We start from the raw sequence: 282,424 nt of genomic DNA, 5'->3' as shown, positions 1-282,424 counted from the left end.
TCGTTGACTCGACCTAGCTTCCCCCCATGACCTGATGGCTCCCCTTCCCCTACTATTCAATAAAGTTATTTCCTCCTCATCCTCTCTCATCGTTGCTACGTAGCTAGCACGGTGTAAGATATGTGACTACAGCAACGGTTCCGTGGCCTCGAAAATGGCACGGGCAAAGCTGCGCCGTTGGAATCTCGGAGGCCACGCCTGCTCCCGCTCGTTGATGTGCGTCGTGAGGAGAAAGCTGAACATGAAGAGTCACGAGAGCTCAGCGGGGGAAGGTTAACGTCCGAGGATGCGATAAGGTAGAGCGGCTCCTCACCGTGCTGCCAACATAAATTAAAACGTGAACAGAGGAAATTAAGGATCCCCAATCTCCTCCGTTTAGAGCAGCAAGCCTTAAGGCAGCACCACTTTCATCTTTAATTTTTCGTTAAAGATATCTCATCTGAATTAAACGAGCCACCTGAGCAGAATAATCACCATTCACAATAACAATATCTCGAATTTCGCGCATGAAGGCAGCGAAGATTGTGTTTGTGCCTGTGTATATATATGGGTGAAAAAAAAAAAGAACGTGTTGGCGTGTTTGGCCACTGCGCTAAAATGGCTCAGCGGGGAAATAAGCTATATACTTTAGGGCTGCCCGCGGTGTTTGCTTCTGCGTATACTAGAATCGGCAGCAAACGCCTGTGGCCTGATCGCTCTTCATTGATTATTCGCGCATTGTACCCGGAGAATTCTGACAGGGCAACGCTTTTGCGAGTTGCCACGAAGGAGGGGGGGGCCCAACCGATCGTTTTCCGATAGCACGGGCGCTCCTTTACTGATAGCGCGCCAAACTTTCCTGCTGATATGTCTCGGTGCAGCGCTGCGCTTCGCTTATACTCCGCCAGTAACTCGCATATCGTGCGCTTCTTCGAATTCGAAACGATGTCTTCTGTACTTCTTTCCCGACAGACTGGCTGGTATCAAATTCCGTTCCGTATTCTTTTCAGCGCCTGAGTGTGCGCCCATCAAGCGTCGCCGCTCCACCTTTTGCAGAGTTGTTTTCTTCCCTGCCTCCGGATCTCGGTTCTCGACCTGTAGTACGGCTCACAATGGACTCGCCCTTAAACCGACGGGTCGAGAATTTCGGGCGCAAGCGCTCTGTGCAGCGCCGAAGCGCGAGAAAGGCGTCTCGCGGGGCAGCCTAACCGGAAGGAACAGGTGCGGACGGCCAGTGGGGCTCCAAATCGAATCGTTTCCCGCATCCGTTTCACGCGCGCTTTTTCTCGGCGTTTCGTCGATACACGCCGCGCTGTTCGTCAGCCCACTGCACGGATTTCCACTCGGCTTGTGTATGGAGACTAGCGCATCCAGTCAAGAGCGGGGAAGGAAATGAGGAGACGGCCAAAGAAAAAAAAGGCGTCTATATATGCAAGAAGCGGCCTGGGGGAAAGTGGGAGGTCGGGTGGAAGCAAAGCTGGCAGGCAGGAGATTCGACTCCCAGAGCAGCCTGAGAGCGCCGCTGCGCCCGCTGTGTGTGTGTGTGTGCCGCGACTGCTTGGCCGCGTGCAATCCGATGACGTCTGCTGCAAATCGATTCCGAGTGCGCGACAAGGGCGCTTCCCTCCTCCCCCGCTCTTCCCTATACCGCTCTCCCTTCGACGGGGGAAGCGCGTGGGGAACCGAAAAGGGGGGATGACCGTTTGCCGGACCGGTGCGCCGGCCCCCGACCGACTTGCTCGCTGGCGCAGGCGGTGGCGCTTACTTGCGTCGTCGTCGTCGATGCCTTTGCTCTCCCCTGCACAGCCTTCCACGCGAGCGCGTCCTTTCCCCATTTTCCCTTTCCCACTTCACCCGCGTCGAATCTCTTGCTCCTCTCATTCCTTCGGCAAGGTGCTGCCGCCTTTCTTCCCTTCGCGCGGTTCTCATCTGCACGGCGGTGACTTCGACGCGTATTTGCCTAGCGGTTTACTCCCGACAACCGCCCGCGCTTCCCCTTTCCGCGACCCCCTCCTTTCCTCGCCTCTTGTTCTCCGTTCTCGCTTCTACCCTTTTCTCCGAGGCCCCCCCTAAAGTTAATAGAAAGTCCCGCGTTCCTCGCCTCTCTCTTTATTTTACTTTCCTCCGATCCGAGCTCCTTCTGCTCGGGACGACGACGACGGTTCCACAGTGCGGCGCGGCTGCCAAGATGGCGACCGGCTCGCCACACATCAGACGACGAGCACTGGCACGACGCAGGTTTTGTTGTACAGGAGGACGCGTTACCCAAAATTCTTGATGTCGCTTTTTTGCCAAAATTCATGCCGCAGAACTTTACGTGAACCAGGGAAAAAAGAAGTCGCAGTTTCGCCCGAATGGTGGAGTATCGATTGCGATAGCACATTAGTAGACTTGTATGCGAAAATAGAATAGTACTTTAATGGGCCGCATAAACGCGCTAACATTCTCTTACTAACTAAATTAAGAACCATGATGTCATGTGCGCACAGGCGAACATAAACGCATCTCACTCGGTGAGTGCGGACGCTCGCTGTCAAAACGCTAGCGGGAGGAAGAGCGGCAGCAGCAGTGAGCGAATTGACCTTCGTGCTGCCTCCCACTTCAGCTCAAACTGAGCACACACGAAGCTATCAGCCCTCGGTGCACCTATGCTCTATACAAGTCGCAGATGGCTTTCACGATAGCGCCCGCGCGGCCGCGTTGAGCCGCGCCATATGCAGCCGCCGCCGGAGTAGAACCCCCCGCGCGGAAGCGCGCAGTGGAAGGCGACGCGCTTCCTGCCCGCCATCTTCGCTTGCGCACGCGAGAACCAGCCACCATTGTCGGCTTAGCATCGCCCGCTTTCACTCGCACCTACGGCATACGGCGCGCGGCAATGGTGTTATGGACTTTATACAGAACATCACGGCTACGCCGACTGCGTAAATGCGCCTGGAGTGTCCACGTATAATTGCTGTCGCAATAAATAGCACTGCCAAGCAGAAGCCAGATGCGCCGTGCCAAGGTTTGCGGGATGGGGATTGCTTGCTCGTACCGGGGGGCTTCGGCTGGTTGTCTGGGTTTCACAGCGTGAGCTCAGTGAGATGTCAGTGGCCCCGTGCTGTTTCACTTGGCCACGTGTTGTGCCGTCCAAGAGTCTAGTAATACACTTTATGTGCTAGGAAGCTGAGCTAGTTGGCAGAGGGATTCGCGATATTCGGGCATTCGTGGCGTAGCCGTGTCTTCTTGCCTGAAGGCCTTCTTCAACAAGTTTAGTGTATGTAAAATGAATGTAAGCTTTAGTAAGCAGGTAGCGGGTTTAATAGAAGCAGGTTTTGTTCATGCTGCCGCATCCACTGTTTCGAAATGCCCGAAATGGTACACGGTCTTTTTCTCGCTGATACATGGATGCAGAAAGTATCGACGTTAAGAAGAGAGTCAGGGATGTACGTGACATTTTCTCTATATGTCGCATGGAGTTAAAAAACATAGTGGGTAGTCTATACTGGATCAAGGCGTTTACGGCTGATGGTAAATTAGGAAAGGCATGCGCCGCCGTGCTGAGAAAGAAAGAGCAGCCGCACGAAAAAACAAAAAGAAAGCCGACAGGTGTTCAGGTAAACTGCACTAAATAGTTTGTAGAATGCCGCGCAGGCGCAGTTGGTGAGGATCCTCTTATTCATTGCATAACGAGCGCGCGAATGGCTAGGCACAAAGATCGAAGTATTTCGCCGTTCTTACAGCGCTTAGGTTTCTAATAATGGAACGCGCCAACTAGCCCAACCATATCCACCCTATGGCGTATCGGCCCTTTTAGCTGCGATCTCTTTTATGCATTATAGAGAGGCCTTTCTATCAATCAGAAATTAGTATATACGATCCACGACCGGTGGACCAATTGAAGCTTTCGATGCGCTGTTGCAAGTGCACCTGTACTTCGAAATTCTAAGATAGTGAAGTTATGTTCAGACATAGGCGCGAAGAAGTGCAGGCCGTTCGACCCACTTTTTTTTGGCCACAGGCGAGCTCCCCGCCCGGGATGATCGTGTCTGATTTCCTTATATTCACGTCTTGTTAGGCTGGCTTTTTCTTCTATTATGCATTCTTTTACTTGATTCGCGTATTGTTAGGCTCGTTCTTTTGTCCGTTATGCATTTTTGCTCTTTTACTATGTACGTCCCTCTCCTGCCTAAGGCATTCTGTCAAGGCTGGCAGTAATTCTGAAATAGGAGTAAATAAGTGGATCCTATATAGGGTCGGAGCGTAGCATCTGAGTAAAAAAAAAAAAGAACAGCTGATAAACGGTAGCCTGCTGGTCAGGGAGCGCTATTATCTTGGATAAAGAGCAGTTTCGGTGCTTAAATTTTATTTCCGCGCACAGTATTTTCGGCTGAGTGTACATCGATTGAACGCAAGATGAGAAGAATGGTCGCGAGTAGCTGGCGATGAACAAGTTCGAGGAAGATACATTGCCGCCGTATAACGCACTCTGCTTGGCTTAACCCAAGAAGACAAATGTTCACAGGAAGCTGGAGACTTGGAGTGATCGAGAGAGTGAGAAGGAAGTGCGAAAGAAAATAGAAAGGCAGGCAGGTTAACCAGGAGAGATAATCCGGTTTGCTACCCAACACCGGAGAACGGGTGAGGTAGAAGGATACGGAACTGAGAGCGAGAGAGAGAGGGAGAGTGAAGAGCCGGTCACGGTCACCACAAACTATCACAGCACAGGATCGCGTGCAGCACAACGTATACTATACTATACTATACTATATATATATATTGTAAGCACTATTAACGTACTTCGTCGTTTTCATTTGTACATAGCCATCATCATCTTCCCTCTTCTTCGACTTCTTCGCGCGTGAGCTGCGGGCGTTGCCTTTTTTGGAATAAACAGCGCTGGACAACTTGATCGGTCTCGGTATTATAAAGTGGTGGAGGTACGTCAAGATCCCGACGTCCTCTCGCGTTCCCGTCCTCCCTGGAGCTCCGTTCCGGTCGCCGCCTGCACCCAGCTACCCCTACAACAATGGACACTTCCAACCCCGGCCCTTCCGGCGCCTCTAACCCTACCACACCGACGACCCCGCCTGCGGCGCCCTCTTGGACTGTGACGAGCCCTCAGCGCGATCCCCCTGTCTTCGCGGGACTCCGCGGTGATGACGTAGACGATTGGATCGACCACTACGACCGCGTGAGTTCTTGCAACAAGTGGAACGACACCCAGAAATTGAGGCACGTCGCCTTCTACTTGACCGGTGTTGCAAAGACGTGGTATTTCAACCACGAATCCGACATCGCGGATTGGTCCACGTTTACCTCGAAGCTGCGGCAAATCTTCGCTTCCTCGTCTGGCCGTGCAGAAGTCGCCAAACAGAAGCTGGGAACGCGGCGCCAACTTCCCCAAGAGTCTTACACCTCATACATAGAGGATGTCTTGGCTCTGTGCCGCCGTGCGAATCCTACCATGACGGAAGCCGAACGCGTTCGCCACATCTTAAAAGGCATTGGGCCTGTCGCATTCAACGCCTTAATCGTGCAAAATCCGGCTTCTGTCCAAGACATCACTTCAACGTGTCAACGCCTCGACGAGCTGCAGTCTATTCGTCTTCCACATGACTGCAGCGATCCTCAGGTTCCCCATTCTCCAGATCTACGTGCTCTTATCCGCACCATCATCCGCGAAGAGCTTCAACTACAAGACCTCAGGCGTCCACCTGCTGCCTGCGCCCCAACCCCCGCCTTCGACTTGCGCGAGGTCGTAAAGCAGGAGTTGACAGCGATGACTACACCCATGACGCATCTTGCTCCGGTAGCGCGCTCCACACCTACCTACGCGGATGTTGTTTCGCTACCCACCCCTACCGTGCCTTCCGTGCCTACTGGCGCTTCCTATGACCATTTGGCTTCGATGGGAACCAGAGCACTTGCTGCGCCATCGTACCCTCAGTGGCGTCCACCTCGTCCAGTTTGTTTTTACTGCGGTATACGCGGCCATATATCTCGCTTCTGTCGCCGGCGCCAGCAGGATGAAAGGCGAGGCTATGCTGAGCACGAAAGAGACCGCACTCGCCGATCAGACGACTACTATCCCGGACCGTACTCGTCCCCGCAACAGCGTTCTCCGTCTCCACCAGCTGCTCCCAATCTGCCTCATAGTTCCCGTTCGGCCAGACGTCGTTCCCCATCCCCTTACCGGCGCTCTACATCACCGCTTCGCCCCACTTCCCATTTTGTCGACCAGCACTCGGAAAACTAACTGTTGCAGTTTTTGGAGGGGAAACTGCTTCTTATCGGTCTTCAAAAATTCCTCCTGTTCGCCCGGCCAACATGCTTTCTGTGACTGTCGAAGGTGTTCCCGCGTCAGCTCTCATCGATACCGGTGCCGCCGTTTCTGTTCTTCGGAGTGATCTGTGTTCGCGGCTCCGTAAAGTAAAAACGCCTTATCTTGGACCTATTTTGCGTGGTGCTAATAATGCATTCATTCACCCTGACGGACAGTGTACTGCTCGTGTTCTCATCGACGGCATACGCCACCACATCGAGTTTATCATCCTTCCAACGTGCATCCATGAACTTATACTGGGTTGGGACTTCCTACATTCTGCTTCAGCCGTCATTTCATGTAGAGAGGAAGTTGTCCACATCACGGATACAGAGCTTGAACCTGTTGCGGACTCTTCACTTTCATGCGTGAACTTGACCATCGCTGCCGACTACGTCCTGCGTCCTGGTCACGAAGACGTTGTAGCCGTAACATCCAGTCAGATCGCCGACGGAGACGCCCTAGTCGCCCCTTCTTCCCGCTGTACTTCTCGCGGAATTCTCATTGCCACCTGTCTCGTCCGGTTTTCACGCGGCCGCGCCCTTCTGTCTGCTTGCAACACGACCCCAGATCCTGTGATGCTGCCCAAAGGGATGACTGTGGCAACCCTCGCCGACACTCAACCTATCTCTCTAGTCGCGCTTTGCCCTTCTTCATCGCCAGCCCCAACCTCAGGTTTGGATGATTCTTTCCCTCCTCCAGCCGTTCTTGGTTCTGACCTAACAGCCGCGCAGTCCGAAGCCCTAATGGTGGTCTTGGCAAAACACAAAGCCTGTTTCGATAGCTGTTCCCCTGTGTTGAGCCAAACTCCTGCGGCTACACACCGCATCGAAACCGATGGTTCCGCTATTATACGACGACGCCCCTATCGTGTATCGCCGTCCGAACGAAAGGTAATTGAACAACAGGTTGCTGACATGCTTGCGCGGAAGATAATACGACCTTCATCTAGCCCATGGGCGTCTCCCGTGGTCCTGGTAAAGAAAAAAGATGGCTCAGTTCGCTTTTGCGTGGATTATCGAGCGCTCAATAAGATCACACGCAAGGACGTATATCCAATACCTCGAATTGACGACGCTTTGGACACACTACAAGGGGCGGAGTATTTCTCCAGCCTTGATCTTCGGTCAGGATATTGGCAAATTCCGATGAACGAGACTGACAAAGAAAAGACCGCATTCGCTACACCGGATGGCCTTTATGAATTTAACGTGATGCCTTTTGGCCTTTGTAATGCCCCTGCCACATTTGAGCGCATGATAGACAACGTCCTTCGTGGTCTAAAATGGAAGACATGCCTCTGTTATCTGGACGATATTGTCATCTTTTCGTCTGACTTCAGCCAACATCTTCATCGATTAGACGAAGTTCTCAAGTGCCTTGCGAATGCTGGTCTCCAAATCAATACAAAAAAATGCAAATTTGCCAGCAAAACAATAAAAGTATTGGGTCACGTCGTCTCAAAAGCTGGCATCCAGCCTGACCCCGAAAAGATTAGTGCCGTTCTTCACTTTCCTCGCCCCCAGCAACAGAAAGATCTACGTAGTTTCCTCGGCTTGGCGTCATATTTTCGTAGATTTATACGCAACTTCGCAGCAATAGCAGCTCCTCTACACAAGCTACTGGTTACCGGTGCCTCTTTCACGTGGACTAGCGACTGCGAGTCGGCTTTTCAAGCTCTTAAGCGGCATCTTACTTCTGGACCAGTGCTTCGCCACTTCGATAATCGTGCCCCCACCATACTCCATACTGACGCAAGCGCACAAGGTATTGGCGCAGTACTTCTGCAACGTAATACAGAATCTAAAGAGCAAGTCATAGCATATGCCAGCCGAACACTTTCTCCAGCTGAGCGGAACTACACCATTACAGAGCAAGAGTGCCTGGCTATCGTTTGGTCGATTCAGAAATTTCGCCCATACCTTTACGGCCGCCACTTCACCATCGTCACCGACCATCATGCTCTGTGTTGGCTGTCATCAATGAAAAACATGTCAGGACGCTTAGGACGCTGGATACTGCGATTGCAGGAATATGACTTCACTATAACATACAAGTCTGGAAAACGCCATCATGATGCAGACGCATTGTCTCGCTGCCCACTCTCACTCTCTCCCGGTAACGCGCCGTCGTCTTCCCAACCACGTCGTTCCGATGCTACGCTTGCCTCCCACCAGCTCTCGATAACGCCCCTGGACCAAGTTACGCTTTCATCACGCTCTGATTTCGTCTCGCTTCAGCGGGCCGACTCCTACTGTCGAGCTCTCATGGATCGCCTTAGTGGGTTCACCGAACCACCCAACAGCCGCTTGCGACGCCAACTTCGACAATTCCGCCTTCAAGGTGGCGTGCTACACCGCTACGTTTACCACCCAACAGGTCACCGGTGGGTCCCAGTTCTACCTCGCTGCCTTCGCTTGCGGGTATTAGAGGCACTTCACGACGATGTATCGGCTGGCCACTTAGGCTTCCACAAGACTTACGACCGCATAAAGACCCGCTGCTTCTGGCCTGGCCTATCCACAACGGTGGCCAAATACATTGCCTCTTGTGCGTCATGTCAGCACCGCAAACGCTCGACATCCCCTCCTGCCGGTTTACTACAACCTCTCCCTTGCCCGGACGCACCTTTTGAATTTGTTGGCATTGATTTATATGGTCCCTTGCCGTTGACACCCTCCGGTCACCGTTGGATTGTCACTTCGGTCGACCATTTAACAAGATATGCCGAGACTGCCCCTCTGCGATCCGGCACCGCTTCTGAGGTCGCCGACTTTTTCTTGCGCGCCATCGTCTTGCGCCACGGGGCTCCTCGCGTTCTTCTCAGTGACCGTGGCAAGGCGTTCATTTCACAAGTTCTCGAGGAAGTTCTTCGAGCCACTAATACCGTCGACAAATCTACTTCTACTTATCATCCGCAAACCAATGGCCTTACTGAGCGCTTCCACCGTACGCTGTCTGACATGATTGCCATGTACATCCGTCCTGACCACACTGACTGGGATAAAATTCTTCCTTTTGTGACATTCGCATATAATACTGCTGTTCAACGGACTACCGGCTACAGCCCTTTCTTCCTTGTGTATGGACGATCTCCTTCCACCATATTCGACAGAGAACTATTTTTCGCACCTTCTTCCCCTGACGCGTCGCTTCCAGAAGATTTTGCTGCCCGAGTTGCACATTGCCGTCAAATCGCCCGGCAAAGCACAGAAGCTACCCAAGCTGAGCGCAAGCGTTACTGCGACAACAAACGCCGTGACCTACGTTTTCACCCAGGAGACCAAGTCCTGCTTTGGACTCCAGTCCGCACCCCAGGCCTCTGTGAGAAGTTCCTTCCACGCTACATTGGTCCATACACCGTTGTGCAGCAAACATCTGCAGTGAACTATCTCGTCCGCCCAGTACACTCCGTCACTGACCGGCGCCGCCGGAATGCCGAAATTGTTCACGTGTCGCGGATGAAGCCCTTCACTCCCCGTTTAGATAATCTCTAATCTGCGGCCAGGCTGGCCGCTTCCATGACGGGGGGAAGTTAGTGTAAGCACTATTAACGTACTTCGTCGTTTTCATTTGTACATAGCCATCATCATCTTCCCTCTTCTTCGACTTCTTCGCGCGTGAGCTGCGGGCGTTGCCTTTTTTGGAATAAACAGCGCTGGACAACTTGATCGGTCTCGGTATTATAATATATATATATATATGCACATAACAAATGTCGCTAGTATATAACGGGTGTCCCACGTAACTTGCGCCAGAGTTTAAATGGTAAATGACATGTGTGGACAGAACTAAAGTAATGTTGTTTGCTGGCACTTGGACATACTCAGATTATTTTTGACAATACGCTATCTGCATAATTTATCTTAAAACATTAATGAACTTGATCATCATCATCATAATCATGATTTTTTTATTTTCACCACTCGATGCAAGGTGAAAAAGGGAGAGCCGGAAAAACTTCTCGAGTATCCTAATTAGATGAAAAGTGCCAGTCAGAAAATTGTAGAGGAACATGAAAAAAAACTACCGATGTAGTTTTCTGTTGCTCAATATGGGCTACATAAAAGTATTTTCGAGCATGAGAGATTCCCGCGATTACATGCAAAGTTCCTCGAGCTGCCAGTCGCGTGGCAATTTTTCGTGTATTCGTTGCCTTCTGTCATGCTTGGAAAAGCACTTTTATGTAGCACCTATTGAGCAAGAAAAAGCTGTATTGGGAGTCTTCTCATAGACACTCTTAATCTACCCACAATATTTGAGCAGTTCATTAATGAATACTAATTATGCAATTAAGCGGTATCCAGGAAAATCTGAGTATCTCAAGTGACGGCACCCCCATAGAGCCCCTTGTACATCGATGGAAGGTCCATCGTGTCAAGAGTTACAAACGGACGGACTGACGGACGGACTTCCTTGGGAATTTGCCCTAGAATGCTCATACGCATTGAAACTGTCGCCGAACTTTTCCGCTCTGCAGTTGTGTGATCACTTACGAGGTCGGCATTCGAAAATGGTTCGATCGCTTTGATCGGCGATCGACCGCGGTGGGTCAAGCGGTGCCCTTATAGAAGGCATATTGACAAAAGGCACGCGTTCTCGTTAGGGGAACTTCTCTTCGCCCTCACGAGAACAGTTGCCCTTGTAGAAATTTCCCTTCCAAAACCGCCTCTCGTTATACCACTGTTGATAATTTATTCTGGTAAAGAGTGTGTTCTTCGATTTCGAGTTTTCTTATCTTAGAAGCACGCTCGGCCGTTGTCTTGGATATATTGCCACGTGCGAGTTTGTGCCGCTATCGACAAAAGGACGTTGCGAGGGGAAGAGGAGTAGGTGTTGAGGATCGTTAGATGGTGTCACCCTGGCCCCTGAGTTACAACGTTGTGACTGCATGTATTGTAAATACATATATTTTCTATAGTGCCCCTGTGTATAGTATCCCTCCCACACCCACTCATTGCTTACTCTCCCCCTTTTTGCCTCTTTCTATTCCCTTTCCCCCACCCCCAGTGTAGGGTAGCAAACCGGATGTTCTTCTGGCTGACCTCCCTGCCTTTCCTATCCTTGCTTTCCCTCTCTCTTCTCTTCGTAACATTTTGGGGGAGGTGCAGGTTAAATTTGAATTAAGTTTGAATTAAATTTGAAGCCAGGTATGAGCGTAGTTTCTGATTCTACTATAGCTTAGTAGTTGCATTCGACGACACTTCCGGTCGCCCCGAATTAGAAGCCGCGTTCAAGTGTCCGCTGCTGCCCGGCTAAAACGAGAAACAGGTGTTGCAAAGGAATACGAACAGCTTCCCAGAATCGGCGAATCAGGCGGGGGAACGGGAGCGCATTTAACGCGCGCGCATTAGTCTCTGCGCCCGTTAGTATCGGACGAGGCCAAAGAGGAACTGGTAAATGAGACTGGGGCGGCGCGGGCAATAAACCAGCGTTTTCGCTGACGGCAGTCGACGGGCTGCCTTCAGAGCCCTGCGTTGCTCGCCGTGTACTTCGTTTTATTCGCTGCGGCGAAATGACGAGAAAAGCCTGGTCTGCTCCCCGAAACACTATTTTCCTCTTTCTTTCTTTCTTTCTTTCTTTCTTTCTTCGCAAATGTCAAAGGAGATACGTACGCAGGCAACGGGAAAGGGGTACGCAAAAATCACAGTGACCCTTAAAGACTTCCAGATGTAAACAAAAAACAAAACAAAGCAAAATAAAAAAGAATCGCTGGGGGACAGGAAAGAACGTGCCTGGGGATACAGTTCCCCATTTATGCTACAGGGGCCAGTAAAAGAAAGAAAGAAACAAAGGAAGAAAAAAGAGGAGAAAGAATAAATGCTTTGTTACACATCCGAGAAGACGGAACGAACTGGTGCGAAAGGCGGAGCGCGACTTGACGTCATTTTTTTTTCTTTCTTCAAACATTTATTTCTTCGCTCTCTCTCGACTTCATCGCTCTGTATACTCGCGTGCGGCCGAGTCTGCAGCGCCGGTAATAATACGCACTCGCGCGCACGTAATAATAATAATACGAGGAAGGGGCCTGGCGAAAGAGATCTCAGTCTTTGCCCCCGAAAGGAGCCCCCCCCCCCCCCCCCCCCCCCGCGCTCTGTGCAGATTCCTCGCCGTCGACGACGAAAACCTTGGCGGCGGCGGTGGCCGGAGAGAAAAAAAGGGGTTCCTCTCCAATTCATCCCTCCAATTCATCTCGGTCCACTGCGTCGACCGACCCGGCTCTTGTCTGGGCTGCGTTGAGACTGGGAAGTAGGAACGGAAGCAGAGAAACGAGGCGGGGGTACGAAGGGGGTTTCAAGGGGGTAGAGGGGGGGGGGGGGGGGCGAGTTGCATGGCGGACCGTTAACTTTATTTCCGGGGTTTCCTGAGAAGGTTCGCCGCCGACTGCTTCCCCATTTCTTTTTCTCCCGGCTATTATACTGCCGGGTTGCCGTGCCGTGCGCCTCGGTCGAGTTTCTCTTTTTCCTCCGTTCGGCCCATTCTCTATGCTCGCCCAGTCATGACAGGTCATTACGTCATTTTTACTTCCTCTTTTTTTTCGTTCTAGTTATTTATGGCGCCATAGAGTTAGTCGCATAACTGTAGTGTCTCGGTACAGCTACGCTCCGATTCGTTTTTTTTCCCCGCCGTGATTGACTTGGCAATGTCCGAGTCGATGTAGCGAGGGGCTTCCCTGCACGACAGCTGCATTTACACGCGCGTACGTAATTGAGACTGAGAATTTCGAGTGTGCTTTAGACCCCAAAACATGGCTCCCTGCGTCTTCCTAAGCGAACCCCAATGTACTCTGTGCGACAATTTTTCTTTCTGAGCGAGCGCTATGTTTGTTTGGTGCTGAATTTTTGCAATGATTCGTTGGCGCGAAATTTCGGGACATGATCATATAGTAGTAGGGGCGCGCGGCAGTTAAGAGTCGTCCCGTTAATTGTTTTTCGATTCAGTATTTCTTTTTTTTTTTTGTGACTCGGAACTCATTCCCGAAAATCTACAAAAATTCTAAAGAGGGAACGAAAGGGGTGCGAAAGCGGGTAAGTAGTGCGGAACGACATGTCGTCCCGACTTGCCTCTCTGCAATGTGCGGCTCTCTCTCGTGACCGATCGGTTAACGCTTGTCCTAGACTTTGCTGCAATACACGGAGTTGTTGCGGCGGAGCATCGAGATGTCATCGGTGTGCGTAGCAGGAGGGGACTTTCGAAGGGCGGGCGACTTCTCGGTGTACGCTGTGAGATCGATGTCGCGCAGCGAAGAAAGGCTACGCTCTCGATGCCTCGTCATATTACATGTGTAGGGCGCCTACTTAAAAGCCGCTTACCGTTGTCGTGGTGACATTCTCGGTTGCACACACACCCGTATCCACTATGTTGGTTGTGTCGTGCAGCAGGAAGGAATTCACTTGAAGTGGGCTCCTCCACACAAAGCGTCTTACTGCACGGAAGCTACATTCGACGAACGTATTGTGCTAGATAAGAGGTGCCGTAGCTGGCTCTGTCGGTTTCGGTCGAAGTGTCTACCGCTGAAAGTCGACAGACACTGAAACTGACCAAAGTATAGGAAAATATAATGGTGTTTTAATGCTGCTGTTTGATTTTCTTCAGAGAGAATAACTCGTTTCCTTCAACTCATGAAAATAATGAAGGTGAACAAGGCCGAAAGAAAGGGAATTGCTCAACTACTCATTACATAACACAACACAGGCTGTGCTGCAGTGCTACGTACTATCAGCGTCAAATGAAACGTGGTACAGCGGAGCGCATGACCCAAGCATAAGTGAAGGTACAGTGAGCGCCGTCCAGTCATCACAATTGACAGGCGTGCACACCTGGTTTGGCCGCACTGCGCGATCCCCCTATAGTGAGATATCTAAACTGACTTATCAGCTAATCCCGCTTACGCGACACTAAGCAGGTTTAGCTGATATTTTAATTGAGATTAGGATGAATTGGGTACGTCATACAAGTAGCAAAGAGCAGATCACCGGCGATATATCGCAATATGAGAACGCGTGCTCTAGGAGGGCGATAGAGCGTTAGGGGGTCGGTTGAGATGAGGAAATTTTCAAGCATGAGATAAGAATCAAGACGAATGTCATTGGAGATCGATGGAAGAGGCATTCGTTCGTCTCTGAATATAAAAGATAATGACGATGATTATGATGATGGTGATGGTGGTGGTAGTGGAGCGCTTCCCATTGCTGGAGATGCGTACGTTTTGACTGAAGCAACCAGCGTGGAGAGGTATGGCGTTGTTGGTCCCTGCATCTTGTTCTGGTTTGACGATGCAAGTGCAACAAATGATCGCAGTGTCTGTAAAATGACGGGGCTATTCTCTAAATGGTGCACATGCCGGTAAAACGACTTCGGCGCCAGCCCGGTCGGGATAAGGCGTAGGTCCAGTCACTGATTCCGCGTCCCGAAGTGAACATCCGACAGCGGCCTGTGCACACTGCACGGAGATAAAGTACAGGAAGATGCGTTTTATCACCGCGCGCAATTGCAAGTCTGTTTAGCAAAGTGCTCAGTAAGTTTGTTCGGTGTACGTGAACGGCCCTAGTCACGTTGCGTCGTGTTTTTGCCTCTATTCTGTTTTCATTTCCAGACTGATGCTTTCTGTGGGACTTTTCGCCTTACCTTTAGTCTTTCGCGCTTGCGTGAATATAACGTCTTCTCTTCCTCAAATTGAAGTGAAGGAAATCCATTTCTCTGCTGTCCCGGTAATGTACCCCACTGCACTATTCAACAGTACGCACTCTTCCGTATCCGAACTTTCTTTCCTTCTCTGTTATTCTCTCTCTCTCTGTAGCACGCGTGTTCTCTGGTGGGGGCCGTGCTCTCGGGCGCGTGTAATCCGCTACAGCCGATATATAATCCGGGCCTCGGTCCGTTTTCTTCCCCCGACCTTTCCGGCTGTTTCACACAGTCGCCTCCCGTTTGGGTTTCCGTTTCTTTAAATTTATCGCCGGCCTCGTAAAGTTTGTTCTCTCTTCTTTCTCTTTCTCTCAGTCTCGCCCGCTTAATATCCCGCCATATATATATACCCACGCTTCCTGGCACTCGTCTTGATTCGAGGCTTTGTAACGGCTTGGCCGTATTTCTTTTTGTTTTGTTTTAGTTCGCTTCAGTCTAGTCTGCCTTCCCCCCCGCCCCCTTTTTCGTGATCGTACTTGTGCCCCATAAAAGGGCAAACGGCAAGAAACGGTTTTTTTTCTGGCGCAGTAAACAAGAGCTCGACGGCCACGCGCCGCGCCGTTTAGCCGCTTCTTCGCTCCCCCCCCCCCCCCCCCCCCCCCGCCGACCTCCTCGTCAGATACAAAGGAACTTTATCGTACTGTACGTCGGTACTGTTTCTCTTCGCTAATATATTGCTCGGGGGGCTGCTTCGACCCGCGTTTTATTTTCCCGCGCTATTGCATCCAGTCGCGATTCAAGCCTTGGAAGTTAGAACGCCCCAGCAGCTTCGCGGTTTGTTCCTGACGTCTGGTCCCTGTGCTTCATCTTCTCCTTTTGCCACATTCGGGCTTCGGCGTGGTCGTGCTGGACCATTTCTGGCCTCGTCGCGGTGTACTGGTGACCACGACGTTTCGCGGCTGCGCGCGAGGTCTCGTGTTCGATTCCTGGCCGCCGCGACCGTGACCTACGGGGGCAGAATGCAAATGGGCTCGTGTGTCGTGCTTTGGGTGCGCGTGAAAGGACCGCGTGGTCGCCAGAATGAATTCGGAGCGCTCCACTACGGTGTGCTACTTAACCCCGTGAGCAGTTTCGGGACCTTAAACCTGTCAATCAATCAATCAATCAATCAATCAATCAATCAATCAATCAATCAATCAATCAATCAATCAATCAATCAATCAATCAATCACTGATTTACTTAACGTGCCTAGGGGCAACCCTAATGTATGAGTTCTGGCGCACGCATACATTTAAAAAAGGGAACAAAAATGGTAAAGGACAATATAAGTAAAGCAATAGTAACAATTATAATAACACCCCGCGCCTTTGTCACATCCAAGAGTTGGGGTCGGGCATGTCAAAAGGGTAGCTGGCCCATGCCTTCGTCTGACTCAAAAGGGTAGCTGGCCCATGCCTTCGTCTGACTCACCCACGCTAAGCACGTTGTTGAAGGGAGCAACATGTTCTCATTGAAAGTGAGGAGTACCGGGTTTATTTACAATATCTACATGAGGAGTAGAGTACGTTACGTCTCATCCGTTCAGCATGACTGAATTAACACACGCCGAGGAGCCGAAAAAGTTCGCTTAAACCACCGCTGTCCTCCCTAGATCCCTAGGCCAGGGAAAACTGCCCCCCCCCCCCCCCACCCACTCCTCTCGTCCTATCGGAGCGTTGAAGGCGAGGATTCACACAGTCACTCCCGCAACTTTGTTTCAGTGAACACACAGAAAGGAGGAAGTGCTTCGCAGACAGGGGTTGTCACGCTTGACTGAAGCTGGCGCGTCTTGGTTCCTAGGATTACCCACCAGTTAGCTGGAGCGTCGGCCAAACGACCGTGGCCGTTACCGGAGTCCGTGAGGAAACGCCGTAGAACACCCTTTTCCAGCGGTTTCTTTGCTCCCATCTTTGGTTCGTGACGGCGACAGTGAACCAACAAGCAACACTCGATCCGCCAAACGTGTCTCGGCGGCGCCGCAGGTCTGTCCGAGGGGGACGCATTGTTAGCTTCACGAAGCGATTCGTCGCAGAGGTGCAGGTGAGGCTAGAAGATCACTACCCCCGCTGGCCGATCGTGACACACATCATCTGATAATTTGTCCCCTACATTTCATAAACGCCACGTGTCAATTCTTCGTGATTCATGGTCACTACAGGGAAATGGTTATCAGCGCCCATACATGTTGCACTCAACTTTCACTCATGGATAACATGTGTACCTTTGTGTACCTTTACGTTATCGTAATTTATTTTGTTTTGATTTCACGTCATATGCTAAGACATATTTTATTTGTATGTACAATACAGGCTTACCAAAAGGCGCTATTAATGGATGTGGGGCTTTTTGTTTGCACGCCCAAGAGGGCTATGCGTTCCCATTCTTGACGCCACTCCATGTGACGGCGTAACCGCCAGTTCTTCTAAGCGTTTTCTGTAATGCCAATTACGACTTGCCCTACCGCCCTCTAAGCATAACCATCAAGAACACTGCAAGCAACACGGGATAATGCCGTGAAAGAAAGTGCGAAAGGTGCCTGAAACGGCAAGCAAATTTTATTTATCAGCCAACTGTGGCTCTATAATAATCGAGAAATCTGCCAATCACGCTTCCCGTTCACAGCACGCGTGCATGCATGTCTTCTTTTTTTTAAAATATATATTCAGCTCGCGTTTCTAAGTAAAATTTAGCTGTTGTTCAGCTGCCGTTTTCCACATTCCTTCCATGTTCCTAGCGGTTTGCGTTGCTTAATTTTCAGTAAGTTGGTAGCTATTTGCCGAGCTGGCAGTACTTGCCCGCGGAGGCCTGGCTACGAGGCCTGAATCACGGAGCAAGAAACCTCCGTGGCCTGAACTTTGTAACAGTACGGCACCGTGCTGCCTTGCAAGATAGTCGATTGCCTTAACCATGAAATGTGAAGACGCGTTACCCTAACCCGATCATTTCCTGCACGGCAGGAGGGCGCTAACCTCTCCCCAGGCCAGACCGATACTTCCCCACTTGTTGGCCGAAACAATGGCTCGCTCTGGCAGCTTCGAAATAACGCGGATTACCGCAGTGCAGCCACATTTCTTTCGGCCCGTCTGGGGCCCTTCGCACTTTCCTCGAAGAAGGCGTCCTTGGGGCGTCCTGGGCCATACGTTCCAGATGGGCAACACCGTAACCACGCGAGCACGTAGGGTCTCGGGGTTTCCAGCGTTTCTCAAAAGCGTGCCTGGCGTTCGTGAAGGAAAGCGCGAGCTATAAGTGCCGCGCGGATACGCACGTACAGACGCATGCACGTTGAAACGCACGCATGCAGTCGCAAGCAGATCTAGGACATCATCATCGACGTGCCACACACACACAGACATACACACAGACACACACACACGTGCGCGTGCACTCGCACCGCAAAGAGGTCCGTCCGGCGGGCCACATTATAGCCCGGCGCTGCAAGCTGCGCCAGGCGCGTTCTCGTCTTGCTCATTTCATTCCCGGGGCTTTTCGCGGCAACGGCAGCGACAGCATTTTGCTGCCACCGATGCCGGAAAAAGAAACCGACTCGGGCGCGCCTTCTTCTCGCGTCGCTGGCCGCGCAACCTCCCCCCCCCCCCCCCCCCCCTCCCGGGCTTGATGCTCTGCCGCCGGCGGGAGGCCTCGGTGTGTGTTGTGTTGTGTGAGCGCCGGCCGGCGTCTTATTAAGGTAATGCGCGCCCGCCGCGCACTCGTTGCCGCACCGAGAGAGAGACGCTCGCTCGCATTCTCCAGATTTCGCGCGCGCGGTAATCTCGCCGCCGCCTGCTTTCGGTGTGCTTGGTTTCTTGTGCCGCCGTCTCCTAATGCGCCGGAAGAAGAAGAAGAAAGAGGGGGAAAAGAAAATGCGTTTTTCCTCGGCTCCCACGCCAGAGGAAGTGGGCGCCTTCCTTCCAGCAGTTCTTGTTCCCTTCCCCTCACCTTTCCCCGGTCGGCAGCTCGCTTCCTGCGTGTGCCGCTTCCTTGCACCGCGAAGATTCGACGCGGGCTCTCGCCGGTACGAGGGAAAATGTGGCAACGAATGGGCAAGGTGCGAGGAGGAGAGGAAGGGGAAAGTGTGGTTACCGCGAGATTGCGCGCAGCAAATGCCGAAGAGACAACACTGAGAATATACCTCGCGAGCACTGTGGACGTGAGCAGACAAAACTAAAGAAAGAAAAGAGATGAAAACATACGCGCAGGGTAGTCATGTGCTTGCTTACTCTGCGCAGAACGCGCACACCGCGTCTCCTCTCGGGCGAACGTGCGCTGTCTGTGCGCTAAGGTGCTCCTGCAGACTGTGTCTGGAAGTGCTGCGAGGAGAAAGAAAAGGTAGCGACGGAAGGAGCGAACGAAGGAGGAGCGTAACGGAAGAAAGAAACAGCGCTGTTGCAACCACGAAAAGAGTTGCGGTGATAGGGGGGCGGGGACGTCCAGAGACAGACATGCGTCGCGTCTTCACGCATAACATCGTGGGCCGGCACTGACAAGATGCAACGGGGATACGAAAGAAAATGTGATATTTAAGACTGGCCTGTAATGAGCACAGCGTGCTATGCGCCTTGCGTGTAACAGGCAGCCGTGCACGGAAAACGCTGGCGCCACTTTGGGACAGGCGCACGAAGAGGGGGGGTTTCTCCGGTAACCATGGGCTCCGAGATGGGACGGCGTTCAAGAAACCGCAGGCTTCTCGGGGGCCATGCTGTAACGAAAGCAGCGAACGAGCGTTGGTGCGCAGTGCGGAAACACGGCCATAAAAATCAATAAATAGGCAAGAGCGGAAGCAAGAAAGGAATGACGCCTTTCCCCTCAGCCGGGTGTACTCCGTTGCAGGTAGCTCCCTCTTGCACCGCTCCTGCGCTCGGTTGTTTACTGCCGGTTACTGCCTGTTTACTGCCGTCTTAACGTCCTAGTGCTGTTGGGGAAGCGCACATGTGCACTAAGATGCTGCTGGGACGCTCCCGTCGCATGCACCCCCTCCCCCGGCACACACATGCACGCGCACACCTTCTACAACACTCCATTGAAGGTGCCTGACACGTATGCGTGCAAGCTTGCGTGGCAGACTACAAACAAACAAACCGTGAAGAACAGGAATGACGCGCGTAATACAAATAAACAAAGCGTCCATCAGGACGGGCTTCTCCTTCATATCAGGCTTAATGCGGCGAAGCGCGCTTCTGGCAATCGCTTAATTTTACAGGCGGCCGTTGGCCATGTCATGATCAAAGCGCTGGATTTCATTAGATCACCACTACGGCTTCCCTTCAAGCCTATGGAAACCAGCGCACCGAATCATTGAAGTTTCACAATTTAGGGTGCCGGTAGAGGTGTGCCACCAACTGCGGCGCCTGGCGGTAAATCATTCGTTGCTAGCCGTTGACAAATTAGCGTGCGCGCCGGAATTCGATCATATTTGGATCTTCAACAATGGCCTTTCCTATAATTGATAACCAGTGCCTAGATTTATAGATCGTTTTAAGATATCTCGGCGCGTTTGGTGAGGCTCATTAGGCGGGTTATAAAGTTCATTAGCACTTCGTGAACCAGCGCAAAACTGAGGATATCCATACTGTACTGCCTAGCGGTGCTGCTTAACCGATCCTACAAACTGCAGAGCGTGACATCACGAAAATGTGATGGCGCTGGCATCACATGTGTCACATGGTCGAATGCTACTAAAGGTCAAGATTTTGTACGCGTAGGCGAAAGAAACTACAAAAGAAACTTTGTGTTGTCTCTGCGGGGAAGCTTAATAGATGTTCCTGAAATATTATTTTGCTGTCCTTTCTAGTACGTTCCGGTCGTTCCGGTACTGCTCAGGAAGTGCGTTCCAGAAGTACTCGGCAGTCGACGGGTCCGAAATGTGAGAAGTCACTCTGGAACGTTTGCCCTGAGAAGCGGTGAATACGCAAAAAGGAGAGAAGCGTCAGCGCAGTCTTCTCCTGTTTAAGCCTGTTTGACTACAAACGACCTTGGAGAATTGTATCCATCTCGGCTTTCGATAGCACCGTCCCGCTTCGCGTGGACGTTGGAACTGGGCGTATCCATCCGGCGAACTCATTCGGAACTATGGAACTCTCCGCGAGCTCGGGATTCGTTGGTTTGTACCCCTTCGTTCCGGTTCGTCGGTTTGCCGAGGGCGGGCACGCGATGTCGTCTGCTCCGCTGCAGATGGCATGACGTGGATTTCTCGCGTGCTCTGTGTGCCCGGATGTTCGCGGGCGCCCCGTGCATGGCGAGCAGCGGCAACCCTCTTTCGGATCGCTTCCGTGATTGCTCTTCTGATTTCCTCGCGGAAGTGCGCGCAGCCGACGGGCCCGGCTCGAGCTGTGAACGAACTGACGCGCTCATCGTAGTTTCGCGTCTTTGTGCGCCTACTTTCGGAGTGCTAAGTCTCTTTAGCTGCTTGGCACCAAGCTTTCAACCCGTGCATAAATCTCGCCATCGTCAACATATCTTGCGTCAACTGCGGCAAGGATGCCTCTCTCGGTTATCTACAATTGCCCTTATCCACTTCCCTAATTTCATCAGAGCGCCTATATGGCTCGCTTGACTGCATGCGCTTCCCTTTGACGCCAGTTCTGTAACTGTAGCAGACTACCGATTATCTGCCCCCGCGTGTTTACATTTCCTGCCAGAATCAGCTTCTTCCTCTTAATGATCAACTAGAATATAGCCTACCCCCTTCTCTCTCTAATCCACAGCGCTGTCTTCCCGTCTCCTAGCGTTACGCATATAATATTCCGGTCGATCGCTTGTTTCGAGGTTTTTGGCTTTTGCTCAAGTTTCTTTGCCATCAACGTTTTAGCGCCATAGGTTAGTACTTGTGAAATGGTACCAGTTAACGCTACTTTTTTTTTCTTCAAGGATATTGGTAAGCTGCCAGTGATGACTTGCAGTTCATGTCTTTCATAAGTGCCTCAACTAATGCTCTCTGAAAATTTTTCTTACAATGATGGTGTGCTCTCGCTTCTTCTTCGCTAAATTCACTCATGGGTCAAGAGTTTCGCGCAACTGCCAGTAAATTTGTCACTTGCAAGCTGTCGAGCGATTACAGGAAGAAATGAAAACACGGCCATCGTTTCCTTCCTTTTCTTTCCTTCTTTCTTTTTTTTTTTCTTTTTTGCCTTTGGAAGACACTTCATTCGGCCAGTTACTGCCCTTTCAGCGGACCTTTTAGACCGTGGCTAAATATTGCCGCGAGTCAGTGGCTTCCTGCAACCGGCGCCCGGAATCTTTACACACAGTGCGCTCGCTGCGGCTTCCGCGAAAAGCTTTTTTATTTATGCGCTATCAAGCAGTGCCTCTGCGCGGAGCATTGCAAATTCTGGATCTGTGCCTACTCCTTCCGAATCGCGTATAGTCTTTCACGTCGGCTCGATGGGCTATTCCCTCGAAGTTCGTCGAAGATAAGTGCATAGCAGCATAATCGTGTTCATTGACCTTTGATTGACAGACTACCGCTCAGAAAACTTTCGCGTACTTCCGAATGAACAAACTTTGCTCTACTATGACGCCTGTTGGTTATTATAACACTCGCGATAAAGGTACTTCCCTCTTTACGTATGTAGGCGGATGCGATTTCGTTGCGTCTCCTCACTTGACTACGTTATCTCTGACGCTTTTGCTTGTCCTTGTGACCCGCACATGTTTTTTTCGTGCGCTAAGTCTAAAAAATTCGGAAGACACATTTAAAGCCCACTTACGTGTTAGAATGTGAAAACATTATACCGTTTGTAGACATCGGAGCGTCATGAACGCGCTCATTTTATACACTCATTACGTGGCGCCACCTCCTCTCCACTGGCTGCCTGTCACGTGCCCGATGAAGCACGCACTATAGGCACGCGTTTAGTCACCGAGAGTCGTGTAGCTGCCGTGGCGTTGGGGAAGCGTGCTTGTCTTCACAGACCGGAGGCCCGGGTTCGGTTCCCACGCAGACCGAAGTGCACCACTTTTCTTTCCAAAGCCATTAATTTACTTTGTTCACGTGAACTTCGTTTAGAAGTTTGACGTGAATCCGAGCATTTTCGACGTGTTCTTACTCTTCGCGCCGTCGGCGATTTCTGGTACCGTCTTTCGGTGGCGCCGACGCCGACAAATTTTCACGCACTTAATGGCGCACATAATACTTTTGCATTTAAACAGAACAAAAAAAATGAAAGACCTGACATTGGGAGCTCCGCAGACGATTTCGATGTTCTAATGGTTGTTGATATGAAATAAGAACAGTCATTTGTATTGCAAGAGCTTCAAGCAGCGAACGCAGTTCTTGCGTGTAACTTGAATCTACTTCTGTTTTTCGTGGCAGCGTACACCTTGAAACGTGATAGCCACATCACAGGTCACGTTTATTAGGAGCGTGCCATGCAGCCTCACAGAAGCCTGTAAAACGTGAATGGAAATAAGAAAGAAGACAAGAGCACGCGTGTTTGCCGAATTTAATAGCAGGCAGATCTCGTGTTACATGCTCAGCGACAAACCCTACCCAGGAGCATCGCCGGCGCTTCTTGGCATCACGTATTACGCACTATATATATATATATATATATATATATATATATATATATATATATGTATGTATGATCTGGTTGCGATATATGATACAGTTTGTCCCGCGCGCAAGTCGTATATATTTTTCCTGGCTGCACGTGAATCAAGCACTCAAGTTTCACCCGTCCGAAACATAGGGAATCACTGAAAGAGCAGCACACCGCACTTTTCGTTGGCGCCGCCAAAAAAAAAAAAAAAAAATGAACCAGAAAAAAAAAAGCAGCGCGGGAAGTCTGAAACAAAAGAGCGACAACCCCCAATGTTTGGGCGGTCTAGGCGTGCGGGCCCGTTATACGGCGTGCAGCCTGCGCCGTGCTTCCTCGGCTCGCTTATGCTCGGAAGATTGAACGCGTTTTTCGATGATGGCCTCGGCGCCCGCCGACACAGCTGCGCGGTCTTCCATAATAAAACACTTGGGGCCCGTATAGAGAGGCGCGCGCCCTTATGCTGTATATATACGCGGGCTGGCTACACACACGGTCGCCCGTAACGGGATGTCTATACGCGACATACACGCGATGCGCGGTGGTCGTTCGATGCCTCGACGTTGTGCATTGCATCGCACTCCCGTGCTGTGTATGCGCGCGAAAAGTGCGGATGCTTATAGTATATGTGTTGAGGCCGGCTGGTACCACGCGCGCTGACGGCCTCTGCGTTATTGTCTCGTGTTTTTTTTTCTTCTTGTTTCCAAGTTTCCTGCAAGTATATTTTTCTCTCTGACACATCGATATGCCTTGCGCGTAATACGGGCGCGCTTCAGCTCTCGTCGTGTCACCATTTATTTTCGTAGCCAACGCGGTGGCTTACGCTCTGGGGCGTTGCGCTGCTAAGCACGAGGTGGCGTGTTCGAATCCACATTGCGGCGGCCGCAATTCTAGGGGGGTGAAAGGCAAAAAATCGGTCGTGTAGTTATATTTAGAAGAGCGTTAAATAACCCAAGTGGTCGTAGGTAATCCGACTCGAGCCGGATTACCTACGGTGTGCCTCGCAAACTCAACGTGGAGTTTCTCGACCTTAGGCCCCGTCATGTAATTTTACTTTACTTGTTCGCGGTAAATCACGTGATGCGTTGTCCAAAGCCGCTGACTGCACAGCGGGCGTGCCTGAGTAATATAAGTGCTCGCGTGGTTTTTCTTGCTTCCGTGTAAAATATTGTTGGAACAAGGTACCTCAAGGTTATCTCGTTTGCTGCTACCATTCGGTATTCTGCGAATTGAAATTGCCAACCCGATTCGATTTAGCAGTCGATTCGTGGTTCTTTTTTTCTCTCATGTGAGATACCGAACAAAAAAATATTGTAGTTCTACGTTATATACTCGATCTAAACCGTCACCGAGAAATTCTCGCAATACCGTTTTAGCGGTTCCTCGGAAGGCTAATAACTATTCGCTAGCAAAAAGAATTGCATTGGGGTGAGGATCACACTCATCATGGCTACTTGTGCGTGCTTTCCCTGTCGAGAAAGGTCCCGGGACGATATGGCCCGTCCTGTGACGCCGCCACGAAAGCCTCTGTAGCGACGTTCAAGCGCGAAGTAAACGTAAAAGGTCACCGCCGGTTAGTGTGGCCCTTACAAAGCAGGTAAACGTACGTAAGCCTGAAGATTGGATGTTGATCGAGGCCAAGGCCCCATACATACCTCTGTGTTCCGGATGGCTGCGGATTCCCGCTTGAACGGGACGACACTTGCAATGAGATTCAATGTAAAACAAGTTAGTGTGGTGTGGTGTGGTTGGGTGGGCCGTTGCGGATGTGCACTCTACCGATTATAATAAAACTGTGGCTAGCATCGTCTCTGCTTTGTCGGTAGCCATTTCGTGCTTACATCGACTCTCGATTACGGGAGAACCATAATCTTTTTTTTCGCGCGAATGCCGTGTCTCGTAAACGCTTCTGGTAAACCGCACATCGTTTCAAATAAACTTGAAGAAAAGCGCTTCGGTTGCAAACACAGCGCTATACAAGACGCCGTCACCCGCGCAAATACCGATTCGGCCGACATCTCCGCTGTTCCGGTATTCCGGGCCAAATCTTTGTTAATCGCCCGAACCTCGGCCTCTACTTGAGCGTGCCGCATCAGGGAGGTGAAGGTCGGTCGACGGGCAAACAGGTGTAGTCGGGTGGTACGCGAAGTGAGGAAAAAAAAAATTGGCAGTCACTGAATCATCTTACGATATTTGAATGCGAAAGTATTATGACTTCTCTAAATAATTCGTTACGTCCATCATACGTGACGTCATACATCGTCACGTGCCCTTCACAACCCTACCCTAATCCACCTCAATCCACTTTATTTCACCTTCATTCACTTTACCTTAATTCCTTTCACTCCAATTTAAGTTACCTTACTCTAACTTGTTCCGGCTTTATAATTCTGTATTACTACTGATGTCATGCGAGACGCTGATGACGTCACTGATGATGTCGATGATCTTTGTTACCATTCGTTGCGGACAACGCCGGCTTTTCTGCCTCGTGGGAGTCGTAATGCTTTCGCATTAAAACAAACAAACAGAATAGACTCGCTTCGTCTCTTTTTCTCGACGCTGGCGTTGCCGCCATTTCGCCCCGCTCGCTCGCGCGGTGAGGAGCGGCCGACGCGCGTGGCGTCTCTATCTGCACGGCCCAGGCGTCGTTTCCGCTTGGAAAAGTGAGCGCAATTGCAGGGGGGCTTGGCGGCGCGCACACACGTTGAGTGATCCGCGCTATGTAGCTGCTGCTTCGCCCCTTGTGTTACAACTGCCTCGCGGCAACTGCCAGTCAGCGAAGAAGCGCGACTGTGCCGTCGTCGTTGGACGTTCAGAGCTCCGTTCTCTCCTCCTCCTATTCTTAATAGGAGATGTCTAAAATATGTCGGATGTGAAGTTCTTCCGGCGCTGCAATCGCTTCCGCCGCATGCAATCGGCAAAAGCGCGGCCTTCGAGATTGGCTTCTATTAGCGGCAGAGAGCCGTCGCCGGGGCACCGCCCGTGTGTGAGCGACGGCATGTGTGTGCGTTTACAGAACGCATTCGCCCGTCCTGGTGTTGCGTGTGAGAGTATCTGCGCCCCACAATCCGCCGTTTCTACTATAGGCCTCCGGACGGGCCGAAACTGTGGATGCCCCCATGTCTTTCGCGCACGTGCGCACGGGCTATCCGAGTCTACTGAAATGCCCAACGACCCAAGAAATTTCACGTTAATGCACTTAATTCTTCGAGCCCATAATTACGTCTTACTATGCCTCTGGATCACTTCTCAAACCTTCATTCATTTTCATTTCCCCCGGGCAATTGTTCGGCACGCCTGGGTGACTGACACGTGGTACAATTCACGATCAATGTTATTCGCGCACTACTTCAAATGAGAACTGGGGTACGACAGACACAAGCAGAAGTTTTCGAATGGTAGAAGCAACGGCAATCTTCAGCCTCAAGGCTCCAAACATTACCGATGCTGGAATTGGTATGACCTCGCTTGCGTACCGGCGCGTTCCCTCTGCGCCATCCGGAGTGTTCGCACAGTTGACTTTCGCGGCGGCCTCTTGTGTTGCGCCATTTCGCAGTTTCTGTGGCGCAAAGAGAGAGAAGGTCCATCGAAAGCGAGCGATAGCGAGCGATGTCTGTCGACGCAGCGTCAAGTTGTCGGAGATGCGGGAAAGTGAAGGTGTTCGGAACCTTTGTATATGAAGCAAGTCGAAATGCGCGGAAAACGAGTCGAAATACGTCGCAACCGTGTACAAAAGTATGCATCAAAGTCAGCTATTGCCGGTACAGTTGGATCGCATATGGCGGGAGAAACGGAAAGAGCTTCGTGTATGCGTCCGATCTCTCCGCCTTGAGCATTGCTATTAAAGGGAAACTATATGTGACGATAAAGAATACATTAGATTAGACTGACAAAGTATTCCTTGAAAACATTATTTTCGTTAATTTCGTGACAATAGATGGATTATAAGCAGCGGATATCATGGCCAAAGTTTCGTTTATCGCGCCGAAAATATCGCGCCGAAATTTCAGCGCCGATGCATCTGTGTGACGTCACGAATTTCAAAGTATGTTTTCATATTGGAGCCGTTGCGACTCGGTAAAGGTCCTTGAAGTTCGCTGCGTTCAGTCTTTGGCTTTGTCACGAATAGTACGTGGTGCTTCTTTATAATAAAGAAATTAACAAAGTTCGAGCAGGCGCCCGCAATATCAATGACGCCACGGCGAGCTAGTGCGAGAACGTCTAGGCAAAGTCGGCAGTCGTCTTTCGTTCGACCTCGCTTTAACTTTTGGCTTGCCAAGCCTTTGCTCCCGGTAAGAGTGACTTCATTTTCTAAATTAGAAGGGCAGTCTAGTAATAGAGATCCACTAATTATTCTGTTTAGTGTCATACTAACGATGGTAGCATAAGATTGATCTACCCGGCTATTGATTGCTTTATCGATCGATCACGTAGCGGCGCTACAAAGCGAGCTGAGACGAACGCCGCAGTGTACAGGCAGCCGGGTTGATTTCTGCCGCGTGTTTGTCCCCCAGCGTGGACCGAAATGCCAGCGTTCGGGAGCCCCTGCAATGTGGCCCCGTCGATGTATGGCCACCACTTTCGGTGGTCAAACCCGCGACCTCCATTTTTTTTTTTTTTTTTTGAGCTGCGAAACGCCGTCCCCACTGAGGCACAGCGGCGGGCACTGATGGCCGGTTTACTCTGTGTGCAAATTCTTAAGAAAAAAGAAAGCGAAGGAAAAGAAACACAAAGAAAATCACGTGAATTACTGCGCGCACTCCTCCTGAACCGCTCGCGCATGCCATTCCTCCCAACTGGAGCCACTGTCGTCATGTGTGGGCTGCTGACCCAGAATAACAATGCTAACCCGACTCAGGCTGGGATGGGCGTCTGTCATGGCACCGTTTCTTTGTTTCTGGGATCCATTGTGCACGGCTACTTCTTTCGGCGACGCATTAGGTGGGCAGCTACGCGTGACTCTCCAAGTGTATGCACGCCTCCTGCCGCTGCAGACGCGTCGGTCATTGCCGCCGACGTCGCTGCCCGTCTGGACTGTCCGTGCGGCCAAGCTGTGGGTCGACCGTTCGCAGACGACAGCCACGCCTCGCTGGGCAGTCGATGACGCGTCCGTACCGTATACGCCTGTTCGTTACAACTGGGTTGGGTGGCAGTGTTTGCAGAAAGGTGCAACCATTGGCACGCGTCTGTCGCGACACCAAAGTTGGCTCGAAGGAACGCACGCTCTGCGTGAATCCCGTGAGCCTCCTGGAGCCTTTACCGTCTCATTCGCGCGCGTTGCCCACGTTGATAGAAGCATAGAGGCTTTTCTGAAAGGTAGTCCTGTTAGGTGAACTAGCCCCACTCTTTCGTGTCGGGTATGTTTCTAGCCTTTCTCGGGGGCCGATCCCGGAGATAGTGCGGTCTAAAAAATGTGGGCCGATATGAGCTACTATATATTACATCAATAAAATTGTCCGACGGTGATGTCAGAAAGAAAAAAGAGAGTTGGTGCGCTTAAAATGAATAACACAACTGTAGTACAGAATGATTGCACACTGGGGTTACACTTATACACTTCGTTCTTCAGCCTGCTCGCTGGATGAGATACCCTTGTCCTTCGGAGCTGACTGCCTCTCCTGCTAATCCCGCTCGGAGGCAGTGGTGACATTTCCTCCGCAGTCAGTGGCGTCGACTGAGTGTGCGAGACCCGCTGGTCGTCTTTCGAGGTTGCTTCTTGGATGCGCACACCGTAAACATGGCGTGCGGTGTGGGTAGACAGCGACCCCGTCATCGATTACGCGGAGCGTCTGGGCTGCATACCGATAGCGGTATTCGAGCGGAAGACCTTAATCACGGAAGTCCGATGCTGTAACCATTGCGCCACCGACGCTTTTCCCCCACTCCTGCACCTGCCGTAAACAAGCAGCCAGATTTTGCTCTAGTAATTTTTTTACAAAATTCTGTGAATGTCAGAGGTGACAGTCATGCGCTGCTTTTAGTGAGCCCTTCGCTCCTGCACACGCACACATAAGGTAGAAATGGGTACTCCTCTGAGCTCGGCCAGCGCTTTGACCATTTAGCAATGCTTGGTACACGCTGCTATACTGGCTTCGACTGAAACCCCCAAGGTTACCTGACATTACAGAGGAAGGTGCCTACACAGCGTAGTCTATAAGGTAGTCTAAATCTAACAAATATGTGCCACTTTATGTACATGTGGCATGGTTACTTCGTTTACGTGCTTTTTGGTATAGTCTTACATAGTTCTGGTATCTCTCAGGGGAACGTATAATACGTTTTTTTTTCCTTCCTTTCTCAGGTCATAAATTTTCACATCGCAGATTTACTTCACAGAATTCTGAGCCTTTTCTTTCTTCTTGGTGGAGTAGCAGGGCTGTAAACGTAACGCCGCAATTACGACTTTTCGCTGCTTTTCTGTGTCGTTTCCCACAACGTTTATAGAGAAATATAAAACTATAATTACGAAATTTGCCTCTGCACATTCAATAAATTTGGCCTGTGTGAGTGCAACGAATTGAACTGATATCGGTTAACCGGTTACTAAAAACGAGTCCTTTATGCGTTTCGGGTGTTCTGTATTCGGGTAGGACAAGAGCCACAACGCGTAAGAGCAGTGGTTACCAAACTTTCTGGAAGGGCAAAGGGTAACTTGGAAGTAGCGCAACTTTATTGTTCCAGACTTTCCAGGTGTGCAACGCGTCGTTCAACCAAGTGAAACGCGGTGTCTCTGTGCAGGCTTGCATTTGCAGGAGCGATAATGCGGCATGCGAGGCAAGTTTGACTTCTTTTAGGTGCACCGATGCCACTTCCGAAACAGTTTCAAAACGTCGGGCTAGTGGGTGCACATCCCACAGTTGAGACGCATATTTAACTACAAGCGTTAAGGAGACTTGGAACGAGAAGCACGCATTACACGATGCTAGACCGACTCTATGCTCCCTGACTCAATTCTGAGACGGGAAAGCGAAACGCAGTCGTGATATTCATACTTACTAATTTGCGCTGGCATAGGAACTGCATTGTTGCTGAAAAATGCACCACGGTCTACCGCAGTTGCGCGCGTAGTTAACAGGAAGAACCTTAACCGCGTTTGCTCCGCGCACCCTGGTCGCGGCAGATGTAGTACGAGTGTAAAGCGCTGCTATGCTTTTTCTTGGGGTCTGAGCGCTACCGCTCCGGCAGAGCCGTAACCGCTGCTCAGCGTACGTAACAGCGCTGTTTTAGCGTGCGCCCGCTGGAGCTCCGTGCGCCCGGAGAGAGAGAGAGTGTGTGTGTGTGTCGCGAGCAGATCTCCTTCCCCCTCCCGCGCATCGTCGAGCGAAGGCGTGCCTGGCGCTTTCTCGCGCGCGCGCGCGAATAACCTCGTTAGTGCACGCGCCGTCGTGCCTACTATGTACGTTGTTGGCCTCGCTCGAGGACGTCATGCACGCTGCACGCACGCACCAATTGTTCCTGGTGCATGTGTGCGTTGTTTACGCGGACGGCATCTGTCTTCGTCAGTCGAGCTGAAGAAGTTTTTCGTGCGTGCCTGTGATGTCTCGGATTCCCGAGAATAAGGTGCGTTGCCTGTGTTGCGACATCGCCGCGGTGGAGCGGGCGCACAATTTGACGCGGGCCTTCTTCATTTTCGAAAGCTATATAGTTCACCGCCCGGACGGTCTCCACGGCACGCATCCCCGGTCCGACGAAGTGCGGAATGCTTCTGCTTTGCGCTATGTCAAGCAGGCTTGAGCTCAGCTGCGGGGGTCGAATTCAGTTGGTAGTGCGACGTGAGGAGAGAAAAAGAACGCGGTTGTGCTGATATTGTCACGGTGTGGTGACAGTGAAGCACCGAACACCGCCTCGAGTCTGGACTGAAAACCTAACGTGTTATTTGGCAAACTTGTGCCCAGAAAAACAAACGCTGAAATCGCAACAATGGCGGCGACCGCAGTCGTCGATCGTCGAATGTGATCGGAATTAAAAAGAAGTAAAACGTACGCGTGTACGCGTGACGTAGTAGTCTGACGTATGCCGGTTTACAACATACTGGAACACAGGATAGACGGATGGCAGCAGCAGCGTATACAGCTACATCTTAGGCGGCTTGTTCAGCTAGAAAGTGCTAAAACTTCTTTCTTTTCCATGTTGCATGTTCTTGTCGAAGAAAAGTGTTATAAAAACTATCCATGGTTGATTAGGACGCAGCTAATGCCTTTACACGAGAAATTCAGTACAATAACATATAACACCGTCGTTTGCGATAATACGCCTTGTGTGAACGTCACCAGGTTGCGTCACTACCGCCGGTGCTCACGTCTGCGTCTCCGGTGCTCCAGTGCTACGTAAATATTAAAACGTTTTCGGATAAGCGAGAACCCTCTATTTCGGTGCTTATTAAAGAAGAGCAAATCAAAGTATTGCGGAGCTCTTCGAACGCAGAGCCAGAGTGTTCGCTAATAAGCGGATTCTCGTACCGCTACCCATCTTTGTGACATCGAAGATCAAGTATGCACTTTCTTTGCTCTTTCTTAATTTCGCCGTTGCGTGGACAGCGCAGCAGCCGCGGCTATCGGCGTACGGCCGCTCCGTGATGCATGCCACTGCGCTGCTCAGCTGTGCTTGTCACGCGCTATATCGGCGCTGCCATCGTTGACGCCTTGACCTCATTTCACGCCAGCGATGATCGTTTCTGTATTGGGCTGCGCGCTCTCTGTTTTCCGGGTGTTCACCGCCAGAGCCCCTATACCGACATTTCGCGACATAATGCGTTTTTTTTTTTTCGCTACGTTCACTGTATCAGCTGGTGTTGGTAACCTAGCCAAAGAAAGTCGCTAAATTTAGCAAGTTCTTGTTTCCTTGACAACAACTCCTTTTTGTAGGCTTAAGGGCTTGTTTTTTTCTTGCTGGCCACCCAGCAGTGGCAGGGTAGTTACTTCTTCGTTTATCGGAGAAGTCAATCAGACACGCAGCCGAATCGCGAGATTTTCGGTAAGCACACCCTGCGTGGGTGGAGGCGGCCACTTCTGCGGTTTTGACTCCGGCGCTATTCTATTAACGACGTTATCTATTCACACCCCTAACTTTGACGATAGCCACCGCAGTGAGTGATTGAAGGCTATAGTTTAAATAAAAAGAAAGTTGGACGTCGACTGTGAACAACTAAAACAAATCGTCATCGTCGCCACCAACATCACAGACGCCGTCGCACTGACTCTTTCAGAGGCTGTCCGCTTTTAGCGATATACAGCTTTTAACGAAATAAATTTTCTGTCCCGATAAATTCGTTATAGCGAGAGTTGTGCTGTTTCTCCACACTTCTCGCTCGTTGCTTTTTTCTCTCGCAGTCATATTCATTGGTTGATTCCATTTACTTAAAGCACGCCGTGTCAGGAAAATTGCAAAGTGTCATGAATCACGGCGTCATAAATCAAACATTTAGGACACTTCTCTGATAGGATGAGAGCTGATGAATGAAAAAGCTATAGGTTGCTAAGCGCAATAAGCGACAACGTGAGTTGGCCAAGCTTCAACTCGACCAAGTTATGTGAAATATTTCGTTCTGCGTCAAAGATCAAATCCCTTCACAAGATAGATAGATAGAGAGAGAGAGAGAGGCAAGAATAAAGAAGTATTAGAGGAAACTGTCAGCAATAATCCTTCCCCTTGCGCCACTCACTCTTCGTTCGCGATGCGACAACAGGTTGAGCGTGTTTGCGAGCTTCCGCGAAACGCTTCCAAACTTCCGACCAAAAAAGAATGAAAAGAAAAAATGGAACGCACAAGATTGCACGACAGGCAAAACCACTCAATCTCCTTCGCATTTTTTGTTATTTCGTGCGTCTTCGAAGGCCCTTTTCAGAGCGTCAAATGCTGTTCAGAGTGCGGAGCAAGGAGAATATTCTTTTATAAGACAAATTTGATTCGCTGCTTTCTTTTCTTCTTCTTTCCTTTTTTTTTCGCCTGTTTATCTTATTCGAGGATTTCGATCGCCTTGCTGTCAGCTCGGCGTCCCTTCCATAAGTGCGGCGCTGGAGTTCGCAAACCGGAGGCCGATTACTTGCGTCGAGTGGTCTACAAATTGCCGATTCGTCGGCGTCAAACGCTAGGGAAGTGGTAAAAGCAAACAACGCGAAAGCTTAACTTCGCGCCCCGATAATCCGAGAATGAAAAAAAGGACGCTAAAGCAAAGGACTCGCTAAAACAGCAGTAAAAGGAGAGAACGGGTACGGTTAAGACAACTATAGGAGAGATAAAGGAGCCAAAAAGATAAGTAAGGGAAACAGGACGACGAGAGCCCCCACTCCAGCAAGAGCGGCGCTCAAATGCTGGTGCTTCTAGGCGCTTCGAAAGCTCGAAGCATCCGGGTAGACGACGTTGCGTTTCTGCGCCTCTCTGTTTCTTTCTTCTATTTTAGTTTTATTCTGGCTTTGCTCGATCATTGCGGGTTGTCTCTTCTGCGTCAGCACCGCGTCGTCTGTTTCGAATCTTGTCGTCTGCTCTAGGGCGTCCTCCTGCGGCGGGGAGCAGACGGTGAGATTCGAAGCAGACGACGACGACGCCGCCCTTCTTCCTTCCCCGGTTGCGACTGAACCGAGGAAAAGGACCGTTACGGCCGTGGCCGCGTCATCGCTATCGTCCTATGTACTCGGCAGCCGCCACACAAGGGGGGGCCCAGGGCCGATTTTATCGGCCTCGCTGCTTCTTCTTGGCTTCCCCAATAACGGCATGGTCGGGCACCAAGCCAGCCCGAACGAATCCAGCTCGCTCCCGGGAAGACAGAGAGGAGCTGGGAATGGTTTAGGCGAGGCCGGGCCGCTGAGGAAAAGAAGGGAAAGGCTTTCGGAAGCGCGCTCGGCGATGTCCATCGTCCATTAGTGAATGATACCCTCCTACTAGCCCCGAAGATCCCCGGAACCGTTGCAGATAGAGGCCGGAGGGAGCTCCTTTTCTTTTTCTCCTTATCTTCCCTGCCTTCTGCTCGTTTGCTTTCTTCTTCGCCTGCTGAATCTCCGCTTCAGTTTCTTTTTACTGTCGTGCAGTCTTTTTGTCTGTCGGGCCGTTTACGCGGTGCCGACCGCTGGCACGATATAGCTACCGCCGTCGTCGGTTCGACCGTCATCCGACGACGACCGGCGTTATTTGAACGCTGACGGACGGCGCTGGCGCAGCGCGGTCATTACCGCCATTTTTCATTCGCTCTCTCGTCGTCGTCATAGTCGTCGTCTGCTGCTGTTGCTGCTGCTGCGCTAAGCCACCGCAGCACAGTCTTTGGGAGCCCGACGTCGCCGCCACATTTCTCTCGGCCAACTGCCACGCTGCTGCTGCTGGGCTGTTGGAACAAAAAGAAAAAAAGAGAAAAAGCGAATGTCTCCTGGATTACTCGTCCCACCCTTTTTTTGGCCCAATTTGTCTCTCCTTGACATTTCCTTGACGTCACGTCCTCTTTTGGCCCCGGCGTCCGTTGACGGAGCACGGAAGCAGACGATGCGTCGCTCGCGGTGCGTGTCACAAGCCCTGGGCTGGGCCGGACCTTCATTTGTCGTCTGCTCATTTCCGGTGATCCGTCTGCGAGATATGATCTGGCGTTGTTTCGCCCGAAGAGGGAACCTTTTGTGTGCCATGGGTGTTTCCGGTGTATTATGGGAATGGCTGGCACAGGCTTGTGGGGCAGGCGCGTCTGTTTTACTCGCGCTAACTACAGAACGTATTGAAAGCTGTGACTACAGGGATGACCTATTTCTGGCGCCCGAGAGTCCACATAAATGACATGATCTGCCGTACAAAATATTTACAACGCGGATTGCGTGATAGACTGAGACCGTACAGGTGTCATCATCATCCTTTGAGCAAAGTCTTGTGTCGAAACTTTAATCCCCCTATCGCTGTTGGTGCTCTATTTCAACTATACCGGGTGTCCCAGTTAGCTTCGACCAAGATAAAAAAAATAACAAAAAGAAAAAAATACCAGGAGCTCTAGAGAAATTGTAGCGACTGCGTAGTAGCCGTAGTCGTGTGTTCTTAAAGCCAGTATATTTCTCATCACGAAGTATTAATTAATTGCTTTTAATTAGTTTACTCCTTAATTATTACTTGTATCGCAAAGATATCGATTACAAAGTTCTAGGGCATTTCAAATAACCTCTGAATCAAGAATTTGTTTCGTGTTCAGCTTTGTCTCGTTGGTTTTTCCGAGAAAAAGCAAAAGCTTGCGAAACATGCAAAATACGAAATAGATACGCGCTCGCGCGCCGCTACTCAAGCGCTCCCAAGCTCTCGCAACCGAATAGCCACGGATACACGGCTTTACTAGCGGCGGCAGCTCGATACAGGCTTCATGTTATGTGATGGTCGCGGCATCATGAGAACACGCCGCTGACGCATTGATAAGCTTAGCGGAGCCATAGGGGCTGAAACGGCGAAGGGGGGGGGGGGGGGGCGACGGGGGGATTTCGAAGCTGGGAAAACGTCACGGCTCACTTGGGACAAATTTTGCGCACTAGATAGGCGCGTCCGGAAAGTATGTTCGTTTTGTTCCCTTTATCAATAGAAACAAACCTTATGCAGGCTATGTCCATCTAATGCGTTTTGGCGGATCTGTACGGCCTGAATATGCTGCTGTCGATGACGTAAATCATTTTTGCTTGGCATATGGGTGCGTAGATACTAACGGGAGATCTCAGTGGTACCACGCCAGTGACCTGCTCTTCAAGAAGACAGTTATGCCCTTCACGAATGATGAGAAGGCTAAAATGATCCTGGCTCTGGGGGTGGCGCACGGCGAGAAGAGGAAGGCAGCCAAGCTGTTCCGGATGCGGCATTGGGGAGGACGCCCTAGTCCGTCAACAATACTGAGCACGTGCGAAGTCCTTTTAGAGATGGGTAGCTAGCTTCACGAGAAAGCAACACAGGACTGAGACGGTATTTCAAGAAGCGGAAACGGATGGTTTGGCATTCCTTACTGCTAACCGTCACGATAGTGTTCGTGACGCCAATGCGGAGGCCGGAACCTCAAGGTCATCGGTGTGGAGGTTTTAAAGTAAAAGGTCATATGCACCTTTTCTGTACATCTTCATCAAAAACTTGAATACTGAGATTTTGAAAACAGACTTGACTTTGCCAATCGGGTTTTCACGTAATGCGAAGAAGAACCGGACTTTCTCACTCGCGTACTTTGGATGGATGAAGCTAATTTCTCCAGAAACGCACAAGTTAATCTGCACAACGTGCACCACTAAAGTGATAAGAATCCCCACTGGCTGGCGCAAACACGACACGAGTACCAGTGGTCGTTTAATGTGTGGTGTGGTATTTTTTATGACAACATCATCGGGCCCATCTTTTTTGACAACACACCAACGACGCAACGCTGCACGCAAGGGACGAAACCTTGTACGATGCGGCGATAAACGAATGCAGCCGTATATCTTTCAGAGGTTGCCTGGTGGCGCTTGAGTAGCGGCTCGCGAGCACGCATCTATTTTATATTTCGCGGGCTTCTGTTTTTTTTTTTCTTAAAAGAAACAACCAGGGACACTCCGGCACGAAATAACTGCTTGATTAGGAGGTTATTTAACGTGCCCTACAACTTTTTGATGTACAGGCTTGCGATTCATGAAATAATTAAAACGTTCACTAATTAAAAGGACTGAATTAAAAAATACTTCGTGATGACAAAAATACTGGCTGTACGCACAACTGCCGCTACTATGAAGTCGGTACGATTTCTCTAGAGCTCCTCGGTTTCTTTCTTAAATCTTGGTCCGAGTTAACTGGGACACCCTGTATATCCTTCCTCTAATCTTCAAGAGACTTCTTCGAATGAATATGTTGTCTCTCTAGGCTTTCTGACTGCTTGCGCTTAAAGAACACCCTGCAGCTTAACCGATTTGTATGCTATGAACCTCGACAAGATTGCTCATTCGTAAGTAAGCGTATTCTCTAATTACTGGTTGATCGTGAGCGAGTGATCTCTACAAATTCCAAATGTGCGTGATTTCCTGTATTATTATTATTATTATTATTATTATTATTATTATTATTATTATTATTATTATTATTATTATTATTAGTGGCAGCAATTTCAGCATTATGCTCCATCGTGACGATCCCAGTGTTCCGCTCAACTATCGACTACAGCTGAGACGTGACAGCTGCAGGGTTCACTTCTCTGGCACACATAAAAAGTTAAAATATGACACATAGTACACCCTATTTTATTCGAAATCGCTCCTAAGACCGTGTTGTTCTGTTAGTTTCGCATTAAGGTATCGCTTTGCTACCTGGAAGTGTGCAGTTGAAACTGGGACGGAATTTTTTTCACCCAAGAAAAAAAAATGCCTCGAATGGCTATCTTGAAACCATGCCCGGGTTGATAAGAAAATGCACCTGAGTTGATTATGAAACAGATAATGTTTAAATGATTAGTTGAAACAAGGTCCTAAGGCGTCCTCAGCGCACACTCCTACCTCTCGCTGATATGGCTGATAACGCGGCTATCAGTGGACTGAGAAGGTAGAACTGTCGGAGTAGAACTGCTGCTGTAGCTGCAGGCGGGCCTAGCCTTTCAGGTACAGCCACTTACCTAGCGAGGGAGAGCGTATAGAGACTGTCAGAACTGCCACGAGCCCGAGTGTCGATATATTGGCGGATGAAATCACTAAACTTGTGAACGCGCACCGATCAAGCCTGTCGGATCCCATGGTCGCGGGTGGCTGTGGCCCGCAGGCACTAAATGTATGACCTGTTGTGGTTGCGCAAGTACCGCGAACCGGGGAAAGGAAAAAGGAGAGAGAGAATTTGTTTTGATAAAAAACAAAATTTATTAGAAGCCATACTATCGAAAGGCGCAGTGAATATTTCTACGCACGACTGACGGATTGTTCGCCTTATTTTCACGGTGCAGTGTGTGACGGAAGTCGTAAAGAAACTTGGTTTTTTTTTGTGTGTGTGTGAATTGCATGCTTTGAACGAAAACTTCATGTGCCGAGCCTCTTGATCCAATTTAAGGCACTGCAAGGGGCGTTTCTGCTTTCTTTTTTGCCTTCCGAAAAAAAAAGGAGGAAAGAAATAGTACTCTGGTGGAGCGAGCCAGTTCGGCGAGAAACTCCGTATGCCTACGTGTTATCAATGTGCACGCAAAACCTATTGAGGACGCTGACAGGCCTCTATTTGCCTTGTAATAAAGCAGTATCACGGCGATACATACGCGTTTCGAAACGCCAATCATCGCCCTCAGTGCGGCGTTTTCTTCGTTTGTTTTCCGTGCGCGGTCCTCCGAATTCTTACAGCACCACACCGCGTCTTTGACAAGAAAAAATGAAAAGAAGAAAGCGGAAGGAAAAGAAAAAGCATACGAAAGTTGTTGCCTTCTTTTCCTCGCGCACCCGGCGAGCACTCACGACCTGGTAGGTAAGCTGCTCACTCACTCTACTCTTAATCCACTTAAGGTTCTGAGCGGAGGCTGCCAGTTGAAAAAAAAAATGATTCATTCGAAAACTGTCAACTCTTAAATACACTATACCTTCTTCTTGTTTTTGCTCTATTCCTGCCGCGGGCAGATGTCTCCCTTCGCCGTTTGGACCTTGGCACGAGCTGTCACACTTAATTAGTTAAACGAGCTCCGATTGGCCTTGTCTATCTCCCGCGAAGGCTCCTTAATCTTGTCTTTGTATCTTCGTACGTTCCAAGGGGGTGTCGTGGATTTCTCGCGAGTTGCCGCTTTCCGAGGGTCTATACGTCGTTGTTTTAGTGGGTATCGCTCTTTGTTTCATGCCAGGCACCTTCGCGGTCGCTCTATTCCTGTCTATCGTCGTTTTTGCTCTTCCTAAAACGTTACGCGACCGATGGCGGATTTCAACCGGGCTCCGCCAGAGCGCCAATGCCCGATTGTCTGCCTATTAGAATAACGCGTGCGCGTGCTTCTCTCGCAGCGCTTTAAGACGATTGGTCCGTATAATCAAGTTACACAGCAACAAGTTCCTTATAGAAAGCGACGACGCATCAGCTGTCTGCATCGTTCCCTCGGGGGCAGCTCTACCGCATTGAGGCGCTGTGACACCGCACCGCCTTGGGGATCGGCCCAGCTCGTAACGGAACAGGTTGTAGCGTGTTGGAATCGTACCGCTGGCACGAGTTGTTGGGGTCTCGGTGCTGACGCCCGTTATTGCCAATGGGTCGCAAGCCCCAAGGGTAGCGTTGGCCTGGCGGCCTGGGGCACTGGAAGCATCCGAAGGTCCCGGCAAAGCATGAGAAGACTGGTAACAGAACAACTTGTTTATTCTAACATAGCAAAAGAGCGGCCGGTCAGGTCGACCGAAGTGGAGAGACGGGAGAGCACGTAACTCAACAGTACAAATCGGAGCCTCTCCTCTGGCGTCCGGGGCAGCTGCTCTTATACCCTCGGCGTCGCGGTCCAAAAGGGAAGGAGGGAAGGTCACGGGATGAAGGTCACGGGACGGCGCAGCAGGAGCCCACGACGGCGCGAGCGGTTGAGCCGAGAGACCTGCTGAACCGAGTGTAGTGACGCATCGCCAACCGCCCACACGACGGCGCGAACTGTTGAGCCGAGAGACCTCCAGGCTCCTCATTCGGGGAACTCCGCTCCCCGGCTGCCGCGCTTTGACAAGCGAGGGCACACACACACACACGCACACACGAAGACACGTGGCACTGAAACACGCCTGGACACGCTTGGCGGGTAGGCGTCGCGGCGGCGTCGGACGGGCCAAAATGTCCGCCGCTTTGAACAAAGCCCCGGCGTCCGTTGCATCCGCGCCGGCATTACCGCGCGTTGTAGGCGAAACGTAACAGACCGCCCCGCCGGGGGAAGGAGATCCCGATGGTCAGGGGACTGCATCCGCTGTCCGGAGGGATGTCGCTCGATGATGCTCATAACCGAAGTTCGGCGTCCTTGGGCGTTTCTTGAGCGCAGCGCACAGAGAAGGCCTCGTTCTCACGTTCAGGTGCACACAGGACACTGCAAAGTGACTTCGGGAGAGTTGACATTTTTGTTCTCGTTTCCGGCAAGCGTTAGAACCACGCCAAAAGGCAACCGCTCAGTCAGCAAGCACGGCACAACCCTCACTAAGCCCTGCCAGGCTCTTTCCCCTTTTATACTGCTGCCTAGTTCCTTACAGTAGTTTAGCAGCACTCAGAACGCGTCCACAAATCGGAAAAATTGCACTAAAAAGCACATCATCACTTTGAAACACTACACAAAAGCAATAAGTTAAAAAAAATCCTGCCTCAGGAAGAAAAACATCAGTAACAAGCAATTTTGAGGCTGATTCCCACGTTAGGGGCTTCGACTTAAGCCATCGGCGTTACCGTTGAGACTCCCCTTTTTGTAACGCACCTCAAAGGAATATTGTTGCAAAGCGAGGCTCCAGCGCAGGAGGCGGCCATTTTTGGGAGAGATGGTCTGCAGCCATTGGAGAGGGCAGTGATCTGTTTCAATGATAAACCTCGAGCCAGCTAGGTAACATGACAATTTCTGAACGGCCCACACGATACACGCACACTCTTTCTCGGTGGCGCTATACGCCTGCTCACGACTGGTCAGCTTACGACTAGCATACAGGACGGGGTGTTCTACTTCTCCATTTTCCCGTTGGCACAGTACAACGCCCATGCCTCGCTCACTAGCATCACACTGAACAACGAACCCTTTTGTGTAGTCGGGCGATCGTAGCACAGGTTGGCTTGTTAGGGCGCTCTTTAGGGCGCTAAAAGCTCTTTCCTTCGTCTCATCCCAGACGACTGTTTGCGGCTCTGTCTTTCTTAGAGCATCCGTCAAGGGAGCCGCGATATCAGAGTACCTGGGGATGTACCTCTGATAGTAGCCGGCGACACCTAAGAACGACCGAATATCGGTCTTCGTGCGCGGTTGCGGGAAGTCTCGCACAGCGGCCACCTTTATTTCAGAGGGGCGGCGTCGACCCCGACCAATCACGTGTCCGAGGTAGACAACCTCTGCCTGTGCTAACTGGCACTTGGGAGCCTTGACTGTCAAGCCCGCATCGCGCAGGTGGGTTAGCACTGCCCGCAAGTGCGCCATATGCTCAGGCCAGGATGCGGAGAATATCGCTACGTCGTCTAGATACGGTAAAGCGAATTCTTGCTGTCCCCGCAACACTTTATCCATGAGGCTTGAAAAGCAGTATGGCGCGTTCTTCAAACCAAAACTCAAAACTTTAGGACGGAATGTCCCCATTGGTGAAATGAACGCCGCATACCTACTAGCCTCTTCTGTAAGTGGAACCTGCCAATAACCCCTGACAAGATCTAGGGTGGAAATAAACTGAGCGCTACTCACTCTCTCAAGGCGCTCCTCGATGTTAGGGATCGGATAAATTTGATCCTTAGTGATGGAATTAAGCCTGCGGTAGTCGACGCAAGGACGAGGTTCCTTGCCCGGTACCTCAACTAAAATCAAAGAGGAGGTATAATCACTCTCACCCGCTTCAATAACACCGAGCTGTAGCATTTTCTTTACCTCAGCCTCCATAATATCGCTCTGGCGGGGTGACACCCGGTACGCCTTGGATCGTACTGGCTCTGGGGAGGTAAGTTCTATGTCATGAGTAAGGACAGAAGTCCTACCAGGCCTCTCAGAGAACAGACCTTGAAACTCTTGTAAGAGCTGGTGTAGTTCTGTTTTCTGCTCAGGCGACAGCGATGCTTTACTTATTAAGTCACTAATGACTTGATCGGTGTCTTTCCTGTTCGTCACTGAGCCTAGTCCCGGAAGCTCGACCGGAAGCTCCTCTAACTATCCCGCATCGGGAATTTCCTCTCCAGTATCTGGTGCCTTTAACGCTACAGGCTCAATTTTATCCCGTTCGGGCGTGCTCTGAATACTAGCTTGCTGCGCCTCTGACCCTTTCTCATCGTTCAACAACGTCGGCCCCGCAACTACCGCCTTTGCAGCGAGCTCCCGAACCTTCGATCTGGTTAAGGCCTGAACGCTAGCCTCACCAAACAAAAGCCCCTTCTCGCGCAGGAGGTGATCGGACCTGTTCGAAAATAGGTACGGGTACTGGGGGGGCAGCATAGATGACACTGCGGCCTCCGTCTCAAGTGCTCCGAAAGGTCCTTCAATAAGCACTTTTGCTACCGGCAGACACACGCTATGAGCTTCCACTGCTTGCTTGATCCATGCGCACTCGCCCGTGAACATATCGGGTTCTACGTAAGAGGGGTGAACGACATCCATCGTAGCTGCGGTATCGCGAAGCACTCGGCACTCTTTCCCGTTCACGAGGAGGTCTCGCATGTAAGGCTCGAGAAGCTTCATGTTCTCGTCAGTGCTGCCTAATGAAAAAAACACGACTTTTGGTTTTGTTTCTGGGCACTGCGCCGAAAAGTGACCCGGCTTCTGGCACGTATAACACAGGCGCGCTTGCCTCGCCTCGAACCGCTTTCTGCGTTCGGCTTCGGCTGCCGCCGTCTCCTTACGTTCGGTCGGACTGCTTTCACTCGCATCCGCACTACGTGTATCCCCCTTTGCTCTCATGGGTGTGAACTTCGGCCTCTCAAACTTGGAGCCAAATTCACCCTTTTGACCGTCCTTAGCTCCGCGAGCCCGACGCGTCACAAACTCCTCGGCTAGCTCAGCGGCTCTAGCCACCGTACTGACGTCTGGCCTATCCAAGACCCAGTACCGCACGTTCTCAGGTAACCGACTATAAAACTGTTCTAGCCCGAAACACTGCAGAACTTTCTCGTGGTCACCAAACGCTTTCTCTTCTTTGAGCCACTCCTGCATGTTTGACATAAGCCTGTACGCAAACTCTGTATATGACTCACTTCTGCCTTTCTCATTTTCCCGAAACTTCCGACGGAACGCCTCCGCTGACAGCCGGTACTTTTTTTAGCAGACTCGATTTCACTTTGTCGAAATCCTCTGCCTCCTCTCTATTCAAGCGAGCGACTACGTCGGCCGCCTCGCCGGGTAGCAAAGTGAGCAAGCGCTGTGGCCACGTTTCCCGAGAGAACCCCTGCTTCTCGCACGTTCGCTCAAAGTTAACCAGGAACAAACCAATGTCCTCTCCAAGCTTAAACGGCCGCATCAGGTCAGTCATTTTGAACAATACTCGTTCTCCTGCACCGTGTGCCTGACTTCCATTACGAGCGCGTTCCATCTCTAACTCGAGACGCTTCATTTCCAACGCGTGTTGACGGTCGCGCTCTTCTTTTTCTTTCTCTTTTTGTTCTTTAAGTTCGCGCTCCTGTTTCTCTTTCTGTTCTTTTCGTTCACGCTCATCTTTCTCTTTCTGTTCTTTAAGTTCACGCTCCTGTCTTTTTGCCGTCTCCCTCTCCTCAATGGTCTCAAGGCATTCCGACAGCTCGTCATCCTCAGCTTCTAACTCAAGAATAGCCCTTAGCAGTTCTGGTTTTCTGAGTTTGTCTGAGACATCCAGACCCAACTCTCTCGCAAGCTCCAACAATTTCGGTTTGCGCAACGACTTCAAATCCATGGCTGCTCTGAATGCTGCTTTCTCTACTGCCTACTATTGTCTTGCCGCAAACTAACCCGGTAGCAACGACAACCACAATTACCAGCTCTGTTTCTAACACTAACAAAAGCCTGGCAAAACTCAGAAGAAAGTCCCGCACTCACCAAACCTCGCAGCCAAGACTTCAGCGCAGTCGTTCCGCTGCAGGCAACCAGTCATCACACAGGGCTCGTTGCACTGCTCCCGGATGGTCGTTGTGCTGCTCAGCATACAGTCAACCGCATCTCTTCGCTGCTGGCCTCCGTTGTCGCGATCCCACCGCTGCCACCAGATGTTGGAATCGTACCGCTGGCACGAGTTGTTGGGGTCTCGGTGCTGACGCCCGTTATTGCCAATGGGTCGCAAGCCCCAAGGGTAGCGTTGGCCTGGCGGCCTGGGGCACTGGAAGCATCCGAAGCCCGGCAAAGCATGAGAAGACTGGTAACAGAACAACTTGTTTATTCTAACATAGCAAAAGAGCGGCCGGTCAGGTCGACCGAAGTGGAGAGACGGGAGAGCACGTAACTCAACAGTACAAATCGGAGCCTCTCCTCTGGCGTCCGGGGCAGCTGCTCTTATACCCTCGGCGTCGCGGTCCAAAAGGGAAGGAGGGAAGGTCACGGGATGAAGGTCACGGGACGGCGCAGCAGGAGCCCACGACGGCGCGAGCGGTTGAGCCGAGAGACCTGCTGAACCGAGTGTAGTGACGCATCGCCAACCGCCCACACGACGGCGCGAACTGTTGAGCCGATAGACCTCCAGGCTCCTCATTCGGGGAACTCCGCTCCCCGGCTGCCGCGCTTTGACAAGCGAGGGCACACACACACACACGCACACACGAAGACACGTGGCACTGAAACACGCCTGGACACGCTTGGCGGGTAGGCGTCGCGGCGGCGTCGGACGGGCCAAAATGTCCGCCGCTTTGAACAAAGCCCCGGCGTCCGTTGCATCCGCGCCGGCATTACCGCGCGTTGTAGGCGAAACGTAACAAGCGTTTCTTTCCTCCTCCACATTGAATCGCTCGTCGTGCTACCGTCATTGTCGTGCCGTCGTCTTGGCGTTGTCGTCACACACACGCTCGCTTCACACACGCGCGCCCTTGATCGCCTTAGGAGGACAATTTTGCCCCATCCGGTTGCGGAACCCCAAACGATGCTAGATATCCTGGTATAAACCCGCAAAAAGCCTTCGCGTGACAAGGGTTCTTCCCACAGTTTGCGGGGCCCGCGTAATATCGTTTCCTCTTTCAGTGTAAAGGCGCGCCCAGCTGCAGCGATCGACACTCTCTCGGTGTGCCCGGTGCAGCTTCGCGTTTCACGTTACGATGCCGCTCCGTAGTGAACTTTTTTTTTTTGCACTCATATTCCCTCCATTGTGTTGTCTGTTGCTGTTCATAAAGGCGCAAGCCGCCCTGTTTGGCCCGTCGAGAGACGTGCTCTCGCGTAAGCATTAATTAACAGCCCACTTTTGTTGTTCTTTTAGGAGGGTTAATCCATCGGCGATTGCTCAATTTGTATTGCCCAATACGTGGTACATAAAAGTGTTTTTCCAAGCATGAGAGGAGTATATATACAAACACGCGCGAAGTGCCGCGAGCGGCTACTCGCGCCTCAAGTTACGTGCACGTGGGACAGGCGGCATATAGTGGCCTTGTAAAGACTACCAACAAGCCTTTCTGGCTAGTAAAAACATCACCTTCTGGCTTTACTATAGCCCCTGGCTAGTACAGAACTTGCAAGAAGGCAGTAAAGTACATAGCAATCTAGAAATCGCATGCATTTACTAGGTATTACTAAGTTCATTTTTAAGAGTGCTGTAGTTTCGCTTTCGCCAATCATAACACGCTTATCAGTCCTGACGTAGCCTTCCCTGCAAATTTTCAGCGTGACCTCCGGCACCATCGCCGCCCGCTGTAGGAATTTCGGAGGCCATGCGCTAAGAGAGGCGGCTGTCCTTTGCACTGCCAGCACAATGCTGCCATTGCATCTTTACACTTCGGCGTGCATCGTTGAGTGCTACCGGAACGAACGTTCAGCCAACGCCATAGCCCGCACTGTTTGCCTTCATTGAATGTAAAGCTCGAACGGAGTATACTCGGATGTTCTTCCTCGATACTTTCGGCCCGGCGTGTAATTCGCCTCTAAATCTTCGCACCCCGACACGACCAGGTCGCGAGAGAGCGCCCGCTATCTGCGCCGAACGCTCCAGTAGGTTAATTTCCGGTGGAAGCCGTTTATCTGATGGCTGGCGCTGTTTCGTGATGACGTCACCGCTAGCGCAGCCTGCGCGCCGGCGTATAGAGCAGTCGATCTTGGCCGTAGTGTCTGGCGCGTTCATTAGTCGCCACTTGCCTAGCGAGAGCTTCTGTGACCACTGCGAGGAACTGCTACAATAAATGCCCGCCGGAAGCGGTGCGTAAAAAAGCACCGGCTGTCGTATTCGGCTATTATTCGCGCCGTCGTCTGCTAGTTAGCGTTCACGCACGGCACATTTCCGGTAGCAGACGGCCACTTTATTGGTTTCGAATACGTGGTGCATGATAACAAATACACGGAAAGAGGTCCCTGAGTGAATCACTATATAATGGCGCCTCATGTTAGAAAGTCTCTTAGAAGATTATTAGAGTCCCGTTAGGCGCGCGAAGAAGAATTGAAGAAAGTTTCAGAAACAGTAAAGTGTTGAAATTTATAAGACCAATTATGAGACGTGTGTTTAGCAACGGTTTTATACTTGCCAGACGCATGTGGCAGGTTCGATGTGAAGTGGTAATTTATTCTAAAATGTCATGGCTGAGTATAGGATTGCTTTCTTCCAATGTTTAGCACCAAAACTTGGAAGATAATTATTTTGACTGGCAAATGTAAATGCATGTACTAGCACTGCTGCTCTACTAGAGTGTTATATAGCCTGTCTCGGCTGACGTTAGCATTGCCGTTCAAAGAAGAATAAAATGATTTAAGAAAACATGGGGCATTTAAGATATGATTTGAAGACCTACGGTGTCTCACGATGACTGAACACCGTAGGTCTTGTATTCGTATCTTGCACGGCGTATTTATTATTATTATTATTATTATTGGCTAACGTTAGCTGAGAAAGGCGGTACAGTATGTAGTATCCATTTCTTTCGGTCCCGTTGTAGCGCTCTTAAGATTCGGAGATAAAGCGCGTCGTAGTCGCCTTTCAACAACAAAGATAAAACAGCTGATAGTCGTTCACCTTGACAACAGCATCGTAAGGGTGCCTATCGCGCTTCATTTGTCAGGCGGCTTGACGAGGTGCGCAAACCGTCTTCCCAAGCGCTGAACTTTCTATAGCCCCTATTTGTCCCCTCCGCGTTTTCACCATATTTTTCGTGCCGAAAGATGGCGTCATTGCTGTTTTTTTTGGTCGTTTATTGCACGGCGCTGTTCTGTAAATGGTGCGCTAATGAACACCGAACGTCAACAGCACTTCGTCATAGCGATTCGTCTCCGCAGGTGTCTTGTCATATAGGCCCGATTGGGCGGCTAAAATGAATACCGAAGAGCCTAGAACCGAGGCGGGGGAGGGGGGGAGGGGGGGAGGGGGGCGTTGTTGTAGTTATTCGCTGACACAATGGTCTGTAGTTGATACCACAAAAGGAAAGTGGCAAGTCCGAATGGCGAAACGAGAGAGAGAAACCGCAGTTTGTCAGCGTCGCGCGCCTTTCGGCCAGAGGGCGCTGCCGGCGGCGGCGTTGCGCGTAATCTCGTAAAGCCCGGACGCTTTGTCCGCAGAATCCTCCGAATCTCCTCGGTGACACAATCCGCTCGACGTGACCGGAGTGTGTTCGGACGTGGTGGCGAACGGGAGTGTTAGAGAGTCGCGGGCCGTAATTGGACGCCGGACGTAAGCTAGTGCGCATCCGGTGTTTCCACCGACGTGTGCCGCACGTTTTCGAGACGCTCCCGCGACGTGTATCCTACGCCTATGAGGTCTTTCGACCTACGTCTCCGTGTACCCACTGGAAGCTAAACATTTTAAAAGAATCACCTGTGCCTCTCCTGTCGACAATGCCGAAGGAGAAGCCGTTTTGACGTGGTCGTTGAATGGCCTAACACCGCCTTCTGACACCGCGTGAAGCTACACGCGTCAGCTTACTCCGTCCAAGGTGCGGGTGTATCCGCGGAATATGTCAAGCATAAGCCCGCAGTGTGTTCCCGCGGATTTTCTCTAGAATTAACTGCTGCCGAGTGCGTTCGCCGAAATCCGTCCTGCTGGATCGCCTTCCGGTAAATGACGGGGAACGACGCGGACTGAAACGTGGTTGAAGTTCAGTTGCTTCTCCTGCTATCAAAGTTAATCGGGATGGAGAGATTTTGTGGCTGTGCATTCACGGCATCGATTTTCATTCGACTGTTGTCACTTGAAAGAAAAAAGAAAATAAAAGAAAGAAGATGTTAAAGTCGACTGATTTTAGTGAGGATATATTCAACTTAGACGGTGCCCCTTTAAAAAAAATGTCAGAAGTTTAAATAAAGGTAATGAAGCGTTATGTCTGGAATTCTGTAACTCAGCAAAAAAAAAAAAGCAGGGGTAGAACAATTATTAGAAGTGCAGTTATTGGTACATCTGAAAGCGGACAATATCGACGTATAATACAACTGTCCAGGTTATAGCAGTAATTTATAAATCTCAGCCTTGCTTAACAACACGTTGTGACTTGAATTGCTTCTCGTAATCTGGGAACGTATTCACCCTAATTTTCCGCTACCGGTGCTTTAGCATATGCAGTTTACAGCGTTGCGATGTTCATTTCTGGTGCAGACTGACGGAGCGGTAAATTTAGTGCTTCAACTTTCGTTACTTTTTAAAAATTTACCTATTTTAGGGAAGCTTTGTAGAAACTAAGTCCCTAAAAGAACGTTGTGCTTCCAGCAGGCGGTAGAGTTTAGTGTTCTCTCCAAATTACGCCAAAATTATTCATATATGTACCGCGAGTGCGTTCCTGCGTTTTAGATGTACTTAAATCTGGAAATCAAGCGTGGCCTACAACTTTCCTAGTCGTCGGTGTAAAACTAAATATTTCTGCTTTTGCGTTATACGTCCCAATAACAACGAAGAACTGAATTTGGAAACCACCGTCTCCTCCTCGCCGGCGCCACCGCCTCTTTCTTTTTTTCTCTCTCTTTTTTGTTTTAATTGGAGTTGTGTCAGGCCTCACTGGGGGCATCAATTTTTCTGGAACGCCGTGTGCCGCAACCGTGTTAGCGAAATCACGTTTCGAAAGAGCCTGATGCAACCGCTTTCTTTCTTTCTTTCTTTCTTTCTTTCTTTCTTTCTTTCTTTCTTTTTCAAACCAAAGAAGGAACTACTCGCCCGCTTAGAGCAGCGTAACGGCAGCCTTGTTTGCACAGTTTCAGAGTAAGAAAAGTCGCAGCTTAAGTGAGCGAGAAAGATTGAAGAAACTTCCCCGGTGCCAACGACGAGACGATAAATATTTAAACGCAGCATGGGGTGTTCGCCGCTCGAAACTGCGACTGCCACCCGCGTCTCGTCAAACGGTGTGTCACATGGATGCGTGAGATTGGTGGGCCTTTTCTTTTCTGTACTTCGTTTTTCTATCGGACGATGAAGAAACCCAATGTCCACGTGAGTGAGAGAGCAAGCGCCTTGTTATGTCTTAAAGAAGGAGAATTTTGCAGGGTAATATTAGATTAATCTGTGTCAGTCAACTACTCTCGTCTAATAGCAAAACGACCGCTCTTACGATAGAAGGAGGATTGACAAAACTAGAAAATGAACAAGAAATAAAGGGGGCAAAAAACAAAAAGGCAGACGAAGGAGATATATCATGGTGACACTGAAGTTCCGGCTCAAGGTTGCGGTGACGTCATGGATTTTGCCAATATATGCGTGGATCTAGTTAGCAGTTTATCGGTGAAGGGAGTAATGCTGATTGCGTTATAAAATAACATCAAACTCGACGGAGCGAGTTTCCAGAACTTTTCCAGCCCCCAAACTACTCAAATAGGAGAAAAGACTATGAAAATTTGTGACGTCATACTGGAGTATCGCCGCAGAGGTTCCAACACGAAACCGCAATCTTTATTACGCCATAAGAAATGAGAATGCAGTTATTACAGGATCATTTTCCAGTTTAAAGGCATTTTAGTGGCCTGTCTCTTTAAGGTGGGCGACATAAGCTTCATTTACGTGAATTGGTCGTCAGCGGGTCGAGTCAGAAGTCGAGCGGGCCAGCTCGACTTCTGACTCGACCGTGTTTTACGTGCGTCTTGGCAAGGGAGTTGGACTAGTTAAACTGCCCACTGCAGTCGAGTCGTCTGAACTGGGCCTAACCCGCTAACGTTTGCATCGGTTAACGACTGGTTTTCGTCCTTACATGCCGACTCGACCCGATTTTGTCGGGATAACATAAGCGTAGCTATCGATGCTATCGTCAGCCTTAATTTCTGCCGTCGTTCTGTCATGCGCGCTCTTCTTGGAATGTTGGCATGGAATCAACAAGCTTATCCTGGCCGCGGCGGCCCCATTTCGATGCGGGCGAAATGAAAAAAAAAAGGAAATAAAGGAAGAAAAAAACAACACTCGTGCGCTTATATTTAGGTGCATGTGAAAGACACCCAGGTGGTCAAATTTAATCAGGAGCCGCAAACTACGGCTTGTATCATAATCAAATCGTCGTTTTAGTGCAATCCCCCCAAATTATCTTTTTTTTTTTTTTCACTGACAAGCTCGAAATCACGCATTTGTGTCGGTTAGACGCGTACGGAGATGCGGCGGAGGAAAAAAGCCGGAGCTTCCGCTACACCACCTTTTTCCGTCCCCCGACGAGTGTACAAGACGACGACAGGAAAGTGAATCAGCTAGTCTATGCGCGTAGGAAGAAGACCGCTACGCCTCTCGCACCAGCCGCCGAGAAAAGCACAAACCTCATTGAGAACGGCAAAAAACATGTCGGCATTGGCGTCGGCGGAGGCGGGAATTGCCGCCGCTACCGCGCGTGCTTGGCAATGACAATGCGAAGCAGTGGGACGTTGAGGGAGAGAGGGAGGGAAGGTGAAGGCGCCAGGCAGAATTGCAGTGACAGGAAGAGAGAGAGAGAGGAGGTTACGACAAGCGTGCACGACAAGCGTGTCCGAGTGCTCTTTTTGTTGCGCCCGGGGACCCACGCGTCATTAGGGTCGCATTGAAGAAATGTTTGCCCTCCTTGCGGGACTGGACGCCAAACCGGTGCCGGCGGACCGGTGCTCGGGCGCGTCTCGGAGTCCGACGGCGACGCGGAGCTTGAGGCGCCGCTGCTGCTTGAACGCTTGCGGCAACGAGAAGAAAGAAAGAAAGGCGTAGGCCAAACAATAGGGCGTAACAAACTACGTGTTGTTTTCGCTCGAAGCGGAACGAAGAAACAGCGTAAAAATGAACAACTAGAGAGAGAAGAGAGAAAAGAAAAAGCGGGTTAGGAAAACCGACAGACTCGTACCAGCTGTTCACTGTTGCGTGGCAGAGGTCTGCGGCTACGAGGGACACGCCGGTGCCGGGGGCGTTGTGAGTTTCGTCTCCGAGGAGGGAGTTGTCCAAACTGGTTTTCGAGCCAAAACAACGGCGGCGAGAAGTTGTGGACGACTCGGGAGAGGAAGAGCCAACTCGAAGTGGGGGCGAACGAACCGAGGTGACAAACGACGCTGATGATGACGCATTTGTTTTGTCATGCGAGCCCATCCCGGCTTTGACGAATGGCCTCCCGAGAGAGGAAGGCCGACGTGTACGTGAAGTTCGTGGCTTAGGCGGTACGTGAGCGGGCGGCTAACCGCGTGGCGGCTGGTTTCCGATGCTTTATTTTTTTTTTCTTTCCTCTATATACTTGCTTGTTTTCTGCTCTTCACGCCATCACTCCTTGCGTTTGCAACTAGTACGGGAGCCCTGAGTCTGAAATCGCGTTGAACAGCGGGATTCATTTTAGGAAACTAGCTCTCGGCTAGTTTTTGGCTCTGAACTGCGATTTGACCATTGTATCCTGGTGAATTCCACCAGACACTTCGTAGCGGTCTTCGGCAGCAGGTGACTTCACTCGGCCGAAAGTTGACCTGTGGCAACTCCCATCTGCCATAAAATGAGCCTCTCACGTGCGTTTACTAAGCAACTATAATACAATAGCCCCGACGTACTTTAGTTACATTGTGCATATAAGTTCGCGCGCACTCGCTGTTATACGTACCTACAGGTTGGGAGCGAGGAATCGTAATTCCATGTTGTCCTGACTCGATCTGTATCAGTGTCGTCGAAAGCTCGTTCATTCCACTTGGGACGGACGATGAAATACGAACAAGTACGTCTTGTGACGATGCGCACCGCCGCCTGCAACTTCAGCCACCATGCCAGAAAAAAAAAAAGTCATGCTTCGCAGTGGCTAGACTTGGCGAAACGCGCGATGGCGAACTTTAATCGCTGTTGTTTCATTATCGTAAATAAAGCATCGCTCGTGCTGTTTTCCCGGTGCTTGCGGCAGAGAGTTCCTTCTGTGAACGTTCTTCGGTATTCACGGGCGCAAAGTTCGACACCGGTCCAACTCGCGCTATGCCAGCACCAAACGACGTGGTATATAGGCCAGGCTTTGTGCGTGCTGAAATGAGTGCAGTGGACGCTGCCTAGAAGTCGTCCATGCTTATCACCGTAGCGCCGTGCTTCAGAAGAACTGACTGTTGGCCTGCAGTCGGTCTGTCGCGTTGACCGTGTAAACCTTGGCGCAAAAAGCTTTGGCTCCGACATAGGGAACAGGCGAGGGTGAACTCCACGCTTCAAAAAATTCAGAACTTCAACATCAGCTGTAATTCGCCACAAGGCCCGCCAGGAGTCAGGTGTCTCAGCTCCTCCGGGAGTTTCCGTGCAAATTCCCATTTCTTAAATTTCTTTTTCTCTCAATAACTCACGACCACTGTCGTGCTGATTATGTTTCTGCTCTTTGACGCGCATCGTCGTTATATTTTACATTGGACGAGGTATTGCGCCATTTGCGGCCTACTCGGATGCGATAGCCTCCAAAAGGGAGAGGAGGCGATACGCGTAAATTTAGGTTGACTTCCCACTTGCGTTCAGAAGTACCCGCCGCGGTTGCTCAGTGGCTATGGTATTGGGCTGTTGAGCACAAGGTTGCGGGATCGAATCCCGTCCACGGCGGCCGCATTTCGATGGGGGCGAAAGCAGCCGTGTGCTTAGGTTTAGGTGCGCGTTAAAGAACCCCAAGTGGTCCATATTGTTCCGGAGTCCTCCGCTACGGCGTGTCTCATAATCAGATCGTGGTTTGGTACGTAAAACCCTGTATTTTCTTTTTGGCCCTCAGAATTCGGCACTCGGGTTAAGGACTTGTCCTTGCAAGTTCCGGCTGCAGACAGCAATGTTCTGTCCCTGATTGCGGCGTACACTTGATTGCGGCGTACGCATGATGTGATACTGCAAATATCGCTTGTGAAGTACGTGTCGTCGCGTATAGCAGATGACTGGCGCTAGTTTCGCAGAGCACACAGCACAGAGAAAGCAAAAAAGATAGAAGAAATAAATACAGAAACGAAACGCTATTAACGAAGGGCAGCCAAGAATAAGTCGTTGTTTGGCGTTGCAACGATATAAGCGCCTGCTAGAAGGCGCGAGATTTCCTCACGTATTTGCCGCTGTTGTAAGGAACACCTGTTCATGCGCCTGAATGAACAGCCGAATTCACAAAGATTTTAGTTCGTGTAAGTTCCATTGGCTGGCCGCCTTCGGTAATGCCATGTCCGGCGGAAAAAAAGCGCAATCCTATAACGCATTTTATGCACAGAAGCGAAGACAAGGAAGAGTCTTCTTTTGCTTGTGTGCGTTAAGGTTGCGCTTTTTCCACCATGAATCTGAACCAGCTCACCCAACTTTCTGCCTCGCCATGTCCGGCATCAGCATTGACTGGAATTCGTTCTTAAAAAGAAATCTAGCTTGATAGCTTTCTGTGAATGCAAACCCAGAGGAGCTCAACGGCGGATGTCGTGTTTGACGCTGCCTGTCTGTCGGCTACATGCGCTAAACCCGAGATGCTCGGGAAGGGAGTTGTCCGAAACTCCTGCGCGTCGCTGTCCAAGAACCAGCTCGTCTCGCGTGTATGGCAGCGGAAACGCGCGCCTTGCTTAGCGCAGTCGGGGCTTGCGCCATCTTTCCCACGTGAATGGTGCGTGGTGACGGTCGCGCAGATGTCCGGTAAAGGCCGCGGCTGTTGCGAATGCCGCTGCATAGAGGCACCGTCCCGTGTCCGCGTTGTTCCAGGAGGACACGGACACTTTTCGGACGGACGCGCGCGGCGCGGGGGAGGCGCGCAGGCGCCATTAGAGCCGGCGTCAACGTCCGGAACAGGTCGTTCTCCCGAAATGGTCCTCCGAGCGTGCGCCGAATGCGCGTTTACAGCGTCGTATTCTTTTCTCATCCCCACTTTCCTTTCTTGCTTGTTTTGTTTTGATTTTTGTTTACTCCTTCGCTTTGCGGACGCATCACGAGCACGGAACGCGGCCCTCCTGTTTCGGCGCCGGCTTTCTTCGCGGCGAGCGCCTCGTGGCATCGCCGCTGCTGCCCCCCTGGTGTGCCCCGTTTTCGGCGCTCGAAACTCGCTCGCTTTCGCGCCGCGCGTCAGGCACAGCCGAAGCGGCGGTCACGAAGAAGTCATCGTTTCAAGGTCGTCAAACCCTGCGGCCACCACCGTGCGATACCGCTCCCCGAGCCGCTTACTTGGGTTCAGCGCGGGCAGGCTGTGAATACGAGGGAGAACGTTGTTGAAAGAGCGCGAGGAACGACGCGAGACCGGGTCGCCCAGGTTCCGGAAGGATGCGAGGGGTGGAGAGAGGAGGAGAGGACATCGCGCGCGAGCGAGCGTAGACGGAGAGGCTGAGCGACACTGGCATGATAGAGGGATGGATACCACACAAGTTCCCGAGTTCGTCGACGTGTCCCTATAACTAATACCGTTAACAAACGGACGCTTCGGCGTACGTAGAATTGAGGTAGTTGGTGTGGATGCATTTCCGCCACACAGCGCTACCGAACGATGATGGAGAGCAAACATGCAAGAAATTGCGCTTGTACTGTCATTTCACAGCGAAGCTTTCAAGTGGAGTTACGCCGCTTTTTGCGAGTCACGGTGAAGGCCGTCTGTGTGGTGTCGTGGTCAGTTTGAAATTTAAATTAAAGGATGGCCAGCAACGGAACGTAATAAGCATGCAGTAAATGTTGCCTTGTGTATTCGCCATCAACCCCCCTTCCCGCCCCCCACGATCCCCCCTTTCTGTTCCGGTATGTTATCCTGGACATTCTAAAATTCCACTGTATTGCCCAGTTCGCCGTCTTACCAGTGGTGATTTGGTTTTTCTGGAGACTTTTCGTCACTTGTTTCTTATTCTAAACCGGTTGTCATCTCAGGGTCATTAGAATGCCGGTGCTGTTTTCTCTTTCAATACGGGCGTGCACAAATGATCCCATATGTACAACGAACGGAATAACTTAAGTTGGCTTCTCCTCAGCAATAATCCTATCGTGGGAAAGCCAGCTTCTGGGGCCGGTCTCCAGCCAGATGAGTACACGGGACTGCTTTTAAACCTTTCGCGAGTGCCATGTCCTATACTATCGCAACTACGAGCCGAGGACCGATGTAATCGCGACAAGTGAATACACTGGGGCGGGGGAAGAGGGAGAGGAAACATTCTACGCCATGCAGTACCTCGTGTTGTTCAATCCACCTCTTCACACCTATGAAAGCCTGTAGGGGTTTCCTTTGTAGGTCTTCGCTACAGTCCCGGTGGATGTCAATGTCCATTTTGATGAACCCTTCCTCGGCCTTGCGGGCTTCCGCAGAACTGATTTTCCATCACACCTACATGCGACGACACGAGCGAAAAGGGCTCCAATTTCGTGCCCTAAACAATTGGCCTGCTCGCTACGGGGGACACGTTCCGCACATAAGAAAAAAAAGAATATTCTCCGAGTCGAAATATTCCGACCAGACCACTCGCGGGGTAAGTTCGTTTTCTTCCCCTCCGGTTTCTCTCTCTCTCTCTCCCCCCCCCCCCCCCCCCCCCTCGGCAGCAACTACGGCGAGAGCCTCGGCGGGCAAACTTATCGCACTTGCGCGCCCGCTCTCGAGTCGGCGTCGAGTCCACTATTCCCCTAACGACGTCGCACAACTCCGTGACAGTCGCGCCCGCTCACGCAAATTGCCCCCCCCCCCCCTCTCTTCCCGGTCCTCGGCGTTGTTGCGACAGCGACGGCACTTTGAGCTGCAAGAGCGCGGCACCTACCCTCTCCCTCTCTCGTTTCCGTCCCGCCGTCCGCTGCTTTTCTCCGCGTCATTACCCAACGGGGCGCTTGCCTTCTTTTCGCGTCGCACCAAGAAAATGCGCTCCATTCTGGAAGCGAGGGAAAAAGAGACCGCGGCGGGATATTCTCACTGTGCATATTTAGTGCCGAGTGTTGCGGGATCGGTTTTTGCCGTTGGTGCCCACTTTTGCGTCGGCGCGGCTACTTCAGGCTAGATGCTCGAGTTCGGCGAGAGACAGAGAGAGAGAGAGCGAAAGGGAGAGAATAAACTTTATTCAGGAACCCCCCTAGTTCGGCGAGGCAATTTCGGTTAGAATGCGTTTAACCACAGTGCATGTATGTGCACGCTGTTGCGAACACTGCTTACTAACCATGCATGTTTAGTCCGAGTGCCGCGAGAGTGGTTTTGCCGCTCATCTACAAGAAATAAAGAAGGAAAGAGAGAAAAGTAAAATAACTTTTGAAAACTCGCGCATACGTATATAAATTTTGCTCCTCGACGTAACTTTCCATCCGACATAACGTCAGCGAACGTTGCCGTGGTTACGCTAGTTAAGCCGCACTAGCCGATTCGCACATTTCGCGTATCGGGTATCTTCACCATCTGTGGCTGCGTGCAAATTCTTCCTTGCGAGCGAAGCTGCTCGCGCAACTTGCCGTAAGTGGTCTTTCTGCATACTTGAGCTTCCACACGCTGCGACACTGTTCGCAACCATGCGTCTTGTTTCTCTTTCCTTCTTTTTCTTGTATTCTTTTTTCTTTTGCGCATAGGTAACCAGAAACATTATTGTGAACCATATTATTTTTATTTTTCTAACTCTTAAGAATCCAGGAAAGAACGGCGCAAGCTTTGTCTATCGCGTTTTGTGTAAAGCGTCTGGTCGCATAAAACCTACCATCGCAGACGGCTGATCACAAGCTACTGCGGTTTCACTAGCTTAATTTTAGCGCACATTCAAACGCGAACAATTCCGAAACAACTCAAATGCATTGTTCCGCTTCCAGGTTCATCTGAATTTTGTCAGAGAACTCAATCGTACTCTCAAAACGTAAACTTCGGACTACTGCACGCTTGGAAACCGGCTCAAATCGCACTTCCGCGTAGTTACGCGTAACGGGCGTTATGATCAGTCATTTCTTGTTCGCGTTTTAATTTATTCTGACCGTGCATCAGTCCCCGAAACCTCTGCCCTGTGGTCAGTGACTTTTTGTTTCAGCAGATGGGTATTTTGCTCCAAAACACAAATTATATTCGGGGGTTCTTACGTGCGAGAAGCACGATCTCATTCATGCCGTAGCGCGCTACTCTAAATTAATTTTGACCGCCCGAGGTTTTTTAAGGCGTCACTAAAGGGAGATACTAAGTCGACGTGGACTGTTGAAATAGTACTCCAGAAACCTCGCAGCGCTTCTTCCGTGCCAGGAAAGTACTTAGCTTACGAGAAAATTGCATCTGAAGGGTCTGCGGGTTTCCCTACCTCTAGTTGATGCCGCTGATGATAATTTATTAGCATGCCCTTTGAAACGGGACGGTGACAAACAGTCACTTAGCCTTCTTGAATTACGCAGGTAAGCTATTACATGCTTTTCATTCCAGCATTTATATAATCTTTTTTCTCTTCCGCAAAGCTTTTCTACCTACCTTGTACCGCTACCTATGCCTGTAACGAATCCAATCGTATCGGTCTCTTCCCTGCTTCTTTTTTTCCCCCACCAATTGTCTAAATATATCTTGCTTATCTCGACTGCAGACCAGTGGACTCCTATAATTCCGTGCACTTTAAATCCAAGCGCTGATGTGTATTACTATGACGGAATTAACAGAATTTAAATGAAACTCTTACTGGGAATCGTTGCGCATAGGCGGTAAAAAACACGCTTCGGGCACCACAAGTCCTTTTTCTGCTTTTCAGCGTGGTAGAACTGGTGGTCGCTTAGAGAGAGCTGGAGCAGAAAGCGAAAGAAAAAGAAGCAAAATAAACGAGTGCACATTTAGCATTGAGCACTGTAACCGAGTGCACGTTAACAGAGCTCATCGCCTAGTAATCATCGACCAGTATGACAGCAGTCTCCTAGGGATTGGTAGTGTCCCTGCATCTGCAGGGATGGATGGATGGGTTGATGGGTGAATGGACGGACGGTATGAGCGTCCTCTTTAAAACGGGGCGGCGGGTTGCAACCCCAACCTCTTGTTCTTATTTTGCCTAATGTCCTACCTATCTTCTTTCTTTTTTTTTTAACACACAGAGAATTCCCAGCATCAAACTTTTTGAAACACCACATTCGGAACTTTCATATTGTACGCCTCCGTTGTTTGTCGTTTCCCAACTTTTCTTCCACAAATCTTCCAATCGCCTCTTAATAATCTCTATTGCGGACATGTTTACTTTGCCCCTGCTTTCTCCGAACCCAAAAGCTTCAAGGAAGCCTACAGAGTCTAAACCGACGGCGGGGCAGACGTCTTCACATTCTAATAAAACATGTTCCATCGTTTCCTTAGCTCTGCTGCAGCAAGCAAAAGCGTCTTCTTCCTTGGTGTACCTCGCTTTATAACAACGCGTTCTAAGAAATCCTGATCTCATTTGAAAAAGTAAGGAGCTTCACTTTGAGCTATCATAAATTGTTTCTTTCCTCATTTTTTTTTCTCCTCTTAGGTAGTTACTCATACCAGGTCTCTCTTTGAAAAGGCGGCAGCGAAAAAGCGACACGGATGGAGACAAGCGCTTTCTGCGCTCGTCCTTGTCGCCTTGTCTCCGTGCGTGTCTCTTTTGCGCTGCCGCCTTTTCAAATATGTAACAACATTCCCAGTCCGCCACATTAATCAGGTTTCTTTTCCATTGCCGCCACCCATGTGATTGTCTCAGCCTATCTTGTATCTGCGTTTGATGTTCTCTGTTGTCGTGTTGGTTACCATACCGGTCGCGTACTCGCTGTGGTTAAGCTTCCTAGTTCCTCTCCTCCACTGCGAGTCAGTACTTTCACTGTGCAAATATTTGAACGCTATCGCAACCGATTTACTTTCCTTCATTTTGCCAGGTCGTTCTTCGAAATGAATTTTACTCCAAGCTTCCCTCGCTTCAGAACTTGTCCAGCCCATCGCGATGCACCACCGCCATCTCCCGGACGGCCTCCGAAGCGAGTAGCGAAAATGCGCGGGCCGATGGCGCGACTTTTGACCGGGCACTCTACTGCAGCTGAGGGGAAGGTTGGGTTTTTCGTTCGGTCCTTTTTCCGTACGCAATGACACTGCGGAAAACACATTGGCGGTGCCTTGTTCCAGGGTAAATTTCTATTTGCAAAGGAATGAAATCATCGTCAGGCGTCGAGGAAGTAAGAGGTAGAGAGAGAGAGAGAGAGAGAAAAGCTTTAGTTTGTTAGTTTATTGAGGGTTATGCGTTCGTTCGTTCACTCCGTACAGATGCAGCCATTTACCATTGTCACTTTGCAGTTGATGGACGCGTTGGTTAGCTTTATAGTAGTTTTCTTCTCTTACATCGGTTGTTGGGGAGAGATAAGGCGGAGAATACCGCAGCTACTTCATTTCCCTCGGTTACTTAAAAACTAAACAATAAATATATGAATCATTATAATAATAATTATTAAGTGGCAACCACGATAATTAAGGCGGATATATCGAAGCGCTGCTCACGCACGCAGTCATCATCATCCGAAGCGCGATACTTTTGCGGTAGTCTATCTATAGTCTTGTTGATATCGTGCCAGGCAGGAGGAGCCCTGCAGCGAAACATAGCTTCAAGGGAACTCTATTCACACCCGGCGCAAAGTTTCGATTTATTGTCGTTTCTCCTTTCCCCACCATTTTTGACTGAACGCCGCCACACCGCTGTTATCACCACCGACTTGGTTAGCACGGGGATTGGCGACGTGGCCGCGAGCACAGCCGCGAACGCCTTGGCGAAACATCACGAACTAACCGGACACATCATTGACGGGGACTCGGCAGCCATCATCACAAAAAAGAAAAACTTATCTGCCCGTTTGCTTTTAGAATCATGTTACATCCAATCAACTCGACACACGATAAACAGGACACGGGGTAATCTTCCCGAGATATACGCCCGAACGCTGCGCCACGTCACCCGTAAATAGCCGCGCGCCCATGCTTGCATCTTCATTGTGATCAAGGGACCCGTAGGGGGCCCGAAACGTCTTCGATTTCTTATTCTTTATTTTTGTTTTATTCTTGGCGAGTGTACGTTTTTTCGCACCAGAATGTGTTGTAGCGAATTTTTTATTGGAAAACCGGACTGGCGTCTTGCTAATAGCTCCGAGGTGAGAGCAGAAGGCGCCCATTACCAGAGGTAACATCAAACTGATATTCAAATTACACAAGTTGAACACACTCGCTCATTTGAGCTATAAGCATAGACGTCGTGTTCAAGAAAGGGTCACATGATAATCTTACCTGTCGCTGCGAAATTCGCGGGTACATTTAACAGCCTCGGGCACTTCTATGTCGCCACACATTGTGTGTTGTCTTGTGTGCAGAACGAAAGGTTAAATGTCTTGTCGTGCCCTCTATAGTCCCTTGGACTGGGACGACGTGCCGCACGACATGTCTACTAAATTTACCCGTACAAATGTGCGGCGTTCGGTAGTGTGCGCAGTCTGCCGTCGCGAGCCCCGAAAGAGGCTCGCGCACTTGACGCCAGGGGACGCTCGCCGTCGACGCTGCAGCTTTTTCTTAATGTCCCGAAATGAAGAGATTCCCTAATGCGCAGGCACGTTTGGGCGCTTAACTCTCTAGCCTGGACGAAGTGTGAGAGAGGTTGCTTGTCATGAGAGGAAGTGGGGGGTTGCGGGATAAAGGTAGCGGGAGACGGGGCGTCCCTTTAAGCAGCGATGCCTTTGTCGCCTTCATTGCGGCACTGGCTGCTGCGAGAGAGAGACGGTGCCGGAAGGGAGGCAGGTGGGGAGGAGGAAGGCGAGAGCTGTCGCGCACTCAATCACGCCCCAAACTGCTAGCACGCTAAATGGAACGAGCAGGGGCGCGCGCTGGCTCGCTGTGGCAGTGGTTCCGTGAACATTTTGCTTAAGGGAGGGGTATCTGCAGCTCTGAGCACAAATAACGCAGCGTGTTCTTCCTGTTGATTTAAGTTTCCTGTACGTGCTTGTGCGAGTCGCTTGAAAGTTAGGCTTCACGGCACACACTGTCATTGGTTCTCTTTACACACTCTTTACCGCCGTCTTCGTCGTTCACCGTTGGAGTGAGAAGGTATATTATCATCATAAGCATCAGTGTCGTATTGTCATCAGCGCGGAATTTCGCGACACCCAGGGAGGGAGTAGGCCTGCCGGTGCGAAATGGTTCTGTCCGAGTGCGGCATCAAGCGGCTCTCAGGGAAGCTTAGCTTTGGTGATGGAATATTTATTTATTTATTTATTTATTTATTTATTTATTTATTTACAGATAAAGTTGTCGACCACTTTTGCATAATTGCATCGGTCAACAGCAGGCGAGCTCAGAAGTATCAGCACGTTAGCAACGTTAAACAAAGGGACTTGTCTCTGTCAATGGCGGGAAGGCAGGGGGGGACTCTTAGATTTGGGGAAGCGCAAAGGGAGATAACGTGCAGTGAAGGAACCGTCTCCCAGCGAAAACACCTCAACCGCACTGCATTGTGGAAGCGGAGTTACAGAGGGAACCATCCGTCAGGGCCTTCATCGAAGGATAAGTCTGAGGAAGAAAGAATAGAAAGTTTGTCTTGTCATTCTATGCTAAGAGAACGGGAAAGCAAGGCAGTAAGGTAAGGAGGATGTACAGAGCTGAGGAAGAGCAACCACATACACTTCACGCGCACAGGTTTACACCTGACTACTTAATTTAAAGAGCGCAGTAGTAGAGTGTATTAGCTTCTGCGCAAACGCATCAGCGTTTGCAGATCACCGGCTTACCGGAGAGCTGCACAGCGGGAACAACGCTGGTAACGGCATCTTATGACAGCGCACTAGTATGGTACTATAGTGCCTACAGTATATTGGCTAGTGTGCTGATCGCGGGCTTCGAAGTGGTGACGCCCGATGCGACGAAAGCCGATGGTTGCCGCGTCGCGGTACTCGTGCGCGAAAGCGGGCAGTTTTGCAGCGCGACTGCGTCGTACTGCGTTGTACCCTCCTGCAGTCCTCTGCACCGCCTCTCCCCTTCCTCCTCTCCTCCCCTTAGGCGAGAGAAAGAGATAGAATAAACGTTTACTGTTGGTCCCAAATGTTCAGGCCTTGAGAAGCTTACCGTTGTTGTTCTTTAAGAATTTCCAGGATGAACTCAGCCTATAGGGTTTCTGTAGCTGTGTATATAGGGACAACACTTCCTCGCGACACATCCATTTGTGCATCACTAATGGTAGAACTCGCGAGAATGCGGTAGTGTGAGAATATGTGGGAAGTTTGTTCCGTGCTTTAGTAGTTGTCAGTGCGTTTATTGGTAGCCGCAGAAGTTAGAGATATTGAATTAAGACGCGGGTGTTTTTGCCGCTCAGCGGTCTGGCTACTGTTCGATTTATTTATTTATTTATTAGTGCGTTAGCTATTCGTGACCCCGACTAGTCGTTCGCAACCTAGCAGCCGCGCCGAAAACGAGCCGATCCAGGTTCAGGTTTGAAGCGAAAGAGGGTCTTCTATCACTGTGTATGAGCTGAACGCCGTGTAGTTATCAAACCGTCATGATTCCGCGGTGCACATGCCCAAAAAAATAATAATAAACGCATGTCGAAAGGCTTTTCCTGTTAAAATTATGGGTGTCATCGTGATACAAAGACATCGACCTATCATTTCATTATTTCCCGCGAGAAGCAGACGACGCTCATTGGAGAAGGACTTGGATAAGGAACTTGCGCACTGGGTTAAGCTGACTGATACTATTCTAGTTTATTCGAAACACTTTGCTCGGGGATTACTTCTTTATTCTCCACGACTAGACCATTGCTTTCGTTTTACATATTTTAAGTATGTCGCAGGCTTTTCAACTCGCTCAGTTCTTTCGTTGAATGAGGCGCTTCAATAATATATACCGATGTACGCTTAATTAGTTGAGTTTTCTGCCCCTGCATTTGTGTTACTATTGCTTTACTTTACGCAGCAAGGATATTCTCGCTAATCTACTTTCGTCCGCAGGCGTAGTAACAGCAACTATAACTAGCTATATATATATATATATATATATATATATATATATATATATATATATATATATATATATATATATATATATATATATATATATATATATATATATATACACATGCTCGCTCGTTAGAGTAGCATAGCCCCTTACGAATTACAGGGCGCCAAGGTAACAGTCCGATTAAGCGCGCGTCGATGGTAGAATGCAGCTTGCTTTATCTGGTTATAGAACGTAAAGCAATAAAATTCCCAGTGGTAACTCGGAAGCAAGCATATTATTTGCAACATCCTGCTTACGCAAACAACTCATTTATTGAAGAGTGGCTTAGAATCCGTTTAAAACAGACCATTCTCAGTCGTCGATGATATTTTGCTATGCGACAAACCTGAGCTGGAGCTCTTTTTTTTTTGCACGAGAACAACAATAACAAAGAAAGACCCACGGGCCGGCCTGCTTTATTATAACCTCAGGTGCTCTCCTGAGGCCTCCGTTCGCCGGTTACATGTGCCCTCCTGGAGCAGTGCTTGTAAAAATTCCAACCTATCGTCGCGACCGAAAAAGCGACCCGCGACTTATACAACACCAGTCAGAACCTTGCCCCTTCAGACAGAGCGATCACCAAATGGGGCGTCCGTGCCCACTGTCTCACAGCGCGGGCAGCCAGCGGCGGAGCGTAAACGAACTCGAACGCCCCCCGTAGTGCCGGCATGTCTAGGGTATAGACGCATACTACACGCGCTAAGAAACCTCCTCCGTAGTGCCTAGGCAGAGTCATATATTCAAGGAGCAAAAGCCGCCAGATTTTCTCCTCGCACCCGCTCTTAGTCGCGCCTGCTCAGAAACGTCGAGCGCCGCGAAAAACGCCACGCCCGCTGTACCTACTAGCAATTGTAAAAATGCCATCCGGACAGCGTTCCTCGATCGCGCACGCGAAATTGAACCGCGTTCGCCGGCTCACCCTCACACGCTTTCACTCATACGGAACCTCACGGCGACGGCAACTGCAGAAATGCGCCTGGAGTCTCCACATAATTTCCATCGCAATAAAAGAACGAAATTCGCATTTTCTGCGGAAGTTCGATGAGAAAAGCAGATGCAGATTCCGTGTTCACGCATGGCGGCCATACAAAGGACGCGGTTAGATATTTCCACCGCGCTCTGCGAACGTGGTCCCTGCACCGAAACAAAAAAGAGGCTACGCCGCGCTCGTTAGCAGCCAGAATGGACGACCGCCGCGATACGGGATGTCGCGAAGAAGGACGGAGCCAGAGCAAAAACCCGTGAACGAGGGAGGGTTAAGCCCAGCTCTCGTGTTTAGGGAGATCACTTGCCTGCGCGCCGCATTATGTCATCAGGCCGGAGGTGGCGGTGCCATTAATGTTCCAAGCACCAGGGATTTCGCGCCCTCCAGCCGGCCTCGTCCACCATCCTGCTGCAGTCTGGCCACGACACCGTTCCTTCTCGGCATCGCCGGGCGTGCCAGGGATGTGTAGTATGTACGCATACACACGCTCGTAACGGTGGCGCTCCCAAGAGGCGACTGTTTCTAACGTAAACCGGGGCCCGAGTTCCGCGCTCGCGCCTTCGATCGATGTTTAGAACGCGAAAGGCAGCGGCTGACGCGTAAAAGAAGGAACACTTGGGGGGGGGGCATGATCCTTGCCCCCCCCCCCTTTCTTTTTTCTCTCGAAGCAATGACTTTTTGCGACTGTAACAGCAAGCCGGAAGCAGTAAATTAAAGGGCAAGAAAGGTATAGCTGGGCGGCGAAAACTCGCGAAATCTTATCCTGTCCCCCCCTTTTCGGCTCGTATACGCGTTATCCCTAAAAGGGAAAGCGGGCAAGCGTTGCGGCTTGCACACGGGACGTTCAACGCCCGCTGCGCTCTGCGTTAGCCGAGTGCAGTTGCATGCGCCTCTCGAGGGATGCGTCCTCCTTTGTATCGTTTTCCCGTTCTTTTTAGAATTCAGAGCATGCGCGGGCTTCCTCCACGGCGCTGCCTGTTCGTCCAATCGCCGGCGCTTCTTTCGCGCTCTCTCCATTACGCGCCGCATGCGGCGAATTTCAGCACAGCTGCTTCGGCGCATGCAAATCGACACGTCGACTCCATCTCACAAATAGCTCCGTATATACAGACAGCGCGGTAAGCTTTCCGCCTCATTGCGTGGCAGTTTGCTTGTTTGTTTCTCGCTGAATTTGTTATTTTCGGTACCCGCCGTCTTCCTTTTCCTTTCGGCTTAGATTTCTGTACCAGCATTGGCAGCACGCTTGTTAAACATAGGGGGCGCTGCGACGCGTAGGGTACTGTCTGAAGCGGGATCGAGGTGTACGGGGAGGTGAAGTTGCAAGACGTTTGCCGCAGACGACTGTATGCTTGCCGCATGGATAAAGCGCGGGACAGCGTTCAGCACGTTCTGTTAGCACGTCGCAGTGCCTATCCAGAGGTCAGTGATGATATCGTTATCAGGCCATTATCAGCATTTAGCGTTAAATATGCGAGGAAAAGGTAGAGCGAATTTGCACCCGCAGTGGAGAACAGTAATAGAAGTCAACCGAGGGGAATAGTTGGCGCCGAATGAGAACTCACACAGAATGGAAACATTATATTGGGCAAGTAATTAAAAAAAACGTAAATTTGTTAGCACGAACCGTGAATCTTTTTGGCCTGAAATAAATAAAAGAAGCACGAAAGTAAAATAGCAACAAGCTTCGTGGTTCCATTCACCACTCTGTCTTAGAGGAGGTGCGGCTCATAAACTCCATACATCTATCCGGCCATTTCTCCATCTCGCTCGCCCGCCCACTAACACTCACCGAACGACTCATCCATCCCATTATTCTTCCGTCCAACCGTCCGCAGAGACAGAATTTACAGGTCACGCTTTGAGTCGGTTGACTTGGTGCTGTTTTGTTAGAAAAAAAGAAATTCACCGATCATTACGATAATCTCTAATGCGAAATGTGAGCGCAGCTCTGTACGTTTTTCATTTCGGGTGCCAATATATTGTATTATGAGTATATAGGTACAAGGTTTATATTAGGAAGAGAACGCTATGAGTAGCGTAGCTGGCGCAGACAATCTGTCTCGTGCGGCACGTTCAAAACGGAGTGAAGTGTGACGCGACTGCGTCGCTAATCGGGAGATCGCGAGAGGCAGCGCGTGGGTGACGCGTGGGCGCGATTCACAGCAGCCGCTGCAGACAGACCTCCGCCCATGCAGCGCTTTGTTTCCATACAGACGACACGCGCTACTCTGGCGCCATATCGTAGCCATCGCCGCCGCATGCACAGTCCCGTCTTGAGCGGCACTACGCTTTTCTACGCCCGCTTTCGTTCCACCAACGATGAGAGCACTTCCGGTGTTTGCACCGCCGCCGCCGTGCTGTTCCGTGTGCGACGACGCATGCGCGGCACAGTCCGCTGGCCCCGCTCTGCCTGCATGGCCGAGCGCATACGTGTGCCGCGCGCACCATGTGTTGGAGGCCACATGATCTGCGGCGGGTGCAAGGACGAAGGGCGAACGTGCGAGGGCGACCTGAAAGTGATGCTTTCAGCTCGCCCTCGCTGCTGTCTTCCCGCGCGCCCACTGTTGGAAGCCACGCGTTCTATGGAGTTCTGCATGAAGGTGCGGCATACTTGAAATAGCGAACCGAGCGGCAACGCGGAACGATCGCTTTGGCGTCAACACGGGTGCTCCCCGCTGCCGGCCTTCCTCATCACGCCACCGGTGGGACCGCGAGTGTCCGCGATCATCCAGGGAACTAACTCCCTTCATGTATACATTCGGGCGCGAGGCACCAAGCTTCTTTACTTAGCAAGCAAATGTTTACTGCCACGTACATTGCCTTTAAAACTACCAGTCTTACTTGGCGTATTATTCTAATAATTCGCTATCGCGGTCACTGGTTCGCCTTTCGGGTGAAGCTGCGACTTTAATATCATAACGGCAAGTCATGACTACGACAACGTTAAGGCAAGGACAGATCCATCAGTGTCGCGCCTTCGTCCTCTCGTCCTTGCCGTAACCTACTGCGACATTCAGTACGGCGCACTGTCCTAAAGTCCATGGGTGTTCGTTACAGTTCGCTCGAGTGGGAAGTGCAGCGGCCTTGGTTTTTATCATGCGTAGCGCAATATGTATACCTTCTAGCCTGTACATCTCGCGTCGTTAGGTTTAGCTGCAGTCTCGAAAGCTGGCCACGCCGTTTCCGCCTCGCCCTTGTTTCCTCTAATGTGGTGGCGCTGTGTTCCGATCGAGTCCGGTCAAGTCGATTGCACGCCGGCTACAGTACACACCTTGCACCTTGGTTTTCGATCTGTGCCGTACACATCCGCAGTCTCGATTTCCCGCTACTCCTTCGTTGTCGCCTTCCCAGCAGGAAACAGTGCAGGGGAAAAAAAATGGGGATGGAAGTAAGGGAGCGCTATAATTCACCCCACTGCCAGGCACAACAGCTTCGTGCCTCGTGCGAATGACCGCGCGCGGCTTTGCCTCGTTCGCCGATCTGCCCTTTCCTGCCTTTTCTTTTTTTTTCTCGCCTTACGAGCGACGCGGTGCATTCTTATCTCTGTGCTCCTTCCTCTTCCCTAATTCTCCCCTTTGTTATCCGTCCTTCACTTGCCCCTTCTCCCTCAAAAGAACGAAAAGAAGATAGAGGGAGTGAGATATTGCGTGATGCGAAAAAAGAAAAAAAAAGGAACGGGAACGTGAGAAAGAAAGACTTCGTAGAACGGCGAACGGCGGCAGCCATAACTCACTCGCCGAGGCCCGCGTGGATGCGCGCGTTGCCCGAATGCTCGGCGTTCCTCTGGGGAGGACGCTTCTTTCCGGCCCCGTTGCTCCTCCTGCTCGGGCGCTCTTTTTGTCTTTACACCCTCGCGCGTTGCCCCCGACACCCGCTGTTTTGTTCTGCGCCGCATTACTGCCCACTTCAGTTCGTCGGCGTGCGGGAGGCGCCGGCTGTTCCTCTCTCATTACGGCGCGTGCGTGCCTGCGAAGCCTTGAACGTACAGCAAGATCGCGATTTCCTCTCTCTCTTTCTCTTATCTCGCGTTCTGAGAGCGTTGCGCAGTAATTGCGTCCGGCGCTGTTGAATATGTCGCTCGAAACCAGCCTCGCGAGTGCTGGCAAATAGCCAGTCCGGCGAGAAACGCATTCGCTGAGGGTGTCTGTGCGGAGTATAGCGTATCTCGGAAGTAGCATACTGGACGCAGAATGGGGACATGCGAAAGGACTGCGCGACATCTGTTGATTCATTAACGAAGTGGTTTGATTGCGGCTGCTGAACGCATAGCGCGGAATTACATATTGGGGTTGGCTTGCCGTAAAGCGCTAGCTACACGGAGCGTATTTGCGATTTTGTACAGATTATATCAACTTCAAAACGAGGTTTGATCCTCACTGCCGCTTCGTTCTCGCTTACATTAACGCGCTAGCGTTAAGGGCCCCGTGTCGCAGAAAACGGCATCGGCGTCCGGCGATCATTTCGAACCACGCATGGCCTCCATGTATCGCAAAGAAGTTACTGAACTAATTGAACTTCTCAAGGTAAAGTATGACTTACACACAACCTACAGACACGATAGCGTCGGATTGTAATTTGAATATACGAGAAAACGTGATTCTGTTACGCACAAACCCCTGTTCCAGCGTTTCTACCATTCATAGAGCGGCCATGGCCTCCGAGATTTGCGCGCGCAAATCTCAAAGGCCATAAAGCGGCCCGCCCGGTTCCTTGCAACACCTCCAGATGGCGCTCGCCTCCGCCGCATCGGTGGCACAACCGATCGCGCCGTTCCAAATGGGACGCTCATAACATCCATTCAGCAGGGGAAAAGTAAACATGTCCGCAATAGGGATTAGCAAGAGGCGATTAGAAAATTGGTGGAAGAAAAGTTGGGAAACGACAAAAAATGTAGACGTACAAAGTTCCCAATAGGGGATCAGGCAATTTGGTTGTGGGAGTTCATCGTGCTTTCTTTTTTTCTTTTTCTTTCCTTTAACCTAGGTAGGTCATTAGGCAGTATAATAGCAAGAGCTTGGTGGCGCAACTCACCGCCCCGTTCCAAAGGGGACGCTCATAACATCCATCCATCCATGCATCGGGGCCCACGCAAAAGGCTGCGTTTCTACCAGCAAGCTTAGCTTAGTGCATAGCGTTCGCCGCCAGCGTTTCCCGGTAAACATTACGTTTACATATGCTGCAATTGCCGGGAAGCGTGAGAAGCAGTCGGGTATCCTTGAATGCTATCGCGTTCCACTCTTAAAGGTAAAGCTGAAGCGCTCTCCATTTTTTGCGAGGCGAACAAGATTGCATTTATCGGTCCGCATTGCTCAGTAAAACATTTCAGATCGTTGTTTACCCGCAGAAGAGCTTGTCTTTTGGCACACTGTTGTCTAGATTTGTTGTCAGTTCAGTTCAGTTTATTTCCTTAAAGGCCCCCAATTCACAATTATGTTTGGTGCAATCGTAAGTAACATGACACCATAGAGAGACTATACGGACAGACGTGCGTAAGCTACTAACGGCTCAATTATGGTTCCAGGCACATCACGAAGATTTCCATACATGTACAGTGTACAAGATACAACGCGACCGTGATTTTATCGTTACAGCTGTCTTTGAAGAAAGCGCCCGCTTTTGAAGAACACAGTGCGATAGGAGTATCCCTAATATAATCAGACCCTTCCTTTCACACTTAAAGCGCTTCGATTATAGTAGAACATCGTCATAGCGAAAAGGGATATAACAAAATAACGGATAAAACGAAGTAATTTAAATTCCCCTTGTACTCCTCATTGAAATGTACATGCAGTTATGAATATAACGAAGTTATATACATAACAAAGTTATTCTGGTTCCCTCTTCAACTTCGTTACACCGAAGTTTTTGTTTGGTCTCTGTTCTGCTGAGAATCTTGACTTGCACAAAGAAAGGCTTGCGTAAAGAAAGTTTTATAGTGCACCCACCATGAAAGGTGCGCACTATCACTTTTTCCGCAGCTTCGTTTGCCTGATTTGCCATATATTTAAGTTGCTAACAGGCGTCGAAACTATTGGACGCGCACATTTGCGGCAGCTCGCTTCTCCAATGGTTATATATTTACAGGCAGCATGAACGTAACGTGGACACAGGAGCAATCAACCGGGAGCGCTTGTTCCTGCGTCCCTGTGAAGTTGGCGCTGTCTGTCACCGTGAATTCGCATACCAACAAGCCAGATCGCGTTGTTTGGCCGATGAGAATAGGTACACAGGCACCGGTTGACGCGCACTATACTAGTTGCACGAGCCAGCTGAACGTTGCCTATCGTTGAGAAAATGCATGACGTGCTGTTGTCCGGTATGCACATGTCCACAAGACGGGAATCGTCCGAACGTACTCTAGAACTTGTGACAGATGTACTTTTGCTTTCATTAGATACGCTTCCGCAGGTCTGAAGTTGATCGACGCGCACTCTCAATGACATATTCTAAATAGACTGCTCGATAATGCGGCGCCCGGTTGGATTTCTTCAACCAAACCCATTACATATAAAGCTACTACTAGAGCGCAAGCTTATGTTGCTTTTTGGCGCAGCAGTTTTGTGCGATTGTATTTCGGCAACTGCAATATATTCTAAATAACTGTACAGTTGTCAGCGATTCAAGCGCTTGCACGCTCACAACGCCTCCAGCGGCGTCTCATCGAAGCTCCGGGTCGTGCCTTTGTGCTTTCCCAACCTCGACGTAAACGAACGCACCGACAGTCAACAAACTGCGCTATAGTGGCGCTTGTTGCAGGCGCTGTCGGTCGTTGATAACGAGGCCTGCCTCGCGTGCACACTCCAATGCGGCGACAGAGAGAGAGAGAAGCCAGGACTAATGGCCAAGCAACAAACGAGCCATACTCGGGGTGAAGAGATAGAACGACACCTCTCGGCGAGAGTGGCCGAGTCTAGGTGGGCTCGCAGGGGAGAAAAAAAGGGTAGAGGAAAAAAAAAAGACAACGCTCGTGTCGTTCTCACCACCCGTATTACAGCACAGCCGCCATCGCGGAGTGGACGGCGCGCAGTGAATGGCCGAGGTTAGTATGTATGTATACGCCTAACACGCGTGCTCGCTGCGCGATTTGCGAGCTGCAGTGTGTGTACATTGCCGGGACCCCGCGCCTTGTGTGGCGAACGAACTGCGTATACGAGGAGGTGGCGCGTTGTGGACTTTAGCTTTTTTGCGAGTGCGCTGTGTAGCCATACGCAACCGGGAACTTTTTTTCCCCGCGCATTGTCGTTACTATTTTCTTCTTCGCCCTCTTCTGCCTCGCGCTCCTCATTTGTGTGCGCCCCCTCCAACGGTGCAAATTAGTCATCCGATATGGCGGCGCGTACTACTTTTTAGGGCCGCGCTTTTTCGCCGCCTGTGCCCCCTTGCACGTTGATGTACCATTTAAATCCCCGCGCCGGCTGTTGTGTCGGCGAGTGCTTTGTGAGCTCTCTTGCACCGCTGCCTCTCCTAATTCATGCCATATGAAGCGTTAGAGCTTTATTAGCGTGCCGCACACTTTCATCTCTTCTTATACGTTGCACGTCCTGGCTTGCGTAACTTTGCTCTTGCGCTCGGTGATACCAATGGAAATGAGGGAATGCGAAAAGTACGGATGGTGTGGCCGTGGCTGGCTCTACAGAACAATAACAGAAGTTTAATACATTACTACGGATGAGCAGTGCGCTTCAAGACAAAGAGTACAGAAACGCTCGGCGTGCGTGCTCCTGCACGCAAGGACTGTAAGATTTGTGGTCGTAGGGAGGGACTGGGGCTCTCCGTCGGGAACTAGGAGCACAGGATTTATTTACAGTATTTAGATTACGACAAGAGGTACATTTCAACAGTCTAGCGTGACTCCCAAATGGAGCACGAAAGACGAAGCACACGAGCACAAATCTCCAAGCACCTCGTACACGAGCACACAGCTGCTTAAAAACACTCTGTCCTCACTAGAACCCTAGGTGAGGGAAAACTGTTGTCCAACCTTCGTCCAATCGGACCGTCCACAGTCGTTGGGGGCGTAGTCGGCCCGCCTTTGATGGGGAGGGCTCACACACACACGTACGCACTTTGGATTCCCAGAACCCACTGAGTTGCGCGGGTCCTCGTAGCCAGATTGTCATGCTTGACCCAAGCTGGTGTTTCTTAATTCCAGAGCTGACTTCTCCGGTAGCCGCCACGAGTGTCAGCAGACTGTGACGAATCCTGGGGCCCGAAAAAACGCACTGCAATATACCCTTTCTTAGAGAAGCTCTCTTGCTGCAAATAGATTATGAAGGCCACGGCAAATCAACTAACAATACACGGTCCGCCAAACGTGGCTAGCCCTGCTGCCGTCGCCGACTCTCCAAAGGAGGCGCATGGTTGATTAACATTACTGTGGTCTCCAGTTCTCCGAAAGAAGTGCGTGGTCGGTTAGCGTTGTCGGCGTCGCCGGTTCTCTGAAGGACGCCACCGTCGCAGAACGATCGAAACTACTACAGCGGGCCGCGAAAGGTTCGCAGGTCAGTACCCTGTAGGCCGATCGTAACAGGACAGAGAAGATGATGCGTTCGTGGCGTCTCTCTGGCCTTATACCCTACACCATCCGGGCAACCTCATTCCCTATTGGTCCCTGGTAGAGGGCCATGTTAGCACACTGGTCAACCCGCACTGAGGAATACGGAGAGAAACCACTCCTTTGCATAGAGGTGGTGAGCGTAGCTCAAGCCGAGTCAGCCCACACAGATGAATACGCATGGAAACCACTCCCTGGCGTAAAGGTGGTGAGCGTAGTTCACGTCGGGTCAGCTCACAGAGGAATACGGATAGAAACCATTCCCTGGCGTAGAGGTGGATAGCGCAGGTCACATTGGGTCAGCCCACACAGAGGAATACGGATATAAACCACTCCGTAGCGTAAAGGTGGTGAGCGTAGTTCACGTCGGGTCAGCTCACAGAGGAATACGGATAGAAACCATTCCCTGGCGTAGAGGTGGTGAGCGTAGGTCACGTCGGGTCAGCCCACACAGAGAAATACGGAGAGAAACCACTCCCTGGCTTAGAGGTGGATAGCGTAGGTCACATTGGGTCAGCCCACACAGAGGAATACGGATATAAACCACTCCGTGGCGCAGAGGTGGTGAGCGTAGGTCACGTCGGGTCAGCCTACACAGAGAAATACGAAGAGAAACCACTCCCTGGCTTAGAGGTGGATAGCGTAGGTCACATTGGGTCAGCCCACACAGAGGAATACGGATATAAACCACTCCGTGGCGCAGAGGTGGTGAGCGTAGGTCACGTCGGGTCAGCCTACACAGAGAAATACGAAGAGAAACAACTTCCTGGCTTAGAGGGGGATAGCGTAGGTCACATTTAGTCAGTCCACACAGAGGAATACGGATAGAAACCACTCCGTGGCGTAGAGGTGGTGAGCGTAGGTCACGTCGGGTCAGACCACACAGAGGAATACGGAGAGAAACCACTCCCTGGCTTAGAGGAGGATAGCGTAGGTCACATTGGGACTGCCCACACAGAGGAATACGGATAAAAAGCACTCCGTGGCGTAGAGGTGGGGAGCGTACTTCGCGTTGGGTCAGCTCACAAATGAACTCGGAGAGAAACCGTTCCCTGGCTCCCTGGTGGGAAACGGAGGATAGAGGAGAGTAATAGGATTTGTACTGGTGCGCAATCCCGTCGCACACACCCGAAAGACAAGTTTTTCATGTTCACAAGTGTGACGACTAGGCACGTCGTTTATCAGGCGTTTTGTATCCGTTTCATTCATTGCCGCACAAAGTAAGCCGTAATGCTAATCATAGCGGCATTGAGGACCGTGTGTCCGGCTTGCTATAATGCTTTTGCGTCTCAAAGTAGTTGGGCAGCTGCGTTTTTTGAAGTTAGTGCCGGCCGTGAATGGTCGTTGTTCTTGTGTTGCACTCCCGCTCCCACCGAAGGTCCCAGCGTCTGACGTAACCAAGTGTCAGAGCCGAGTTCCATAGCCACCAGACTGGCGCTTCTGGTACTGCACTTGTACTACGTGGTCGGTAAACTGTTATATCCAGCTATACACTGCGTGTTGGTCGGAGTTGCCGTGAAAGCACCGATGCCTCTGACATTGGCCGCTGCGCCTTTCGTGTTTGGTGTTTCTTGTGGTGGATGACAATGGCGCATTGACTCTTCGTTGGTACGGAGGCTTAATGCGTGTGAAGCTTTTAACAGCGTATGCGGAGTTGTACGAATATTTGTTCGACCATTTTTTGTTGTGCCTGGGCCCGAAGGTTCTTCATGGTTCAAACGCGACTCATTTCTGGGCGACAGGGGAGCTTGAGAATAAAAAATGAATGAAGGCGACCATATACGGTTGCCTTCATCGTGAAACTGGGCTGTTCTGTAGAGGCGTAGTAGGGAACCCCGTGAAAACACTATAGTGTGGCTGCCGCCGGCCGAATGTCGCGGTGTTGTGCCTTGCACGAAAGCCCCTACCTTGCGCGCGTTGGTGTTTGAACTTGTCCCCGCTGATTTGCATCTACGTGCTTGCCAGTCTCCTCGACAACGCGGTTGCTTCCTTGTCGCGGATGGAGGTTTCCGTATCATTCTCCAAACCCGTTGTCCACATCGAGAGTCGAGGAGAAGGCCATGTTGTCTTGCTCTGAAACCGCCGAAGCTGGGAACTCAATTGCACAGGAACCACAGTTGCGGCTTGATTCCCTATACAGGGCGGCCGCATTCATATATGTGCCATGGATTGGAAGTGTTCGCTTAGTGAGATATCAGCGCCTACTGAGAACCCCAGCAGGTTGAGATGAATTTGTACCCTTGTCCATATTCGTGTTTGTTTATATGGCAGCTGGTCGTAGGGAAACGTTGCTAACGTAAGCGCTTCCACACAGAACGCTTTTGTAAGCGTAGTCCGAGACTGCGCGGAATGCGACTTTCCAGTGCCTCGGGGACGAAGGTCTTCTCCGGAGGCACCGCGGCTTCGATGTTTCGCGGGACGCGGGCGTCGGCTCGGGCCGTCGCAGCGCCCGAAAAACGACGCCGGTGGTTGCAGCGATCACAAACAGGAAGCTGTCTGGCGCCACACCGGAAGCGCGGTGCATAATGCTGGTGTCGTTGCACAGTCCTTTTGTTTTCTCGGTCCTCTCGCTGACGGGCCTCCGTGGGAACGGCGGCCTTCCGCGCATCTCGCTTGCCCACCGCCGCGTGCGTTCCAACCCCTCCCCCCCCCCCCCCCCCCCCCGCGCACGCGCGCGTTGTTTGCGGAGCCAGGATAGGGTGGCTAGAAGGGGAGGTGTGAATACCGGCGGCGGGAAAGTGACCCCACAGCGCACCGATGCCGCGGGGCGGCGCTGTTGACCAAGGCGGGGTAAGCACGCAGCCGAAATGAGCGCCTCGCCAGCCTCACGTCAGCTGCATCTCTACCACCGAAGTGAAAGTGAGCCCGTTTCGGGTATCGCGCGCTTTCTGCGAGCGTCAAAGAATGAATCTTTATCATGACAACAATGTTATGTCAGCCCACATCATTACTCCTGTGAAATTTTACGGGCCCAGTTCGCACTGTATCGAGATTAAAACGCGTTTCGTCTGTGCGCATTTCGTGAGCTGGCTTCGGGTGTTAGGGGCTAGTGGGGGGCTTCGAAATAATTTCGACCACTTCGGGTTCTTTAACGCGCACTGACATCATACGGCACACGGGCGCCTTGCATATCGGCTCCCTGAAAATGCGACCGTCGTCCTCGAGATCAGCAGTCAATCACCCTATGCGTGCCGTAAGACCTGTAAACTGCAGACATTACCTGATAAAGTCTGGACGTATTTACAAACCACTTTTTGTCTGCGCTTGCAGACCTGTAGCATGTCATTTTGACGCTCATATAAGGAATTTACTATGATTGCAGACAGTGAAGCAACAGATCTGGTCATGAAATCGTTTATTTACAAGTGAGCAAAAAAATTTACAACACACAAGGTTTCAGTGTTTTCCGTTTCTTCTCACTGCTCTGCTGATTGACACCTTAAAGCAAAAAGTGAATCCTTGTGAGGCAATAAAAACGTATAACTGAGGCTTTCAGGGTAGCAGAATGGTCTAGGCAACCAATCTTTGAAATTTAACCAATTGACTGCAAAATCTCGGCCGCAGCTTTGGCATGCTAGCGTGTTACACTGAATTAAAAATTATAGGGTTCTACGTGCCAAAACCACTTTCTGATTATGAGGCACGCCGTAGTGGAGGGCTCCGGAAATTTTGACCACCTGGGGTTCTTTAACGTGCACCTAGATCTAAGTTCACGGGTGTTTTCACATTTCGCCCCCATCGAAATGCGGCCGCCGTGGCCGGGATTCGATCCCACGACCTCGTGCTCAGCAGCCCAACACCATAGCCACTGACCAACCACGGCGGGTGTTACACTGAATAAATGAGTGAGCTTGTTTTCAAGGGCATTGTCCAGCTTATAGAACGATTCTGAGGGATATAAAAGGCCCTCAAGGTCCCACTCTTTGGATGCCTCTGGTGGAAGCTCTCTGGGGATATTGCCTTTATGCAGTCTTCACAATGTGTGGGCAAAACACGCCTTCTCGCCACATAACCTGCAATGTAATAAACTAGCCGTGCGTCGCTGCGGTGCTCAACATAACTTTGGTAGTCCACAGCATCTCGCCCTCGAATGACGGAATGTCGGGAGGAACACTCCAAAACAGGCGACGAGACCAACTGGCAGCGGAGGGCGCAGGCCAGCGCGGGAGTACCACGCCGTAATACCACGCCGCGAGCAGCAGCGCCTCGTTCCCCCTGGTGGCATCGGTGCGCAAGGGGGTCACGCGCTCCCGAAGGAAAGCGCCGCCGGTATTCACACCTCCCCTTCTAGCCACCCTAGCCAGGAGCCGTCGGCCAGAAATACTATATGGCGGCCCGCTGTATGATGTATGCGGGGTCCTGTATCATTCGATATGTCTGCACGCGGCCGATTCATTCGAGAATGCCGGCCACCCTCCTCCTCCTCGTGCCCCGTGGCCGTTCGTGCGAGTCGGCGGCCCGCCGTCCAACGACTGATCGATGGCTGGGAAAGCGAGCCCGCCGCGCAGACATAAATCCCGGCCCGTGGCCTGTGGCGTCGGGGATGCGAGGCCCGTTGACGCTTGGCGGCGGCCCTTCTTCGAAACGCAAGCCGATGGCGCCTGCGAGTATAACGCTACTTCTGTCTCCCTCGACGACCGCGGCGCCGAGATTGTGCCAGACTGTATACGCCGTGCATGGCTGCCCGAAGAAAGGCCCATATTGCGAGCGGCGGCTTGGAGAAATATAGCAGAAGGTGAATGCAGCATCGGTGCGTAATATATTGTCGCTGTGTTGTAACGCCTGCATGCGATCCACGTCGTCTCGTCTGCGCATGCGCGCTTGCCTCACCTACCGCGCCTCTTACCCTTACTGAATCTGGATAGCATTCCTAGCCTAAAAGAGGTGCCTACTGTAGGGGCCTACCGGAACGCATTATAAGTTGACCGTGCCTGCTAGGTATATAGCAAGCCCGCTATTGCCCACTGGCGGAAGAACCGCTGCACGCAAACGTTACCTGTGGTCTGAACTATACATATATATACCCACGGGAAGAAGCGCGCAGAGAGAGAGAGACAGAGGTGGAAATGAGAGAAAGGCAGGAAGGTTAACCTCTGGTTTGCTATCCTGCACTAAGGGAAGGGAAAGGGGAAGGAAAGATGGAAAGAGCGGGGACAAAACGAAAGGTGTGAAAAAAACGGGGGGATGGGATCATTATAGTCTTTCTAACAGGACACTGCTACATAAAAGAGGTCAACAGTGCCACATAAGACGAGCGGGTCCCGCAAGAAATGCGCACTGGTATTTGGTTCAGCGAACATGCGTTGTGGAAATTTCTTGTTTATGGACAATACGAAAAGAGAAAGAAAGAATAAGTAACACACACTTTAAGCAGCAACATCACTATGCGTCTTCCGAGGGCTGCTCGAAAACACATAGCAGATTACGGAGAATCTTTAAAAAAGTAAAGTTTGTGCCTCTGTATGGGTGCATTGCCTGGTTGCGTGCATGTATAGACTTTTGTGGATCGGTCCCTGCAGCGTATGAGTTTCTGCGTGCGGATTCCTGTATATATGGCTGTGGTGCGTTTTATGGATGTCTTACGCAGTCTAGCAAACAAAACAGATCTGCGCGCCACTGAGTAACTGCACATCAACTTTTTTTCTCTCTTCCCTTTCAGGTGCAATAACGAGCTCGGTATAGTCACGCCAACTTCTCTTGAATGAACTTTCACCGGAGCGATAACTTTCTCAGTCCGCCCTTGGAGGTCGCTCCAACAAAGTGTTTCTGCGCTCTCTCTACTTTTTTTTTTTTTCGTGCTTCTAGTGTGCGACGAGTCCGCACGCGAGTACAGTGCGGCAACGCTGCGTTGCGTGGCCGGTGCCGCTGCAAGGTGCAGGCCTCGTCAGCGGGGTCGGCGGTGGCGTCGCGCCTAAATTTGCATCCGATTTGCCCGGCGCCGCCACGAATTGAGGGGGCCCTGCTGTGGCGCAGGCTCGCGCGCACGCGTTCACCGGCCAGCGTGCTCTCTATTATCTCCGCCGTGCTTAGCAGGGGCGCGCATAGGGTGCCGGCCAGGGCGGCATGGAGGGAAACCGATGGGTGCAGCAGGGGGGGGGGGGGGGGGCGAACCCGCGTAATCAGAGTGTCTCGCGATGAAGGCGCGAGAAGCGCAGTTCCCGCGACCGTCGGACGAGCGCCCCGCGGTTCACCAAATCAAGAGGGTGCGCCGGAGGTGCGGGACGCGCGGCAACGCTGTGCGGCTCTCGTTTGGGCGAGCCGTGCTTCGCGAAGCTCATGCATACGCGGAACTGGGTTCCAAATGGGTCCCCCCCCCCCCCCCTCCCCGCGGGTTTGTCCGGTCGTCGCAGTGTGGTGCGCGCTGTGTCAAATGCGATCTGCATGTGGTTATTGTCGCGTTCTCATCGCTATCTCTAGGGTGCGACGAAGGTTGTGAGGCATACCAGTTTAAAAGACACGATGCCTACTGAAGTTGAGAAGTTTCTGCAATTACACAGTTTCTGTTAGAACACGAAGAAGAAGAAAAAAATATGCTGTTGCTGGTTGCTGTTGGTCTCACGAAGGGACGAGAATTACTATCGGAAATGAAGTTTTGGTCGTCATACTGAAAACTTGCAGCTGCGTTACTTAGTTGTGCTTCCTGGTGATTTTCGTGTTTCTTAAATTCTTATTCCGGCTTTCGTAACTGCTGATCTGTTGATTCAAATCTATTACTTGCTGGCTATATTAGTTTTTGCTGTGTTAATGCGTCCCGCTTTCGGGTTGCAATCTGGGGGCATCATGTTGCTTATCCTCGTACGTATCGATAGTATTGTAAACGTGATAAAGATTAATCGCTCGATGTTGCCTGCTGTAAGGCCCAAACTCGCGAAGCTCTTCGCCTCTGCCATCAAGAAATGTTTAGTACACGAATTTCAAAGTATTACAAGATGACATTGGGGATAACCCAGGGCACCTTCTTACGCTAACCTGCTTCGGTGTAGCCAACTAGTGGGGGCCTGTTTACCCAACTCTGCGTTCCCCTCCCCAATTAGTGGCCTCTGGTCCTCATTTTGTGAATGAGGGAAGTATTATACGACGCTTGGCACATCAATTAACTGTGCAGCGGCCGCGTAAAGTTTACTTTGTTGATTATACATGGTGCAACACCTTGCAGCCACAATCACCACCGTGTGATCTAAGCGCCGTTCTTGTTCTTTCTGCGTGCAGTGTCCAAACCTGATTAAGAAAAAAAAAATCAGCAGGGGTTTTATAACATTCAGTGTGAACGGGCTCCTAAAACTCCCTGTTCTGCGTGCGGATGGTCGTCCACTATGCCGAGTGCGATGTAGAGCACAGTCTTTTTACCGTAAGTGCATGTGCTCCACCATATTGGCTCATTCATACCGGCATGAGCTGTCCTGGAAATTTTCATTGTTGAACCTTCTGCGTTAACCTGCATTAGTTTGGACACCAAATAGTCCTGCACATTTTTTTTTTAAACACTCTGCTTCTCAAATGCCGGCGACGTTTCCTCATCGGGACGCCTCTCTCCTTGTGCACGCAGTGCCGGGCAGCAGCCAGTTCGCGGACTGCAGCGCCACCAGGGCACAGCAGTGCGAGACAGTGTTGCTGGCACAGCAAGTCAACGACGCCTCCAGGGCCACCGTCCCCGAGCTGCTCTCCCGATGCCGGTAAGTGAGCGCGTTACGGAACCTTCGAGTTGGCTGGGACGTCGCAAATTTAGGCTCAGAAACGAATCGATGTATGTACTTGAAATGCAATGAACTGATTTACGAGCTCAGTACGTTTCCTACATATACCTATCGGGCTCCACTCCCAAATATTTCGCGAAGCGAATAATAAGTGTCAAATGGCGATCGAACAGCGCACGCGACGGGTCAAGTGATACGCACAGGACGGATGCGTTGCCTGCATCACTTATCCCGTCGTCTGCGCTGTTGTGCGCCATTCTGAGCGTGCACCGAGTAGCGCAGCTTAACACCCTGGTGTTATATGAACCTAACGTTTTCGCGTGGGGCAGCATCAAAATGTGTTAAATAAAACCCACTACGGGCATACCTGATATGCGCCGAGCTTGCCGAAGGCTGCCGCGCCACTGCAGTTGACGTCGCTGCCTGCGTGGAAATTAAGTTAAGCAGCGCAGACATTTCCCATACCACGTTCTCCACGTGTCCTAATCTTCAGTCACCGAGCTAATGGCCTTGTACGACCCTTTCACCACCTCACGATCCATACTGCAACAAGAAACATAGAACCTATAGTTGTATGCACAGATTCCTTCCATTGAACGGATTGTTTTTTCGCCGACAGAGTGCACAGCGCGCTTTTCCACGTTCCCGCGCTGTCCGCTGTGATACTCTGCTCGCCTCCTTCGCCAGGATACACTCGGACAGACCGCAGTGAGTCACAAACTGCACTTCCGTTACCGCCCTTCCCGAAACACCTGCAGCGCTTCCGGAACTATCAGAATGGGAAATCTTTCGCCGCTGCACACGCGCCCATTGATTACTTCCGTGTGGACCAGAGACTTCCCGCACTGTCTCTCCCGCCGCGAGGAGGTCGGAAGATTCGCGCGGGTGCCCAGCTGCAACCTTTCTGCGGGTTGCGCAATGTGTTGGCCAGCCTTCTTGCACCGCTTGTCCGCTCTGTCCTCGCCCAGCTGCTATCGCAGTCCTGCTGCACATCTTGCATTGGTGTCCCTGACTCGCTCGCCTATGGGTTCCTGTCTAAAGCAGGGCTGCATCCAAGCCGACCTCAGGAGTACAGTTGGTGGATTTACGGTTCGCGTCACAGATCCCTTCTAGGCTTATATTTATTGAAAACGGCCGTCTATACGTGTATGTAAGGTATGTAAGCTGCCTTATGCCACAGGGCAAGCTGTCTAATAACAAAACAAAAAAGGCGTTTTAATGCCGGCTTCTTTTGCACGTCTTTGTTTGATCTAATTGCTTCTCGCCAGAGTTTCTGTGAAAATTCTGCAGCTATCGAGATGAACCGTAGCCAGATTTTGTTCAGAAAGGGAAATAGAATCAGAGCACGTGTGCTCTGGATAGAAAAAAGAGAGAGAGGTAAAGACAAATTCAGGGGGATTCAGTTAGAGTGACACTTAAGGTTACATCTAATGTACGTAAGATTTAATAAGTTTTGTTTCATTCTTGTTATTAGTTTCCTAGTTTTACGGGACCTGCGCTTTCACTTGCAGGCAGATGTATTTGTAGAATTACATACTGCGCGAATTCTTATAACATCACTCGTGTGTTTAATTTACTCTTCTTTGTTATTGTTGTTTTCTATTCGCATGCGCGTGGCGAAATTCCAATTCCGACTCCTGGTCTTCCAGTGGGATAGAAATAGCAAACTAAATAAATAAGAAGTTGCCAAACGAAATTGTTGCGTAAATTTTATTACCTTTCCCGAAAAAAAAAAAGAAAGACGTAGCCAATACTGCGTACGCAACATATGTTGTTAGATATGGGGCTGTTTCCTGAGCCTACTTCGAGTTCCCCAGACCACATCGAATCGCGCCACTGCTAATTAAGGAATGCAGAAACACGGAAAGCACATTCCAGAGGAGCGCACGTGCAAACAAGTTGAAGGCCCCCACTTCGTACGCCGCCGGTAGCTATTCACTGCTTGATTCTTCCAGAAAGCGAGGGGATAGCCCGGCACTGTTCCAGGTAACGTGAGTCCCGAAGCCAGACGGCTGTGATGTACCGGGAAGGCCTGGCAGCGTCGCACCGGCCGCCTTTGAAGAGGGCATTTGCAAGCCAGCGAGGCCATACCGCCGGGAGTAGGGGGCCCTCGGACAATTGGGGCCCAAGCGTCGCCTCACCGGCCGCCTTTGAAGAGAGCATTGCACCACAGCAAGGCAAGACCGCGGGGAGCCGCCGGGTGTGACACCACCGCACGGGTGCCTACCAATGGCCGAAGGTGGCGTCATCGGAGCGGGCTCTCGCATTGGCCGAACATGACGCGCCTTCCAGAGATCGAAGGGCTTAAAAGACGCAGACCGAGGATTCCAGAGCATCCCCTGATTCACCTCTCTCGAACTTCTTGCCGCGGGCCGCAGCGTCCGAGTTGCTGCCGGCCCGTAATGACTGTACGACTGTTCATTGACGTCTCACTGTAAATAATGTAAAATAAACCCTCCCAAGTTTTTTCATCCCGAAGTCCGTCCTCGACCCCTACAACTGGCGCCAGCGGTGGGATCGCCTCCAACTCCTACAATGTGCATGGAACGGGGACTGTTGTCCTTTGCATAATTTCACTTGTTACCATTGATGAAACTTCTTGTTCCAAGTTAGTCGCCTATACACAGGATGTTTCACGTAACATGAAGCAAGGATTTTTTTTTTTTTTTTTACGTGGTTGACCGCAACTGAATGAAACCAACGACGTGCGGTTTGCCGTCATGTGGAGCTCCTTAGGATATTTCTATATTGCGCTTAATTAGTTAATTAACTAAGGTCAATTATGCAAAATTTGTAATATTCACTTTAGGGCCAAGTGCGTTTCCTTATGTCGTAGAGGCCATTCTAAAACGATCCGATTCCGAAACGAGCATTCCGATCCGATTATTGTGCGGCAACGTGCATGCTGTGCGGTGATTTTTTTTTTTTTTTCCGACGTTTCAAGAAAGCCCGCGAAATATGAAAAAAAAAAAAAAAAACACGTGACTGCGCTTATGCGCTACCGTATTGCAGCGCTCTCAACCGCGCTTCGTGCGAAGGGATCGTTCGTGCTGACCGTGGCGAAGTGAGAAGCCGCGGCTCTAGGCATCGGCTTCACAGTGCGCCAGCATCCGTGGCGGTGGCACGCGGAATGGAAGCGCCGTCGTCCCTGATAAGCGATAGGCTCGACGCACGGCTAATAGCCGTGCGTCGAGCCTATCGATAGCGCACGAGCGATAGCGCGATACGATAGCGCACGAGCGCAGTCACGGGGTTTTATTTCACATTTCACGGGCTTTCTTCAAACGCCGGTCGCACCATGTATGTGCGTTGCCACAAGAAATTGGATCGGCCGTTTTGGAATACGCTCTACAACGTAAAGAAACGCACTTGGCCTTAAAGCGAATATTAGAAATTTTTGCATATTTGATCTTTGTTAACGAATTAAGCACAATGTAAAATAATACCCCAAGGAGCGCACGGCAAACCATATTTCGTTGGTTTAATTCAGTTGCGGTTAACCACTTTTTTTTAAATCCTTGCTTCATGTTACGTGAAACACCCTGCATGCCCTGTGGCTCTGTCCGATATATTGTGTGAAAGGTTGGTTGTTCGTGTGACACCATCTCAGTACGCACGTCCTGTCTCGGAGACAAAGAGAACATTATTCTTCAGATGTGTCATTTGAACCATACTTTTTTCAGCATATGAGAAAAATAAGGTCTCTTTTTTCCACTCTGATACTTGGAGTGCTTTAGTTTTACCTGCTTAGAGAAGCATTTCCTGATCAATTTATACTGTTGCACAACACTCTCATCTCTTCGTTTGTATGTGCGCAATACTTGGCATAGTTTACGTGTACCACAACCACGTACGCTTTAAACTCTGCTCTCATTCGGATACGTTGCTTGGCATCTGTCGCACGACGTTTTTCGGTGACATGTAGTATCCTTGAAGGTAAGCACGCGTAAGTGTCAACCTTTCCCAGCGTTGTATCCCCCGGATTGTGTACCCAGCGTGTCTGTCACGCGCACGAGAGCCCGCCAAATCAGGAAAGAGCCGCCGAACGATAGTGCGAGGACACGGCCATGGGACATCGTTGGCTCGTCGCTGAGATATCGTTGTGTATTATCGTGGTGGATGTCGAAAGGATACCGATCTGACAGCGTCTTTTGATTGCTGGGTACAAGGCAATGCACTTACCCGAGTAGTGTCATCTCACGAGTGAGTTATCTCATTTCGATTTATGCGGAGGAACTCTAGATATCGCTGGAAACATTTTTGAAAAGCTCGAAAAGTGCTTTGGGCGTGAGTACTTCCAATCAGATGTCGCTTTAAATTTCTCCTGACGCACAATATTTTTACTAGGTGTGTCATTTTCTATTTGCTCCGTACGTTTGCTGCAGCTGGCAAAACGGCATCTTTCGTTCGTTAGTTTTCCGTGCGTTCGTGGGGGCATGTGGCCGTGTAGGTTACGCGTGGGCTTAACTTTAATGCACTGGGTCACGCTGTGTCGCGCACTGTGTTAGCTGCTCGTAATTACGTAAGAAGTTTCCTGTTTGAGCGTGAATTAATGGAATGAAAAATATATATATATATTATGTCACTGCCGGAAACTTCGTTCTTATTTTTTTTTTTCAGCGTTCGTAAGCCGTCGCCTAATCTTGCGCGTCAAATGCGTTTCCGCTAGCACTACCTGATGTTCAAATCCATTTCAAGGAGTCGTTGCAACCCACTCGCGTATTTCATCCACTGAGCATATTTACTTTACCGTCACTGCAAATTGCTTGATGCAGAAATTTCTGTAATGTACTTAAGGTTTAATGCCGTAAACACAGCCAGAGTTCAAGATGGGGTGACGAAACAAGATTAGTTGTTTATCTTCTTGGGTGGGAACGGCGCGGTTGCTTGTAAATGATTAAACTCTGAAGCTGGCGTCTCTGGACTGTTCTTGCCGCGAGGAGTTTTTGTATAAAGTACATGTTGTCACATCCCTTTTTCTTCTTTTTGGCTGAACATAGCTAAGCCGAAAATAGTGAACACGCCTTTCTTTTCTTTTTTTTATTGTTAGCAACAGTGGTGTGCTTCAACATAGCGTATATGAAACAATAAAAAAACTGTGCAGCAGCAAAACAGGAGAATCGCTTCTGAGCAGGTAACGGCGTAGTAACAGTTATTATAATATGCGTTTTCAAAAATTAATTTATGGGGTTTTACGTGCCAAAACCACTTTCTGATTATGAGGCACGCCGTAGTTGGAGACTCCGGAAATTTCGACCACCTGGGGTTCTTTAACGTCGTGCACTTAAACCTAAGCCTACGTGTGTTTTCGCCCCCATCGAAATGCGGCCGCCGTGGCCGGGATTCGATCCCGCGACCTCGTGCTCAGCAGCCCGACACCATAGCCACTGAGCAACCACGGCAGGTCATGTGCGTTTTCATCCATATAAAACCGATAATGGCACAGGGTGCGGTGGAGCCAGGCATTGAGCTTACTGTTAGCATGACGCCGCAGAAGACATCTCGCTCGATTTGGTTGCGTTCTTATCGTCCTCCCGTTGTTACCGACTAGTTGTTACCGACTGTTACCTGTCTGGTATATCTATAGGCAGCATCGCGCTTGGTGCTAACAAGTAGAATTCTGTAGCGTTTTTATCTTTGTCATTTACTTCCGAGTATAGCCATGGATGGACACTTTTGTTGATTTGATTCGGAGGACTGGGCTGTCGTTTCCCGACTCTTGTTTCGTGTTCGCTGCCTCAAGACATCCTTCAATATTGTAGGGCAACCTTTACTTGGCAAAGTTCATCAATATAACTTAAGCATTACCTAGTTGTTTGCGACATAGCCTCTGTATTATACGTCAAAACAGCGTTTCGTATGCAACGTGCTCGCGCACGTGTTAATAAGACTACAATGTAATGACTGGCAATATATTGTTTACAGGTTCATTAAAGCTGGCTACCGTGCTTTAACCTCATTTTTGTTTGAGTGCCTTTTTGTAAAGGTGCCCCGTATATGTGTCTGAATATGCATCTGCAAGGGCACCTACTGAAAATATATTTGCACAGCCGATTATCTATGTCCCACTTCGAGGACAAAACATCTGCCGGAGGGTACGAAACATCTATCTACCTCTATTATATGCCAGGTATATCTGATCGATATTGCTCCTGCACTTTACACGCACGCGGAGAATGTCCTGTCCACATCGAGCCCGGACATTCTGGATCACCGTGTGTCTGTCTTTGTGCGTGCAGGTACATCCGGCAGAACCTCAACTGCCTGCTCAACTACACGTCCCAGTGCCTGCCCCTGGAGCAGAAGGAGGAGAAGTCCCAGGTCATCAGCTCGGCGCGAAAGTACGCGTACGCCACGTGCGAGGACCGGGACGCCGTCAAAGGCAAGTGCGCCGAGGCTGGAACCAGTGGGGTCACGTAGTGCATGGTCAGTGGGGGGCTACGAGGCGACAGCTAAGAAGGTGGAGCTTGTGCACGTGTACTAGTACGCAAAGTAGTCCGGGCGAAGTGGTTTCCGTTTCGCCGACTTCGCATAGCTTCTTTATAAATAGTGAAGGCAGACACAGCTATCTTGGCAGCTTATCGACCTCTGTAGACATCCCATGTGCGCCGAGTTCTGAACAACAAGTAATGGAGCCTGCGTCGGAGCCTTGAAACGACGGTATGACTTCGGCGAGAACGCGCAGTAGAAGCCAGCATCGGTGGTGCCAGCTCGTTCACTTGTCTGTACACGCCGACGGTTGTTAATAATGCGTTAGCATTAGTTGTGCCAAGGTGTGTGTGTGTGTGTGTGTGTGTGTGCGTGTGTGTGTGTGTGTGTGCGTGTGACCAGGGAAGTGTCGAAGATGGCGACTGACGCCTCTGGAAGACATGGGTTAACTCGTATCCCACCCACGACCAGTTGTTTCATGCGCTTTCATTTTCATTTATTTATCATTTCTTCACTTTTATGAAAGCTACAATAATTTGGCGTCACGTGCTACGAGACGCCTTCGGGCAAAAGAAGGTTGTTCCACATCCGCTCACTGCGGCTCTGAGTTGCGCTGGCTAACACTCCTAGGGCTATATCTGGTAATTATAAATAGCCAAGTTAGTGGACAAATTGATAGCTGTCACTGTAGAACAATTGGTAGTGCAACGCACGCCTAATGCGGAGGTTGTGGGTTGGGCTCTCACCGGCTACAAGTTATCTTTTCGTCCACTTTCATTTCCATTTTCTTCATTGTTTTCTACATTCCAATTTCAACCACAACCCCGATGCTTTCCTTGGCTTCATTGTCTGTAGGCTTTATGTGGTCACGATATATATAGTTACATATGTCAAGTGAGCTCCTGAGCAGCACTTTTCAATTCGGTGAGTACTGTTTAAAGAAGCTGAAGGACGCTTAAGCTTCGCCTTTGAGAGTGGAACGCGATAGCATTCAAATATCCATGACTCCTTCTCACGTTTCCCGGCAACTGGGGCGTATGTAACCGTAATGTTTACCGGGAAACGCTGGCCGTGAACGCTATGCACGAATGGTGGCTTTCCGGTAGAAACGCGGCCTCTTGCGTGGACCGCGATGCGGTTTAGGCGAGTGCCATCTAGAGGCATTGCAAGGAACCGGGCGCGCCGCTCCGTGGCCTTCCAGATACTCACGCGTCGGCGAGCGCAATGGCGGACGCCGTGGCCGGTCTATGAATGGTGGAAACGCTGGAAGAGGGATTTCTTTTGAGTTTTCACATAACAAAATTATATTTTCTCGTATAGTCAAATTACAATCCTAGACGTATCATGTCTGTAGGTGGCGTGTATCTCGTAGTTTACGATTTTTTTCACGTATTTTAGTTTGAGAAATCCAACTAGTTCAGCTAGCAGAGCATCCATAGAGGACAAAAAAATTTGAGTCTATTGAGGGATGTGACTTTATACACGTGTACGTTTGGTGAAACTTTAGGAAATGTCATACAGAAATTTGCAACAGATGACTGCAAGAATACCACTTTATAAGTGCATTATTTCTCTCTGCATGTCTTTTAAATAGAAAATGCGCAGTTTCACACATGTTATACAAACTATATTGTAAGGATGAACCTTACATGTTGTGAACCTGGATGGAAAGAGGTACACAGGCATTTTGGTGTGTTTCATTTCATTGAAAAAGCCATTTCTGGAGTTTTGTTGCTAGGGTTTCACCAGATGCACTTCACATGTGAGTGTGTGTAAATCGGAACCATTGAATGAATACTGTCATTACATCATTGTTTTTGGCATTATTTGAAATGACCCTAGCCAACAACAAATTTTGGAGAGATGTTGATAATACACACAGGAACCTTGTTGAACCCACCAATTTACAGTTTTCTGATATCAAATTCATGTTCACTACATTACGATTGCACCACTCTGGCATATTTCTTGGTGCATCAGCATCAGCTATTTTTGAACTGCTGAAGCTTCGACACCAGTGTCTAACATACCGTCATTGTCCTTCTCTCTGCAGAGCACTGGAAGGATGGTGCATGCTTTCAGAAGCCTGAAGTTCAACGCTGCAACAATGAGTATGATGTGCAGATGAAGAAATACCAACTGAACAGCAAGTACCCATCTGAAGAGCAGTGCAGGTGAGCTGTGTGGGAAATGCACATTTCTGCATACTTCATGAACACTGCATCGTGGCACTGTAGAGAAGGGCAAAAGTGATGTCTGTATCACTTTTTAAGCAGTAGCAGATTCAAAAGGTATTAAAGGGTGTTTGTAGTAAGTTAAAAAACTTTTAGGAACAAAAAGAAACGTGGCAGTAGATTGAAGCTGGATGAGACTAATGGTACATTATTTGCAGTCGTCTAGAGCAATTGTAGATGTTTCTTGCTCTACAAATGTTTTCTAGTTCTACCTGTCCTTTTTCTATTGAGTAAGCTGTCTTCTGTCCCTAGCTATTTAGAATTGGCCAATGTTTGAATGTTTAAAAGAGAAAAGGCTATGTTTGAAAATTGTTATACGATGGGTTCATTATTACATGATGCAGTTGTGTCTTCAATTTTGCAACCTACGTGGCTAATCTTTTGCCCTAAAAAAAAAAAGAAAGAAAATGTGATGTCTTGATTGGCTTTTGTGCCTTCGATCGCACTGCTCTCCATGCATTTCCAAAGTGCATGATGGCTGAGAAAGTATGGGAGTAAGGGTTATCAGATTTCTTTGCCAGCTTTCGACTTAAAGGCTTATCAGCTGTAGCTGCAGTGGTTTTCAACCTTCACTATGACGTAAATGATGTTGCTGGCTAGACTGTCTTATTTATGCTGCCGCGTGCAATGTCCGCTAGCTTCGTTGGGCAAATGCTGGCTTATTTCTCAAAAAACACATTTTATAGCTCTGCAATATACACATGGAAGTCAGTGGTAATGCCAGTACTATCTCATATTTTGGTTTTTTTTTGAGCTTGAAAAGAAAAACCATGCAAAAGATAGCCCCAAGGGAAGTGGAGAAACTAAAAAAAAATAAAAATGTGAGAAATACTTACAGAAATATTTCATATGGCATTTTATATATGGCATTATTGGTTCCTGAAGTAAATCTTACAGCCTAAAGTAAATGTTTTTAAACGTGTCATAGCTGAGCATAATTTGCTAAGTGCTGTGCAAAAAAAAAAAAGAAATTCTTGTTCAGCATGGCTAATGACAATTATGCCTTTTTTCTAACTGATCTGCCAAATAACATATTTTTCTTTATGTTAGTTTGTTTGGAAGTTATGTGAAACACAGTGTTAGGCATTTGGGATTTTTCAATGGATGTTCCAGTAGTTTAGGAAGCAATTATGGTAGCACACAACTAACTTTTATATTTTATGGTGCAGATTGGCTCCTTAGAAAGATATGAACCCATACTCTGAATAACAGTACCAGGTGTAGTGTTGTGTAATAGTTATCTTTCAATTCTTGTAATGTCTTATCTGTCATGCTGAGTGGCCTGTCTGGGTGATGTCAGTCCAATGTGACAGAGCCAATTACAAAGAATGAAATAAAATGAGAATAAGAAAGATCACTACGGACTGGCCCTGGTATGTAAGGAACCTTATTCCTTTTACCAGAGAAATATTAATGGTATAAATTTTGCCAACAAGTCACTGTCAAGTAAAACAGGTGTACTGGGGATAACATAATTTATCTTTAACAACACCTACAGATAGGCTAGATGGTGCATTGCAGATCGACAGAAATCTTTCTCGGCTGTTCGTGTGTGTCTTCCTGTGCACTTATTTTCCGTCGATAATTTATCTTTTAAGCATATTTACTAGATGGTTACTGTAATCCTCCATCATTTCAAAAATTTGAACATTTTCTGAAATAGTTTTTCACATGACCATCTAGAACATAATAAAACCATTTACAGTAATCAAATGCTAGCATACACAGCAGTTGCCACTTAGCAAGCAATGTTATTACAAAGATGTTGAAAAGAATAAAAATGCCATAAGGCTGGGATTTAATGAAATTTTTCATGTAAAATATATTTCATTCACTCATTGATGTAATGAACCACTGAATGAATGGGTGGTTGGCATTTACGTATTAACATGTGTAAACTATTAGGATAAGCTGGTCAGTCCTAAAGGCTGAAATACATTAATACCTAAATGGCAGAACAGTACAGTAATTTTACATCAGTTGGTTTTAGTTAAAGGTATTGACATTGTAGTGTTGACTTTGGGACAGCACTGTGAAAAGTGGCATTTATGCAAGATCCACATTATTTTCCTTTGTGTGCTAGCAGTTTAACTTTGCCGATCATATAAGAACTTCTGAGTCTACTTTCAGTGAAAATTCAGCACTCAGCTGTGATAGAAGGTACAAATTGCCTAAATCTTCATATGAACTAGGACTTTTTTTAGCCTAGTGTCAGTGAAACTATTTACAGAGAAATTACAACTACAATTCTCATCACACAAGAAAGCTGTGCACATTGCTGTTCCTTTCCAGCATAGATTGATTTACTTTGACATCTTTTGGTATTTCATAATTGCATGCAGTGCTCACTTTGCATAGTCACAACTCTAGTGCTTGTAATCACTGTTAATGGCTATTATATTTTCTGAAGTTCATGATTTATGTTCAGCTGCATGGCAAGCTTTGCGAAGTGCAAGAACGCAACTTACCACACCATGTGCGTTTCATATTTGGGATATGTGTCCACTAATGTGTAGTAGCCGTAAAAATGGAAAACGCTGAGTTTCTGAGGTTGTTTGGTACTTTTACATATATCCTGGTGACAACAATGACGTCCTATGTATATCCTACAGATATCTACTGTAAGGGCATGGATATCCTAGAAATGTGTCAAATATGTCCTGCGGTCATCCCTCATATGACTGGTTGGCTGCACTTTCTGTGTCCTGCAAACATCCCTTGCATGTCCACAAGGAGAATTATGGGGACATGCTGCATGCATTTTATGGACATTTGTCATCACCTTTTAACAGTATTTGCCATAATGTCAATTACGGTTGCAGCACACACTGTGTGACAGATGCAATGGGCGGAGTGCCCACGCATCAAGAACAGATACATTGTGTGCACACATTAAGCCCACAGGCATGTGTGCAGAAGTGCGCCATATGCTCCTTATTCTTCTAGGCCTTCTGCCAAGTTCAAGTGCCTTATTCAGCTAATTGAAGTAAATCTTGCCAGAAAATTCGTAAAGTGCAAAGCATACACAAGCTGCAGACATGATAACTTCAGATTTTAATTCGAACATGCAAGGAAACATACTGTCACGATCCACCTGGGATCGTGAACAAGGGAGGGATAAAGGCACCCTCTGATAGACAGATGCTCCGCAGCGTGGTGGTGCTGAACGATGACTGACCGCTGAGCAGCCGTGCTCGTCGGTGTTTATTACGGTGCGGTGACCAAAGTTGCCTGCCGAGCTTGGCAGGCCACTGAGTCTAGCGGTGAACCAAGGTTATGCCTGAGGGGGCATCACATGCTTGCTACACCCCCTTACCCCCAGTATGCTTGTTAAATAAAAAACAAACGTCCATGTTCAAAATATGAGAATCTGCCTCCACCCTAGCTGGGCCTACGGTGCCTGCTATCCAGGCGAGTAACGGTCCGGTGGCCTCCACCGTTGAGCACTCTGCCCGGGCACCGGTGTTGATGGGTCAGGTGTGGCAACACCGGGTGCTGCCTGAGCCAGCCTCGCTCTATCCAGAAGGTCCGTAGTGGTCGGCCTCCTGAGTGGTGCTGGGCTTGACACCGGTTCAACGGGTGCCACACCACTGGCTACGGTTGCTGCCTCCGAGGTGGGTGGTGCTTTGCTGGAAGCGACTGGTGCTGCCGCTAGTCCTCCTGCGGGCTGGAACTCAGAAGTGGCAGTTGAGGGTGCTGGCCTGACATGGCCGGCGTGCGGATGAGCAACGATGAGGCGCTGGCAGGAGACACCACCTGTCCGGCAGACCAGGGTGGGCTAGGACGGAAGTTCCTGGCGAAAACTGGAGCTCTCGACCCTGGCAAAGGCCCGGGACGGCATCCTTGGTCAGCAGCCAGCTTCTGCTTCAGCTGCTTCAAGAGCACTGTGGATTGGAGGTCCGGATGCAAGACGTGTGTGTCTTGACCATCCGACCCAGCAGGAGCTCACAGGGGGCACAGCCAGTGAGTCGTGGAGCGTGGTCCGGTGCTGAAACAGCATCCGCGCAATCTGCGTACGGAAGTCCCCAGTCTGGCTCTTCTTGAGCTTGCCTGATGGTTTGCACGACCCGCTCGGCTGCACCATTTGAAGCAGGGTGGTACGGCGGAACCATCATCCGGCGGATTCCGTTCTTTGTCAGCCAGGCCAGGTACTCTGCGCTGGCGAAAGCAGGACCATTGTCGGACACGATGACATCCGGCAACCTCTGGGCGGCGAAGACCTGTCGTAGCGCTGCAATGGTCGCGCTTGCTGATGGAGTGGTGATAGGTAGAACCTCCACCCACTTCGAGAAGGCATCCACCACCACCAGGAAGTAATGGCCCTTGAAAGGTCCCCTAAAATCTGCATGTAGGCGGCACCAGGGTCTCTGTGGGAAGGGCCAGGGGGTGATTTCCACATGACGCGAGGCTCGCTGACGCTCCTGGCAGATTTGGCAGCTCTGCACCAAGTGAGCGATGTCTTGGTCTAGGCCAGGTCACCAAACATGGGACCGAGCCACCATCTTGGTCTTTTCTATCTCTGGATGACCTGCGTGCAGCAACTGCGGAACCCTGGACTGGAGACTTTGTGGAATCACCACCTTCGAACCCCACAGTAGGCAGCCCTGCTGCAAGCTCAGCTCAGCAGCCTTGTGGCTGTAGGCCTGCTGCACCAATTCCTCTCCATGGGACACTGCCTTGACCACCTGTGACAGGACTGGGTCCTGGCTGGTCGCTTGAGATACCACAGATCTAGAAAGCACCTCCGGGTACGCGTGTTCCAGCATGAACACTTCAGCAGGTTCTGGCACAGCATCGGGCACCTCTGGCAGAGGCAGACGGCTCAGGGCATCAGCAGGTCCCAGGTCCTTTCCTGGACGGTAAACCAGCTGGTAACTGTAAGCTGCCAGCCTCAAGGACCACCGTACCAGTCGAGGTGATGCCTGCACAGGAACTGCCTTGTCAGGCCCCAGCAGCCCCAACAGCGGCTTGTGGTCCGTGACCGCCTCGAACTTCCGGCCCCACAGGTACTGGTGGAAGCGTTCGACACCGAACATGAGGGCCAAACCTTCCTTGTCCAGCTGGCTGTAACGTTGCTCTGCAGCATGAAGCCGTCGAGAAGCAAACGACACAGGGCGTTTCTGTCCATTTTTGTCCCGGTGTGCCAGGACGGCTCCCACAATGTACGGCGACGCATCTACAGTAAGAACAGGCTTGGCAGGATCGAAGTGCACCAGCACTGGAGCCTTGGTGATTAGCTTCTTGCTGCGCTGGAAGGCCCGGTCCTGCTCCTTCCATTCCATAATTCTGCTACCAGTAAACTCAAAGGCAGAACCTTAATTGGGGAACAAATATTCACGTGTATGTCAGAAAAGGTCCATGTGGGATAATCTTGGGGCATTCGTGGTAGGGTATCCGAAAGAGGCACATGTGCAAGATCCTTGGCAGATCTAATAGGATATCTGAAACTGGGCGTCCACCAGATGTCCTCTTTGTATTTGAAATGATGCATGGGTATTGGGACATAATTCGGATGTCCCGTGGAAGAATTGTTTCCACTGGGGTCCAGAATGCAGTGTAATATATTGCTTACAACTTGATGAATATATATAGTTGTGTCACATCCACATTTAATTGTCAGCATTTCGCAAGAGATGTAGTGGTAAAACGTATTTTCCATGTAAGTTCAGCCGAGTGTTTTCTTCGTGCATAGGGCCCTTTTATCTGTCTAAATGACGCATCATTACACATGACAAGCTTTTGGTCATGGCGCACTGCAGTATCTGGAAAAACGACGAAATGTCTTTGCGGCTTTGCAGGCGGTACATGAACTACCAAAGGTGCATGCGGCGGGCCACCAGTTTGATGTGCAACAAGGAGGGAGTTGAGTTCCTGGGCCTGTTCCTGTATGACCGGGAGCCGACACTGTCCTGGATGTGCAGCGATGATTACCGACAGCCGCTCCGCATCGAGAGCGTGCCCACTCCAGGTGAGCACTGTTCAGGAGACGTTGCACTCTTAACACACTCAGACTCGCAGGGAAAAGAGAGGAAGAGAGTATAGATTTAGCCAAAGGAACGTCTAGTTAGCTACTTTATGTTGGGGGAGGGAAATGGATATAAGTGAAAAAGGAAGGGGTTGAATGTGTGCACGTACACAGACAGCACCATGCAATGAGCCAGTTGTTGTCGAAAAGCTCAAAAGCGTCATCACTGCCCTCTAAGCTGATCATTGAGGGCACCATGCTTCACTGGCACCTGTACAGTCAGTGCATATTGGCTAATTGCTGCAATACATTGGACATTGATTGCCTTTGTCAAATCGACGACAATGGAAAAATGAGAGGTCTAAGTTTTCTTCACAACCGTAGACATTAAATATATCAATGGCAGCTGTTATAGTTGGTGCTGAATAAGCTGTTGTGAATGCAACTACGAACCAAACCCAATGAAGAAGTGTTTTGCATAGGTGCACTCAGGGTGGATGGCTAAGCTGCAAGAAGTGGTGCAGTTTATGCAGCCTGGTGCACCTTATTATGTGCAGACACAGACTGAACCTTAAAACAGGATATGCACCTAAAGATGTTTGCTATCCTTTCTGTAAAGGTTCTACCAACTATTTCCTTTGTAGAAATAGTTCTCTTGCTGTCAGTTTGAGTGCAACTCTATGACTTGACTGATTTCACTAATGTCTTGGTACTGCTCAGGTTGTTGCCTGCTGGAAAGCGCTGGCTCTTGAACCATTGTGCACAAACTTTACAACCTTTGTTTTACAGATTTTGCCACAACTCTATACAAGAGTGACCAAAAAAGCAATACCCCATATTTTCTTCAATGCTCTTTGTTCAAAATGCATGAAATTTGTGATGAGAGGATCTGCACACCTCTTCCCCACTTACTCTTTCTTGATAGAGCCCATCTGAGACTATGTTGTGTTGTAGCTGTGTAAAGTTATTACATGATTGCACCCGGAGCATGAAGTCATGTTTTTATTTGGTAAGCCGCACGTTCATCTACAAATGTTGTTTATGCTGCACGTTCTCGTGCGGTACAAGATCTGAAGGCACCAAGCCAGTGCTATACAGTGGGAAAGTGGAACCTTGTAAGCTAAATTTCGCTGTTGTATTTAGATTTTCGTACTGCTGTACTGATGAGAATTCTTGTGCCCAAACAAAAGTCAACTGCATGCACTGCTGTAGTAGTGCCCTCCGCAAAGTCACATTGAAAACACAACTACATGCAAAGGAAATAATAAAACTGCAGCCTACAAATATTGTTGTCCCTAGATTTTTTGTGCAGCGAAAAAGAAATCGGCAGAACCCGTCTCGCAGTGTCTGTCAGTGGTAATGCATTTAGTATTGAATCAATACAGTTACACAACTTATTGCAACTGTCGAAACGAGTTATGTATGGAGACATGTACTGCAGCGGGACTGCAGCGCAGCTGCCGTGAATGAAATAAATCTTAAGAAATATTATAAAGAAGAACTACAAATGCATGACAAAAAATACAGTAACAAATTGACATTCGCCCAGGCAAATGTCATTTAGCACTTATGATATTTACCCTTAAACAGTCCATTTCAGGCTACATTTACTCGCCTAATAACATTCACATCTGTCATGCCAAATACTATAAGTACCTCGGGGTATATCTCACAACAAGGCTAATGTGAGACACTCACATAGATAAAATTACTGTGAAGGCACCGGGTACACTTGGATATCTTAAACGTACTGTGCGCAGCACACCATGTTTCGCAAGAAAAAAGATCGCAATCACACAGTCACAAGTTTTGCATGAATCAGATCATTGTTGTTCTTCCGTGCCTTAGAATCACGCAGAGTCATAGTCCTCCTTTGGGTGTTTCCTAAACCATCTTCTAGTGAACATGTAACCATCCTCCCTCTTTCTCGGCCTTCTCATACCTCATGTCGTTTATACATTCAATGAACCTAAACATACTTTTCTGGCCTCTCTCTTGCCTTCAATTCATGTGCCTTGATGCACCTCATTTAAATGTGGAACTGTCTTCTTGACGATATTGTCTGCATTCATGTCCCCACAATATTTAGACCAAAAGTAAATATAAAATGTTTCTCTCCCATATTGCTGGGCAACAAATATATTGTCACATCATAGGGACGGGGAAGGACCAGACAGTTGAAAAAAAGCTGTGAGTCATGAAACTAACTCTTTATTGTGTGAACATGTGCCCAGTTAAATGAGTAACAATCAAGCGCATCAAAAGCAGTGAGCACAGTCGTCCACTATCAAAATATGATCAGCGGGTCAAGCGCGTCGGCTATTTATACATGACTCGTCAGAGCTTCCAGCATTATCACTAGTGCTTGTGTGCATAGAATTTACAATACTATTTCCATGGCATAAGCAATCTGACTACACATTGTTTGGCAACAACATAGAAAACAAATAGAATTGACAATCACGTTAGAGAAAGTTCTTATACAGGAATGTGGGTTTTGTGCTGAGTGACAACTTTGTATCATTTCTTAGCAAGAGGTGAATGGTCGCCAGAAAAAGACAAATTAGTACATTTGTCAGTATGCATATAATGAATTTTGGATAAAATGAAGGTATTTTTATGTCATATGTTAGTTCAGTGTAACAAGGTTCTGCTGTTAGTGTTAAATGGCACTCTCTTGTTATTAATTATAGAAAGTGTTTTTGTTCATACTTCTGTGTTTGTGTTTTTCTTGTCCATGTTTCTTTTAGCTTGCCTTCTACATGCATTACTGGAAATGTTGTCTAGATGCCACTTTAATCTTCGCCCTTCTCCCATCAACATTTGCACATACTATTCATCCATATATTTTTAATTAAATGTCGAAGTGTCAGGTGCCTTTACAAGAACTGTTTCAGCTTCGTAAAGATATGCAGATTCAGTAGCATAGCCATCATGAACACTTTGGCTTTGATATTTATACCCTAGTTACACAGGGCACTTTCGATCGCAACTGCGCCCCATCTGCATTCAATTTCTCTATTGCAATTGGCTCCCTTCCATACCAATGCAATGGATCCAGTGGAAATCGACAAACTTGATCCTGATTGGGTTCCGTCGGGATTGAAAATGCCCCTTGTGACATCGGTCCACCTTTTTATCCCCTGGAACATCTAGAACATTCTTACACTTCGTACTTGAACTCCAGTGGTGACTTTACTTTTATTCGGCACGTCTATAATTTTATTCTTTAGCGTCTGCTAAGTAAACGTCTTGAGAATCAAACATAAATTATTAAAAGAAGTGCCATGGCATTGGCTAATACACCCTGTTGACCTTTTCCTTAGCAGCAATCAACCAGGCAACCTGTATGAGCCTCGTGAAGAGCGACATGCAACGGTGCTCTGACAGACACAACAAGGCCACAGCCGGCCTTAGCAACCGAAAGCAGTCGTCCAGCCGCAAGTCCACAGGGCTGCAGCTGTCCGAGGAAGAGTACAAGACTAGGCACTGCTGGTCAGTGTTTTGTCATCATTTATTTCATCTTAAAGGCCCACTGCAACGAAATTTTTGATCGCGTAAAAAGCCTAGTTCCAGATAATTTGATGTACTTGATGTACTTGATAATTTTATAATTTGATGCCTAAGGCCTGGTAACAAGGCTGGCAGTACTTGTAAAATAAATAAATAAATAAATGTACAATAGCCTCTGTGGAAAATTTTACACTTGAAATGCAAGTGGGTGCGTCGCATCTTTCATACAAAAACTGAAAAAATAAAAGCATGCTGACATTGTCACTCGTCGGAAGTGACATGTGATTTAGACTGTTGAGAACCAGTGCCCATGTCGTCTGCTTCTCTTGCTAGTACCATTCCCGTGTATCAACGAACAGGTACCACACGTCCTCTAGCCACAGAGTTCGTACACCACGCTCACTGCTTCGGCTGCTGTGTCTGTGTCGTTACACCCCCATGATGTTCTCTTATTGCAAAGAATTCTTCTCCAAGTCAAGCCGTTTTGGCGTGTCTGGCTGTCTGCGTTGAGCGAGCAGAGCCTCGATGTGTTCCGTCTCCTCTTGGAGATGAATTGTGCATTCCTGTGACCAAGCTAAAGGCACAGATATAGTCCAACGTAACGCAAACGCGATCCACGCACAGGGGAGTTATGCTACGTCTGCAAAAATTGGAAGTGCTGCTGTATAGATCGTGTCCTATCTCGCACCGGAGCCGCTGGAACAGAGACAGAGTGCATCGCATGCTGACTTGGCTGGCCAGCAGTATGCTAGCCTACAGTTCAGTTTCACTGAGGCAAGCATGCCAGATTTGTGCCGTGAACAAACAACAAAGCTCTCACTCACTGCGCACTTGTGCGCTTGTGCAGCGGGAACTGATCGCTGCACTGCTGCGAGCCAATACAGAGGACAAAACTTTATCAGTCTTAGTGTTGCCAGCATGGCGCATTTGACTTCGCCGGCCACTGCCTGGCATGCTGGTAACGCCGGACTATATTCGGGCCTTTAACCTTAGCTAACTTTAACCGAGTCGACCAAGCTAGTGTCCCTGTATATGCTCCCAAGGGGAGCAAAGTTGTGCATACCTTTTCCTTTCTTCGTTCGCACCACTACTCACCGAACCCATTCACACGGTCTAAAATGACATCAAATTTTTCATTGCATTGCGGAGAAGGCCAAGTTCGCCGACACAACGCCATCTTTTTGTAGCCGTCAATGCCTCAACATCTCAAGCCGCCACTTCCATAAGACATGTGACATGACATGTAATATCTCAAATAACATAATGTGACACGAATGACATGACATCATGAATGACATGCGTGAGAACCAGTGCAGTTCCTCAGCGTGACCCCCAAGATTAGGCGGCCCATGGGTGTGCTGAAAACCTCAAAGGCTAGTTTCTGGGATTTGCATCACATCTGCCAACCGCAAGGTCCATGTGTTGTCTGCTGTGGTAATTACTTAAAAGTAGTTAATAAGAAAATTATCATCCTTGTAGATTATACGAAATTTAGGCAATTAACATCCCTGCAACTTAGTAAATACGTACTGCTCAATTATAGCCGATTTAGCCAATGTTAAGTTTTATGCAGCTAGCCTTATGTAACCGGGATTAGGCATCTCCATGACATCAGCTCGCTTGTGTTGAGCTTCAAGAACAAGAACTTGTGAGGTTACAGCACAAACAATGCAAGCTTCTATGGGTGCTACCCTTACATACTGGTGTATTGTGTTTGCTCATTTGTAGTTATTTACGTGTGTCAGGATTTATGCAACATATTTCAGTGAGGTACGAGTTAAGACTAACAAAAGACTGTGATACTGTATTGTCACATGTATAAAATGCCACTGCAAATAGGCTACGTACCTATTTGTAACCATCCGAAAGATTGGTAAAAAGTGCAAAAATATGCGCAGGTGAAACTGCTACAGCCATCATGTTGACAGTGTCTCACATTTATTGGCACAATATAGGTCTTCAAGAGCAATATTATTTTGCATGTTTTGTAATTAATGTTCTTTGTATTGAAGTCCATGGTTGTTTCACAGAACTGCGTCCGGAATTGCCGTGAGGACACGTAACAAGACACAATTTGCGCATAACAAGAAACACCTCCTTTGCACGTGCACTACAGAAGGGGGGGGGGGAATCGGAATGTGCTAGTTGACACTCCAGCTAATTACAATTACAGCTTGAAAACTGGACATGGATATCCTCTCTGTTCGCTTTCATTGCTTTTGTCCAGTTTCCAAACTTTGTACTCTTGAAAAGAATGTACTGTCATGAGCGAAATTGAACAGACATCCAAGCATTTTTTAAACTGTGAGTGTGCATCATTTGACGAAGCTACAGCCACTGCTCATTCTAGTCTAAGGCATAGTCAAATGCCTCACAAGCAGCCTCAACTGAAAAGAATAACATCTTTGCTAGCAGATGCATACAAAACTAGAGGTCAAAGCTAGGGGTGTGGTGCATTAATTTTGGATGCAAGGGTACCTGAGGTTTCTGAATATATTTGGTCCAAGTAATACATATGACACTACAGAAAACAGGGGTGGGAGGGTGCATAAAGTTCAGAGTAGCAAAAAAGAGGACAAATCGCTTCATTTTCAACATCAGCAACATTGTTACATCATCAGTGAAAATAAGTACATAGATATTAAACGCTGTATAGAAGCACTTTGCTTTTCTACCGACGCATCTATATTTTTTTATTCCTGTTACTTATGCAGCGCCTTCGGAGAGTATGCCCACTGTGTCCGCACAGCCGTCCAGGTCAAGTGCAGCACAGATCGCAACGCCCTCGTCGAGAGCATCATACAGCAGACGCTAGAATTCATCGGGCACCACTGCGACAACTACTACTATGGCTCAAGTCTCTGCTCGGCCGCGACGCCAGTCGTGTCAACGAGTGCAGTGATGCTTGTCCTTGCGATGGTCTCGGCCTGCCTCGCTGTGCAGCACTGATTTATTGCCTTGCACTGTGAGAGGATGGCGCTCGCGAGACAGCACCTGCCGCGCTGGTGATAGGTGGGGCGTCTCGAACGATGCCCGACGGAAACAGTGAGAGGAAGCAGAATGTGTATTGTTCGCAGCAGTGCAAACATCTTCGAACAAGGCATTTTAGTAGAAAGCCAGGTACAGTCAGTTTCCTGTTGATAATACTTTAGATGCTGTTATTTCTGACATTGCTGGCTGGACCAACATGTGGACCACAGATCAGAGACGTTTGAGCTGGAACAAGGGCAGCTAAAGAAGCCGCTGCATGTAGCTCTTGCAGAAAAGTTGCCAGAAAGAGCACTAAAAAAATTTATCTTATCAAATGTGCTTAGAAATCTCGTCCTGCTGCTACCATCATGAGAACATTTTTCATTGTTGTGTGAACAACGAGTGACCACGCATTGAGTCATGTGTTGTTAAGGCATATACATACACTCACACCAGCTTCAGGTTATTCAGAAGCATTGCCATTCGTCTTGCAAAGACGAAATTGAAAAGGGCCTGCTGCCAACCTAATGCTTTTCAAGCTTTGCATCAGAGCATGTGACACTTGACAGAAGGCTACAAAAAACGGGTTAAAGACTAAGAAAGCGCTGAAATAGCTTGATGACGGTATGTCCTGGCTCGTGTCGCTCATTTCAAAAGCCCAGTGCTCTGCAACGAAAGAGGGTGAGGAGGAAATGCATGCGCTAGGAGACGGTGGGGCAAGAAAGAAGAAACGACATCAAAAAGAATTTCGCACAAACCTTACCAGTATGCTAAAAAGAAAAAAAAAGATACCCTATATGCTGTTTGGTTGGTTCCTGAGCCACTGCGAATGTTGTCATTGTCACCTCTGGCTAATCATGCTACTTTGACGTTTGATCCAAGCGTGCAGTAATCTCTTGGAAGAAAATGTAGGCGGAATACTGTAAAATATTACACATAATGAGAACTAGAATACAACACAACTTACATATTTAGGGAAACAAAAATGAATACAGATAATATGACTAAGAAACATCTGAAGAGTCAAATTCTGGTAATGTAGTTATATATATAGTACATGATGCAAATTAAGCATGCCAACATCCTAATATCGTACAGCTTATAACACTTACTTTTCTTGAACATATAAAAGCAAACAGACACTTTGAAAACTTCTAGCACATAGACATACTATGAAATACAGTTTCAAGTACTAAAACTCAGGAAAAAGTTCTTATTGTGAGATTTTATGGCAGTTTTTGCTATCTTTATTATGTACATGTGGATATGCAGCCCAAAAATAGTTTGTTTTAAATGCATAGCTGAGGCATGTTCTTAACATGGCATGATTTTCTTTTAGCCCTGAAGCATGCAGTTGACTATTGTGAATGATGACTCCTTTGCAATGCTGTGGTGACATGTATGACACATAGGCATTTAATAAGACAAATGAAGCATGCAAGTCACAATTAAATCACTCATGTCCCACTTTACACGACAGTGTGGACATCGAGAGTCAAGGCCACTACTTTGGTAGTGGTATTTGCATCGCGTTCTGCGTAAGCATTTAACTTCCAGATGGATTGGTCCAGAAGATGGGGCAGTTGTCACTGGTCGCCAGGTTAACTGCACAAATGCACTAAGCATTACGGGCTACCTGCTCATGGTGGACAGTACGATCCACGGTTGAATAAAATACCTGACCGCTATTAAGGCCTATGTAAACAGAACATTTCTTCGCCTTCATCAGAAATAGGTGACTAATATTATCATTTGTATATACGTTTATACTTAAAAATTTACTGTCTGGGCCTTTATGTCATGTCTAAGCAATAATTGATGGTAAAATACTAACCTATGGCTTCCTTTAGCGGTGAACCATCCGCACATGTCTGTTCCTTCCCTCTATGGCCAAAGGATAAGTGACAGATTTTTTGACAAAGAAGCAAACATTTGTGCAAGGCCAGCTACTCACAACTTCTATGCTCTGTATCCAGTCACAACTTTCGAGATGGCATGCCTCAGTCTTAACAGCAAGCTTGTCATGCAGACAAGGCTGAAATATGTTACCCAAGGCAGTACCTGGAAAGTTACTGTCAAACATTAGCTTTAAGGGCTATGTTTTTGTTTTCAGATGCCATTACAGCGAATGAATTATGGTCTGATGCTGCATCAGCCACAACTCACAGTTGGTGCAAAAGCGAATCCATCACTGCCCTGAGCACCCCACAGTCGTCACTTAACTCAAGAAACGAAATTCAAAATAGATGCACGGCGAGTATAAGCTAGTTTTCATGATTAGCTACATTTTTTTTTTAGTCTGCTCATCTAGCCACTGCAATAATCCCTTAAATTGACACATGATTGACAAATTCCTTGGAAAATAGATGGTTGATAGCAATTAACCAACAGCGAGCTGTTTCACAGCTGGAGATGCTCACCTGCAGTTGCTTTCTTGCAACAGTCCTCGTTGAATAGGCATTAGGAGGTTTAGTAATTTTATGTTAATGCCAGCTGTCATGTTTTGTAAGGAGTGCCCTGCCATGGAAAACAAGTAACCTGCCGAGACTAAATGTCCTCATAGTGAACCTGCGTCTGGAACAAAAACGTCTTCATGAGATTTCATTGCTATTTAGAAGTTCGTACAGAAATTGTTGCAAGTTAATCTGCTAGAAGCTTTCTGACTATGCAGCTTCATCGTTGCCAAACTTTAGCTTTAGCAATTTTAGCTTTTCTTATTTGATTTTTTTGTACAGTGAACTGTCGAAGCCCTCTAAAATCATTGATGCTACTGCAAAAACGAACTTCACTGATTCAGGCTATTAGCAATGCCCTCCAGGTCACCAACGTCGCCTAAGACACCATCCATTAAACTGAAGCCTTTGGCACCCTGTTCATTGGATGCACAAATGTGGGCATCCACATTTTAATGTTGGGAGATTGTGATGTTTACAAATTATCAAAACCAGCCTGTAAACATTAAACTAATTCACTCCAACACATTAATCAATACAGTTCTTTTGGACCCGAATGAGACATCAAGTGAGCTGTAGTAAGCACATCCTGTAAAGTGTTTAGTTTTGTTTTATCAATGAAGCATGGATAAATATACATGGCCAAACAAACTCTGTACTGTCACTGCCATTGCAGTTTGTTGCAGTGACATTCAACTGCGTCACAACATACTGCCATTTGAAGAGAAGTCGTGAATGTTTGAGGATAGATTGGGAGATCAAGCAATGTACTTCAGCATACTGCTCATATTAGTGTGCACGCACACATATGCCCGTCATGTTGCATTGCTGAGCTCGAGGTCGCGGGTTCGATCCAGGCCGTGGCAGCTGCAATTCGATGGGGTCTGAATGCAAAATCACTCGTTTACTTGGTTTAGGTGTACCTAAAGTACTTTGGGGGTCAACCTTAATCTGGAGCCCCCCACTACGGCTTGCCTTATAATGAAATCATGGTTTTGGCACGTAAAACCCCGTACATAAATTATTTGACCTGCCCACCTGTGACCTGTGACCATTTGACCTGTGTTATAGCAATGCAAGTGTAAATGGAGGAGGATTCTGAAAAAACACGAAATTTTAGCAGCCATGCTTCACACGGTTCTTCATGCCGCACAGTACAGCGCTGCACTAAATGTAGATACGGTTCTTTAGCTCATTAGCGCAGAGAAGAAATTTCCTTCGCCTTTTTTATCTAGTATGCGTGAAGCTAACGTATTGAGAGCAAAGAGCATCACAGCGTTATTCAGAAAATGTTTGAGCTCTTACTGTAAAAGAGGAATGAAGGCAGTAGGATAGAAAGCAACAGGACAGAAGGAACACTGGAATTTGTAGGGGCACATAAGGCGCTGTGCACACCTAACAGTCGAGTGGGAGCATTGGTTCCTCATATACCGGACTGGACATCTTTGACGAGGCTCTCAAGAAGAGATGCAATGATTTCTTGCCAGAAGCCAACATTTGTATAGGTGCCCTACTGTTGCTTTCTCTCCTTTTGTCTTCCTCCGTCTTTTACTCTTATTTTACTTCTTCTTTAAGGTTAAATAATATTGTATTTCCAACTAGTCTAGCTTTCAGTGACAACTACAGCATTACAGCAGCCTGTACTCAGGCAACTTCAGCTGCTCACGCAAGTTCTAAAACGTTCAAGAGTGCTCTGTTGACTTTCAAGAGCACTACATTACAGTTACTCGCCTCTTTGATCTTGTGCACTGTTATTGACGTCTTGCGTCAGCATTTGCTGCCACAGGGAATAGGAAGGCAGTCAATACTAAGTGTCCACCCAGTCTCCTGCCACCTATGATATACAACTTACTTATAATAGACCATGGCTTGCTTGCTGAGATACATTTATTGTGTTAAAGTTGCAAAATACCTTTAGCGCACAGCATGAATGCATGCTTACCATGCTTGATCTTTAGATGTAATCATGTAAGTACTTGAGATGGAAATTAGCTAACATTTAAGCTGTTTTATGAACTGCCAAAGTAAAAATGGTCTAAAAATGGGAGCATATCAGAGTTGATGGACCACCTTATAGCATGTTACAATGAGTTGCACATATTCTAAAGTTGGTGGCAACCGATCTTCTTTTTAACCTTCAGTGGCACTTTCTTCATCACATGGCAGTTGGCTCACTCTCGTGCTTCTACTTGACTGTAGCTGACACCACTTAAGCTCTATGGTTAGGCTAGCTGCTTACTGGGCTAGCATTCCTTATCCAGTTTCCTTCTCTTTTTTTTTTTGGTCTCTTTCTGATTCCTCTGTGTCTTCCGTCCTGTGGTACGTTCATGATGGGTTGCCTACCCATCACCCATACATGTTTAGAACACTTTGCTCACAGGTTAGGAAAGATAACAGGCACTGCTGCAACAGAGACAGTAATTCAATGCTCCGTGTAGCTTTTTAAGTAACCTTAACTTTGTACATAATGTTCACACATTGCAGACACTGCCTTATCTTGCCGTACCAGAATGTAAACTGGAGAGTTAAATAAGATGTTATCGAAGAGGTCATTTCAGCATTTCGTCTGTGTATACTTCTAAAAAACTGATCAAGTTGATACGAATAAGCATTACAACCATCAGGTTGAGCCGAGTTAAAGCATAAGTGAGAACACACGATGGGACATCGCTGGAATATGTTGATTGGTCTCGCAGGTTCTCCTCCATGTTTCATTTTCATTTCAGGCTTGTCTTTGTCAGCTGTTGGTCTGCAGTAATTTTACGATGAAACGAGCTTGGAAATTTCATCTCCCAATGACAGAGGCAAGATCTTTCCGGGAATTCAGGGCTGAAATGCAATGTTACTAGTTGATGAATAAAGGGAAAATCAGACATCCACCTGTTCGTAGCAGTTGCTACAAAGGAAACCCATACGGGTTCCTTGAAAGAAAAGCCTCATAGTTTAGGAAAAATTCGTCTTGGTCCTGGTCCCGGACCAGGACGAATTTTTCTTCAACTATGAGACTTTTCTTTCGAGGAACCCGTATGGGTTTCCTTTGTAGCAACTGCTACGAACAGGTGGATGTCTGATTTTCCCTTAATTCATTACTTGTCTCCACCTTGCGGGTTTTCCGCAGAACTACTACGTCAAATTACTAGTTGATACATAATCGATACTCAGAACCAAAGCTGTGCTGTACTGTATATCACAGGGTGCTTTGAATTTTGAATGTGCACTGATAGTGGCCTCAAAATTCTACCTTTCTGGACGATCGTGTCACAATTTTTTTCTGTCACGTTTTTTTCCACTGTGCTTTCCACTACCAGGATCGGGACAGCTCATAGTTGAACAGAATTGTACGAAGAAAATCCTTAAATGATATGGTCCCTGGTGCAGCTTGCTGTAGTATGCTTTGCCCAAGGCAGTAGTATGATTAAATGCTCACATGTCAGTGCTCCAGGGTGATAAATGGATGCGAAAGTTTCCATGTCAGGTTTTTTTTTACATTGCAGTTGTTTAGGGTGACACACAGGGAAGCAGATCGCTCAGAAACACTTCAGTTGACTAAGGTGCAACATAAGGTTGGCACTATTCATCCAGAGAGCAATAAGCAATTTTAGCAGCCATCCTGTTCCATTATGCAGCAAGAATATGCATGGCTGTTTGCCAGAAACACTAGCACATTCACAGTGCAACTTGCACATAGTTTTTATCTCTGCTCATTGCTTTAAGTTCTTCTTGCATCTGGCATAACACAGAAATTATCAGTGATGCTATGGATGCGTCGTAAGATCACAAACTTACTGCTAAACTGGCTCGTGTAGGTCTTGATCAGTGTGTTAGGAGGTAGGAGGTGTAGGACATTTCAGCTTTGTTCTTTCATCATGATAAACACCCGCTGAACTGCTGTTCAGTATAGCCAGCGTTTCGGTGAATGTAATTTGCTATGTACATTCCAAAAATGGAGGTGCGTGTAGTACGGAGGCTTCTGCTTCGTGTGGCTATGTGAAAAGCTTGTGATGTGAAAAATTGCAAGCACGAAGTACGCATGTACTATATAAAACAAACTAAAGTTGAACCTTAGTATAACGAAATTGAATCACACGAAAATACCTTTGCTGCATTCGATATTCGTTATAAGCATATAGTCACTATACAGTGATACCAGTGAAAAACCTTTTCTATTTTACTTCCATCATACCCAATCATTCACTATATTCGTTTCATTATGTGAAGGTTTGATTGCATTTGAACGAGCACGCCTGTGGACAGGATTTAGGGACGTTCTGCTGCATGGAACATTGTCATTGTCACTAATGAATTGCTTTTGAAAGCACACTGTGAATGTGCTCTTCCTTGCTCACTCTCGGTGATTCAGAACACTCACAGATATGGTGCAGTAGCGGCATTCTCATTGTGCATTCACAGTGACTTGAGCCACAGTCCACTGAGTGACTGCAGAGTGAACTTTCTTTTCAACTAGTGCAGGGGGAGATGACCATTGCAGGGGCTTCGTTTGTGAAAGGTGAGTTAACTCATGGCAAGAGATATTCATGCCCACAGCAATAAGCGAATCTTCCTTGTGATGGAACATTGTGCAAAGTACTAGATGCATGAACTGGCACTACTCATGAGACCTCGAAATGAAACCTTTGCAAAAACTTACCATTCCAGTAAAGTTTTATAAATGCTTGTAACTTCTTTTATTATTTCATTTGTTATCGTTCAGTTTTTTTCGTTATTATCAACAAACAGTTTGAAGTGAATAGGAGCTTTTAAGACACAGTGAAATACATAAATATTTTTGTTGCTGCCCTCTAAAGCGTTCGGTAATTAGTGTACATCTGTCAAAGAAATGGACTCGTACACATGCCTAGCAAGGTAATAATTTTGGCTTGATGAGAAGGGCTTATGTCTATCATTGTTAAGCCTTGTACTGCTCGATACCAACAGACTTCAATTCTGCCATGTTGCATGATAAATAGGCTTTGACATGGCGCTGCATAAAACTCTGTCAAGAACCGAGGACATACGTAATGTAGGGAAGATATCTGCGGCCTGATGCTATAGCCACTCATAGCTGGACTTAAATCGGGCTCATATTGTCCAATGCGAAGAAAACTGTTCTAAATGCTCAAACACACTGTCTGTTCTACAACAGTAGTGCACGCAGAGAAGTTTTCGTGTTTTCTCTGCACTTGTACATAGACTGCTTTTGAAAGTACATTTCAGAAACCATTAATACATGTCAGAGACTATTTTAAGCGTGAACTCTATCGGTATGTTTCTTCAGGATGAATTGTGAAAATGCAAGGTTACACGGTAGGCGTCCACAATACAGTCGTTTCTCATTTATGCTTCTGAATTTGAGTGGTTTTCTGATCCATGTCATCACAACAAGTATAGCTAGTGCAACTTAATTTACTTTAAAGGTTCAACACATCATTGAGAAGTATGCTCATGTGTGGCACCATGGGGATTGTGTTCGTGATGGTTTTGCACCAGGCACCGTTTTCGAAGGTGAAAAAATGTCCTCTTTTTTGTTGTTGTCGTTATGCGGTGCGTTATGACTTAATTCACATGACAGCCTTTTGAGCACATGAATTACGTTCTCCAATAGCTGCGCGTTTGTGATATCCTTGTTCTCGGTGCTTGCTTGTAAATATTGTGGGGAAGGAGGCACAGTTACATGACCTACTATCGTCCCGCACTTTTTTCAAGAAGGGTGAAGACATTACTTCAGGGTTCTGGCAACGGGAGATATGACAAAGGGCAATGCTCCTTCACCACTACTTAGTAGCACTCTATATTTCCTTGTTTTTATTGTCTTCAATTTGCCCACTGCTGTCCAGTGGGTGTCCAGACGTACTTCGTGCAAAATTATTCTCTGTAGTGATAGATTGTGAGTGTGTGGCATTATCTGTCCGCTACTCATGGCTGTTTGTACATAGCGCATAATGTCATATCGTGGAGCTCGCACACATAAGCAATGGAATGTCGCAACACCATGGCAAAATGCACCTGAGGCTCGTGGCATTGCTGTATCGGCATTAGCACACCTAGGCGCTGCCATTCCCCGTAGAGGTCTCGTGGATACTTGGCTCTAGAACATTTAAGACTTTACTCTCATGGGGGCCATCACTTAAAAAATTTTGGCTGTACTGGATTAGAAAACATAAAAATGCAATTCTATGAAAATTTTTAAATTAAGAATGCTTTTGCAGTTTTGTAAGGAAGGTGCTGCTGTGCCCAGGCTACCTTGTAAAGGTACTGTTGCTCTTGATCACTGGCAGGTGCATGTGGTGGCTATTAGTACAGGTGCAGTGACTGCTTCAGAGCACTGCTTCAGACTTTTTCTCAATGTTTTTTCTTTCTGGCTATATTACATTCTGAAGGGATACCTGTTATTCTTGCTTTTGTGTTCCAGAATTGTGTGATCTTCTAGATTTGACTCTTCTCACTTGAGTTTGCAGTTTCCTAATATATTTATAGAGTTGGGGCTACCACCAGAACGCTTTATGTAATGCTAGGGTTGATAAGTGCTTGTCGTGGTCATCATATTGGCTTACTGTGCTGTGGTGTCATCTTTCTGTAGAGCTGTGCTGTCACATTGTATGCAAACATCCATCTTGCAAGTAGTGCAATTGCTCTTCGCAGCATGGTCTGATGCAGCTGTATGGCACATGACAAAACATTTGCCGAGGATGAGCGCTGAACAACGAGACCTACCAGTTGTTGAGAGCTTTCTATTTATTTGCAAGTGTTTTGTCCCTTGGCCCACGTTTGTTTGGGTATGTGCACTGTATTAGCCTGCTGAGCTTTTAAATTCAGTTGGGGCACATGTAATGTTCAATTTATGGGCAAGCCCACATCATAGCCTCGCTGTGCTGCAGAGTTGACGCATTGCCTCTGGTCTCGTTCGACAGCGATAGCGATGCGCTGCAGTACAGCAATGCACTGACGTTGCCACTACATGCATTGCTTGTGCAGGGCACCTTTGTTAAACTTCGAGGGACCCGAAGCGTTATTTTCTGACCGGTGGTAGCTGTGCGTTGGAAAGCAAGAAGCAAAGAAACATCCTTTAGCTTGCCAGAAGGACGACTTCATGACTAGTGGACATTCAACAGATTAATGAGCGGGGAAATGCTTCATTATAACACATGGGTACATGACAGATATTACATGAAAAGAGCTCAGTGAGTACCAGTAGCTCTTCCATAATTAAAACTGCACGAATCTAAATTATTTTATGGCAAACACGGCTAGCATTGGCTGTTCACTGTTAAAGGAGAGGCAAGGGACGGCTAAGTGGAGTCACGCAAAATGCATTTTTAACTTCTCAAAACAGTGCAGGCTCCGGCAATAAGGTGTACGCTTCTTGGTGTTCAAATACCCAGCAGAATAGTTTGCAAGTTTAAGGGTGTCCAAATTGCCGAAGGCTGTAAGAGTTTGAATTGATGATATTCCTCTGCAAATTGTCGCATAATGCTGGTGTAGTTGTACAGAAAAGGTGCAGGTCTCATTCATATATGTGCTGTCCATTGTACATGTGCTGTGGCTGCTATGGTGTACTTTGTTACGTTTTCTTACAATACTTGACTTGGTACAGTTGGTGCAAGCGGCTGAGTACTGCTCTTAATGCATTGCGTTTAAGTCTAGGTTAATATGCAGATTTCTTTTTCGTGAATTCTTGCAGATGACAAGGTACAAATTGCTCGGGAACGGTGTGTGCATTATTGTGAGAATGGCGTTCAGCCTGTGAAAGAGCTTCTACAGACATGAAAGCTTCAAGGTGCATATATCCTAAAAATTGCTACGTCCAAATGGTTTGATCTTTGTCACTACCTTCTTGATGCATTTCTGCATCACATTTCTACTTGCGGAACTACAGAAGTATTCTTCAACATTTCGATTGAATAAGCCCTTTGTGTTGGCTACACTCATAAAAAAGTTTGCACCCTTTGGGGCTTATCTTGTCGCACAATGATAGTCGTCATCTGTCTGGTACTTCCAAGTCACCAACGGTATGCGCGTTATCAGCAAGACGTAGCATTCTCGACAGGAAACTAGCGAGCGCAGTTTTCAAGAAAGGAAATGCAAGCAAGGCAGATGACGATTATCATTGTGGGACAAGGTAAGCCCCAAAGGGTGCACAAACTTTTTTAAGAGTGTATGGTGCCGCAGTTGATCAAACTCGAAACATTTCTTCTGTTCAGGAAAAGTGAATCACTGCAAGGAATGGCATCTGTCAGGTCACTGTCCTCCAGCATTACTTTCTCTGATTGCCTGCTTTTGCAGTTATACTGAGTAAAAAACTGATATGACTTTGAAAAGCCAAATGAGGTAAAGCTTTTAAAGTTCTAGGTTATTATGGTTCAGAAAGCAGATTTTCATTTTAGGTGCACAGCCCTACACTAGATTGGTCTACCCTGTTAAATGCTGCCCCATCACTTCTATGCAGCAGGACCATATAAGGACAGGGAGCGTCACTAAACGACCTCGAATTTGATGAGCTTGTCCGTTCCCTCATGCTAAAAAAAAAACAAAAGCGCTTAAGAACAGCTCCACCCACTTGCAGCCAACTGTGCCATGTCCACCGTGTTATGTGCGATCGCGTGTGTCTCAAATACTGATTATGCAAAGACAACGCAGGTGCCTTAGAAGGTGCGGGAGACGGAGTATTTTTCTATTTTTGTATAACCACGATGTGTCTGGGCTCTGCGTGTCAACAAGCTCCTGTGCTCCTGGCACAACACTTGGATGGCCAGGGTCGGATGGTACGTGTGCATGTGCACTGAAAAAAAAAAAAACGTGCACATTGTGTTGTCTGTGTGAATGCTGAATGACCTAGGGAAGATATAGACTTTTTTTGTCCTCTTCATTTCGTTGTGCCCTTTTTTTTAGGTTGTAAAAGACTTGAACACATTCCTCATGCGCGGTTACCAGTGTATTTGTAGATTGAGTTTAACCGCGTTGAAACTCTGTAAGTACATACACTGTTGCAGTTGAATAAAGGTTTTGAGATTTTTAGACTTGTCTTTTGTGCAGTTTCTGCTCACGGTTCGTGTTTCACGCTGTGCTTTGTTTGGAAAAGAAGTGATCCACACATCAAGGATACAGAAGCAACTTACCTAGACAGCACAGGCGCATTCTCAAGATGTCTTGAGTGTCTTACCTTGATGTTACGTCATACTAGGTATGTCCACTTATGGTACTATGTACACTTATGTATAGTATCTGCTAGAACAAGCGCATGAACCACATCATGCACTGCTAATGCGTCTGGACCCACCTGCACATACTCAGAGATCGATTGACATATTTAGGCAGAGCTCACACCTACACCATCAATCTCACTAGATTGTACGTCCACACAGAACATTCAGTAAAACATTTAATAGTAGTTTTCTTGTCGAAGCGGAACTACCTGCCATAAAACAAGATGCCTTTGCACAGCAACACTGGGGCAGAACACGTCTGCTCAGGTGCAACCACAAATGTGGCAACATGCGCTGAGGTACCGCAGCACCGCATTGCGGCTGAGCTTCAGTGCACACACGCTATTCTCTAATGGTTGCCTCCTCGCGGGGACGGGTCATCTTGAACGCCATTCCAGTACTGCAAGCAGCATTTCCTGGGACTAGAGTCAATGACTTCAAATCATGCTAGCTTCCAGTTGCACTTTTGGGCAGCGTCACGCAGAGGACAGTCAAAAGCTCCACGCACGACACTTGAGGGTGGGACAGCCAACCTGTTTGACAGGTCCGATAGTATGGTCAATGCGCACCATAACTGCCGTGCAGCGGCGAGTGGTTGTGTCCGAAGAACTTGACCGATGCTGTTTAAGGGTCCATATCTAACAGCTCCTCCTCGCCCCTGAAGTTATGAATGGCCAGGGAACTCAATTCAGTGACCATGAAGAACGCCGATGAAGTCAGTAGTACACTGGCAATGAGCTCCAGGTGGTAAATTCCTGGGTCCTGTGCCCTGGAGAACCTTTGCCAAACAAACGAAACATAGCACTGCCCCATGTGCAAGCGCACGCTCTTGACCCTTGACTCACCAGGCTCCTACTATATCAAACTCAACCCTGTGGATTTCTTTCTTCCAATTTTCATATAAAGCAGATCGAAGCAGCCTTCTCAACAGCTTTCCATATCTCCTCGAATGCCGACAAGGCCAGAGTGATATTGCTGTTGCAGAAGAACCGTGAGAAAACAACAATTAATGAGACCAACCATTAAAATCATACATAAGCAAAGCTTTGAAACTATGAGTATGACTTCCAGCCCATAATAAAACTACACACCTCGTTATTCAAAGGATGGTAGGTAACCTCGGCTTACTGAAGCAACCAGCTCAAAATAACCAATGCTTCAAAACAAGAGAACAGACTGGTGGGCTAGTTGGTACTGCATATGTTGAGGCAAAGCACAAAAAAAAAAACACGAGGACAAGAGAAGGAAATGAAGATACAGTGCTTGAAAACACCTTGGGCAGCCTCACTTTATGACCAGTCTGTTCATACTCCATCACAGTGGACTACTTATCCCACGTACTGGTGCCACTGAACAGCCTTGTCAAACCTATTGATACCTAATCAAAATCGCGGCAATTGTGCGGTCACTATTCACAATGCCAACTTGTGTCTCACGCAGATGTTTCCTAACATTTACTCATGTTTCTTCTCTTTATCCATACAGGACACATCTTGAATGAACAACAAAATTATACTTGCATAACTTTTGCACTCATGAGAGCCTTAAAAGACCATATCTGCTATTAACTACTCCTATGCACGCTTCATCGAAAACTCGGAACACTGCCTTCACAAATATATACGAATATATACCCAGTCACATTGAGTTTCCTTCTGACCGCACAAAATGCACTTCTCTGTGCAATGATGCACTTAGTCAAAACCAACACACTTAACCTGAGAAGAAAAGTTTGAAAACACTTCTAAAAAAAGCTTAACTAATACAAGTGCACGTTACTGTAGGCTTTTAACAAAATAAGCTTGACGCTTCAAGTCACTCCCCAAAGAAGGAAGCCTAACTACTCATCAACCACTTGTCCGCGAAACTAAAGCCTTACGTAAAACACATCTTTCAAACTTCAGAGCTTCTCACACGAAAACGTTAACAAAATTTCTAACTAAAGAAACTCTAGTCTAATATTCCGAAACTTCTCAAACACTAAAAAATAAACAAACAAAATGTTTGTTTCTATAGAAACCTTCTTTTTGCTTATCGTTATGATTGTCTTATGACGGACTCATACTTTTGAGTCGTGCTTTGAAAGCTATTTCTAGGAACATTATTATCTAGGAACAAAAAAATTTAGAGGATGCTTAAGCTTCACCTTTAATAGTGGAACACAATAGCATTCAAAGATCCCAGAGTGCTTCTCATGCTTACCGGCAACTGCAGCTTATGAAACCGTAATGTTTACCGGGAAATGCTGGCATCGAATGCTATGCATGATGGCAAGCTTTGTAGTTCTTTTTTTGATGGTGTGCAAAGAACCGAGGGGGCCGCACCGCTCCTACTAAGGCACACCTCAAACGGCAGCTGGAAAGCACTATTGCATTAGAAGTATCTGTGTTTGAGTTTCCGCGAAACAGAATTGTGTTTTCTCATATATTACAATTACGGTCCGACGCTATCATGTCTATAGGTTGTGTGTAAGTCATACTTAACGATTTTTATGACATATTTTGCTTTGAGGAATTCGATAAGTTTAGTAACTTCTTTGCGCTATATGGAGGGCTCCGTAGCTGGGTATGCATGGTTGGGTTTGCATGGTTTGGAATTACTTTTGCCGTAACGATGGCCAATGCTATACGCCGATGTCAGATTTTCGATGACACGGGGCTCTTAACGCTATGGCATTGAAAGGTCTGAAATTCGATCAGCTCTTTCCAGATGTTACAGTCCCCTGCCAATTGGCTTCCTGGCGACATGCTTTCATACTGGCCTCGGCTGACCACGACCTTGTCCTGCCGCCTTGCGTTCCTTCACACTGCATGGTGCATCCTGAAAAGGATGACGGAATGACTGGGACCATAATTGTCCCGTGCCCTTTGTCAGCGTTCGCGCAGAGCATGCTTGTCTGACTCTTTTTAGCCGATAGCTCAGACACGCTTGAATCAAAAACGTTGTCAACAACAAGCACGCCTTTCTTTATGCCCCACTCAAGCTGTTTGACGCTTCTCACTTTCTTAGGCTGCGTCACACTCTCTGCCGCATTCTAATATTGACAACGCATCCTACTATGACGCTTTCTCCTCGTACTCACTTTTGGAGCACTCACTTTTGACGTTGTACCGGGTACAGAGACGTAAGATGGGTTCAATCGTTTATGTAGTTGCACAAAAGTCGCACATGAACATATCCCTCATTCTGATGCGGAACACGTAGGCCTTTCTAAATGCCACCCCGAGCCAGAAGCACCACAACACTGACGCCTCAGAGCGGGAAACTTTTGATGGCTCTTGTAGCTTTAGGGATGGATAAAGTATATGAAGATGACACATCGGGAGGTTGGGAGAAGACCAATATTTGTGAGTTATAGCTTTAGCCATGAAATAAAGCTTTTTTGCAGCATCGCTTCTGGATAAGGGGATCGGAACTCATCGGGCTTCTACACTGGCGGACCGGATGGCTTCGTCGGTGGGTTCATTACCAGCAGTGCTGGTATGTACAGGCAGCCACTGAAATATAATTTCGTGCTCTTTGGGATAACTTTATGCTTGTCTTTTCTTATATCATGTGTGTACCACATGAGTCGTGTGAGGGCAACATGCAGGTTCTGAAGGGCTGTCAGTTCGGGTAAAATTGTATAACTGCTTGGTTTTCTTTTTGTCCAAGCGATTCCTGGTCAAATTAAGCCAAGCTAAAGCTCGCGCCTCCTGCTGATTGTTCGACATCTCGTCGGTCCAGAGTAGTCTCACCCGCACAGTCTGAGGGATTTGTACCTAAATCATCTCTCTCTTTGCCTTGACTGGCGGACAGTTTAACCAACTCTGGAACAATGCAGCAGTCTTTACTCAAGCTCCACAACTCGTATTCCTGCGAACTGCCCTCTACTGCATTCCCAAGCTCGCGCTGTGACAGCTTGTCTGTCTCGATTGCTGTCTCACCTGCACAGTCTGCATGATTCGTACCTGAATCACCGCCCTCTTAGCTACCTAAACTTGCGGACAGCTTCACCGATCCCTGAACAATGCAGTTGTCTGCCCTTGAGCTACGCAGCTCGCACTCTTGCGAACTGCTCTCAACTGCATCGTCCAACATGCACTGCGCTTCGGCACGCAGCCCTGACATGACATGTGTGCTCGTGTCTGTCGGGCCAGCGGTACTCTGAACTTCATTAAAAAACATTGTTAACAATACCTGCCATGCTCACATCGCGGTGACTCTGCCAATTCATTCACAGCTGGCGTAGCTAAATCTACAGTGCTCTCTTGGCACAGCACCTCGTCGCTCGGCCTTTGTTTCCACTAAGGCATCGTTAGCATTTACAATGTTCTGCTAACCTCCCAGGTACTGCACTCAGACAGACCTCAAACGGCAGCTGGAAAAAGGTCTTCGTCTTTGAGTTTCCGCATAACGCAATGATGTTTTCTCGTGTATTCGAATTTCAATCCGAAGCTATCATGTCTGCAGCTGGTGTGTAAGTCGCACTTTAGGAAGTCTGTGACGCAGTTTACTTTGAAAATTCAATTATTTCAGTAAGGCACTTGCGCTTAACGGAAGGCCTCGAAGGAGAGGATGTATGCTGAACTTTCGCAGACGTGCGTAGGCTTGTGACATACGTCGCTTGTGGTGGTGGTGCTTTTCTAGCACCTTCTAATGTAACTTGGGGTGGTGGTTCTTGTCTAACGGCGGTTGTGCTTGTCTAACGTCGGCAACAGCTTCGCTGTACATCCACTTTCACAGGGTGGAATGGAGGCGGATTTCTTATTGCGATAGCAATTATATGGACACTCCAGGGGAATTTCTGCCGTCGCCGTGAGGTTCCGTATGGGTGAAAGCGTGCGCGGGTGAGCCGGCGAACGCGGTTCGATCTCGCGTGCGCGAGCCAGGAACGCGGCCTACATGCGTGCTCTCTCCTGTGGCACGTGAGGCAAGTGGGTGAGGCGAAGGAGGAGGGGCGTCCTTCTCCGGCGGCTGATACGGTGCCTCTTTGTCCTCCTAGCCCGCTGATCCGTACAGCGTCAACCGCGGCGCCTACTGCGGCGTTGGACACGCGAATCGCGGGCGCCGTAGTAGACGCCGTAGGGACGCGTTTCTCTTTCTCTTCACAATCACACTGTCTCTCTCTGTGTCTTTAAAGCAATCTGCGACGTGGCCAAAGTGCCCGCCCGCGCGGGTCTCATCTTCAAAGCGATCTGTGATGTTTGCAGAGTGCGCGTATAGTGCCGGTAGCTTCGTACACGCTGTGCTTTCGACGTTTCGTCCGCGTTAAAGCGACAGATACACGGAGATGAACTGGCTCGCGGCTGCTGCCGCGATTTCTAACTCCAGCGTTTTCACAGACAGTTTCCGCTGCCATCGAGCGAGATGTGTTCACGTTTACCTGTGCGCATGTGACACCATGCTGGTTAATTTAGTTTGAAACACGTTGACGGGTTAGTTGGTTTGAATTAATGATAGCATGGGTAAGCGCGACTGAACAAAGACTTAGAAACGAGTAGACATGCAAAGACAGCGCTGCCTCTGTGTGTCTGTTTGTTTCTACGTCCTCGTTGAGGCACGCCTACACATTCTATCATTGTTAATTTAATTTGCGAATATTTACAAGTTTTATAAGGCCGACAAAACTACTATACTTACTTTGTACAGCTATCTCCTAATTTGCTATCGCAATCAGTGCTTCGCCTTTCGGGCGGAATTGCGATTTTTTTTTTTTTTTGTGCTGCCACGAGTCATGTTTTATTTGACTGAATGAATAGAGCGCTGCGTGCGCGCAATTTAGTGCCAGCGCGCGACATAAGAACCGGTCTACCACCGCTTTCAGGATGTTCGTTTTCCGCCAGCATCAGCAAGTATTTATTGGTCAGGTTAATAGCGTATGTCGACACTCTCCGTCCGGGGTGTAGCCCAGATGGTAGAGCGCTCGCTTAGTATGCGACACGTACTGTGACCGATACCCAGCACCTCCACAAATCTTTATTGCGATAGCAGGTAACTGAACATACCAGACGCATTTTTGCCGTCGTAATCGCCGTGATGTTCTGCATAAATTCCAAGGGCGATAACGCCGCTACGTGCCGTATGCTGTATCTGCGAGTGAAAACGTGCGAGGGTGAGCCCATGATGGCGTCTGCTCTCGCGCGCAAGGTGGGAAAGCGGGAAAGAAGCGCGCAGTCTTCCATTGGGTGCAAGGCACCGAGGGGAGGGGTGTAGGGCGGCGTTTTACTCCGGCGGCTGCCGCGCGGGCCATTCGTTAAGGAGCCCGCGTTGCGGAAAATCCGGCGTAGGCGTCCCGCGTCGGACGTCGCCTCGTCATAAAGAATTTCGAACACATTTTGAACCACGCATACCCAATCACTTCTCTACCACCAAAGTTGCTCCCACCTTGTCTTTTATTCGTTATTTTAAAAGTGATCTGCGATGAAGACAGAGTGCGCCGATTGCTGATAGGTTGGTGTGCGTTGACGTTCTGCCGCTTAGTTTGCGTTGAAGTAAGGCAGCACGAAGGTCAATTTACTCGATGTTGTTCCTGCGCTTCCTCCCGACAGCGTTTTGACGCCGGGTTTCCACGGTCATCGAATGAAATATGTTCATGTTCATTTGTGCCCGCGTGGCAGCACACTTGTTAATTTAGTTAGTAAGCGAATGTTTGCAACTTTATACGGCCGATAAGGCTACTGTCCTTACCAGCTGTCTACTAATTTGCTATCGCAATCGATGCTTCGCCTATCGGGCAAAACTGACTTTTTTCTTGTGCTGTCACGAGTCATGTTTTATTTGGTTGAATTAATGGAGTGCTGCGCGTAAGTTAAGGCCAGCGCGCGACACAAGAACCGGTCTGCCGCCGCTTACAGGGCTTTCCTTTTCCGCCAGCATCAGCAAGTATTTACTGATCAGGTTATGAGCGTATGTCTGCACTGTCCAACGGGGGTGCTCGATTCTATTTCCGGCTACCGTTCGGTGCGGACGCAGAATGACTTGCTCCGGTGGGGTGGTGTTTGCGGCAGCCGCGGAAACAGGATTATTGCCGATGAAGACAAGGATTACCAAGTTGTTTTGCCACAATTTCCCACAGGACCCTGCGTTTTGAATACTGTTTTCCTTCACGGGGACGTGACCGCAAGGCCATTTCGCGCCGATTTCCGGGACATGCTGGCTCGTCTGGGACTACTGCCCGAGGTTGTCACCTTGGGGGCGTTCCAGATGAACCACGTTTGGGCGGTTACGTTCAGGAACTCGGAGTCTACGAAGAAAATGTTGTCGTGAGACGAAGCTGAGGTGAAAGAAAGAAGGTGCCTAGTGTTGGACCCGGCTAACCAGGAGATACGCGTGAAGGTTTTCTGGCTCCCTCACCATGTCCCAGACGAAGACGTCCGCGCGGCACCCGCAGCGTATGGAAAAGCCACTGACGTGACCAGACAACGCTGGCGTGAGCAAGCCATCACGGACAAAGGTTTGACAACGCGCACCGTAACCTTGAAGCTGAAGGCGGGCGTGACCACTGAGGATCTGCCACATCAGTTTCGAGTAGCCGGTATGATGGCACTTCTCGTGGCCCCTGGAAGGGCTCCCTTATGCTTGAGGTGAAACCGCACGGGACATATCAGGAGGGAGTGTCGCGTACCGCGCTGTGCTATTTGCCGGCGCTTTGGCCACGACGAGAGCCAGTGTGTACGGACGTATGCGAACATCGCAGGCCCCGCAAAGTCTGACGAGGTCTTACAAGAGCGCATCATGGATGTCGCTGATGCCGAGGAAGCGGCTGGTGGGTCCGACGTTAGGCAAGGCTCAAAGGCAAAAGTCCTCGCTACGCCTGAGGGATCCTGCAGCACTGTCAAGCATGGAAAGGACGATAAAGTGCAGAGCACAGGCGGCCGCCGAAACGTCTGCCAAGGACGCAGTGACTAAGGTTGCCACAAAGGACAGCAGCAAAGACAAAACGAAGACAGCAGTGGAGAAGGCAACCCTTCTGGACACCAGTGGCCCAAGCGGTACGGCAGCGAAGAGGTCCCTTGAGGAAAGCAATGACGGCGAACCAGGGAAAATCAAAGCGGTTCAAAGTGAGCCGCCTTTGAAGACAACCAATGTCCGGCGACCAACTTTGAAGCCGACGCCGAATGTGCCACCCGATAGGAAACCGTCGGCGCCAGCGCCGACATAGCATGATAGTGTCTACAGACGTTTTCCGTTTTCCTTTCACTTTTCCTTTTTTTTCTGGGGGGGGGGGGGGGGGGTTGCTGGGGAACGGTGGGGTAGCGGGCGACTGCAACAAGACGCAAGTTTCGCGATGGAAATTCATAGAAGTGGCATCCAACAACGACAGTCCAGAGTATGGTTTTCGCTGCGCTATGCCGGTAAACGTGAGTGTGCAGAGAATGTAGGTGCTGACCGGTATTTTCCTTCTTCATAACCTAATGAATTCCACCAATGTCGCGTTACGTGTTGGAAGTATAAATGTAAGGGGCCTTGGTTCTAAACGAAAACAGTACGAACTAAGCAGGCTGTTCATTGAAGCTGATCATGACCTTATCGCAGTGCAAGAAACTAAAATCGAAACTGAAGAAGGAACGGAACGTATGGTAGCAGCTTTTCGGCCATGGTATTATGTGTATCACATTGTTTAGGGAGGTCTGGTTGGTGCGCCCTTTTTGTTGGCAGTTCTCTGGACGTAGTTATTGAAAGCGGGGTTTGTGATGTTAATGGCCGACAAATAGTGTGCGACTTTGTTATTGGAGCAGTGAAGTGGCGAGCGATGTGTGTTTACGCACCTAACAAGGAATGTGAAGGCAAGGTTTTCTTTCAATGCCTTCAAAGCCAATTGAATTGTCAAACCAACATTTTATTGATGGGTTATTTCAACTGTGTGTGTTACGCTGAGGACAGAGTGCTAAGCCCACCGGTTCACGGCGCAAGCGCGCAATTTTTTGCCAAAATTGTTGGCGAAATGAATTTGGTAGATGTGGGCCATGTCATGGGAAATGGTAAAAATTCAAGGTTCACGCATTTTCAAGGAGTCAGCCATGCACGATTAGATCGAGTGTATATGTCTGCTGATTTGATTCCAATGTGTAGCAACTATGAGGTAAAATCTGTGTCATACAGTGACAACTGTTTAGTTATGTTTGCGTTGGGCCCTAGAAAACCAAAATTTATTTGGGCGTTGTGGAAATTAAACTATAGACTACTAGATGATTATGTTTTTGTTAAGAAAATTGAAGATATTCAGAACCTATTAGAAAAGGATCATCAAAGTATTGAAGAAGCATGGGATGTTTCAAGCAGGAAACGAAGTTAATGGCAATGGAAAGATCATGCGCATTAGGACGGGAGAAACAAAGGAAAGAAAAAGAGAGGCAGTGTCAACTTCTACTTAACAATGGAAGGTGCGTGCCCAGGTAGCTTTGCGAAGGGAATAAAAGAAGTAAAAGCTCAGTTAGAAAGCGGCGATCAAGAGAAATATCGAGGTGCGGTTATACGTGCGCGCGCAAAAAGATTATGGTGCGGTGAAGTACCGGCCAAAAGAGCGTTTTCGGACAAAAAGTGCTACGCTTCACGAAAGGAGATAAGGCCATCCTATATCGAAACGAAATTGTGTGTGAAAAGCAACACATGCAGCGGGCTTTTTATGAATATTACAGGGAGTTGTTAGGCAGTAAACGCGAGCATTCGGAAGGTTTCGATAGTGAGTTTTTGAGGCTTCTTCCAAAGTAGGATGAGGACGCAAGGCTGAACCTTGAGCAGCCAATTACTGTGGCAGAAATAGAACGAGCAATAAATGAGTTAGCTGTAGGTAATGCACCAGGCCCTGACGGATTAGGCGCTGCTTTTTATAAGGTTTTTAAAAAGGAAATGACAATAATTTTGCATCAGTTAATTAATGAGGCATATGAGAAACAGGTTTTACGGCCTTCGTTTCGTGAGAGCCATGTGGTATTAATACGAAAGAGTCAAGATCCTCAAACTCTACTCTCGGTGCGCGCATATCGTCCCATTAGCCTTACAAATACAGACTACAAGATATACGAAAGTTCTCGGGAGGCGACTACAGTCGGTCATGCAGAAGTTAGTGGGACCACACCAAACGTGTGGAATAAAAGGACGGTGTATTATGACAAACATTCATGTGGCACGGATGGTCCTTGAGTGTTGTGATGCCTATTCAGAGAAGGTGGCAATATTACAGTTCGACCTAGAAAAGGCATTCGATAGGGTGGCGCATAAAATCCTTTTTGTTATACTTGAACATGTCAACGTGGATGTATGTTATTAGAAGGTGTTAAAATGTGTTATGATTGAATAGTTTCTAAGATTATAATTAGTAATACATTATCGGAAAATATACAACTCAAATCTTCTTTGAGACAAGGTCGCTGTTTGTCACTTTTGCTTTTTGCATTATATTTAGAGCCATTTTGTTTAAAGGTACTTTTCTGCAGTGAAATCGTAGGTTATTGGGTAGGCGCGAGTGAAATAAAGACACTAGCATACACAGATGACGTAGCAGTGTTCTGCCGGGATAAAGAAAGCGTTAATAAAGCGTTTGATGTAGCCAAAAAAATTTGTAAAATGTCAGGAAATGTCGTTAATTGGGGAAAATCAGTAGGAATATTGCACGGGGTTTGGGAACACTTTCCCACTGAAATGGAAAGTGTACACTGGACGACTACCCCTCTGAGGTATCTCGGTGTACCACTGCAGCATTTTCGGGACACAAAAGATTACTGGAAAGAGCAATGTACAGAAGTGAAGGAAAAAACAAAACAATTTGGTGGGAGGGACCTTTCCATGTTCGCGAGAGCAACCGTATGCAACCTCTTTCTCGTCGCTAAGATTTGGTTCGTGCTACAGGCCATATGCGCATCAAGAACGAGCATACAAAAAGTGCACCAGGAATTTGCCGTATTTATCTAGGGATCTGTATGGGAACGTACCAGCCGCACCAATTTGTTCACATCGGTTAAACGAGGCGGCCTGGGCCTAGCTCACTTGTTCTTGAAGCAAGTGGTTTCACGTTTTATGTTCTTGCGCGATCATCAAAATGTATCTTTATTAACTGTGTTTCAGGAGCGTCTGAGTGACGCTTTACCAAATTATATTGTGTCAGCACGACTAGCGAGAACAACTATCAAAGGATTTCTGCGTAAAGTTGTATGGGCGTACCAATTCTCGTGCACGCATTTTTCTTTAGAGTATTTAAGCAGTGTTAAGCGAAAGAAACACTACAAGGATGTTATCGACACATTGCTGCCAACACCTATATATAGACGAAGTTTTGTATAGAAAATGGAGGAAATGTGTTAAAAAGGGTAAAGCGGATGCCGGTGCGCTCGTCAGCCAAGTCATTTGTCTTTCAACTTCACAGCGAAACGTTACCGGTTAAGCCATGGCTCAAACAAAAAGCACTGTTTGTAGCATAATCAGTCAACTGTTTAATATGCAGAAAACGAGAAACAATAGAGCATATGTTCCTGGAGTGCCCAGACGCAGTATTCATGTGGGACATTTTGCAACGAACTTTAAGAAAGGAGCTACTGGTGACGCCGTACGGAATCCGCTTTCTCCCTACATCAAATGATGATGGAGTCCCTCATGATATGTTTATGTTACTGTGTCTACACAGTCTATGAAAAACACGAATGGAGATATGTCCTGACCATATTAAGACTCAGTCATCAAGGGAAAACTTTCTTGAGAGCATGGTCCTCATGCAGGAAGTGTACAAGGCAAGAAACGAGGACAATGACTGCATTTCAGTATAAGATGAGCTGGCATCTATGAAGTGCTTTTAAGTACCTCGCGTCAGCCTCAGAGTGGCAGACGCTTTTAATGTTTTTTTTATCGCTGTGTTTTGTTCATATTTGTATGTATTGCAAACCGGCAATAAACAGGAAAAAAAAAAGTGCAGCTCAGATGGTAGAGCGCTCGCTTAGCATGCGAGAGGTACTGGGATCGATACCCAGCACCTCCACAACTTTTTTTTTTTCTTGCTGCTCTGGAGTCGCGTTTTTTTAGATTTAATGAGTGAAACAATGCGTGCCACTTTATACCTGCGCGCGACATAAAAAACCGGTCTTCCTCCGCTTATAGAGCTTTCGTTTTCCTTCAGCATCGGCAGCTATTTACTGATCAGGTTATGAGCGTATGTCTCCACTGTCCGTCGGGGGTGTAGCTCAGATGGTAGAGCGCTCGCTTAGCATGCGAGAGGTACTGGGATCGATACCCAGCACCTCCAGAACTTTTTCCTTCTTGCTGTTATGGAGTCGCGTTTCTTTAGATTTAATGAGTGAAAAAATGCGTGCCACTTTATACCTGCGCGCGACATAAAAAACCGGTCTTCCTCCGCTTATAGAGCTTTCGTTTTCCTTCAGCATCGGCAGCTATTTACTGATCGGGATATGAGCGTATGTCTCCACTGTCCGTCGGGGGTGTAGCTCAGATGGTAGAGCGCTCGCTTAGCATGCGAGAGGTACTGGGATCGATACCCAGCACCTCCAGAACTTTTTCCTTCTTGCTGTTATGGAGTCGCGTTTTTTTAGATTTAATGAGTGAAACAATGCGTGCCACTTTATACCTGCGCGCGACATAAAAAACCGGTCTTCCTCCGCTTATAGAGCTTTCGTTTTCCTTCAGCATCGGCAGCTATTTACTGATCGGGATATGAGCGTATGTCTCCACTGTCCGTCGGGGGTGTAGCTCAGATGGTAGAGCGCTGGCTTAGCATGCGAGAGGTACTGGGATCGATACCCAGCACCTCCAGAACTTTTTCCTTCTTGCTGTTATGGAGTCGCGTTTTTTTAGATTTAATGAGTGAAACAATGCGTGCCACTTTATACCTGCGCGCGACATAAAAAACCGGTCTTCCTCCGCTTATAGAGCTTTCGTTTTCCTTCAGCATCGGCAGCTATTCACTGATCGGGATATGAGCGTATGTCTCCACTGTCCGTCGGGGGTGTAGCTCAGATGGTAGAGCGCTCGCTTAGCATGCGAGAGGTACTGGGATCGATACCCAGCACCTCCAGAACTTTTTCCTTCTTGCTGTTATGGAGTCACGTTTCTTTAGATTTAATGAGTGAAACAATGCGTGCCACTTTATACCTGCGCGCGACATAAAAAACCGGTCTTCCTCCGCTTATAGAGCTTTCGTTTTCCTTCAGCATCGGCAGCTATTTACTGATCGGGTTATGAGCGTATGTCTCCACTGTCCGTCGGGGGTGTAGCTCAGATGGTAGAGCGCTCGCTTAGCATGCGAGAGGTACTGGGATCGACACCCAGCACCTCCAGAACTTTTTCCTTCTTGCTGTTATGGAGTCGCGTTTCTTTAGATTTAATGAGTGAAACAATGCGTGCCACTTTATACCTGCGCGCGACATAAAAAACCGGTCTTCCTCCGCTTATACAGCTTTCGTTTTCCTTCAGCATCGGCAGCTATTTACTGATCGGGATATGAGCGTATGTCTACACTCTCCGTTGGGGGTGTAGCTCAGATGGTAGAGCGCTCGCTTAGCATGCGAGAGGTACTGGGATCGATACCCAGCACCTCCACAACTTTTCCTTCTTGCTGTTATGGAGTCGCGTTTTTTTAGATTTAATGAGTGAAACAATGCGTGCCACTTTATACCTGCGCGCGACATAAAAAACCGGTCTTCCTCCGCTTATAGAGCTTTCGTTTTCCTTCAGCATCGGCAGCTATTTACTGATCGGGTTATGAGCGTATGTCTACACTCTCCGTGGGGGGTGTAGCTCAGATGGTAGAGCGCTCGCTTAGCATGCGAGAGGTACTGGGATCGATACCCAGCACCTCCAGAACTTTTTCCTTCTTGCTGTTATGGAGTCGCGTTTTTTTAGATTTAATGAGTGAAACAATGCGTGCCACTTTATACCTGCGCGCGACATAAAAAACCGGTCTTCCTCCGCTTATACAGCTTTCGTTTTCCTTCAGCATCGGCAGCTATTTACTGATCGGGTTATGAGCGTATGCCTACACTCTCCGTTGGGGGTGTAGCTCAGATGGTAGAGCGCTCGCTTAGCATGCGAGAGGTACTGGGATCGATACCCAGCACCTCCACAACTTTTTCCTTCTTGCTGTTATGGAGTCGCGTTTTTTTAGATTTAATGAGTGAAACAATGCGTGCCACATTATACCTGCGCGCGACATAAAAAACCGGTCTTCCTCCGCTTATAGAGCTTTCGTTTTCCTTCAGCATCGGCAGCTATTTACTGATCGGGTTATGAGCGTATGTCTACACTCTCCGTCGGGGGTGTAGCTCAGATGGTAGAGCGCTCGCTTAGCATGCGAGAGGTACTGGGATCGATACCCAGCACCTCCACAACTTTTTCCTTCTTGCTGTTATGGAGTCGCGTTTTTTTAGATTTAATGAGTGAAACAATGCGTGCCACTTTATACCTGCGCGCGACATAAAAAACCGGTCTTCCTCCGCTTATAGAGCTTTCGTTTTCCTTCAGCATCGGCAGCTATTTACTGATCGGGTTATGAGCGTATGTCTCCACTGTCCGTCGGGGGTGTAGCTCAGATGGTAGAGCGCTCGCTTAGCATGCGAGAGGTACTGGGATCGATACCCAGCACCTCCACAACTTTTTCCTTCTTGCTGTTATGGAGTCGCGTTTTTTTAGATTTAATGAGTGAAACAATGCGTGCCACATTATACCTGCGCGCGACATAAAAAACCGGTCTTCCTCCGCTTATAGAGCTTTCGTTTTCCTTCAGCATCGGCAGCTATTTACTGATCGGGTTATCAGCGTATGTCTCCACTGTCCGTCGGGGGTGTAGCTCAGATGGTAGAGCGCTCGCTTAGCATGCGAGAGGTACTGGGATCGATACCCAGCACCAACAGAACTTTTTCCTTCTTGCTGTTATGGAGTCGCGTTTTTTTAGATTTATTGAGTGAAACAATGCGTGCCACTTTATACCTGCGCGCGACATAAAAAACCGGTCTTCCTCCGCTTAAAGAGCTTTCGTTTTCCTTCAGCATCGGCAGCTATTTACTGATCGGGATATGAGCGTATGTCTCCACTGTCCGTCGGGGGTGTAGCTCAGATGGTAGAGCGCTCGCTTAGCATGCGAGAGGTACTGGGATCGATACCCAGCACCTCCAGAACTTTTTCCTTCTTGCTGTTATGGAGTCGCGTTTCTTTAGATTTAATGAGTGAAACAATGCGTGCCACTTTATACCTGCGCGCGACATAAAAAACCGGTCTTCCTCCGCTTATAGAGCTTTCGTTTTCCTTCAGCATCGGCAGCTATTTACTGATCGGGTTATGAGCGTATGTCTCCACTGTCCGTCGGGGGTGTAGCTCAGATGGTAGAGCGCTCGCTTAGCATGCGAGAGGTACTGGGATCGATACCCAGCACCTCCACAACTTTTTCCTTCTTGCTGTTATGGAGTCGCGTTTTTTTAGATTTAATGAGTGAAACAATGCGTGCCACTTTATACCTGCGCGCGACATAAAAAACCGGTCTTCCTCCGCTTATAGAGCTTTCGTTTTCCTTCAGCATCGGCAGCTATTTACTGATCGGGTTATGAGCGTATGTCTACACGCTCCGTTGGGGGTGTAGCTCAGACGGTAGAGCGCTCGCTTAGCATGCGAGAGGTACTGGGATCGATACCCAGCACCTCCACAACTTTTTCCTTCTTGCTGTTATGGAGTCGCGTTTTTTTAGATTTAGTGAGTGAAACAATGCGCGCCCCTTTATACCTGCGCGCGACATAAAAACCGGTCTTCCGCCGCGTGTAGGGCTTTCGTTTTCCTTCAGCATCGGCAGCTATTTACTGATCGGGTTATGAGCGTATGTCTACGCTCTCCGTCGGGGGTGTAGCTCAGATGGTAGAGCGCTCGCTTAGCATGCGAGAGGTACTGGGATCGATACCCAGCACCTCCACAACTTTTTCCTTCTTGCTGTTATGGAGTCGCGTTTTTTTAGATTTAGTGAGTGAAACAATGCGCGCCCCTTTATACCTGCGCGCGACATAAAAACCGGTCTTCCTCCGCTTATAGAGCTTTCGTTTTCCTTCAGCATCGGCAGCTATTTACTGATCGGATTATGAGCGTATGTCTACACTCTCCGTCGGGGGTGTAGCTCAGATGGTAGAGCGCTCGCTTAGCATGCGAGAGGTACTGGGATCGATACCCAGCACCTCCACAACTTTTTCCTTCTTGCTGTTATGGAGTCGCGTTTTTTTAGATTTAATGAGTGAAACAATGCGTGCCACATTATACCTGCGCGCGACATAAAAAACCGGTCTTCCTCCGCTTATAGAGCTTTCGTTTTCCTTCAGCATCGGCAGCTATTTACTGATCGGGTTATGAGCGTATGTCTACACTCTCCGTCGGGGGTGTAGCTCAGATGGTAGAGCGCTCGCTTAGCATGCGAGAGGTACTGGGATCGATACCCATCACCTCCACAACTTTTTCCTTCTTGCTGTTATGGAGTCGCGTTTTTTTAGATTTAATGAGTGAAACAATGCGTGCCACTTTATACCTGCGCGCGACATAAAAAACCGGTCTTCCTCCGCTTATAGAGCTTTCGTTTTCCTTCAGCATCGGCAGCTATTTACTGATCGGGTTATCAGCGTATGTCTCCACTGTCCGTCGGGGGTGTAGCTCAGATGGTAGAGCGCTCGCTTAGCATGCGAGAGGTACTGGGATCGATACCCAGCACCTCCACAACTTTTTCCTTCTTGCTGTTATGGAGTCGCGTTTATTTAGATTTAATGAGTGAAACAATGCGCGCCCCTTTATACCTGCGCGCGACATAAAAACCGGTCTTCCGCCGCATGTAGGGCTTTCGTTTTCCTTCAGCATCGGCAGCTATTTACTGATCGGGTTTTGAGCGTATGTCTACACTCTCCGTCGGGGGTGTAGCTCAGATGGTAGAGCGCTCGCTTAGCATGCGAGAGGTACTGGGATCGATACCCAGCACCTCCAGAACTTTTTCCTTCTTGCTGTTATGGAGTCGCGTTTTTTTAGATTTAATGAGTGAAACAATGCGTGCCACTTTATACCTGCGCGCGACATAAAAACCGGTCTTCCTCCGCTTATAGAGCTTTCATTTTCCTTCAGCATCGGCAGCTATTTACTGATCTGGTTATGAGCGTATGTCTACACTCTCCGTTGGGGGTGTAGCTCAGATGGTAGAGCGCTCGCTTAGCATGCGAGAGGTACTGGGATCGATACCCAGCACCTCCACAACTTTTTCCTTCTTGCTGTTATGGAGCCGCGTTTTTTTAGATTTAATGAGTGAAACAATGCGTGCCACTTTATACCTGCGCGCGACATAAAAACCGGTCTTCCTCCGCTTATAGAGCTTTCGTTTTCCTTCAGCATCGGCAGCTATTTACTGATCGGGTTATGAGCGTATGTCTACACTCTCCGTTGGGGGTGTAGCTCAGATGGTAGAGCGCTCGCTTAGCATGCGAGAGGTACTGGGATCGATACCCAGCACCTCCACAACTTTTTCCTTCTTGCTGTGATGGAGTCGCGTTTTTTTAGATTTTTTGAGTGAAACAATGCGTGCCACTTTATACCTGCGCGCGACATAAAAACCGGTCTTCCTCCGCTTATAGAGCTTTCGTTTTCCTTCAGCATCGGCAGCTATTTACTGATCGGGTTATGAGCGTATGTCTACACTCTCCGTTGGGGGTGTAGCTCAGATGGTAGAGCGCTCGCTTAGCATGCGAGAGGTACTGGGATCGATACCCAGCACCTCCACAACTTTTTCCTTCTTGCTGTTATGGAGTCGCGTTTTTTTAGATTTAATGAGTGAAACAATGCGTGCCACTTTATACCTGCGCGCGACATAAAAACCGGTCTTCCTCCGCTCATAGAGCTTTCATTTTCCTTCAGCATCGGCAGCTATTTACTGATCTGGTTATGAGCGTATGTCTACACTCTCCGTTGGGGGTGTAGCTCAGATGGTAGAGCGCTCGCTTAGCATGCGAGAGGTACTGGGATCGATACCCAGCACCTCCACAACTTTTTTTTTCTTGCTGCTATGGAGTCGCGTTTTTTTAGATTTAATGAGTGAAACAATGCGTGCCACTTTATACCTGCGCGCGACATAAAAACCGGTCTTCCTCCGCTTATAGAGCTTTCGTTTTCCTTCAGCATCGGCAGCTATTTACTGATCGGGTTATGAGCGTATGTCTACACTCTCCGTTGGGGGTGTAGCTCAGATGGTAGAGCGCTCGCTTAGCATGCGAGAGGTACTGGGATCGATACCCAGCACCTCCACAACTTTTTCCTTCTTGCTGTGATGGAGTCGCGTTTTTTTAGATTTTTTGAGTGAAACAATGCGTGCCACTTTATACCTGCGCGCGACATAAAAACCGGTCTTCCTCCGCTTATAGAGCTTTCATTTTCCTTCAGCATCGGCAGCTATTTACTGATCTGGTTATGAGCGTATGTCTACACTCTCCGTTGGGGGTGTAGCTCAGATGGCAGAGCGCTCGCTTAGCATGCGAGAGGTACTGGGATCGATACCCAGCACCTCCACAACTTTTCCTTCTTGCTGTTATGGAGTCGCGTTTTTTTAGATTTAATGAGTGAAACAATGCGTGCCACTTTATACCTGCGCGCGACATAAAAACCGGTCTTCCTCCGCTTATAGAGCTTTCGTTTTCCTTCAGCATCGGCAGCTATTTACTGATCGGGTTATGAGCGTATGTCTACACTCTCCGTTGGGGGTGTAGCTCAGATCATTCTGCTTCCGGCAGCCGAGCTGAGCGGTCAGCAGAGTCATGGGCTCCAGTGGAGCAGCGACAGCGGCCACTTTAGGCCGCGGAAACAGGCTAAACGACGACAAGGATTATGCCTTTATTTTGCCGCAACTGCCCAAAGGTCAATTGGTGATTAATACCGTCTTTTTGCACGGTGATGTACGTGCGAGACCGTACAAGGTGGAAGATTTCCGGGACGCCCTTCTGCCGACGGGCTTGCTGCCTGATGTGGTATGCATAGGGGCGTACCAGATCAACCACGTCTGGGCAGTGACCTTGAGTGATGCGAGTGCCACAAAAAGGCTTCTGGACCTCAAGGAACTCCAAGTGAAGGGACGACGGTGCGTCATCGTTGACCCCCAGGATCAACAGGTGAAGCTAAGGCTTCACTGGCTGCTGTACGGTGTTGCTGACGAGGACGTCCGGACGGCATTCGCGGCTTTCGGCAAGGTGGAGGAGGTGAGCCGGGAGCGGTGGCGCGTCGAAGGCATGGGAGCGAAGACCTCAACCACCAGGACCGTCATATTGAAATTGAAAAGCGGCATGAAAGTGGAGGATCTGCCCCATCAGATCCGCGTCGGCGGAGAGTTGGCCTTGGTCGTCGTGCCCGGTCGACCAATGCAGTGCCTGCGCTGCCACGGCACGGGACACGTCCGCCGTGAGTGCAGAGTCCCCCGCTGTTCTCTATGCAGACGTTTCGGCCACGTCGACGCTGACTGCGTAAGATCTTATGCCACCGTAACAGGCCCAGTAACTTGTGACGTTGCGGCAGAGCACGTCATGGACGTGGCCGAGGCGGAGGACGCTGCTAAAGGAACTCTAGACACGGTCCCGACAGCGACAGCCAGTGGAACGACGAGTTTGGCCGTAGACAGCAGGGTGGCTGAGACTACCGTGAAGCCGAGTGAGACGGTGCAAGGCGCGACCGCTGAGGGCCAGCCTACGCGGAGCAGTAGCGAGGACCCGCCCGACAACGATGCGACGGCAATGCAGCAGGAGGAGGCCGTCCTCGACGGCGACCGGACTTCGACTCTTGGTGCGCCAGTCAAGCGCCCCCATGACCAGACTAAGGACCGCAACGACGGCGCGACCAGCACCAGCGAAGGGCCGCCGACAAAGACACCTCTTGGGAGGCGCACGAGCTTAAAACCAAAGCCGAATGTCCCACCTGAGAGAAAGCCTGCGGACAAAGGGCCGCCCACAAACAACGCCGGGAAACCGGGAGGTCCCGGAGGCGGCTAGCCGAGGGCTAGTCGTGAACGGTAAGCACCATGCTCCGGGCCTACTTTTCTCTTTAGCTCAACATGGCTCAGATACCGTCCCTTAATATTGCCACTTTAAACGTGAGAGGGTTGGCGGCTAGTCGTAGGCAAAGTCAAGTCCTACGGTTGGTCACTGACCACGACGTCGACGTACTAGCCGTCCAGGAAACCAAGGTTGACGGGGAGGAGGAGACCGGGAGCATGGTGCGCCGTTTCACGTCTAGGTATTTTGCGGTGGTAAGCCATGCGTTAGGCACGGCTGGGGGGTGCATTCTTTTTGTGAAGAAACTGCCTGAACTGCAGATTCAAAGTACCTTTTCTTGTCCATCTGGAAGGATTGTTTTTTGCGATATTGTTTTGTGCGAGTTTCAGTACCGTGTCATATGCGTATATGCGCCCAATTCAGTAGAAGAGCGTGCCCGTTTCTTTTCGAACCTTTCGCAGTATGTTCGATGCGATAAGCGCGTTATGCTCTTAGGAGACTTCAATTGTGTAATGAGCGCTAGTGACAGAGCCAATAATGCCGGTGTGCGTGACAGAAGCAGTGAAGTCTTGTCAAAACTAATTAATGAAAATGAACTAGATGACGTGTTTGATTGTCTGGAAGGGGGGCGTGACGTGACATTTACACGTTTTCAGGGCAGTAGCCATGCGCGGTTGGACCGAATCTACATTTCGCTGGATACAATTCCAAGATGCCACGGTTATTCTGTAGTACCCGTATCGTTCTCAGATCATTGTCTCGTAATATGTAATGTCGGTATAGGGAAACGGAAACATGCGTTTAATTGGGAGATGTGGAAAATGAATGCCTCATTATTAAATGATGAATCTTTTGTAAAGGCAGTACGGAATGCCATTAATGAAATACGCAAAGATGAAGCTGAAACAATAGCTGAAAAGTGGGAATGTTTCAAACAAAAAGTTAAAATGAAAGCCTTAGAAAGGTCAAGCTGCCTAAAATTTGAGAGGGAATATAAAGAAAACGGTTTGCGAACACTACTTCAGCAGCTGATAACGCTGGAGTGCAGAGAGCCTGGTCAGTACAAAGACGATGTGCGGAGCGTCAAGGAAAAGCTTGAACAGTTCGATAAAGAACGGTATCAAGGTGCCATCGTGCGTGCACGAGCAGATGTATTAGCGGCGGGGGAGACGCCCACAAAAAGGGCGCTTGGACTCGAGAAGGCGCACGGACGGCGAAACCATGTGGATAAGATTTTAATGAACGGGGTTCTTGTTGACGACAACGAAAGCATAGGACGCGCCTTCTGTCAGTACTACCAGTCGCTCTTTGCATTTCAGGCAGCGAATGTAGAGAGTTTCAAAGCAGATTTTCTTCAACGGATGCCGAGACTGGGAGATGACGTTAAAGAAAGATTGGAAGGCAACATTACCGAGAATGAAGTTGAAAAGGCAATCGGCGATTTGAACTCGGGCAAGTCGCCTGGGCCTGATGGACTCTGTGCGGGGTTATATAAGGCTTTCAAAAGAGAACTGGCCCCATTGTTAGCAGACGTATTCAATGACGCGTACGAGAAGAAATTATTGCCCCCATCTTTTGGAAAAGCGCACACAATACTAATCCCGAAGAGTGATCAAACAGACAAACTTAGATCCGTGTCATCCTATAGACCGATATCACTAACAAACATTGATTACAAGATCTTTATGAAGATTTTAGCTGCGAGACTTCAAGGCGTCATCAAGGAAATTGTCGGAGACCACCAAACTTGCGGCATCAAGGGGCGGTCCATTTTTTCGAACATCCATCAGATGCGGAGCGTGCTCGAGTGCTGTGACGTCACCGATGGTGGCGTTGCAGTTCTTCAGCTCGATTTGGAGAAAGCGTTCGATTGTGTTGCTCACGTTATTTTGTTTGCCATCTTGGATCATGTTAATGTCGGTTCCATCATCAGGGAGGGCGTGGCCTTGGCGTACCAGAATTGCACAACAAGATTAATTGTCAATAAGACTCTGGGGGCCCCCATTAACATCATGCGTTCAGTACGCCAAGGCTGTCCCCTCAGTCCGCTGTTATTTGTCATATACATAGAAGCAATGTGTGTAGTAATTAACGGAAATGACAAAATACGTGGTTTCAGATTAGCAGCGACAGAGGTGAAGCTGCTCGCATATGCAGATGACATTGCAGTGTGTTGCACAGACAAACCAAGTGTAACGGAAACAGTATCGGCAGTGAAACATTTCTGTGATGTCACGGGTAGTAGAATAAATTGGGGCAAATCCCTAGGCCTGTGGCACGGGAAATGGGAGTCTGCACCGGACAACTTCGCGAACCTCAACTGGGTAAAAACGCCGACGAGGTATCTGGGCGTTCCTCTCAATAGCTACAATAGTAGCGATGAATATTGGAGGAGCCAAGCCAATGAAATGAAAGAAAAGGCGGACAGATGGAAGGATGTGAAGCTGTCAATTTTTGCAAGGGCGACAGTCTGTAATATGTTTTTTGTCACGAAGTTATATTATGTCATGCAAGCGTTGTATTGCTCGAGAGCAAATGTGCAAAGGCTGCACAGAGTGTTTGCTGTTTTCATCTGGGGGTCAACATGGGAAAGGTGCAGCCGAACCAATTTGTTTAGAAGAGTGAAAGACGGCGGTGTGGGTTTGGTTCATCTTTTTGTTAGACAACTAGTCAACCGATTCTTGTTTTTTCGCGATGTGCGCCATCCTTTTCTGCGCACAGTATGCCAGCTCAGGTTGAGCGGTGCTTTGCCGGCACATGTCGTTAGTACGGCATGCGTTACCGGATCACTTCGTGGCTTCTTTAAGGAAGTGGCCGACAGCGTAAGATTTCTTTCTGTTCGATTTTCAATGGATTACCTTTGCGATGTTAAAAGGAAAAGATTGTATAAAGATGTGTGCGACATTGTTTTCCCAGTGCCGTTATACAGAGCCATTTACAGTGGAGGGCCAGGACTTGATGTACTTAAACGCGTAAAACGCATGGAGGTGCCACCAGGGGTAAAAACGTTTTTTTTTAAGCTTCACACCGGTACGCTCTCAGTGAAGACTTTCATGGAAGAGCGAGGTTGTATCGTACCATGGGGAACGCATTGCTTGATCTGCAAAAAGCAGGAAACCATAGATCACGTTTTCTTGGAATGTTGGGAGGGCTTCTTTTTCTGGGACGTCTTAAAGCGAACCCTGAAAAAAGAGTTACCGGTGGACCCCCAAGGGATAAGGTATCTGACAATTAAGGATGATGACGGGGTTCCATATGATTTCATTATGTTAAACGCTCTCCACAGTATATGGCGGGCTCGGATGGCAGGGTACTATTGTGATCCTGACGCTAGGCCCGCTCGCGTTTATTTCAGAGAATGTATGTCGCGATTCATAGAAATACAGAAAATGCAACAATGTGTTCCGGAATGGCTGTGGAGGCTAGAACCTCTGACAGCCATGAAGGAATTTTAAGTTGACAACGCCTGTCCAATAGGGACCGACGGCTTTGTTGTATGGTGTGACTCTTTTCTTTCCTTTTTGTTTGTATTGCAATTGTGATACTGTAATGTGTGGAAACTGCACGTTCTGCGAAAAAACCGGTAATAAATAAAAAAAAAAAAAAAGGGGGTGTAGCTCAGATGGTAGAGCGCTCGCTTAGCATGCGAGGGGTACTGGGATCGATACCCAGCACCTCCACAACTTTTCCTTCTTGCTGTTATGGAGTCGCGTTTTTTTAGATTTAATGAGTGAAACAATGCGTGCCACTTTATACCTGCGCGCGACATAAAAAACCGGTCTTCCTCCGCTTATAGAGCTTTCGTTTTCCTTCAGCATCGGCAGCTATTTACTGATCGGGTTATGAGCGTATGTCTCCACTGTCCGTTGGGGGTGTAGCTCAGATGGTAGAGCGCTCGCTTAGCATGCGAGAGGTACTGGGATCGATACCCAGCACCTCCACAACTTTTCCTTCTTGCTGTTATGGAGTCGCGTTTTTTTAGATTTAATGAGTGAAACAATGCGTGCCACTTTATACCTGCGCGCGACATAAAAACCGGTCTTCCTCCGCTTATAGAGCTTTCGTTTTCCTTCAGCATCGGCAGCTATTTACTGATAGGGTTATGAGCGTATGTCTACACTCTCCGTTGGGGGTGTAGCTCAGATGGTAGAGCGCTCGCTTAGCATGCGAGAGGTACTGGGATCGATACCCAGCACCTCCACAACTTTTTCCTTCTTGCTGTGATGGAGTCGCGTTTTTTTAGATTTTTTGAGTGAAACAATGCGTGCCACTTTATACCTGCGCGCGACATAAAAACCGGTCTTCCTCCGCTTATAGAGCTTTCATTTTCCTTCAGCATCGGCAGCTATTTACTGATCTGGTTATGAGCGTATGTCTACACTCTCCGTTGGGGGTGTAGCTCAGATGGTAGAGCGCTCGCTTAGCATGCGAGAGGTACGGGGATCGATACCCAGCACCTCCACAACTTTTCCTTCTTGCTGTTATGGAGTCGCGTTTTTTTAGATTTAATGAGTGAAACAATGCGTGCCACTTTATACCTGCGCGCGACATAAAAACCGGTCTTCCTCCGCTTATAGAGCTTTCGTTTTCCTTCAGCATCGGCAGCTATTTACTGATCGGGTTATGAGCGTATGTCTACACTCTCCGTTGGGGGTGTAGCTCAGATGGTAGAGCGCTCGCTTAGCATGCGAGAGGTACTGGGATCGATACCCAGCACCTCCACAACTTTTCCTTCTTGCTGTTATGGAGTCGCGTTTTTTTAGATTTAATGAGTGAAACAATGCGTGCCACTTTATACCTGCGCGCGACATAAAAAACCGGTCTTCCTCCGCTTATAGAGCTTTCGTTTTCCTTCAGCATCGGCAGCTATTTACTGATCGGGTTATGAGCGTATGTCTCCACTGTCCGTCGGGGGTGTAGCTCAGAGGGATTCTGCTTCCTGCCACCGAGCGTGACGGACGCATGATGACGGGCTCCGTTGGAGCGGCCTCAGCGGCCTTTTCTGGCCGCGGAAACAGGACGATGGAACAGGAGGGCACCTACCAAGTTGTTCTGCCAGGTCTGCCAACAGGTCGTTATGTTTTAAATACAGTTTTTTTGCACGCTGATATCACGGCGCGACCGTACCGGATTGAAGATTTCCGTGACGCATTGGCACCGCATTCGCTTCTTCCGGATGTTATCGCCCTGGGGGCGTATCGCATGAGCCATGTCTGGGCTATCACTTTCAAGGACGCGGACGCGGTGAAGAAGATCTCGAGCATCGGGGAGCTGCGTGTAAAAAACCGGCGCTGCCTGGTGATTGACCCGGCGAACCAGGACGTTCGACTGAAGCTCCACTGGCTTCTACACAATGTGCCTGATGAGGACGTGCGTGTCGCCTTTGCGCCCTATGGAAAAGCTACCGAAGTAGCCCGGGAGCGCTGGCGTGTACAAGGTATGACAGAGAAGGGATCAACCACCCGGCTTGTCACCCTCAAGTTGAAAGCGGGCGTGAAGTTGGATGACTTGCCACACCAGCTGAGCGTTGGCGGTGAGTTGGCGCTTGTCGTGGTACCAGGCAGACCCCCGCTGTGCCTTCGGTGTCGCGGTACGGGCCACATCCGCAAGGAATGTCGAGTCCCGCGTTGCGGAATCTGCCGACGCTTCGGGCACGAAGAAGACCAGTGTACTCGCACTTACGCGAGCATTACAGGCCCGGGAACCAGCGAGGACGCGTCCGAGATGCTGATGGACGAGACGGATGCTGAGGAAGCAGCCCGTGTGGGTGGACAACCACAGCGCCATACTCAGCCATCGTTCACGACTCTGGTGAAGCAGAAGGCGGGGCCCTCCGGCGCAACAGATGGTAGTGTACAGGCGCAGCATAAGCCTGAACAGGACGACGATGACAAGGCAAAGGAGGCGGCGAAAGCCGCGGACGCTAAAGAAAGCAGCGTGGAGACCCCCGGCATTGATACCATGGAGACGAACCAGGAAGCGGCGAGCACCATTGCTGGAAAACGTCTGCATGAAGAAAGCGGGGACGTCAAGCTGCAGCCAGGCGGTAGCGGCGATGAGCCTCCGCCGAAGGCAGGGGGAGTGAGACGCTCGTCTTTAAAACCGCGGCCGAACCTTCCGGCCGACCCGCGGAAGGCGGGGAAACAGCCTCCGTAGTAACACAGTGTCCTGGTCGGTGTCAGCGCCGGTTGTGTTGGTCGACCGGTGTCAAGAGGTCCTGGCAGTCGTGAGGAAGGCTACGTCAACCATGAAGGTAGGCACCATGCGGATAGAGGCGTTTCTTCTTCTAAGACATGGCTTTTAATCTTATTGCTCCACTTCGAGTTGCGACTTTGAACGTCAGAGGTCTGGGAGCAAGAAGGCGACAATACCAGCTTAATCGCCTTCTTCTGGATAACGATATTGACATAATTGCTTTACAAGAGTCGAAAATAGAGAGCCAAGAGCACACTGACCGCATGGTGTCTTCCTTTGAAGCAAACTTTCATGTGTGCGTTTGTCATTCTGTTGGGACGTCGGGTGGGTGCCTTGTACTCATACGCAAGACGTTAAGAGTGAACGTAGAGTCTGCATTTGCATGCCCAAGTGGTCGCCTTTTGATTGCTGATTTCACATTTTCGAATTTTTGGTGGCGAATTGTTTGTGTATATGCTCCTAATGTAGAAAGCGAGCGTAAAATTTTCTTTGAATCACTTGAGCCATGGTTGAATGGCGACAAGTTTTTGCTTGTACTAGGAGACTTCAACTGTGTGTGCGCCGCAGCTGACAGAGTGAAGTTTAGGCCACTGAGAGACAAGAGCTCTGAAGTTTTGAATACTTTTGTGCATGAGTATGGTCTCGAGGATGTTGGCAATGTGTTTTCCACTGGGACCCACCCAGAATACACGCACTTTCAGCGGGAGAGCCATGCGAGACTAGACAGAATGTATGTATCTGTCGATCTTATGCCGCTATGCTCAAGTTATGACGTTAAACCTGTGCCTTTCAGTGATCATTGCCTCGTGAGCATGACTTTAGGAATGAAGGGCAGGAAATTGCGCTTTAACTGGCACTTATGGAAATTGAACACAAAGCTTTTGGAGGATGAAGGGTTCATTATGCAAGTAAAGACCAAGCTAGACAAACTGCTAGACGCGCAGCCAGCTAGTTTTGCAACTGAATGGGAGGGCTTCCAAGAGTGGGTAAAAATGAAAGCAATAGAAAAGAGCAGCGTGGCTCGGTATAAAGAGAAAGAAAAAGAAAAAGAAATGAACGGGCAACTTGAATGGATGCTGAGCATGGAAAATAGCGCGCCGGGAACTTTCACGAAAGAAATACGGGAAGTGAAATGCCAGCTCGAAAGAATCGACGCCGACAGGTATAGGGCCGCCGTCATACGCGCAAGGTCTGAAAAATTGTGGGCTGGCGAAACGCCGACAAAACGAGCGCTATCAGACGAGAAAAGATACGCTTGCCAGAAAGAAATTAGGAGCATCCGATTTGACGGCCGGACTTCGGAAGATGCGAGAGACATTCAGTGTGCTATAGCCGAACATTTCACAGAACTTCTTAGCAATAAGCTCGAGACCATAGAAGGCTTCCATGTAGACTTCTTGAGGCTGGTGCCAAGACTAGATGATGAAATTAAGGAACGTCTTGAACTGCCTATAACTTTACAGGAGATAGAAAAAGCAATAGACGACCTACCATCTGGGAAAGCTCCTGGACCAGATGGGCTAAGTGCGGCCTTTTATAAAACCTTTAAGCTTCCTGTTGCACAGTGCATGCTCCATGTGATAACTGAGGCTTATGAGCGCAAACAGGTTCCATTGTCTTTCAATACGTCCCACATAGTTCTAATTCCCAAGACTGATGATCCGGAAGAACGACTGTTGGTGGGGTCATATCGACCGATTAGTCTCACCAACGTCGACTACAAAGTATTTATGAAGGTTCTAGCAAAAAGACTGCAGTCTGTGATCACGAAATTGGTAGGGTCTCATCAGACGTGTGGAATTAAAGGCCGTAGCATCGCTACAAATATACATGTCGCACGCAACGTATTAGAATGTGTCGATGCAGTTGGCGGTCAGATAGCAATGATGCAGCTCGACTTGGCGAAAGCCTTTGACCGCGTCTCCCACGAAATCCTTTTTTCCATCCTGGAACACTCCAAACTAGGTGACATTATAGTAGAGGGCGTAAAAATGGCCTACAAGAACTGTACGACCCGCATTATAGTTAATGGCGATCTCACTGACAAACTTGCTGTACGTTCTTCAGTAAGACAGGGATGCCCGCTTTCCCCCTTGCTTTTCGCAGTGTATTTAGAGCCCCTATGCCTGGCAATTATCAACTCTGACCGAATTTCAGGTTACAGACTGCAGTCATCACACGTGAAAGTACTCGCGTATGCTGACGATATAGCGGTTTTTTGCGCTGATAGACAGAGCATCTGTGAAGCGACAATTGTGATTGAAAAATTCTGCGCTCAGACTGGAAGTCAGATCAATTGGGGAAAAAGTTCCGGTTTTTGGCATGGCGAATGGGACGCAACACCGGGTTGTTTTTCTCGGCTTCGATGGTCCACCTTGCCAACGCGGTATCTAGGAGTACCTCTGGATTGTTATCGGGATCCCAGCTCGTACTGGAAAGAAGAAACTTCGAGAATGAAAGAGAAAGCGGTCGCGTGGCAAGGAAGACAGCTATCAATGTTTTCCCGTGCCTCTATCTGTAATGTCTTTTTGATTTCGAAGCTCTGGTATGTCATGAATGTGCTGTGTGCGACCCGAACAGCTATTCAAAAAATGCATCGTGTTTTTGCTGTTTTTGTTTGGGCGTCCACCTGGGAAAGAACCAGCCGAACTAACCTGTTTGTTTCCGTTAAAAGCGGAGGCCTTGGCCTGGCGCATCTTTTTTTGCGTCAAGTGGTCTCGCGATTTATGTTTTTGCGTGATCAAAGTGATCCCTTTCTAAGAACTGTTATGCAAGTACGCCTACAGAGACTGCTCCCTGGAAGGCTGGTCTCCTGTGATAACATGTGTGGTGCCGTGACAGGATACTTGCGCGAGGTTGTTCTGTCGTACAAGATGTTGGAAGTACGTTTCAGCCCTGAGTACCTATGCAATGTCAATAAGGAAAAGCTGTACAAAGCGTTGGTTGACGTGATGTTGCCGGTACCCATTTATCGGACACCACACTTTGGAGGCCCAGGGCAAGATATTTTAAAAAGAATTAAGAACATGCCCGTTAGACCAGTTGTCAAAACCTTTTTTTTTAAACTGCATTCCGGTACGCTGCCTGTTAAAACCTGGCTGCATGATAAAGGGCTATTCGTGCCATGGACAACAAACTGCTTGTTATGCAGGAAGCCCGAGACAGTGGAACATGTCTTCCTAGAATGTTGGGATCCCATTTTTTACTGGGATGTCCTTCAGAGGACGATTAAAAAGGAACTCCCTTTAAATCCTTACGGCATCCGGTACTTACCAGTTGATAGTGAAGAAGTGCCCTACGACTTAATCATGCTCCTTGGCCTCCACAGTCTGTGGAAAACGCGAATGCAGGTGCGACATGCAGACATAAATACCAGTACCACACGTGAAAACTTCATCGAAAGTGTTCTTTATCTTCGAGAATGTTTCAGGGCACGGACTGATCCACCAGAGTGGATACCACTACTTGATGAATTAGTCCAATTGAAAAGATTTTAGCACCACTCGCGTCAGCCCAAGTGTGGCTGAAGTGTTTTATCATGTTACTTTGTGTTATGCGTCCAAAACGGCAATAAAGAAACAAAAAAAAAAAAAAAAGGGGGTGTAGCTCAGATGGTAGAGCGCTCGCTTAGCATGCGAGAGGTACTGGGATCGATACCCAGCACCTCCAGAACTTTTTCCTTCTTGCTGTTATGGAGTCGCGTTGCTTTAGATTTAATGAGTGAAACAATGCGTGCCACTTTATACCTGCGCGCGACATAAAAAACCGGTCTTCCTCCGCTTATAGAGCTTTCGTTTTCCTTCAGCATCGGCAGCTATTTACTGATCGGGTTATGAGCGTATGTCTCCACTGTCCGTCGGGGGTGTAGCTCAGATGGTAGAGCGCTCGCTTAGCATGCGAGAGGTACTGGGATCGATACCCAGCACCTCCACAACTTTTTCCTTCTTGCTGTTATGGAGTCGCGTTTTTTTAGATTTAATGAGTGAAACAATGCGTGCCACTTTATACCTGCGCGCGACATAAAAAACCGGTCTTCCTCCGCTTATAGAGCTTTCGTTTTCCTTCAGCATCGGCAGCTATTTACTGATCGGGTTATGAGCGTATGTCTACACGCTCCGTTGGGGGTGTAGCTCAGACGGTAGAGCGCTCGCTTAGCATGCGAGAGGTACTGGGATCGATACCCAGCACCTCCACAACTTTTTCCTTCTTGCTGTTATGGAGTCGCGTTTTTTTAGATTTAGTGAGTGAAACAATGCGCGCCCCTTTATACCTGCGCGCGACATAAAAACCGGTCTTCCGCCGCGTGTAGGGCTTTCGTTTTCCTTCAGCATCGGCAGCTATTTACTGATCGGGTTATGAGCGTATGTCTACACTCTCCGTCGGGGGTGTAGCTCAGATGGTAGAGCGCTCGCTTAGCATGCGAGAGGTACTGGGATCGATACCCAGCACCTCCACAACTTTTTCCTTCTTGCTGTTATGGAGTCGCGTTTTTTTAGATTTAGTGAGTGAAACAATGCGCGCCCCTTTATACCTGCGCGCGACATAAAAACCGGTCTTCCTCCGCTTATAGAGCTTTCGTTTTCCTTCAGCATCGGCAGCTATTTACTGATCGGATTATGAGCGTATGTCTACACTCTCCGTCGGGGGTGTAGCTCAGATGGTAGAGCGCTCGCTTAGCATGCGAGAGGTACTGGGATCGATACCCAGCACCTCCACAACTTTTTCCTTCTTGCTGTTATGGAGTCGCGTTTTTTTAGATTTAATGAGTGAAACAATGCGTGCCACATTATACCTGCGCGCGACATAAAAAACCGGTCTTCCTCCGCTTATAGAGCTTTCGTTTTCCTTCAGCATCGGCAGCTATTTACTGATCGGGTTATGAGCGTATGTCTACACTCTCCGTCGGGGGTGTAGCTCAGATGGTAGAGCGCTCGCTTAGCATGCGAGAGGTACTGGGATCGATACCCAGCACCTCCACAACTTTTTCCTTCTTGCTGTTATGGAGTCGCGTTTTTTTAGATTTAATGAGTGAAACAATGCGTGCCACTTTATACCTGCGCGCGACATAAAAAACCGGTCTTCCTCCGCTTATAGAGCTTTCGTTTTCCTTCAGCATCGGCAGCTATTTACTGATCGGGTTATGAGCGTATGTCTCCACTGTCCGTCGGGGGTGTAGCTCAGATGGTAGAGCGCTCGCTTAGCATGCGAGAGGTACTGGGATCGATACCCAGCACCTCCACAACTTTTTCCTTCTTGCTGTTATGGAGTCGCGTTTTTTAAGATTTAATGAGTGAAACAATGCGTGCCACATTATACCTGCGCGCGACATAAAAAACCGGTCTTCCTCCGCTTATAGAGCTTTCGTTTTCCTTCAGCATCGGCAGCTATTTACTGATCGGGTTATCAGCGTATGTCTCCACTGTCCGTCGGGGGTGTAGCTCAGATGGTAGAGCGCTCGCTTAGCATGCGAGAGGTACTGGGATCGATACCCAGCACCTCCACAACTTTTTCCTTCTTGCTGTTATGGAGTCGCGTTTATTTAGATTTAATGAGTGAAACAATGCGCGCCCCTTTATACCTGCGCGCGACATAAAAACCGGTCTTCCGCCGCATGTAGGGCTTTCGTTTTCCTTCAGCATCGGCAGCTATTTACTGATCGGGTTTTGAGCGTATGTCTACACTCTCCGTCGGGGGTGTAGCTCAGATGGTAGAGCGCTCGCTTAGCATGCGAGAGGTACTGGGATCGATACCCAGCACCTCCAGAACTTTTTCCTTCTTGCTGTTATGGAGTCGCGTTTTTTTAGATTTAATGAGTGAAACAATGCGTGCCACTTTATACCTGCGCGCGACATAAAAACCGGTCTTCCTCCGCTTATAGAGCTTTCGTTTTCCTTCAGCATCGGCAGCTATTTACTGATCGGGTTATGAGCGTATGTCTACACTCTCCGTTGGGGGTGTAGCTCAGATGGTAGAGCGCTCGCTTAGCATGCGAGAGGTACTGGGATCGATACCCAGCACCTCCACAACTTTTTCCTTCTTGCTGTGATGGAGTCGCGTTTTTTTAGATTTTTTGAGTGAAACAATGCGTGCCACTTTATACCTGCGCGCGACATAAAAACCGGTCTTCCTCCGCTTATAGAGCTTTCATTTTCCTTCAGCATCGGCAGCTATTTACTGATCTGGTTATGAGCGTATGTCTACACTCTCCGTTGGGGGTGTAGCTCAGATGGTAGAGCGCTCGCTTAGCATGCGAGAGGTACTGGGATCGATACCCAGCACCTCCACAACTTTTCCTTCTTGCTGTTATGGAGTCGCGTTTTTTTAGATTTAATGAGTGAAACAATGCGTGCCACTTTATACCTGCGCGCGACATAAAAACCGGTCTTCCTCCGCTTATAGAGCTTTCGTTTTCCTTCAGCATCGGCAGCTATTTACTGATCGGGTTATGAGCGTATGTCTACACTCTCCGTTGGGGGTGTAGCTCAGATGGTAGAGCGCTCGCTTAGCATGCGAGAGGTACTGGGATCGATACCCAGCACCTCCACAACTTTTCCTTCTTGCTGTTATGGAGTCGCGTTTTTTTAGATTTAATGAGTGAAACAATGCGTGCCACTTTATACCTGCGCGCGACATAAAAAACCGGTCTTCCTCCGCTTATAGAGCTTTCGTTTTCCTTCAGCATCGGCAGCTATTTACTGATCGGGTTATGAGCGTATGTCTCCACTGTCCGTCGGGGGTGTAGCTCAGAGGGATTCTGCTTCCTGCCACCGAGCGTGACGGACGCATGATGACGGGCTCCGTTGGAGCGGCCTCAGCGGCCTTTTCTGGCCGCGGAAACAGGACGATGGAACAGGAGGGCACCTACCAAGTTGTTCTGCCAGGTCTGCCAACAGGTCGTTATGTTTTAAATACAGTTTTTTTGCACGCTGATATCACGGCGCGACCGTACCGGATTGAAGATTTCCGTGACGCATTGGCACCGCATTCGCTTCTTCCGGATGTTATCGCCCTGGGGGCGTATCGCATGAGCCATGTCTGGGCTATCACTTTCAAGGACGCGGACGCGGTGAAGAAGATCTCGAGCATCGGGGAGCTGCGTGTAAAAAACCGGCGCTGCCTGGTGATTGACCCGGCGAACCAGGACGTTCGACTGAAGCTCCACTGGCTTCTACACAATGTGCCTGATGAGGACGTGCGTGTCGCCTTTGCGCCCTATGGAAAAGTTACCGAAGTAGCCCGGGAGCGCTGGCGTGTACAAGGTATGACAGAGAAGGGATCAACCACCCGGCTTGTCACCCTCAAGTTGAAAGCGGGCGTGAAGTTGGATGACTTGCCACACCAGCTGAGCGTTGGCGGTGAGTTGGCGCTTGTCGTGGTACCAGGCAGACCCCCGCTGTGCCTTCGGTGTCGCGGTACGGGCCACATCCGCAAGGAATGTCGAGTCCCGCGTTGCGGAATCTGCCGACGCTTCGGGCACGAAGAAGACCAGTGTACTCGCACTTACGCGAGCATTACAGGCCCGGGAACCAGCGAGGACGCGTCCGAGATGCTGATGGACGAGACGGATGCTGAGGAAGCAGCCCGTGTGGGTGGACAACCACAGCGCCATACTCAGCCATCGTTCACGACTCTGGTGAAGCAGAAGGCGGGGCCCTCCGGCGCAACAGATGGTAGTGTACAGGCGCAGCATAAGCCTGAACAGGACGACGATGACAAGGCAAAGGAGGCGGCGAAAGCCGCGGACGCTAAAGAAAGCAGCGTGGAGACCCCCGGCATTGATACCATGGAGACGAACCAGGAAGCGGCGAGCACCATTGCTGGAAAACGTCCGCATGAAGAAAGCGGGGACGTCAAGCTGCAGCCAGGCGGTAGCGGCGATGAGCCTCCGCCGAAGGCAGGGGGAGTGAGACGCTCGTCTTTAAAACCGCGGCCGAACCTTCCGGCCGACCCGCGGAAGGCGGGGAAACAGCCTCCGTAGTAACACAGTGTCCTGGTCGGTGTCAGCGCCGGTTGTGTTGGTCGACCGGTGTCAAGAGGTCCTGGCAGTCGTGAGGAAGGCTACGTCAACCATGAAGGTAGGCACCATGCGGATAGAGGCGTTTCTTCTTCTAAGACATGGCTTTTAATCTTATTGCTCCACTTCGAGTTGCGACTTTGAACGTCACAGGTCTGGGAGCAAGAATTCGACAATACCAGCTTAATCGCCTTCTTCTGGATAACGATATTGACATAATTGCTTTACAAGAGTCGAAAATAGAGAGCCAAGAGCACACTGACCGCATGGTGTCTTCCTTTCAAGCAAACTTTCATGTGTGCGTTTGTCATTCTGTTGGGACGTCGGGTGGGTGCCTTGTATTCATACGTAAGACGTTAAGAGTGAACGTAGAGTCTGTATTTGCATGCCCAAGTGGTCGTCTTTTGATTGCTGATTTCACATTTTCGAATTTTTGGTGGCGAATTGTTTGTGTATATGCTCCTAATTTAGAAAGCGAGCGTAAAATTTTCTTTGAATCACTTGAGCCATGGTTGAATGGCGACAAGCTTTTGCTTGTACTAGGAGACTTCAACTGTGTGTGCGCCGCAGCTGACAGAGTGAAGTTTAGGCCACTGAGAGACAAGAGCTCTGAAGTTTTGAATACTTTTGTGCATGAGTATGGTCTCGAGGATGTTGGCAATGTGTTTTCCACTGGGACCCACCCAGAATACACGCACTTTCAGCGGGAGAGCCATGCGAAACTAGACAGAATGTATGTATCTGTCGATCTTATGCCGCTATGCTCAAGTTATGACGTTAAACCTGTGCCTTTCAGTGATCATTGCCTCGTGAGCATGACTTTAGGAATGAAGGGCAGGAAATTGCGCTTTAACTGGCACTTATGGAAATTGAACACAAAGCTTTTGGAGGATGAAGGGTTCATTATACAAATAAAGACCAAGCTAGACAAACTGCTAGACGCGCAGCCAGCTAGTTTTGCAACTGAATGGGAGGGGTTCAAAGAGTGGGTAAAAATGAAAGCAATAGAAAAGAGCAGCGTGGCTCGCTATAAAGAGAAAGAAAAAGAAAAAGAAATGAACGGGCAACTTGAATGGATGCTGAGCATGGAAAATAGCGCGCCGGGAACTTTCACGAAAGAAATACGGGAAGTGAAATGCCAGCTCGAAAGAATCGACGCGGACAGGTATAGGGCCGCCGTCATACGTGCAAGGTCTGAAAAATTGTGGGCTGGCGAAACGCCGACAAAACGAGCGCTATCAGACGAGAAAAGATACGCTTGCCAGAAAGAAATTAGGAGCATCCGATTTGACGGCCGGACTTCGGAAGATGCGAGAGACATTCAGTGTGCTATAGCCGAACATTTCACAGAACTTCTTAGCAATAAGCTCGAGACCATAGAAGGCTTCCATGTAGACTTCTTGAGGCTGGTGCCAAGACTAGATGATGAAATTAAGGAACGTCTTGAACTGCCTATAACTTTACAGGAGATAGAAAAAGCAATAGACGACCTACCATCTGGGAAAGCTCCTGGACCAGATGGGCTAAGTGCGGCCTTTTATAAAACCTTTAAGCTTCCTGTTGCACAGTGCATGCTCCATGTGATAACTGAGGCTTATGAACGCAAACAGGTTCCATTGTCTTTCAACACGTCTCACATCGTTCTCATTCCCAAGACTGATGATCCGGAAGAACGACTGTTGGTGGGGTCATATCGACCGATTAGTCTCACCAACGTCGACTACAAAGTATTTATGAAGGTTCTAGCAAAAAGACTGCAGTCTGTGATCACGAAATTGGTAGGGTCTCACCAGACGTGTGGAATTAAAGGCCGTAGCATCGCTACAAATATACATGTCGCACGCAACGTATTAGAGTGTGTCGATGCAGTTGGCGGTCAGATAGCAATGATGCAGCTCGACTTGGCGAAAGCCTTTGAACGCGTCTCCCACGAAATCCTTTTTTCCATCCTGCAACACTCCAAACTAGGCGACATTATAGTAGAGGGCGTAAAAATGGCCTACAAGAACTGTACGACCCGCATTATAGTTAATGGCGATCTCACTGACAGACTTGCTGTACGTTCTTCAGTAAGACAGGGATGCCCGCTTTCCCCCTTGCTTTTTGCAGTGTATTTAGAGCCGCTATGCCTGGCAATTATCAACTCTGACCGAATTTCAGGTTACAGACTGCAGTCATCACACGTGAAAGTACTCGCGTATGCTGACGATATAGCGGTTTTTTGCGCTGATAGACAGAGCATCTGTGAAGCGACAATTGTGATTGAAAAATTCTGCGCTCAGACTGGAAGTCAGATCAATTGGGGAAAAAGTTCCGGTTTTTGGCATGGCGAATGGGACGTAACACCGGGTTGTTTTTCTCGGCTTCGATGGTCCACCTTGCCAACGCGGTATCTAGGAGTACCTCTGGATTGTTATCGGGATCCCAGCTCGTACTGGAAAGAAGAAACTTCGAGAATGAAAGAGAAAGCGGTCGCGTGGCAAGGAAGACAGCTATCAATGTTTTCCCGTGCCTCTATCTGTAATGTCTTTTTGATTTCGAAGCTCTGGTATGTCATGAATGTGCTGTGTGCGACCCGAACAGCTATTCAAAAAATGCATCGTGTTTTTGCTGTTTTTATTTGGGCGTCCACCTGGGAAAGAACTAGCCGAACTAACCTGTTTGTTTCCGTTAAAAGCGGAGGCCTTGGCCTGGCGCATCTTTTTTTGCGTCAAGTGGTCTCGCGATTTATGTTTTTGCGTGATCAAAGTGATCCCTTTCTAAGATCTGTTATGCAAGTGCGCCTACAGAGACTGCTCCCTGGAAGGGTAGTCTCCTGTGATAACATGTGTGGTGCTGTGACAGGATACTTGCGCGAGGTTGTTCTTTCGTGCAAGATGTTGGAAGTACGTTTCAGCCCTGAATACCTATGTAATGTCAATAAGAAAAAGCTGTACAAAGCGTTGGTTGACGTGATGTTGCCGGTACCCATTTATCGGACACCACACTTTGGAGGCCCAGGGCAAGATATTTTAAAAAGAGTTAAGAACATGCCCGTTAGACCTGTGGTCAAAACCTTTTTTTTTAAGCTGCATTCCGGTACGCTGCCTGTTAAAACCTGGCTGCATGATAAAGGTTTTTTCGTGCCATGGACAACAAACTGCTTGTTATGCAGGAAGCCCGAGACAGTGGAACATGTTTTCCTAGAATGTTGGGATCCAATTTTTTATTGGGATGTCCTTCAGAGGACGATTAAAAAGGAACTCCCTTTAAGTCCTTACGGCATCCGGTACTTATCAGTTGAAAGTGAAGAAGTGCCCTACGATTTAATTATGCTTCTTGGCCTCCACAGTTTGTGGAAAACGCGAATGCAGGTGCGACATGCAGACATAAATACAAGATCCACACGTGAAAACTTCATCGAAAGTGTAGTTTATCTTCGCGAATGTTTCAGGGCTCAGACTGATCCACCAGAGTGGATATCACTGTTTGATGATTTGTCACAAATGAAAAGTTTTTAGCCCCACTCGCCTCAGCCCAAGTGTGGCTGAAGTGTTTTACCATATGTTACTTTGTATTACACGTCCAAGACGGCAATAAAGAAAAAAAAAAAGGGGGGGTGTAGCTCAGATGGTAGAGCGCTGGCTTAGCATGCGAGAAGTACTGGGATCGATACCCAGCACCTCCACAACTTTTTTTTTCTTGCTGCTATGGAGTCATGTTTTGTTAGATTTAATGAGTGAAACAATGCGTGCCCCTTTGTACCTGCGCGCGACATAAAAACCGGTCTTCCGTCGCATGTAGGGCTTTCGCTTTCCTTCAGATTCGACAGCTATTGACTGATCGGGTTATGAGCAATCTGCATCCGGCAGCCGAGCTGTTCGGATCGTAGGGTCATGGCCTCTTCCGGGGCAGCGACAGCGGCCTCCTTTGGTCGCGGAAACAGGATTACAGAAGATGATAAGGAATATCCGTTCATTTTGCCTCAACTGCCAAAAGGACGAGTTGCGATTAACACCGTGTTTTTGCACGGTGATGTGCGTGCGAGACCATACAAAGTCGAAGATTTCAGGGACGCCCTACTGCCGACGGGCCTTCTGCCGGACGTGGTATGCATAGGGGCGTACCAGATAAATCACGTCTGGGCGGTGACCCTGAATGATGCGAATGCGACGAAAAGACTGGTTTCCCTAAAGGACCTGCAAGTGAAGGGACGACGATGCGTCATCGTGGACCCGCAGGACCAGCAGGTGAAGCTTAGGCTTCACTGGCTGTTGTACGGAGTGGCTGACGAGGACGTCCGGACAGCGTTCGCGGCTTTCGGCAAGGTGGAAGAGGTGAGCCGGGAGCGGTGGCGAGTCGAAGGCATGGGAAGCAAGACGTCGACCACCAGGACGGTGCTCCTCAAGCTAAAGAACGGCGTCAAAGTTGAGGACCTTCCGCATCAGGTCCGCGTCGGCGGAGAGTTGGCCTTGGTGGTTGTGCCCGGTCGACCCATGCAGTGCCTGCGCTGCCAAGGCACGGGGCACGTCCGCCGAGAGTGTAAAGTCCCACGCTGTTCCAGGTGCAGACGTTTCGGCCACGTTGACGCTGACTGCGTCAAATCCTACGCCGCCGTGACAGGACCAGCAGCGACTGACGTTGCTGAGGAGCACGTCATGGACGTGGTTGAGACGGAGGACGCCGCCAAAGGAACTGGAGACTTGGTTTCGACAGCCACACTCGGAGGGTCATCTACCGCTGGCGCTGAAGGCACGGTGGCTGAGGCTGCCGAGAAGACGGGCAAACCGGTACAGGTCCTGCCTGCAGTGAGCCTTGCTACGGGGGGCGTTAACGAAGACGCACCCGACAACGACACGACAGCAATGCTGCAGGACAAGGAAGTCAATGACGGTGAGCGGACTGCGATTATTGGTGCCCCAGTCAAGCGCCCCCACGACGAGGCCAAAGACAAGGACGGTGGTGCCACCAGCACCAGCGAGGGGCCGCCGACGAAGGCGCCTCAAGGAAGGCGGATGGGCTACAAGCCAAAACCCAATGTACCACCTGGAAAGAAGCCTGTGGGCAAAACGGCCACGCTTGACGACTGTTACGTTTCGCCTACGACGCGCGGTATAGCCGGCGCGGATGCAACGGACGCCGGGGCTTCGTTCCAAAGCGGCGGACATTTTGGCCCGTTCGGAGCTCCCGCCAAGCGCGTCCAGGCGTGTTTCAGTGCCACGTGTCTTCGTGTGTGCGTGTGTGTGTGTGTGCCCACGCTTGTCAAAGCGCGGCAGCCGGGGAGAGGAGCTCCCCAAGTGTGAAGCGAGGAGGTCTGATCGGCGCCGGGTTGGCGATGCGTCACTACACTCGTCTCAACATGTCTCTCAGCCTGTCCGGTCCCAGAGTCACGTGGTCTCAGCCCGAGACGTTCCTTCTTGCCCTCAACTCCGAGAGTATAAGAGCAGCTGCCCCCGGACGCCGAGAGAGAGGCTCCGATTTCTTCTGTCGAGTTACGTGCTCTCCCGTCTCTCACTTCGGTCGACCTGACCGCCCGCTCTTTTGCGATGTTAGAATAAACAAGTTGTTCTGTTACCAGTCGACTCATGCTTTGCCGAGACCTTCGGATGCTTCCAGTGCCCCAGGCCGCCAGGCCAACGCTACCCTTGGGGCTTGCGACCCATTTGCAACAACGGGCGTCAGCGCTGAGTTTGCAACAACTCGTGCCAGCGGTGCGATTCTTACAGCTGGTTGCCAGCGGTGAGATCGCGACAACGGAGGCCAGCAGCGAAGAGATGCGGTTGACTGTATGCTGAGCAGCACAACGACCATCCGGGAGCAGTGCAACGAGCCCTGTGTGATGACTGGTTGCCTGCAGCGGAACGACTGCGCTGAATTCTTGGCTGCGAGGTTTGGTGAGTGCGGGACTTTCTTCTACTGAGTTTTGCCAGGCTTTTGTTAGTGTCAGAAACAGAGCTGGTAATTGTGGTTGTCGTTGCTGCCGGGTTAGTTTGCGGCAAGACAATAGTAGGCAGTAGAGAAAGCAGTATTCAGAGCAGCCATGGATTTGAAGTCGTTGCGCAAACCGAAATTGCTGGAGCTTGCAAGAGAGTTGGGTCTGGATGTCTCAGACAAACTCAGAAAACCAGAACTGCTAAGGGCTATTCTTGAGTTAGAAGCTGAGGATGACGAGCTGTCGGAATGCCTTGAGACCATTGAGGAGAGGGAGACGGCAAAAAGACAGGAGCGCGAACGTACAGAACAGAAAGAGAAAGATGAGCGCGAACGAAAAGAACAAAAAGAGAAAGAAAAAGAAGAGCGCGACCGTCAACACGCTTTGGAAATGAAGCGTCTCGAGGTAGAGATGGAACGCGCTCGTAATGGAAGTCAGGCACACGGTGCAGGAGAACGAGTATTGTTCAAAATGACTGACCTGATGCGGCCGTTTAAGCTTGGAGAGGACATTGGTTTGTTCCTGGTTAACTTTGAGCGAACGTGCGAGAAGCAGGGGTTCTCTCGAGAAACGTGGCCACAGCGCTTGCTCACTTTGTTACCCGGCGAGGCGGCCGACGTAGTCGCTCGCTTGGAGAGAGAGGAGGCAGAGGATTTCGACAAAGTGAAATCGAGTCTGCTAAAAAAGTACAGACTGTCCGCGGAGGCGTTCCGTCGGAAGTTTCGGGAAAATGAGAAAGGCAGAAGTGAGTCATATACAGAGTTTGCCTACAGGCTAATGTCAAACATGCAGGAGTGGCTCAAAGAAGAGAAAGCGTTTGGTGACCACGAGAAAGTTCTGCAGTGTTTCGGGCTAGAACAGTTTTATAGTCGGTTACCTGAGAACGTGCGGTACTGGGTCTTGGATAGGCCAGACGTTAGTACGGTGGCTAGAGCCGCTGAGCTAGCCGAGGAGTTTGTGACGCGTCGGGCTCGCGGAGCTAAGGACGGTCAAAAGGGTGAATTTGGCTCCAAGTTTGAGAGGCCGAAGTTCACGCCCATGGGAAGGCGGTTCGAGACGAGGCAAGCGCGCGTGTGTTATACGTGCCAGAAGCCGGGTCACGTTTCGGCGCAGTGTCCGACTGAACGTAAGGAGACGGCGGCAACCGAAGCCGAACGCAGAAAGCGGTTCGAGGCGAGGCAAGCGCGCGTTTGTTATACGTGCCAGAAACCGGGTCACTTTTCGGCGCAGTGTCCGGAAACAAAAACAAAAGTCGTGTTTTTGTCATTATGCAGCACTGACGAGAACATGAAGCTTCTCGAGCCTTACATGCGAGACCTCCTCGTGAACGGGAAAGAGTGCCGAGTGCTTCGCGATTCCGCAGCTACGATGGATGTAGTTCACCCCTCTTACGTAGAACCCGATATGTTCACCGGCGAGTGCGCATGGATCAAGCAAGCCGTGGAAGCTCATAGCGTGTGTCTGCCCGTAGCAAAAGTGCTTATTGAAGGACCTTTCGGAGCACTTGAGACGGAGGCCGCAGTGTCATCTATGCTGCCCCCCCAGTACCCGTACCTATTTTCGAACAGGTCCGATCACCTCCTGCGCGAGAAAGGGCTTTTGTTTGGTGAGGCTAGCGTTCAGGCCTTAACCAGATCGAAGGTTCGGGAGCTCGCTGCAAAGGCGGTAGTTGCGGGGCCGACGTTGTCGAACAATGAAAAAGGGTCAGAGGCGCAGCAAGCTGATATTCAGAGCACGCCCGAACGGAATAAAATTGAGCTTGTAGCGTTAAAGGCACCAGATATTGGAGAGGAAATGCCCGACACGGGAAAGTTAGAAGAGCTGTCTCCAGATTTGCTCATCGCGCCTACGTCAGACGGACTTAACAGGTTGCTAAAAGTCAGCCGGTCGGCTTTGATAGCCGAGCAAAAGAAGGATGGCAGCCTAGAAAACATACGCTGCATTGTCAAGGAAGGTATCGCCAAGAAAAATGCTCGCTTTGTGGAAAGAGGTGGGGTCCTGTACCGAAAGTATCTAGACCGCAGAGGAGTGGAGTTCGATCAGCTGATCGTGCCTCAATGCTATCGTCAGGATCTGTTGCGCTTGTCGCATGGGGGTTCGTGGTCCGGACACCTAGGAGTTAAGAAAACTAAGGACCGTCTCTTGCAGGAGTACTATTGGCCAGGGTGTTTTCGGGACGCAGACCACTTTGTGAAGACATGTGACACCTGTCAGTGGGTGGGCAAACCAGGGGACAAATCGAGGGCGCCGTTGAAGTTGGTACCTATCATTACGGAGCCTTTTAGACGGCTCGTTATTGATACAGTGGGACCTCTGCCGGTAACAACCACGGGGTACAGACACATTTTGACTGTGATCTGCCCAGCGACAAAGTTCCCTGAAGCAGTACCGCTTAAGGAACTCAGCTCAGTTGAGATAGTCAATGCACTACTGTCCATATTTGCGCGAGTTGGTTTTCCTGCGGAAATCCAGTCAGATCAGGGCACAGTGTTTACGAGCGCTTTGACGACAGCCTTTCTCGAAAGGTGTGGGGTAAAGCTGTTAGACAGCTCAGTGTACCACCCACAGTCGAATTCCGTTGAGAAGCTCCACTCCGTCATGAAGCGCGTGTTGAGAGCATTGTGGTTTGAACAACAAACTGACTGGGAGCTGTGTCTGCCTGGGGTGAAGTTTGCATTAAGGACCGCGCCGCATGCGGCTACGGGGTTTTCGCCAGCTGAGCTAGTGTACGGTCGCTCGCTGCGATCTCCGCTTCGCATGCTTCGAGACGGATCACTGCCCTCTCCAATGGCTGCAGACTATCTCTTCCACAAATGGCCGCCTCCTGCGCTGGAGCCTCGCTTTGCAACAACATTCCTTTGAGGTGCGTTACAAAAAGGGGAGTCTCAACGGTAACGCCGATGGCTTAAGTCGAAGCCCCTAACGTGGGAATCAGCCTCAAAATTGTTTGTTACTGATGTTTTTCTTCCTGAGGCAGGATTTTTAACATATCGTTTTTGTGTAGTGTTTCAAAGTGATGATGTGCTTTCTAGTGCAATTTTCCGATTTGTGGACGCGTTCTGAGTGCTGCTAAACTACTGTAAGGAACTAGGCAGTAGTATAAAAGGGGAAAGAGCCTGGCAGGGCTTAGTGAGGGTTGTGCCGTGCTTGCTGACTGAGCGGTTGAGTTTCGGCGTAGTTCTAACGCTTGCCGGGAACGAGAACAAAAATGTCAACTCTCCCGAAGTCACTTTACAGTGTCCTGTGTGAACCTGAACGAGAGAACGAGGCCTTCTCTGTGCGCTGCGCTCAAGAAACGCCGAAGGACGACCGACTTCGGTTATGAGCATCATCAAGCGACATCCCTCCGGACAGCGGATGCAGTCCCCTGACCATCGGGATCTCCTTCCCCCGGCGGGGCGGTCTGTTACGTTTCGCCTACGACGCGCGGTATAGCCGGCGCGGATGCAACGGACGCCGGGGCTTCGTTCCAAAGCGGCGGACATTTTGGCCCGTTCGGAGCTCCCGCCAAGCGCGTCCAGGCGTGTTTCAGTGCCACGTGTCTTCGTGTGTGCGTGTGTGTGTGTGTGCCCACGCTTGTCAAAGCGCGGCAGCCGGGGAGAGGAGCTCCCCAAGTGTGAAGCGAGGAGGTCTGATCGGCGCCGGGTTGGCGATGCGTCACTACACTCGTCTCAACATGTCTCTCAGCCTGTCCGGGCCCAGAGTCACGTGGTCTCAGCCCGAGACGTTCCTTCTTGCCCTCAACTCCGAGAGTATAAGAGCAGCTGCCCCCGGACGCCGAGAGAGAGGCTCCGATTTCTTCTGTCGAGTTACGTGCTCTCCCGTCTCTCACTTCGGTCGACCTGACCGCCCGCTCTTTTGCGATGTTAGAATAAACAAGTTGTTCTGTTACCAGTCGACTCATGCTTTGCCGAGACCTTCGGATGCTTCCAGTGCCCCAGGCCGCCAGGCCAACGCTACCCTTGGGGCTTGCGACCCATTTGCAACAACGGGCGTCAGCGCTGAGTTTGCAACAACTCGTGCCAGCGGTGCGATTCCAACACGACACAAACAAGCCGGGAGGTCCCGGAGACGGCTAGCCGAGGGCTAGTCGTGAACGGTAAGCACCATGCTCCCGGCCTGCTTTTCTCGCTAGCTGAAAATGGCTGAAATACCGTCCCTTATTATTGCCACATTGAACGTGCGAGGCTTGGCGGCTAGTCGTAGGCAAAGTCAGGTCCTACGGTTGGTCACTGACCACAACTTAGACGTACTAGCCGTCCAAGAGACTAAGGTTGATGGAGAGGAGCAGACCGGGAGCATGGTGCGACGATTCACGCACAGATATTTTGCGGTGGTTAGTCATGCGGTAGGCATGTCCGGGGGGTGCATTCTGTTCGTCAAGAAGCTGCCTGGACTGCAGATTCAAAGTGTTTATTCCTGTGAATCCGGAAGGATTGTTTTTTGCGATGTCGTGATATGTAATGTTGAATTCCGTGTCATATGCGTCTACGCTCCGAATTCAGTCGAGGAGCGTGTCTCCTTTTTTTCTAACCTTTCTAAGCATGTCCGCTGTGATAAGCGCGTTATTTTGTTAGGGGACTTTAATTGTGTGTTAAATGCCAGAGACCGAGTGAATAATGCAGGTGTGCGCGACAAAAGCAGTAGCGTATTATCAAATCTAATAGGGGAAAATGAACTTGACGATGTTTTCGAGTGTCTGGAAGGGGGGCGTGAAGTGACTTTTACTCGTTTTCAGGGTAGTAGTCATGCACGACTGGATCGAATGTACATGTCGTTGGACATGATTCCAAGATGCCACAGTTATTGTGTAGTGCCCGTGTCGTTTTCGGACCACTGCCTCGTAAAATGTCACATAGGTGTAGTGAAAACGAAACATGCTTTTGATTGGGATCTATGGAAAATGAATGCCTTGTTACTAAATGATCAGTCGTTTGTAAAAGCAGTAAGGGATGCGGTTAACGAAGTATTCGATGATGCAACGGAAACAATAGCGGAGAAGTGGGAATGTTTTAAGCAGAAGGTTAAAATTAAAGCCATAGAAAGATCGAGTTGCATAAAATTCGAGAGGGAAATGAAAGAAAAGGGCTTAAGAAGACTGCTTGAGCAGCTGATAACGCTTGAGTGTAGAGAGCCTGGTACGTACAAAGACGACGTGCGAAACATCAAGGAAAAACTTGAACAGTTCGACAAAGAGCGTTATCAAGGCGCTATCGTGCGTGCGCGAGCAGATGCACTAGTGGCAGGGGAGACGCCCACTAAAAGGGCGCTGGGTCTTGAGAAGGCGCACGGACGGCGAAACCACATCGATAAAATTCTAATGAACGGGACTGTCGTTGAAGACAGTGAGAGCATTGGGAGCGCCTTCTTCGAGTACTACCAGTCACTCTTTGCCTTTCAGGCAGCGAATGTAGGGGGTTTTAAAGCGGATTTTCTTAATCTGATGCCGCGAATAAGTGATGATACCAAAGAACGATTAGAAGCCAAAATAACTGAGGGGGAAGTAGAAAAGGCAATCGACGATTTGAACCTTGGAAAGTCGCCTGGACCTGATGGCCTCTGCGCTGGGTGGTAGAAGGCGTTTAAGAGAGAATTGGCTCCATTGTTGGCAGAGGTATTAAATGACGCGTATCAGCAGAAAGTTTGCCCCCTTCATTTGGAAAAGCGCACACCATACTAATACCTAAGAGCGATCAAACAGATAAACTAAAATTAGTGACATTCTATAGGCCAATATCACTAACAAATGTTGATTACAAGATATTTATGAAGATTTTAGCTACCAGACTCCAAGGCGTCATCAAAGAAATAGTTGGAGACCATCAAACTTGTGGCATCAGAGGGCGAACTATTTTTTCTAACATTCATAAGATGCGATCTGTTCTCGAGTGCTGTGACGTCACCGGAGGTGGCGTTGCAGTTCTTCAGCTCGATCTCGAGAAAGCTTTCGATTGTGTCGCGCATGTTATTTTGTTTGCCATCTTGGATCACGTTAATGTCGGTTCCATCATCACTGAGGGCGTGGCCTTGGCGCACAAGAATTGCACAACCAGATTAATTGTTAATAAGTCACTGGGGGCCCCCATTAACATTATGCGTTCAGTGCGCCAAGGCTGTCCCCTCAGTCCACTTCTGTTTGCTATTTATATAGAGGCCATGTGTGTGGCAATAAATGAAAATGACAAAATACGTGGTTTTAGATTGGCAGCGACAGAAGTGAAGCTACTGGCGTATGCAGACGATATTGCAGTGTGTTGCATAGATAAACCAAGTGTAACCGAAGCAATATCTGTAGTAAATCATTTCTGTGAAGTCACGAGTAGCAGAGTAAATTGGAGCAAATCCCTAGGGCTGTGGCACGGGAACTGGCTTTCCGCACCGGACTATTTCGCGAATGTGACCTGGGTGAAAACTCCGATGAGGTATCTCGGTGTTCCCCTAGACAGTTACAATAACAGTGATGAATATTGGAGGAACCAAACAAGTGACATGAAAGAAAAAGCAGACAAATGGAAGGGTACTAACCTGTCTGTTTTTGCAAGAGCGACAGTTTGTAACATCTTTTTAATTGCCAAGTTATACTATGTTATGCAAGCGTTGTATTGTTCTAGACTGAACGTGCAAAGGCTGCACAGAGTGTTTGCGGTTTTCATATGGGGTTCAACATGGGAAAGGTGCAGCCGAACAAATTTGTTCAGAAGAGTGAAAGACGGGGGTGTGGGATTAGCCCATCTTTTTGTTCGACAACTGGTCAACCGATTTTTCTTTTTCCGGGATGTGCGCGATCCTTTTCTTCGCACCGTATGTCAGCTCAGTATAAGCAACACATTGCCGGCACATGTTGTCACAACGGCAAGCATGAATGGAACACTTCGTGGCTATCTTAAGGAAGTGGCCGACAGTGTCCGTTTCCTTACGGTTCGGTTTTCAAATGATTACCTATGTCAAGTGAAAAGGAAAACGCTGTATAAAGACGTGTGTGATATTGTATTCCCAGTGCCGCTATACAGAGCCATATACAGTGGAGAGCAAGGACAGGACGTTCTTAAACGGGTGAAACGCATGCAGGTGCCACCAGGGGTAAAATCCTTTTTCTTTAAGCTCCACACTGGAACCCTGTCCGTGAAGACGTTTATGGAAGAACGGGGCTGTCTCGTACCGTGGGGTTCTCACTGCTTGATCTGCAAGAAACCCGAAACCATAGATCATGTCTTCTTGCACTGCTGGGCTGCTGTGTTCTTTTGGGACGTCTTGAAGCGAACCCTGAAGAAAGAATTACCTGTAAACCCCCAAGGGATCAGGTATCTGCCTATTAAGGATGAAGACGGCGTCCCATATGACTTCATTATGTTGAATGCTCTCCACTGTATATGGCGGTCTCGAATGGCTGGGTACCACTGCGATCCCGACGCACGGCCGGTTCATATATATTTCAGAGAATGTATGTCGCGGTTTGTTGATGTACAAAAAATGCAAGAATGTGCACCGGATTGGCTGTCGAGACTTGAAGCTCTCACAGCCATGAAGGAATTTTAATTTGACAACGCCGTTCCTATATGGACGGATGACATTAACGTAATTTTTTTTCGCTATTTTGCATTTCTGAGATGTGTGTAATATTTGTATTTTCTGTGTTATGTCAAAGACCGGCATTAAATAATAAAAAAAAAAACTGATCGGGTTATGAGCGTATGTCTACACTCTCCGTCGGGGGTGTAGCTCAGATGGTAGAGCGCTCGCTTAGCATGCGAGAGGTACTGGGATCGATACCCAGCACCTCCACAACATTTTATTTCTTGCTGCTATCGAGTCGTGTTTTGTTAGATTTAATGAATGAAACAATGCGCGCCCCTCTGTACCTGCGCGCGACATAAAAACCGGTCTTCCGCCGCATGTAGGGCTTTCGCTTTCCTTCAGCTTCGGCAGCTATTTACTGATCGGGTTATGAGCGTATGTCTACACTTTCCGTCGGGGGTGTAGCTCAGATGGTAGAGCGCTCGCTTAGCATGCGAGAGGTACTGGGATCGATACCCAGCACCTCCACAACTTTTTTTTCTTGCTGCTATGGAGTCGCGTTTTGTTAGATTTAATGAGTAAAACAATGCGCGCCCCTCTGTACCTGCGCGCGACATAAAAACCGGTCTTCCGCCGCTTGTAGGGCTTTCGTTTTCTTTCAGCATCGGCAGCTATTTACTGATCGGGTTATGGGCGTATGTCTACACTGTCCGTCGGGGGTGTAGCTCAGATGGTAGAGCGCTCGCTTAGCATGCGAGAGGTACTGGGATCGATACCCAGCACCTCCACAACATTTTTTTTCTTGCTGCTATCGAGTCGTGTTTTGTTAGATTTAATGAGTGAAACAATGTGCGCCTCTTTGTACCTGCGCGCGACATAAAAACCGGTCTTCCGCCGCTTGTAGGGCTTTCGTTTTCTTTCAGCTTCGGCAGCTATTTACTGATCGGGTTATGAGCGTATGTCTACACTTTCCGTCGGGGGTGTAGCTCAGATGGTAGAGCGCTCGCTTAGCATGCGAGAGGTACTGGGATCGATACCCAGCACCTCCACAACATTTTATTTCTTGCTGCTATCGAGTCGTGTTTTGTTAGATTTAATGAGTGAAACAATGCGCGCCCCTTTGTACCTGCGCGCGACATAAAAACCGGTCTTCCGCCGCATGTAGGGCTTTCGCTTTCCTTCAGCTTCGGCAGCTATTTACTGATCGGGTTATGAGCGTATGTCTACACTTTCCGTCGGGGGTGTAGCTCAGATGGTAGAGCGCTCGCTTAGCATGCGAGAGGTACTGGGATCGATACCCAGCACCTCCACAACTTTTTTTTCTTGCTGCTATGGAGTCGCGTTTTGTTAGATTTAATGAGTGAAACAATGCGCGCCCCTTTGTACCTGCGCGCGACATAAAAACCGGTCTTCCGCCGCTTGTAGGGCTTTCGTTTTCTTTCAGCATCGGCAGCTATTTACTGATCGGGTTATGAGCGTATGTCTACACTTTCCCTCGGGGGTGTAGCTCAGATGGTAGAGCGCTCGCTTAGCATGCGAGAGGTACTGGGATCGATACCCAGCACCTCCACAACATTTTATTTCTTGCTGCTATCGAGTCGTGTTTTGTTAGATTTAATGAGTGAAACAATGCGCGCCCCTTTGTACCTGCGCGCGACATAAAAACCGGTCTTCCGCCGCTTGTAGGGCTTTCGTTTTCTTTCAGCATCGGCAGCTATTTACTGATCGGGTTATGAGCGTATGTCTACACTTTCCCTCGGGGGTGTAGCTCAGATGGTAGAGCGCTCGCTTAGCATGCGAGAGGTACTGGGATCGATACCCAGCACCTCCACAACATTTTATTTCTTGCTGCTATCGAGTCGTGTTTTGTTAGATTTAATGAGTGAAACAATGCGCGCCCCTTTGTACCTGCGCGCGACATAAAAACCGGTCTTCCGCCGCATGTAGGGCTTTCGCTTTCCTTCAGCTTCGGCAGCTATTTACTGATCGGGTTATGAGCGTATGTCTACACTTTCCGTCGGGGGTGTAGCTCAGATGGTAGAGCGCTCGCTTAGCATGCGAGAGGTACTGGGATCGATACCCAGCACCTCCACAACATTTTATTTCTTGCTGCTATCGAGTCGTGTTTTGTTAGATTTAATGAGTGAAACAATGCGCGCCCCTTTGTACCTGCGCGCGACATAAAAACCGGTCTTCCGCCGCTTGTAGGGCTTTCGTTTTCTTTCAGCTTCGGCAGCTATTTACTGATCGGGTTATGAGCGTATGTCTACACTTTCCGTCGGGGGTGTAGCTCAGATGGTAGAGCGCTCGCTTAGCATGCGAGAGGTACTGGGATCGATACCCAGCACCTCCACAACTTTTTATTTCTTGCTGCTATCGAGTCGTGTTTTGTTAGATTTAATGAGTGAAACAATGCGCGCCCCTTTGTACCTGCGCGCGACATAAAAACCGGTCTTCCGCCGCATGTAGGGCTTTCGCTTTCCTTCAGCTTCGGCAGCTATTTACTGATCGGGTTATGAGCGTATGTCTACACTTTCCGTCGGGGGTGTAGCTCAGATGGTAGAGCGCTCGCTTAGCATGCGAGAGGTACTGGGATCGATACCCAGCACCTCCACAACATTTTATTTCTTGCTGCTATCGAGTCGTGTTTTGTTAGATTTAATGAGTGAAACAATGCGCGCCCCTTTGTACCTGCGCGCGACATAAAAACCGGTCTTCCGCCGCTTGTAGGGCTTTCGTTTTCTTTCAGCATCGGCAGCTATTTACTGATCGGGTTATGAGCGTATGTCTACACTGTCCGTCGGGGGTGTAGCTCAGATGGTAGAGCGCTCGCTTAGCATGCGAGAGGTACTGGGATCGATACCCAGCACCTCCACAACATTTTATTTCTTGCTGCTATCGAGTCGTGTTTTGTTAGATTTAATGAGTAAAACAATGCGCGCCTCTTTGTACCTGCGCGCGACATAAAAACCGGTCTTCCGCCGCTTGTAGGGCTTTCGTTTTCTTTCAGCATCGGCAGCTATTTACTGATCGGGTTATGAGCGTATGTCTACACTCTCCGTCGGGGGTGTAGCTCAGATGGTAGAGCGCTCGCTTAGCATGCGAAAGGTACTGGGATCGATACCCAGCACCTCCACAACATTTTTTTTCTTGCTGCCATCGAGTCGTGTTTTGTTAGATTTAATGAATGAAACAATGCGCGCCCCTTTGTACCTGCGCGCGACATAAAAACCGGTCTTCCGCCGCATGTAGGGCTTTCGCTTTCCTTCAGCTTCGGCAGCTATTTACTGATCGGGTTATGAGCGTATGTCTACACTCTCCGTCGGGGGTGTAGCTCAGATGGTAGAGCGCTCGCTTAGCATGCGAGAGGTACTGGGATCGATACCCAGTACCTCCACAACTCCTTTTTCTTGCTGCTATGGAGTCGCGTTTTGTTAGATTTAATGAATTAAACAATGCGCGCCTCTTTGTACCTGCGCGCGACATAAAAACCGGTCTTCCGCCGCTTGTAGGGCTTTCGTTTTCTTTCAGCATCGGCAGCTATTTACTGATCGGGTTATGAGCGTATGTCTACACTGTCCGTCGGGGGTGTAGCTCAGATGGTAGAGCGCTCGCTTAGCATGCGAGAGGTACTGGGATCGATACCCAGCACCTCCACAACATTTTATTTCTTGCTGCTATCGAGTCGTGTTTTGTTAGATTTAATGAGTGAAACAATGCGCGCCCCTTTGTACCTGCGCGCGACATAAAAACCGGTCTTCCGCCGCATGTAGAGCTTTCGCTTTCCTTCAGCTTCGGCAGCTATTTACTGATCGGGTTATGAGCGTATGTCTACACTCTCCGTCGGGGGTGTAGCTCAGATGGTAGAGCGCTCGCTTAGCATGCGAGAGGTACTGGGATCGATACCCAGCACCTCCACAACATTTTTTTTCTTGCTGCTATGGAGTCGCGTTTTGTTAGATTTAATGAGTAAAACAATGCGCGCCTCTTTGTACCTGCGCGCGACATAAAAACCGGTCTTCCGCCGCATGTAGGGCTTTCGCTTTCCTTCAGCTTCGGCAGCTATTTACTGATCGGGTTATGAGCGTATGTCTACACTCTCCGTCGGGGGTGTAGCTCAGATGGTAGAGCGCTCGCTTAGCATGCGAGAGGTACTGGGATCGATACCCAGCACCTCCACAACATTTTTTTTCTTGCTGCTATCGAGTCGTGTTTTGTTAGATTTAATGAATGAAACAATGCGCGCCCCTCTGTACCTGCGCGCGACATAAAAACCGGTCTTCCGCCGCATGTAGGGCTTTCGCTTTCCTTCAGCTTCGGCAGCTATTTACTGATCGGGTTATGAGCGTATGTCTACACTCTCCGTCGGGGGTGTAGCTCAGATGGTAGAGCGCTCGCTTAGCATGCGAGAGGTACTGGGATCGATACCCAGTACCTCCACAACTCCTTTTTCTTGCTGCTATGGAGTCGCGTTTTGTTAGATTTAATGAATGAAACAATGCGCGCCCCTCTGTACCTGCGCGCGACATAAAAACCGGTCTTCCGCCGCATGTAGGGCTTTCGCTTTCCTTCAGCTTCGGCAGCTATTTACTGATCGGGTTATGAGCGTATGTCTACGCTCTCCGTCGGGGGTGTAGCTCAGATGGTAGAGCGCTCGCTTAGCATGCGAGAGGTACTGGGATCGATACCCAGCACCTCCACAACATTCTTTTTCTTGCTGCTATCGAGTCGTGTTTTGTTAGATTTAATGAGTGAAACAATGCGCGCCCCTTTGTACCTGCGCGCGACATAAAAACCGGTCTTCCGCCGCATGTAGGGCTTTCGCTTTCCTTCAGCTTCGGCAGCTATTTACTGATCGGGTTATGAGCGTATGTCTACACTGTCCGTCGGGGGTGTAGCTCAGATGGTAGAGCGCTCGCTTAGCATGCGAGAGGTACTGGGATCGATACCCAGTACCTCCACAACTCCTTTTTCTTGCTGCTATGGAGTCGCGTTTTGTTAGATTTAATGAGTGAAACAATGCGCGCCCCTTTGTACCTGCGCGCGACATAAAAACCGGTCTTCCGCCGCATGTAGGGCTTTCGCTTTCCTTCAGCTTCGACAGCTATTTACTGATCGGGTTATGAGCGTATGTCTACACTGTCCGTCGGGGGTGTAGCTCAGATGGTAGAGCGCTCGCTTAGCATGCGAGAGGTACTGGGATCGATACCCAGTACCTCCACAACTCCTTTTTCTTGCTGCTATGGAGTCGCGTTTTGTTAGATTTAATGAGTGAAACAATGCGCGCCCCTTTGTACCTGCGCGCGACATAAAAACCGGTCTTCCGCCGCATGTAGGGCTTTCGCTTTCCTTCAGCTTCGACAGCTATTTACTGATCGGGTTATGAGCGTATGTCTACACTGTCCGTCGGGGGTGTAGCTCAGATGGTAGAGCGCTCGCTTAGCATGCGAGAGGTACTGGGATCGATACCCAGTACCTCCAAAACTCCTTTTTCTTGCTGCTATGGAGTCGCGTTTTGTTAGATTTAATGAGTGAAACAATGCGCGCCCCTTTGTACCTGCGCGCGACATAAAAACCGGTCTTCCGCCGCTTGTAGGGCTTTCGCTGTCCTTCAGCTTCGGCAGCTATTTACTGATCGGGTTATGAGCGTATGTCTACACTCTCCGCCGGGGGTGTAGCTCAGATGGTAGAGCGCTCGCTTAGCATGCGAGAGGTACTGGGATCCCTAAAAGAAGATAAAGTAGTTGCAAGCACGCAAGCGAACCTACTTGTCCCAGAAGAAAAAAAAATAGATCTCCAGTGGCGCTGCTGCCTCAAAGGATGGCAGTTGTCGGTGTGCTTTACTGGTTGAATAAAATCAACTGTGCTTCTAAGGAGATTTTGTGCTTGACGTATAGGAGTTATGCGGAAACCCGCAAGGTGGAGAGAAGTAATTAATAAAGGGAAAATGAGACGTCCACCCGTTCGTAGCAGTCGCTACAAAGGAAACCAGTAGGGGTTGCTCGAAGGAAAAGCCTCACAGTTGAAGAAAAATTCGCCCTGGTACGGGAAGAATTTACTGGAGTTTAGTGCACGTCCTTAACAATTGCCAGGAACGGGTGGATATCTGATTTTCTCTTCATTATGGGCTTGTTTCAGCCGTGACATCTTAGTAGAGTCCTTGAGTCGAGAAGTTAGAGAAGTGAGCATAAAATAGCCAAGATTTTAGCAGACGCACGTAATCCTTCCTTGCCGCCATCATTGGTTAGAAAAATCCACCGTCGCGTTGTCTTGATGTTCCCCTTGAGGCTACCTTCTACGCAGCTTCTGCGATAAAGCATTAAGAATTACTAGTACCACGACGCTGGAAGGGCAGGTACACATGCACTCAGAACACGTTTGATGTTGGTTCAAAACATAAAACAAAAATTCCGTATTTCCGGAAGATGAGAAGAGAGACACAACGCTTCGAACTAACCGTAATTCATTTGAACTTGTCTTTGCTGCGACATGCAGGAGAAATAAGGTTTTGACGTACAGGAAAAAGCTACTAGATCTTGCCGAGGCAACGGGCTAACCACACTCGCTACGGCTATACAAGCCTATTTTTGAACAACAAATGCTATGTTTACTGTTCTATCCCTTACAATGTAAGCGAAGTTGACATGCTGCTTGAAGCGCGCACGCTCTTCGGTTCGGCCAGGTCAAGCTATCGAAGGAAACAGTTATACATACCTAGCACATGCGCAGCGGTATAACAACATATAAGTTTTTTTCACTAACGTGCGAAGCCCCTCTGCGTGTGCGTTGTTTGCGTACGCGTTGTGCTCGACAAAAGAGACGCCATTATTTTGTTGCTCATGCTATAGGCCTCCAACTCCTTCGACATCATTTAGCGATGACCTTCACAACGCAACAAACAAATAAGGGGTCAGATACCGTAACTCACCACTTTTTCTTCTTGGTGACTTCAACTTTCCCGATATCATTTGGCATAACGACCCAGTCTTCTCAGAGCACAAAGTTTATAAACACTTGTTTGGCGTATCTGCCTCATCAACGAACACACTACACCTGATTCTCACTACGATCCTTGATGTAGTTTCCCCAGTTATTTACTTAAAAGGATTAAGTTATCACGTTGCGTTCATTTTTTATATCGAGACATGGGCTCCGGTTAAGAAAACTACGATGGCCGTCAGCGATTGCGGCAAAGCCGGCATGGCTTCGATTACCGCTGAAAGTGAAATTTTCGCAGCTTCTTACGATGTCAAGTGCGATCAGCGCTGTGTTAATAAAATTCATGTAATTTCAAATATAAAATGCTGTCGCTAATCAAACGTATCGTGCCGCAAAGGACAGTCGTTTGCGAACCGCGGTTAAACGCCTTTTAGAAGCGACTTAGTAACAACAAAAATAAAAACAAAAAAGCGGTTGTATCGTCGCGCAAAAGCTTGAAGTGACGTCACCTGGTCCGCTTACTGCCGCGCTGTAAGTGATTACAACACAGCCGCCGCTAGGGTGAAACATCATTTTTATACTGTTCACTTTCGTCCTTCTTGCAAATTAATCCTCCTAAATTATGGACCGTAGTTACCGGTGCTCCAAGTAAAATATTTGAACTAACATACCCCACCCATGGACCTTTTGCTATTGAAGAGGGCTGTAATATATTTATTGACGTATTTTCTTGCTATTTTACCGCGATGCCACATAGATTAGAACATATCGGTTAGCGCTTGCGCCCAATTCAGGTTTCATTGCCCATGGATTCAATTACTATTAACTGGGTTGGTGTTAGCTGCCTTATTAACAATAAAAAACATCTTCTTCTGCAGGCCCAGACTGCCTCAATTCTAAAATCTTCAAATGTACTGATATAGTTTCTGCTGTTATTTTGTCCCACATTTTCACACAGTCATTACAGCACTCTGTTCTTCCATATGACTGGTCCGTGGGAATGGAGATTCCAGTTTGCAAATCAGGTACCGCGCACTTACCCTGCAATCACAGGCCTGTCTCACCAACAAACATTTCATGTAAAATTCTCGAGCATATAATATATTCCCATTTGGCTGAGTTTTTAGAACCCAACTCCTTTTTTAACCCCTGTCAACATGGTTTCCATAAGTTCCTTTCATGCAAAACACAGCTATTATCGTTTACTAATGATCTTTTTGCAATTTATGATCTAACTACCGACATCAACTGCGTGTTTCTTGATTTTGCCAGAGCATTTGGCTCGGTAACCCATGATTTACTTCTGCTTAAGTTCACTGAACTTAACCTGAATGTAACGATGCTCGATCGGATAAAAAATTTCTCTCTAACAGTACGCAGTTTGTAAACGCTAATAACTGGAATTATCGATTTTACAATGTACCAGCACGTTTTCCTCGAGGCTCAGTCCTGGGTCCACTTCTTATTGTAAACTACAATAATGACCTGCCGAACTGTGTTCTTCCATAAAGCTATTCGCGGGGACTGTTTTCTCTACCGTAAAATCACTAATGTGATTCCCAACAACTGCAGGACAACCTTTACCGCGTAACTGAATAGTTTACTTATTGGTGCAAGCAACCTAATTCAAATAAATGTTAGGCCATGTGAATATGTCGTAACGCTGCCATGCACATGTACTTTAATTATGGTGCTCCTGTAACGGTCAGAGACCTCTTACAAGTGTCTCGGCCTTCCCATATCAAATAACCTTTCTTGGCATTCGCATATTGACGATGTTACTAGTAACGCTAACCGCATGCTTGGGCAATTACGCCGTAATTTTAGCTCGGCCGCTTCCCCTCTGAAGTTAACTCTTTACAAAACTTTAGTTCGCTCCAAATTGGAGTATGCCTCAACCATTTTGGATTTGACTCAGTCTTCATTAGTTTCTACTCTAGAAAGTATTCAAAAGCGACAGACACGCTTTATCTTGTCTAATTAATCTCACTATGCGAGTATCTGATCAATGAAACTAACGCTTAACTTACCTGATCTTTCGTCCCGCTGTAAATGTTCTCGTCTCTGCCTTTTTCACGCCGCTTTTCATTTGAACCCGTTTTAAAAGAAACCCTCTTTTCCCCTTTGTCTGATATTTCATCCCACACTGAGCACAGCCTTAAAGTCGGTGTGCCATTGTGCCGCATGAACCGTTACAATGACTTATTCACCCCTAGGACAAGCACAGACCGGAGTCACCTTTCCGCATCAGTCGCAGTCATCACCGACTCTACCAACTTGAAGACCGCTGTTCAGAATGTCTTTTGTTAGTATTACGGTTGTTTCTTCCTACATTACTTTTTTACTTCCCTCCTTTCTGTAACGCCTTGGGACCTTGAAAGTGTGTGAAATAAATAAACAAGAAATTAGGTAAATAAATCCTCAAGAAAGCGCTCGTGTGTGCCCATCCTTTTCTTTCTTTTATTCTTAGAAGTTATTCAACAGAACAAAGCCATTAATTGAATTCCAAATATATTAATCGGGACTCGGTACACCGGTACTGCGCTAGGAACACTACTCGCATTATACCTCACGGTCTAGACAGAAATATCACAGCCGCTTCAGCAGGGTTTGCGGCGTCTGTGCGCAGTTGGCGTGCCAGGCATGTAACATGTTTAACAAAGATAAATAAAAAATAAAGACTCCGTCGAGCCGGATTCGAACCAGCGACCTATGGATGTCCGCGTCGGGCAGGCCTCTACAGTCCACCGCTCTACCAACTGAGCTATCGACGGCACGTGTACGGCGCGCGCGCCGGCACAGCTGACAGGTGCCGGCATGAATGACCCAAAAAAACTGCAGCCGTGGAGGCGTACTGCCTTTGCACCAAACTGGTTTGGTCGTCGCAAGGACGTCGGTTTCGGTGCCCGCACAAATAGCAGCTGGACAGATGCCAGCGCAGGGCAGCATCGGCAGCTCTTCTGCAGATAGCCATTCTCAAAAAAAAAAAAAAAAGAAAAAACAAGTAAGAAAGGTACGCTTGCATGAAGCTGGAAAAGACGGGACGCGGGTAGGCCGGCCGGACTGAAACGCAATCGCCGGGTCCGTGTTAACGGTAGCAAGTCGGGTCGAAAGAGCGTAGATTGGCGTCAGCTCCGGGCCCCTCAAAGGTTTTAAGGCGAAAGGCTTTCTAGGCTCATGGTGAAGTTTGTGTCAGCAGACCTGACCGCCGGAGTGTCTGCCGAAGCGTCGTCAAGCCATATGAAGACAGATTAAACCCAGATTAAAGAATGAAAAATTATTGATAATGACAGTTAGTAAATTATAACGTTATAATAGAGATTGGTAGAGGTTCATAATGACTAGTAATGAGTGGTAATGACTACTAATGACTATGAATGACTCCGAAACGACCAATATGTCTAACGACGGCTTGTAATGGCCACAATTGATTAGAAATGATTAGAACTGTCTAGTAATGAGCAGTAACGAATTAAATGGCTACTAGTGACTTCTAAATGACTACTAATAACTACGAAATGATCAATATGTCTAACGATGGCTTGTAATGACCACAATTGATTACAAATGACTAAAATGCTTAGTAATGACCAATAATGACTAATAGTGACTGAATTACTTGTAATGACTACTAATTACTATGAAATGATCGATATGTCTAACGGCAACTTGTAACGACTACAATTGGTTAGAAATTACTAAAAATGCTCAGTAATGACCAGTAATTATTAATAATGACTCAAATGACTTGTAATAATAATAATAATTATGGGGTTTTACGTGCCAAAACCACTTTCTGATTATGAGGCACGCCGTAGTGGAGGACTCCGGAAATTTCGACCACCTGGGTTTCTTTAACGTGCACCTAAATTTAAGTACACGGGTGTTTTCGCATTTTGCCCCCATCGAAATGCGGCCGCCGTGGCCGGGATTCGATCCCGCGACCTCGTGCTCAGCAGTCCAACACCATAGCCACTGAGCAACCACGACGGGTTCCAAATGACTTGTAATGACTACGAAATGGCCAATATGCCTAACGACGACTTGTAACGACTATAACTGATCAGAAATGACTAAAAATGCCCAGTAATGACCAGTAATTACTAATAATGGTTCAAATGACTTCTAATGACTACTACTGACTATGATGTGACCAACATGTCCAACGACGGCTTGTAATGACCACAGTTGATTACAAATCACTAAAAATGCTTAGTAGTGGGCAGTAATGATTAAAGGAAGAAGAGAAAGAGAAGATGCAATGAGAAAGAGACCAATGATGAGAGGAGAAAGAGTAGGCTTTCGCCGTTCACCTTTTGAGAGAGATCTTAAGGGACCCCATAATTTTTCATTGACTTACTCGACCTGTTTCGCCAAATGAATATATAGCTAGTCTGGTTAGCGAACGTGTGTCAGCCCTACCACCTACTCGACCCTTGGGCGTCGACTTAAGTTTCAGTTTGAGTTTCAGTTTATTATTCTTTAAATAAATGAATGGGTAAGAAACAATATACAGACGAGGGTCCCGAAGTCAAAGACTGCAACGGGACACTCGGTTAATAACAACAATGGAGAGATGTATTAAAGATGATCAAGATAAGAAAAAAAAACAATCGCGAAAGAATACAACATAGAACAATTAAATAAACGAAATCAAATTGTCTGTATACAAGCCTATAGTGCATAAAAAAACTCAATACGTACAAATGGCAAATGTAGTGTAATGAACGATGTAAACTTAGTTATACATATGAAAAACTTTAGGGCATGACTAAATGCTTGAAAGGATGAAGATTTAATGGTGTTGGGTACACCATTCCAGTTTTATAGCAGCAAATGATGATGTCATTTTTCCGTAGTTAGAATGAACCCTAGGTAGTAGAAAATTGTAGTTATGCGCAAACCTGGCACTACAGATGATGTACACCTGGAATCAATGAATTGGCATTAAAGCTGTTTAGTAAGTAATTTATAAAACATAATTATCAGATGATAATTGAACAAGTTTGTTTAACAACGATGTAATTTTCACGCAGTAATAGAGTAGCACTCGTGAAAAACCCACTGTTAGTGATAACGCGCATTGCTTGGTTTTGTAAGGGCTGAATAGACGAGATATGACAGTGACATGTGTTTCCCCAAGAAACAATGCCGTAATTAATGTGACTGTGAATGAAAGCAAAGTACAATGCCCACAATACGTCTTTGGAGAAATATGCTCTTCATCTGATTCATGCTCTAATACCGAAGGTACACTTTTGCTTAATGAAGGCAGTCTGTTGAGAAAACTTTAGGTTAGAATCTAATTTGATGTCCAAAAATGATACACTGTCGGAGACGGGAATGTGATGACCATCTAGAGTTATCTAAAGCAAGCTAGGTAGTATTCTTTGACTAGATCGAAAAAAAAATGAATTGAGTTTTGGAAGGAATGATAACTAAATGTTTGGAAGTACACCATGCAACAATATGGTCAAGCTCATTGTTTAGTCTAAGGATTAAGGTTGTTAAAGAATTGTCACGCAACGAGAAAGCAGTATCGTCTACTTATAGCACACAATGTGCCGATTTGACACGTGGGTAAATCAATATAAATGGAGTATAGTAAAGGAACTAGTATGGAGCCTTGTGGTACACCTTGGTTAATAACTTTAGTATCAGAATAAGCAGCTCCAGAAAAAGAAATGTTTGTTCTTTATCATGCAGGTAACCTTTTAGGGGTTTTAATACTGGACCATTAATTCCCAGGGCTTCTAGCTTAGTAAAAAGTACGTTATAATTAATCGTATCAAAAACTTCAGTGAAGTCCAAAAATACGAAGTTACCCGTATCAATCTAGTGACGAATGTAGTCGGTTAAGATGTTGAAGCTAAGTTAGTCGAACTGCCAGCGGGAAAACAAAATCGAGAAGATTGCAACAAATAAAATTTTTGAAAGTATATATGGCGTTTACAAAAAAACTTCGCAACAACTGTACTAATTGACGAGAGAGTAGAAATAGGACGATAGTTAAACACCTCCGTTTTATCACCTTTCCGATTTACAGGAATAATATTAGTCCTTTTAAGCGAAGTGGAAAAAATACTACATTTAAAGATATTAATTATAATACAAAGTGTATGAGAAATAAGTGGTGCAACAAGTTTTAGCTGAAATACAGAAATGTTATCTAAGCCAGGGCTAGTATTCTTTAGAGCTAATACCACGGAACATACCTCATCCGCCGTTACGGGAAAGAAAGAAAGGAATAATTGCAGGGATAAAGGGGATAAGTAGTGGTCATATGACGACTGCTGTACATCCCATAGTAGTAGTCACTGAAACTATTTGCTATGCTATAAGAATCAGTAAGAGTTTTGTTGTTGTGATTTATTTTATCAGCAGTATTACCAGACTTAGGTAAGTTCATGAACGCATTAATAAGTTGCCATTGTTTTTTAGGATTCTTCTTGTGCTTTGCAAATACATTTTCGTAATACTGTCGTTTAGACTTCTTTAGCAAGTTATTCAGAATTTTACAATAATTTTTGTAGCGTGCCGCTGAGGGTACATTAAAAAGTTTCTTTTTAGCCTTTTTGTATAGGTTTTCATTTTTCTCATACTAGTCGGTAAAGCTTTCGTTACCCAAGGATTACCGGGAAACTTAAAATGTTTCCTGCATCTGACGGTAGTTGTGTTAGCGCGAACGGCTATAGAAAGACGGAACAAAAATTTTCAAGAACTTGATCGGGATTATCATCATCATCATCATCATCAGCCTAGTTACGCCCCCTGCAGGGCAAAGGCCTCTCCCATACTTCTCCAACTACCCCGGTCATGTACTAATTGTGGCCATGTTGTCCCTGCAAACGTCTTAATGTCATCCGCCCACCTAACTTTCTGCCGCCCCCTACTACGCTTCCCTTCCCTTGGAATCCAGTCCGTAACCCTTAATGACCATCGGTTATCTTCCCTCCTCATTACATGTCCGGCCCATGCCCATTTCTTTTTCTTGATTTCAACTAAGATGTCATTTACCCGCGTTTGTTCCCTCACCCAATCTGCTCTTTTCTTATCCCTTAACGTTACACCTATCATTCTTCTTTCCATAGCTCGTTGCGTCGTCCTCAATTTCAGCAGAACCCTTTTCGTAAGCCTCCAGGTTTCTGCCCCGTAGGTGAGTACTGGTAAGACACAGCTGTTATACACTTTCCTCTTGAGGGGTAGTGGCAACCTGCTGTTCATGATCTGACAATGCCTGCCAAACGCACCCCAGCCCATTCTTATTCTTCTGGTTATTTCAGTCTCGTGATCCGGATCCGTGGTCACTACCTGCCCTAAGTAGATGTATTCCCTTACCACTTCCAGTGCCTCGCTACCTATCGTAAACTGCTGTTCTCTCCCGAGACTCTTAAACATTACTTTAGTTTTCTGTAGATTAATTTTCAGACCCACCCTTCTACTTTGACTCTCCAGGTCAGTGAGCATGCATTGCAATTGGTCTCCTGAGTTACTAAGCAAGGCAATATCATCAGCGAATCGCAAGTTGCTAAGGTATTCTCCATCAACTTTTATCCCAATTCTTCCCACTCCAGGTATCTGAATACCTCCTGTAAACATGCTGTGAATAGCATTGGAGATATCGTATCTCCCTGTCTAACGCCTTTCTTTATTGGGATTTTGTTGCTTTCTTTGTGGAGGATTACGGTGGCTGTGGAACCGCTATAGATAGCTTCCAGTATCTTTACATATGGCTCATCTACACCCTGATTCAGTAGTGCCTTCATGACTGCTGAGGTTTCGACTGAATCAAATGCTTGTTCGTAATCAATGAAGGCTATATATAATGGATGGTTATATTCCGCACATTTCTCTATCACCTGATTGATAGTGTGAATATGGTCTATTGTTGAGTAGCCTTTACGGAATCCTGCCTGGTCCTTTGGTTGACAGAAGTCTAAGGTATTCCTGATTCTATTTGCGATTACCTTAGTAAATACTTTGTAGGCAACGGACAGTAAGCTGATCGGTCTATAATTTTTCAAGTCTTTGGCGTCCCCTTTCTTATGTATTAGGATTATGTTAGCGTTCTTCCAAGATTCCGGTACGTTCGAGGTCATGAGGCATTGTGTATATAGGGCGGCCAACCTTTCTAGGACAGTGTTCCCACCATCCTTCAACAAATCTGCTGTTACCTGATCCTCCCCAGCTGCCTTCCCCCTTTGCATAGCTCCCAAGGCGTTCTTTACCCCTTCCGGTGTTACTTGTGGGATTTCAAGTTCCTCTAGACTATTCTCTCTCACCTTATCGTCGTGGGTGTTACTGGTACTGTATAAATCTATAAAACTCTTCAGCCACTTGAACTATCTGATCCATATTAGTAACGATATTGCCGGCTTTGTCTCTTAACGCACACATCTGATTCTTGCCTATTCCTAGTTTCTTTTTTACTGCTTTTAGGCTTCCTCCGTTCCTGAGAGCCTGTTCAATTCTATCCATATTATATGGAAAGAATTGGGATCGGGATCATAGATGGAGTTAATTACAGACCAATCAGTATTTGTTATAATGTTAACGAAACTATCTCGATCAAAAGTGGAGAAAAAGTAGCAAGGCTCGGACTGAGGTCTTTCGGCCTGAAAGGAGACGAATTTTGGAAAATCGTCTACAATCTGAGTATCTAGGACACCAGAGTTTGGAGCTGGCGCGATGTTAGAGCACGGTCAAAAAGCGTGTTGGTACCATGAGTAGAACACCTAGTGGGAGAGATAATGATTCCAGTCCGAAACCAGCAAAACAGTCTGTATAAGCTGCTACACTTACATTATCGACGTCAAGTAAGCTGGTATATTACCGAATTATGACTTGCTGACTTCCAAAAGTTCTTTTTTTTTTCAAAATCAAGCAGAGTTCACCCAGAACATCAGGGATAGATGAAGGGGAGCGGTATATAAAACCAAGAATAAAACTATTGCGATTGTGAGAATTCAGTTGTAAGTCAATTTCCATCTATACCAATTCACAGTGATTTACATAATAAAAAGATCAAGCCTACGCTTATATTTAATATGAAATGAAACAAATATAGCAGACCCACCGTATCGATCCGAAATACGATGGCAGTATTCTGCTTGGTATGGACAATAACCGTATAAATTACCATCCGCATTATCAAGCATTGTTTCCGAAACATAAATAAATGAAAACGAGCGACTAAGTGAGTCAGTGAATGCTGCTACGGTATCATGGTTCTTGCGCAAGCTTCGCGCATTGATATGAAGGATAGAGATATTAGAAGATGTAAGCAATGGTTTGCCTTTGGCTGGTGATAGCAAATACATGATGAAAAGTATTCGCGGACGAGTGTGCAATCAATCCATAGGACAGGAAATGTATCAATAAGCTACGCCTACGCGAAGATGCAAAAATGAGCCTCCGAATTTATTCTGGAGACCATGCTATCGGTTGACTTATGGGCTTTAATCTGGCAGTTTTTCGTCCATAAATACTGCCATTTGTTGAAGTTCAAGTAAATAGAACTGGTGGAAACACTGCGGACGGAGAATGTAGGGATATAAATAATTAGCGGAACCTTTATTCACCTGAGAGGCAATGACTGACATGGATCAATCAAAATTACTGCACAAGCTATCGTTTGCAGTGAGCAACGAATATACAAGGTTTCCGGCGAACGTGTTGACACAAAATTGTAAACGCGCGGGGTCTTTGTGGGATATCACTATTCTCGGCCGTGGAAGCATCTGAACAAATGATGTGAAATTCCCTCGACATTCATCACCGCGGCACATGGTATTACACTTTTTTTTTTTCAAATCTACCGAAAACAGAAAAAAGCGAGTGTACGATTAGGTTGCACAGTCATGTCATTCACTAAACCTGTAAGTATGCGCGAAACTTTCCCTGGTATTCTTTACGTTCTTAAAAAAATCTTGGAGGCAAAGCTTTATTCTTATATTTTCAACGGGACCATTTACGAATCTGCGCTATGTTCCGTAAATCCGTCGAGTCGTCGTAACATAAATTTTTTTCATATTTTCATGCCTAAACTATAGGCACCCTTTGATGTTCAAAAACTCCTTTCTCTATCTAATTAACAGTCGCACCATATGTGCATGTTGTCACTAGTGACTATATGCGAAGCGACCGACATTTAGGTTAAGCGTAATCTTTTCTTTCAAACTAATGCGTCATCAAGTCCCTCTCTCATTCATAATGTCAAAACCTGGTTGTTATGCTGGCACATGTGTTGCTAATAGTCAGACAGTGCATGGAAGCAGTAGGCGGATTATGTCATGCTGCAGGTGTTCTTTTTTTTTGTTATGTCCTCTTGAAGACACCTAGGTGGTGCTTCTCCTTGAAAGTCTTTCACGGAGCTACCTGCAACAAGAAAAGATCACAGATGGCTTTATTATAATTTTGTTTATTTGCTTAATGCCTCCATAAAGACAGGAGAGCGTTTTTCCGATTCATTTCCACCGTGACGTCATCCAGAATCGTTGCGACAAATTTTCCGCAACGCGAATGAGTCGCTATTGCAGCATAACTTCTGTTAATGATATGTGACCCACTATAAAATTCAGCATTGCCATTTGTTGAGCGTGTTGGTTAACCGAAAGCATATTTAGCGCCAGCAAACAAGGACCCTATTATTGCCACTACGAATATGTTCCAAATCTCGGCATAAATCTACAGACTTTCTGGGTCAACGAACGGAAAGCTACGGACGCCCAGCGCGCCCAATTAAGCAACAGCGATCCTGAATATAGTAGTTCCAGAAGTGTCATGCATTAGTTTAAGGTACATTTAAGCTACCGTGCGTGAATGCTAATCGCATTCAGGTGGACAATAGCCGCGAGATGGGTTCTGCCAATATTTTTTTATAATGTAGTGCAAATATATTTTAAGATCTATATGTGCAAAGAAGCTTTAAAGAAAGACCTCGGTGACAAGTGTCAAAGCCCCGTTTCAAAGCGGACGACGACATCGCGATCACTGTTACTCCTCCATGCACCCTTGCTCCCTTGCACCCTTGCTCCATGCCGCATGCCTCTCTATTGGCTGCTAAGGGCTGTTACTGACCTGCCCTCAGGATTTTGTGCCATTGCCGCCACTTATGACGACTGTATCACTGGAGCCATCCGATTGTCGCTCAACCTCCGTTGAGTAGTCGAAGGTGGTGCTCGGGGGTGGTTCTGTCGGAGACGTAGTGCATGAGAAGTTGACAACAATAATTTATATTTCGACTTTTGGCGAGGTATTTTCTCTTGCAATATTTTGTCACCTCTGAAACGGGGGATAGAGTAACTCATACAAGTTAAGTTCAGATACATATCTGCGTAAACAAAGCCTTTCTTGTACATCAGTGTAACGTTCCCCGACACGAAATAAACGTACAATGTAACATAAAAATTCGGCAACTCAAAAAACATAGTCCCTCACTAAATAGCTGTGGCTTAGTTTCCAGACGTTACTGATAAAGAGCCTTGGAAGTACCCGACGGCGCCATTGTTTTACTTTCCTTAAATCATATTTATTGTCAAATAGAACCGCTTATAAAATGGCTCTGTCTGATTGCACGAACTGGTAAAACTCCTGGAAGGTTTGCTCACAGTTTGCCTTTACCAGTATTTCGGCCTTGAACAGGTTCACGCTGCATCAGCTTCGTTAACTGCTAAAAGCTCCCGCATTCAGTGAAAAAAGCCACTCCGCGAAAGCATAAGTCACTGGAATACTCAGAGCCACTAAAAGCACTACACTCAGGTTTGTAAGAGCAGCACTTTCCACTTGTTCCCTGAACATTCTTTTGATTTCGCTGCCACTAGCTACTTCCTAGCTGCAGAGAGCACAATTCATCATACAGCTTGTCCATGTTGATGGCTGATGTCAACTGGAACGCTGCAATAACTTTTGCAAGGTCACTGAACGTTAATTCGCGCTACAAGTCCAAGCACTGAAGTTGCTGCGTCAAAGACGCGACGGTGCGCGTGTTCGACCAGGGGCCCACATCGAAGGGGGGAGGGGAGGGACGATGCGCGTAGCTGGCGTCGTGAATCGTCGTCGCCGTGAACCGCGCGGCTAGCTGACGTTTTCGGAAGCTTGGAGCGCTTGCAGCTAACACATCCTCAAACAGGGTGGCCAGATGCAGCTGAAGTCAAGGCAACGCCGAACAATAATAACAAAGTGTGAAATGCTGGACATTTTGGAAGATTTCTGCATCTCTTGCGGGACGCGGGACAATAGCCCTCATTGCGGGACAGTCCCGTGAGTGGCGGGCCGGGTGGTATCCTAGGGCACGGTGGCCGCATTCGAGAGGAGACGTCACGCAAAAACGCTCGTTTGCTTAAAGTTACAATTCTCCACGTGATCGATACAAACACTAATCCTTCCACTGCAGTGTCCCCTGTGGAGTTTCGGGACACGAAATTCCACAGCTTAGTTAAAGAAGGATTGTTGAGCGAGTTGGTGCTGTTGCGATCGGCCAGCGTGACTGCGATGAATCTCTTTGTGAAGCTGATACTGCGTCCCCCTCGGACAGACATGCGACGCCCAGAAGGCGAGACACGTTTGGCGGACCGACTATTGTTTGTTGGTTTACTGTCGCCTTCACGGACCAATGGGAGCAAGAACATTTTTGGGATAGGGTGTTCTAAGGCATTCCCTCGCAGACTCCGGTAACCGCCACGGTCGTCTGACAGACGCTCCAGCTAATCGCAGGGCCATCGCTGAAACCAAGACGCGCCTGCTTGAGCCAAGCGTAGCAATCCGCCTACGAAGCTCCCCTCCTTTCTTTGTGTTCAGTGAAAAAAAGATGCAGGAGTGAGTATGTGAACCCTCGCCCTCAACGCGGGTCCTTCGACGACTTTGGATGCTCCGACTGGACGAAGGTGGGGCGGCAGTTTTCTCTGGCCTAGGAACGCTGCAGAGAGGAAGGGTGCGGCACGAAGTTCCGAATTAGCCTTCGTGCTGCCCTTCGGTTCAACGTGAACGAAGCGGCGAGAACACAGCGCGCACGAAGCTATGAGCCCTCAGTGCACCTAGACTCAGTACTAATCGCAGACCGCTTTCAAAATAGCCCCAGGTCGGCCGCGCCATATGCTGCCGCCACCGCAGTAGAGCGACCCCCCTCCCCTCCGCTTACAGGGCAGATTAATGCTATTTGTTTCTCTCACAACGAAAGACACACAACAGAACCCTTTGCTAAGCAGAAACACGACATAAATATATCCCGCAAAACATCTCGTGTCTTCCTATATAAGTCCAAGACTGCCGGACAAAAAATTAGCTAGAAAATACGCACCGCAGTTTGAGGTGCACAACAGCTGATTCGACGAAACGACAGACCACGCTCGGGCATTCTGGATGGATTTAGAGGCGAGAGCGTCAGCAATTCCACTAACGGCGGTGGTAAGCGCAAGTGACGCTTTGAAAATTCTGTCGTCAAGGGTCAGGCGTCCCAGTCCTTGCTCCATGGTTCAAGGCAACGCATTTGAAGCGAAGAACGACGCGCGCGGTAGCAGAAAACCACCCGTTATACTTCCTACGTGTTGTCATGCCTGCGACGACAGGTGCCGCTAAAAGTTACCGCGTACTGAACAATCTCAAATGGTCCGGCAGCTATGTGGGCCGAATCCTGTACAAGGGGCGTCACGCACAGGCCCCATGGAGTGGGAGGCGCGGTGACAGAGGAGGTTGGCTCGCTGAGGCTAGCGAAATTACGTGACGCTCCCTCCTAGTTTTCCTTTCCTTCTTCCATGCACATATCGCATGCGGCGCGCGGCGACGATATTCTCGCTCTTGGACTTTATAGGGAACATTACGGCGACGGCAGAAATGCGCCAGGAAGTGTCCATGTGATTGCTGTCGCAATAAAAATTCATTTGCTTGCCTGAATCAAGTTAGAAGATTTGTGCGGCCCCAATATATAGGGGACGTTTATGTTGAATCACAGTTAGGGACGTGTTCAGCAGAAGTTATCAACCTCCGTGCGTTTATTCATTCAGCAGCTGGTGCGCCTCTGCGCAATAGCCGTGGCTCTCCCAGCAGCAGAATCATTCGGAACAGTCCTCACTCTTATCGGTTACTCACCTTCGAGACTTCAAAGTGCCGTTATGCGTTACATTGGAACGGAAACAATCTATTCGATAATTTTTAAAGGTGATTTCTGGAATCGAATACGCTCTGAATAGCAAATGCCATAGGCTTATAGGCATATATTTGTACTTCATTTCACCTGCTCGCACGTTGAAGGAGATCGCCAAACCATCCATGGAGATTACATTGGACTTCCCAGTCTCCCCGGTTCAGTCTGAGTACATCGGTAAACTCCTCCTCCGACACGTTCATATTCATATTGTTCATATTAGAGTCCTATCATTGCCATGATTCCTTCTTTCGGAAAGCCAATTAGTCTAGCTGGGGCTGGTTTCATCTAGAACTTGCGAATGCTGGCATTGACGCAATGCTCCCTCCTAGTTTGTTTCCCTCCTCCAAGACGCAGCTGCCGCCGCCTGCGCGAACCAATCGGGCAACCCTCTTCCTCTGCACTCCTCCTCCTTACTTTTGCTACCCACTTCAGTTTATCATGCCAGAACGTCGTCCGTCCAACCATGCAAAGTGCGCAATACATGGCGCCCAAATCCAGCGCCCATTGCCGGAAGCAATCACAGAGCCGGAAATACGTGACAGCCACCATGTTTCAAACTTCACCTATTGAATAGAATTATCGCTTTAATACATCACCTATATTATCCTCCGTCGTAGTGATTTCATAGTCGGAATCCGTCTCCGCCAAAATGGGAGACGTCGTGGTCCCCGGGGTGGAGGTTATGAACACGTCCCTCAAGACGTCTTTCGCGTTGGCCATCTCGTCCAGCAGGTCCTCCGTTGCGGAGGGCGTAGGCTCGACTGTCGTTGTCGAGTCCGTGCTTACCCGCGTGGCTGCACAGCGAGTCAGCTTGACATTACTGCCTTGTCATTTTTCATGTGTTGATTTGCTTTTTTTACGCATCTCATTCGTTACGTGCACGTTTCGATCCATTCTATGTGAGCTGCGTGCAGTTGCTTAACCGGGTCTTCTAAATGCAACAATAGGCAATGTCTTTCACTGAGTGAACTATTATGGCATGCAGTCACACTACACCACCTATTTCAAGGAAAAGACGAAGAAAAACTATAGGCTCCACCCGCTACACCTTACTTATTTAATTCATTCCATTCATTCACACTACCTTAGAGGTCCTTCTGCACAGCATAAAGTAGCGGCAACATAGCATTAAACACGATATCGAACAATGTTGAGAATGCAATAGGTTAAAAAGATATGCTAAGCAGATGAGTGCAGCAAAAAGAAAAAAAAATACAAAATAAGTGTGACCTCTGAAAAAATATAGAACTATTACACAAGTGCCCCAATGGTAAGGAACGAGAGAAACTCGCGTGGACACACATGTGGACCATTTGTTTTGCGAGATTCGAGGTCTTAAATGTACTGCAAGGGCAAAACGGTCCTCTACACCGAACCCTCAGGCAACTCGCCCCCCCCCCCCCCCCCGCACACACACACGGACAGCTTATGCCAATAAGCTAAACGAACACAGAAGCTGCACTCCCTCAGCGACAATTACAAAATCCACAAGCTTAGTCGTTTCACTCATGAGTTTCGCGTCCAGGTCTCTCACCGTAGATGGCCACAACACAGACAATCATGGCGAACACGACAACGAAGGCCAGCGTCCACAGGAGTATCCGGTCCAGGAAGAACGATCCTCTGCAGATTCACGAGAACGTTTTCTCAGACAAGTTGGTATTCAAGTCAACTGTAAGATCGACTTCAAAAAACGCGAGTGAAAGGATCGAGGACGCCTACAAGTGCCCCAAATACAAACTGTTTCGTGAAGGTCGCACTGGCGCAGCTGGAGCATCACACTAGCTAAATCGATCTTTCGAGCAGGAATCACAAGAAAAGCGTTCCTAAAATATTAAAGTAGAGAGCATTAGCTTCTTCGTAAACTTCTCACCGTAAGCGGATTACTGGCCTATATACCGGAGCCGCGGAAGGCAAATGATGATGCTTTGTGGGCATCCCCTTTGAAACAGGGCCATGACAAATAGTCGCCTAGCCTGTGTCAGTTAATCAGGTATGCTATACATGCTTTTATTCTAGCATTAGTGTACACATCTCATTCGTATTTTTTCTCCTCCTCAAAACTTCTCTATCTACCTTGTACCGCTACATATGCCTGTAACGGATTCCACTCGTATCAATCTCTTCTCTGCTTTTACAGCGAAGCTGTTAGCCTCTAGCTGGTCGGATGTTTTCGGTGTGTGCTCACTGAATAAAGTCGCAGTTTCGGCCGAAAGGGAAAGCATCGACTGTCATAGCAAATTAGTGGACAGCTGCACAAAGTAGCAATAGTAATTTTATCGGCCGTATAGACTTGTAACCACAGGCATACTAACTAAATTAATAAGCATGGTGCCACGCGCCCACAAGCCAACATGAATACATCTCACTCGATGAATGCGGAAACCGGATGTCAAGACGCTGGAGTGAGGAAACGCGGCAGCAGCAGCCAGCGAATTGACCTTCGTGCTGCCCCTCGCATTAACGTTAACTGAGCCGCGAAAACACAGCGCAGCGCGGACTCTGTACCCGTCGCAGATGGCTTTCAAGATACAGCGGCCCGGCCAGGCGTGCGCTTCCGCTCGGGCCGCCCGGAGTAGAACGCGTCCCCACTTACCCTCCCCCGAAGCCTTGCGCGCGACGTAAGGTGGCGCGCTTCCTCCTCGTTTCCCTTCGTTGCGTGCGCGAGATTGAACCGCGATCGCCGGTTCACCCTCGTACGCGGTCATTCGCAGATACAGCATACAGCGCGCCGCGACGAATTTGTTCCCCTTGGACTGTATGCGGAACCTCAGGGTGACGCCGACGGCTAAAATGCGCCTGGAGTGCCCATATAATTTTTTAGTTTCCGTGTAACAGAATTATGTTTTCTCGTATATTCAAATTAAAATCTGGTGCTATCATTCTGCAGGTTGTGTGTTAGTCGTACTTCACAAATTTTGTAGCGCATTTTACTTTGAGTAGTTGAACTGATTCAATAACGCACTAATTGCGCCATGCGGAGGGCCTACTAGAATGAGGATGTATGCTGCACTACCGTGCAGCGTGTGTGCTGCGGTCGTAATCGACATTAGGTCAAACGCTGTTAAAACATTTCACCGACGATGACGATACTCCCTAATGATAAATTGAAGTGCATGTGTTTTCATTTCGCGTGTCCATATTTTGTATCATGGTTATATAGGCACACGGTTTATATTTGGAAGGGAATGCTGCGAGTAGCCCGGCTGGCGCAAACGATCTGTTTTGTGCGGCACATTGCAAATGGAGCGAAGTGTGGCGCGACTGCCTCGCTAATCGGGAGATCGCGAGATGCAGTGCGTGGATGACGCGTGGGCGCGATTCACAGCAGCCGCCGCAGACAGACCTCCGTTCATGCAGCGCTTTGTTTCCCTATATGGTATCGGTGGACGCGCTCGTCGCATGCCTTATCGACGGCGTCATCGGTGAACAGACGACCGCGCGCTGCTCTGGCGCTATCTCGTAGCGATCATCGCCGCAAAGCCCGTCTTGCGGCACTACGCTTTCCTTGTCCCGCTTTCGCCATACCCTCCTCCACTTTCTGCCTCATGGTTCCGCTGCACCCTCCTCCTCCGCTTTCCTTTTCACGCTCGTTCCGCTATCACCGTCTTTCAGGTCATCACCGTCATTCAGATTTTTGTAGCTACCAACCATATTCGACATAACTGCTGGTGCGAACAGTTAGCAGTGACGTAATCCTAACATGCTTCGTTGTTTTCGCCCTTCGAAGAAAACACCCACGCAGGAAAATAATTTCTAAGGCGGTGTAGTGGAAAAAGCGTGACATGACGTCGCTAGCAGCGTTTTTGCTACTGCCGTTGACGTGTCTCCTGTAACCCTGTATTTCTCGAACGGTGGTAAGTTTACGAAGAAGCCGTTAGAACTCAGTATCTTTACAGAACGTCAGCCATCCTGCCGTTACTCTTTCTACTACCTAGCTTATTGCGTGCGCGGTAAGGTATGCGCACGCGCAGTCTGTGACAGCGATACTAGAGAGCTTTAGTTTAGGGGACGCAAGCGGCTTGCGTACGCACGAACTACGGGCGACGGTACTGCGCATGCGCAGACCCGGACATAGGTGTATGCGCATGCGCAGTACCGTCACCCCTATTTCTTGCGTACGCAAGCCGCTTGCGTCCCCTAAACTAAAACTCTCTAATGGGCAAAGATAGAAAGGTAACGTGTTGCTAATATACGCTACAGCATTGCGGTATACGCCGAGGCACACATTTCACGCAGCGTGGTGCTCACGATCTATAGTCAGCACTGAAATGAATTCAGGTCATTGCCGCGTGAAGCAGGAACAATAGTAAACGTATTTCAGTTGTGATCTTAATCTCTGTTGTCAAGCGACGTGAAATATATTTCCTGGGGCGCGCTTTAGATACGGCTTGCCTACGCACCCAATACCCTGGGAAAACAATTTCATGTGTCACTGTCCTCTCTGGCTTACGTTTGAAAATCAAACACGGAACTCGATTTTTTAAACTTACTTGTCCTTTTCAAAATCTGAAACACAAGAACATAAAGGTGAGCGAGTCGGTTTGGTAATACTGTAGAAGAGAAAGTTCAAGCATTTGAACGGCATAAAAGGAAGGTATGTGATATATCCTTCAGCGTTGTAACCCTTTATTTTGACCCGCCTAGCTATCAGTGTTGTCTGTTCAACAAAAGAGTGCGTTAAATCCTACTGTAGTGGGTACACAGACACTGTAGTATATGCATCTGCACATACACAAGCGGATATTGTAACGTCGCAGCTGTCATTACTTCTTATGGTACATTAGTACTGGTAAATTATTGCCAATTTAGGTCGTACTTCGACTCAGTGTTAAATTGTACACGGTCCCAAAGACATTCTGCAGTAGATTGACGGAGCATCAGGCTAAGGTTCAACGCTGACTCATATGATAACGAAGGCCGCCAGTATTTTGTCAATACCAATGCAAGATAGGATGCAGTATTGACAACTGGAACGCCATGGAATCCGCATGTGAAAGAAGGCTTATTGTCGAGGCATAGGAAGAAGGGAGAGGTTTTTTACACTTAATCTCACCCCAACTGCAAACTGCTGTAAAGAACGGCCAGCTGCAGTGCAAGTTTGCCACCCAGTTACAACTATGGCGGCAACATTCCGGGAGCGTCGCCGCCAACTTCTAGCCACAGCGTGACTAAATCGACGTTGTGTCGGGGAACAATATGGGCATTCCCCACTCTCCGTTGCTTCAGCTAGGATGCGTTCAAAGAAGCAGGCTTTGTGCTGAAACCGCCACCAACTTCTAGCCTCATCGCCGTTGTGACGGGATGAGTTCGGCGGGCCAACTATTGTTCCCAAACTCCCCAACGCGCTACCCGGAAGGGCTCCGAGTTCTACGGGGCCCCTCTGAAGTCGGCTCTAGACATTCGAACGTGTGTGCATTTGTGCGTGAAGACCGTCCTCCGGGGAGGCGGCTAGTTTGCGATGACGAAACGAACGTTCGCATCACCTTGTATCGGGAGAGGACCGAGTGTTTAAAAACCGCTGTTGTGCGGCTGCTCAGGGCACTCTCTGTCAAGCAGTCGTGTTAGACTGATGAACTTTCTCAAACAGTCATGTTAGACTGATATAAATACTGTAAATAAACCCATATTCCTCGTTCTCGCTCAGAAGCAGTCCTTCCCTTCATCAACGTCCTCAGCGTGGATAAGCTGGATGACGGCATGGGCCAGCTACTTTCTAATTCATGCCCGACTCCAATCTCGACAACGGATCACGAGCGATGGGATTGAGCCCCCAATCCTGACAACTGGCTGACAGCGGTGAGATGGACTTTGCGACGTGGTGCTGTGACTGCGGTGAGTGCTTGGTTCTTGCTTTGACTCTCTAGGCTTCATTTTGTGGTTGTTTTGTTTAGAACAGTAGGGAAGCTAGATTATTGAGTGTTAGCTAGGTTGTGTGTTCCTAGCTAGATTTAGAGCGCAGAATCAAGGCAGTAAAGTAGCAATCATGGAGTTAAGGACACTGCTGAGAGACGAATTGTTGATTGTTGGTGAGGAACTTGGCCTAGATGTACGCAAGGAAATGCTAAAATCTGAATTATTGGAGCTAATTTCCGAAAGGGCAAGTGAGGAAGAAATTGAAATGGGGTTTGAACTTCTGAAAGAAAGAGAGAAACGGGACAGAAAAAGAGAAGGACGGGACAGAGAAGAACGGGAAAGAGAAAGAGAAGAACGGGACAGAGAGAGAGAGGAACGCGATAAAGATCGCGAGTTAAGAAAAATGCAATTTGAACTTGAAAGCAAACGTTTGGAGTTGTCTCAAGGAAGTGAAGACGTTCTGGGACGATCAAGTGAGGCAGAATCATACCACATGGACAGGCTATTAAAGCCATTTGAGGTCGGGACCGACATAGGCTTATTCCTAAGCAATTTTGAAAGGACTTGCGAAAAGATTAACTTCGGCCCGAGTACATGGCTACAGCGGTTGCTGTCTATGTTGCCGTGTGAGGCGGTGGAAGTAATCGCCAGATTGAGTGCAGAGGATGCATATGATTATGCAAAAGTTAAGGCTAGTCTCTTGAAGAAATACCGCCTTTCAGCCGAAGCTTCTCGGCAAAGGTTTAGGAGCACAGGCAAAAAAGATAGCGAGGGATATCCGGAGTTTGCATATAGCTTAAAGGCCAACCTAGTCGAGTGGCTTAAAAGCGCGGAAGCGTACGACAGCAGAGACATGATCATTGAATGCATGTGTCTAGAGCAGTTTTACAAAACCATCCCCAAAGCTGTGAAACTATGGGTGCAAGACAGAGGGAACGTAAACACTGTGGAAAGGGCGGCTGAATTAGCCGAAGAGTACGCAACCGGTAGAAAGTTGAAACCGAGGAAGGAAACTGGGACGGTCGAAATGGACCGCGCAAGCCATTTCCGTTCGAAAGGGGTGCGCAGACTAGACGATCGGAGCCTGTCGACATGGCGGAAAAGCCCGCAGAAAAGAGCGAGGAGAAACTTAAAGGAGAAACCGCACAACAAGAACAGAAAAGAAAATTCAAATCTTTTAGACCAATTCGCTGTTGCAAATGCAACAAACTGGGACATATAGCCGTAAACTTCGGGAAGCCTAGCGTAGTTTTCTCCTACGTGGAGGAAAAAGACGAGAATATGGAACTTTTAAGTCCATATCTTCACGACCTGCAAGTTAATGGCAAACCATGCCGAGTGCTAAGAGACAGTGCCGCCACGATGGACATTGTGCATCCGTCTTACGTGACGGTAAATGACTTCACCGGAGAAGTAGCATGCATAAAACAGGTTGTAGAAGAACACAGCGTGTGTCTGCCCATGGCCAAAGCCAAAATCAGTGGACCATTCGGGGAGCTAGAGACTGAGGCTGCAGCTTCCAAATTTTTGTCACTGCAGTATCCTTACAACTTTTCGAATCGTTCGAATCAGTTACTGCGTGACAAAGGGCTCAAACTGGGAGAGGGCATAGTACAGGCATTGACCTGAGGCCAAGCTCGTAAGATCGCGGCGCTTTCGGCTGAAAATGCACAAGCTCCTCCAGCGGAAGCAGAAAAAGGGATAACTTTAATACCCGAATTCGAGCTAGGCCCGAGCGACAAAAGAACAGTTGAGGAGAGCCTGCCAGCTGACCAGCTCAATGAGAGCGTAGCACTAGAGTGTCAAAGTTCTAGCCTGCAGGAAGAGCAAGCTGACTCACTCACAAGCGAGACAGGGTCGTTATTATCACCGGCCTCAAAGAACTTTGATCAGTTCTTACGTGTGGATAGAGAGTCACTGGCAGCCGAGCAAAAGAATGATGAGAGCTTAGCTAAATTACATGACACAGCTAAAGAAGGCATTGCTAGGCGCAACGTGACGATACATGAGAGAGGAGGATTGTTGTATCGGCACTACAGAGATCGAAAGGGTAGGATTTTAGATCAGTTAGTCGTACCTACTAAGTACAGGGAGGACCTTTTGAGTCTCTGTCATGGAAATGGGTGGTCCGGCCACCTAGACATAAACAAATCAAAGGAAAGATTGCTTATGGAATCCTACTGGCCTGGCTGTTTCAAAGACGTAGAAAACTTTGTAAGATCATGCGACGCCTGCCAGCGTTCTGGTAAACCACGAGGGACATGGAAAGCTCCACTGAAGGTAGTGCCCTTAATAATAGAGCCTTTCAGACGACTTGTAATAGACGCGGTAGGGCCTCTTCCAAAAACAAAATCGGGCTACAGGTACTTGTTTACCATGCTGTGTCCGGCTACCAAGTTTCCAGAAGCAATCCCTTTGAAAGAGCTCAGTTCCACCGAAGTAGTAGACGCGCTTTTGACAGTGTTTGCACGAGTTGGATTTCCAGCTGAAATTCAGGCAGATCAAGAGTCAGTATTCACGAGCGCACTGACTTCCACATTCTTGCAAAAGTGCGGGGTAAAGTTAATACACAGTTCTGTCTATCACCCTCAGTCAAACAGTGTAGAGAGGTGGCATTCGGTGCTTAAGCGAGTTTTGCGTGCGCTCTGTCACGAGCACAAGGAGGACTGGGAGAACTGTCTGCCGGCAACTTTGTTTGCTTTGCGAACGGTTCCACATGAAGCGACAGGGTTCTCGCCAGCAGAACTAGTGTATGGGAGGACACTCCGTTCTCCACTGAGAATGTTAAGAGAGATGTGGGAGGAAAGAGGGGAGAGCCCAACAGTGGTTGAATACGTGCTAAATTTGCTGGAACGGCTAAGCGCAACCCAAGAACTAGTCAGAAAGAACATGGGAATAGTTCAAAAGAACACCAAATTCTATTACGACAAGAATGCGAGGCTTCGTACGTTTAACGCCGGAGACCAGGTAATGATCCTCAAACCTTCAAGAGAGAACAAGCTTGAAATTCACTGGGACGGGCCCGTTAAAGTGTTGCACAAGCTTTCAGATACTAACTATGCTCTGAAAATGCCCGGTCGCAGGAAGGAAGTGAAGATGTATCACTGTAATTTGATGAAGCCGTATGTAGAGCGGAGCGGAGTCGTTAACTATACCATCAAAGAGCCGGATGGCACTAGTACCAAGTTTAAAGAGTATAGGGCAACCTCCAACTCTGAAATCGGCTTAGAAGAAGTAGCAGAACACTCGGTAAGCTCGCACGCTCTAAGACCCGAGCAGCTAGATGAGCTAAAAGAGGTGTTAGGGGAATATCTCGACAGATTCAGCGATCGGCTGGGTAGAGCCGAACTAATAACGCATAAAATTGGGCTGACATCAACCGAACGAGTATGATCTAAGCCTTACAGGGTGTCTCCAAGACAGAGAGAGATTATGGAGGCAGCGATACAGCGCATGCTACAGTTGGGAGTTATTGAGCCCCTAGAGAGTGACTACTCGTCACCGCTAATATTGGTAGAAACCCCTAACAAGGGCCCTCGTCCGTGTGTTGACTACAGGAAGTTAAATGCCATCCCTAGGGATCAGCTGTACCCGATACCCAACATTGAGGAACGAATTGAAAGAGTTAGCGCTGCTAAATACATTTCAACTATAGATCTCGTGCGGGGGTACTGGCAAGTTCCCCTTTCAGAAAGTACCAGCCGCTATGCCGCATTCATCTCACCTGTAGGCACTTTTCGCCCTCTCGCACTCAGCTTTGGGCTGAAGAACGCGCCGTTTAGCTTCTCTAAGTTAATGGATATTGTCCTAAAAGACATGCAGGAGTTCGCCTTGCCCTATCTTGATGATGTAGCAATTTTTTCGGACAGCTGGGAACAACACGAATCGCACCTCAAACAGGTGTTCTCACGGTTGAGGGAAGCCGGCTTAACGATGAAAGCGGAAAAGTGTAGGTTTGGTTGTTCGCAGGTTACTTATCTGGGCCATGTCGTCGGTCAGGGCATGAGACGGCCGGCCGAGCTGAAAATAGCTACGATTGGAGAATTTTCTCAGCCGTGTACGAAAACAGACCTTCGTTCATTTTTGGGACTTGTGGGGTACAACGGTACATTCCGAATTACTCGCAAATGGCAAGTCCATTAGCGGACGCCCTCCGAAAGGGAGCACCGAGTAACGTACACTGGGATAAGGACAAAGAGAACGCTTTCCAAAGTTTGAAAACGCTATTGGTTTCTCGTCCTGTGCTTCGCGCGCCAGACTACACAACGGAATTCATAGTTCAATGCGACGCAAGCGACAGAGGTATGAGCGTGGTACTTAGTCAGATCGGCGACGATAACGAGGAGCATCCTATCCTCTATGCCAGCCGTAAACTAAATGTAAGAGAGGTAGCCTACAGCGCTTCCGAGAAGGAATGCGCTTGTTTAGTTTGGGCCGCCCAGAAGTTGTCGTGTTACTTGTACGGAGCGAAATCCATCTTCGAGACCGACCACTGTCCTCTGACGTGGCTCAATCAAATGTCACACAAGAATGGCCGCTTGCTCCGATGGAGTCTTACTCTCCAAGAGTACAACTTCTCCGTTAGATATAAGAAGGGAAAGTTGCATAGCAATGCGGATGGTTTGAGCAGGCTAATTTGAATTCTGCGTTTGAGGGTCCCGCCTAAATTTTAGGGTTACTAGTGTTAATTTTTTTAAGCCAAGAGGATCTCCTCTCATTTAGCAGGATGCCCTCCGTGTTTGCTGAATTTGTCAGCACAAAATTGCTTCACAAATTGGCATAGTGAAATGCAGCATTTTTTGTTTGTTTTTGCACTTTTTTTTTGAAGCCTAGTGGGTCTAAAGTGGGAGCCAAGGTACGTGATCTCGGCGCAGAGCCGTGTTGTGGGGTTCATTTTGCAGTTGCCTGTCCTTGTTGGATGTTTTGGGGCGGTGACATCAATACACAAGTGGTCGCTGCGAGCCACGGCGTCAGTCACCCCTGGCCACTAGCCGTTCTCTTCCTGCCCAGCGGTTGTCAGCGGTAGACAGTCGAGGTTTTTCGGGCCATGGAGGCGCTGTTAAGAACGGCCAGCTGCAGTGCAAGTTTGCCACCCAGTTACAACTATGGCGGCAACATTCCGGGAGCGTCGCCGCCAACTTCGAGCCACAGCGTGACTAAATAGACTTTGTGTCGGAGAACAATATGGGCATCCCCCACTCTCCGTCGCTTCAGCTGGGGTGCGTTTGATGAAGCAGGCTTTGTGCTGAAACCGCCACCAACCTCTAGCCTCATCGCCGTTGTGACGGGATGAGTTCGGCAGGCCAACTATTGTTCCCAAACTCCCCAACGCGCTACCCGGAACGGCTCCGAGTTCTACGGGGCCCCTCTGACGTCGGCTCCAGACATTCGAACGTGTGTGCATTTCTGTGTGTAGACCGTCCTGCGGGGAGGCGGCTAGTTTGCGATGACGAAACGAACGTTCGCATTACCTTGTATCGGGAGAAGACCGAGTGTTTAAAAACCGCTGTTGTGCGGCTGCTCAGCGCACTCTCTCTCAATCAGTCGTGTTAGACTGATGTACTTTCTCAAACAGTCATGTTAGACTGATATAAATACTGTAAATAAACCCATATTCCTCGTTCTCGCTCAGAAGCAGTCCTTCCCTTCATCAACGTCCTCAGCGTGGATAAGTTGGACGACGGCATGGGCCAGCTACCTTCTAATTCATGCCCGACTCCAATCTTGACAACGGATCACGAGCGATGCGATTGAGCCCCCAATCCTGGCACTTGTTGCATATCGCACCGCTGGCACGAGTTGTTGGAATCTCAGCGCTGACGCCCGTTGTTGCAAATGGATCGCAAGCCGCAAGGGTAGCGTTGGCCTGGCGGCCTGGGGCACAACTGGAAGCATCCGAAGGTCCCGGCAAAGCATGAGTCGACTGGTAACAGAACAACTTGTTTATTCTAGCATCGCAAAAGAGCGGGCGGTCAGGTCGACCGAAGAGGAGAGACGGGAGAGCACGTAACTCAACGGAAGAAATCGGAGCCTCTCTCTCGGTGTCCGGGGGCAGCTACTCTTATACTCTCGGAGTTGAGGGCAAGAGGAAGGCCTCGTGCCGAGACCACGTGACGGCGGGGCACGGACAGGCTGAGAGACACGTTGAGACGAGTGTAGTGACGCATCCGCCAAGCCGGCGCCGGTCAGACCTCCTCGCTTCACACTTGGTGAGCTCCTCTCCCCGGCTGCCGCGCTTTGACAAGCGTGGGCACACACACACACACGCACACACGAAGACACGTGGCACTGAAACACGCCTGGACGCGCTTGGCGGGGAGGCTTTGCGGCAGCTCCGAACGGGCCAAAATGTCCGCCGCTTTGAACGAAGCCCCGGCGTCCGTTGCATCCGCGCCGGCTATACCGCGCGTCGTAGGCGAAACGTAACAGACCGCCCCGCCGGGGGAAGGAGATCCCGATGGTCAGGGGACTGCATCCGCTGTCCGGAGGGATGTCGCTTGATGATGCTCATAACCGAAGTCGGTCGTCCTTCGGCGTTTCTTGAGCGCAGCGCACAGAGAAGGCCTCGTTCTCTCGTTCAGGTTCACACAGGACACTGCAAAGTGACTTCGGGAGAGTTGACATTTTTGTTCTCGTTCCTGGCAAGCGTTAGAACTACGCCGAAACTCAACCGCTCAGTCAGCAAGCACGAAACAACCCTCACCAAGTCCTGCCAGGCTCTTTCCCCTTTTATACCACTGCCTAGTTCCTTACAGTAGTCTAGCAGCACTCAGAACGCGTCCACAAATTGGAAAATTGCACTAGAAAGCACGTCATCACTTTGAAACACTACACAAAAGCAATATGTTAAAAATCCTGCCTCAGGAAGAAAAACATCAGTAACAAATAACTTTGCGGCTGATTCTTACGTTAGGGGCTTCGACTTAAGCCATCGGCGTTACCGTTGAGACTCCCCTTTTTGTAACGCACCTCAAAGGAATATTGTTGCAAAGCGAGGCTCCAGCGCAGGAGGCGGCCATTTTTGGGAGAGATGGTCTGCAGCCATTGGAGAGGGCAGTGATCCGTCTCGAAGCATGCGAAGCGGAGATCGCAGCGAGCGACCGTACACTAGCTCAGCTGGCGAAAACCCCGTAGCCGCACGCGGCGCGGTCCTCAATGCAAACATCACCCCAGGCAGACACAGCTCCCAGTCAGTTTGTTGTACAAAACACAATGCTCTAAACACGCGCTTCATGACGGAGTGGAGCTTCTCAACGGAATTCGACTGTGGGTGGTACACTGAGCTGTGTAACAGCTTTACCCCGCTCTTGTCGAGAAAGGCTGTCGTCAAAGTGCTAGTAAACACTGTTTCAGGGAACTTTGTCGCTGGGCAGATCACAGTCAAAATGTGTCTGTACCCCGTGGTTGTTACCGGCAGAGGTCCCACTGTATCAATAACGAGCCGTCTAAAAGGCTCCGTAATGATAGGTACCAACTTCAACGGTGCCCGCGATTTGTCCCCTGGTTTGCCCCCCCGCTGACAGCTGTCACATGTCCTCACAAAGTGGTCTGCGTCCCGAAAACACCCTGGCCAATAGTACTCTTGCAAGAGACGGTCCTTAGTTTTCTTAACTCCTAGGTCTCCGGACCACGAACCCCCATGCGACAAGCGCAACAGATCCTGACGGTAGCACTGAGGCACGATCAGCTGATCGAACTCCACTCCCCTGCGGTCTAGATACTTCCGGTACAGGACCCCACCTCTTTCCACAAAGCGAGCATTTTTCTTGGCGATACCTTCCTTGACAATGCAGCGTATGTTTTCTAGGCTGCCATCCTTCTTTTGCTCGGCTATCAAAGCCGACCGGCTGACTTTTAGCAACCTATTAAGTCCGTCTGACGTAGGCGCGATGAGCAAATCTGCAGATAGCTCTTCTAACTTTCCCGCATCGGGAATTTCCTCTCCAGTATCTGGTGCCTTTAACGCTACAGGCTCAATTTTATTCAGTTCGGGCGTGCTCTGAATATCAGCTTGCTGCGCCTCTGACCCTTTCTCATCGTTCGACAACGTCGGCCCCGCAACTACCGCCTTTGCAGCGAGCTCCCGAACCTTCGATCTGGTTAAGGCCTGAATGCTAGCCTCACCAAACAAAAGCCCCTTCTCGCGCAGGAGGTGATCGGACCTGTACGAAAATAGGTACGGGTACTGGGGGGGCAGCATAGATGACACTGCGGCCTCCGTCTCAAGCGCTCCGAAAGGTCCTTCAATAAGCACTTTTGCTACGGGCAGACACGCTATGAGCTTCCACGGCTTGCTTGATCCATGCGCACTCGCCCGTGAACATATCGGGTTCTACGTAGGAGGGGTGAACTACATCCATTGTAGCTGCGGAATCGCGAAGCACTCGGCACTCTTTCCCGTTCACGAGGAGGTCTCGCATGTAAGGCTCGAGAAGCTTCATGTTCTCGTCAGTGCTGCATAATGACAAAAACACGACTTTTGTTTTTGTTTCTGGACACTGCGCCGTAAAGTGACCCGGCTTCTGACACGTATAACACACGCGCGCTTGCCTCATCTCGAACCGTTTTCTGCGTTCGGCTTCGGCTGCCGCCGTCTCCTTAGGTAAGGTCGGACACTGCACCAAAACGTGACCCGGCTTCTGGCACGTATAACACACGCGCGCTTGCCTCGTCTCGAACCGCTTTCTCATGGGCGTGAACTTCGGCCTCTCAAACTTGGAGCCAAATTCACCCTTTTGACCGTCCTTAGCTCCGCGAGCCCGACGCGTCACAAACTCCTCGGCTAGCTCGGCGGCTTTAGCCACTGTACTCACGTCTGGCCTATCCAAGACCCAGTACCGCACGTTCTCAGGTAACCGACTATAAAACTGTTCTAGCCCGAAACACTGCAGAACTTTCTCGTGGTCACCAAACGCTTTCTCTTCTTTGAGCCACTCCTGCATGTTTGACATAAGCCTGTAGGCAAACTCTGTATATGACTCACTTCTGCCTTTCTCATTTTCCCGAAACTTCCGACGGAACGCCTCCGCTGACAGCCTGTACTTTTTTAGCAGACTCGATTTCACTTTGTCGAAATCCTCTGCCTCCTCTCTATTCAAGCGAGCGACTACGTCGGCCGCCTCGCCGGGTAACAAAGTGAGCAAGCGCTGTGGCCACGTTTCCCGAGAGAACCCCTGCTTCTCGCACGTTCGCTCAAAGTTAACCAGGAACAAACCAATGTCCTCTCCAAGCCTAAACGGCCGCATCAGGTCAGTCATATTGAACAATACTCGTTCTCCTGCACCGTGTGCCTGACTTCCATTACGAGCGCGTTCCATCTCTAACTCGAGACTCTTCATTTCCAAAGCGTGTTGACGGTCGCGCTCTCTTTCTTTCTCTTGTTGCTCTCGTTCTATCTGTTCTTTACGTTCACGCTCTTCTTTTTCTTTCTGTTCTTTTCGTTCGCGCTCATCTTTCTCTTTCTGTTCTTTAAGTTCGCGCTCCTGTTTCTCTTTTTGCTCTTTAAGTTCGCGCTCCTGTCTTTTTGCCGTCTCCCTCTCCTCAATGGTCTCAAGGCATTCCGACAGCTCGTCATCCTCAGCTTCTAACTCAAGAATAGCCCTTAGCAGTTCTGGTTTTCTGAGTTTGTCTGAGACATCCAGACCCAACTCTCTTGCAAGCTCCAGCAATTTCGGTTTGCGCAACGACTTCAAATCCATGGCTGCTCTGAATGCTGCTTTCTCTACTGCCTTCTATTGTCTTGCCGCAAACTAACCCGGCAGCAACGACAACCACAATTACCAGCTCTGTTTCTGACACTAACAAAAGCCTGGCAAAACTCAGAAGAAGAAAGTCCCGCACTCACCAAACCTCGCAGCCAAGAATTCAGCGCAGTCGTTCCGCTGCATATCGCACCGCTGGCACGAGTTGTTGGAATCTCAGCGCTGACGCCCGTTGTTGCAAATGTATCGCAAGCCCCAAGGGTAGCGTTGGCCTGGCGGCCTGGGGCACAACTGGAAGCATCCGAAGGTCCCGGCAAAGCATGAGTCGACTGGTAACAGAACAACTTGTTTATTCTAGCATCGCAAAAGAGCGGGCGGTCAGGTCGACCGAAGAGGAGAGACGGGAGAGCACGTAACTCAACGGAAGAAATCGGAGCCTCTTTCTCGGTGTCCGGGGGCAGCTGCTCTTATACTCTCGGAGTTGAGGGCAAGAGGAAGGCCTCGTGACGAGACCACGTGACGGCGGGGCACGGACAGGCTGAGAGACACGTTGAGACGAGTGTAGTGACGCATCCGCCAAGCCGGCGCCGGTCAGACCTCCTCGCTTCACACTTGGGGAGCTCCTCTCCCCGGCTGCCGCGCTTTGACAAGCGTGGGCACACACACACACACGCACACACGAAGACACGTGGCACTGAAACACGCCTGGACGCGCTTGGCGGGGAGGCTTTGCGGCAGCTCCGAACGGGCCAAAATGTCCGCCGCTTTGAACGAAGCCCCGGCGTCCGTTGCATCCGCGCCGGCTATACCGCGCGTCGTAGGCGAAACGTAACACACTGCACTTGCGCCGCGTAGCTATAGCGACGGAGGCGGAAGGTCTGTGGCGGTAGGGAGGAGTACGGTGAGACCGTCTGTCTTGCGCGCTGTCGGCCTAACCTAACCTAACCTGGAACCCCGTCGATGCGTGCTAAAGAAAATATTAATAATAAAAAGCAAAAGAAATAAGCGCAAGAAAGGACCTTGCGACAACGGGAACCGGACCCGGCCTTCCTGGGTGGGAGCCAGATGTCCTAACCACTAGACCATGACGGAGACAAGTGTTACCGTTTCGTAGAACCTTCAAATAGGATAACAGCGCCTTAGATTGCAACGCGGCGCATGCGCAGAGAGCAGTCGGGGTGAGATCAAAAGAAAAAAAAATCTCTCCCTAGGAAGGAAGTTGAAAATTCCACCAGCTGCTTTGAAGATCGATAATAGTTTAAGAGGAAGCTTTAGCTCGAGGGCTCCTATGTACGAGGGGCGTACAATAATAAAATTGCGCTTGTGAATCTATCTTGTGGTCACTAGAACACATGTTTCCCGCATGCGTCAGTAGCCGAGCTGCCAGCATGGGCAGCGACTGGCAAGGGCTACGCTGGGCGTCGTGTTTGTTGTGGAAGAAGGGCGCGTGAGCGCTGTGAAGGATCACCCTCGACTTGCGGCAGTGTGTGGCGAGCAGGCAGCATCCCGAAGATCCGTTTACAACTGGGCGGATGTCTAAAAAGCGGGCCGCGCATCAACGGCGTAAATGCATCATTATGGAGGACAGGCGCATCACGTTCACCGAATCCCCCACGACTTCGTCCCTTCCGACTATCACCTGTTCGCAGCCATACGTAGACACCTGCGTGGTCGGCATCTCGCTAACATGCAGGGACTGCAAGTCACTGCCTGGACACGGGTGTGTAGCACTCCAAGCAAGTGGTTTCAAGAGGGCCTATAGCAACACTCCCTCACCACGGGAGCAAGTGTGTTACTCTCCAATGCGATTATGTGGAGAAAGTTGGTGCTCAACAGATATGTAACACCTTTCTGTTTCCCGTAAAAAAATAAAAGTGAAGAGCAATTCTTTTTGGTACGCCCCTAGTAAACGCACGGGAACCGAGGAATCGTTTATTTTTCAGTGACCACCGCATCGAATTTGATGAGGTTTGTTGCACTTCAAAGAAAAAGTTTAAATCTAGTGACGGTTCATAGCAGAATTTTGATGTAGGCCGTCAATGTTCTGAAAAAGGTTGTTTAAAATCGCGAAGTTGCAGGAAGTAACGCTATCACGTTTACAACTCCCTAACTCAACAATGAGCAAAACGAGAACAAACATAAACAACATCCTACAAAAATACGACCCAATATCAAGTAACGAGCTTCTGAGAAAAGCACTCCCGGATGTACCAAGGGTTACCTATCGCTGCAACAGGAACTACAGTGCACGTAAAAGTCAGCCAACATGACTCCCCTGTAATTAAAGCATGTTGTCGCCCCAGGTGCAAAACCTGCAGACACCTGCAGGTTAACATTAAATTTAAAAGCACCGCAAATAGTTATACACACGAAGTCAAATCTAGCTTTACTTGTACGCGTTCGAATGAGATTTATATGCTTGAATGTTCCTTCTGTAAGAAACAATATATCGGTGAAACGGGACAATCAGTGAACGTCAGATTAAACGGACGTTGCGCGGACAGAGCTAAAGTGCTTCCCAAAGCCATCGCCGAGCATTTCAACCAACCAAGTCATAACTTTGATGAACTTAAACTCTGCATCTTACAGTCAAATTTCTGTTCTGAACGGGACAAAAAATACAGAGAATTATACATTATCCATAAGTTCAAGACATCGAAATCAATAGGCATAAACGTTTCAAAGGGAGCTTTAGAATATATTTGGTATGCTAAATTTCAAGCTATAGGCAACAACACTTAATTTGGTTGCTTAGTGTACTTTTGGTTTGTTTTTTCTTTTCGTTTATTTATTTATTTATTCCATTTCAGCATTTTCCTTTCATTTTTAATTTTTTCACGAGCGCCAGCTTCTGCCGCTCCTTCTATTATCTCTTTCAGAGACACGATAGCCCACGAACACCAGCGAAGCCGGTAATAGAGGTGCTGCTGTGCACGCCGTTTACACACCGGCTGACACACGGCCGTTGGCACGCGACTGCCAGACGGCCGTGTCACTGGCCTTGTGCACAGCACTCCTTTATTCTCAATTCTGCACCCTCGCCGCTAACACGCATTTGCTAGTTGCCGCACTCACCTGCCTTGCGTCTCCTTGCGTCAAAGCATTGCGTAAATTTGCTTCGAGTTGTTGATAAATTTCCCTTCGCCCTGTCATGTGCTAGCCACCTGGTTAGCTCAGATGCTGGAGCGGCTGCCCCGAAAAGGCAGTGGTCCCGGGTTCGAGTCTCGGACCAGGTCGAATTTTCTTCAACTGCGAGGCTTTTCTTTCGAGGAACCCGCATGGATTTTCTTTGTAGCACTTAGCTACGTTTGGGTGGACGTCTCATTTCGCCTAAATAATTACTTCTGTCCCCCTTGTGGGTTTCCGCAGAGCTACTCCGTCATACGCCCTCTCCCCTTTAAAAGAACCCCACCTATATATACCATAGTATATACTGTGGTGAGGAAAGCATATGTCGCATTGAAGAAGACAAGTACACTTGTCGAAACGCTGGCTCCTGCTTTCACTTTGTTCTCGTTTGGCTCATCATCTTGAATTTCCATCTCCCGCCGTCCTCCTGTTTTCCCTAACTCAACAATGAAACTCAATACCACAATTCTATAAACGCCACCTTATAATACATATTGCCACCTGGTGTTTTGAGCCAGCGTTGCGTGCCCAGCAAAAACGGCGAGGAAGACGACGAAGTCGAAGATCACGCGCCAGCTGGAGAACCGTCCTTCTTGTGTCTGACATTTTCGTGTCTGGCTGCTGATACTGCTGCTTACTCTTGCCTTAGCGCATGGCAAACTGGTCGAGGTGCAGGGTAATCTAATCTATGCACCAAACCCCTCCGAGCAGCAGGAGCTCCAGCCCCGTACTGGTGGTTACGCCTGTTTACTGCGCCAGCAGAAGGATCCGTGGACAAGCCCCTGAGTTTGGACTCCTCCCAGAGAAAATGGCAGCTCCGACCACCCCAACCGGTATGGAAGGCACAACGCCGATTCATTGTAGCTAAGCTACCCAATCCGCGAACGCCGAATCCCTTCCAAGCCGCCATACATGAGGATGTTGAAGATTGGCTGGTGCATTATGAAAGTGTTGCCGCGTTCAACAAGTGGGATGACACAGACAAACTGAAAAACGCATATTTCAGCCTTAACGATGGCGCACGTGTTTGGTATGAGAACCGTGCAGATGCCCTAACTTCATGGGCGGAATTCAAACGCCAGATTATTGAGACGTATGCGCGCCCTGATCGCCGAGAGCGAGCTGAGCGTGATCTCCAGTCCCGTATACAAATGCCGAACGAGGGTGTCGCAATGTACGTCGAGGACATGACGCGGCTCTTTCGACGAGCCGACCCCAGCATGTCGGAAGAAAAGAAGATGCGCTACCTGATGCGCGGAGTGAAAGAGCAGCTGTTCGGCGGTCTCGTGCGCAGTCCTCCCAAGACTGTGTCAGAATTTCTTTCCGAGGCCGTCAACATGGAACAGACGCTTCGGCAGCGGGCACCATCATATGAACGCCAAGTGAACACTGCCTCACCTACGGACTTCTTCGGAGCTCTCTGGGGCCACGTCGATTTCTTTCGAGAGATCATTCGTTCTGTGATCCGCGAAGAACTCCAGAAACTGTCGGTACCCTCACAGCCGACGCTCAGCTCCATGTCCAGCGTTCTCCGTGATGAAGTCCAGCATGCGCTAAGAGAACCACCCTTCAACACAGAAGCTCGACCGCTAAGAAATGACAGCCCCCGTATGTCATATTCGCAAGCTTTGAGGTAACCTGCCCCACCTCCCTCCACGCTTCGCACCGCGTGCCCGGCCATGCTAGAGCCCGTCCAAGCGGCCTCATATTACTAGGACCACAGACAGGCCCCAAAGAAATCAGACGTGTGGCGGGCACCCGATCGCCGTCCCTTCTGCTTTCACTGTGGCGAAGCTGGGCATGTCTACCGACAGTGCTCCTATCGAGAGATCGGGCTACGCGGATTCTCAGCGAACTCGCCGCGACCTAGGTTCGGACAGAGTCCTCCTGAAATTGAAGAATACGTTGCCCAGCAGCGCGGATCTCCATCAGCTCGACACCAGTCACGCTCCCCTTCGCCGCGGCGGTTTTCTCCGACTCGCCGTACGTATTCGAGCGTGCTGCAGGGTCGGTCGCCCAACCCACGCCGGGAAAGCTAACTACAGCGACATTTGGGGTCGAGGCAGCTCAGTCTGGACGTGCTCAAGGACCCCTACTGACGCGTACGCGGACCGACGATACATCGACGACGACAGTACCTGCTGATTACGGAAGAATTTCGTTGGACATTCCTGTATTGCTCGACGGTCGTGAATTGACTGCTTTAGTGGACACTGGAGCAGATTATTCTATAATCAGTGAAAAACTGGCCACCCTTCTGAAGAAAGTGACCACGCCTTGGAACCAAACGCCAGTTCGTACAGCTGGCGGGCACATCGCCACACCACTCGGCATGTGCACGGCACGAATACAGATTCGCGGCTCTACGTTTGTTGCCAGTTTGAGCATTCTCCCTCAGTGTTCTCGAGACCCAATCATCGGCATGGACTTTCTCAGGGAGCATGGAGCTATCATCAACATTCGACAACGCCTCGTCGCTTTCTCCACCAAGAGCGCCACAGCGACGACCAACACCATCCACCCTCGAGCATCTCCGTGTCATCGATGATGCTGTGACGTTACCACCGCGTGCAAGGGTTGTGGTTCAAGTGGCATCTGACAGGCTCTTACACGGTGAAGCGGTCGCGGAAAGCAATCGCTCTCTCCTGCTTCCTCATGGTGTTTGCGTAGCAAGAAGCCTTATCGATCTCCACGATGGCCACTGTGAGGTTCTTGTCACGAACTTCAGCTACGAACATCGGCACCTTTTCCCCGGTAGTGTCATCGGCTACGCCGACCCGATCGCCGATGTCACTGAGTGTTTTGTTTCCAAGGCAATCGGCACTGCTGAAGCACCTCTACGCAACGTCGACATTAGTCCAACGCTTCCTGAAGAGAACAAACAACCCCTGCGCGAGCTGTTGCTTCAGTTCCACTCTTGCTTTGTACGGTCGTCGAAGATACGTCAAACTTCGATTACGAAACACCGTATCATCACCTATGACTAGAATAGCAGCTTGGGCTTGTTGGTTTTCCATCCTGCTAGTAACAGCGCAAAATGTAGACCGTCCCTTGTCTACATTTTGCGCTGTTACTAGCAGGATCACCTATGACGACGTGCCCCACATACGGCAACATCCTTATCGTGTTTCCCCGACCGAACATCATGCGATTCAAACGAAGGTGAAGAAAATGCTTCAAGACGGCGTAATCCAGCCTTCATGCAGCCCCTGGTCATCGCCAGTCGTTCTTGTTAAAAAAAAAGATGGCACGCTTCGATTTTCTGTTGACTATCGGAAGCTAAACAACGTCACGAAGAAAGACGTGTACCCGTTGCCTCGTATCGACGATATTCTGGACAGGCTGAGGCGCGCGAAGTATTTCTCCTCTATCGATCTGAAAACTGGCTACTGGCAAAGGTAGATGAAGGGGGTTGAAGTAGATGAGCGTGACCGCGAGAAAACTGCTTTCGTGACTCCGGACGGCCTTTACGAATTTAGAGTACTCCCTTTCGGCCTCTGTTCCGCTCCAGCCAAATTCCAGCGAAAGATGGATACCATTCTTGCTGACCTGAAATGGAAAAGCTGGCTCGTCTATCTTGATGATGTCGTTGTCTTTTCGGAAACTTTTGACGAGCACCTTCGACGCCTTCGGAATGTACTCGAAGCCATTCGATCGGCTGACCTTACACTCAAGCCAGAGAAATGCCATTTCGGTTACGAGGAACTGAAGTTCCTTGGTCACGTCGTAAGCGCGGCAGGTGTTCGGCTCGATCCCGAGAAGACTGCTGCCGTAGCAGCTTTTCCCGCTCCAACCAACAAGAAAAGTGTCCGACGATTTTTGGGTTTGTGTGCGTATTATCGACGCTTCATCGAAAATTTTTCGAAGATTGCAGACCGCTATTTCGCCTTACGCGCGACGACACGCCATTCCTTGGACTTATGAAGAAGAGACCGCCTTTGCGGAGCTACAACCTCGATTGTCTTCTCCTCCCGTGCTCGGTCATTTTGATGGGGATGCTGACACAGAAGTACGCACTGACGCCAGCAAAATCGGTCTCGGAGCTATCCTAGTGCAACGGCAAGACGGTACTGAACGAGTTATCGCCTACGCGAGCCGCACTCTTTCACGCGCCGAATCCAATTAGTGCCTCGCGGCTATTTGGGCTACCACAAAGTATAGGCCGTATCTCTACGGGCGACCATTTAAAGTTTTGACCGACCACCACGCTTTGTGCTGGTTGACCAACCTCCGAGACCCTTCTGGACGATTGGCACTTTGGAGTCTGCGACTCCAGGAATTTAACATCACCATCGTATACAAGTCAGGCAGAAAACATGAAGATGCTGACACGCTATCACGAGCACCTGTTGAATCTCAGAATCCTGACAAGGACGACGACAGCGCCTTTCTGGGAGCCCTCAGTGGGCCGGATCTGCTCGCTAAACAGCGATTGGACGCTAAGTTAAGACCCATCATGGATCACTTAGAAGGCGGCATGGCGTCCATTCCTCGCCCATTTTCGCGACGGTTGTCGTCATTTTGCCTACGAGGGGGCATCTTATACAAAAAAAAAAAAAAACACAGGTGCCGGCGACAAACCACATCTTCTAGTAGTGCATCAAGCCCTTCGCGACGACATCCTATTAGCCTGCCATGACGAGCCGACATCTGGTCACTTGGGATACTCAAGGACTCTAGACAGGGTACGGCAACTGGCCTAGACTGGCTGCTTGCGTCAAACGCTACGTGAAAGGATGCCGTGAATGCCAGCGCCGCAAGTCACCACCCTTCAAGCCTGCAGGCCTTCTACAACCCATCGACCCTCCGCGTACGCCGTTTGATCAAGTTGGAATGGACCTTCTTGGACCATTTCCCCTGTCTTCCTCATTCATCATTGTCGCAACTGATTACTTGACGCGTTACGCTGAGACGAAGGCACTACCACGCGGGAGAGCATCTGAAGTTGCCCAGTCTTTTATGCATCACATTGTTCTTCGGCATGGCGCACCGTCATTCATCACCACTGACCGAGGGACGGCATTTACGGCGAAGTTTCTGGACGATATCTTCAAGCTGAGTTACACGAGTCGTCGAAAGGCCACTGCTTACCACCCTCAGACTAACGGCTTGACAGAAAGACTAAACAAAACACTGGCAGACCTGATCTCTATGTACGTGGATGTGCAGCACAAAACGTGGGACGAAATCCTGCCGTACGTTACGTTTGCTTACAACACTGCCACGCAGGAAACTACACGATTCACGCCATTCCGCCTCGTTTATGGTCGAGATGTCCAAACTATGCTAGACGCCATGATTCCGTATGAAGATACCGACCAGCTCGACCAGTTAGCTCCTGACGTCGAGGAGTACATTCAGCGCGCCGAGGAAGCACGTCAACTGGCCCGTGTGCACATAAGACAGCAGCAGTGTGCAGATGCAATAAGGTACAATCTCCACCATGGACAAGTTACCTATGAGCCTTGTGACCAAGTTTGGGTTTGGACACCCATAGACGGTTAGGCCTCAGCGAGAAACTCCTGAGCAAGTACTTCGGACCATACACAGTGCTAAGGCGTGTAAGCGACGTGAACTATGAAGGGATTCCAGACGTAGACCTGCCATTAGCCAAGCGCCGTTTACCACGCACAGAGACTGTACATGTCGTCTGCCTCAAGCCGTATTTTACACGGTGATATGAAGTGTACTTGTGAAACAACCCTTCTTTCTTTTTTTGCTGTCGTCGCGTCGTCTTCCAAAGAACTGCGAAGCGTTTTTTTTTTTGGACCTGTTGTTGTTGTTCCCGACCACAGAACACATTTTTCCGTATGCATTTCCGTATGTGTGCTAGCGCGTTTCCTTTTTTTTTGTCTTACCTAATTTGTGTACTTTCCGTGTACGTTTTATGTTTCAGCATCGAGTCGATGCTACATTGGGAGGGGGAATAGGCCACCTGGTGTTTTGAGCCAGCGTTGCGTGCCCAGGAAAAACGGCGAAGAAGACGACGAAGTCAAAGATCACGCGCCAGCTGGAGAACCGTCCTCCTTGTGTTTCACATTTTCGTGTCTGGCTGCTGATACTGCTGCTTACTCTTATCTTAGCGCGTGACAATATAAAGCCGACAAAATTGATTTCATACCACTATCAAGTGCGTCATTGTTATGTGAGTGGGACTTTTGCTGAACCCTCGTGAACATCGAAAAATATTCACGTAAGGTGTAACTTATCAAATGTGTCCGCTTGAGAATGATATAACCGATGCAGTTTACAGAACTGACATCTGTTTTTGGCACACAGTTATGTAGTGAGAAAAGGTTAGTTATATTGTTTTGAAATATAATTACCATCACCATTAAAAAACAATCAGAACATAAATCAAAATTTAGCTTCACGCAGTCACTCGAATTGAACTTTCGCTCTCATATGCAACAAATATCGTATAACTTGGTCTATGGGTTCTTTCATGAAGCGTTTCTGCGTTTTTCATGTATTTGGATAGGTGGCGTCGAAGTTGGCCCCGATATAAAGCTTCTTCTTAACATCATGATTTGGACAAACATGCAACTTTCCCATGCAGGTATGGCGATACTCATTTCACAGATTTATAGCGCACGCCTAAGCAAGTACACGAATATTTTGCGCTTCACTATCGAGAGCGATTTCACTGCTTGCTGCTTTGGTAGTTTGGACTGCAAGGATGTAGGAGTTTCGCTGGCGATGCTGGCGCCACGAGCCCCACTTGGCACAGAATTATTAAATTTTGTCAAGAAATATCTGAGCTTTGAGAAGCGATACAACGCTTTCGATCGCGAAAAAGGAAAAAGAATTCCTTAGATTATCAGCCTGATAGTCGCTGTAGTCTGACACGAGTATTGATGCAAGATGGTACTTGACAAAAAAGAATTGAAAATGCCTAACGGACCTAACCTAAAGAGACCTAGTAGACATAACCTAAACGAACCTAGAAGGACTTCTTAACCTAGTCTTACTTAGTGCTCGAGCTATTCTCAAAACTGCAATGCGTTCCCCGCCGTCGTTCGTCACCTAGCCCTTGTGCCGCGACGCTTATCTTTTTGAACGCGCATATATACGTCGGTTCTTTTCGCTGCTGCAACCACTCCTATAACGTCATTTGTGACGGTTCGACCATGTGTGCGCGTGTATTGTGTCGTGTCGCCAATGCGTGGTTTATAGTGAGAGTAATGTCGTCGTTACGCAGTCACCATCGTACCATTGCCATGCCTGTTAGCTACTGGCTACAGTCGTGGACGACTGGCTTGTACCGGGCATAGCGTGAAGAAACTACGGAGACAGTGCGAATCAAGACAGTCCGCGGCGGCTGGTGATCCACATAACTGCGGACGAGATCTCCAGCACCAACACACCGTCATTGTCATTCCGTCGTCGTAATCTGATTGCCTTTATGCCATGTTGATCATTCTTTTAATGTCATGTCATCGTTCTATGACCATCAGTCAGTCGCCTTCATGCCATTACCGTCATTACATCATCGTCATATAATCGCAGTCGTGCCCTCATATTCGTGCGATCGTCGTCATTTCGTCGTAGTGTTTCCACTGTCATTATGCGATTGTTGTCATGCCTTCGTCACCAAACTTTCGTCGTAATTCCATCTTTGTCATTCCGTGGTCGTCATTAGGTAGTCGACTCGCCATCTTCGTTCTAGCATCGTCATACCGTCGTCGTCGTGACATTTTAATCATTCAACACCGTCGCCATTACCGTCATGCCATCATCGTCATTTCTGGTCTGTCATTCCCCCCACCGTCGTCACTGCGCTTAATTTCAGCATCGGCATCACTCCAGCGTTGTCATCTCATAGTCGTCTTGCTGTCGTCGTCACATCATCGCGTCATGCCATTGTCGTGATTGCATCGTCGTCATGCAATCGTCATGATACCGCCATGGTCGTTCCATGGGCGTCATTTTGCCGTAGTGATACCAGCGTCCCCATTCCGTATTCGCTTGTCCATCGTCGTCACTGCGTCATCGTCCTACGGTCGCCTTCATGCCGTCATAATGGTTCTATCGTCATCATTCTTTCGTCGTCGTGCGTGGCATATGCAAAATAGGTGCATTCAGGTTCACTGCCTCGTTTTCCCATTTGCACTAGTTACTCTCAAACGTGAAAACCTCTTAATGCAACTCACTTTTTTTACTCTTCTTCTCTCTTATTGCTCACGTCTTATAAAAAGAAATATTTCTTTGCATCTTCCTTTAACTTCCCACAGCTGCTGCTGCTGCTGCTGTCTGGCACGCCGCGTAGAGGGGAGGGGGGGCAGAAGGCGGGGGGCGGGAGGGGGTTGAGAAAGTGTATAATGTACATGACACGAGCGCGTGGAGGGGTCTACGAAACAAATCCAATTAGAGCTCCCTTGAAGTCTCCACAATGCCCTATGAAGCTCGCTGGCTGGTGCCCCAGTGCCCTCTGGAACTCTCTTGCCGTCGACACAATGCCCTACAGATGGCTTTAACTGCACGTGAGTTCCCCATGAAATCACTGCAGAAATTGCTGCGCTTATCTTTGTACTCACGCACAACAGCCAAGAGAACAGGTAGATAGACTGCTAAAGAGGAAACACGAGAAGCGAGACAGAGAATGGGTAAAGCCAACGCCGTCACGAAACGAGTGAATAACAACGTCGCCATCCTCCGCTCGTGGCAGCTTGTATGCATGGAAATATCGCGAGGGCGGGCAAAGGCGCCGTCAAAGGTCATGACAAATTTGGCGTCTCATAATAAAAGAAAAGCTACTACTAGACATGGCTAAAGTTGTTGACAAACTGGAAATACCTAAATTTAAGGTGTGATATGGCACGTTTATGCTATTTCTAAAAAATAAACACCATGCACGTTTGTCGGTGTGGGTAACTAACGCAGGGCGTGCAGTTGCAAAGCCGCGCTGTCTAGGTTGTGTTTCTTGAAGCACCGCAGCGTCAAGAAGACAATACGCAAGCAAACCAACGCTTAAGTTACGATTAATTGTGCCATGTGAGGCAATGATAACATTCTCGCAGGCTACAAACCATGGCGCACCACAACGTCTTCAGCAAACAAGTTACGCGGTGTGTTCTGTGCACTACGTACACAAGCGAAAGTGGTGTACGCAAGGTAACATTTAACATCACCTCACGACTGTCACATGCCGTCAACATCACCGCCAAATATCGCCAATCAACGCAAACAGCACAGAAAGGTTCGCTGACAATGATTAGCACAGTGCGTGGGTTCTGCGCAACTTTTTCTCAACTTTTTGTATTACTACCCTCTCAACAGCCCACAGCGTATCTCTTCTCATTTTTTTTTCAGGCAAACTGAGCCCGGCGGATTGACGTCTGTTTGCACACGAACATTACGTTTTTTTTTTTTCAGCCGTAGTTGAAACAAGAAAACAGCAGCACTCTCCCCCAGCCCACCAAATCACCCGAACTCCCCACTAACTCTCCTCCCCCACCCCAATGTGGGCGGGTGAATTATATAAACGCTGCCAGTGGGCACGGCGAAAGCGCAGGGTGCACATCGTACTATGCGTCTCGTTCTTGTACAGGCTTTGTTCCTGTCATACGCCAGCTCCCTTACTGCGCCTTCAGTCAAGCCGTTCATCACAGCGACAACATGCGATATCGACGGTGAAGCTGCATGCGTCCCTGCATACACGGATGATGCAGCGATTACAAGTCACGGGTTCCTGACGTCAACGAATTCAACTCCTATGAAGGCAGCACCGAACGATGGACTTGCCAGTGGGCACGGCGAAAGCGCTGGGCGCACATCGCTGACTATGCGTCTCGTTCTTCTTGTACAGGTTAGTTACAATAATACAATACGAAGTGATGATAAATTTCTGGTTGTACTGCCATGCCCACGTGTGTGTATGAGTATTGCATATGAGTGTTTAAATTCTTGCAAGCTCTTAGTATGTGGCGATATAGAAGAGAACCCGGGTGCAGCTGTCGAGGAAATGTTTCAGTCATCAATGGGTGGCCAACAGGCAATTAGAGAAAACATTGCTTCTTTGAAAGAATGCCTTGAGTCGACGGAAAAAGCGATACATAGTTTTGAAAAGCGTTTAAACAACTTGGAAGGCAGTATGACAGAATTAAAAGCGAAAAACCACGAGAACGAAGAAGTAAATGCGACGGTGACTTCAGTATAGGAAATACCTAAAACGCAACACGAAAAACTTACTGATATAGAAAACCACAGCCGCCGTTCGAATTTGGTAGTTTTGGGGATTTCTGAGGATCCGAATGAAACAGAAGCAGTACTGCGGGATAAGGTTGTCCGGGATGTCTTTCAAGATAAGTTAGGAATAAACTGTACATCTGTGGCGCGAATTCACAGACTTGGGAAAGCACCCCCACGGAGGCCAGTCATTGCGTTCTTGCAGGATTATTCTGAAACACAAGCTCTCTTGAAAAACGCACGCAAATTGAAGGGAACAGGCATATCGTTGCAAAACGATCATTGTGCAGACACGCTGCGCAAGCACCGTCTGCTTTGGAGCAGTCCGAAAGGAGAAAAAGACATCGGCAGAAAAGTTAGGCTTATTCATGATAAGATTCGCGTTGATGACGACTTGTTCTTTTGGGATGACGTACAGCACACCCGTAAGCTCAATGCAAAAAAATGAGAGCGCCAAATTGCGACCAAACCACACCGACTAGCAGTCACAGTCGCAGCAGTTTCGGCTGCTTTCACTAAATGCCCAAAGTATAGTCAACAAAAGAGAGAAACTGTAAGATATTTTACTAGTATACGATCCTCATGTGTGTGTTTATCAGAAACTTGGTTGCACGACGGGGTATATGATGATGAAATCGTTTCGCCAAACCACCAACTATTAAGAAAAGAGAGGTCCTACCGAGGCGGTGGCGTCACAGTTGTTGCAAAGAATAGTGTTGTTGTAAGGGAATTAGATCAGATAGATAATCATGAAAGTTTGTTTTTGAGTGTCTCTGTTTGGGGTTTACCATTCGTATATGTTCTGTGTATCGGACGCCAAATGGTGATGATCACTTTATCCTGCAATTATATGATCACCTTTTGAAATACAAAAGAAAAGGCTCAATGATTACTGGTGATTTTAATCTCCCACAAATAGAATGGCAAAATTGGAGTTATGGGCACAGTCTTTCCTCTGACTTACTCATTGATATCACGCTAACTTTCAGTCTTCAGCAAGTTGTCAGTGTATGTACTCGGGGAGAGAACAATTTTTACCTCTTATTCCTCAGCGAAGTTCTTGGTGAAGGAACCATCGAAATTGAAACTGGCATTTCCGACCATGAACTTGCCTTTTCGTCATCGATGGCTGTGAATAATGTCATACTACCCCGAAAAAAAATTAAGATTAGGGATTATGTTAAAGCAGATGATGAATCGATTATTGATTACTTGGACCTGCGCCTTAACATTGTCCAGGATGATGTCGAGCTTTCATGGCAAAGGTTCAGGGAGACTTACTTACTGTATTGAAAAATTTATTCCATTGAAGGAGGTCAAGAAACCTCCATCAAACCCCTGGATCAACAGAGATATCGCCCAAACTAGGCGGAAGCCGAAAAGAATGAAACGAAAACATAAAAAAATACAGAGTTCGCACGTCACACAATTAAAAAATGAATTACTGGGAAAAGTTAAAGCTTCGCGAGAAAGATTCTTCAGTCATAGCCTTGCTGATTTTATTTCAAATGCTCCACAAAAGTTTTGGCGCTATTTAAGTCAATCAAAAGAGGCAGAACATAAAATGAACATTAATGGCAAAATTATTGAAGACGCCCACATATTGCTGAGCATTTTAACGATTACTTCTATAGTGTATTCTCTAACCTAGATGAATTCCAACGGTCCAGTACAAATGGGTCTGTCTTACGTGACATAACGATTTCTCGAGAAGATGTCTTCGAAAGGCTCCTTAATATCAACGTTAGGATATCTGCAAGCCCTGACAAGCTTCGGAATGCGTTTTTACGAAGGTATGCGGAACAGACATGTGTATTCTTAACCGATTTTTTTTCAAGTTATCCTTACATTTAGCAGAGATACCATCAGACTGGCGTAAGGCAAGAATTGTGCCAATTCATAAAAAGGGCGATAACCTCACAGTGTCCAAATTATCGTCCTGCTTCTATTACAAGCACATGCAGCAAATTATTAGAGCACATTGTCGCAGGCTTTATTCGTCAGTATTTGACAGATCGCCGTGTCCTATTTTCACTGCAGCATGGGTTCAGAAATGCATTATCGACTTGAACTCAGCTTGTGTCAGTCGTTCATAAAATCTCTGAAGTACTTGACTCGTCCGGACAGGTTGACATACTCTTTTTATAGATTTTAGCAAAGCGTTCGATAATGTACGCCATGGAAAATTAATCCACAAGCTGGAATGCATTGGTCTTCCATCAAATATTGTATCATGGATCCAAGCCTATTCCGACACAGGCAGCAATTCGTAGAAATTAATAAATGTTCATCAGGTGTCCGTCAGGTGACTTCGGGCGTACCGTAAGGCAGCGTATTAGGACCGCTTTTATTTTTGATCTTTATTAATGATATAGTAGACGAAATCCGCGATGGTGTGCATGCTAATTTATTTGCGGATGACTGTGTCATATTCAAAAAATATAGCTTCACGAAACGATCACGCATGCTTGCAGAAGTCGGCTATTGCAATTTCCAATTGGTGTAAACTTTGGGGCATGGAATTAAATGTGCATAAAACACTCTTCCTGAGAGTAACACGAAAAAAGGAACCTAGTATATATTATTATGTTCTAAACGACACAAAAATAAATGATGCTGAACAATACAAATACTTAGGTGTCACATTCGCTAACAGATTCTCCTGGTTAGACCATATTTCCCTTATAGGTTCAGCAGCTTTGCGCAAATTATGGTTCTTGAAAAGGAAACTTAAAAAGGCACCGGTAAACACAAAAATTTTAGCATATAACACATTCGTGCAATCGAAACTTGAATATGCAGCGGTTGTATGGGATCCTCATACCAAAAAGGACATCATGAATTGGGAACGTGTACAAAGGAAAGCCGTTAGATTTATCTTTGGAAAATATAAAAGAGATGATTCCCGTCCTTACTAATGCTTAGAAATAAAATCACTTCACTAGAACACAGGTGTAAAGTTAGTCGTCTCCAGTTTTTACATACCATCATAAATGAAAAAATCGGGCTTCAAATGCATCATAATGTAACGCCTCTTAATGCACGAAAAACAAGACATAGGCACAACTTTTCCCTTACGTCATTATTTGCTAAAACAAAATCTCACATGAATAGTTTTTATCCGCGTACTATAAACGAATCGAATTGTCTCCCTGTTGATGTACTTCAATCAGGGAACTTCACAAATGCGCTGGAAAACTATTTGTCACATAAAATAACACAACCATAACCAGTATTTTTCACTATTCTTGTTTTTATGTGAAATTTTCTGTATTTTGTTATGTTTAGTGCCCGATTGTTGTTTCGCACAGTGTTTTTATCCACATGTATATTCAAATATACGATTTTTTTTGTTGTAGTTGTGCTAAGGCAAGCATTGCGATTATTGTAACGTGGCGATGGGCTGCATGATTTTCATGCACTGTTCATATATACATTTTTGTATTATCTTTGTTGCATTGTTATTACCTTGTCAACTGTATTACCTCTCCTGCATGGGCCAGTATGTTGGCCTGCAATATGAATAAATAAAATAAATAAATAAGGAAAAGTACTGCTACCCTGATGAAGCGTTGACTGCAGAGGCAACATTGTTAGACCACTGTTGATCATCTGAATTATTCATCGTTTTGTGAGCCTCGTTTTTGTTTGACTTGCGAGTATCAGACATTCAAAAGCAACGCGGACTTTGTGTTATCCAAACGTCTTCGTTGACGGCAGCATACTCCCGGGCAATTTTCTGTGGCAATGAAGGGAAGGCTATGGAGGGAAAGCGCGCACAAGTGAGTGCGCTTCTGAAAAGAGTCCCGTGTTTTCATCCACTTAGCTTAAGCTGGGGAAGAGAAAACGTAAACACCTTACTAGCAACAGTTAAATCAGATAAAGAACACGACTGAATGTAAACGTTTACTTATTTTGCGGCTTTTCCCTGCCGTGTCTGGACAAACGCGAAATCGTCGCACGTGGAAGCTGCGTCGATTTAGCATCTGTTCCGAGCAACCAATAGCACTGTCACACGCTGGCGGACTACATGGCGCGCTAACACATTTGCAGAAGCTCCGCCCCCGTAGCTTTCCCTTGATTGCCACAGAAAGTTGTCCGCGAGTATAGAGTTTTACGCGGAGAACTTTACGTTAACACTCCTAGCGACATCTTGCGACGCAAAATCCAACCGAAGAGAACACAAAGTAAATTCTGCAGGAACTCATCATACTCTACTTATCTGCTATGGTGAAAAACGTTGGCGTAAACGATTAGCGATATAATCGTTAATGTACAGTTCCTTGCGATTTTTCTTTGATGAGAACACTCACGCTACATAAAAATTTTTAAACACAATTGTAATTGCACAAATAAACGCGAGATGTCGCTACGAGCTTTGCTGCTGTAGAGTTACGTTATATGTGGCTTTCAGTAACTGTATGCTCGCTAACGGCAAGATCGAAGCATGCGGACAAGCTAAAGCTCGCTGATGTCACAAGAACTACACTTGGTGCCAGAACTTACCACTTGGCCATGGATCCGTGTTCGTCGAAGCTTCCGCCTTTCTACGATCTGGAAACAATAAATCGATCAGTGCTGCGCTTACTTCCATCCATCGCTCAAATGTGCGAACGTTAAACGCGCTGGACATGCCTGCCCCGTCGCCCCTTAACAAAAAAGAAAAAGAAAAGTAATCAAGCAGTTTCTAATAAGATTTCCCATATGCCTCGTCACCCGGAATATAGCAGCACGGACAGAAGTTGTGGTTATGTGTGCCGCTTTTTATACTTTAGGGGACAGGCAGAGGCATTATTAATTTATGCTTCTTTACATTTTCTCACTCTAACGAACATGCGCTTGTGCAGTCCATGCCTTTTTACATTCTGTGCTTGTGCGCCACGGCTTGAAAATACCCATGCGCTTGCGAAAATATACCACATCGGCAGAATAAAACTCGAACGCGCGAGAAGAAAATTGCAGAATGGAGACAGGGGGCCCTATAACGTAAAACTATTCCAATATGTTTTTATTCCAATCTCCTGACATCAAATTTGCGTAACCGCCGACGCAAGCAGCAGGCGTTCACCTGCAGGGCTGTCTGAAGAGACCAATCAAATGCTCTCCTCGTTCATAGGAGGTCACTTTTGTTTGCTTGAAAAGTGAATAACATTGCCCACACTGAGCGGCTTGTCTTATCTAATTGGCTGACAAGAGGCGAGAAGCACGCTCAAGTGGAGAGGGATTCGATAGGGCCGAGCTACTGCACTGAAAGTCGGTAATCGGATGAGGAAAGTGGTGCCGGCGTCTGTGATTGGTTCGCTTTCCCTTACTTAGCTTGCGATGGCTGGTCGAAAATCACGGCGGTATGCAACGGAAGCCTAAGAATGACGCTAAAACCGATCCTCAGCAAAGAAAAGTTGGCAGAATGAGGTCGTAAACGTGCCGAAAGTGCTCGGAAACGTTACACGGTCACGCAAGTAGTTTTATTATGCGCAAATAAACCCATGCTCTCCGGCAGGTGCGAGTGGCCAGTGCCTGAGCGATCGGCGGCAGCCACCTTTTATTCCTTTGGGAACGGGGCAGCCTGCGGCTATTCAGAAGAAAATTCAGTTTTGTTCGGCATATTAATGCATCTTTATCGCGTACACGTCACTTTGACGCATGAGTTTTTGCGGTTTTGTTACGTTGCGTGACAGGCAGGGGAAGTAGTTGCAGCCCGAAAACTTTTGACCAATAGCCGGTGGCTAATGGCGAAAAGGCGTCGAATCAGAAATAAGTATTTTTTCTTTTTTCGGTAAAATTCTGCATATCAGATGGGGAGCTATCGCGGTTTTCGTGCCGTCGCGTGATAAACAGGTGAAGTGGGGGCGGTACAAAAAAGGTTTTGGCCAATCGCGGAGGGCTGATTACAAAATTGGAATAGAAAAGTTTGGAATAGTTTTACGTTATAGCGCCCATGTTTCACTGTCTATATTCGTAGCGCAAGCGAAAACTGGTGGTAGTTTACTAGACGCTTGGTTCTAACCCTAGAGCTCCTCTAATGCGTAGGGTGCGACCACCTCGCATGAACATGCTGCTCGCAGTCTGCAAGAGCGAACGTTGAAACGCTAAGGAGAAAAACAATTTCAGCTGTTTGGAAATCACCCTTCCATAATATCAAGAAAGCAACTCTTGCAGCGAGAAGGAGCCCGTTAAGCGGGCTCCTTCTCGCTTAACGTCTACTACACCTTATTCTAAAAGCGCGAAGGATTGAACCTAGGGAGTTTTAGGAGCTGTTACTGAACCTTAACGACCAAAATGCGGAAGAGTGCTTCGCAGTCCATGACGTCACAATGACGTAACACCGGCCTAGGGTATCCGTGGGAAATTCAAAAATGGAACTTTTGCCGCCATTTTCTGTTCTGATAATTAACCAATTACCACGAAATCAACGAAATTGTAGTTCTTAAAGAAACTTTAACAATCCAGAATGATCCAGCATTTTGGAGTCCATTTAACACCTACAGCTTGCGGCTTCAAGGCCTTCCGTTGCCGAGTCAGACGATGAGAGGAGTTAGTCCCATAGAATCACTTCCGGTACGGCTCTTGTTGTTGCGCGTGTAATTACGCGGCTCTATTCGAAACTGTGTGCTACGAGTAAAGCGCGGAAAGGTATAATTACGCAGGACATAGCACGCACAGAACGACTCTATGGCTTGTTTTAGGGCTTAGAAGCTTGAAGCCATGCCGTTAATTCAAAAATAGTAGTTTAAATAGCCTTCTATAATTATCAAGCTAATTATGCACAAAAAATGCACCAGATGCAAAGAGTTGTAATCTACATGTAGCGAAGCTTTGTGTGAGTGCATAAAGACTGTAAACACGAGTTTGTGTTTATTGAATGAATGTCCGCTCAAGGTGACACGGAAGGATTTATTCAGGCATCTGTAAAGATGCTAATGCAATTATCACGTGATTGATTGACGTGTAGACGTCAAGGAACGACGAGGAATGTTCAACGCGAGTGTCAAGAAACGGCGGGCGTCAAGCGACCAAAAATCCAGGCAAGCGCAAGCTAGGGTGGCGTCGATATACCACCAACACCGTGTCTTGCTTCGCTGCTTCGTCGTCTTCTTGTCTTCTGCATTACGTTGGCCTCCGGGGAATGACGCCCATCCTGGCGACTTCAAATGGACGATTTCTCGACCACGGCGACGTAAGTCTTGGGACGGCGTTAAAGGATGAACATGATATTTGACTGGAGATGTCCGAGCGAGGATGCGGTATGGCCCATGATATCCGGCAAGTAATTTAGACGAAAGGCAGGACCACTCGGAGGAATCCAAAGTCAAACGAAGGCACCGGTCGCGAAAGTAGGGAGAGGTCGGTCGGTGTCGTGCTTTAGCTGTTGGTGATCTTGGCCCTCGGTTGATAATGAACGGGCCAATGGCCTACAATGTTCGGCGTACATGGCAACAACAGAAATGGGAGTGTATTCAGATGAGCCAGGCATGTAGGGAAGCATAGTGTCCAGCGTGCATGATGGCTCGCGTCCGTGCAAGAGATAGAACGGCGAGAATCCTGTGGTCGCGGGCGTAGCAGTATTGTACGCATATGTGACGAACTGGAGGGCGGTGTCCCAATTGGTTTGGTCCAATGCAGTGTACATTGTCAGCATATTACCGAGAGTGCGATTAAATCGTTTAGTTAGCCCATTCGATTGCGGATCATATGCAGATGTCATGCGATGAACGATGTTGCACTGAACCAGCAAGGCTTGAATAGCATCAGACGAGAAAACACGTCCCCTGCCACTCAAAAGTTCACGGGGAGCATCTTGGCGCAGGACGAAGTTGAGTAAAATGAAAAACGCAAGGTGTCTCACTGTGGCTGTGGGCAAAGCTGCAGCCTCTGCGTCAAGCGTCCACGCCGACGATTATCCACCTGTTCCCAGAGGTGCAAGGACGGAGGTAGCGCGCCGTATAAGTCGATACCGACGCGGCCAAATGGACGGGCCGGGCTAGGGAGAGGCTTTAGTGCACGGGCCGGTCGTTGACGTGGAATCTTGCGCCGCTGAGAGGCAGTGCAAGCACGTATGTCATCATCATCATCATCATCATCAACGACAACATCATCATCCTGGCTACATCCACTGCAGGGCAAAGGCCTCTCCCATACTTCAACTACCCCGGTCATGTTCTAATTGTGGCAATGTTGTCGCTGCAAACTTCTTAATCTTATCCGCTCACTTAATTTTCTGTCACCCCCTGCTACGCTTCTCTTCTCTTGCAATTCAGTCCGTGACCTTTAATGACCATCGCTTATCTTCCCTCCTCATTACATGCCCTGCCCATGCCCATTTATTTTTCTTCATTTCAACTAAGATGTCATTCACTCGAGTTTATTCCCTCACCCAGAACGTTACACCCTTCATTCTTCTTTGCACATCTCGTTGCGTCGTCCTCAATTTAAGTAGAACCCTTTTCGTAAGCCTCCAGGTTTCTGCCCCGTAGGTGAGTACTGGTAAGACGCAGCTGTTATACACTTTCCTCTTGAGGGACAATGGCACCCTGCTGTTCATGATCTGAGAATGCCTGCCAAACGCACCCCAGCCCATTCTTATTCTTCTGATTATTTCAGTCTCATGATCCGGATCCGCGGTCACTACCTGCCCTAAATAGATGTATTCTCTTACCACTTCCAGTGCCTCGCTACCTATCGTAAACTGCTGTTCTCTTCCTGAAACTGTGACACATTAGTTTTCTGAAGACTTCTACTTTGCCGGTCCAGGTCAGTGAGCATGCATTGCAATTGGTCCCCTGCGTTACTAAGCAAGGTAATACCATCAGCGAATCGCAAGTTACTAAGGGTATCCTCCATTAACTCTTATCCCCAATTCTTTCCAATGCAGGTCTCTGAATACCTCCTGTAAACACACTGTGAATAGCGTTGGAGAGATCGTATCTCCCTGCCTGACGCCCTTATTTATTGGGATTTCGTTGCTTTCTTTATGGAGGACTACGGTAGCTGTGGAGCCGCTATAGATATTTTTCAGTATTTTTACATACGACTCGCCTATACCCTGATTCCGTAATGCCTGCATCACTGCTGAGGTTTCGACTGAATCAAACGCTTTCTCGTAATCAATGAATGCTATATATAAGGGTTGGTCATATTCCGCACATTTCTCTATCACCTGATTGATATAGTGTGAACATGGTCTATTGTTGAGATAGCCTTTACGAAATCCTGCCTGGTCCTTTAATTGACAGAAGTTTAAGGTGTTCATGATCCTATTTGCGATTACCTTAGTAAATAGTTTGTAGGCAACGGACAGTAAGCTAATCGGTCTATAATTTGTCAAGTCCTTGACGTCCCTTTTCTTATGGATTAAGATTATGTTGTCATTTTTCCAAGATTCCGGTACGCTCGACGTCATGAGGCATTGCGTATACAGGGTGGCCAGTTTTTCTAGAACAAGCGCGTATGTACTTGCACACAGATGTATACAATCTGCGCTAGTATCGCTGACGAAGGCGGCTGAAGGTCTTGAAAACGCCGGCGTAAGCGCTTTGCGGGTTGGTGTGGAAAGCAGCGCAACTTTCCGTACCCATGTGACATGGAAATGAGCGGCTTGGTGACGGAAAGATTTTGAAGCCCCGTAAGTTGATAGATCAGTTAGAAAGTTAAGGAGTTGCCAAATCCACGCATCCTTGCGTTGTTCCGACGACATGTCTGCGAAATTAGTAGGTGACAAGGGAGCCTATCGAAAGGGCGGCCATATAAAGGCAGAGACCAAACTGAGCCAATGCCCAAATGATGGCGAGTCACTCTTTCTCAGTGACGGAATAATTACACGCGGCTTTATTGACGGTTCGACTGGAGTAAGCAACGGCGTGTTCTTGGTATCCTGGTTTTCAATGAGCCAATACTGCACCAAGGCCGACACCGCTGGCGTCAGTATGGACCTCGGTAGGCGTAATAGGGTCAAAGTCACGAAGGATTGGCGGCGACGTTAGTAAGCGCCGTAGCGTCAGAAAAGATTCGTCGCATGCCGGTGACCAAGCAGACAAACCGCTAGAAACTGTCAGAAGGTTGGTAAGAGGCGCGATGATAAAATAAACTCGCGAACTAATCGACGAAAATACGAGCCCAGCCCAATGAAACTTCGAAGCGTTGTCATGAAACTAGGCTTGGGATAGTCGGCTACGGCACGGAGCTTCGCGGGGTGCAGAAGGACTCCCTCCTTGCAGACGACGTGACCGAGTGTCGTGAGCTAGCGCGCAGCAAAATGGCACTTTTTTGTGTTAAGTTGAAGGCCAGCAGAGGTGAAGCACTTGAGAGTCGCACGAAGACGAACAAGGTGAGTTGGAAAGTCTCGAGAAAAAAACGACGATGTTGTCAAGGTAGCAGAGACAGGTATTTCATTTGTAGCCACGAAGAATGTTATGCCTCATCCGTTCGAAAGTAGCCAGGGCGTTGCACAATTCGAACGGCATGATGATGAACTCATACAGTCTGTCAGGAACAACAAAAGCCGTCTTTGATCAATCAGGGTCGCCCATTAGAACTTCGCAATATATCATCATCATCATCATCATCATCATCATCGTCATCAGCCTGTTTTATATCCACTGCAGGAGGAAGGCCTCTCCCTGCGACCTCCAATTACCCCTGTCCTGCGCCAACCGATTCCAACTAGCGCCCGCGAATGTCCTAATATCATCGCTCCACCTATTCTTCTGTCGTCGTCGATTGCGTTTCCCTTCTTTTGGTACCCATTGTGTAAGCCTAATGGTCCAACTGTTATCTAGCCAGTGCATTACATGACCTGGCCAGCTCCAATTTTTTCTCTTTATGTCAATTAGAATATCGTCTATACACGTTTGCTCCCAGATCCAAGCCACTCTCTTTCTGTCTCTTAACGTTATCCCTTGCAATCTTCGTTCCATCACTCTTTGCGCAGTCCTTAACTTGTTGTCAAGCTTCTTTGTCATTCTCCAAGTCTCAGCCCCATATGTCAGCACTGGTAAAATGCACTGATTGTACACCTTCCTTTTTAATGATAATGGTAAGCTTCCAGTCAGTAGCTGGCAATGTCTTCCGTGTGCGATTCAACCCATTCTTATTCTTCTCTGAACTTATAACCCTAGCGTAAATCCAGAGACAAATATTCTGCCCCTAGCAAACAATCGATCGATGCGCGCAATGAAAGAATATTTGATTTTTAATGGCACAAGGGCAAATATGGCCAAAGAGCGCCATGTCCGTGGTAATGAGTTCGCAGTGTAATTATGAGTGCTATGAGGTGTGTGTGTCGTGGCTGTAAAAGGGCCTAAAGATAGTCACTTTAAAGTGCGTGAAATCTGTATAATAATATTATGGCGATGACGTATGATGTGTACTATGAACATTGAGATGCATTTCAACAGAATGACAGGATGTGTAAAATATATCAGGTTATAAAATATGCTAGAGCACTACTGCCTCCTTAGAGCCCTTAAATCACAAGGGCCTGGAGGCATGTGCTATCCAAAACAATTATCGCAGCGGCATCCTCTGGAGCGAGGATGCTCTACAAATATAATGGGCTTATAACATGCAGAACGACATCATTTAAGAAGTTGAGGACTGCCTTGGTGTTAAAAAGCGGTTCCTTACCAAGAAACATAGCCAGGTGTAGAGGGATGTTATAACGGAATGCAAGCGGAAAATGTTTCTTTCTCTCCGTTTCGGCTTTCCGACACTCCAGGAGCACATGGAGGACGGTCAGCCTCTCGCCGCATGTACCACAGGTTAGAGGTTCACTTCCAGTGAGTAGAAAATGATGGGTGCCAAATGTGTGTCCTATTCTGAGACGACAGAATAGGACATCTGTTCGCCGTGATTTTGTTGCGGAGTGCCAAGAACCTAACTGTGCCTTTATATCACGCAGTTTGTTATTTATTTCTCCGTCCCACATGTGTTGCCAGTGGTTTCGCAGTTTCTTTCGCATGTAAGGTTTCAGATTGGTGAGAGGCACCGAAGCGGTAGTATTGACAGCAGGGGATGCTATTGGCGTGGCCATCTGGTCAGCCAGAACATTACCTTTGATTCCCTTATGACCAGGCACCCAGCACATAATGATATGCTGGTTAGATATGTACGCTTTACACAAGACAGAAGAGTTCATTAAATATAGGATTTTTGTGTGTGTAGAATGACATCAAGGCCTTCACAACGCTTAGCGAGTCTGTATAGATCGCTGCTTTTGGAAGTTTTGATTTTCTTATATGCTTCACAGCAGAGAGTAATGCCTAGGCTTCGGCCGTAAAGATACTTGTTTCCGGATGCAGTACATCGGATTCCGAGAAGGATGGGCCGACGGCTGCATAGGACACCCCGGCATTTGACTTTGAAGCGTCTGTGTAGAACTCTGCGCAGGAGTGCTTGTACTGAAGTTCGAGGAAATGCATTCGGATTTCGGCCTCTGGAGCATGCTTTGTAACTTTTATAAAGGATACGCCACATTCTATCACCTGCCACTCCCAAGGAGGTAAGAGCTTGGTTAGGTGCATTAAGCGATGCTTGGGAAGTGGGACATGCATTTCATCGCTAAGCTCCTTCAGATGCAGCGAGAAAGGCTGTCTTATAGAGGGACGATTACGGAAAAGTGTAGCACACGTCATATCGGTAACGGTATTAAAACATGGATGTTCAAGATTAGAGCGCACTTTAAGGAAATATGTAAAGCTGATGTATGATCTCTGCAGGTGGTGTGACCACTCATTCGATTCGGCCTGTAAGCTTTCAATCGGGCTTGTTCTGAAAGCGCCCGTGGCTAAGCGGATACCTAGGTGGTGAACAGGATATATAGCATCTTTAGCGCGCTCGGGGGGGGGGGGGGGGGGGGTTATATACTACAGCACCATAATCCAATCGAGACCGAATTAGGCTCTTGTATATATTCATTAAACATTTCCTGTCGCTATTCCATGTAGTCTGGGATAGATGTTTCATTAAGTTAATTGTTTTTAGACATTTTCTTTCAGATATTTAATGTGCGGAATGAAAGTGAGTCTATAGTGAAGTATAATACCTAGGAATTTGTGCCCTTTGTTGATAGGTATTTGTCGTCCACACAGTTCTAAGCAAGGATCCGGGACCAGGCCTCACTTCCTTGTGAAAAGAACACAAGAACTTTTGTTAGTATTGATTTTAAATCCATTTTTCTCTGCCCATTTTGATACTTTGTTCAAGCCATGCTGTACCTGTCTCTCGCACACTGCGAGGTTACGGGATTTAAAAGCTATTTGAATGTCGTCCGCATAGACAGAATAAAAAATGGCCGGTGGTAATGAAGCACGAAGCGTGTTCATCTTCACGAGAAAGAGCGTGCAGGTCAGCACGCCTCCTTGCGGTACACCAGTTTCTTGTGTAAAAGGACGTGACAGTATATTGCCGATTTTTACCCGGAAGGTACCATTGGACAAATAGTTTTCAATTAGGTTTAGCATATTACCATGCGTGCCCATTTCTGACAACTCTCTCAAGATTCAGTAGCGCCACGTTGTGTCGTACGCCTTCTACATATCTAGGAATATGGATAGGAAAAACTGTTTTTGTACAAATGCGTCACGGATGTTTGCTTCAATACGTACAAGGTGATCTGTTGTGGAGCGCCCTTCCCTGAAGCCACACTGATAGGGATCAAGCAATTTTCTCAGTTGAAGGAAATGAATGAGTCGCCGATTAATCATTTTTTCAAATACCTTACAAAGGCAACTTGTGAGGGCTATCGGGCGGTAACTTGCCACTCAGGAAGGGTCTTTGCCTTGTTTCAGAACAGGGACGAAAATGGCTTCTTTCCATGCGGTTAGAAGGTATCCTACAGGCCAAATGGTGTTGAAAAGTGCGAGTAGTGTAACGTGGGTGTCAGTGTGCAAGTTTTTGATCATTTCATACATGATTCGGTCAGATCCCGGTGCAGAGCTCTTGAATGCACTCAAGGCAGCTCTCAACTCGGCAATGCTAAAAGGATGGTTGTATGGTTCATTATGTCGATATTTTCTTATGAGTGGCTTACATTCTTCTATTTGTTTGTATTGGGGAAAGAATTGTGAATAATTTGTTGAACTTGACACGCTCTCAAAAAGCTCCCCTAGTGAGTCTGCCTGGTCTTGCAGGGTATCGCCTTGTGTGTTTACCAAAGGGAGTGAATGTGTTTGTCGCCCTCTTATCCTATTAACCCTGTTCCAGACTTTGGCCTCATCTGTAAACGAGTTAATACTCGATAGAAACTTCTGCCAACTTTCTCTTCTGGCCTGTCGGCGGGTTCGCCTGCCTTGGGACTTTACTTTTTTAAAGTTGATAAGATTCTCTGCAGTGGGAGAAGCGCGTAGCAACTCCCACGCTTTGTTCTGTTTCTTACGGGCGATCCTACATTCGTCGTTCCACCACGGGACACGCCATCTGCATGTCAAGCCACTTACTTCAGACATGCATTTAGATGCAGCATCTATAATGAAGGCTGTAAAATACTGCACTTCAATATTAATTCCTAAAGAAGACATGTCATCCCGTGAGATACTAGTCAGAGTTCGGAATTTCTCCCAGTCAGCTGTATCAACCTTCCACCTAGGAGCCTGTGGTGGGTATTCGTTTTCTTTAGATGTTCTTAACAGTATGGGGAAGTGGTCGCTCCCGTAAGGATTGTTGGTAGCTTCCCATTCAAATTCAGCCAGTATAGACGCGGAGACTATGCTGAGATCAATTGAAGAAAAGGTTCTGTTTGCAAGACAGTAATATATGAGTTCCTTCTTATTCAGAAGACAAGCACCAGAAGAGAAAAGGAACTGTTCAACAAGACGACCTCGCACATCTATACGAGAGTCGCCCCACAGGCAGCTGTGCGCATTGAAATCCCCAAGGACAAAAAAAAAAGGTTCTGGCAATTCTTCTATGTAGGACTGAAATTCATGTTTAGTTAATTTGTAATGTGGGGGTATGTAGAGCGAGCAAACAGTGATAAGTTTGTTTAGGAGAACAACTCGAACCGCCACTGCTTCAAGGGTCGTTCGTAGCTGTAAACGTTGACACGCTGTGCATTTTTGAATTGCAATGGCAACACCGCCCGATGATGCTATCGCATCATCGCGATCTTTGCGAAAACTAACATACTGTCGACGAAAGTTTGTGTGTTTTGATTTTAAGTGTGTTTCCTGTAAACACAGCAATTTTGGATTGTGTTTGTGGATAAGTTCTTGCACATCATCAAGGTTTCTAAGAAGACCTCTGACGTTCCATTGAATAATTTGTGTATCCATATTGGAAGGAAGTTAGTGCTGTGTGTGCAGAAACAGAAGTAGTGTTACAGAGATTAGGTTACAGAGCTCTTTCCAGGCCCTGTGACGGGGGTTTTGCCCTTTTTGGAGCGTTCGAGGGAGCCCCGCCGCCCCTTAGGCGCTTGGTCCGCCATGAGGATAGGTGTAGTGTCCATTGCCTCTTGTGAGGCGCTGGACACGTGCTCTTGCGAGCGAGAAGTTTTCCGAGAGAGTCCTGCCTCGGAAGGCAAGACACCTGCGCCCACCAGCCCGGAGGTCGATGGGGTTCCCTGAGGGATTTGGCTGCGCCGGCTGTGGCCAGCGCTGGAAGAGGCCGGGGAGGTTGGGGCAGCCTAGGCTGCGCCCACCTTGGGGGTCGATGGTCCCTTCTGCTGGGTTGGCAGAGCAGCGTTAGCTGCAACCGTCGCGGGGGCAGTTAGGGGGCAGTTAGGGCTTAACGGGGGCAGTTAGGGCTTAGCTGCTGACTCACTGCTTGTGGGTCGGATAGCAGCCGGAAGCCTTTGTCCCGCTGCCCCCTGGCGAGTCACATTGGCAAAAGAGTTCTTGGGCATCTAGTATACCCGCCTGCGTGCCTCTTTGAAACATATTTTCCTTTACGTTGATCGTTACAATTTCTTTTTCTTTTTCCCAGGATGGGCACGACCGCGAGTACGCGGCGTGCTCCCAATCACAGTTCACACAGTGGAGAGTGTTTTCACACGATTCAGCGGAGTGCTCATGAGCACTGCATTTTACGCAAGTTTGGCGGGCGCGGCAGTTCGATGAGCTGTGGCCAAAACGCCGGCATTTAAAACATCTCAGAGGGTTTGGGACATATGGTCTGACCCGGAGCTTCACATATCCTGTCTCAATACTCTCAGGGAGCACACTTGAGCCAAATGTAAGAATTAGATGTTTTGCTTTAATCTCTTTTCTATCGTGCCTTAGCAGAATTCTCTTAACATTGATTACGTTTTGATCACTCCAGCTCCATCAGACCATCATCTGAAACTGCACCACGGGTGGTGTTCATCGTGCGGTGCGGGGTCACCGTTACTGGGATATCTCCAAATGATACAAGGTTAGGCAGTTTCTCGTGTTGCTTTTTGTCGCCGAGTTCCAAAAGGAGATCACCGGTAGCCATCTTTGATGCTTTATAACCTGGTCCAAGTGCCTGAGTTAGGGTTTTCGAAACAATAAAAGGTGAGACTGTTCTTGCTTGTTTTTCTTGTTTTTCAGAATTAATTACATGAAATCGCGGGAAAGTTTCTTTTTCGCGTCCAAAGAATTCAGAGATTTCTTCGGTGCGCCCTCTTTTCAGGGAGCGATCAGATAGTGGAGGGAAAGAACTAGCCATAAGTGAGAGTCTATTTTCGGCGGTAGCACCAGCCACCCACCATGGAGGCCAACAGGGGGACGCGGCAGGGCCTGTAAATACAGGGCCTACAAACGCCAGCTGTACGCTACCACTATAACCAAATATGACGTAACCCAGGTTGGCTACTCACACAAGGTTAACCCTTGCTGCCAGCAAAATAGGAAGTAATAAAGAAATGAGAAGGAGACAGGAAAGATGGAAAGTGAGAGAAAGACGAAGGTTGGAGGGAGAAAGAGACAGGAAAAGGCAAGTACCGATTTCCCCCGGGTGGGTCAGTGCGGGGGTGTCGTCTACGTGAAGCAGAGGCCAAAGAGGTGTGTTGCGTCCGTCGAGGGGCCTTAACGGTCCGAAAACCCGGCATCGGCTCAACGCCCAGGATCCCCTTTTCCCCGGACACGGCTAAGCCGTGCACGGTTACACGCGGGAGGGTACAACCCTCGTCTGCTCGGGTACGTGGTGTCGCAACACACCAAACGCCTGCTGACGCAGACGCCCCTGCGGGGTCGATGCGCGGAAACTGGTATTTATCCTTCCTAGTTATCTTATTTAGGCGGCGATTGTCTACACGGAATATGATAGATCCATCCTTGTTGGGCCCAAGTACAGCAGGAGAATACCAGGGACTCTGGGAAGGCTGAATGACATCATGCATGCTTAAGCACATCATCGACTTGTTAGTTAATAATACGCCGTTCTGCTGCTGAAACTCGATATGGTCGTTTGAGTAATGGCGCAAGACTAGCGGTGTCAATGTGGTGCGGGACGCTCGTTGTACAACCCAAAGATGGTTGAGCGCAATCGAAGGGGGAGCGGAAGGATTGAAGAAGGGACAGGAATTCGCTGTGATATGTTGACGATAGATCGGCGGCAATAGAAGGGTGGAAGCTGTCTGGAGCTGAAGGTTTGGGAACAGGTGAGGTCATGGGCATGCAGTTGAAGATTGGGTTGGTCCTCACCAAACTCCAGGGAGTGCAGGAGGTCAACATCTTGTATGTGGCCTAAAGATTCCCCACGAATAAAAGTAACGGAAGATGTGAGCCAGTTCAAAATGGACATGGTTGTAGCACCCGATTCTACGATAAGCACAGGAAACGCAAAATTCACCTTGAATAACGATACACGCGGTGCACAAAGCTGAAGGCGCAACGTACTGTGAGCTATAGCAGTGCGGAGCATTAGTCCAGAGAGCGACATGGGCACTTTATCTTGCGGCATAGAGGCATAGGCTCTCGCAGATTACGGAAACAACGGCGACTGTGTCAATAAGCGCTAGTGCTGCGGTTCCTTGCGGTTCCTTCAACAGCGACGTCAATAACGTTTTGCAGTGAAACAGATGGGGGCCTAGCGCAGTTCGACTCGCATGCAGGTCTTCTGTTTCGCTCTTCTGTAGTAGGTCGGCGACGCATGGGTGACAGTGGGCGTCGTCGCGGAGGTGGTGACTGGCGGTTGGCATAGGGCGACTTATCGTAAGGAGCGTTCACGGATGCCACCGAGGTGGCATCGGTGAAGACGAAGGAACATGCCTGCTCACGACGTCAAAGGGAGAAGGTGGTCATCGGCGACACAAGCGGGCGACGTGTCCAGCGACAGCACGGGCGAAGCACATGGGCCTATTCTCCGGCGTTCGCCACGCGTCTGCGCGGCGGAACAACGGAGCCGGAGATCTCGCGATAGGGAGCGACACAGGATGCGCAGTCCTCGGTTAGGCATGGGGCGGCATCGCAGGTCGAGCATACGGCGCAGGCTGCTGAGGGGGCCGAGCCGCGACGGAAGCGTAGGTAAGCAGCACAGTGACGGGTGGCTGTGGCGGCATAGGCGGGAGGGCCTCAGCAACCTGGGTCCGAATGACGCGTTGAAGGTCCGAAACCAAAGACTGCTCAGGCTCGTGCGTGAAAGGCAGTTATGAAAGCTGACGCGCTATCTCTTCACGGATAAAGTACTTGATTGTGGAGAGCAGCGGCTGTTGATCGGCATGGCGGGCAGCTCCCTATTAGCTGGGTACTGTGTCGGGCGTCATGAGGTCGTAGCGGGCGATCGTGCGCTGTCTACGCAACTCGTCAAAGCTCTGACACACTGAGACGAGTGCTGCGACCATAATGGTATATCTGGCAAGCAGCAGCTGAAAATCGTCGTCCTCGATGCCCTTCAGCATGCGCCATGATTTTCTCCTCCTCAGTCATGGTGGAATTGAAGCGGTTTCAGAGATTGAGCACATCCTCATGTAGCCCGTGCAATTCTCGCTGGGATGCTGCGCACGTTGACGTAGGCGCTGCTCAGCCTGAAACTGGTGGGCCGTAGGCCAACCAAGGACGTCCGTAGTGGATGTCTTACAAACGGACCAAGTGGGAATGTTCATCTCGTGGTTGTGATACCAGAGCTGCGCGATGTCCGCGAGATAAAACATGACGTGAGTCAACTATGTTGGAGCGTCCCATTTGCTATTGGCGCTGACGCGTTCGTACGTCGACAACCAATCTTCAACATCTGAGTCACCTGAGCCATTGAAGATGGGTGGATCCCGCTGACGGTACACGGCACCACAAGTGGCATAGGTGGCCGAAGGCTCAGTCCAAGTCGAGATCTCGTTGGCCATAATGTGAGCAGGAAGAGAAGGGAGCGTTCCAGGGTGGTGCAGGGGACCCACGCAACCTCCACCAAATTTTACTTGATTTGTTGACTTGTAGACCTCAAGGAACGACGAGGAACGTTAAAGGTGAGCGTCAAGCGGCCAAAAATCCGGGCAAGCGCAAGTTCGGGTCGCCTGGCTACCACGAACACTCTGGCTTGCTTGCTTGGCTGCTTCGTCGTCGTCTTGTCTTCTTCATTATACAATGTAATGTCAAAGAAACACACACGCGCAAGAGGTCTCGGGGTGTCATGGCATATTTCTAGGATCTTTCTTCCCGCACGGCCACCGCCGCCGCTGCTGCGAATGGGTATAGTGTTCCTGTATACGTTCCCGCAGGGAGCAGAGTTGCGCATAACTTTTCCGGCGCCGCTCGCACCGCTATTCGCTCAGCACTATCACGTGGTGCAAAATGACTTGAAATGTTCAACTGCACCGCTGCGAAGCCAACTTTACGGGCACGGCGCTGACTTGTTTCCGTCAGTGCCATCGAAATTGCAATCAGCAGACCTTCAAGCGTGCGTTGCACGGATCGGCTCCGGGTTGCATGTACGGTATTCGACCATATTCAGTTAATGACATTGGTGAAGTGGTACGAAAGACATCATTTTGACACTTGTATTCCAGTATCACGGGGTGAAGCGCACGGAACTGCACAAACCGCACGGTAGGAGGCAAAGCTTTTTACGCGACGCCGTGCGGACGCACGAGACTGGCCGGCTCCTAAAGGGACAAGGATATGCGAGGTGCATTCGCCTTGTTTACAGAGGTGGGTTCGGCTTGTTTACGCTAAAGCACCCTTTATCTCGAGTAACACACGCTGACATCCATACGCCTGGCATCAGAGGTTATTCACTTGTGCAATTTTTTGGTGTATACGTGCAGCACGACACAGACGCGGGTCAAAAATGGACGACACGTCTGTGTCACGCTGCACATATACGCCAAGAATGTCAACTTACCAACTCGCCCAATTCGCTGTGTAGCTTGTACGATTGTTCTGACTATGCGACCCTAGAACAGTGTGTTCAAAACAGAGTAAATACTAGAAGATACAATTTGCCTGCTGCACCCTGGCTTTTCTCTACTGTATTTTTTCTGCATTTTGTGGCGGTGTTATGATTTTTCATTTAATGCCGATTGATGTGCTGGCGTTCATTGTTTTGTAGTAAGCGAAAACATCGTGCGCTCCCGCTGTTGAGACAGCTGTGATAGCTTCAGCATTTACCACCCGCAATATGTTACTTGTTCGATCAGCCTTAGTCGACGTGAGGATTGTGAAATTATTTTGTACGTTTAATAAGCGCTGCGTTGTAGTAAATTAACCTGAGGAGTATGAAGAGATAAGCAAACATGTGTTGTCATATTACAGTGTGCAATGAGTGAATAATTACTTTGCAAGTTTGCCATCTTATATGATTATTGCAACAAAAATAACCTGTTCTTACTCTTATAGCTTGTTGCATTTTCAGTGGCTTTGAATTCCACCCCCAAGGCTCCAAGAACCAGCCCTCATCCCCTGCTGCCATCATCCATTGCTCATCCATTCCTTTGTAGGAAATAAATTTGATCTTGAAGCTCGCGCATCTTGAATCGTTTTCCACTTGCAGATTTGCTGCTACGAAGCAGCAGTTTGCGGTATGAATCGCAAAAATAGGCTTTGCATGAAATGTGCACATGTGAACATTTCAAATGCGCTTAAATCTACGTGTCTGTACCACATATACCAAAAACGTGTAGCTGCTGTTGACGACAGTTAGTGATGAATGACGGTCACGATTAACGGTCACTGACATAAGTGCAGGTAGGACAGTTCTCTTGGCGACGATCACTATTCGTCGGGTTTCGGCAGACAAAATGTCCTCACAAAATTGTCCACCACACTCGTGTGAAGTTTTCTTTAAACACGCTTTGAGATATTTCTTGCCTTCCGGCCTCCGCTAGAAAACTGCATGCTGAACATATGCATGCTAAAAAACATTGCTCCGCTTTGTGTTGCAAGGTAATGCGCGTTTGCACGCGAACTTTTGAGCTGGTCGAGCCACGGCGTAGTCAGGATTTTATTTTGAGGGATCGAGGGAGCTCCTACTCCTATATGTACGTTTGTGCGTGTGTTTGTATATGTGCGTATATTTATGTACAAACTAAGAATTTTGGGGGGTTGGCACGCCTCCGGCTACGCCAATCGTTCGAGCGAAGCCTGCATTAAATGTGTCATCTTGCTCAGCGCTTGCGAACAATTGCCGCATGTAGCTCACGACCAGCAGACAAAAAAACAAATGGAACACCGCGCGGCATTTGCCTCCTGCGCGCGATAGGAGTGGCTTCGTTGCAGAGCTGGAACACAACGGCGGACTTATGCACAACTCCGCCCTCTGCGGGAGCATATACAGGGACACTACGATGGATGGATGGATATTATGAGTGTCCTATTTGGAACGGGGCGGTGGGTTGCGCCACCACGCTCTTGCTAATATAGTGCCTAATGTTCTACCTAGGTTAAACGATAAAAAAAGAAGAAAAAACACTATGAACTACCACGCCCAAATTTTCTGATCCCCTATTGCGAACTGTGCTTTTGTACATCTCCGTTTTTTGTCGTTTCCCTGCTTTTCTTCCACCAATCCTCCAATCGCCTCTTCCTACTACTATGCATGGATAGATGGATGTTATGAGCGCCCCCTTTGGAACGGGGTGGTGGGTTGCACCACCAAGCTCTTGCTATTATACTGCCTAATGTCCTACCTAGGTTAAACAATAAAAAAAAGAAGAAATAAAACGCTATGAACTACCACACCCAAATTTTCGGATCCCCTATTGCGAACTGTGCTTTTGTACGTCTCCGTTTTTTGTCGTTTCCCTACTTTTCTTCCACCAATCCTCCAATCAACTCTTACTAATGCCTATTGTGGACATGTTTACTTTTCCACTGCTCTCGCTAAACCCAAGGGCTTCAAGGAGGCCAGTGGTGCCTAAATCGACCGCTAGGTAGACGTCTTCAGATTCTAATAAAACATGCTCCATAGTCTCCCTAGCTTTACCGCAGCAAGCGCATGCTTCTTCTTACGCGTCTTATGTCCCGCTTTATAGGTGCGTGTTCTAAGGCATCCCGATCTCATTTCGAAATGTAATGCGATTCCCTTTTAGTTATCATAAATTGTTTCTTTCCTTATTTCGTTTCTTCCTCTTAAGTAGATACTCATGGCAGGTTTCTTTTTTATTGCCGCCACCCATGAGATTATTTCAGCCTCTCTGACTTTCCGCTTGACCTTCTTTGTTGCTGTGTTGCCCACCCTACGGGCCGCATACTTGCTGGCAAGCTTCCTAGTTCTTTTCCTCCTCTGTGAATCAGTGTTTTTCCTGCACAAATACCTGAACTCTCTCCCAGCCCATTAACTTTCTTCCATATTCCTCATACTCAATTTTACTGCGAGCTTCCGTCACTTCAAACCTAGTCCAGCCCATATCACCATGCACAGCTTCATTTGTACGAATGGGTGTAGACAAGCGTCACCTGGTGGTGGTGCAACGAACTCAGCGGTGGAGATCTCACGCGCGTCCTCCGCTGTGACTGGTTATACGGCAAGAAAACAGCCACGCAGCACCCAAGGTCACGAAAATGCGGAGAGGTTAACAGAGGAAAGTTTCGCATTTAAAACTGTCGTGGTGGCGGATGAGTACTGATGACCCGACTCCGTACACTCCATGCAAGACCTTTTTTTAACAGCTTGGTTCTGGTTAAGTTCATTTAAGCATGAAACTGCGACTTTCATCGCCCCTTTTGTACTAATGTTTAAACATAACAAGAAATCCTTTATTTCATTTATTTTATTTGATGCGTACTGCTGACTGAAGGCCCAAGCAGGGTAGGCATTATTATCGAACAGATAATATAAGCAAATAAATAATGTACAGTAGAAAGGATTCCAGACAAGTATTGCACGCAGAAAAAAAATTGTGCCTGCTCGCGCAAGATAATGCGTTCGTGCATTATCACGGCGGTGTCGGGTATCTGTGGATGTTAAGGGTGAGGGAAATGGGGAAGGTTCAATTGCTAGTTGATTATTAAAAAACAAACGGAGGAACCGTAACCTGATTCCTTTCCTTCGTGTTTCGAGTGGGTGTATTTTGATGGCACTGCATTATTTCACTGGGAGAGTCGGATTCAGAAAATTTGCTGAATATAAAGCTTATAGCATTTTCTTTATTCTTTATGATTTGTTAATGTTTACTTTAAGGTTCCCAAACGATACATGCATATTCTAGTTTAGATCTAATTAGTGAGTAGTATCCGCGCAGTTTAACATTAGTGTGGGCTCTGTTGAAATTATGCCTTAAGAAACACAGTTTTAGGAAGGAAGATGAACAGATGTTAAATATGTGAAAGTTCCAAGACAACTTGTCAGTCAGTGTCACTCCTAAATATTTGCGGTTAGTAACTTGTTGAAGTCGTAGGGTACCGAGTTTATAGGTGCATGCAAAAAGGGCTGTCTTCTTTTTAGTGATCGGAATGGACACACGTTTCCCTGCGTGAAGTTTGATAGCACGTTCATAGCACCATTTAATTGGCTACGTTACTGACACTAACATTTATATCGTCTTGGTCATTTGTGGAATGAACTTCTTAGTACAATGCACAATCGTCGGCGAACAGTCAAATTTGGACTCCAGGACAGTTTACATCAAGAATGTCGTTGGTATAGAGAAGAAACAGTAAAGGTCCCAGCACACTTCCTTGAGGTACCCCAGATGTGATTGGAAGGCAGTCCGAGTAATGCCCGTCCACATACACGAACTTTACGTGGTCAGACAGGTAAGCTGCAATCCAACGCACCAAAATTTCTAGAACGCCAAGTGACCTGAGCTTTATGATTATTTTATCGTGAGGTACCGTATCAAAAGCCTTGATGAAACCTAAGAACAATACGTCTATACTATTGCGTCTTTTATCTGCACCAATGTTTTAAAGACTGCCTGCGGCACACAGCCACCTCTAACCCTTGATCTAAATTACTCGATGAGGCGGCTATTCTACGAGAAATCGAATAATTAATTAATTGCGCCAGCTAACCTTTGCAATTAATTACCTTACGGCACATACTTCAATCCATGAATTGTAGCCAGTGAGTATGCAAGGCATATCTATTTGAAACAATTTCTCAGGACTACACCAGTTTCGAGACATTCATTTTCAGAGTGTCCGACGAAAGGCATTGGCGTTCCAGTTTCTTTGTGTTTCAATGCATAAAACAGCGCCTCCTTAAAAAAAAAATGAGTGAAACTGCATTTCTACCGTAAGCTTTAAGGCGCATATCTCAAAACCGGTGCAATCCTCAGAATTCGTTCCAAGCGGATATGCCTTGCATATTCAGTAGCTACAATTCGTAGATTGCAATACGTGTCGTAAAATGAATAATTAATACTTTAATTAGCCTGGTTACGGTAATTATTCAATCAAGAATTTCAATTGCTAGCATAACTGAGGGCCACCTCGTCGAGTAATTTAGATCAATTGTTAGAATTTTGTGCCATCTGCCACAGGCAATTCTTAAAGTTTAGCGCAGCTAAAAAAACGCTCTGTACATTGATACGTCTTTACATAGACACATTAGCAAACGATTCCGCTGACGGATTTTATCTGACATCCAGCAAGAAATAAGTTTAAGAAACAGTGGCAGCAAACAGCGCAGAAGAGAATCGACTCACCTTTGTTACTCGGGCGAGGCGTTTGCGTGCCAACAACTACGAGTAAACGAGAGTGACTTCATATCATCATGGGATGTACAGGCGTTTTCTGTTCTCAAATAATAATAATATCGAAAAAAAAGAATTCGCGGTTACTGTGAAGCCACTGGGCTCTCAACGTAGCAGCGCGTTTGCCAAATAATGAATGAATAAGCGCGTGTTAACGACTAATAAATTCTGCAGTGCTCTCTGTCAGTCTTCATTACTATTCACAGTTGTAGAGGTCTAGGGTTTGACGAAAGCTCATTTGATCGGCTACCTTACCGTCATATTTCTCTTCGTTTTCATTTTTTTTTACTGCTGCGCTCAGGGTACCTTCACGTCACAAGTGGCATGCATGCATCAGCGTGGCATGGCGTTTTTCACAGCAAAGTAGCGAGCGCGAAGCGTTAGAAAAATAAAATGCACTAAATATATACGATAATTTTTTGGGTACAAGATAGTCTAAAAGACGTTAACATTATTTGGAGTGTTTATCCTGAGTAGCAGTGCATGCACACAAGAACACAATTTAGCAAAGAACTGTTGTGCACGCTATGAAGATTTTGTACTAAATAAATTACGGTGATCAACTTCCCGAAACTGCGTAGGTTATGAGCGACGCCGCAGTGGAGGGCTCCGGTTTTAATTTTTACCCCCTGGTATTCTTTTGACATGCTCCCGAATATAAGCACACGAGCCGTTTCGCATTTAGCCCCCAACAATATGGGGGCCACCTTGATGATGATGACGATCATCATTTATTGGCATACGATTTGAAACCTGGCGGTGACGAATAGTCATCTAGTTCGCTTGAGCTAATCAGGTATGCTCTACACGTATTTTATTCTCGTATTTTATACTCATCCTAATTTTTTTCTTTTCCTCAAGACTTCTCTATCTACCTCGTATCGCTATACCTATGCCTGTAACAGATCCGGTCGTATCAATTTCATCCCTGTTTTTTTTTTTGTCTTTGTTTTTCACGAATACTCCATGCTTCCATCCACTTTAACTCCAAGCGCTTCTGGAACACTTACGTTACCTACGGGTCTGGCTGGCTGAATAGCTTTGCATTACATTAGTATGTGCTGAGTGTTCTGCGATATTTTGCTGCTGGAGACACATGCCTCATGTCGTTGCGACTTTTTGTTCCGGTATGTTTTTGCATTTAGGCAACTAGCTCGAGCCTCAAATAGCGGCGCATTTATACACCTCCCTATGCATCTCCTTCAGCAAGTCCACGAAATCGTCATCGATGCCTTCAACAATTCCCTGTGTACGTTATCGCAGGCTTACTTAGAAATACTATCTATGAAGGTCTATTCTGAGCTATTGAAATTTCTGTGCACTGAGCTAGTACGTACATATCCTCTAAGCGTCTGCCTAGTTTGAACGTATTCTGTAGCTCCCCAGTACATAACTTTTCTGCACCCACTTCGACACTTACAATTGGGTGGCTTGCATTCTATATATCACCGACGTTACTGTAGCTGGCTTGTACGAGCTAGTCTTATCCTTTGCCACCTTTGCCTTTGTAGATTAGGTTCAGCTTGCTTTCTTGCCATTAAACTAGAATTTTCTTCGTTTTAATCAATTGCTCTATCACACTAGTCAGCAGTGCCTTCTTCTTTGGACCCAGTGGTCTGATTAGCTGTATTGGGATTTCATCGGGTCCTGCTGCCGTGTTATTCGGGACATTTCCTTCTAATTTTCTTCTGATGGCGTGTTTGATTCCCATTACTGAAAATTAAACGCGTCGTCTAGTGTTCAGCTCTCAAAAACAAGTCTGCTAAGCCACCACGGCGGGTATTTCGCACTATGTGACCGTCACTAAAGTATGCTTACCTGTCGAACTTCAACTATGCGGCTCCAAGTGAATAGAGTGGTTTCAAAAGCCTGTCCATTTGTGTACCCCTTTTATTAACGTGGTGGTCTCGCACGAAAGAATGCGAATTAAAGATATTCGAGATTACATTTTAGCGTGTGCGCCTGGTTATGTGAAACAACGAATAAAGGCAGCCTCTTTAAGCCAAATGCATACGTAAAACATCCGTCTTTTGTTTATTTAGAGTATTTGACAGGGGGCCCTAGATAGCGCATTGCGTGAGGGGCATTTACAAGCTTGAAATTATCTCTTGTGAATGTGACACACCGCAACGTTTCCTTGTTGCTAAAATTTTCATTCCACTAGTTCATTCGCCACCCTTTTGTACTTCCGGTGCTGATTACGTATCAGCACTACTTTTTCTTTAAATGACAGAACACAAACGGTCGCGACGCCACCTGGCAGGTGCAAGTTACGTTTATCTGCCAAGTTGCAATTTGTTGAAGAGAAAATGCCTACCTCGATACTCGTACTCGTAGCCCGGGTAGCCTGAGACGTGAATTTGACGAAATGTTAAAAATGAAGCAGTGACCGGCAAAAAAAAAAAAAAAAAATTAGACTCGGAAAGAAGCGTCCACCGTTACTGCCACTAACCTTCGTGCTGCTGCGTAGGGATATAGGCGGCATCTGAAACAAGATCGCCCAGTCGCTGGCAATTTAGTCAAGCTTTATTTCCTATTTTCGTATAAAAAAGAACTGTCGTGATGGTAGTGCTCTGATGTGTTCTTCATATGACCATATATATTGTTTATAATGTGCTTCTTTTGCAATTCTAACAATTTCTTTGGGAAATCACTTGGGGTATATCTCGCAATTCGGTGCGTTAAGGTGGATTACCTGGAGAGGTAGACATTGCTTGCAGAAATAAAGAAATATCCGTATTCTGGGCGTTTAAATAAAATGAGTTAACAATTACATTTAATGATTTTAGGACACGAGTTCATGCAGCGCAATCAAATCCGACCAGCAGTGAAGTCATGTCTGCTTAGCATAAATTCTAGAAATAGCGCCGCTTTCAAGATATCCGGCACCAGTCTCTTAAAATATCTATTAGCGTTCAGCGTACGTAGGTACATTTCGAACTGCTTGATGCAGGATGTTGGAAGACTGTTAACCGAAACGCCAGTGCATTTTGTATAATATTTTAAGGGCAGGTACCTCAAACGTTGTGATAGTCTTATTACTGTTGTTAATCGAACGTGACTTGACTACTACTGGATATCAATTACGCCATCAGTCTAGTTTTGCAGCTGAAACAAATGCACAAGGGTGAACAAATAGAAAGTTAGACAATGAATCTTTTAAATTAGCGCCCCAGGTCATTGCGTTTTTTTTTATTGTACAAGTAATATCTACCTCCTAAGTTAATCTAACTAAAAAGGCAGATAGACGCTTTCTGGGACGGGCAATTTTTTTAAAAAAAGAAGCGTTTACGTGCTGTTACTAAAGTAAAGTGGTGGCTTTTAAGGCGCCTATTAAAACCGCGTTTGGGGGCTTGCCAGAAATTCTATATTTTTCGTCACATCACGAGAAAAACGCAGCAAGCTACTTGATCAGAAGAATTGGTGTTAAATGTAGACGAACATTCCAGCTTTTACAGGTAAGTCAAGGTCATTAAGGTTTCACTTTATTGAACAACGATTATGCGTGGAAACATGAATGTATGGTCAGTCTTGTTCATATCGCACTTCAGGCTGACCACCCGGTTTGCTATTAGCATGCTATTTATCATTAGTTTGTTAATTAGACGACTGAACATATGTCGAAACATTTATCTTTTCGCTGAAGTGAGCTTGAACTACCGTCGCAGACACATAACTAAAAGTATGAATTCCTGTAGAGTTATTTCACAGCTCCCCATCTTCTCCATGCCTCTACAGCACCCTTTAGTTCGAAATAATGGTGCACCAACCATACGTGTGTCAACGTTACATAACTCTACTTCAAGGCGCCGAAGATTCCATCAAGTAAAGGCAAGGCAGTAGGATGACGCATTGTACATTTTCTTCTCCGAACTCACAATTACAGAGCATGGCTTTAGTCCACAATCAATAATGTCGTGCTTGTTATGAAAAAAAAACGTGACTGACTGCTTCATAGTACACGAACAAGTTCGTCACTGGCTGCAAGAACTATTACGAGAAGGAAAAAAAGAACCTAAGTCCGAACTTCGCAGCGCTAACTCTAAGCAAATTACGATTTTCTGGCAGCTGCGCACGTGTACGTCCTTGTACAGTCTCATTTATCGTGGTGACGTTTCGATACGACCTACTTTTTGTGCAATTTTGTGCACGCATGACGCGGTCACGTGTCTCCATTAGTGGGTGACGTTTCCCTATAAAGAAATGCGTGAACGATGGTGGGTCGAACTTCTGTCTGCCAGCGCAGCAGCCCAATGCTTTAACTATTAGACCACGATCGCGCCAACGTCGCTCTTTGAAACCTCTGGCGCATGCCTGTTTCTCGCGCTCTTCTTTCGCAAGGAGCTGGCGCTTTGAGACACTGTGTTGACTGCACTGCCTCCGGGATCAGCCCATATTTTCCGTCAGACGGAGACCTAGAACGTGTGTGAGGTCAGCCTTTAATGCTCTCGCATGAAAACAATTCCTTTGTCTCTGGTAGCGAAATGCAACGAGTCGGACATCCCGTCAAACTCAATGTCATGCCTTCAGTGAAGTGATTCCGCATTAGCAAATTGAACATTTAGCACAACGAATTTAATTAGGCAGCCAGACCAAAAATCACTACTTGTGGCTGCACTACTTGGTTTATAGTTGTGGTGTAATAGACGCGAAACAATGTGAAAAGCATGACAGGAAAGGGTGTCAGTTGACAATGTTGAGAGTGTAAGCGATTCAATGTAACACAGTGCAATGCCAAATGTTCTTTCTTTTTGCAGACAGCGTCTGCTTTGCTGACTTCACTTCGGTTTGGTGTATCTGGGGTCTAGTTATCTTGTAACCACTTCCAGAAGAAAAGACCCTTTCGCGCCTCCAGAGCGTCTCACCAAGTCGCAAAAGGTATCAAAGCGCAGGTCTCAAAAAGCCAGAACTGAGAATTAGTTGCAGCGTAGATAAAATTATCGGTACAGGCATAACTAGCGCCACTATAGTCGAAAATTAGCCACATTGCGCAATGGACTGCACTGTCTCCGGGATCGCCTACGTGGCATGTGGCAAAGAAAGTGTCAATCAAGCCTCGATGCTAGATAAGACGTGAAAGACGTAATTGAGCATGGAATACGATACAAATAAGATGCGAAATTAGTTAATAAAGATCGTGAAAAATACAGAAAGAGACAAAGTAGAGAAATATGATCAACTTGCAATGATCGAATTATTTCGAGTGCGATGTACGTCGACTCTATCTATATTTACGCACTTCAAACTTTCGGTGCACGTCACACACTTAGAGTGGCCCCTCTCTCTTTTAACTATGCAATCTATGCCGTTTTTGACACTCCCAGGAGAGCTGGATAATATTTTAAGCTTTCCTTATAACGCCCCTAAACGGGACGAAAATGAGAGTTTAGCAATTTTCATTGAAACCCTAATTAATAGGCACATTTCAAAAGTTGCTTATTACACTCGTTACTTCACACATTTCATTAAAAATGAACTTTGTGAGTGATATAACTTCTGAGAAAACCGTGACAACTAACATATAACGTTTTTGACTGCTTCTATAGGCGGGTTATCGACTTAACTGTAAAACATACATTTCGCTTTAAAGACGTTGCAACTCAAAAACGTAGCAACAGAGAGCTTCTTCGCCAGTGTGCTGTCGTAATTTTACTATAAGTCATGAGAACCAAGGCCTAACACTTACAGAAAAGAGAAATCAGCGACAAGCTCAAATAGCTACATGGCACCTCTAAATAGAAAACAAACGCTGCTAATTTATCTAGTCATTTATGACTACAATATGGTAAACTTAAGGAAAATACCAGAAACTTACGACCCAAATTCCTGTGTGACTGATGCTGATCTAGAAGAATGGACAGAAAGTAAACACAAATTGGAGGGCGTTTAAGCTTCGCCTTCAAGAGTGGGACGCGATAGCGTTATCGCACCCCGTTCGCACCGCCCACTCAAAACCATCTACGCGAGCCAAACCTCGTGATCGGCACGGACAGCCGGGCCGCGACGCGCCATAAAGGCGGACGCGATCATGGGGCGAGTGGCGCGCCACGTGTCGGGGCAGCGCCGTACATTACGACACGGCCGGTCTCGACGCGCGCGTCGAGACCGGCCGTGATTACGAGGAGGGGGTTCTCTATGTTTGCCGCAAGATGGCTCTGCGTGTGCGCAGCGCACAAGAAATGTAGCGGAAACGTACTTCGCTACGCGTGTAACTGCGACTTCTGTAATTTACATGCTCATAATAACCGATATACACCGCAGTATAACTTTCTACAACCCGCCGTGATTGCTCAGTGGCTATGGTGTTGGGCTGCTGAGCACGAGGTCGTGGGATCGAATCCCGGCCACGGCGGCCGCATTTCGATGGAGGCGAAATGCGAAAACACCAGTGTACTTAGATTTAGGCGCACGTTAAAGATCCCCAGGTGGTCGAAATTTCCGTAGTCCTCCACTATGGCGTGCCTCATAATCAGAAAGTGGTTTTGGCACGTAAAACCCCATAATTTTTATAACTTTCTACTGCATGTTCCTAAGGCAACACTGCATTCACTAGAGGCGCTTTTGTCCCGCTTTGAACTGTCGAACTCGTGGCTGAGTGGTAGCGTCTCCGTCTCACGCTCCGGAGAGCCTGGTTCGATTCCCACCCAGCCCACATTGCAAGTTGTTTTCTTATTTATGAATTGCCTTCCGGGATTTTTCGCTCACGGCCAACGCCGCCGACGCCGACGACACCGGCTTTTCTGCGACACAAGCTCCTTAACGCTGTCGCGTTAAAACCCGCGATTCAATCGGCGCTACAGCACGACTCACGCTCACCGCGCCTCACCAGCGACAGTGCACGAACTACAGCAAAGATTGATGCTGGCGTGTTTTGAATGCAAATAGCGTGCTTAAAGAACTTGACCCACTTTATGGTGTGTGTGTGTGTATGCATGCATGTTTGTATGTATGCATTCATGTACGTACGTACGTATGTAAAGTCGAATGCAAAAGTAGAGACCACAGCACCAGCAGAACAAACATTTCTTCTAGCACATCCGTGCAACGTGAAATTGTATTTATACATGCCGCTGATCGAAGAGGCGCATGTAGGCTGTACCACGTGATTTCAGCCTTTATGCCTAGGCTGCGAAGAAAAAAAAACAAGTGGCAGCTTCACCCGAAAGGCGAAGCATCGATTGCGACAGCAAATTAGTAGACAGCTACACGAAATAAGGATATCAGTTTTATCGGTCATATAAAGTTGGGAACATTCGCTTGCGAACTAAATTAACAAGCGTGGTGTTACGTGTGTACATGCAAACATGCAAGAACGCACAAGCAAGAACGTTGGAAGCAAACATGCACAAGCACAAACAAGAACGCTGGAGTGAGCGAGCGCGGCAGAAGCAGCGAGCTAGTTTGCCTTCGTGCTGCCTGTCGCTTCATCGCGAACTAAGAGGCGAAAACAGCGCAAACTAAGCTATTGTCACTCGCCGCGCACTCCGTTTCGTCGCAGGTTGCTTTCAATATAGGGACCGCAAGGCCGCGCCATATGCAGCAGCCGCTGGAGAGAACGTCCCCTCTCCCCTCCCTTTCCCGGTGCCTTGAGCGCGACGGAAGGCAGCGCTATTCGTCCCCTGCTTCCTCCCCTGCACCCACTAAAGTCCCTTGATGATTTGAAAGTAGCGACACTCTTTGAACTCTGCCGCCGCCGCGCGACCTCCTCGCCTCCTCCTCGCCCCTTGCGCTTTCCCCCCGCGGCAACCAGTTTTGCCCCCGTTTTTCTGCACGACGATTGGTCTCCCTGTCGTTGCCCTTGGAAACGCGCGGATCTTGAGTTTTGCTTCTGTTTTTCTTTTTCGTTCGCGCCATTTTCCTCCTGAGCACGGCTGGCTCGGCGCTTTAGCTGGGCGTAGCGAACGTTGTACGCTGTGTTTCCTGCTCTATGTGCTAGCGCTATGCCGGGCTGTTGCGCATATAACTGCAGCAAGAAGCCTGAACATGGTTATGCCGTTTTTATGATACCACAGCAAAAGCGTGACGGCTTGCGCAGGAAGCAGTGGCTGCATGACGTTGGCCGAAAGAACTTTGTGCCGACAAAAAACAGCGTTGTTTGCGAGGTGAGGCGTCTTATAGCTCGTAGCAAAGCATCCCGTAATGCTGCACTTTTTTTTTCATTCTTCCAGCCTGCTCACCAACGTTTTTGTTGCGGTTGTCCTCAGTATGCTTAATATTCTGGGGCGGCTCCATCACTTCGCACGTCGCTAACTGTTGTTATTCAGTCGGAAGTGCAGCATAATAGATTCTGCTTTGCGCCCTGAAAAAATTAGTAGCAAGTATACCCGTGGTATTGCAGGTGATGAGCGTTAGCTAGTCAACATTGAGTTTTTTTTTAAGTTTTAAGGCGAAAGCCCTTAGATCTCTATGTTTCAAGGTCGCGTTGTAAACTGGAAGTATCACGTGAGCCAAGGAAGGCCGGAGGTGACCCAAAGCATGTCTACCCCTGTATAAGGGAATCATTACCCAAGTTAATTAATGAATCATTAGTGATTGACGTAAGGTCGATTAGGGAGGATTAAGGTTGATTAGAGTGTATTAAAGAAGATTAAGGTGGATTAGAGTGCATTAAGAAGTATTAAGATGCATGAATAAAGATTAAGGTGGGTGGAGGAGGATTAAGGCAGATTATGGTGGATTAAAGTGAAAGGTTGATGACAGGGTATTAAGACGGATTAGGGTGCACGAACAAGGATTAGGGGTATTAAGGTTGATAAAGGAAGATTAAGGTCGATTAATCTGGATTAAGGTGGATTATGGTTGATGTAGGAGGATTAAGACCGATTAAGATGGATTAGTGTAGATTAAGGTGGATTAGGGACCATGGAGTGCGATTAGGTTTGATAGAGGTGGATTAGAGTATATTAATGTAGATTGAGACTATTAACCAGGATTCAGTTGTATTAAGGTGCATGAATAAGGATTAAGGTGGATGAAGGAGGACTTAGGTGGATTAGGGTGGACTAAGGTGAATTAGGGTTCATTGAGTGTTAAGACCGATTAGTCTACCATAATCCTCCTAATGCACATTAATCCACCGAATCCACATTCATCGACCTTAATCCTTCTTCATTCGCTTTAATCCACGAAAGACCTCCTTAATGCACCCTAATCCAGCTTCATCGACCTTAATCTACTCTAAGCCTCCTTAATGCACTTTAATCCTCCTTAATCAACCCTAATGCTTCCTCATTCACTTTAATCTACCCTAACCGGCTATAACCGTCCTTAATTCATCTTAATCCACCCGAATCCGCATTCATCCACCTTAGTCCACCCTAATCTCCTTATTCCACCCTAATCCTCCTTCATTCAGTTTAATTCACCTCCTTAATGTACCTTAATCCTCGTTAATCGACCCTTATCCTTCTTCATGCACTTTAATCCACCCTAATCCACTAGAATAGTCCTTAATGCACCTCAACGCACCTTCATCGACCTTAGTCCAACCCAGTCTTCCTTTATTAACCTTAATTCACCTTCATTCACCCTAATGCAGCTTCATCGACTTTAATCCACCTTAATACACCTGAATTCATCTTAATCCAATCACTAATCAATCATTACTTTGCTAATCATTAATCATCTCTAATACGCGGTTGCACATGCTTTGGTTCGCTTCCCGCCTTCCTTCGGTCACGTGATATTTTCTGTAGCTCACAACGGGACCTTGAAACAGAGGTCTAAGGCTTTCGCTTAATAAGCCACACACAAAGGGATGTGTCACAAGCAATACTAGATCAGACGCGCGAAGTAAAGCATCTGATCATGTGGCAGAAAAATTGTCTGGAGTACAGAACTCGCCTCAAAGCACCCTTTACATCGGTATAGCTCGTTCATACGGCTTTAAGCAAAAACCAACCTCCTCGTAAACGTTGCCTGCAGCATTATCGATGCTGTTATTAGCATTTCTCAAAATTTTCAACCCCACTGGGGCGCGCAACTGGCCCAAAATAACACGCCTCCATAGAATCCTGCGGCCCGTCCGCGGGTGCCCAGGAGGAAAAGCGCGCCGTGCGCAGCCGGCGGGCGAGGAGAATCGAGGAGGAAAGCGCCGTGAGGAGGAGAGTGTCGCTACTTTCAAATTATCAAGGGGCTTTAGCGCCCACGAGATTCAGCCGCCATCGTCCGTTCAACCTCGACGCTTTCACTCGCACATACAGCATAATGCGCGCGGTGACGATGCAATTGCTCTTGGACTTTATACGGAACAGCACGGCGGCGGCGACGGAAGAAATGCACCTGGAGTGTCCATATAATTGATATTGCAATAAAACCTTTAGCGGCACCTCTGGTCCTTAAACTTTTCCAGTCGACTGTACATACGCATCCGCCGTCATGACGTAGTAGCTTTGGTGTTGTGCTGCTAAGCGCAAATTCGCGGGATCAAATCCCGGGGGCGGAATGCAAGAACACCCGTGTACTGTGTGTAAAATGCAAGGGAGAGGACGCTTACGGCAACATAGCCAGCGCAGGAAATGTACGCATGTTTATTGAGAGCATGGCTTACAAAGTCACGAGCTAGCGCGCTGTACATACTGCGCATCAGCGCTGATACAATCATTACACGTGTCCGATACAACCTCCCTCGGAGAACAAATAAAAGAGACAGTTAGACAAATATACACATTTGTCAAAGCTTATGGCATTTGATTAAAGTGTTCATCATAATGAAGTTCCCGTGGAGGCCGGACGGTACGAGCCGACCTTCTCGCACCTGGCGTCAGTGGAATGTCAGGCGAAGGACTTGGTAACGTTGATCCTATAGCTGTTTCTAGAGATGACGCTTCAGAGGTTTAAGTTGTTGGCTCAGCTGGTGTTGTAGGCGCCGGTGCATGGGAGTTTCCACCGGATGGACTCTCCTCGCAGTCATCACGTTCGCCGCTGTACTGCTGGCTTGTGCTAAGCAGATGTCGGCGGTTTCGCCGCAGTACACGAGGATCGTGAGTTTGTACCAAATGAGAATGTGGGGCAACTTCACCGACCAGCTTCCACTTTTGACACCAGCCCGCAGCAGTCTGAAGCCTCACTTTCGTGCCTCTGTGCAATATTTCCAAAGGTTTTCCAGCCTTGATTGCTGGTGCTTCCTCTTAGCTATCCGGGACACACCGCTGAAGTCAGGAAGGTTATAACGAAGTCACCTTCTTTGCCGAAGCTCACCCGGAGAATCCCATCTTGCAGTGGTGTTGAGCGATAGGCTAGCAGACCCAACCAGAAGTCCTTCTTCACCTCTTGAGTCCTTTTCAGGATGCGCTTTACGATTTGCACACCTTTTTCAGTCAAGCCGTTCGACTGCGGATAACGAGGGCTGGAAGTTACATGGTTGAAGCCGCATGTTTTGGCAAACCTGGCGAAACCTGGCAAATTCATAGCTCGAAAACTGGAGTTCGTTCTTCCACGCATACTTCTACAGGTACGCCGTACTGTTAAAAAAGAAGCAGGTCACTGACCAAAGTAAAAAAATAAAATGACGTTTCGGGATCTCTACGAAGCCCTTGTTCACAATGGAATGCTGGCTAAGCACAAGGTTCTTAAATAGCGTTCCACACATGACGCAAACTTCTGGAGTACATCAGGTTAAGAGTGCTAGATTGCTTTTGATTGTGTTATTGGTAGTTTGAATTATTAGTGATTCGAGATTACGCCTCATTGTGAAGTTCTTCCCTGTGGCCACCATACGTGCGTTGTCCCAGTTTATGTCGTGACCAGTTTTCTCGGCATGCTCTGCGAAGGCATTTGTCACTGTGTGGCAGTTGGTGGCATCATCAACACGACGAAGAATGGAAAGCAGGAGGCATCACAAGACTGGAAACTGAACGCCTTCTTAGAAAAAGGCCTGAAACGCACAGTACCTAATTTCGTGGTTAGGAACATGTCTTCCTATAAGTTAACCGTTGTGGAAAACAAAGTTCTCAAGCTGTGGTCTTAACTTCAAGGGGAAAAAGCAACCTGACACCCCAAAGGCTACGTGTGCTGCCGAAGGCGCGATTTGCTTGCTTGAAAAAGATGTGGAAGACGAAGTCCGCACGAGAACAATAGGAATACTCTCGAGGATTGGTAAATCTGGTTCTCAGCAAGTTCTGTCGGAAGACGAACGAAATGCAGTCAAGTCCTCACATCAAAATAGGAATATCGCCGCTTTGCCTGCCGACAAAGGCAACGCCACAGTCGTGCTCCACCGTCCGTCGTACCAGTCGAAAATTGAGATGATACTTAAAGACAGCAGGGCATTTGCCAAGATGGACAGGGATCCTGCCCCGAAAGTTCAAACAGGCTTGCAAAAGCTGCTATCAGATATTTTCTTGGGACTTATTTCGTCAGTAAAGAGGCTGTACTACCAACTGCTCTGGACAAATGGTTCTGCTTCAACCATCTACGGCTTACCAAAATCCACAAGAGTAGGACGCCTCTCAGGCCCATAGTTGAGTTCACAATATCGCTCTGCTCCGCTACTCAAGGTATCTTCACGGCATCTTGGCTCCCCTGGCAGGCAAGACGGAAACTCACCTCCGCAACACAAGTTACTTCATCAACAAGGTGAAAGGTATCACTGTGGATGAAGATGAAGTACTCGTGTCATTCGACGTGTGCTCCCTTTTCACAAGCGTTTCGGTTGCTCTTGCCCTCAAAACTTCAAGACTTCACAATGACCCAACACTGCAGGATTGCACGCGGTTGGACGTCGATGAGCTGTGCGCCTTGTCACAATTTTGTTTGCCCAAGACGTACTTCTTGTGCAATGGCGTAATACGCAGTCACGTTTTCGGTACCGCAATGAGGTCATCCATTTCAGTCACGACTGCAGATCTGACGATGGAAGCGAAGGCCTTGGAGTCATTTCAGCCTAGACCCAAGGTGTTCTTGGGATACGTCGACGAATTCTTCTGCGCCATAGTCAAGAATGTGCAACGTATTCTCCACTGCCTAAAGACGTCAAGCCTTCCATCAAGTTTACTTTGGAAGAAGAGAAAAACGGTTGCCTCATTCTTGGATGCCCTGGTAAAGCATGCTCCCATTGGCCTCACATACAGAGTGTACCGGAAGCCAACCCACTCCGGTAGATGCATCAGTTTCCAGTCCGTTCATCGGACACCCCACAAACGCTCAGTGGTTCGTTCGTTAGTTGAATGGGACCCCGCACCTGCTCTGATGCGAGCAGCCTGCAAGAGCAACTTCAGATCATTGAAGAGGACCTAACGAGGGATAGGTACCTCAAGCATTTTATTTGGAGGACAACCAAGGTAATGAGGAATGATCAGCGGATTGACAGGCAGGGCGCGGACACTTAAGCATCCAGACAGAAGCCCTAGCTCGTGTTTTTAAGAAACAAGGTGTAGAAATCGCGCCTGTGCCAGCAAGCGTCAAGGTGACTTGATTAACGTGAAGGATCCTCTCCCTCTGGCACGTTTTCCTGGCGTGGTATACAAGATTCCATGAGGCGACTGCGAATAAGTGTATATTGGCGAAAGCGGAAATTTCTGCAGGTGTCTCAAAGAGCATAAGAATAATGTCGCCAGATGCCACACAGTGACAAATGCCCTTGAAAGCATGACGAGAAGACGGGTCACAAGATAAGCTGGGAAAACGCGGGCATTTGCCTCAGACAACTTGACAGCGAGGCTCAATCTTGAATCACCAATATTTCAAACGACAAACAACACAATAAGTGGATCATCTGGCTCTCTAAACTACGTGTACTGTCGAACTGTGCGTCATGTGCTGAACGCTATTTAAGAACCATTTCCTTAGTCGAATTTCATTCTGAACAACGGATCCATAGAAATACGGAAACGCCATCTTACTTTGACCTTCGTCAGTGACGTGCTCCTTTTTACAGCGAAAGCTGTATATGACTAACCTTCCGTAATTTTCTTCGGCGTCCGGAAAGAGAACCGTACTTAGCCATTTCTAACAAACGTATGCGGGTGAAATGCAGTGGCGCTAATGTCAAAATGCGGAACAGATTAGAACGCTTGCCGTCAAAAATAGCGTGCGTCAAGGTTATCGCAGTATATAAGGGGGAGCGGTATCGGTGCTAAAAACTGCCGCGTTATCAATGGGGCGGACGCGTATAGTTCGTACACCCGAAGAACAACATGCGTAGGAGGAGCGCCGGCGAGTACAGCAATGACCACCGACGAAGAACATTCCCGCGATGCTGAACAAAAACGACAATCGCGAGACTGGGCACCTTCGAACGAGCAACGACGCCAGAGTCGCAGCGCAGAAAATGAAAACTATTCCACTCTGTGAAGATGGAATGGCAGCGACCTTGCTTTTTGTTTGAGAGCTTTGACTGTCGTCAACCTTCGCTGCCATTCCATATTCATAGAGTGGAATAGTTGTCATTTTTATTAGTACTTTTGCCTGACCATATAGTATTCTGCCTAACTCTTGACTACATAGATATGCGGTACCTGGTGAACATGGCGCTGAGGGCTGCGATCGTATTTGTTGCAGTTGTGTCTTCGAGCTTCTCGACCTCGGAGAAATTGGAAAAGGTGTAAGCAAGCACGTCCGAATTTCCAGCATAAGAAAACATATGCACTCGGGCTCTATACCAAGCACATTTCGGAATTGGCCGCATTAGAAGTGGTTTATGTGGCTGTCTGTATGGCGTACTTGCTGCACATTGCGCCTAAATTTCTACTAGCGCAGCGATTTCGCCATTCAGATCGGGCCAGAAAAAGTGTCCTCACCCTCTCCTTGCACTTTTGCAGCCCGAGTTGGCCAGCATGAATTCTCTTCAACATGCTTCGTCGCATACTCTTTGGCGTTAATACTTTAGAGCTCTTCAGCACTACTCCATTAACGACAGACAGCTCTTTCAAAAATGGCTTGAGTTCCCCTTTTACCGGCTGGCCGCTTGCTATGCTCGTCATTACAGTCTGTCGGTGGGCGTCACGAGAAATTTTCTGCTGCAGTAACCGCTGCGTTTCGGAAGTAACCATGTAGCCCAAGGACTGCACTGCACGAATGTCCGCGTCATCTGTGGTGCCAACTTGGTCTTCGCCCTGGTCCGTTGTCGACCATGACAACATGTCGACGAGTACCAGCTGCTTTGTGGGAACGTACTGCTAAGTCGTATTTGAGCAGTCGCAAGAAGAATCTGTGCACTCGCGACGGCATGTCGGCGATTTTTTTGTTTTTTGCGCGATCGCTACAAGCAGCTTATGGTCTGTTTCAGTAAGCACTTTTCTTCCCTACGCAAATTCATGAAACCTTTCACAGCCCGAACAAATTCCAAGTGTATAATTTTCAACTTGTGCATAACTTTCCTGGGCTTTGGTTAAGACTAGATGCATATACTACAGGATGACAATTACCATTGCGGTCTTGCAATAACGTTGCACCGACACCGTCCTTTGATGCGTCGCACGTTATCTTAGTTTCTCGTTGCGGATAAAATATTGCAAGCAGGGGTAGGGTGGTCAGATATTCCACTCTTGTGCGTGGTTTCCTGTCCATTGGAACTCAACGTGGGACCTATAAGGTCTCGTAAAAGCGTCGTTCGCTCGGATAACCGTGGCACGAATTTGGCGAAATAGATAAGCACCCCTAGCATCCGCTGGCCCTCAGTCTTCGACGCCGGTGTCGGCATTTTCGCCAAGCTTTTGTGCAGCGTTGGGTCAGACGATATGCCGGGGTCGGCATAGGTCGCCACCAAGGAATTTGACTTGTTTCACACCAAACTTGCACTCCTGCGCGTTGAAAGTCAAACATGACTTCTCGGCAGCTTTCAGCACTGCGGTTTACCGTTCATCGTGTTCTTGCTTACTGGAACCCCAAACTCATATGTCGTCAATATACACTAGTGCACCCGGAAAGCCGTCAGATACTTGACTGATGGTTGGTTGAAGTACCTCCCGTGTGGATGAAATGCCGAAGCCCCCCTCCCCCCCCCCCCCCCCAGGCGCAGAAAACGGTATCACCTTAACTGAAGAAAAACTGCAGATCTTAGAAGTCCACTCGTCAAGCGGTATCTGATGATAGCCGGAGTTCGCGTCAAAACCACTGAAGTACGCGGCATATGTTAAGTGGGTTTCGAAATTCTCGCGCCTAGGAAGCGGGAAATGCCGCCTCTTTACGTAATTGTTAGCAGCTCTGAAGTGAATCTACACCCTTACATAACCCACTTTTTTCTTTGCCAGAACCGAAGGGCTGATCCAGTCGGTAGGCTCGTTCACTTCAACAATTATGCCAGCATGTACCATTGTTTCAAGTTCCTTCTTTAGGAGCTCTTCTCGCAACAAAGGAACTCGTCGAGTTGGTTGTACGATTGGCACAGCTCCAGGTTTCAAGACCATGCTGTAGGTCTGCTGCAAGCAACTTAGGCCCTCGAAGACATGCCTGAAATTCTTGAGAAGTCTGTCGTTGGAACTCTTGTCTATGGCGTCTACTCTACGCTGGACTAGCCCCATAGCTCCACTAGCATGAAGTCCAAGTATGTCTGCAGTCCATTTCTCACAATGAAAAATCTGACTGTAACAGAAGTACTTCCAAGCCTTACTTCCTGCGTAGACGTTACAAAGCACGATATGGTACCGCCGTTATACGCCCGCAGCACAGAATTCGTAGGCTTCAATTCTTCTGCTGCCGGCAGTTGGCGATAAACTGACATGGGAAACAGGCTTTCCTGCCACACGGTGTCCACTTTAAAGCTTACCTCGCGACTGCGAACTTCAGCTTTAACTGTCAAATCACTCTCGTGGCTTGCTGTCATGATATCGAGAATGTCGAAGACGATATCTGGATGTTTTCAGACTTCGCCAGCTGACGCGCAACCACTGGAAAAGTGGTTCAGCTTGTGGCACAAACGACACCTCTTTCCAAGGGCAGGGCATTGCTTCGGTTTGCGCCAGCATTGCACTTATGACAGTGAAATTCTTTTCTTTGTTTCCGCTCCTCCGAAGGTGGCGCCGAGGGCCTGAAGATGATGTCCACATTGTCGTCCCCTCTATACGCAATATACTTCGTTTCGCTGTGCGGCCGTTCCCGCTGCTTTGAACATTTACTCTGCTTTTTGCAAATTCAGTTGACTGTCACGAAGCCCTTTCTCGCATAGTCTAGGATTATACGTGCCAAATACGATCTGGTCCCTCATCAGTTCTTTCAACACGCCAAAATTACACTGCCATGCTTGCTTTTTTAGGTCACGAACAAATCATTCGAATGGTTCTCCCGCCAGTTGCATTGTTGAACAGAATACCTATCTCATGCACTTCATTGCGCACTTTGACGCAATACGCTTCCAACTTTCTCACCTCGGTACTGTAGACGCTCTTGTCATCATTCTGCGCGAACTGGGACTTGAAGACGTCCAGCGCGTCGCCACCCGCAATGCTCAGCAGGCCGCCTCCAGGAATAACTCAAATTTCTGCTTAAGACGCTTCGTGTTTTCGTGACGTTATCCTTCAGCCGCAATGGCTCTAGTGTCTTCAGCAGCTCCATAACGCACTCTTCACAGGTTCGATTGCCCTTAGCTCTCGATGGCCAACGGGGCAACTTCTGACGCCGTGTAAAGTGCAAGGGAGACGACGCTTACAGCAGCACAGGCACTGCGGGAAATGAACGCGCGCTTATCGAGAGCGTGGCTTATAAAGAAAGGAGCTAGCTACGTACTGCGTATCACCGTTGCGCATCCGCGCTGATACAATCACTATACGTGTCCGATACACCATGCACTGGGTTACAGTGTAGTAAAATATAATGGTAGTTGGCTCAGCGGCGCCGGGCGCATAAAGCCACCGATGTCAACTTGCAAACGCAGCTATACATTGAAATCGACGGTGCAACGATTGCTGTGCCACAGGGAAAGCTCATGTTGCTACATAAGCAAGGAAGAGCGGCGTCGTGCCGTCGAGATCAGTGTAGCGTCCGCGACCACGTTCGCACCCTTTCAGTTTGTGCACTGGCTTGTGCTTCAACGCCGCGGTGCTTGCTGTGAGTGTTCGCGGCGTCTCATCTTTGCATGTGTAGCAATATGCGCCTTCCCTGTGGCACACCAGGCGTCGCACCGTCGATTTCAATGCATAGCTGCGTTTACAAATTGACATCGGCGGCTTCATCTGTCCAAGTTGCCGCGGGTGCACAGTGTGCAGACGACCCTTATATTCTAGTACACTGTAACTAGGTGGGCGTTAGAAACTCCAGGTGGTGAAATTTATTTCCGGAGTACCCCCCCCCCCCCCCCCTAACGTCGTGCCCCATGATCATACCTGGGTTTTTGCACATAATACCACAGTATTTATTTTTAATGTATGTATGTTTTATACATGTATATCCAGCAAGCTTAATGATAATGACAAATAGGTCTGCCTCAGCTACATTGCTCTAGCTGAAAACAATATGTTTACTTGAAGACGAAAACTTGAAAGGATGAACACTGACAGTGAAGCCCCGGCCTCTAGCAAAAGTTTGGAAAATGGGACGTGCCCTGACGGAGTACTCCTTGTCGACGCGTTGGCTACAGTACGAGGTTTCCATCGTTCGAGCACTGTTAGCCACTCATCTGCAGCCAGCTACCCTGAGCGGCAGAAGGCAACGTTATAAAAGGAATGGCTGCAAAAAATGGCGACGATAAAGAGCACAAGCTACAGCTCTGCACGAACAAGCGGAGACCAAACGCATATTCTCTAAAAATATATATAATTCCCCGTTGGCTTGCAAACTTGATTTAGAGCCACGCCAATGGCCCGATATGGTGTTCTATGACCACAGTTGGCTGTTGGCACGTGTGGCAGCTGCTACCAGCGTCTGTAGATTTTACTCGTATTGAGAGAAACTATAGTACGTGGTGTATGGTATATTGAGGCATGTGACAATACCCGCCACGCGGGGCACTTTCTATGAAATAAGAAGCGGAGAGTCTACAGAGCGAGAAGCGCAACTTATCCAATTGCCCGTCGAGCTGCTAATTATCCTCATAATTTATTATTTTTTGTTGTCATTACGCGTCTCTGTTGGGGCATTAAGTAAGAGGTGTGTGTGTGTGTGGGTCATTATTATAAAGGGACAATTGTCGGGGGTAGCTGCACAATGTCACAACTTCAACAGGACACAAAAAAAAACTATTTGCTGTAGATAGCGAGCCAAAAACGGGGTCCATACTGAAGGGATGGAGTCACGCGCAGTGATACGTATGTCCTCGTCGCTCCTTCTAGTCCTCGTTGTTCTCGCGCTACCTACACCAAATCACGAAGCGTTGACTCGCCCAAACCGCTACACAAAAACGGTAATAATATCGTATGAAATACGCAATGCGCGAAAAAAAATTGAGGAGCCATTCCACCCTGTCAAGGTGGTTGAACAGCGAAGCTGCTATGGCGGTATAAACTACGTTGGTGCGTAACTATACATATAGTTATGTATATGTCATTTATGCGAAATGCGATGACATACACAATCATTTCTTGTCTCGTTTCTTTTCTCTTTATTTTATCTTTATCTTGTCACGCAAGTGATGGTGGCCTTGTGGTCACACCGCCAATGGCTCTGTGACGACGCCGGTCATGTTCTTGGCTAGCGTCAGATCTATACGGTCTGCCTCCCGCTGCTGCTCTCGACGTCGCTCATCATAGAGACACTGCTCTTCAGGCGCACGGATCGCGCGTGACCTCCCCATAGCGATCGGTGGAGCTAAGTGGTGCTGAGATTCCCCTTGGTCGCCTCATCAGGCGCGCACTACGTCACGCATTACGTCATACATACACAGAGCTACCGCCGAAGCGCTTTTACGACGCCGCTCTAAAGACGCAGGTGTTGTCGATGCAGCTGCGATGGAGCGCCGTTTAGACGCAGGTGGCTGTTAAACCGAGCCTCGGCGCGAGCGACGATATGCGTTGACCGGGGCGCAGTCCAAAAGAGTGCGCGAAACACGTTTGTTTGTAATTTGCGATTGAGCATACTTTGTGGTTAATTAGCTTAATGAAACTTGGAAGGACTAGAGTTTTATTCTAGGGACAAACATTGGGCTGCCTGTTTCCTTCCCATAGAGCCGCATGTATTGACAGCAAATGGGAATTCCACAGTGTTCACAACTTCACTGTGAACTACGTAATTACGAAAACTAAATGGAACTCGGCGCATTGTTAAAGTCGTATTAGCTGTAAATTGTCATATAATTTCTTTCGGAATAGTTCCGATGAAACAGGAGTCACAGCCGTTTTCTGTAACCATACTCCCTCCGTAAATGCCCATGTATTGAGAGCAGACGGGATTTCTCCAACGTTTACAACTTCGTTGGGAACTAACTAGTCATAACAAGTAAATGAAATTCGGCGTAATGATAGCGTCGTCTTAGCGGCCAACAATGGTATTAATTTTTTCCAAGATACCTACATAAATACATGCGGTTAAAAAATCAAGACAGACGAGACATAGGCATGAAAAGAGCATTCTAATACCACAATCACGAACTTCGGCGTACCCCTTTTCGTTTTGTCCACGAACCATCGCGGAGTGGAATTCACTGCCGCAAGAAGCAACAAATTTAGCTATGATTGAATCATCTTTAGCTGCCCTTCCGGACCATGTGTAATCTATCAAATTTGCTACATCCACTTTCTTTGTGTCATATAAACGACGCACACTATGTGGTCTTACTACTGTCATAACGATTTTTTTTAAGTACACTCGTTGTCTACTAATTTATGTCCCATTTTTTCGTGTAATGTATAGTTATCATAGAATCCTTGCTTTTCATTACACGCACGTGTTTTCGGATTGTTATTTAAAAGTGATATTGACTTTGTGCTCAAAAACCTTCTTGCTCTCTATGCTTTTTGGTCTTTGTATGCTTCTCTTTTTTTGCTCTTCTGCACTGAAGTGTACATGCCTGTGTCTAATGTAAGGCTATTACTTCATTATTAACCCCTCCTGCCCTGGCTTCCCAAAGGTAGCTGGCAATATTGTGCAAATGAATAAAAAATAAAATAAAAATAAGATAGGTTGGCAGCCACAGAGCATTCGCGAGAAAGTTGGTTTTGCCGCAAATCTGTTCGCGGCCACCATTTTTCCGGAAGCTTGCCACAGACAGCTTAACTGTAAAAGAATGTCATGAGGCCCAAACACCGCGAAGAACTAAAATGAACCGAACAAAGAAAATTTCATGACATCACCCAACGCACTGATTGGCAGCAGTTGCTATGCGTAACATGCGGAACGTGAGTGACTTTTAAGAACAACACGGTGATATTGAGGTTGTCCCGGTAAGGGCCAGGTTGCACTGGTTAGAATGAAATTAGCGGACGTGCATCACCTACGAACACTTCTGCAACGTGAACAAGTATACCATGAATGCGCACGTGAAGTGACTAAGTACAGCAGTTGCAACGGACAAAGCGCACAAAGCGAATAGATGGTCTGGATGTAAGACTAAACTGGTGAGGGGAAACGAGGTTTCGGATTTTGTGTAGCTCTTTGTGCACGTTGACCACTATGCCTGCATCGATTGTGGCTTCCCAAACGTCGTTACGTCACGGTTCTAGTAACTGATCTTGGTGGCTTGTGCACTCGCTACTAGATGTCCACTCACCCATCCCTGTCAGCTTTCCGGACGGAAGCTGAAATAATGAGACGGTGCAGCCACCCCGGGGTACGGATCGGCGACTTTGTCTTCCACGTGTCCCGAGCACACCAATGTAGTCTGATGATGATGATGACGGTGATGCTTCGAATTAATGGCGCGTACCCACGAAGCCCAAATATCGGGCGACAGGACGTAGCTAAAGATAAATTTTTAGCGGAATAGGAGAAACTAAAAATCAACAATAGATGGAAATAGGTACATGAAGAAGATACTATTGAAGTACGTAATACAGACCCCAATAATAAAGAATTTGGATACTGAGATCCAGTGAAATGGCGAGGGAACAGAAGAGCGTAAATCTTCAAAAAATTTGCACGCTAGTCATTTCATTTTAAAACTCAGTGGCAGTAGAAAAACCATACATGTGATTAAAGCCTGGTGTACCGGCCCTAAATAGTATTACTGGAACATTTAATCTCAAGCCAATCTTGCAATGTGATGCTTCGAGAAACCTCTTTCTCTGATTTGAATATCGTCGGCAGGATAAAAGAAAATTGGTCTACCGATTTGAAATGCACTCATAGGGAAGATTGGGGATCTCTGTAGATCTTCTTTCATGTTTTTTGGCAAATGCTGACGCCAGGCGATTCTCACATGACCTTGTTTTCGGTGTTTGGGCCCATACGAGATATGCTACATTAATGTTAAAAGGTTTACACGATAAAGCATCAGAACTTTATTGTGTTCACTGTGTTGACTGGCACAGTCTCACATTTGGTTCGTTGGTTGTTCTTCAAGGAAATGGCGCAAGCCCCACCGCGGTATCAGCCATGAATCGGGGGCTGCGATTACGGGTTACAAAAAATAAAAGCTTCCTTGTAAATAAATTGAGACGAGGTTAGTAACTGACAATTGTAAAGGTAAACGTTATAATAAAGTTATAAACATGAACTTGTCTCACTGCCCACACATGCGACTAGAATGTAGAGTTGTCAAGCATGTGAAAGATAGCTATCTAGGTACGTGCCGCGCAACTCGCGGTGAAATGAGGTCTCATGCTTTTATGTCTCAAATTGTGGCGTATTTATTGCATCAAGTGCATCGGAGATCTGCACCCATTACCCACCAAACAAACGGAGTGACATATTTCTGCGACCAGTGGTCACAGTTCATTACCTGCGCTGGCGACCAAAATTATAGCACGTCGCCGATACTGGAAGCCGAAATGTGCACTAGTGACGTGTTATTTGACGTAAATTCACGTCCTCAAGTTGTAGTTGTAATATATGAAGTAGAACTCCCGTAGAAAACATCGCAGAAGAAAAGCAACTGTCCTGTGAAAAGCGCGGAGCGAGACCTCCATGATAGCACGACTTGCGCAACTTGCCCGCTATGCATGTAACGGAATGCACACTCTTCCATGAAAGCCACGGTAATAACCACATATTCATTGCAGTACGAGTAACAAATAGTTGCTGCATTAGTTGCCATCATGATGGCACACAACGAAGAAAAGGGACATGCACAACCTCTCGAGTTGCGTTTGGGTATTCGCATATGTTGGTAACCTTAACACCGAGGTCATCTGCGTAGCTTAAGTTGGGTATGGATACACCAATTTGTCCAAGGCTTTCTTTGCAGACCATGTACTTTCTTTCTTTTAGACGACGGGTGATGTCTCAGTGTTCCATCGGATTTCACGCGCACACTTTTTTGACAGCAAAATAAGGTCGCATCTACTGAAATTTTCTAAACACGTCAGTTGAAATTTTCACTGACAAAACTGTGTTGTCGAGTTTCACCCATAAATTCATACAAGCACCGGTATGGTCTGGCTATCTCTCCATTCTGCCACTTCTGCAATAAAGAGTTCCAGATTAATTGGACTGACGCCGTTTTTCCTCCCAGAGGAAAAAAAAATGTAAATTACAGTGGGTTCAATGTTAAGTTTATTGGTAATTCGATCTTTTCTTTTTAGATAAATTTGTAGTCGTTCATTCAAGCTGATTGTAGAAGAAAAGGTTATCTCCACTCTTTTTGGTTTACATGTACTTATAATTATTATTATCTCACGTATTTGTAAGTTCATCGTTTTAGTACATTTATAAAATCCAGCCGCCACTTATCCAACAATCCCGAGTTATTACGTACCAGTGTTCTAAGACATGCTAGGAACGTTGGTACCTGCCACTGCCTTTAAGGGTATTATATTTATAATTATGAATCGCAGTCGGTATGATGGAGAAGAAGACGAAGACGGAGAGAGGAATGTCGACGCGTATCGTTCCCGACTCCGTTGAGCCGGCTGTCATACGCTACTCGGTGTGCTCGACTGAGCCGCTACTGCCCGCGGTGTTTCTCACGCAACCTACCAACAATCGCGTCCCAGAGGAGACCAACGACGAGGACAACGTTCTGCTGCTGGACGTCGCCCGCCTTGTAAGTCCCCGCACCTTGCCCGTGTAATTAATATAGCATGTGTTCACTAATATAGCATGTGTAATTAATATAGCACGAGCCTTATAATCAGAAGCACTTTCTGATTATGAGGCACGCCGTAGTGGAGGACTCCGGAAATTTCGACCCCCTGAGGTTCTTTAACGTGCACCTAAATCTAAGTACACGGGTGTTTTCGCATTTCGCCCCCATCGAAATGCGGTCGCCGTGGCCGGGATTCGATCCCGCGACCTCGTGCTCAGCAGCCGAACACCACAGCCACTGAGCAACCGCGGCGGGTGATATAGCATGTGTCCTAGCTAACGTTAGTCGAGCCGTTGAACGAAAAAAAAAAAAGGTGAGAGGAAGCCGGCGCGAAATGTAATATAGTAAACTGTACTGTGTTCAGTCTTCAACACCGCAGGTGTTGAGATCATATCTTGCATCGCGTTCTTTTTTTCCAACTTTCTATTTTTTTGCTGTTGAACGGCGTGGCTAATGTTATCTGAGATATCCTATATATTATGGTCAAGCAGTACTGAATCATCGCGTGCCAAGGGCAGCGCCGTAACACAGAGCCTACAGTGTTGGCAGGAAGCAATCTTTAGCGGCACATGCGTGCTGCAACTTCGCGTCATGCAAATTCACCACTCTCCTCGGGGCCCATGTGTCCAAGACACACACAAACACACACGCACGCACACACCAGACGAAGGCTGCCAGAACAAGAACCTTGTATTTTGTGACAGCTATATCTTTATAGTCGCCCATCAAATCAGGCAAACAAGTAAATTCAAGTACAACTCAGTGCAAGCGTAAACAAGCGCTCTTACAGGGCAGCCCAAAACTATGCGTGCGCACTGATAGCACAATCTCCTTTGGAGCCGTATTGTTGCGTAAAAGCATTGACGGCATTAGTGGTAGACAGCCCTCTGAAAATTGTTGTTAGAATTACTGGCCAACAAATTAAAATTAAATTATGGGGCTTTACGTGCCACAACCACGATCGAATTCTGAGGCAAACCATAGTGGGGTACTCCGGATTATTTCTGATCACCTGGAGTTCCTTAATGTACCCTTAAACCTGAGTACACGGGTGTTTTCACCTTTGATCCCGCGACCTCGTGTTTAGCAGCGCAAAACCAAAGCCACTGAGCGACTACGGCGGTCTGGCCAACATTGCTAGCGATTATAATACTTTCAACAAGGACCTTTACCGAACTATAGTGACGCTATAAATAGTGTTAATCAAAGTGAATCACCCATGGTCCTCTCAGACTGTCGAAAGTTTCAAAAAGACTGTCATTAAGAACAGAAGAATGAATAGTCACTTTAGCGATGGTGTTGCAACACCTCACGGCGACAACTTCTTAAAGTTACCTTTCACGCTCGCCGTTACATCACAAATTTTCATGGCATCCACAAAGGTCTATTGTATATATGGGCAGAGAAGTGCCACGCATCATTTGGAAGAAGCTAAACACTTATCGTCCCAAGTTTAAAGAACATTCCCTGAGCTGAAACGACATAAGTACGATATATCGGCGCTATCTTGAAACAGGAAAACCTGGCCTCCATTTTCTCTAGTATCAAAATTTCTTCAGTAATACTAGCACAAACGAACTTTCTCAAAGACCGCCTTGGAATTCCTAATTTATTTGGTGTTACTTCTGCTGTCTATCTAAAAACGTTAGACAAAAAATCAACCAGAAATCATCAAGCCACAGATCGACATTGGATCAGCTGGAGATAGAATGCCGGCACACCTACTCGAGGTTGGTGTCTGGAAATTGGTAGTGGTAGGGCTTGCACTTGCAAGGAGCGCGATTTCTCGCACGGGGCTCGTCCTTCGCTGGACGACAACTATTATTGCTCCCGGTGACACGTCCGTGGTCCACCTATACAACCGCCTCCAATATGTTGGTAAACAGCTCTGTTCTCAGAGGAATAATGCAGCGCTGTAAAAAAATAGAGGCCGTGAACCGAATCATTTTAATACTAGAGTAAATAGCTTTCTTGAAGCGTACGACAATTCGCTTGTCATGACCTATTTTTTTTTTCATTTAGCTATATTGCCTAATGCTGTAATGCGTGTTGGTGCTGTGTTGAAGTATTCATTTTTCCCGCATCTATACTTATGTCATCTCATATGCTGTGGCCAAACCTTCTCGGCTGCGGTGAGTCTCATGAAGCGTTTGCTCATGCAACGAAGTGCTTTTCTTTTAGTGTGATATTTTATTTCGATAACAAATATATGGACACTTCGAGTAAAATGCTGCCGGCGTCGTCGGCGTCGACGTGAGGTTCCGAAATATTTAGGTATGTCATATGACATGTCATGCTATATAACATGCGCTATATGTAGGTTATATTGCCACACCATTTTATCACTAAAGTTGCTCCAACCAGGTTTTTCATTCTTCACAATATTATTCCTCAGAATTTAAGAGAATGACAGCAAACTAATGCCATGAAACAAAACACCGACAGCGCATGCTTTCATTTGGAATCTTCTCGGACTTAAACTTTAAAAGTGCGAAAGCACAACAGAGCTCAAACCTGAAATTGATATAGTTTTATTGGCGCAGCTCTTCACTACCTTCGGGATAGGCCCAGGGAAGAGGTTTGAAACTTACCCGATACAGAAAAGTGGTGGTGGTAAAGGGTCTAAGAAATGCGTTGGCTTTAATTAATAAACACAAATGAAATTATCTGATGACACGACTCAGAGGACCCCTAGCACAACGGATCGTTATTACTTAACTTCCATTTACTTCATACTGCCACTACAGCTACGAGTAGTAAAACTTCGCGTAACATTCTAATATGTTGCTATCGCAATCATTGCTGCCTCGCCCTTATGGCGGAGCTATGATATATCTTTTTCAAACCCCATGCCCTACGTACGCCATAAAGCCCTCTCTTCTGCTAATAAAACTGTCATTCATTCATTTTTTGTACCGATCCAGCATTCCCGTGCCAGTACTCCGGCACATCACGTGCTGCTCGACAGAAGAAGAACGCAGCGTAGTGTACACGCAAATACACTTTCCAGTTTGCTTTTGCCACCCGAAAAGAACTCTATGCTGCCCGGATTAGACTTTCTTTTAAAAGCTACTACGCGATACGCTGCCAATATGATAACGACGACTAGTACGCTGATCTCTATCACGTTAGTGCTTTTTGCTTCTGGCCCGTTATTCGGCGTTGTTTACCTTTATCTTTCCACCTTACCAAGAAATAAAGATTTCCTTAACGGATGAAGCCAATGCATGCCCGCACACATGCATTACGAATCGTTGCACCTATATAGGCAATGTATTATTGGTAGTGATCGATTTGCAAACTGGCAGAGCCACTTGAGGCCAGAAGGACGAAGTTTAGGAACATTCACGTGCTATGTATAGCCATGATATATACCCAAGGCGACACGTGGTACGTGGTGATTTTTTTGGGCGAAGGCAACTGGTCAATGAACTCACACATGCTACCTGAAGGCGTCAAAGCTGCCGGACTCGATATCCACACACGCATATTATATATATATATATATATATATATATATATATATATATATATATATATATATATATATATATATATATATATATATATATATATATATCTGTGATTTTTGTTAATGACTGAATAATTACCGCGTATCACCCGTCACCACGTGGTCGCCACCACTGACGACATGTTTCGGAAGGAGCCGTCCTTTTATTTCAAAACGGCTTCTCCCTCCCTGCTGTTGCCCTTGGAACCGCGCGGATCTTGCGTTTTGCTTGTGTTTTTCGTTCGCGCCATTTTTCTCCTCAGCTCGGCTGGCTCGGTGCTTTAGCTCGGCGTAACGAACGTTGTACGCTTTCTTTCCCGCTCTTTGTGCTAACGCTATGCCGTGCTGTTGCACATATAACTGCACCAAGAAGCCTGAAGGTGGTTATGCCGTTGTTATGATACCACAAGGAAAGCGTGAGGGCTTGCGCAGGAAGCAGTGGCTGCATAACATTGGCTGTTCCGACAAAGAACAGCGTTGTTTGCGAGGAGAAGCGTCTTTCTTATTGCTCGTAGCAAAGCATCCTGCAATGCTGCATTTTCTTCCTTCTTCCGGCCTTCTCACCGGCGTTTTTGTTGCAGCAATTTGTACGTTGAATAGAAATGCGGTTGTCCTCAGTATGCTTAATATTCTGCAACAGCGCCATCACTTCGCACGTCGCCAACTGTTGTTATTCAGTCGGAAACGCAGCACTATAGATTGTCCTTTCCACTTTTACTGAAAATTGAAATAGCGTCTTGGAGAGGAGATATTTCTAGCTTACGTCGATCTGTGCGTCCCTCAGATACAATGAATGCAAGCCCTGAAAAAATTAGTGGCAAGTATACCCGTAGTTTGCAGGTGATGAGCACTAGCTAGTCCACATTGCGTTTCTTTAAAATTATAAGGCGAAAGTGTTTAGATCTGTTTCAAGGTCGCGTTGTGAGCAGAAAATATCACGTGACCCAAGGAAGGCCAGAGGTGCCCCAAAGCATGTCCACCCCTGTATAAGAGAATGATTAGCCAGGGTAATTAAGATTTCATTAGTGATTGAATTAAGGTTGATTAGGGAAGATTAAGGTGGATTACACTGCCTTAGGGGATTAATGTGGATTAGCGTTGATGGAGTATTAAGACAGATTAGGGTGCATGAACAAGTATTGGGGAGGGTTAAGGTGGATGGAGGAATAATGTCGATTAGGGCGAATTAGGGTTGATAAAGGAGGATTGAGACCGATTTGGATCTATTCGGATATATTAAGGTGAATTAGGGTTGATGGAGGTTAATTAGGGTGCATTAAACAGGATTAATGTAGATTAAGGTGCATGGACTAGGATTAAGCAGTATTAAGGAGGATTAAGGTTGTAAAGCCTACTCTAATAAACCTTATTCCACACTAATCAATCGTCTATCTTATTCGGCCCTAATCCCCCCTAATGTACCTTAATCCACCTTCATCCTCCTTCATTGACCTTAATCCACTGTAATCCTCCTTAATGCGCCCTAATTATCCCTAATCCACCTTCACCGACATTAATCCACTCTAATCCTCCTTCATTCACTTTAATCCACCATAGTCCACCATAAACTTCCTTAATGCACCTTAATCAACCTTTATCCACCCTAACCCTCCTTCATCGACCTTATTCCACCCTAATCCTCCTTAATACACCTTAATTCTCATTAATCGACCGTAATCCTTCTTCATTCACTTTCATCCTACCTAATCCACCATAATTCTCCCTAATGCACCTTAATCCACCTTCATTAACCCTAATCCACTTTCATCGACTTTAATGCACCTTAATTCTCTTTAATACACCTTAATACTCCTCAATACGCCTTAATTCATCTTAATGCAATCACTAATCAACCATTACTTAACTTTGCTAATCTGTAATCATCTTTTATACACGGCTGCACATGCTTTCGTTCGCTTCCGGCATTCCTTGGTTCACGAGATATTTTCTGTAGCTCACAACGCGACCTTGAAACAGAGATCTAACGCTTTCGCCTATAAGACCCACACAAAGGGATATATGCTACAAGCAATACTATGTCCGACGCACGAAGTAAAGCATGTCATCATGTGGCAGAAAAATTGTCTGGATTATAGAACTCGCCTCAAAGCTCATTTTACATCAGCATGTCCCGTTCATACGGCTTTAAGAAAAAACGAACCTCCTCATAAATGTTGCCTTCAGCATTATCGATGCAGTTATCAGCATTTCTCAAAATTTTCAACACCAGTGGGACGCGCAACTAGGCCCAATATAACACACCTCCAAGAATTCTGCGGTCCGTCCGCGGGAGCTCAGGAGAAAAAGCATGCCGTGCACAGCCGGCGGGCGAGGAGAATCTAGGAGGAAAGTGTCGCGAGGAGGAGAGTGTCGCTACTTTCAAATTATCAAGGGGCTTTAGCAACAAGCACACAACCACGCCTCCTCGAGGAGACGTTCTGCTTTCGTCACCCAGCAACGGGCAGCCAGCACGCTGCGGCTCAGTGCTCTTCGCTGCCCTAATGCCCCAAATCCCATTCAAGAAACAATAAATGACTGAAATTTCGTACTGTCAGCCGGTACCAACTAGTGCAGAATGTAGATGTACAAACGATGTTAAAGGGCAGTGATCATAGGTTAGTGAGGTCTAGGGTTGCGCTCAGTTTGAAGAGACAAAGAGGAAAATTAGTCATGAAACCGGCCAACCTAGACGCAGTAAGGGCAAAAGCAGGCGCATTCAGGCTGGTGCTCGCAAACAAATGTTGCAGTTTTACAACAGGAAGATGATAACAGAGGTAATGAATGAAACCGTAACTCGGCTGATTACAGAAGCAGCAATGGAAGTAAAGCACCAAGGCAGCCAGTAGGTGAGCTCTTCCAAGTAAAAAAAAAAATATCTAGTAAAGAAGCGACGGTGCATGGAAGTGCCACACTCAAGAAATAGAATGTGCTGAACCGTCAAAGCTGATAAAGAATGAAGTAAGCTGTATTCGAAATTAAAACGTCGGAAAAATTGAGGCGGCAGTAAAAGTGGCCGCAACATGTAACCAGTGAGAAGAAAACTTGGCATAGGGCAGCGAAAGATGTATGGAGTGAAATATAAGAAGTCATCAGCAATTTCGATAATATAGCAAGAACAGTAGGATGATGTTATACTGACTTGTACAGTACCCAAAGCAGTCAGGCAACCTTCATTGGAAGTATTGACGAAAAGGATACAGAGGATCCTTCCAAAATTTGCGACGAAGTTAGAAGGGGCTTGGAAGACATGGCCCGGGGAAAAGTTGTAGGAGAAGATGGAATAACCGTCCATTTAATAAAAGGTGGGAAATATTATGTTTAAGCTTGCAGACCTTTATACGCAATGCATCATGACTGTGCCAGTGAAATGGGAGAACGCCAACATTATGCTATTCCTTAAGAAGAGAGACGTTCAAGAATTGAAGAATTACGGGCCCATTAGCTTGCTATCAGTATTGTATAAAATATTCACGAACACAATTTGCAATAGAATCAGGGCAACTTTGGCTTCCATCAGTCAAGAAAACAGGCTGGCTTTAAAAAGCGATATTCTACAATTGATCACGTCCATATTATCAAAAGGTAACTGAGAAATCTGCGGACTGCAATAAAGCTCGCTATATGGCTTTCATAAATTGCGAAAATGCATTTGATTCAATAATGATACCAGCACTCATAGAGGCATTGCGTAATCAAGGAGCTAGGAGGCATACGTGAACATCTCCGGAAATATCTACAAAGATTCCAAAGCTACGCTGTTTCTCAATACGCAAATTAGAAAATTACCTATCGTTACGAGACAAGCAGAAGGTAGTGTGGATCAGAGTGCAAACGAGAAAAAAAATGAAGCTGAGCAGGACATACCGGTTGAGAATTAAAATTGGAGTTACAGAATGGGTGCCAAGAGAAGGGAAGCGCAGTCGAAGATGGCAGAAAATTAGGTGGGGCGATGAAATGAGAAAATGTATACGCGCTAGTTGGCTAGGGCAAGACAAGGGTAAATGGAGATCGCTGGGAGAGGCCTTTGTCCTGCTGTCGATCTAAAAACAGGTGGCGGCGGTGGCTGCTGCTGTTTGCTGCTGATGCTAAGGATGGCATTTTCTATTTGGCCTAGCGCCAGAGGAATTACAAACATAATTATATGCGTAGTTATTTTCAAATTTATTGCCCTACAATCGTTCCTTCAACCAGAGCTGTTGCGCAATCAAATCGAAGTTAATCATTCGGTTGTGCTTTTTTATCACTGTAAATAATGATTAATTAGTTGTTCAAATATGTTATTGATTCCACATTTACCAAGCTATCTAAGTAATTACCAACTGTACATGACACTAACGCCCCAAGGGCAGCTAGAGTGCCGGTACAAATAATTGCTATAGCCATAATGCTGAATGACGCCGTCTCATTCATCGTTCACGGCCGCCGTGCCAGGTGGACAAGAAGATCACCGAAGCCGAGCAGCGCGAGGGGGAGCGAAACTCGAGGTCCTCCCATTGGAATGCCGCCATCGCCTCGTCGCTGGCGCTGCTCGCCAGCGTGCTGCTCATCGTGGCAGTGCTGATGTGGCAGGAAGCCCACGATGCAGGGGGACCGGGCCCCATGTGCGAGACGAGCGACTGCCTGCACTTCGCCTTCATCATCGGCCAGTCGATGGACCGCAGCGCTGACGCCTGCGCTGCCTTCGGGACGCTCGTATGCGGTGGAGCTCAACGCCCAGAGATGCATTCTTGGATGCCGGAGGCACGTGACAACCTGCTCCACAGGTGCGCCACACGAGCTATTTGAATACTTTGGTTACACCGACGTCACCGCTGAGGAATCCTGGGGATACTAGACCGCCACTGCGGTGAATCACGACAGTTGGCTTGTACGCGCGTGCTCATACCGTCACTATACGACCGTTGCTCTTGGTGCGAGTTTTTGTCGACGATCTTGCCGATGTGTAGGCGGTTGTCGGCTGCTCCGATCGCAGTGACAACTCCGAGAGAAAGAAGCCTATACGAATTCGAACTTCTTTCGCCTGCCAAAGGTAATAACTAATCAGTGCAAGCGTACGAAAACACTCAAGACGAACCGGAGCAGGCTGCGGCTGGCACGCATAGAGCGTGGAAATTTCAGTGGTAACAGCCTCGACGTGCGTGTGTGAGGCGCACACTTTGTGGCAGGTAAGTTCCCGACATAGAGCTGTATGTACTTTCAATTTCTGACCGTTAAACACAGCCACTCCTTGAAGCATTTTTGCAACGTGACGTGCTTGCGTTCGTAGGAAAACCGTCATGCCTGTGTGATGAAGCAAACTAAGACTGGGCTCCGACGCTTCCCCTGGGCTACAGTTCCACGTCTCGCACGCCTCGAGCGCGCCGAGACGTGACAAACTGCCAGACAAAGTTTCTGGAGTTTATGGTTTTCTTGATGAAGCTGAAACCTAATCTTCAAAACACTGGTCTCTCTTTCAGATTCAATGTGTCTGAAGCGAACGCATATTTGACAGGTGGCTTCATGTCACCTACTGTCGCCTAGAGCTCATACACTTTGGCCCGAACGAACTGTACTGCAGCGCACCATGCCACAGGCATTACACGACTCGTTTGCATCTAATGTTGCTATTATTATCGATTGTTTAGAAATAAAGGTTGAGAGGCTGTCGCCATTCTTGGCGAGAAGTGAAACCTGGTCCAAGAACAGCAGCACTGCAATGTTGTCAGTTAGAATCGCCCCACATGGTGTTGTGTCGTTTACATCCTAAGTTTGGGGCCGCCGAGTCGGCGAAAACACATCACAGAACATTTTAGTATATTAGACAGCTTGCTCCCTGGTGATGCAGTGCTTGCCGACAGAGGCTTTCACATAGCTGAAGATGTTCAATTTTACAGCACTCGTTCCCGCAGGGGCGTTTGCATCAGTAGGCGTTTGGTGTGTTGCGGCACCACGTACTCGAGCACATGAGGATTGGACCCTCATGGCTACCCTGTGTGACTATCCTACCTTGGGTACACCATATTTGGTTACAGCAGTGGCGTACTACTGGCGTCGTGCAGACTAGTATGCAAGCTCTGCCTCGTCCCCTCGTTGGGCTCCGTGGTGGGCGATCGGCGCTGTTGCCGAACTTATACATTTTCTTATGGCAGCGCAAACTTCTGTTATCTATGATCGGCGTCTGAAAAGATGCCGCACCGAAGCATCGTTCCAGTTCTCTTTTCGGAGCAACGCCCCATCATTTCCCAAGTACTATGTAGTCCACAGCGAAGACAACGTACCAGTAAGAAAGCTATCTCCGTTCCTGGGTGTCAAATGCGTCAAATACAAAATTGGACCGACATACAAAGCCTCAAAAAATGTGTAACGGGGACCTCGTCCTACAACTACATGACAAAGATCAAGCACAAACGCTCCTGGAACTTAACAGCATTGGCGACGAGACAGTGACAATTTCACCACACAGAACACTAAATACAAGCAGGGCATGATATCTGAAGAGGACGTTTATGGGTTGAGCGATTAGGAACTGCTGGACGGTTTCTAGGTACAAAACTTGATCAAAGTGCAAAGAATTGTCGTTCGCAGAAATAACCAAGAAATCTCCACAAAACATGTTGTACTTACCTTCGGTACCAGCGTAATACCCACCTCTTTGGATGCATGTTTCGTAAAAGTAAATGTCAGACAATATATACCGAACCCTAGACAATATTCCAAATGTCAAAAGTTTGGAAATGCTTCAGATGCATACCAAGGACAAAGAACATGTGCTAAATGCAGCTCCAATGATCACCAATTTGACAACTGCACTTGTTCCCCAAATTTCGTTGACTGTAAAGGAGACCATTCAGCTTACTCGTCGTCTTGCCCTTGCTGGAAAAAGGAAAACGAAGTAATTGCACTAACTGTTAAAGAAAAAATCTCGTTCTTTTAAGGAAGAAAGCGATTGCCATACCTTTCGGGAAGTTATGCCGATGTGACGCAGGTGGGGGCAGCGTCACAGGCATGCTCCGACCACGATACCACCCTCCTCAGGCATGCTCCGAGCCCACGATACCCGTCCGACACCAGTTTTAGGGCCCTGCAGACACCAGCCTCGCAGGGCCCAAAAATAAACCGAGCCCCAAGGCTCGAGACACGTGTCTCAGCACCCAACTGTCGCTCCTCCAGCCGCTCAGAAAGAGCGATGGAGGTCGACGCAAAAACCCCGGTGTCGTCGACGCCGAAGGAAAAGCGTAATCTCGAGCGCGAAAGAGGGATAAAGTCCCTATAACCACATTAAATACGAAAGCGATAACTTAAAGGTTATCGCTCCTTTGTATCAGGCTTCTTTGGATCTCTGTCGCCTAACATCTTTCTTATTTCTTATTCACTTCCAATGCCATTATTTATCTTGTAGTTTCAAAATGGCTTTTATTACCCACTGGAATTGCAGAGGACTCCTACGCAACTGAGGTGACATCAAAGACAAGTTAAGTAACTTCTCTCCTGTGGCCTTGTGCTTACAAAACACAAACAGGCGAAAATATAAAAAAAAAATGCAAAAGGCTTTACTGTCGTACGGCGCGACCGTACTCAGGCGAACCGGCTTTCCGGTGGTGTCCATTGTTCTGCAGGGCGTATAGCAGCTAGAGAAGTTGTCATTAACAGTCACATAGAAGCCGTTGTTGTCACCATTTTAGCACAGAAACGCGTCACCATTTGTTCACTATACATTCCACCGCATTCGAATTTTACTGTAAGAGACCTAGAGTTAATTTCACACCAGCTACCTGAACCTTTTTAATAGATGGTGATCTTAACGCCCATAACACGTTATGGGGTAACAAAACCGACACCAGGGCACAAACACTTGAAGATTTTATCCTAGCAAATGACATACGCATACTGGTGCCGCGACCTACCGCTCCCTAAGCACTGTAGCTATGAGTTGCCTCGATTTGGCACTGTGCTCACCATCTCTATTTACTGATCTCCAATGGAATGTAATAGCTAATCCCTACGCTAACGGTCATATGCCCGCATACATAAAACTAACATCTACGCTACCTATCCTACCTTCTAGTGCACCTCATTAGAAACTTCGTCTATCAAACTGGCCTCTCTTCACCAAAAAGCCAGTTTTGGATAAAGTGATTTTAGATGACCTAAGCACAGACAAAGCGAATGAGAGGATTACTGCTTTCATAGCTGCTGCGGAGGAAGAGGCTATTCCCAAGTCGACTGGATTCTTAAGGGAAAAACTGAAACCCTAGTGGACAACCGAGTGCACAGGAGCTTAGTGGGGTGTCTTTCGAAGGTGCCCAACACAAATGAATCGTCTGTGGTTCAAAAAAGCGAAAGCTAAAGCAAGGTAAATCCGCAGGCAAGTCGAAAAAAAAACTGATGGAAAAGTGATATTTCACCGATTAATATCTCAACCACATCCAAGAGAATGTGGGACCGGGTTAGCAAGTTCAGGGCCAATTATGCTTCCTATGCAATCACCATAGTCTCAGCTACAGGCACGCAAACAAGTCTACAGGAACAAGCATACCTATTACGCCAGTACTTCTGCACCATATATAGCTCAGCAAACTATTCCATAACCTTCCTAAATCTGAAACTGTCCGCAGAAAACAGAAGCTTCCGACAACAAGTTCACAGACCATTTATGACCATTTAACGTTGCGTGAAATTGTTGTGCGGCGCGCGAGCGCGCCTGGTAATCAGAAGAAGAAGCGAGTAGTGCGTCCCTGAAGAACAAGCAAAAACTGACTATTTTCTGATCGTCCAGCCTCTTCTCTACGGCTCGGTTGCGCACCCTCGCACAACTTCCCTTTCCCGCACACAACGCGATAAGACTTTACCGAGTCAAAAAAGGGGAAAGGGTGTCTGGCTGCTGCTGTGCGACCGTGAGGCCGCCACATCACTTCCTCTCTTAGTGAATTAGCAAACGTTCATAGGTCGATTTAAATTGTTCACAAGTCCATACGTCCTATCACGTAAGCATTGGGACGTCGACCGAACATACCTGTTGCGCATTTACCGCTCTGTCGTGCACAGCATTCTTGAATACGGCTGCATAGTTTACGAGTCAGCAAGGCAGTCGCACATCAAACGTGACTGCGTAAAGCATATTTTATTGCAAAAGCTTTCACTATACGGGATACGCTGTAACGCTCTTGAACTTTTTAAAACCTATTTGACGAACAGTATCAGTAGGTGAAAACTGGTCTTATTATCTGGCAATTAAGACTGGCGTACCGCAAGGCAGCATTTTAGGCACGTTTTTATTTCATACATTGATAAATGACATTCCTGACATAGGCACTTCACTTAATTTCGTTATTAGCAATGTTTTATTTTCTGGCCCAGGTGCGGTCGTTGTGGCAGGAAAATGCAACATTTTTCTTGAGAAGTTGTTTTAGTGGTCCATACAAAACAGACGAAGTGAATCCAGCAAAAACCAAAATCACTGTGTTCCGCGCAAGAAACAAGCTATTGAAGATCAATCGTGCCGTCTATTATGTAGGGCAGAAAATCGAATTCGTCGACCAACACAAAATACTGGGCGTCACTTTCGATGCCTCTTTGTCTTGGGATACACACGTAAACGTAATCTGTAGAACTCATGCATCTCATGCATCTCATGCATCTGGACTGATGACACGTTGCCGCACAAGTTTTGGGACATCTGTCGAAATTAAAAAAAAATATATGTCACTCACTGCTCCAGGCACATATCAACTGCTGCAGGGTTAACAACGACACATACTAAGACAAACAGTATGAAAATTCTCGTGTTACAAAATAATAATTCGATACATTGCAAACGTTCCGTACTTATCACCCTCTGGCGCCGCATATCAGACCTATAAGATTATGACTTCTCATAACATGTACAACTTTAGTATTTTGCTCGTTCTATTTTTTGGCTAGCGCCTTTCACGATTTCCTTACACACACAGCACCAGAGTCAATCTCGGTGATAGTGCAGCTTATCTGTACATGGATTGACCCCCAATGTAGTGCTTTCTAAAGACGTTCCTGTGAGTATGTGCCGTCTAAAAATGCGGGCCTCTATCGAAAGTGCAGTTGAATATTGTTAGCCGTTCCAATGGATCTGTGCGAACTAATCAGGTAGATCAACGACCATAATGACCACGACCATGAAATCATGAAAATAGCGAGGCAGATCCCGATGATATTGTCTAAATATGTGTGTCGATCCAAAAGGTACCTTAGTCTAAAGCCATTTCCGTGAGTATGAGCAGTCTTTAAAAGCGTGGGGAGATACTGAAGAGACTGCAGAAAAAGAAAAGCTTTCTTAGACACTGTTCCTACGCTTTTCACGCGAGGGGTGCGGCAATGGGGAGCCATATGCCTGGTGACTGTGCCTCATTCTCATCCCAATTCGCTCAGGAAGACTGTTTTTCATGGACGCCAACTTGAGGTAAAAGCTCCTAAAAACACACAAAAAAACAAGAAAACCTTGGATATCGCATGAATTATATACCAGAGTTAAACATAGGCAGATACTTTTCCAGAAGTTCTTAGGCACAAGATGTGAAGGTGATCTTCAAATATTTAAGTGAGGAACAAATTAAGTGCTGATATCAAAAAAGCAAAACGAGAATTCTACATGAAAAAATTTTCTGAAACTGTGGGAAATCTTCTTCTTGTATAGAAAGCGATCCGGGACATTAGAGGCAAAACAAGTTCGCCAAAACGTGTTTTGTATGAAAGCGAGTCCATGAGTGACATCGAGGTCGCAAACTCGTTTAACGAACACTTTATTAATGTGGGTGCTTCCGCAGAAGACCGCGCTAAAATACCTTGCGAACATTTTCTGAAAACACTGTCAAAATACTATATTTATGTCACCCACTGATCAATATGAGATAACTGATGTCATATTGGCTTTAAAGAACGATTGCGCCGCTGGAGCTGATGATATTAAAGCTAGACCACTGAAAGCTGTCGCGCTGATGGTAAGCATCCGCCTTTTACACATTCTCAACCTTATTCTTTCAACCGCAGTGTTCCAAGACGCAATGAAGTTAGCCCGTGTGGCCGTAATACATAAACGTCGTTCGGTTAAAGACAAGAACAATTACAGACCGATATCAGTGCTTCCTATCTTTGCAAAGATGCAGGAAAACATAATACATAAATGACTTTCTGGCTTTCTGACGGCAAGCAATATAATAGTAAGCGAACAATACGGGTTTAGGAAAAACAAGTCGTCTGAAAGTGCACTTCTTGAAATAAAGGAGCACATACAAGACAACATTGAAAGGAAAATAGTTACCCTGGGAATAATTCTGGATTTTAGAAAGGTTTCTGACTGTGTCCAACACGATATGCTCTCAAAGAAATTGCCATCGTATGGAATACGCGGCAAAGCTTGGTCTTTGATAAAAAGCTACTTCGAGAGCTCAATTTACATGCATAAATGGCGTAGACTCGGACTTAAAATTTGTAAAATTTGGCGTACCGCAGGGATCATTACTAGGACCAACGTTATCTTTATTATACATTAACGATATTGTAAACATTACCAAAAATACAAAGTTAATTTTATATGCAGACGATACGAATGTATTCTTCTCAGGTGCTCATGTAAGAGAGGTATTTCATCGAGCTAACGAATGGCTAACAGGTCTGGATTTGTGGCTTCAATCTAATAGACTTTAATTCAGCAACAGTAAAACGAAATATTTACTCTTCCGGCAGCGAGGAAACCACCCGACTGTAAACTTATATTTCAAATTTCAGAACGTTACCATCGAACAATCTGTATCAGTTAGATTTTTGGGGGTGACATTTCAAGAAAACCTCTCATGGACGCCTCACGTTGACAAGCTCCGAAGTGAGCTAGGGCGAGCTGTTGGAATCTTAAATAAAGTAAGATATTATATCCCGTCTGCGGTAAAAAGGCAGATATACTACGCGCTATTTCATTCCCGGTTATGTTACTGTTTCTTAGTATAGTCAACAACGACTAAGACCAACCTAGACGGTCTTTTTTCCTTGCAAAAGCGAGCGGTGCGTGCAATCGGAAATTTTGAACTTTCTGAAGACACCACACCCTTTTTTAAATCAAATAAAATACTGCCTATTCATAAATTGTATAAACTGGCCCGAGAAATATTGCATCAGCACCAAACACCTTTCCGAACCAAATATCAAGTGAAACCTGGTCCGTACTGCCTACAAAATAATTTAATACACAGGCCACGTTCTCGTACAAAATATGGCGATAAAAAACGAAGTTTTATGATACCAGACCTTCTAAACGAATATCCGGAAATAGCTGAAGCACACGTTACAGCTACCTCAGTGCACAATTTCAGAAAAATGCTCAGAAATTTTTTTCTTAACACAGACTAAAAATCGTGCCGGACTGATCCCAGTTGGTTTCCGCTTACTCTGTGTCTTGACTTTTCATTGTGAAAGTCCGATATATTTTCTGTACCCGGACGACTGTTGTTTCGACATACCTGTTAATGTATCTGATTGTATCTGTATTTATGTTATTGATGTAACAAAAAAAGGAAGAACACTTATTGATGTTTAAGGTGTACCGTGTTTCAAAATACGGCTATTATATTCTATATTTTTGTTACTAATTTATGTGCTTGTGTGACCGCAGCTGCCAAGGATGGCGAGGCCCAATCAGGCACGTTCAGTGCCTTTTGACGCGTCCCCCAAGGCATTTATATAAGGAATGTCTTGAATAAATGAATAAAGAAAGAAAAGAAATAAAGGTCTAGTCGCCTGCCAGCAATTCTTTAATTCCCGTTCACCTAGGTGGACGATTGACGTCATCGAGTCCCTGAATGCACCGAAAGTGGGCGATAGTGCGGGCCGGATTCTAGACAACGCGAGAGCCATGCTGCAATCCTGCCTGGAGACTGCGTGTGACGAGACCATTTCCCAGCGAAACGCTCGGGACCTTCGAATTTTCCTGGAGCAGCGGAAGCTCTCGTGGCCCGGCGACCCTCAGCGATCGGACGTCCACCCTCTGGACGTCCTACTCGACTTGGCGATTAACTGGCAGATGCCTCTATGGTTCAACGTGGGCATACTGACCACTTCAATCACCGTAAGTGTCGCTGCCCACTTTTAATGTGTTAGCAATCTTCTAGTACTTCGCGCAGTTTACGGGGGCTATCTGTCTAGCTAACCATTCTCCCGCTCACCTGGGTCACTGGGTAGTTAATGGTCAGATGGGTAGCACGTGGGGCTGCTTTGCTGAGGTAACAGGGTTTGAAACCCACCATTGGACCCATCTGGGTGGCTGAGTATGTGGCAATGTGTAGGTACATGCCGCTCTTCAACGAACCTTTTATGTGCCGACATGGGTCACTGTAGGCGCAGGATCGGGTAGGTACCGCTGTTGGAAAAAACCTTTTTGACGCCAATTTGAACTGCTAGGTATGCGCTCCTCGGTCTGTGCTGTTCTCCAATGAGCCTTTTTGATGCCAATTTCATTTCATTTTGTTTCAGTTTTATTTTCCAGGAAAGAATAGACATTTCCGGTAGGGATACCTGGGCAAAAAGCTATTTTTGGACAACTTGACTGGGCCTCGGCAAGCTGGAAACCTTTAGCAGTGGTCACATTCAGAAGGTGAAACAGCTTAACGATAAAACGTAGCAATTAATACCCCATACAGGTCACATGCTCATATTTTTGCACATGTGCTCACATATACACTAGCACACGCATGCTATACACAAAAACTAATTACACTTCAATAGCGTACAGATATAGCTACAGTAAAAATTTATAACATACCCATTTCCAACAATATCGGTTCGAAGTTTAGTTGAGGTTGAAAAGATAGAGTCACTTGTACAATTTGCATAGCATCCTGAAAGTTAGCAGTAATGCAAGGCTATTTGTTTCGAAAATATTCTTTTAGCTCTTTCAAAGTGAAATCCTTGGTACGCATGTGCCTTTTTATTATACTAGGTAACTTATGTTTAACGGTTTGTAACTTGTAGTTCGTGTAGAAAATCCGTGTCTCGCGTGCTACGTTACTTAGTGCGGGTTTTAATGATGCTATGTGTGTAATGAAATTGTGAAAGAAGCTAGCCGCAAAATAAAACGAGCGCAAAATACGAAAGGTGCACATGTTATGAGAAGCCACAATCTTATGAGTCTGAAACGCAACGCCAGTATGTGAAAAGTACGGAACGTTTGCAATGTATCAAGTTACCTTTTTTTTTTGTAACACGTGAATTTTCATACCGTTTGTGTTAGTAGCTGTTAAGCATACTAGGCGGCAGTAGTTTATATGTGCCTGGAACAGTGCGTGATATTTTCGAATTTTGACAGATGTTGGAAAAATTGTGCGACAACATGCCATCAGTCCAGATGCATCAGATAGCTTTCTGCAGATTACGGTTACCTGAGTATCTCAAGGCAAAGAAGCCCTGAAAGTGATGCCCACTATATTGCATGGGTCGTCGAATGCCAGTTTCTGCCCTACATAATAAACGGCGCGATTGAACCTCAATGACCGGTTTCTTGCGCGGGAGACAATGATCTTGGTTTTAGTTGAATTCACTTCAAGGCTATTTTGTTGGGACCAGTAAAACAAGTTCTCAAGAATCGTCCCCCCTCCCCTGCGGCAGGTTGTTTTTAATCCACTTTCATTTCCGTTAGTTTACACTGCAGAGAATCTATACCAGATTTCACATATTTATTAAGTAGTGCAGGAATTATGTAGGATAGTTTATCTTTGGAATAATTTGTTCTCGGGGTTATCACTTTCCACATTTCTTTTATCGTGTATTAAGCGATATAATTTTTTATTCAATAGCAATCCAAAGAGAAAAGCTAGAGTAATTGCCAGAAAGTATTTTGCGAAGGAATTACTGGTAAGTGATTTGAGAAAGATGTTCCAGGTGAATTTTCTGCTTGATGGTTTCCAGCGCAACACTTAGGAAAGGCTGTTTTTGCTCACAAAGGGAAGATTATTTATTTATTTATTTATTTATTTATTTATTTATTTATTTATTTATTTATTTATGTATTTGCTTCGTCACAGTACAGTGTGACAGGAGGCGGGGGTAAAAGCCGTTCAAATGACTGCTTGAGGGATCCTCCACTCCCTTTGTGAACAATGGCAGCAGCTGAAGGACATCACAATATCATAGCCCTGTTTCTTTTTTTTTTTAAAGTGACACATTGTTTTACGTAACGATGAAGACATAAAGGAAAACTGAAAATGTAGTTTATACATAGCTTATACAACGAAGAAAACTGCTGCAATCTTCTGCACTTAAATTGCTACATAGTTTATACAACAAAAAGATCCGCTAATTCTGCGATAGTTGAACGAGACACATCTATACCTTTGCTAGTGTAATTATTTAGAATTCGCGGAAGAGTACATCGAAGCATCTGAAAGCCATAATTAGTACGAAAGTAAGCAACGTTCTAACTTGTGTATTTCTTGTTTCATAGGCCTTTTCCTTTAAGCGAAGATTCGCCATCTCCATGAACAAAAAGTTTGAGCGTTTGCAGCTGAGACAGTACTCTCGTAGTAGTCTGTATTGATATAGGTCATTTTCTTTGATTATCCTATATTTTTTAAATAGTGGGTCGCTAGGTGCTAGAACTATAGCGTTGTCTATCAGCCTCAGTATTTTCTTCTGTATTCTCAGTATATTCGTTAAGTTTGTTTCTTTATTTGTTCCCCAAACCAAATAGCAGTAGCTAAGATAAAAACTAAACAGCGATTTGTATATCAATAACTTTACCGAGTTGGGGATAAGGTACCGATACAGCTTAATATTCCAGTTATCCGACTTATTGAATATTATTGACGTGGTCATCCCTTTGCAAAGAACTGGAGAAATGTACCCTAAGTACTTTCACTGACTTCACTATTTCTATATCGGAGCCTCTAAATACAAGGTTATTCTGGAAAGTCACTTGTTGACTTTTCGAATGAAAAACTACGGCTTTTGTTTTAGTTGCATTTATTTTTGACTTATTGTTAGTTGTCCAGTTGTCTAACTTCTGTAAGACGTCGTTAGCTTTACTATAAAGAATAAGATCTGATGCTGAGGGGACAAATATACTCGTGTCATCTGCATAGAAAATAAACTTAACTTCTGGGGAGGTGTAGACTATGTCATTAATATATAGAGTGAACAATAAAGGACCAAGAATGCTCCCCTGTGGTACACCTGAAATTATCTTCTTCTTATGTGATACGAAATCATTTGTAGAAACAAATTGACATCTATGCGCCAGATAGCTTTCTTGGAATGTAACACACTTTCCGGTGGGAAATCTTGCCCAATTGTTAAAATTCGGTTTATGCATCTACTGAAATAAAACAATTTCATTGCCTTAAGTACACTGTTAATGAGTTATTTCCTTTTTAAATTCGCTTTATATGACAATGCCCATGTTGAAAACTTTACTTTGAAGCGAATAGCAATGTGAATTTTATTTCTTTCGTTCAGTAAAACGTTCACTTTGAGAAAAATCTTTGTCAGAAGTGTCAGATTATTAACTTCATTCACCATCTCCACCACCATCATCATCATCAGCCTATTTTTATGTCCTCTGCAGGACGAAGGTCTCTCCCTGCGATGTCCATTACCCCTATCTCGTGTTAGCTGATTCGAACTTGCGCCTGCAAATTTCCTAATTTCATCACCCCACCTAGCTTTCTGCCATCCTCGACTGCGCTTCCCTTCGCTTGCCATCCATTCTGTAACTCTAATGATCCACCGGTTATCTCCCTATGCATTACATGGCCTGGCCAGCTGCATTTTTCCCCCTTAATGTCAATTGGGGTACCGAATTGCATCAATTATTCCTAAACGTTCCTTAACCAATGTACCATAATTCACACACACACACACACCCACATATATATATATATATATATATATATATATATATATATATAAACTTACATCAGTTCTCGATATTTTAGGTAAAGCTTAATATGTCTAAAGAGGAATGCCCTTGCTAAGAACCTGCAAATTTTATGAACCTTTCGTTCAGAGGAATGCTCGAAATTAGGAGAAAAAAATTGGCTGACGATTACGCTCCTTAGTAATGCGATCTTTGAGCGCAACTGATGCCTTATTTCAACAAAAGGTAACCGCATAGAGAGCACGCAGTTCCGAAGGGAGGCGGTTCTGCGTTTCGCATTGGGCAGCACACACCGCAATCTGCCGCTATCGAGCCGGCGCTCCGGCGACGCGCCATATTATAGTGGGTCACCACCTCGGAGAGGGGGGAGTAGATTAGCAATTATTGTTTAATGTTTCTTCTGAGGTGGGATGAGGAAACGAGCGGAGAACAGGGGTATTGAGTAGAGGTCACACACTCATTTACTCACAGACAGGCCTCATTGTGGCCGCACAGGGTTGGTGTGGCAAGTAGAAGTAAGGGGACAAAACGCTATAACTGTCTTTCGAGTCAACGCAACGGCACTGCGCCAGGTAAGGGGAGGTATAGGACAAAACTGGAGGCGGGAGCAGGACAGCCAGGCGCAGGCACTGCCAGAGGCTACAAACGCCACTGAGGAACTCGCCCCGCAAACGGGGAAGCGAGATACGCGGCTGAGAGCCGTAGAGCCACGCGACGCAAAGACGGAGGAGCGGAGAGCCGTGGATCATGCGCGAGGCGGCAAGGAGCACCCGCCGCCGGCAACGCGGCAATGTCGCGACAACGGGAGAAGGGACGGCGAGGTCGGAGTGGACGGCAGCCGCGAGAGTTACCGCAACGGCGCTGCGCAGAAGAGGACGAGAGGATAGGCGAGAACACGTGATCCGGTTTTGAAGGACAAGGGGAGAGCTAGACTCGCGCGGCGCGCGAGAGATGGCAGCAGGAGCGCGCGCAGCTAGAGCAGCGCGCGGATGATGATCTTGGTTACGGCGAGGCCAACGGCTAGGCACGACGACAACGCGAAACGCAGAAATTGGGCGCGAAAGAGCTGCGCTCTAAAACATCGGACGTCTCGTATGTGCGCAGACGTATTTGCCTGCAAGGGTAGCCGGCTGACCTTCGTTCCGTACCTGTCTCGCTGGCTCAGTGGCTGCTGGTGACTGTCACAGTACCTGTCATGGTGGCTGGTCTGCCTTCTGTTGTCGAGCACGAAGTTGCATGTTTTGTTCATTTGCGTGGTTGCAGCATTCTGACACAGCGGAATGCGAAAACGCTCGTTGACAGCGCTTTCTGTGCACCTCAAAGCTACACTGAAGACAAACGCTGAATGAGTTTATATGGATAACGTATTCTTTTAAACTCTATGTACTTTAGTTGATTTCGCGTTAGTAGGTTAAATATTTGTTAAGAAAATGAAGGTGAAACTAATTTTTGAATTTGTCGCCGCAACCTCAGGGGCGATACGTCAGTGTAAGGTCACTCAATGCTACGTATTCTTTCGCATTTCGGCCCTTGCTGTTCAGTAAATTTTTTTTAAACTTCCCATGTTCAATCTTTGACTCATTTAGAATACAATGCATTGCTATATATTTTACCGATTAAAATTTAACTAGGCCCGATTAGACGGCTTTATAATCCATGACACCATGAGGAGCTGGTGCGGAAATTGCCAGTCGGTGTCGCTACTCGTCTTATGTTTCTGCGGCTTTTCTGCCTTGCCAAACGTCGTCTCGCGGTAAGACTTTTCACCCGACAGCTTTAAGGAGCTCGTGTCGCATAAAAGCCGGTGTCATCGGCGTCGTTGGCCGTGAGCGAAAAACGGCGGAAGGCAATTCATAAATAAAAACAACTTGCAAGATGGGCTGGGTGGGAATCGAACCAGGGTCTCCGGAGTGTGAGATGGAGACGCTACCACTCAGCCATGAGTTCGATGGTTCAGTGGAACAAAAGCG

At 47.8% G+C, this 282,424-nt stretch overlaps 2 protein-coding genes and 65 non-coding genes across 70 annotated transcripts in view; 65 read left to right on the top strand and 2 right to left on the bottom strand.

Annotated features, from left to right (window-relative positions):
* The window catches only part of LOC126528453 (uncharacterized), a 330,965-nt gene extending 226,063 nt beyond the window's left edge, over positions 1-104,902 (top strand). Inside the window, exons 2-7 of one of the 2 annotated variants that reach the window (XM_050176335.3) lie at positions 80,540-80,666; positions 86,927-87,069; positions 89,170-89,290; positions 95,149-95,318; positions 98,645-98,810; positions 101,543-104,902. In XM_050176335.3, coding sequence (XP_050032292.2) covers positions 80,540-80,666; positions 86,927-87,069; positions 89,170-89,290; positions 95,149-95,318; positions 98,645-98,810; positions 101,543-101,777 — 962 coding nt within the window. In that variant the 3' untranslated portion in view covers positions 101,778-104,902. Of the gene's footprint in view, positions 1-80,539; positions 80,667-86,926; positions 87,070-89,169; positions 89,291-95,148; positions 95,319-98,641; positions 98,811-101,542 lie in introns of both variants that reach the window. The other variant, XM_050176334.3, reaches the window with a different exon arrangement.
* A 20,690-nt stretch (positions 104,903-125,592) lies between these two features.
* Positions 125,593-125,665, top strand: TRNAA-AGC (transfer RNA alanine (anticodon AGC)). The gene has a single exon. It is a non-coding gene; the product is annotated as a tRNA-Ala (tRNA).
* A 189-nt stretch (positions 125,666-125,854) lies between these two features.
* Positions 125,855-125,927, top strand: TRNAA-AGC (transfer RNA alanine (anticodon AGC)). Its single transcript has one exon. It is a non-coding gene; the product is annotated as a tRNA-Ala (tRNA).
* A 189-nt stretch (positions 125,928-126,116) lies between these two features.
* TRNAA-AGC (transfer RNA alanine (anticodon AGC)) lies at positions 126,117-126,189 on the top strand. The gene has a single exon. It is a non-coding gene; the product is annotated as a tRNA-Ala (tRNA).
* Positions 126,190-126,378: 189 nt separating this feature from the next.
* On the top strand, positions 126,379-126,451 carry TRNAA-AGC (transfer RNA alanine (anticodon AGC)). Its single transcript has one exon. It is a non-coding gene; the product is annotated as a tRNA-Ala (tRNA).
* Positions 126,452-126,640: 189 nt separating this feature from the next.
* TRNAA-AGC (transfer RNA alanine (anticodon AGC)) lies at positions 126,641-126,713 on the top strand. The gene has a single exon. It is a non-coding gene; the product is annotated as a tRNA-Ala (tRNA).
* Positions 126,714-126,902: 189 nt separating this feature from the next.
* Positions 126,903-126,975, top strand: TRNAA-AGC (transfer RNA alanine (anticodon AGC)). Its single transcript has one exon. It is a non-coding gene; the product is annotated as a tRNA-Ala (tRNA).
* A 188-nt stretch (positions 126,976-127,163) lies between these two features.
* TRNAA-AGC (transfer RNA alanine (anticodon AGC)) lies at positions 127,164-127,236 on the top strand. Its single transcript has one exon. It is a non-coding gene; the product is annotated as a tRNA-Ala (tRNA).
* Positions 127,237-127,425: 189 nt separating this feature from the next.
* Positions 127,426-127,498, top strand: TRNAA-AGC (transfer RNA alanine (anticodon AGC)). Its single transcript has one exon. It is a non-coding gene; the product is annotated as a tRNA-Ala (tRNA).
* Positions 127,499-127,687: 189 nt separating this feature from the next.
* Positions 127,688-127,760, top strand: TRNAA-AGC (transfer RNA alanine (anticodon AGC)). Its single transcript has one exon. It is a non-coding gene; the product is annotated as a tRNA-Ala (tRNA).
* Positions 127,761-127,949: 189 nt separating this feature from the next.
* Positions 127,950-128,022, top strand: TRNAA-AGC (transfer RNA alanine (anticodon AGC)). Its single transcript has one exon. It is a non-coding gene; the product is annotated as a tRNA-Ala (tRNA).
* A 190-nt stretch (positions 128,023-128,212) lies between these two features.
* TRNAA-AGC (transfer RNA alanine (anticodon AGC)) lies at positions 128,213-128,284 on the top strand. Its single transcript has one exon. It is a non-coding gene; the product is annotated as a tRNA-Ala (tRNA).
* Positions 128,285-128,473: 189 nt separating this feature from the next.
* Positions 128,474-128,546, top strand: TRNAA-AGC (transfer RNA alanine (anticodon AGC)). Its single transcript has one exon. It is a non-coding gene; the product is annotated as a tRNA-Ala (tRNA).
* Positions 128,547-128,735: 189 nt separating this feature from the next.
* Positions 128,736-128,808, top strand: TRNAA-AGC (transfer RNA alanine (anticodon AGC)). The gene has a single exon. It is a non-coding gene; the product is annotated as a tRNA-Ala (tRNA).
* A 189-nt stretch (positions 128,809-128,997) lies between these two features.
* TRNAA-AGC (transfer RNA alanine (anticodon AGC)) lies at positions 128,998-129,070 on the top strand. The gene has a single exon. It is a non-coding gene; the product is annotated as a tRNA-Ala (tRNA).
* Positions 129,071-129,258: 188 nt separating this feature from the next.
* Positions 129,259-129,331, top strand: TRNAA-AGC (transfer RNA alanine (anticodon AGC)). The gene has a single exon. It is a non-coding gene; the product is annotated as a tRNA-Ala (tRNA).
* Positions 129,332-129,519: 188 nt separating this feature from the next.
* TRNAA-AGC (transfer RNA alanine (anticodon AGC)) lies at positions 129,520-129,592 on the top strand. Its single transcript has one exon. It is a non-coding gene; the product is annotated as a tRNA-Ala (tRNA).
* Positions 129,593-129,781: 189 nt separating this feature from the next.
* TRNAA-AGC (transfer RNA alanine (anticodon AGC)) lies at positions 129,782-129,854 on the top strand. Its single transcript has one exon. It is a non-coding gene; the product is annotated as a tRNA-Ala (tRNA).
* A 189-nt stretch (positions 129,855-130,043) lies between these two features.
* TRNAA-AGC (transfer RNA alanine (anticodon AGC)) lies at positions 130,044-130,116 on the top strand. The gene has a single exon. It is a non-coding gene; the product is annotated as a tRNA-Ala (tRNA).
* A 188-nt stretch (positions 130,117-130,304) lies between these two features.
* On the top strand, positions 130,305-130,377 carry TRNAA-AGC (transfer RNA alanine (anticodon AGC)). Its single transcript has one exon. It is a non-coding gene; the product is annotated as a tRNA-Ala (tRNA).
* Positions 130,378-130,565: 188 nt separating this feature from the next.
* Positions 130,566-130,638, top strand: TRNAA-AGC (transfer RNA alanine (anticodon AGC)). Its single transcript has one exon. It is a non-coding gene; the product is annotated as a tRNA-Ala (tRNA).
* Positions 130,639-130,826: 188 nt separating this feature from the next.
* On the top strand, positions 130,827-130,899 carry TRNAA-AGC (transfer RNA alanine (anticodon AGC)). Its single transcript has one exon. It is a non-coding gene; the product is annotated as a tRNA-Ala (tRNA).
* Positions 130,900-131,087: 188 nt separating this feature from the next.
* On the top strand, positions 131,088-131,160 carry TRNAA-AGC (transfer RNA alanine (anticodon AGC)). Its single transcript has one exon. It is a non-coding gene; the product is annotated as a tRNA-Ala (tRNA).
* A 188-nt stretch (positions 131,161-131,348) lies between these two features.
* TRNAA-AGC (transfer RNA alanine (anticodon AGC)) lies at positions 131,349-131,421 on the top strand. The gene has a single exon. It is a non-coding gene; the product is annotated as a tRNA-Ala (tRNA).
* A 188-nt stretch (positions 131,422-131,609) lies between these two features.
* Positions 131,610-131,682, top strand: TRNAA-AGC (transfer RNA alanine (anticodon AGC)). Its single transcript has one exon. It is a non-coding gene; the product is annotated as a tRNA-Ala (tRNA).
* A 188-nt stretch (positions 131,683-131,870) lies between these two features.
* TRNAA-AGC (transfer RNA alanine (anticodon AGC)) lies at positions 131,871-131,943 on the top strand. The gene has a single exon. It is a non-coding gene; the product is annotated as a tRNA-Ala (tRNA).
* Positions 131,944-137,019: 5,076 nt separating this feature from the next.
* On the top strand, positions 137,020-137,092 carry TRNAA-AGC (transfer RNA alanine (anticodon AGC)). The gene has a single exon. It is a non-coding gene; the product is annotated as a tRNA-Ala (tRNA).
* Positions 137,093-137,280: 188 nt separating this feature from the next.
* TRNAA-AGC (transfer RNA alanine (anticodon AGC)) lies at positions 137,281-137,353 on the top strand. The gene has a single exon. It is a non-coding gene; the product is annotated as a tRNA-Ala (tRNA).
* Positions 137,354-137,540: 187 nt separating this feature from the next.
* Positions 137,541-137,613, top strand: TRNAA-AGC (transfer RNA alanine (anticodon AGC)). The gene has a single exon. It is a non-coding gene; the product is annotated as a tRNA-Ala (tRNA).
* A 188-nt stretch (positions 137,614-137,801) lies between these two features.
* On the top strand, positions 137,802-137,874 carry TRNAA-AGC (transfer RNA alanine (anticodon AGC)). Its single transcript has one exon. It is a non-coding gene; the product is annotated as a tRNA-Ala (tRNA).
* Positions 137,875-138,061: 187 nt separating this feature from the next.
* TRNAA-AGC (transfer RNA alanine (anticodon AGC)) lies at positions 138,062-138,134 on the top strand. The gene has a single exon. It is a non-coding gene; the product is annotated as a tRNA-Ala (tRNA).
* A 5,069-nt stretch (positions 138,135-143,203) lies between these two features.
* TRNAA-AGC (transfer RNA alanine (anticodon AGC)) lies at positions 143,204-143,276 on the top strand. Its single transcript has one exon. It is a non-coding gene; the product is annotated as a tRNA-Ala (tRNA).
* Positions 143,277-143,465: 189 nt separating this feature from the next.
* On the top strand, positions 143,466-143,538 carry TRNAA-AGC (transfer RNA alanine (anticodon AGC)). The gene has a single exon. It is a non-coding gene; the product is annotated as a tRNA-Ala (tRNA).
* Positions 143,539-143,727: 189 nt separating this feature from the next.
* Positions 143,728-143,800, top strand: TRNAA-AGC (transfer RNA alanine (anticodon AGC)). The gene has a single exon. It is a non-coding gene; the product is annotated as a tRNA-Ala (tRNA).
* A 188-nt stretch (positions 143,801-143,988) lies between these two features.
* On the top strand, positions 143,989-144,061 carry TRNAA-AGC (transfer RNA alanine (anticodon AGC)). Its single transcript has one exon. It is a non-coding gene; the product is annotated as a tRNA-Ala (tRNA).
* A 188-nt stretch (positions 144,062-144,249) lies between these two features.
* TRNAA-AGC (transfer RNA alanine (anticodon AGC)) lies at positions 144,250-144,322 on the top strand. Its single transcript has one exon. It is a non-coding gene; the product is annotated as a tRNA-Ala (tRNA).
* A 189-nt stretch (positions 144,323-144,511) lies between these two features.
* Positions 144,512-144,584, top strand: TRNAA-AGC (transfer RNA alanine (anticodon AGC)). Its single transcript has one exon. It is a non-coding gene; the product is annotated as a tRNA-Ala (tRNA).
* A 189-nt stretch (positions 144,585-144,773) lies between these two features.
* On the top strand, positions 144,774-144,846 carry TRNAA-AGC (transfer RNA alanine (anticodon AGC)). The gene has a single exon. It is a non-coding gene; the product is annotated as a tRNA-Ala (tRNA).
* Positions 144,847-145,035: 189 nt separating this feature from the next.
* TRNAA-AGC (transfer RNA alanine (anticodon AGC)) lies at positions 145,036-145,108 on the top strand. The gene has a single exon. It is a non-coding gene; the product is annotated as a tRNA-Ala (tRNA).
* Positions 145,109-145,296: 188 nt separating this feature from the next.
* TRNAA-AGC (transfer RNA alanine (anticodon AGC)) lies at positions 145,297-145,369 on the top strand. Its single transcript has one exon. It is a non-coding gene; the product is annotated as a tRNA-Ala (tRNA).
* Positions 145,370-145,557: 188 nt separating this feature from the next.
* On the top strand, positions 145,558-145,630 carry TRNAA-AGC (transfer RNA alanine (anticodon AGC)). The gene has a single exon. It is a non-coding gene; the product is annotated as a tRNA-Ala (tRNA).
* Positions 145,631-145,818: 188 nt separating this feature from the next.
* On the top strand, positions 145,819-145,891 carry TRNAA-AGC (transfer RNA alanine (anticodon AGC)). The gene has a single exon. It is a non-coding gene; the product is annotated as a tRNA-Ala (tRNA).
* A 187-nt stretch (positions 145,892-146,078) lies between these two features.
* TRNAA-AGC (transfer RNA alanine (anticodon AGC)) lies at positions 146,079-146,151 on the top strand. The gene has a single exon. It is a non-coding gene; the product is annotated as a tRNA-Ala (tRNA).
* A 5,064-nt stretch (positions 146,152-151,215) lies between these two features.
* Positions 151,216-151,288, top strand: TRNAA-AGC (transfer RNA alanine (anticodon AGC)). The gene has a single exon. It is a non-coding gene; the product is annotated as a tRNA-Ala (tRNA).
* A 9,953-nt stretch (positions 151,289-161,241) lies between these two features.
* TRNAA-AGC (transfer RNA alanine (anticodon AGC)) lies at positions 161,242-161,314 on the top strand. Its single transcript has one exon. It is a non-coding gene; the product is annotated as a tRNA-Ala (tRNA).
* Positions 161,315-161,502: 188 nt separating this feature from the next.
* On the top strand, positions 161,503-161,575 carry TRNAA-AGC (transfer RNA alanine (anticodon AGC)). Its single transcript has one exon. It is a non-coding gene; the product is annotated as a tRNA-Ala (tRNA).
* Positions 161,576-161,762: 187 nt separating this feature from the next.
* Positions 161,763-161,835, top strand: TRNAA-AGC (transfer RNA alanine (anticodon AGC)). Its single transcript has one exon. It is a non-coding gene; the product is annotated as a tRNA-Ala (tRNA).
* Positions 161,836-162,023: 188 nt separating this feature from the next.
* On the top strand, positions 162,024-162,096 carry TRNAA-AGC (transfer RNA alanine (anticodon AGC)). Its single transcript has one exon. It is a non-coding gene; the product is annotated as a tRNA-Ala (tRNA).
* A 188-nt stretch (positions 162,097-162,284) lies between these two features.
* TRNAA-AGC (transfer RNA alanine (anticodon AGC)) lies at positions 162,285-162,357 on the top strand. The gene has a single exon. It is a non-coding gene; the product is annotated as a tRNA-Ala (tRNA).
* Positions 162,358-162,544: 187 nt separating this feature from the next.
* On the top strand, positions 162,545-162,617 carry TRNAA-AGC (transfer RNA alanine (anticodon AGC)). The gene has a single exon. It is a non-coding gene; the product is annotated as a tRNA-Ala (tRNA).
* A 188-nt stretch (positions 162,618-162,805) lies between these two features.
* TRNAA-AGC (transfer RNA alanine (anticodon AGC)) lies at positions 162,806-162,878 on the top strand. Its single transcript has one exon. It is a non-coding gene; the product is annotated as a tRNA-Ala (tRNA).
* Positions 162,879-163,066: 188 nt separating this feature from the next.
* Positions 163,067-163,139, top strand: TRNAA-AGC (transfer RNA alanine (anticodon AGC)). Its single transcript has one exon. It is a non-coding gene; the product is annotated as a tRNA-Ala (tRNA).
* A 188-nt stretch (positions 163,140-163,327) lies between these two features.
* On the top strand, positions 163,328-163,400 carry TRNAA-AGC (transfer RNA alanine (anticodon AGC)). Its single transcript has one exon. It is a non-coding gene; the product is annotated as a tRNA-Ala (tRNA).
* A 188-nt stretch (positions 163,401-163,588) lies between these two features.
* TRNAA-AGC (transfer RNA alanine (anticodon AGC)) lies at positions 163,589-163,661 on the top strand. Its single transcript has one exon. It is a non-coding gene; the product is annotated as a tRNA-Ala (tRNA).
* A 188-nt stretch (positions 163,662-163,849) lies between these two features.
* On the top strand, positions 163,850-163,922 carry TRNAA-AGC (transfer RNA alanine (anticodon AGC)). Its single transcript has one exon. It is a non-coding gene; the product is annotated as a tRNA-Ala (tRNA).
* Positions 163,923-164,110: 188 nt separating this feature from the next.
* TRNAA-AGC (transfer RNA alanine (anticodon AGC)) lies at positions 164,111-164,183 on the top strand. The gene has a single exon. It is a non-coding gene; the product is annotated as a tRNA-Ala (tRNA).
* A 188-nt stretch (positions 164,184-164,371) lies between these two features.
* TRNAA-AGC (transfer RNA alanine (anticodon AGC)) lies at positions 164,372-164,444 on the top strand. Its single transcript has one exon. It is a non-coding gene; the product is annotated as a tRNA-Ala (tRNA).
* Positions 164,445-164,631: 187 nt separating this feature from the next.
* On the top strand, positions 164,632-164,704 carry TRNAA-AGC (transfer RNA alanine (anticodon AGC)). The gene has a single exon. It is a non-coding gene; the product is annotated as a tRNA-Ala (tRNA).
* A 188-nt stretch (positions 164,705-164,892) lies between these two features.
* On the top strand, positions 164,893-164,965 carry TRNAA-AGC (transfer RNA alanine (anticodon AGC)). Its single transcript has one exon. It is a non-coding gene; the product is annotated as a tRNA-Ala (tRNA).
* A 188-nt stretch (positions 164,966-165,153) lies between these two features.
* On the top strand, positions 165,154-165,226 carry TRNAA-AGC (transfer RNA alanine (anticodon AGC)). Its single transcript has one exon. It is a non-coding gene; the product is annotated as a tRNA-Ala (tRNA).
* A 188-nt stretch (positions 165,227-165,414) lies between these two features.
* Positions 165,415-165,487, top strand: TRNAA-AGC (transfer RNA alanine (anticodon AGC)). Its single transcript has one exon. It is a non-coding gene; the product is annotated as a tRNA-Ala (tRNA).
* A 187-nt stretch (positions 165,488-165,674) lies between these two features.
* TRNAA-AGC (transfer RNA alanine (anticodon AGC)) lies at positions 165,675-165,747 on the top strand. Its single transcript has one exon. It is a non-coding gene; the product is annotated as a tRNA-Ala (tRNA).
* Positions 165,748-165,935: 188 nt separating this feature from the next.
* TRNAA-AGC (transfer RNA alanine (anticodon AGC)) lies at positions 165,936-166,008 on the top strand. Its single transcript has one exon. It is a non-coding gene; the product is annotated as a tRNA-Ala (tRNA).
* Positions 166,009-166,195: 187 nt separating this feature from the next.
* On the top strand, positions 166,196-166,268 carry TRNAA-AGC (transfer RNA alanine (anticodon AGC)). The gene has a single exon. It is a non-coding gene; the product is annotated as a tRNA-Ala (tRNA).
* Positions 166,269-166,455: 187 nt separating this feature from the next.
* TRNAA-AGC (transfer RNA alanine (anticodon AGC)) lies at positions 166,456-166,528 on the top strand. Its single transcript has one exon. It is a non-coding gene; the product is annotated as a tRNA-Ala (tRNA).
* A 4,140-nt stretch (positions 166,529-170,668) lies between these two features.
* On the bottom strand, positions 170,669-170,760 carry TRNAY-GUA (transfer RNA tyrosine (anticodon GUA)). The gene is given in 2 exon segments: positions 170,669-170,704; positions 170,724-170,760. It is a non-coding gene; the product is annotated as a tRNA-Tyr (tRNA).
* A 6,827-nt stretch (positions 170,761-177,587) lies between these two features.
* On the bottom strand, positions 177,588-257,680 carry LOC129384154 (uncharacterized). Of its 3 annotated transcripts, XM_072284382.1 has the most exons (8): positions 257,599-257,677; positions 241,840-241,869; positions 215,510-215,557; positions 186,623-186,638; positions 183,664-183,752; positions 182,726-182,923; positions 179,066-179,178; positions 177,588-178,363 (listed from the first exon to the last, which is right to left on the bottom strand). In XM_072284382.1, exons 1-7 carry the CDS (start codon positions 257,600-257,602, stop codon positions 179,072-179,074), a joined length of 492 nt encoding a protein of 163 aa, XP_072140483.1. In that variant the 5' UTR covers positions 257,603-257,677; the 3' UTR covers positions 177,588-178,363; positions 179,066-179,071. The 3 variants fall into 3 exon arrangements, with proteins under 3 accessions (XP_072140483.1, XP_054925315.2, XP_054925311.2); XM_055069340.2 differs by lacking the exon at positions 241,840-241,869 and having other exon boundaries at positions 257,599-257,680; XM_055069336.2 differs by lacking the exons at positions 241,840-241,869; positions 257,599-257,677 and having other exon boundaries at positions 215,510-215,647.
* Between the last annotated feature and the right edge of the window lie 24,744 nt (positions 257,681-282,424).

Source organism: Dermacentor andersoni, chromosome 9, assembly GCF_023375885.2.
Source record: "Dermacentor andersoni chromosome 9, qqDerAnde1_hic_scaffold, whole genome shotgun sequence".
Classification (NCBI taxonomy): domain Eukaryota; kingdom Metazoa; phylum Arthropoda; class Arachnida; order Ixodida; family Ixodidae; genus Dermacentor; species Dermacentor andersoni.
This window is presented reverse-complemented; position numbering and strand designations above follow the sequence as displayed.

Bases quoted from the DNA above. Each gene is read 5' to 3' on its own strand.
- LOC129384154 (XM_055069336.2), bottom strand. From the start codon at position 215,636: ATGTCCAGCGCGTTTAACGTTCGCACATTTGAGCGATGGATGGAAGTA. The intron at 182,924-183,663 runs GTGAGAGACCTG...CTCGCTGTGCAG, and splicing joins CTGTGTTGTGGCCATCTACG to CCACGCGGGTAAGCACGGAC. The intron at 179,179-182,725 runs GTGATGTATTAA...CGTCTCCGACAG, and splicing joins TACGACGGAGGATAATATAG to AACCACCCCCGAGCACCACC.